Here is a 288,358-nt window from a genome sequence, read left to right on the forward strand (position 1 = left end):
AACATCATCGGAGCAGACTAACCTCATCTCACCCCATCAAAACAAAGGAGATCTCCTTGGATGTGTGCTGCATTAAGATGCTTGTGCACAAAGTATAAAAGCTGGCGATCGGAATGAGCAAAACTTTTACCGTCTGTTAACGAAGGCAGATGGAGTTTGCCTTTAATTTAGTGTAACTTTTATGTCAGCCTTTAATGAGTCGTACACCATGTGCACCGATGTCATATGTTAGCTCTGGTCTTTCCCGTGGTGCCTGCCTGCCCGTCCTCCGGTGCTAATGTGCTAATCTGCTGTTTAGTCCAACCAGATGGGTTTCTCCCCCCACACTGGGGGGTGTTCGGGGAGAGGGAAGAGAGGGGGAGGAGAGGAAGTTACCTGGGGAGATTTCCCCTCATTAAAAATCCCTCTGCCTAAATTACATACCCCACGCTCAGCCCCTCCCTTCCTCGTCTCCCCTTCTTCCATCCTCCCTTCCCAGGATAAGCGAGCCAACTTTTATTAAGCAACGACAGGCTCGGACGCCCTGAATCCCCTCCTCTCTCTGTCTCCCCTCCTCACCCTCACTGTGCAGCGATTTACTTCTTTGCAGTTATTTGTTTAAATCTGTCTGAAGCTCACGTCTGAATTGAGACGTCATACTTTGGCTTCCACATCACAGGCCTGTTGGCATATGAGCTGATTTCACATAAAACTAACACATTCCTTGCTGTAGATGAGAATAAAGTGAGTGAGAGATGAAAGCGAGTAAGATCTGAGAGCTAGAAATGCCTGTGTATGTGTGTGGAGGAATACAATATGCAAAAGAAAGAGGTGAAAATCCAATCACGCAGACCACACCAATCAATCTCAGACCATCATGAGTGAGTGTATTCAACAAGCAGTGTAGAACCGAGGGCAGGAGAAAAGAGGAATGGAGAGGGAAAGCTTGAGGTTTGTATAAAAAAAACATCCTTGGAAGAAAGGACTGCTTGAAAGCCTGATTAAAATTCTTATGCTTTACTACTGGGCCCTTTAAGAGGGCTGTTGCCAAACAAAAGACAAATAAGAGGAGAGGAAGGAGGCAAATAAGAGCAAAGTTATGAGCCAGGGTGAATTCTGAAGAGACTATTTAACAATGGAAACTCTGCTTTAAGAAAACTCCACGGCGTGTGTTGCGCAATCCCCTCACATCATGGCAGGGGAAGACAGAAGAGAAAAGAACCGCTGAAAACCTTCATATCAAATTTAAACTCATGGACAAACATGTGACCAAGGTTAACACGCATGCACACACGCACACATACGCAGGCTCCATCTTCAGCACAGGACAATGATCTCTTTTCCTGGACTGTCTACACACTCACACTCTCAAAACCAAAACCGCGGGACAAAAACGGGTCCCTGTCATAGTCAATTAGGAGTAAATTTGCTGTGTCCACAGACTTGCTGCTCTCTTGGCCATGTAGCCCCTTTCCCTGTGTTTTGATTGCTCACTGGATTTTGTCCTCTCACCACCTCACAGTATTACGGCTTCAGCTGCTGCCGTCTGCCACACAACGCTCCGATCGGCAGATAACATCAGACCTGGTTCTAAAAGAGAGAGTGAGCGCACTCCAACAATCCATCTTCACTCCTCGGTCAAAATGTGTACGACTACATTTCACATGTCACCTCTCCTTCTCCTCTGTCGTCTTTGGATCCCATTACTTTCCAAAAAATAACATCTTGTGCACGTGCAGCAAACTTGAGGGATTTTGCAAATTGGTCCAGTCAAAAGCCAAATGGCAGAAAGTTCTAAATCAAAGCGGAAAAAGGCTGTATACACCACTCTCTTTGCTATCCTTTGATTTAATCTGTCAAATAATTGTATTTATATTGGTTTTCAATTAAAATAATTGGTAGGGGCATGCAGTCTTGTTGCCAGACATAACATTGATATTGGATTATTCTGGAGAACACAGATTAGTTAGCATGATAACACCAATGGCACATTTCTAAAGGATAGTACAACAGGATGAATCTGCATATCGCTTTCTTGCTAGAGAGAAATAAAACATGGACGAGAGGGGAAGTTATATATTAAATAAGTGTTTCTCCCAAAATGTCGGATCATGATGTTTTTCCTTCAGTAGTGTGGGGTAGGTTGAGGGAAAGATAATCGGAATTACAAATAAACTCTGGATAGGATAAGGTTGAGGCAACTAAAACACTAACATTGACATATTATCAAACTCAGAATAAAAACAAATGTCTCTCTCGCTCACCAGGTCATGCCGATTAGAGCTTGTTGTGTTGGAGAGTGACCTGCTGGTCTCTGTTGCTGAGTTGTCAGGACCCACACAAAAAGGTTTATTTTTTGAAAGGCTGTTGAAAACGTTAAGATTCAGCAGAAAAGAAGCACAACCCATTTAAGGTTGTAAACTAAAGTGAAGAATTCAGGCCATAAATCATAGCTCTGACTGGCTCTAGCTTCAAAGGAAAGTCTGATATAACATTACATCAACACAAAAAAACAAATCATGTCTCAGCCCTGAATATCTGTCCGTCCATCTATGAACTGATCTCTTCAGCCACATGAGTCTTTACAGGGCTCACAGTTGATTTATGAAACAACTACACTATCTGTTTCCCTGCTTCGCTTCTGTCAACACAGTATGAAACTTAAGCTGTTAAGGGACAAATTAATGAAGCTGACTCTGGAGAAAACCAAGGGAAGAGATAAGGTAGATGAAGACAGACAGGAAAAGACAAAACCACAGGCAGTATAAAGACAGAACATCATAAGGTCGTAGGAGATTATGCTCTGTGTGTTTGTCACTTATGTCCCACATATTCTGAGGCTCCGACACTCAAATGTCCCAGGCCAGCGAAACACACACTCATCCCTGTGCAGACCAAGAAACTGCCTGTTGTAATAACCTCCTCTGCTCTGTCCGTTACGAAAGGGAAACAAACCGTCACATTTCCCATTAACTGCAACGGTAACACAGGGGTGTTTTTAATAATCCCATAAATGCTGTTTACACAGCCCGAGAGTCAAAGGACAGGGACACTGATACTCCCTGACAGTAATGCCTGCTGCTAATCTGTGTGCGTCTCTCCAAGGGACTTTTTCTTGGCCCAGTGGTGCTAGGAACCTCTGAAGCTGAGCGTTCAGCACCACGCAGTCAGGACAGATTTAGGTGAAGCACGTCTAATTCTGATTCTTTTGTAAAAGATGTGGCATGTGTGTGTGTGTAAGTGTGTGCGTACCAGAGACCATAAGGATGGATGACAGGACTGCTCACCATAAGTGAAGCAAAAGCGTCATCACCACCACCTGGTGGTTGGCTGCAGTATAGGTCAAACTCCTGCCTCCTCCATGTTAGTAGATGGGACATGAACCAACTAAATAGTACAAATTAAAACTGTCATTTAAAACTGTCACGGTTTCTGTCATTTTAGGTAGTTCTTATCAGTATTGATGGAACCTTATTACTATGTTTATGTGTCTCTCATTGTTGTATGCACACTGTGGTCTGTACTTGTCATAGTTCCACTGTTAAATCGTATTATTCTATCCAACTTATATTCCTCATTTATATATATCTTTGACATAGTGATACATTCCATGTGATATATATGTATTTTGAAAAGCACTGGAAATCTGAAGTTCATCGTCATGTACACAAACCGCAAGCAGGCTTTCTCAGATTGAAGGATGACCTATTTATTTAAGTGCCACACTGTAACAAAGTGGTATAAATCGTTAAAATTTTCTCATTACTAATAAATCGAACAACATGAAAACAAACATGCATCCCCTTGGTGTCCTGGCGAGATGTCAGCAGGTGTGATCAGCGCCGTCCAGCTGCATCCTCCTCTTGTGGGTGGGGGGTGTGGGGGGCGACTTCCTAACTGCCTCATTAACAAATCATAAAATCCTCCGATGGATGTGTGTTCAGATGGTCAGATCATGTGAAAAGATGAAAGGCTGGGAGTGTTGGCCAACTGATGATGAGTACGCTGAACGCACTAACAAGTCGATTGAGTCAAAATGTGTATGTTCTGGAGCAATTAGAGGGTTTGAGTGAAGGACTGCCAGTTTCTCAGCTGGTGCACAGGAAGAATAAAGTCAACAAGTCTTAATTTCCACAAATATATGAGCAATAAATAGATGCACAGATGGGCTGATAAATAGTTGTCCGATGAAGGAGTGGATCGAAAAATGAGGAAGGGATGGAGGGGGCAACAGTTAAAAATCATTATTTTATATATTTTTTACAACACTGTACAGGTATAGAGTAGGCTAGGAATGTAATAATAACAGTATCCCACTGTATAAATATCAGGCCAAACCATATTCCTTGTAAATTCTTCAGCTTTAATCTAAGTTTTCTGTTGGTGAATGCAAACCATTTATTTGCCGCCTTCTCCGTTCACAACCTGTTAGAAGCAGTCAACATCTTTGGAGTTTATTCGGAGCCGCAATGACACGTGGCAGTTTTGTAGGGATGAAAAATATCCCCCCCAGCCCTTAATATACGGTGAAACCCTATAGTTGTGAATTCTGAAAGTGTATAAAACACATACACACATGTGCACTCGCTATGAGGCTGTAATATGTTTGGACAGAGCAGGATGCCAGGCAGTGCCTGTTAAAGGCTCTAATGTGGCGGTGGTTTCATGGTGGTTGGCACAGATCAGCAGGAAGAGGGCAAAAAGAGGGATATAAAAAAAACGAGGGAGTGATGGGGTAAGAGGGAGGGAGGTCTGGAAATGGAAGGGAAAGAGCGAGAGCAAGCTAAAGAAAGAGGGCTATAGTTACAGAGGCACACCGCAGGCATCAAACAGTGGTAGATGTATGAATTCTCTTTCTCTCTCACTCGCGCTGTGTCCTCACTTCATCCCTCTCTTTCTCCCCCCTTTCTCTCCCTCTGGGGGAACGGCCCATTCACAGTATGGTCCCAGGATGATCAGAGTGGACCCTGCCCTCTCTCGCTCTGCCGTCACTCTCTCCTGCTCTTTCATCCTGTCTTTTCCTGATGGATCAAACAGTCATACTTCCGCAGAACTCGCCTTTTATTAATCAGACCTCAGCGCAGTGTGTCAGGGGGGAGAGTGACGCACGGGGGTTTGTGAGTGTAAAATGTGCTTAGTGAACAGACACACACGCACATGAGTAAAGGAGCAAGAAAATGCAACTGACCGCTGACAAATGCCTGAGGGTGTTTCATATTTCCTTTTCTGCAGAGCAGGCCATCGCATGAAAGGCCAGAGTCGTGTCTGAGTATGTGTCAAAGAGAAAGAGAGAGAGAATAATGGAAGAGAAAAATAAATTAGCAAGACAAATGATTTGACTGTACCACAAAACCTCCTTTTCTCGATCATTCATAAAGCCTCTCTCCTCCTCCCATCTCCCTCTCCCTCACACACACACACACACACACACACACACACATACACACACCGGTTCACAAGCAGAGCGGAGCGGATATTCTGGGTGGTGTTATTCCAGGTGTGGAGTCGTTGAGGTCTCCATGCTGTGACCCTGTTATCCTGGGAAGAAGGAGAGTATTAGAGGCATGCCGGGAGAGGAAGAGACTCTATATCAAAAACACATTTTGCCCTGAGGCTGTATCACTGCAGCTATATGACTACAAACACAGGCATGTGCTCATGCAGATATAAAAGTATATATACATATATATATATACACAAACACGCACAGATGTTTGTACTTCAAAGCAGACAGGCACTTGAAATACATACAATACACAAATATCAATACTGTATCAACCATAACAGGTTGACATTACATAAAAAACTAAAAACAATACATTAAAAACTCAAAACACACGGAAAATTGTTTGTTGAAAGTCGTACGGTTCTATTTGCCGACTTTCTATTCTATTAAGCAAGTTACTTGTCACTTTAAAATTTGAAAGCCTGTCGAACAGAAACAGAACAAACCATGTGACATGTACTGAAATTATTGTATTAAATATAATTGTTCATAATAACTAATACATTATCTGAATCTGATGAATAACCCAGGATGTTGTAACATTTGCGTCAACTTGATGTAACATTTCCTTTTTAGCAAATTTCTCAGCAGAACAATACCAAGTCTAAAACTGCTAATTAACAGCCGTAGTACTTATCTCATCATCAAGTTAGAATTATTTTAGTATCCATTCCAGTAAATGCATTTTATGTTTTAATCCATATCTGTATATTATAAATAATATTTCCTTGATCATTTAAAATGCCCATTACCACCACAGCTATGTGGGCTCAACAGAATAAAAAAAATGCATTTAAGAAGCAGAATAACACCAAAAAAAAAGGAATAAGTTAAACAGTCAGCAACATGTAGGATAAATCCTTGATTCTGTATTTCCTGCTCTTGACGTTGTGGTTGTCCTCGAAAGTTACTCTACTTACTGCATGAACAGTTACTAATTCATATAAGACCACCAACAAATGGTCTATGGTGTCATATACTGTGTCAATGGTTGTGTATTATTGTGAATCATTTTGCAAAATGCTTCCTAAAAGCTTGGATCAGATTTAGAGTTGGTTCTTTCTCTCCGTAATTAAAACAAAGTGATTTCAACCAATTAAAAGCTCAGAAAGGCAAAAAAAAATTGCGACTGGCACCAGTGAGGACACAGATATACTGAAACATTTTCATGATAGGGTATAAAAGGAAATAATTGTCATATAATGTACATATATATGTTATGTGCATTCTTTAACAAAGCCATTCCTTAAATAGAGAAATATAACAACATTCCTCAAATCTGCACTAAATGCTATTTGGCGCTGGCTGGACGTTGAATGTAGGCAGGGAGGAAAGACGTGCTTTCTGGACGCCTTCACCGCTAAATTCTAACGACTTCGTTCTTTGATTAAAAAAAACGCCTAAACGATTCCAGTTGAGCCAGAGAGAAAGAGAAAAGAAATAAAACTCCGACATCTAAGAGATGAAAATAACCGTTGTTCTCCAGTTTTAAGAGGCACGTGTGCTGGGGTTGGCCTGAGACTTCAGTTACGAGCTGCAGATGTTTGTATGGTTTTTTATGATTGTTGTTATTTTCAAATTGCGGCGTTTCCGTGATGAGTTTGCACTCGTTAGGAGAGTGTGTGCGCTTGCATGTTAGTGTGGATGAATGAGACAGAAACATCTGAGGAAGAGGTCTGGAGATCTTATTTAACCATAGTTCTTTTGTCTGTGCTTTTAGCAGCTCATCATGCAGTCTGATCACAGGAAATACAGCGGCTATTATCAAAATGATAGACTACACACTCATATACACAAACACACACACACTCACCTGCGAATTGAAGAATTGTCTGGCAGTGACACACAATCCTGATTTTTAATGACCTCATGCACACGCACACACACACACACACACACACACACACACACACACACACACACACACACACACACACACACACACACACACACACACACACACACACACACACACCCCCTAGATCGTCTCTTCATGTGGTTTCAAGGGTTATGAGAGGAGAAAATGTTTTCACCTCTCCTTCGCTGGATGGAGAAAGCCATAAAAACAACACCTGCTTGCTTGTTCTCTGTCCATCATGTCTGCCACTCCTCCTTCTGTCTTTGAAGAGAGAGAGAGAGAGAGAGAGAGAGAGAGAGAGAGAGAGAGAGAGAGAGAGAGAGAGAGAGAGAAAAAAGAGGAGGTGAGGTAATGAGATAAGTTGTTTTGTTGTCGTGCCACAAAATAAAACACATCACACAGGCATTTTTAGCCCGTTCTCACCAATAGCATCTTGGGTGTAATGTTCGGGTCTACTCCGCCAAGTCCAAGCAGCTTTAACCAGTATGGGCCACCCTGCCACTTTATCTCTAAATCATCCAGATGATGAGTTGATGATACTGATAGTGGAGCATCTTCTGGGCACAGAACTGGTTTTACAGTGTGTTCGATGCCAAACAATGTATACTACACTTCTGCATATTGACTCCGCATTGTAATTAATGGAGCTTTAGACCAGCGTGAGAAAATGTAAGGGTGTCTCCTGCTGCTTTGGGTACATTTCTGAATTTCCCTCGGGATTAATAAAGTATCCATCTATCTATCTATCTATCTATCTATCTATCTATCTATGTGACTGGAGCCAGACCGGCATAGTGTTTGACCTCTGCTGACCTAAGTTCAAAGTTAATCATTTACAACACTGCTGCACAAAGCGTTGGAGAGATTATCAGGATAGACTCCTAACATCGTTAATTTTCCTAATTTATATACAAAACCCAACCCTGGGTAGTCCGTTTGGTTCCTCAGCCAACATAAACACTGGAGATTAATTTGCCCAAAATCAACAGACATATTCTTAATTTAAACTAAACTTATTTTGACCATAAAGGCACCTTTTTTTACCTTATACATCTGCTAAGGTAATGTGTTAACCCCTGTCAGTTCGTTTTTTAGTGGGTTTGTATATTTGTTTGATTGAAGTCACTCGTTAGCAGAGTGTGTGCACTTGCATGTTAGTGTGGGTGTATGAGACAGAAACCCCTGAAGAAGAGGTCTGGTGAACTTAATTAACCATAGTTCTATTGTCTGTGCTTTAAGCAGCTTATCATGCAGTCTGATCAAAGAAAGCTACAGCGGCTATTATCACACTGATGGACTACACACCCATATACACAAACACACACACTTACTTGTAAATTGAAGAATTGTCTGGCAGTGAACAATAGGGGGTGATCAATCCTGCTTTCTAATGACCTCATGCACATACACATATACACACAAACACACAAACACACACCCGGCTTAGATTGACTCTTCATGTGGTTTCAAGGGTTATGAGATGAGAAAATGTTTTTCTTATTCGCTGGATGGAGAAAGCCATAAAAACAACACCTGCTTGCTTGTTCATTTGTTGGTTGGTTTGTATATGTGTATTTGTATATTTGTTGGATTGAATACAAAGTTATGCAAAACAACTGAACGGATTTCCATGCAACTTGTTAAAAGGTTAAAAGGATGTGGTATGGGTCAGGGAAGAATCTGTTCATTTTTGGTGCCGTTTTATTATTGTCTTCAGCATTGTGAGATTTTCACATATTTCCCAGGGAGTAATGAATGGATCTTGATGACATAAAATCATTCAAATATATATATGAGTGTATACAATTTTTTGTGACTTGATTTGATTCAAGGGGTCTTGGGCTGTGGTTGAGGTATGAGCCACTAAGTCCCACTCTGTGATACAAACTGCAACCTCCAAAATGATGATATGATATACGACTTGTTTTCTATTGGATTGCATTAGTTTCATCCAGATGTACCTAATAAATTGTCAACCGAGTGTACACCTATGCAGAGTAAAAGCTTGTAAAAGAGGGTGAATGGTTCCTGCCTACGCCAACCCTTAACTCTAATGACTCCTATAAACACTTTACTTCGCAATAGTTAACTATGACAAGAAATACTTGATCCGGGAAATTCATAAAGCGGTGAGAGAGAAAAAAAGAGTTCCACTTTCTTTAAATGTTGCTTATTCTCCACAATGAAACAGCATATACCTGTTAAGTGACTTGTGAATGAACATGTTTCATCATCAGATATTGGTCAGCCTGTGTCTTTGTAGCTTCGCTGTGGCTTCTTTGTGAAAAGATCACATGAGCACATACATATCTGATTTTAAAGGGCATGCCCTGCACATTTGGCGATTTTTTTATTTATTTATCTGATAGATAAAAAAAAGAATGTTGCCTGAACGAAGGCTAATTACATTTGTCTGCTATTCCTTTGCATCTACCGTTCTTCCTGTTTTACCTTACAGCTGTCACCTATAGTATATCTAAGTATTTATGGATAGAGGAGAAGTATCCTATGCATTGATCAGAAATATGTCTGCAGAGAATAGTAGAATCAATCATCCCTAAATGTATTTCAGTTTGATCTCTTCCAAATAATGATGAGATATGGGCCATGGAATGACAGGCAACAACCTGTCTTGGCTCAGCAAAGCATTTTTGATCGGGGAATAAGAGGATGAATCCAACGTCTAGTGCTTACAGGCTGTAACTCAGAGCTACACGGAGCTTGATTCATCTGTGTGTCTCCCTCTCTGTCTGTGTATGTGAGTGTGCATGTATGTGCATGCGCTCATGTGTACAAGACATGCTATGGCAGCCAGTGAAGGAGTTCAACTTGAATAACATCCGCGGCGCAAAGAGGCCCGAATAAACGGCGTCAAGACCAGAACCGGCTCGTAAAAGTTTCAATAAATGTCTTAGATCCATCAATTTCTATCAAGCATGTCAGTAAATACCAGGTTTCCAATGGAAGGTTAACTTTATGAAAGGGAGCAGGGGTCACTTCACTTGGATGATGAGTGACTCTCAGCCAGCATAAGCAGGATATGCTCATTTGCTCTGCAGCGCTGGCACAACTGCAGATCGGCATGGAGTTCAATTTATGATTTTCCCCAGCGGAGCCATAGGGAGGATCCGGCGGTTCTGGTCTGGGATTCACCCTCCCAGGACGAGCAGCCAGGGGCCCTGAGGGATTCCTGAATCTGCAGCGAGGCAGATGGACGAAGCTGGACATTGCCTTTTTCTTTATCGTGAAACGAGTATATGATACTCCGGAGAAAGTATGTACACAATTGTGCGGTTCAAGTCTGAAAAGAAGCTCAAGATGCTTTCCCCAGGTTTGCCTCAGGAAATATCAAATCAAACTGTGAAAGGAATCAATCCTAAAAAAAAAAACGTAAACACTATGTAACTATTGAATGTAGGTCTCTCTCTCTCTCTCTCTCTCTCTCTCACTCACACTCACACACAAACCCCTTCATGCCACTTCCGCCATAAAAGCCCTGGCAGTGATCCACGTGCCCATTAGCACGCGCTAAATAACTGTTAACAATGTATTACCCAGACTCCCCTGCACCGCCACTTCTTCCCTGCCCCGCGTCCCTTCAAAGCTCCCAGGCAATTATGTCAAAGGTTTTTAATAAACAGCCTATTCAGTGCGCAGTGGGTTACGCCTCCTTCACTGTTACTAAATGAGAGTTTTGAAACGACACTCGTTCAGAGGAACTGGCCTCCGATTGGTCGAATTACGAACAAAGCTGTGGAAAAAAAGTCAACGCGCAGGTAAACGCGCACACGTGGACGCATCATTAAGGCTGATTCAAAACTAATGCTCCTCGCCTTTATGGATAATCTATCGTTTGAGTAAATTATACAAGATGTTATTATTGTTGGTTTTTTTCCAATTGGATTTATGCTTTATTATTCAATATCCCAACATGTTTGGTTCAAGACATCGCGCAGTTTCAAATAGGATGCTCGCACTGGCAACATGTGTACAGTAATTACATAAAACAAAAATAGCTACTTAAAAAAATTCAGTGCAATATTAAATGCTGCGGGCTTCTAACGAGCTTTACGGTTTTCAGAGTTAGAGACAACGTGGCAAGAAATAACAGAATAATGTGATAAATAAAACAAATTCAAGGCCCGAGAATTGTTTTCAGCTTCTTTTGTTTTTCATTACGAGCTGCCAGACATTCAACAGAGTTTCCCTTTCCTCTTTTTTTTTTTTACAGCCAATGCATGTGCACAGTCAGACTGTGAGTCATGGCCTGAAAGACAGAAAGAAATAAAACAAATAGCCTCTGTGTTTTACAGATACACTTATTCCACAATCCCGCTGCTGCTGAAGGCTTTGACTTCCTTGGACACGAGCCGTTCAACTTAGTTTGTTTCATGAAGTCAGGGAACCAGGCTTTGTGAGGCCACTTACAATTGGAGTCATTATAGACGTTTTCCACATTTTAGCGAGTCAAATTGATTTTCTTTTATGTTTATACTCTGTACCAATATTTTCGGACAGTTACACTGTGGTTGTTGATATTTACTTAGGTTAGGAGATATTAAAGAGGCTTAACCAACGGCAGATGGCACAGTGATCTCTAAATTGCACGGACTATTGCACCTGCTAACGAAGAGATTAGAGAATTACAACAAAAACGGTGTCACTCACAAATAGCCTGTGCATGTTTCTGCAATCAAAATGTATTTATAGATGACGACTGATTATAATGTTAATTATATTTATATGAATTCCTATTCCTATTATTGTTGTTTTATTAATGAAACAGTGCCAAATAATATCTATGAGGTTATACAGGCCTGTGTGTTCATCTGCAGATACCATTCATCCAGATGATTAAAAGGCAATGATAGATCAAAGATCATGCAATATTAGATCATTATTGTACGCCATTTATTAGTTGAAGTATGTTAGTTAATTGCAAAACAATTTGTTTTATTAATATTATCATCATTGATTTTATTTGATATTATACAAATCCTAATAAATCCGATTTTTTTTATCTCAATTTCATCTAATAATAATGATTATGATGATTATACAGTAATTTATTTTTTTGAAACTCTCAAATATGACGGAACACCAGATAACAATGATGCTTTCAACTCAACCTTTTCCACATTGATTGTGTGTTGAAATAAAGCTAATTAACTAAAATAGTATTCAATTGTGTTAAAAGTGGCCCTCGGTGTGTAGGCTCATTGTAAAGCAGAATTGTTGAAATGTCATTAAAAAAAGACAATATAAAAACCCACGGGAAACATATGTCTTTTGATCTGATAACTCAAGCGAAGCATCGCTTACTGAGTTCACACCAATAACTGATGGCGACGGACAAACCACGAGAGGCCTTCAGCTTTACACAGAGGTCTGAGTGGAGGAGGTGGTCAACAAGGAACCTTTGTTGGTCAACAAGGAACACAATAAGATTCCGGCAGGTTAATTAATTCACCTCTTATTAAAGATGCAAACGTTGCATATTAAACTCATATTAAACGCATATTAGCACGACCGCACTGTCTTGTTGTTTAGCTTCTCCTCCTCCGTGTGTTCCAGCCTACACACGCACGCTCCCACACCTACACGCACGCTCCCACCCCTACACGCATTCTCCGAGTCGGCAATGCTGTTTAGCTGCCATGAAAGTGCACAGGATCATTTCCAAACGTGCACAGAGGGGAAATCCAGCTATCCCTTAATTCACATTTATCATATCTGTATAGATTATTTATTGATTCAAGCAGATTGAGGTCGATCTATCGCAGGCTTATTTACAGACTGTATTACGCTAAAACATCTGAGAGAATATAGGCCTTTAATGACAAGTGTATTATCATCTAATTTATATCTAATGTATTTACATTAGCCTAAATGTTCCTTAGGCCTTTTTAACTTAGCATGGCTTCAGATTTTTATTGCGGTGAAACAGCTGGAATGGGTTTGAGCACAACTTGCAGTGCAGTTGTAGCAATAATAATGTCATAATGTATAATTATCTATTTTTTAATAAATGTTTGTATTACTAATTTGATTATGATTTATTCCTTGTTGCTTTATCATAAAGCAGAGATTATGTTGTAGGGGAATGGGTCTGCTGTTTAAATATTGAGATTCTGACATTGGAATGGCAGATGTTTCGTGAAAACGTTTGGATAACACATTTATCATTTAGTTCAAATATTAGAAATCAGAAAATTACACAAAAAGTAAAAATTACACAACATTTACGTTTTCCTTGTAGTTCGAGTACCAGCAGCCTATTAAATATGTTGGTAACACCCAGTCTAATGCACGAACACATTTTGAGGTCAGTCACTCTTCATGTTGCAGGACGATGGGTGCAGCGGGGACTCGTGTAAAGCATGTAGGGTCGCTGTGTGAAAATGCGCACAATGCCACAGAGGGATGCTCCTCAGCCTGAAGACATGATTCATTCTCGAGCTCCACTTTGACCACATAAGGCGGCACGAGCGGGCCCCACAGCAGGCGGGACCAGGGGGATAGTTCCGGGGGGCTGTGACCACTTGTGATTGGTTGTCCCGTGCTGTGATTGACAGGTCGCCTTCCCCGGCTCTCCTCTAAACTCCAAGTAGTTGACGCTCTCCAAAAGTGCGCACGGCTCTCACGGATAACGGAGACAACGATACATCTCCTCCCGGCTCCCCGCGCTCCCTCTGCTGTCCCGGCCGGAGGACGGTGACGCAGACCCGCACAGAGCTCCAGGTTGTCCCCGTGGATTCTCTTATTTGTCGGTTTTGAACTTTTCTTGCTCCCTGCAAACTCGTGACGCCGTCTCGCTCTGTCACGACCCCGAGAGAAACATGGCAGAGAAGCGGCGGTCCCCGTGCGCACTGAGCGTCAAGGCGCACGCCTTCTCCGTGGAAGCGCTAATCGGAGCGGAGAAGAGGCGCAGGACGGACGGAGAAGATGCTGTGTCCCCCGGCTACGAGGACGGGACCGATGTCTCTGATCTGACCGGGAGCCCGTTGCCGAGGGCTGAACGAGCGTGCACCAAGGAGCAGGGCAGCGAGGCCGAGTGTGCGAGTGACGGATCCCGTAAGTAAACATCAATAAATAAAAACAATCATACCAAACAGAATTATTAAAATGGGTTCGCTAACTGGTTGAAATTGGCCTTTAAATAAGGCAACATTATCAAATCAGTTGTAATCACTAAAATGGTCAAATAAATATTTTAAAAATGTTTATCTGTTAGAACAAATTATGTAACTTGCCAATATGAGCTGTAGCTTTGTATGTCTTACCTTTCAAATGAAAACAATGCACATTTGTTGTCATATTATTATTCTTATGGGGAAATGAACTTGCATTTATAGCAACTTGCACATTTACCTTCCAAAATGAGAAGCACAGTTCTTTGTAGCAGGCTTGCGCACTTTCCTCTGTTTACAGCCCATGGAAACCTCAGTACTAATCGTGGCTGAAAAGATGCAGATCATGCAGTAAAACAAGGACAGGCATGGTCAGAGCCGCACAGTGGAAATGTGATATCATTTCACGGCCCTGCTCTTGTAAATATGAGTGTGACAAATGTGAGACGCTTTATGAGTTGTGTTGCAATCATAAACACGCCAATTAGCAGCGTATAAAGGCAGAGAGACTCCCCCGGTAAGAGGATCTTGAGAGGTCTGCAGCAGAGGGTAAACCGACTGGCCCTGACGAATTGAGATTTAAAAAATCCGTTGCAAATTGTAAAATGCCCCTTGGCTGGGGGGTTTGCCTCTGTGTTACAGTTTGGCTCGTTAGGCCCAAGTCTAATGTGCATAAATTTCCATTACTCGGTGAGGCCATGTGTTGAGCAGCCCAAATAACAAAAGCAGTGAGACACATAAACTCTAGAGGAGTGTCTAAACGTGCTCTCTCTATATTAAAACTGATTTAAACCCAAGGACTTCATTATGAAAATCATTATGAAAACCATTTCTGTGCTGTGACGGATGCAGCTATATTTCTAATATATGATGGTGTATATATTCGGTAATAAGTGCAGAGTACCTTAGTCTTAAGAGACATATATTTTCTTTCAGCCTTTTAGGGCATCAGAATTCAACATGAAATAATGACTGTGAAATAAATTGTGTAGTAAAATTTGTCGTTTTCTTCGTATTGCTGCTGAAAATAGTCATTGCAAAAATGACCGCTGCAATAACTCCTATTCATATATAGACTATAGGCTTAAATGTGAATTGATGGAGTTTAAAACATCTTCTGTCCAGTATATATATCATAGCCCTGCTGTAATGTGTGTGTATGTTATGCATTCAAACTTGTGTTTTTTTCTACGAGTCACACAACAACAGCACGTTCACCTTGACGGAGAATAATGCTTGGCTTTGGGTGATTTGTTGGGTTTGTGTCCTAACGTGTCATAATCTGTCGCCTCTTTCCGGTGCAGCGGAGAGCGAGGACGCGCTGCTGGAGAGCCCGCAGCCCGCCGCTGTGTGCACGGCGCCGGTCACAGCCACCGGAGACGAGGCCCGCGTGGACCTGCAGGGATCGGACCTGTGGAAACGGTTCCACGAGATTGGCACGGAGATGATCATCACCAAGGCTGGACGGTGAGAAGGAGATCTTATTGAAATGGGTTGTTTAATGCCCGAAGATGCTCAGACATGAACTTAGATTTATAAAGAATAATGTTATTATACTGAGGGAAATTAAAATATGCCTACAATAAAAGTGATATATAATCATTATAAATATGAAACAAATTAATTTGAATTGACAATAATACAAGAGTTATAAGTAAGGCAAATCAACTGGATTGGCAAAATTGATAGTAAAATAATTATTAAATAATCACAATTTTTACCGTTGTTAAATGATTGTAGTTTAGTAAAAACCTCGTGTTTATAGATGATTTATTTGCGTTCTTTGTCAGGCGGATGTTCCCCGCAATGCGCGTGAAGATCACGGGCTTGGACCCACACCAGCAGTATTACATAGCCATGGATATAATCCCCGTGGACAACAAACGATACAGGTAAGAGAGCACGCACACACACGCGCTCACAATGCACAGTGCGAGCCAATGCAATCAAGGATGACAGAAACATGCACTCTGTCACTTTCAGGGCTTTACAATTGACATTTAAATGGCTGCAGCTGCAAGTGAATATCATGAAGCTTTTATTGGTGGCAGATAACTTCACATGCACGTCCTGCAGCAACGGGGATGTTGCGTTAATGTTCGTCTTAATTTAGACTCACGCACGCAGCTCCTGCAAGGGACAACCCTTTTTTTCCCTTTCAAATGTGCAACCCCAGCTCTCCCTCTCCCTCCCTCCACAAATGGCGCCTGGCACCGGTGCTTTGTCACGGTGGTTTTGTCGTCCCTTTTGGAAAAGGCCTTTTGGAGGCCTCGCATCTCAAACCTCGAAGGTCAAACCAACAAATGTTATAATGCACAAGTAAACAAGCGCGCAACTGCGATGGCACAAATGCAGCCAAGTCTTCGCATGCCATACACAGTGGCTCTATCATTTGTAAAAGTGTTTTTAGCCGTATGGTGGAGTAACAGCCTTTCATAGGAACATGCAGTCGCTCCGATAAGATATTACATCTGAGCTTAAAGGTTTGTGCGCACACAGGTCAGAGGAGGCAGAGTCTGGAGCTTTAATCCTGACACAGCAGGTGATGATAGCTAAAGGTCATTGAAGATATAACCTATAACCTGCGATGTGCATGTTACATCGTTTGAATTATTCAATGACAAATATCCGTTGTAAAAAAGGATTAGACTACACTTGACATATGCACGATTTAGGGATTTGGCAGGACCATTTTTTCAACATCTTAAAATAAGTGGTGCAAAAGTGAAAAGATGTTTAAATGAATGATGTTTATTATTCACCTTTTAATAGGGCTTTTTTGTTATTTTTTCTTGACTCTTGTTGAGGGTTAAGGACAGGGGAAGTCCCACCATGTATAGCCCTATGAGACAAATTGTGATTTGTGAATATGGGCTATGCAATTCAAATGGGATTGAATTTGATCTTTTAACTATATTCAAGGGATTTATCTGTGTAATTATTAGCATTATTATGTATGTACTTCCTTCTGTATTTTAACCATTTGTTTTCTGGTTGTGCAGCACTTTATACTTTTTGTTGAAAACTGCTAAATAACTTTACTTGAAGGATGAATGAGTCAGATAGGTTGTCTGCAGTCAAGTTAGATAAGTGCAATCAGATATCAAACAAGAGTTAAATAATACATGGTCTTAAAAATTGCTTATATGGATTACCTTTAATTAGAATTGATGACAATTTGTTATGTTTGTTGTCAAATCCTGCTGTTGTGTGAAGTTAAACAAGCAGCTATAAAATTGCAACCCTATGATTTTAAATGCTTGTGTGTTTTTGTGTGTGCATTGGAAAGGTATGTGTACCACAGCTCCAAGTGGATGGTAGCGGGGAATGCGGACTCCCCTGTGCCGCCCAGAGTGTACATTCACCCGGACTCCCCGGCCTCAGGAGAGACGTGGATGCGTCAGGTGGTCAGCTTCGACAAACTCAAACTGACCAACAATGAGCTTGATGACCAGGGACACGTAAGTGCCACGACAGAGCCTTCAAACTTATCCCTTTGTTATTATAGGCCATGTTTATAATATTCATATTTTCACACTTTAATCTTTCCTCAATTTCCAACATGGACTAGATTTTTTGAATGGGTTTACTCATTGTAAACATGTTCTTTTCATTATCAACAGAAAATCAAATTTTACAAGACAATAAAAGACGCCACCTCTATTTTGGTGCAGCATTTTCCTAATGATTGCACGTACACTATATTAAAGTAAAAAGTGTGTGTGTTTCTATTTGTGTGCAGGCATCTAACATCTCTGTTTCCCACTTATGTTCATGTTCATTAACCAATAATCATGTTTTATAGTTGTAAATTATCTTAAATTGGTGTTAAAGTAATTTCAAATTTAAAGAGTAATTTTCTCTTCTTGTTCAGATCATTCTACACTCCATGCACAAGTACCAGCCGCGGGTCCACGTGATCCGAAAAGAGTGTGGAGAGGAGCTCTCCCCAGTGAGAAACGTTCCTGCTGGGGAAGGCACTCGCACCCTCTCCTTCCCTGAGACTGTGTTCACCACAGTCACAGCATATCAGAATCAACAGGTAGCACAACCCACGTCAACATTTCCCCTTAAAAACAAAACTTAAATCATTGTTGTATAGTTTTGTGGTTGCACTTCTCACACTGTTCTCTTTAGCTATACTTTCCAGACAGAACAGGACTACACAATTATAGAATAAGAAATAGTTTCAATTTCTGCATGATGTTAATTTTATGATTTTCACCTTGGTCGGGTTTTCATTTTAAGAACAGTCCACAAACATGACTGTGTGTGTGTGTGTGTGTGTGTGTGTGTGTGTATGTATGTGTGTGTGTGTGGGGGGGGGGGGGGGGGGGGTTGTTTATTACAAAACAGGCCTCCAGTTCCTTAATTTGTTCTAGAGGGAGTTCTACTTACCAACAGTTTCATATTTTTCTGGATTTTCCCTACAAATTTGTTTTTAGAATCATTGTCTTCATCTCTGGGAAAATAAAGTGTTTGTATTCTTGCACTGGACCAGTCAAAATAAGCTTTGAGTTTTATAAGTTGGGATTGTCTGACCCTACAATGATGGCTGGAGTCGGAACATGGTAGCGATGCCTATAAAAGTCCTTTTAGACATGGGTCACAGAGCTGGGCCTTAAACACCACCCACAGCCTGAGCAGCCCCACAGAAATTAACATCACACGAATACTCATTCACAAATTCACATGTAAGTATAGGAAAATACTAGAACACATGCAAACAAGTGGCACAATAAAGAGCTAACTATGCCCATGAATTTATTTATTAAGAGACTTGATGAAAAATTATGATTTTCACTCCACTGTTACAATGGACTTTGTGCAAACTAAATTTTTGGAAATAATCAAGACTTTTATTTTGCCTTTCAGATAACAAGGCTGAAAATTGACAGAAACCCCTTTGCCAAAGGCTTCAGAGACTCTGGCAGAAACCGGTGAGTTAATTTCGACCATAGAGATTTTCACATTATCTACTGCATTAAGGATAATATGGGATGCATGGCTGCATTATATTCTGGCTTTTCTGTGGTTTTTGTCACGGATATTTCAGCGTTTTAATTGGGAGCAAAGCTTTTTTTTTTTTATGGAAAATGTGCTATGGCTTCCCATTAAATCTGTGCAGAAAAACTGGCAGAAAAGAAAAATACTTATGTGGCATATATTATTATGGTTTCATCGTATTAATTGGTGATGCATTTTCTTTTAACTGTGCTAACTTTAAAGCCACGTTAATTCCTACAATCGCATAGTTAGAGGAACATGCTCTGACGGGGAAAAAATCTAACCTCAACTGCAAACCTAAATGGAGCGTCAGATTCCAGCCTGCCTCGTTACATAAACATCAACAGCAAAATAATAAAAGTCAAGAGTCTCCTGAAGAAAATCTGTATAAACACATTTCTAAACATATATAAACACAGCATTAAAACAACACGGCAGTAAAACTCCAACAGTCTCCAAACAGCTACTCCCCTGAGGCCTCATAGAAATCATTAGAGAGGAGAGCAATGGGGGAGAGCAGGAGAGAGGGGAGGAGAGGGAACTTATGAGACAGAGCGTTAGGAAGGTAAAGAACGGCCAACGGGACAACCGAGGGACCGTGACAGCTGACCCTATAAAAGTAAACCTCAGGAAGGCCGAAAAAAATCTTCCCCTTAAATATTACAGGAAGAGTTAAACAGTTTGCTAAATAAACTTCGGCTCTGATAGGCTACTCCGGTGCACACCAGAGTCGCTCCGGGCAGCTTGTCTAAATTATCACCGTGGCTACAACCCCGCGGGGGGGAGGACTTTTATCCTCACGCTAACGAGGGGTAACAGAGCACTTGCATTACTCCGCCACAGCAACCTTCTGCCCCACCTAGAGGAGGAGGGCGACGCAGATTTGGGGGGAAGGGGAGTCCCACCTCATAAATCCTTGCTGCGGCTTCCTGCTCCTTCGTCCTGATTCGCCCGTAAAAGCCGTGTGAAAGCAATTACCTCAGAGCACCCGGCTGGCGGCAGCCAATGGCAACACGGCGTTTATGCCCCTCATTACCTGCAGTCTCCATGGAGATGGAGAGTGAGGCCCCACAGACTAAGATGGCCGCCAGGTGTTGGGCGTAATGTAAGACCCAGAAAGCATGCTGGGAACATGCAGCTGCAGCTGCATCAGTGACTACACAGAGTGCAGGACTGGAATTTCCGATCCAAAAGATTCTGTGATGATTTGTCTGTATTTCTGATGTACGTGTGTCAACGAGTGCATTTGTGTGTGTTCTGCAGGATGGGTCTGGAGGCTTTGGTCGAGTCCTATGCCTTCTGGCGTCCTTCTCTGCGTACACTCACATTTGAAGACATCCCTGGCATGGCCAAGCAAGGTAGAGTGAAGTAACACTAGTGTTCTAGATACTGAGGACAAATGAACTTATACAAGGATCTCAAGCTATTTAGGGACATTGCGTAATCAACACTACCATCTGCAATTTGATGCCTAACCAACAGAAAATGTTCCAGCCATCGCATTAGAGGGGTGTGATTTACGTGTTCAATAATCCAGTCTGACCCTAGATCTTATAAAAATGTAAATGGCCTTTTATAGGAAAACGGTTCCCCACTCGATAGACTAATACCTCATCTCAGGGCGTAATTTCATTCTAACTGTTGATTTGTGTATCTGTAGTTGATTTAAGCATTGAGAGCAACGACCAACTCTGAGTGGTTGATGTGGGGGATGTGTTGATTTCATCCTTCTGTTTCTCTGGCTCTGTTTCTGTAGGAATCCCAGGAGCTCATGGAGGGGTCGGAGCAACATCTCACTTGCTCTCCGCGTCCCCATGCTCCTCACCTTTCCAAGTTTGCCCTCTCAGCCCACCTGACTACACCTGCAGTCGACCTACACACCCCCTCCATCGGTTCAGCAGCGGCCCCGAGCCATACCCCCATCCCAGAGGTCCATCGGCGTATGACAGTGAAGGATTCTGTACCCTGCCTCTTCCTGCTTCTCAACTTGGCTATCTATCCAACCACAACCCGCAGGGTTACGCTGGTCTTCGCCTCCATTCACCGCCCTACAGCCTGTACGGTTACACATTCCCTCCGTCACCGCGCCTCGCTGCCAGCCCTGATAAAATGGCTGCTGCAACTGCCAATCATCAGAGTCCCTTCCTTGGCTCGTCTCCTAGTGGGACTCTAACGGACAGTCTGGGTATGCTCAGTGGAGGACAGCAGGGTTTTTTGTTTGACTCTCGGACTTTAGGACTTGCAGGTACTCAACCAGGAGGTGGGGCCTCACAGGTCACTGCCCACATGGGTTGAATTTGATACTGGATGTCTAGGTTGTCACGAAAAACTAAATGACACCCTGGAACGGGTGTAAGTTGCCTTTGGTTGAGACAGTTCTACAAATGAATCATCCATGTGCTGAACAGGCATTGAGCTGGGGTGGACTGAAGATTGACATATCAAGCTATCGTTTCTGTGAGCATGCAAGCTTGTCAAAGCTTCTTTAACTGCATGTGCAGCTGCAGTGTTCACTAAACGAAGAAATATCCAGCAGCTTTGATTAAGGAGTCCAAGCAATGCAGCTCAGAAACTGAACTGGGACTGAATATGGATAGGGCCGACAGAGAGCTGGCCCAGACACTCAAAGCAAGCACTTCAACCCCTGGCAGGAGGCCCTGAAGCAGTATTATACTCACACAGCATTCTGCAGGGCCTCTATGATCTCCCCTTCTTTGAAAGGAGTAACTGAACACTAGTTTTTTTCTTTCTTTTTAAAGGGATATTTCGACTGATTTCCTTTAGCCAATTAAATTATCTGTCTCAGTAAATGCCTGCCAGTGTTCTTGATCAATTCTTTGAATTAGAAACATGTCCACTTATTAATATGCACTACAGCCAGGGTCTTTTCACCACTCAGACTGAGGCAAACAGAAAACTTTAACAAACATCACCAGTAGCCTGTCACAAACTAACACGATGACATCACTGCCATAAGAAACCAAGGGAGATATGTCAGTGACAGTTATGGACTGACAAGGTTAAAGCTGTGGGAGAGCGACTGATGACGGACCGATCTATAAATTCTATGTCTGGTTTAACAGATGATGCAGCTGTTTGGAAGTCAGGCTGAAGAACGTCTTTCAGTATGTGACACAGATGTAACTGCACATGATGGCTCTGTATATAGCGGGTTGGAGAGGAGAGATGTGTATATAAAAGGCTGTGTGACCCTTCGCACTTAAAAACCCCAACGCACCTGCTTCTGCTCTTTAGACTGGGTCAGGTACAGCCAGCCCTGAACCTGACCGAAAAGCTTTTTTGTTTCTTTGCAAATATGGGAGATATCGGCACACTGTTTGGCCGAGGACATTAACGTGATCTTTGACCTTCTTGAGCCAAATAAAATATATATATTCATAAGACAATGTTTATATGTAGCCTGATCAATATTTTCTAATTTAACTGATTTCAGATGCTGTAGTGACGTGTTAAGTGTATGTGAATTTTTGGCACATATTGTTTCACTCAAGTTATCACAATATTTCCATATGAAACAACATATGTTCATGTATTTGCTGGGTAGCGTTTTGTAAGTGTGTGTTTGTCTGTGTGTGAGTGTGAGGCTATAGATGCAAGACAAATGAAAAAATACCACAGGGGACAAAAACAGTTCCCAGGCACACGTAAACACACGCACACACGCACGCACGCACGCACGCACACGCGCACACACACACACACACACACACACACACACACACACACACACACACCGCTATTTTTTAAATATTCCATCATCTTTATTGTGTAATGGCCATACAAATTAAACTTATAAGTACACATCCGCTGAATTGACTGGTCACATGATTTACATGACACGTTTTGGTTTGGTTAGTCAACACAATTGTTTGGTGGTTAAGAATTGGTTTTAAGGTCAGAAATAGATGTATGTTAGGGTTAGGAATTTTCCTGGTCAGGACATTTAAACGTGATGTTTAAGGTTAGGTAATTATATCAATGAGTGTCCTCACAACCATATAAAGACTAGCATGCACGTGTGCGGTGTGTGTATGTGGCAACAGGTGGTTGAGTTGTCAGCGAGTGTGTGACCTCACAGTCTCAAAGTTCATGTCGATCCCTGAGAATGGACCCCCCCCCCCCCCCCCCCGCACCCTCCTTGACCCAATTTCATACTACTCTGCTGAAAGCATAAGCCAAGACTTTTCAGAGAGCTGCCACTCAAACTTTGGAATTTGAACCTATTTTAACACCTGAACAAGCACACTCACCAAAGTCTACGAAAAAAAAAACATTAGAGAAACAGAGAGAAACCTCTGGATCCGTCAAAACCATTTCTTATGTACATTGGTTCTCAAAATCGGATGTGAAAATGATAAATCATGCACAACACACTGGCTACTATCATATTGGGTATTAAAGAGGCTTTGTAGTAAACCTACTAAAACAAGGTTGAAATATAACAGAAGACTGCACATATTTAAATCACAACTGGAATGGAAGCTATGGGGTTCAAAATACAGTTTTGGATGTAAAGGTGAAATAAATTTTGTCTGAACAGAGGTCATTTTACACTCTATGAAGCCGCTATATAAGTCTCAGTAATTAATTTCAGATAAACTCAAAACAAAACAGATTAACATTCCTGGAGTCGACAAACACAGTAGTTAGTGTCCTCAGTTAGTTTGGGACCACCATTACAAAAATAGGCCACTTTCTGCCTTGATCCAAATATATGGTGGCACGTCAAAATATGAAACTGAATCTTCTGCATTTTAAAGATGCAGGTCATTTTTTCTTGTGGGCACTGCACAATTAAAATTCCCATGACACGAATCTTAATATACATTCCAACGTGGCGGAGCTGCCCTTGTTCTTAAATTTCCCCTTGACTGCAAAGTAGATCTGTTGATCTGCAGCTCCTAACTGATTTCTCACGAACAGATTATTCACCTTCCCCAATTATTCATCTCAATATTTGCTGAGTCCTCTCTCCTGCCACCCACTTCCTCTTCAGCTCCTCTGCCCCCCACCCTCAGGTGTCTACTGAGGAGAGGAACACATGTGAGGAGGGAGAGGAGGGGAGAGAGGACGGAAGCGGGGGGAGGAGAGCTTATTTTAGAACCCAGGAATGATTGGCTTGTTGTTTCTGAGTGACAGGGGATGGGACCCCTGCCTGGTGCATCCGTACCACACACACAGACACACACACAGTGCAATGGAGACAGAAACATGCAAATTTTAACACGAAAGCACAAATGGCTCAGTGTCCTTCTCGCTTTTACATCCTTTAAAAACTTGGTAGACGTTCTAACTGAAAGATAAAAGTTTGAACTGAGGAACAGACGTGCCCATATATTCACGCGACACACTCCAGCATGGTGTCAGTGTTGCAGTGATTCCCGGCTGAGGTGGGGACATTAACACTTGTGTACGACCAGGTGCTGACGTGACAGAAGTGTCACGCTATCCTTCTGGAGGGGGAGGACGGGAGGAGTTGGAAAAGGAGAGCTGGGAGCAGAGAGCAGGAGCAGCATGTACGTGTTCAAGGTTGTACAACGGTTGTTTTCTTTATTAGTGACTCTGGGCATTTTTAGGATGATATTCAAGCTTAAATCAGAATTGTCAGAATCAGAAATGTTCACTCAAACAAGAGTCTTCCTTATGGGTTACCACTAATCCAAACTGGCAGAAGCATATGGATGTCAGTGCCATGGGTAATATTTCAGTGCATCTGTCACACTAACTTCGGAATTTTTGTAGAGATGGAAACTTTGGTGTGAAGGTGGCGAAAGAGAAAAGGTCAGAAGGTCGCCACAGTCAGTGCAATGCATCCCCTGGAGACGAGAAAGATTCCCATCACATTTAATGTCAACCTTACCATGACGTGGCTGTACTATAGCTTATAAACTATTTGGCCTGGCTTTTGAGGGGAATCTACACAATATAATATATATTAATAATAATTAAATCAATAACCAACCTACAGCAAAAGCGTGTATTTATTGTATAATTCAAACTGCATCAAAAGAGTGGACAAACAAACCCCCCTAAGGCCTCATCATCTTCCATACATCCATACACTTATTTACCACCTACACCACTGTCCTTTCAAAATACTTTTCTATACATGTAAATGAATTAACAAAAATTAACAAAGAGATACAACGTTAATCCCAAACAACAAACAACAAAAACTTGATCATCTAAAAAAAGGCCTCTTCCTAACGCAGGAAATTCATCCACTTTAAATGTAAACAACATGTCATGTTGCGTTGCTTACACTCTGTATGGCAGCAGTTGAGAAGACCTAAAATCTTCATTCGGCAACAGAGGCACCATCCAATTAAAACGGGTTTAAGCAAATACTCAAGCACAGGCGCTAGCCAATCAAACCGAAAGAGGAGGCGGACAGATGCCTAGTGTGTGTTCATCTGGTTATGGATTTTATTTCCCTGCGTACTTCTCTTTAGCGTTGAATTAATAGCTAGCATGGCATATTAACCCTAGGCCAGCTATGTTATATGTACCACGCATGGCACTGGGGTTTTTGTCATTATTACGGTAGGTTCGTACCAGCACCAAGCGTTAGGCGTGCCATTCGCCGAGTGTAACCGCGGCGCATACAAATGATTCCAGCATAATGGACAAAAGAAAGATTATATCTGACACACAACCAGAACTATTAGGTAAACCAGTTCTCCAGACAGTTGTGTTCATTTACAGCCTTTTTGCACAAAAATATTTTGCTTGAAATGTAATGCCACTGAAATTTTGTTTAGTTTTCTCATCAGCATATTAAACAAAATATTGCAACAGCAAAAATAAAAAGCAGGACCCCCCTGTGGTAGGTAAAGCCCTCTTAGGATATGCAGATGCCATTTGGCAATACTAAAACTACAACCTAGTAGCAACACTATGTTTTAAGATACAGTTTGTCCAAGGTTAGGCCACAAAAGACTTGGTTTAGCGCATGATGTTTATTTTTGTTACTGAAAAAGTTAAGGTTGATTTAAAGCAAGAGCTGCGGTGCGAACATGGTTTCACAGTATAGAAGTCAAACTCCTCAATCAACTCTCTGTAGAAGAGGGCGGGGTTTGGCTGATAACCTAAAGGCATTTTTGTGTGTTGACTGGTATTTTAATGTGTCATCACAATGGATGTCATAGTAATATGAATCACTATGTTTCGGGTCTCATCTTTACATGTAATGTCTATTATTATCTAAAGTAGACTATGTTGAGTCACTGTTAACATTAGCTGCATATAAATACACATTTGGCCGCGCTGCCAGATCAGGACACTGAATATTCCCAAAGCTCGGAGGCATCAAATGTAAGCTGAAAGATATCAGGCTTAATGATAGATTTGTTTGCATGTGTGTATTTTCAAGCCAGCTCAGGCTTACGAATGCAGACGTACACTATTACATTAATGAGAGTGAGAGCAAGCAAAGGAGAATGTTCGGGGTTGCACTGGCTCATGTACACACACACCAGTGCTTTGCCTCGTTGCATTGTTAGAACATGAAGTCTTTTATTTTGCTCTTGTTGCTTGGCACTGATTATTACAAGCAGCAGCACTTCTGACCTTTCCTTCCACAGTGTTTACACAAACAGTAACAGTTCACACATTAACTCCACAAACCATCATGAAGGGCACCGCACTTTAATATGATAATAGTGTACAAACAAATTTAACAAAATTAAAAGACTGTGTGCTACGTTAATTATGAGCTCTAAGGGGAAAACAAATGTAACGAATAACGCTGCTAAGTTGGGAAAACTGCTTTAAAATGTTTACCATGTCCAGTATGGTCTGTATTGCATTTTCAAACAGTGAGCCTTGGCAAGTGGAATACACCTATTTACCATTTCTTTCTCCAACACCCGCCTCCCCCATTCCTCCCCCCCGGGGACAGGCAACCCCGAGCACAGAAGTTAGCATTTGCATAGAGGCCAGTTATGTGGTTTTAGAGTCCTATGTGATTGAAGCAAGCATTAACATAACGGCCAGCGGCATGACCACGTGGTTGAGCGTGCTCAGAAGGGAGTTATGGCGTGCTGTACGTGACAGAGCATAATAAACCAGGGAGTCCACAGGTGAGGTCATATTGGGCAGTGACAAGAAAGTTCCCTGCAGCACAGAAGAAAAAGGCAAAGAGACCTGCAACCGTCAGAGGCAAAAATGCATCAGATGAACAGCATATTAGAATTACAAATGGCGGTTTAGAATGAAATAAATGAAACATTTTCTGATTGAAAAAAGGGACTTTCATAGCCTTTTCTAAAACTGAATCTTGTGATAAGCTTACAATATTGTAGACAAATACTTGACTATTTCTCGATTTAAGGAGCCAGATATTTACTGGGGACTAAATATTGGGGCAATGAGGCTCTGTGCCCTTTCTGCTGTTCCAGTCAGTGCACCTGTGCTGCGGGGGGCTTCAGCAGGTGCTGTGTGCTGATGATGTTGCAGGCTCGGCTCAGCTACGCCTGCGTGACCTGTTAATGGCCTTGTGGGTATTTGATGACAGTTGCAAGACTCTGAGGCTCAGGGTGTCCTTTACAGCCGTTAAATCTTTGTCATCAAATCCGCCCGCACTGAGCTGATTTATGGTCTGCTCCGCAGGGCATGTATCTCAGTACCCCCTATTAGACACCCCGTGAACTCTGATCTATGAAGGGGGGTGTTGAGAAATAATTATGACACAATATTTCCCTGTAATCGTTCCATGTCAACAATGAGGACATGAGGGCCTCCAATGACTCTCTCTTCAGTTCTGTAGCACACCGTAAAACACACACACACACACACACACACACACACACACACACAGTGTAACTCATGCAAATACACATGTAGACTTCAGTTAGTATGTAACGCTATGTACTTATGTCAGAAAGTGAGAAGGTCTGATAGACTGAGTGTCGAGCCAAAAGGAAAGGAGAGGCTCTGCAGTGTCTTGTAAATGTCTGTCAGTTCTTTAACCATGTGATCTGTGACTTTGTATAAGTTCTCCAGCCAACAAAATTGCAAAATGCAGGACAGATATTCACAGCTGCCTTAGCCGGCCAGTTTTAAAGGCTGAAGACGTTTTGGAAACTTGAATTGACACTTGACCCAAGCACCTGCTCGGCAGTGTATACCAAAGAAAAGAAGAAAAAAACATGTTACTGTTAAGCTTAGTTTTAATAAGAGAAATTTAACCTCTGTAAACTTAAAATTAAAAAGTATATTTTGTTCTATAAGTAAAAACAAACTTGTTCTGCTCCAGATGTGGGTGACATTGGTAATAATGCAAATTATTAAAATCCAGTCATGCATGATAACATAAGCAACAGTTTGCCATGCAATTTAATTAATTTGTCTACATTACACCTATACACACTTTACATTAATGTAAGGTGTGTGTGGATGGTTATTGACAGCATCTGATTTTCACGCAGGAGATTAGAGATGCAATAAACTGCTTTATTTTTCGTTCAGGCAATAACAAGAAAAAGTGACATTAGACAGGAAAACATTGTCACTTGAGGTTTGTGCAGAAACATCCGACATCAACATTCCTGTGATAGGGTTGGACAAATAACTTTACAGGTTAAAGGTCACCAATTTGAACAAATGACACATGTCAAATAGTCCACACAAAATATAGCAACTACAAAAAATGGACCGCCAAATCCTGTTGACCTTTTCGGATAAATATATAAATAAATATATATATATATATATATATATTTTTATATAATATATTTATATATAATAGGATGGGGTGAGATATATAATATATTTATATATAATATATATAAATATATATATATATATATATATATATATATATATTTATATATAATATATGGATAATATAGGAACAATGAGTTAATTTAGTCTAAATTTAGTGGATGATGCAGGTGTTGCATGGTGCTGATTGTTGATTGTATTTTAAGAATAAATTTAAGCTAGACTACGTACTTTTTACACACTTAAAATCACAAATAATCTCTTTACAATAAAGTGAATATTTAAAGCATGAGATCAAAATTTTGCACGATCAGCAATTGAAACCTTGCTGAAATAGTCTGTGTTCCAGGAGTAGTTAAACTGTAAGACTTTAAGGCAGTGTGCTGGTTACTGATCCACAGCAGACACTGCTGGAGGTGACTTACAGGGTCATGCCTGTGTGTGTGTAAGTGTATATGTTTTGTATGTGTGTGTGTGTGTATGTGTCCATGTAACACAAACACTGCCCCTTCCTAGGGCCCATCTCTCATATTCTGCTGCTAATAGGAAAAGTGCGTGCGAGTGTCCGTGTGTGTCTGTTTGTGTGTGTAGCCCTTGCCTGACCGTGGCCCTGTCCAGGACTTAGCATGCTCATTTATAGCCAAGCAGCCCATCAATCTTAATAGAGTAGAGAAGTGCAAAGAGCCGATGAAACGCCAGACATGATCACTATTCACTCAATGGGGGCGTAGAGAGAGGGAGGTGCAGGAGCAGGGAGTTGCAGGGAAAGATGAGAGGAGGGGTAGATGAAGGACGCGGGGTGAGGGAGCACGCAGGGAGTGAAAGTGAGGAGGAAGGGAGTGGGGAAGAAGGATGGGGTGAGAAAGAGCGAGGAGGCGAGTTGTTTATCCCTGTAGGTGATAATAATGATCTGATCGTCTCTCTCTTCTGCCTGCGTCTCCTTGTTTGAGTGACGGCCCGCAGAGCCACATGCAAACTGCCCAACATGACAAAGACAGGGAAACATGGGATGCATGTTGTTGCTTTGTGTGTCTCTCACAGACTTTTATACAGAATCGTTGTCTTCCTTATGCTTTGACATTCCTTATAACTAAAAGCCCCCAAAGAAGGTTGTTTTTTGAGCACCACATACAATGCTGTTGGTGGTGTCGGACAGGTCACACGCCAAGAATAAGATCATACTGTGCTCTGTGGACGTGGTGTGGCCATAGTGAGACCTGGCCTGGAATGGGCTGGTGTGTGTGTGTGTGTGCGTGTGTGTGTGTGTGTGTGTGTGTGTGTGTCAGTGGAGGTAGCTGGTCTGCTGAGAGGTGGGGAATGGCGAGAGGATATTTGGCGATGTGCTGCGAGACTGTGCTGACACAGGACACTGCGTCTTCATACAACAGAGCTGTCACACTCTCGGGCACGAGGGGCCTGAGGGATTCAGTAAGTCAATATTAACAGATTGACACCGGCCATGTTTACCTGCTAACATCTTGATACAAGAAGTGAAATATTGCAAGTGAGGTCGAGCTAATAAGCATTATGCTCAGAGTCACAGATACATTTACATAAGTTTGTTATATAATATGCATGAATATCACCTCTATTATTAGACTCCAAACACGACACCTGCGACCTATATCACACAAAGTTCAAACAGCGTAATATTTGCAGGCACAGGATTTTGGCAATGAAAGAATTTGTGACAATAAGACAATTCAACTAGCTTTAAGTTAAGATATTATAGGAAGAAGTCAGTTCAAAAGGACACATCCCTAATCACAGAATTAAGAAAGAGTAAAATAAAGTGTCACACATAACCTTTTCTAACACGGCAACTTCAGAGCTGAGCTAAGCAAACTGGCTGCTGGCCATGGCTGTGTCCCAAATGCATGGCCCCCAGACTGTGATGGACTTGGTCTATGAAAGTGCTGCTCGACCTCCATAGACAGAGAAGTCTGAAGACCAGGCTGAAATGAGATAGTGTGGTCTACAGAGGACTTCAAATCCGCCTCGCCAGCTTGTCTACATCGTTAGCTACTTCGCTTATTGCAGCTCAGCCTCCCAGATAGCTAGCGTATTAGCTTTGTCACTGGTGTGCAATGAATACTGGGATAGGTTGGCCCAACAGGGATCCACCTGTTGGATCCACAAGCTCAAGTATTATAGGAGGGATGCAATTCTATATACAATCTGATTACAGCCACTTTCATGAAACCTGAGCGCAACATTCTTACATTTCATTATAGACAAATCAATTACAGAACAATACATGTGTAAACATGACTGAAGCAGAATCATTGGGATTGTGTCTATATAAGACCCTTTACTGGACTTTTGCCTATCTCACCTTAGTGTATTACTGCACACATGTACACGACAACATACGATTGAATTAAGAATTATAAAATGCCTTGTACAGCCAGTAGACCCCATACCCTATTTAGCTTATTCTTGCATGAGATGTGTTCACTTGTTGGAATAATTGGCAAGATGAAACAAGCACACATCAGAGCAGTTCAAATATTTAAAAACCCGATTCATGTTTTGTATATTTTGCCTGCAGGTCTGTAAGCCAGGAGCACAGAGGGCAGAGCGATGAGGTGAACCTAGGAAAGCCTGCAACAGCTGTGAGAAACCATCAGATCTGCCATTCCTCACACTTCAACAGCCAACAAGACAGCGATTTATGACGGCCAGAGAGCGAGAGAAAGAGGCGGAGAGAAAGAAGGACAGAGAAAAAAAAATTGTCGAGCAGAGAGAAAGAAGTAGAAAGAGTGAAATAAACAGAGAAAAGAATACAGACAGAAACATTTTAAGGATGCGATAAAGAAAGCAAGACGACAGGAAAGAAAGATAAATAAAAAGGTGAAAGGGTGATGGATTGAGAGAAACTAAAAGAACAAGATCTGACAAGGAACAAGAAATCAAGGGACCCCAAATCATAGCTTTTAAAAATGTTAATATGACAGATAAACTGCCACACATGTTCTACACACACAGAGAGAGAGTGAGACCACAAAATCAACACAGTCCCATCAAACATACACTCATCCAAATTTTACTTTAAATGTTTATCACACCAAACACGATAACATAATTTGACTACATACAAAGTCTATGCAAAGACTCGAATAAAAATGTAATTTTGTATCACTTAGAAACGTATATACGATTTGTGTGACGCAATGTCTTGATCAGCGCTGAGAAGGAAACTGAATGGAGACAGATCTTGGCGCCGACCTGAGCTAAAAGGTCATCAAACCAGTCACTGGTCAGGCTCAGGCAGTAATGGCGTTCATTCAGTAGCAGCTCCTGGAGACGATGGAGAAATTCCCCTAGCTATTGTATGTGCTGCTCCGATGGATTTTTTGGACTTGTGGCTTCTCCTGTGTTTCCACAACATGTACAATGCAACATCTTTAGTTACTTCAGTCGATAGTCCTCCTCTCGTCTTTTCTGGAGGAGAACGGGCGAATATTCGTGGGTTGAGTATATCCGTATTGCTCGTACAAGCACAGAGAATAACAAAAATTATCATGGGGCCAAGCTTGTGCAAGCGACATGAAAAGTAACTTTGGGTTTGGCACGCAAATGTAGCAGAGGAAACTCTTGGCCTTTTGTTCTCTTCCATTCAGTGTGGGCAAGGGGGCAAAGCAAATCTGCAGTGTGGCGTCATGGGGAGTTCAACTTTGGTGAACTTTTACCCATGACATTCGCACTGAGCTCACATATGTGCGACCGTGCCCTTAAACACACACCAGCTCCAATGTCATGCGTCTTACACTGAGTGATAAGACAAGTAGGACAGCTGAGGGAAAGCAGCACCCTGCTGAAGTCAAGAGACATGGCTGGCAGTCTGATGACCGGCTTAGAGCCTCTTATATCTGTGTCTTGATGCTTTGATTGAAACGAATAAAACTACCGACCCACGACAAAGTCAAATGTTTAACCCCCCCCCCCCCCCCCCCCCGAGCCCTCGAGCCCACACCCACACACTTTTCCTCCTGTCGTGTTCTGGATTTCTGTCTGCTTGTCTTGTCTGCAGTGGGTTAGTGGTGCAGAAAGCTTCGTTTATTTGGTCTTTTAATACAAGCTGACCCCTGTCCCCTGGTGTGTGTTTCGTGGTTGTGTGTGCGTGTTTGCCTGTGTGTGTGTGCATGTATGTCCAGAGAGCGCTCTCCCATGACAACCACGTCAACGACCCAGAGACGGTGTCGAAAGAAGACCAAACCACACGGGGAGAACACACACATTAACTCAACACAAGTTAACACACACATGCACACTCACGTGCACACAAATAAACCTTAACAAATATACACTCGTATTCAACAAAGCAGTACGGCACGTAGAAGAATATATATGTGTGCGTGTTTATGTGTGTTTTGGTCTTGAGGAAATCTTCAGCATGTGTTAGATGAATCCCCGGGGCGCTCACTCGACTCTGATTGGCTACTCGGCTCGCTGTGTTTGTTTCCAAAGCGACTGAGCTGTCACTGCCTCCTACCACCCAGGTAGAGTTGTCAATCACGCTGGCCCACAGCCAACCACACGTAGGCCTCACCACAACCAATCCTAATGCCAATCCTGTATTTAACAAATCAGCCAATAATTATGCTCTTTGTAATAAATTAGGATAGAGTTATAATCTCAATTATTAATACAACGTCTGCTTTACAACACTGAGACAACAGTGGTTAGAGAATTGATTTAGGGACAACAGATTTAGGTTTTGATTTTGAAATAAATAATTCAGTGCTAAATTTCAAAATAGCAATTGTTCAACCGGAACATAGCCTGACATAGTTTTAGCATTAGTGTGTTATTTGAAATATTTGTTTCCCGTTATTGACCTAATTCTTCATTCTGCTTCCCACTACGGCTGAGATTGAATGTAAGTCTGTGGGAAATGAATCGTCAATATTCCTGTGCTTAATAACAATTTCCAACGTGATTTTTTTTTTATAAAACTACTCACATCCCTAACCTCCAGGAAAAAAAATTCAGTTCACTTACTCAATCAGATCTACATTTAGCTTTTAGTCGATCTTAAGATAGTCCGCGTCACACAGGGGAGATCTCTAACAAAGGCAAAATAGAATGGTCACAACATTTAAATAAAGAGCCTTTTCTATTTTGGAGCTGAGGCCCATACTGTATGTAGGTGATGAAAAGATGAATGTAACACAATCTATAAGTCAGGGTCTTGCACCACAGTGCGACAGAACCAGGGCCGTCACATAGTCACATAAATAGACGAGCATACACAGGAAGCTGTGTGACAGAAAGTCACACTAATGTCACATTGTAAAAGCTTTTACAGATCTCAAGAGGAGCATTTGTGTTTGTTGTTTTGGGGTCAGTGGGGTCCAAACGTCTGTACTCCTGAGAGAGGTCAATTTTAAACCACTTTGGTCTGTAAAAAAAAAAAGAAGCCCTTTGCTATTGCAGTCAGGCGACTCAACAAGGAATTTAATCTCAGTTTAAATCTGGCACAGTGCTCACACACAGACCAACACCACATACCTTAATCTGAGATAGACTGTTCATAACGGCTGGTATTAGACTCCTGGACCCCACTCCAGTTATGACCTGAGATTAAATTGCTTGCTGAGTCGCCTGACTACAAAAGCAGAAGAATACATCTTTTTTTTATTTCTCTCAGGAGTAATTTGAGGTTTGGCGTCTCGCTCGGGGACAAGCATGTGGACAGGAGGAGACAGGGATCAAACCCTCAACGCTGTTATTATTGGGCAATCATGTCTGCTGATGAAAATGTCATGTGCTTCAGGGCAGATTTGAACATGCGACCTAAGGATTTCTATTCTTGGACAGCACTGTCCTCTGCTTTATCTTAGAGGTTGCAGTGCCCTCAGTATGTAAATGAGAAGAACAGAATTGTAAGATCGTCTGTATTGAACCATAGTGTCAGTGATCATTGAGAGCCCGAGGCTGCAGAATAGAGGTCCAGATGTCTTCCGTAACGTATTATTATTGCAATATTTTCTTATTCCATTCCAAGATTTGTCCTACTGTTCCTACTGTGCTGGCATTGTAGTGTAGACGGAGACCTGACCTGAATACAGTAATGGGAACGTACACTTGCATACATAAACCAGTATTCCCTAAATGACCCCAGTCTTAGAAGCCTCCCCACTTGACGGCAGAATATTTCATGGCTGATGTGTTTTTTGGTCATTGACTGAATCTTTGTGAATGTGTTTGCTTGTGTTGAGTGTGTAATCCCTGTCCTTGCTCAACAGTCACACACACTGCTGTACATACACATGGCACTTTGTCCCCTGTGGGCGACAGTAGCTCCTCCAGTGCTTTTTCTGCCTCTGCTCAGTTGTATACAGTGAAGCCTTTTCACTGTAATCGCTGATCAATAATAGTGATCAGAGGACACTCATCAATACTATTCCATCTGCTACCATTCGACCTGAGTAAATAACACACAGCAGGCTTTAAATCAGACGCTTGCAGCTGCTGTGTGGTGTTGAGGGATAAATTACGATTTCAACATATAAGCACATAATAACAGTACAAACGTAATATATCATCTGCATGAACAGATAACACACACACTCCACTCCACTCCCTCCAACCCACACACACAGCTCTACAGTATGAGCCCATCATTAATGCGTTGAGCCGGATGTTGCTGTGACCTTTCTCTTTTTAGGCGTGACCCCAGGAGATGACCCTGGAGAGGGATTAGTGCCTGATACGCCTAATTAACCCCACAGCACACTGCTGCGGCTGGAACAGCAGCTACTCAGCCACACAACAACACCCACCCGGGCCCTGCTATATTTACACTTTCTTTCCATCCTTCTTTCATTTGGTTGGAGTTCACTGGAAGCCCCCACTCAGCTTTTATTGTCCTTTCAAATTGAAAATAGATAAAATGGAGAAGAAAAATGTCCTGAGTTGCTTTGTGTCTCAAACCAGCAAACTCCAACAAAGACAGTCTAATCTTAAAAACTGCCATCATTCCGCATCTAAAGGCCCTTTCCAAATAGTTTTGCAGACACCCCTCCACCTTGACCTGTTCACTAACACTAGCTAAACTCAGTCTAATCCCTGTGAAGCCTAAACAAGTGTATTTTGACTGTGGGGTCTGCAAAGAGGAAGCAGAGGTTTGATTTCCACAGGTGTTTGAAACCACTAAAAACATCAACACTGGAATCTAAGGAAATGAGCCAACTAACATAACACACATGAGCCTGAAGAGGTTACAACAATCAGCAATCCACCGTTTACCCAAAAATTGAATAAGAATTGAATGAGTCATTTAAAGTGTCTTAATGGGGTCCTAGCTGATAATGACCCATTAAAATACCCTACTTTATAATTAACAACATTAATTACATGGTGTCTTGGTTTATGTGCAAAGTAAAACTTTGAATTTGTGCTAAAATGCTTGGGCTCCAACATATTTGAATAATCAAATTCGAGTGGAATTTCATATGTCCTATTTTCAAATTTCACACTTTGTGACACTTCAGATCAGATTAACAGCCACACACATTTGTAAAGACACATACAGCTGACTATTATTATAGTCGCACACACACACACACACACACACACACACACACACACACGGTACAGTCTGCAAGGTATCCTGGGTAGGGTTCAGACGACGCAACACGACACCCGGCTACGAAGCAGTTGCACGGTAACAGACACTCTATTTAGGAGGTTACCAAGCAACACCTCTACAGGATTTGATTTTTATTAGACTGTAGTAAATAGCACTGATATCCTCACTTTTTATTTGAGTGGCTTAGGTTGCTATTATTCTATCTATAGAATTATGTGACATATGCTAAGTACAATCCTGTTCATACCTCTTTTGCTCTGTATGTATATGTATGGCATTTTTGAGTTGGTGTTTGCACAACACATTTGTATTTATTAACTCTGTCAGTTTTTTTTGGTGTAGTTGAATTAGGTACAGTGTAGGGTATGAATGGGTGTAATATAATGTAACTTAATGGCCGGTGAACCATCAAGAGCGCATACACAAACACACACACACAGATGCACACACATGATCTTGCATAATTTCAAAGGAAGCAAGCATCTACAGCCACACACAGGAAACTTGTCCTTCGAACATAAGTTTCAGAGTGTGTGCATGTGTGTGTGTGTGTGTGTGTGTGTGTGTGTGGGTGTGTGTGTGTGTGTGTGTATTATGGGTACCTCCCTACAGCTGCAACTTTTCCCCACCTGTGTCCTTTTGCATGGTAGCGAATGCCATTCTTTGTCTCCTTTACTGTATGTACAGCCTATATAGTGTGTATCTCTGTCATACACTTGTGTGAGGGTGTGAGTAAAATAAAATAAACTGCCTCTAAAAACTGTTTAATATTCAACCACTCACAGCATCACATCACATGTACACACATACCTAATATAGCAGTGTTTCAGTGATATTTAAACACACAAACCTACAGCTAATGTTGCTGTGTTTCTACTTGAGAACAATGAACTTGGAAAGGTTCTGCAGATGAAGTTTGAGTTTCTGCAATTGAACAACTTTTCTTTGGGGATCGCTCTTGTGAGCTCATTGGGAGGGTCTGTCATGGGGGAGGGCAGAGGGAGCAGATGGGGGTAACTAGTTATTACAAGCATCCAGAGAGCAGAACAGATGGTTAGACACTGGTCAGGGTTATACAGCAAAAGGCTGTAAAACAGATATGGGAAAACCATGTGTCTGTGTCACTTAGGAACGCACAGAGACTCACACAGGGATGAACACTTGTGTAAACCAGGTATGTTAAGATGCAATGATTCACAGCAGAGCACTGGTTCAAACAATTTTCCCAGATTACAAATATGTGCACTGGATACAATTTAAGATGTGCATAGCTTCTAACATATCTGCATCAGTAATATCAAAATTAAAATCAAATTATTTTTTAGTAGAGGCCCTCCAATATACACTCCTGATAGAAATCTTAAGACCAGTTAAAAGTAGATCAGCTGATGAACAGCCTACTTCAGTTAAATTGTGGTTTTCAATAAATTGCCTGCTCACAACTTTTGGGCTCTTGTTCCCATTTCTTCTTTTTGCATTTTGAAACTCTACTCAGAACCTTCCTAAGATTCAACAGTGCAAAATGCAAATTCATACAATTTTTTAACTGTTCTTAAGATTTTGATCAGGAGTGTATGTGGCTACTATTTTACTCTTCAAACGGGATGGACAATTTGACTAGTTGAACAGAATTTGCAAGAAGATAATTAGCATAACTCCTGAGTTAATCTACTTGCTGAAATGATACACCATTGGGAAATCTTTATATTTACTGTCTCATCAATGTCCCAAAGCTGTTGGTTGAAACCTGTCTAAGGTGTTATACTGAGGAAAGAAAATCATTTAACAATGGCAAACGTCCACTCTGAGTGTAATACCTAAAATCCAGCTGAGAACTGTAGAGGACTAGAGCTGCACTGTTTTCCATTTCAAAACACAGACAAGAATTCCCAGAACAAGAAAACAGCAAAATAACTTCAAGTAGCATCAACAACCTCTTTTCCCCTTCTTGGCTGTCAGCACCCTCAGGATCCGGGTGACACATCACTTCACTGGAACCACAGACAGGCGCCAAGGGCAATTCTAATCTGCTAACTCATCTCTCCCTCTCTCTGCTTTAGTCGCTCTCTCTCTCTGTCTCTCCCTGGATTCTCTTCGGTCACACCCAAGCTGACATTTACACCTGCAGTGAGGCGAGACTATCCCAGTCGGGATCATCACAGAGGCAGGGAGATAGATGAGAGCGGCTGGGAGAGGAAGCTTCATCTGTTTCATCTTTAACCACTGGTCACTGTTAGTTTCTGGCTGTTCCCCGTTCAGACAAGTATGCGGCCTGTATTTGTGTGTGTGTGTTTGTTAGAGTTGTGGTCGTCTCTGTGATGCTGTGTTAGCATCAGGGCATATTAAATTGACAAAAACCTCTCTGTGTTATCTGGGCAGCAGAGGTAACTGCCAGGTCAGGATCATTTCAATCAACTCTACCACATTAAACGAAAATTGACGAAAAGTTAAAAGATCCTTCTGTTGGATGACAGATTTATTACTTATTGAATTCTTAAAGGAGAATTGTGACACTCATATTCAGTTTCCTCATTTTAATTTGGAGTATTACTTGAAAAGGTTTACATGCTCAAATTTCCAGAAAACAAAAACACTTTTCCTCCAACTGTACATTGCTACAGCTCATCTTTTCAGCCTCTGCCTGAAACGGTTTTGGTTTTTGCTCCGGTTTCTTGAAGGCCCCCCTCCCAGTGAAGCCCTGTCTGCTTTGATTGGCCAGCTGACCCTCTATGTTGTGATTGGTCAACAGAATCCAGCATGTATAGAATATTTCAGCCTCAGCTCTGCTCTTCCTGGTTTTGTTGGGGGTGTGTGTCAGGCTAGCTGCTACATATCATCCAGCGTGGTCACAATCGATTCTTGTGTGACAAAAAAACATATATCGTATATCCTGTTGTCTCTTTCAACCTCACAAACAAAAGAGAGAAAATATATAAGGAGTAGAGACAGGCCTGGTTGAATTTAGTCTCCTCTCAATGCCTCGCCTGTCAGCCGCCTCGTCTGAGCGTGCTCCGTTCCCACGACCAACCCACAACAGGAGACGCTGCTGGGAAGGACACGGCAGTCGGACGCTAATGTAGCATGAGCTCCTCTCCCAGTAAGACCATACTACCGATGGTCGCACATGTATGTGTGTGTGAAATTATGATATCATCTCCCAGTGCTGCTATTACCCACACCTTCCCATCCGGTTTAGACCCATGACCAAATAAACACCATTCACACTCCATCTCAATGTAACACACACACACACACACACACACAAATGTGCCCACACACTAGGCCTTGTGTATGTAATTGAAATAAAATGGAATGTGAACAGAGGTTATGACCTGGTAGATCTGGTGATGCGTTATAAACCCTGTTCAGTGTCTCTCTCTCTCTCTCTCTCTCTCTAAGACACACAACCGCACAGCTTCTTTTCATACATGAATTCAGCTCTCTGACATCTAAAGAAAATATGTCTCTTTCCATGTTTAAAAGAGGATTTCTTATGAACCATAAAATTCACCCTTTTCACTTCAGCACTTGAGGGTGAGGTGTGTGAGGGTCAACAAAATGGAAATGCTAAGGGGAAGTCTTTCATCACATCTACTCATACTCGACTCCAGGTGTCCACAAGCCCTGACATTCATATTCGACTCGAAACAAGATCATTTACATAGTGTTTTAAGCATTGACTTCAATTGTCTTGTATTCTGCAACAAACAACGTTTTAATGGACTGAAACACTTCACCCACCCTTCCATTGGCATAGTAGTGAGTAGATGGTGAGTCAATTTTCATTTTTCTGTGAACCATCCCTGTATATCACGGTTCCGACTCTCCATGGACACCTTACCTGAAATTATACTTGATGTGTTTTTGACCATCTCCAAGTCAGGTTTCAGATTTGGATTCAGAAGTGACCTGGCTATACAGACATAGACCTAAGTATTATAATAGGTTGAATCCACTCTTCTCCTTTCACAACCTAGATTCATATCTCAACAAACCCAAAGTGGATAGAACTGAGTGCAGTTTCTACAGAAATTATATTTTTCATGTCACTTTACAACCCCCTTCTTCTCATTTGTTTTCTCTCAAAGCTAATCTAAATTCCTCATGAACACCTTCCATCACACATCTGATGATCCGTGCAGAGCGCCCTCCCTGACCAGACCGTTTCATCACTCCTCCAGTGCACACAGATACCCACACACAATACACACTGTATAGTGTTCCTGGCATTGACCTTTGACCCTATCTCCCATGATTCTCCCGTTTTTTGGATCCCACACACACTGGTGTCTGAGCACTAACAGATAAATCCTGTGAACTTTCACCAACACAAACAAAAGAAAAACACACACATACACAAATTGTATTCATGTGTGCATGTGAATGGGTATATATCTGTCTTTCTGCACATTGCCTTATAATATTAAAAGCAATGCTAGCACGCTGTCAGTGCGTGTGTGGCCATGAGTGTTGTCCACTCTGAGAGCTGTATTCAATTTAGAAGCGCGGCTACGACTCCCTTGACTGCTGTAGGCGTCATGCTTTGTAACGCCGCAGGGGACTGCGGAGCAAAGAGAGGGCAGGAGAGTGAGAAGAAACTGGTAACACAACAAAAGATAAAGCGGGTCATCCACAGCCCGTTCAATCCACGTCTCCCAGTATCCACATGTATAAGTGTCCTTTGGCAAGAACCTGAACAGGCAGCGTGTGAGAAATCAGTGATGAATGATGTAAAAAGTGCTGCACAAAGAAGTATGAATGTGTGTGTGAATGGGTGTAGCGTAGAGCACTTTGGGTTCAATATAAATACAGTCAATTTACCATTTATACAAGTTGGGCTGCCTGCAGGTTTCACCTCAATATCTAACAGTTACTGAAAACTGAAGTTAAGGAGTTTGAATGAATCAATAGTGAATTCAGATTCCCTGAAAGGTTATAATTATACTTTCTAGTTAATCTCTTTTGTTGTCTCCTTACGTGACCTGAGAGAGGAGAGGGAACAAACTGAGCAAACTACTTTCCATACTGATGATAGAGCAACTTGTAAAGATCCAATTATGCTCTTTATAGTGCGGCGACACAAATTATTCAATGATGTGGAGAATGATGGTCTTTACATTATATGGTCAGACATCTAAAATTATGCTCCAACTTATTCCAAAAGGCAACAACCAGGCCACAGACACGCTGGAATTTGGTTGAATGTCCTCATGTTGCCGTGTGAGGACTTGCACCACCTCACCTCAAATCTAATTATAACAACAGAAATGTGTAGTTTGCGTGTGTTGCATGCATTTGGGCTGTATGCATGGATATATACACAAGGTCTGTGTGGCAGTGTATGTGTTTGTATCTGCTGCCTCTCGGCCTATATGAGCACAGCATGTCTAAACAGGGACGTGTCTCAGTCTTGTAAACACTAAACATAGTGGGCTGTGACCAGCGTGCTGCCGTGCTGCTTGTGATTAGCAGGTTACAGCAGAGTGATCAGAGCTAGTCAGGCGAGCGGAAACCAGAGAATGTGTTTTATGTGGAGCTTATTTTAGTATATATTTCCTTGAATTAGCTCCTCTGTGGCAGAGCTAATTCCTGATATGGGCACGTAAAAGCTAAATATAAAACATAGCAAACATTCAACAGATGCAAAGAAAGAAACTAATAAAATGCAAGGGCTTCTTTGGTAAGTTAGCACACAAACATGCATTGCTGTGGCGCACATAGATATCCACCCAAAAGGCCAATGGAGCAGATGTGTGCTATATGGGCTGCCTGTAAATTTTTCTTAGAAAAGAAACTTCTAAAAAGATCAACATCATAAACAAAAACAAGCCACCCAAAATGCAAGCTTATGTAGAAAGTAAGGACAAGTCTATTTGTGTCTGTGCAACAGCGCAAGCTAAAAATCAGTCTGGAGAAAAGGTCTATGGTGTCTCATTATCAAGTTCAGAAAGCAGATGTCTTTGCACACAACACTTCCACACTGAGGTGGTGTGGAGGAATCAAAGAGACCCGGTCCGAGCAGCTCATTAACGCCATAAACAACCACCAACACGCACACAAGTCTACAAGTCCCCTCTCAACCCCGGGTTGCCCTGTTGTTCATGTCTGTCAGCAACCTCCCCTACACGCACACACACAGACACACACACAGACACACACAGAAGCACCCCTGCACAGGCAGTCAAAACAAAGAAGTCAAAATAAAGTTATCTAGAGGTAAACATCCCCAAGCCCTGAATCCTAGACATCTGTATTTGAAATAGGAGGAAAGTTTACATTGACAAGTGAAAGTGTAACTTGTAAACACCACCATCAGGCATATTAGAGCCCCAAACACTGTCCAGGTAATCACAAGTTGTGTGTGTGTGTGTGTGTGTGTGTGTGTGTGCGTGTGTGTTGAAACAACAGTTAGTGAGGCGCAGAGGTGACGCGGTACAATCTCAAACACTGATCCGTGAACACAAACACACAGGCACACAGTCCTGCACTTCGTGTGTACGTGTGCGTCTCTGTGTGTGTGTCTGTTTCGTATAAAGCCATCAGAGGTTGCGGCAGGAAAGGCCAAATCACTAACATATTTTAAAGACAGTGAGGGAAGGAAAAAGAAAGAGGAAATGAGTGGAAGGGTCTAATAAGAGCTGAGTGTCGGTGTGTGAGTGTGTTAGGGTGACAGCATTTTGGCAACACCTCTGGAATTAACACCTTATAATTCACACATACATCATTGTGTATGCGTCTATGAAAGTTTGCCTAGTTTAGAGCCAGGCTTATGAGACAGAGAGCAGTGAGTGTATATATGTATAATACGGGACATTAGTCATCTATCTACTATTTCTACAAATGTATGTCTGTCTATTACCAATGTATCTCGAGAACTGTTTCCGCTTATCAGCTTCAATGAGTATTGTTTAGGGTACAAGGGAGTGCATTGTGGAAGTTGATGCTATTTGGACATATGTTTAATATTAATAAACAGGTGATCAGCACTTTGTAGCAGCGCCGGCTGGGACGCATCAATGTAAGTGACATTGTCAATCACTGGGGAGAATTCATGGCAACGACACTTTGCTTCATCAGTGGAACACACTCCTGTGATCTGTATCCGCTCTGTGAAAACAAAAATCGACACATAATGCAATGCAGTTTATTTATCTGGAATTAATTCAAACAAAAAATAGATGCAATGATTTTCTCAATGGCTAATGAATCGCCTGACGTGTCCTGTTTTTAAACTCGTAATGGACATGCTATCATCCATATACATCATGTTGTGATTATTTTGGATGAATGTTATTTTTTATCTTGCTTAATGAATAAATAAAAAAAATTCTTACTAAAACCAGTTTGTGATAATAGGTATTTCATGATGGCTAAAGCCTGAAACATGCTTCTGCGACTGCGTCTGCGTCTTTTCACGCCGCTGTGGCGCAAGACTCGTTTTCATTCATGCTTCCCCAACCGTTGCGCGTCTTACAAAGCAATTCCGCGCCAGAACACTAGGCGGAGTAATGCTTTTTGTCGAGACGACATTAGACGCCTTCTTTCTTCTTCGTCGATTGTTTATTTACATAGCCACTGCGGCTCCTCGTAGCCTTTTTCTGGCGGACAAATCCGCCAGTCAGTGACAGATTATACAAGTGATCATACTATCGGATATCTTCTGCCAAGTGCTCTTCTATTTGGTCCATATTCGTTCTTCTAAATCTTCCGTGATTTCTGCCGGTATTATGGGGCATGAACCGGAAATGCAGCTCCAGAAGGGATGTAGAGCAGACCCATCACAGCCTTGCGGGCTGTGTGAGCTTGCGGAGCTTTGCCGTAAATTTTAGAAAAGGGGGTTGACACCCGTCAGCACGTAAGGAGGGATACATAAGCACGTAAGGGACCCGAAAGGGCTCTTGCGCTTACGGGCCCGTGAAAACGCAGGAGCATGTTTCAGGCTTAAGGTTCTCTTTCTCATAAAAAAAGAACTGTCTTATTCAGTATTATTTCAGTATGTTGTAGTGATCCAAACACATGAGTAAGGTTCAACTGTATGCAATGCTTTGTTTGCTCCATATGATCCGTGCCAAATATGCATAACGTTCCGCATGATGTTTGACCATTACAGTCAGATTTATGATGCATGATACACAAAAACACAGGAATCACAGATAATTTAATAAAACCTTTCCTCCATGGCATGTGGGGGCACATGAGAAGGGCTACTGCATTCTTTATGGAGCACAGCGACTCTACACGGTTGCTGACCAGTCCAGGAAACTGGAGGTGGACCATGGACTCACCGTCCACCCAAAAACTTCCTCTGTGACTAGACCTCCTCATCACACAGCTCAGAGTTGTCTGCAGTGTCCGCTGGAGTATGAACACATCCATGAGTGAGTCTGTTCCGGCACACAAACTAAAACCACTATTAGATTAAAACATGTGGCAGATGGGCTGAAGGTAACACACAGACAGCTCCAATATTCATCTGGATAAACTGCTGACAGTGCATACCTCTGCCACTTGTCCACTCATGAAACCACATAAAATGTAAACATAAATCATAAACACCAAAGTGCATACATTCATAAATATCAGTTCCCTAAACATGTGTAATGTTTTTCATCAAGATCAACAAATTATCCTACAAATGCAGACGAAAACAATATGGAAGTCAGAAGATGCACATTCCTCTCGTAAGGCCCAACAGTCCCTGTTTGAAACTACATTTAAATTCACTATATCTAGATTTCTCTTTGGCTCTGCACCAAATGGCAACCTCTTAGATATATTGTTCCCTAAACATGCTTGATTTATTCATCAACATCTGTCAACTATTCCCTGCGAAATTATTGAATATGTTGAAAAAATCCTATCTCAAAATATTAAATAAAGTAAAAAAAATTATCCTGGAGGATCCGGATGGAGTTTACAATTACAAAAGGTCCAAAGCAATAACCAGAGTGGTAACAAAATTGCCTATTTTTTAGGGAAACAGAAAAACTCATGATTTCATTAATTATCACAGTAATAAATATCAGTAGAGTTGAAAACCGTCTGCAAGTTGGGATCAGAGGTTATGATACTGACCTCCTGCCACTTCCTCTCACCCTGAAAGTCATTCATAACAGCAACTCAACAGTTCCCTCACTTTGAATCATCTCCTCCCCCTCATCTCCCAGACTCCCCTCTTCCGTACCTCCCTCCTCCTATCTACGTCTTCCCCTCCACCTCCCTATCACCTCTCTCTGCTCCTCCTGACTCTACAAGTGTGTGTGTGTATCACTTCAACCTTCATAAGCTGAGAAGATAAGCGATAAGTGTGCCCCGTGTGTATGTGCGTGTTTGTGTGTGTAAATAATGAGCGTGCGGGGGTGAGGACATTCCGTCAGACGGCTGTCTCCATCAGTAATCAGTCATTACTGTAGAAACACAGAAACTAACCAGATTTTCATTGAAACAACATACACACAAACTTGGACAGAGGAAGACAAGCTGCCACCCTCCTTGTTGCAACATTTATACTACCGCTGACCTTTTAATTACACACAGTTACTAAGACAAATACACACATTTATCTTCTTCATGGCTTTCTTCTCTGATATCACACAGTGACTCCTGCGTCTTTGCTATCCACAGTTATTACCCCTAAATTCTGTTATTGCTCTCTCGCTCTTTGTAGTCAGTTGGCTCTGTCCGGTTGCTGTCTGGTCGGCAAGGCTGTGGTTATTTATCACCCGCCGGTGAAATGGAGGGGGCTTGCCAGGCGCCCAGACCTTATTAGTGAGATTTACAGTGTGCAGGAAAATCTCTCAGGGGGGAAACTCTGCTATAAGCACCATCAGTTGTTCATCAGATAACACCCACATGGCTACACCACTCCACGGTCAATAAGTAGAGCAGAAACATGCTAAACTCCCAAAGGGTTCAAGACATGGAGCAGAGCGACCTTCCACTGTCTCTAGTGTTATGTGAGGAGCAGGTTCAACTTTTCAGCTTTTCCTTCTATGAACCCTCACATTGCAGTGAAATAAATGAATCTGAAGTGCAAATATTTCATTGAGATTTCTGTAGTAGTTTGGAGAACATGTTGCTATATACACTTTTGGGGACAGAGACTTCCTTGAGCCTAACCCTAACCATTTCGACTACTTGCTAACCCTAACCATTCATCTATTACCTACATCATTTAACCTATATGGTTGCGGGGGAAGCTGGAGCCAAACCCAGCTGCCATTGGGTGAGAGGCAGGGTACACCCTGGACAGGTCGCCAGTTTATCACAGGGGCAACATACAGAGACAAAGAACCTTTCACACCCACTTCGACAATTTAGAGTTACACTGGTTAACCCAACCACAATGTGCATGTCTGGACTAAGGGAGGAAGCTGGATTCTTGGAGAAATCCCTCACAGACTCAGGATGAACATGCCAATTTACTGTTCATTAGTCTCAAATTTGTCCCCACACACACACACACACACACACACACACACACACACACACACACACACACACACACACACACACACACACACACACACACACACACACACACACACACACACACACACACACACACACACACACGCAAACACACACAAACACACACACACACACACACACACCTCTTACAGGTTGGACACTCAACATGTTAAATGTTAAACCTTGGGCTCTTGTTGTTACAGGCCTGTTTCCAAAGTGTATCTACCTCACTTCCAGACACACAAATAGCCTTTACACTTCCACACTAATGTACTGGAGTCAGCAACGTCTGACACTGTCACACCTCATGCATTGCCTCTAACCGACCTTACACATTGTAAGCGTTAAAGTTGTTTGTGTGCTTGTCATGTGCCATGTCTCTAAGCGGTATAGGCCAGCATTCTCTTATCGAGCTCTTAGTGCTGGAGAGGGTGAGAAAAGATGAACCAGGTCTCTGTGGTGTGTCTTTGTCACAGGTCTGGTCTGATAGCAACCGGCAGTATCCTCGCTGCACTTACTGCTAGTGTAAGCGTTGTTTGACGGACAGATACTGATGCAGTCATACATTTATGCACTAGTGTGAACAAAATGTTACCACCACACTGTCACTTCCTGGCTTCAAAACCTCTAGAAATCTTGTAAATCATGAAACAATATATTATCACATACATGAGCATGAACACATACTAACATTTGGAGTGACTAAGAGACAAGCCTTTGAACTTTAACACTAACCCTCGTCTTTAGCTCTGATGCTAGATGTGTGAACCCACTTAAGAGATCTTGAGGAACACTTTCACTTTCATCCATATGCAGAAGCTTCTTCCTTCCTCCCGGGCAGCAGCGGCTATGAGCTGGATACTTCTGCTGGACGGCCTTCCTCAGAAGCCAAAGAGACTGATTTCCTAATTTGTTTTCTATGATATGAGTACAACAAAAGTGTTATTGTTTGAGTCAGGGAAACTTTGTATATTGTGTGTGTGTGTGTGTGTGTGTGTGTGTGTGTGTGTGTGTGTGCGTGTGTGTGTGTGTGTGAGTGTGTGTGTGTGTGTGTGGGGGGGGGGGTTATGCATGTTTAAATATGATAACTGATCGTTATTTTAGATTCAGTTCCTCTGCTCCGCTGAGGCTAACAAAGAGACACACGGGCAGGATGAAAGACCACAGAGAGAAAACCACAGAGGAAGAGAGTGTGTGTGTGTGTGAGTATGTGGCTGTGTGTGTGTGTGTGTGTATAAGGCCCAAATATACATGGCAAAAGTTCATTGCTGCTCTTTGAAGTGGGGAGTATCAGTGTCTTAAGAAAACACAGTGAGGAAGGGGCAGCTGACTGTGTGTTTGTGGGGGTGAGGGAGAGAAGGAGAGAATAGTAGAGCATGGGAAAGAGATGAAACCATTAATGCCTTCTTTATCGCAGAGGGCCCTCCTCGCCTCCATGTCCACCTCCTCCTCCCTCCATCCGTCCTTGCCTCTCTCAATCTCACCGTCAGCGTTTCTTTCACTACTTGTCTCATAGCAGCAGAATGATGGGGCTTGGTGACTCCAGCCCTCATAAATTTGATAATGAGTCTCTTCATTAATGTGATACTGTCCTCACTCTTATCTTCTACTAAGCCAAGAGTCCTCAGAGAGGGAGAATATTATGTGTATAAGAAACAGGTGGAGGGAAAAAAAGGGCAGAAGAAAAATGAGAGGATGATTAAATGCAACAAGATGAAAGTTGAAGCTTTGTGTAATTTACTTATGCAGTGGTGGATCTCTATTTATATGCAATTACACCCTCACAACACTAGTTGGCAGTGGTTATTCTATGCCATTGAGCTCATATGTAAATATAAAGAATGATAAAGTTCATCCCTGATAAACTGCTATTTAACATCAAGCTTTGAAACAAGCCTTTGGGTGAAATTTTACAGATTATTGTGCATATTCAACAAAAGAAATGACACAAGATAAATTGGCAAAACACCTAACCATCCAAATCTATCTTCAGTCTTCAAGCTATTTGCTCGGGGCCAAACCACAGTGGTTTAGACCAATCAGCAACTACTGGCAGCTAGAGTCATGTTTTAAGTTTAAGAGGGAAGAAACTGTTCATTAACAACAAAGCTGACTCCTACAGAGGTCAGCATAGACGATGTATCAAGTACTTCAGAACTGGAAAAGAGGTTTTCCCTCTCCTCCCGACTGGCTTCACTTACTGTTTATTGTGATAAATAGATAATTCATCTGCATTTTTTCCATCAAAACCTTGATTCTGTGTAACTGGGGCACCAGGTTACAATAGATCTGAACAGTCTTATTCAAGGGAAAGTGACTAATTGTAAATTTGATCTCCCTATCATTTCACACACGGCTGGTTCATAGAGGTTTTTTTGTACATCTCAGCAGAAACGACCATGGGCAAATAGATTTTTATCAATGCTGGTATATGTTTGAAAGAGTGGTAGATAAATGTTTTTTATGTGTACACTTTATTTAGTACATTACAGTTTACAGTAACATCACTGATGTTGGCATATTGGACATTTTACTTCTTGACTGGAATTAAGAATATTTACAGTTGCTTCTACCAATCAAGCTGCTCAACACTCGGGCTGTCCCTCCGACCAAAGACCCCCCACCCTTCACCCCCCGACCTTCACGTCATCCAAAAAGATCGGCTGTAAAAACTTTTAACGGGCAGCATGTGAGCCCTCAGATGTTGTTACCCTAAGATCATATTTTCTTGCCTTTGTCTGTTAACAGACACAAAGACACACGCCTGTCCGACTACACACAACATGTGCGCACAGGTTTTACTAACTTTAAACTGTCTCGTAATATTTTTTTATTGGAAGCGAGTGGGAAACAGAGAAAGATTGTGAGATAGAGTCGGAGGGAGAGGGACAGATGGAGACAGAAGTGGGGAGTTTGTTCCATCGCTACCATGTCAAAAGGAGCTGGTGTCTCCAGATAAAATAATCTGGTTATTCTCAGCTGCACCGGGAGGAGACGTGCCTCTTACATGATGTGGCTGTGTGAGTGTGTGACTGCATGTGTATTAATCCACAGGGGAGAAGTTACAATACATTATTTCAAACTCCTTTATGTCAGATTAAACAGCGCTGCAGAGTTGCTATGTAATGGAACAATATCATGTGGTCAACTAACACCAGAATTGGTTTTAAACTAAAGCACCAAGTTTACTATGTTATCAAATACAACATGCTTGATACCCTCTAATTTCCATGAAGTTGAAACTAAATCTATGAGATAATTGTCTGTTTGTGTGCAGATCAAAACCTGGTTAACCTCCTATTGACCTGGACGAGTATCACTGTCCCTGAAAAGTCCCTTGAAAGTATTGATATTTTATCTTGTATTGTGTGGTTTTTATTATGATCATGTATTTTTGAGTATTTTCTGTGGGATTATAAATTCAAGGTTTCCAGTTTAATTCAGACCACAGAGGAAAAACATAGTGCAGTGCCTTTTGGTTTAGGTAAAAACGAGCGCAAGTTATTTCTGTTTATGTTTAGGGTTTATCCCAAAATTATCTTTTCGTTCCCTCAATTTAAAATGAACTGGCAGCAAAACGTCTGGTTTGATGAACAGTGAAGCTTTCACCCTCTGAAGTGATTTGATTGTTGATTGCGTGGGACCAAACTACATAATGTATACAAATCCTTGAACAGAATGAAAGTGATTAAATTCAGCAAACAGATTTGTGATGTCCATACCTTCTGGGAACTACTAGCAATATCGTATACTCTTTAAATGTTAAAATATGTATTGCAATGGGATCAGCTTTTTTTCCAGCTTTGTTCCAATAGAGGGTGTTGTATGATTTACGAATTAAAAAGCCTTTTATGGAAAATTGTTGTTTAATTATGATGATGGGAAATCAAAATAAAATTGACTTGATTTGCCAAATGATTATCTCAGCTTTAAACAGCTCTCTCTCATGTTCCCTTAGAACATAGTGTATCAATGACATAACTAATAAACAAGGCTTAGATGATTTCACCAAGATAAACTCAAGACTATTTAAGACCTTTTTAAGACAATAATGAATTAAATCTAAGACCCATGTCAAGTATGACGGATATGAAGGAATTTCCACGTCACATATTTATTATTTACTATTCCAATGATTGAGGATAATCTGATGTAGCCTAGAAGAGAATAACATTTGAAAAGCCCTGTTATCTCGCAAACTACAGGTTCATATCTGTATCATGGATAAAGAACATTACAAACTATGCACAACGCCAAAACGATTGTCTTACAAAATTCCTAATTCGAAAGTCTGATGGAAGTAGCGTTTAATGAACCTGAATATTATTGTGATCAGCCTAAATGTATTTAAGACCTAGAGCATTTTTCTGAGGGATCTGCAAAAACTAACCCTAACCCAGATTAAAGTCATGTTTTTAGTAACATGTATGTCGAACTATTCTAATTAGGAATGACACAAGTAACAGACCAGAAAGGATGCTAGGCTAAAATCAGAAAGCTTTTATAATGAAGTTGCATAATTATTGGTATTGATCAAATCCTGAATTATTCATCATCATCATCTGCTGCTTTGGAATAATGTAAATCTTCCTTAATGCTATTTTAAAGGCATGAATAATGCTGAAACTAAAACTTACAGCACAATAAGCTCTCTCATGTTCCTTTGAAATGTCTGGGGTTACAACGGTTACAGTCTAGTTGATACTGTATATATCTATTATTTAACCATCTCAGCTGAAAATAACATTTAAATAACAGCTTACTCAAACACACATGCACAGACAGGACCTGTGGTGTGTCAACGCTGGCTGATACTTTTACCAACAGTGAACGCACGGTGGTCATCAGACCTCAACTACACTCATGAGGTGACATTCCATTCACTTCTGCTCAAAGTCACCACTCACCCACTATCAGGACTGTATTTGACGACGTTCATACAATATTGAGTCATTCAAGGTTTCTCTCTGCTCAGGACTCTGATGAGGCCTTGGCTGCGATCGTAACGCAGAGAACGACCAGTGTAAAAAGGGCCTGTACCTTATGGTGGGTGCTGATCCATAGTTAAAGTAACCAGTGTCATTGACAGCATTCAACAGGTCTATTTCCAACTGTTTTAGTGGCTCAATTTTCACGGCCCCATTACAAACATATTGTGGGGTTAAGGCCAGGAAAATAGTCATAGGCTGCAGTTGTATCCAAACGTTTTAGAGTGCAGACGTTTTGAGGGGGTCAAACTCGTTAATACGCCACTTCTTCAGACATAAATTCAAAATTCAAAAGGGTTTTGTTACTATTTCAGTAAAATGGCTTCACCAAGAAAGCAAAAATAGATCACTATAAACTTTTTTATGCTATTATATAGGCTGTTATTAATGGGACCTTTTTCTCTACTGCACACTTTTTCTGTATCGTCGCCACACAGATCGCATCGTTACGGAAAATGTTCTCAGGCAACCCTGATAGAGAGAAAAAAATGAAAAGATGAAACAGAAAGAACAAAATCTAAAAATATTCCATCGATGACAGACATACATATACAATTATCTTTCCTTTTTTTTCTCGGGGAATCAATCAGATTACCTCCACTGGGCCAAGAACCCTGCAGGAGAGTGGGAGGTATGTGGGTGTTTTGCTCCCTCGCCATTTGTCTGTAGAAAGCGTGTTTGTGTCTGCAAATGTGTGTGAGGGTGAATGTATGACTGGTTTTATCATCAGATAACTTATAACTCTCCTCTCTTACTGGGACGGTCATCAAAGCCTAACCCTAAGCTACCCATCTACATCTGGCCAATCACAATTTACCACTCGCTTTCACAATCCCAATCAGAGTGGTCTTATGTCGTCAGTATGGACCCTGCATTCATCAAGGTGCTGCAGCTTTCCTGAGACCAACTGTTTGGGGTTACAGGCGGAGAAGGATGAATTACGGAAACTTCCTGCAGCTTCAGATGTGCAGACATGAAAGCTACGCAACTGAGCAAACTGCTGCCTCTGGTGTTGAAATACTTTCTACTGCACCTCTGGGAGTCAGAGCTGTTGAGGTCATGGTGTCAAGTTGGTTGAAACACAGCAGAGGCATATTTTCACGAAGCGGGGAGGATAAGTAACCAGATAACTGAACATTATCATTAAATACCTTGTAAGACACGTCTCAACTTGGGTAGCACATTACTGGTCCTATCAAACTGATAAGTAGCATTGGCCACTTTAACACACAGACTGCATCTATCAAGTGTCCTTAAACCACTATGTGCCTGTTCACTCCCTGAAAGTCACTCCAAGATAAGAGCTTGCCCCAAATTCTGAAACTGTAATTTGAAAGATGAGGCCAAACGTCAGTAATTTAAAAAGGATTTCAGAATTACTGATAAAGACAAAAATGATGGAAGGAATGAAGAACAGGAATCATAAAGAGCCATGAGTCCATTGTTATTCCTGCTGAGATTTAATAAAACTGTATATGAGAACGGTTCTACATTCTTTCCATTAGAGACTGCTAAGTCATGTCATGAACCTACAAACTATGTTAGGGTTAAGTGCCCTTGCACAGCTTTTAAGTTATAACACGTACATCTGCCAGGTGTATGTGTTTGCGTGTGTTGAAATAAAAAATATAGTTAGCTTATTAATATGTTTTGACCAGAGTCATAGCACAATAAATGCACATAAAACTGAAGGTGAATATTCAGAAGTTTGTCCTGCATGGTTTTTCCATTACAAAGCTGATCAGAACTGGCACATGCAAATGTGAAACTCACTTTCTCTTGTTCCCTCTCATGCACACACGCAAACCACAAACCCTCACAAACCTGTAAGTGCTAGTCCTTAAGCATTAAAACACACAGAGGCCCCGGGGAAGGACAGAGGAGGGAGGAATGACACGTCCATCAACTCAGCTCCAAAAATATAACACGAGGCCCGAGCAGAGAGAAGGGCCAAAAGATTTAAAAGTTGCGCAATAGGAGTTTTCTCTGATAATACATATATTCATTCATATTGTCCATAATAACTTGATAGCCTAAAATCGTAAGGATCATATCAGCATTTATCCCACCTTCTTTGATGAATAGTATCTGAAAAGATTCTAAGTTATAAAGACGAGCAATGTCATAAAAATGGGTCATTCTCCACAGAAAGATAAAAGCAGTGAAAGATGGATGTGGACTGGAGGAGATTAGAGCTGAGATACATTAACCCATATCTGGAAATAAAACCTGTGGTTTTTGGTAATGAGACATGCTGGAACTATTTCTTGAGAAACAGCAGCCAAACTGATGAGCACTGACTGCACACAGCATCATTGAGTTTTCACATGACTGCACACTACATGGAACATTATAATGAAACCCGGGGGTGGGCAATATCAATGTAATAACTTAAATTATATGTAATTAATTCTACCTAAAAGTGATCATATCAGTCAATATCAATAGTTATATAAGTTTTTTAAGTCCAGTGAGAAAGTTGGGATTTTAAACTCTTCTTTATGGATTAAATGTATTAAATGATATATTGAAATTTTGTTATATTGTTATAGATTAAAATTATATGCGATAATTTATATTGTTTTATCAACCAACCCTACCAAACCTTATACTTAGCAACCTGCCAGCAACTTACACCGTGAAGCGATTAAGAACGGTTTCATCTAAGTCTTCTAATATGACAAATTGTCATTGTTGCAGTTTTATTTCTGTAAAGGTTACAATTGATATGTCATTTACTAAACTACAAATGCTTTGTTCTTTAATTTGGGTGTATCCTTGGTCCACCATGAGTGGCAGACAAATGTGTTTGCCTTTGTTCAAGGTGGTAATGCATGCAGAGGAATGCACACAAAGATTTTGTTTAATCATCTGCAAACAAAAGTTCACAAAATAAACAGATTTGAAGTCGACAAGAGAGCAAAGTGAAAATCATTAATTCGGCTGAACCACATGAAACAATAGCGATTAAGTCATTCTCCTGCCCTCTTAAAATCCATAATATGTCGAGTCTGTTAATCGTTTCCTCACTGGATAGGGACGTGCTGAAATGTGCTGACAATCAAAATAACTTTTGGTTTATTTTCTCTCCTCATGGTTACCCTGCATACATAAAACATTAAATACAACTCATGGTACTGGCCTCAGTACCCTGACAAGCAATGACTCTCTGTGTGTGTGTGTGTGTGTGTGTGTGAGAGAGTGGGTTCAGATTCATCTTGATTGTTTCCTTCCACGTCTCTCTCCAGTTTTCATGTTTCTCGAGGGTGAAACTTTATGTCGACTGTGGTCTCAGGGTTTGGTTATTTTTGAAAGCAAATGTGGAGGAAATATCCCAAACATTTTAACGGCCTTTCTTCAAAGGGAGTTTACTCTCTGTTGAATTTAATTAACAGACAGAATTGAGATTGGCCCTAAATAGCTTGGTTTTTTTACTGTGCTCTTCATAAGTAAAACATAAAACCACATTTAGCAGTCATCAAGTCTGCGAATCACCACCCTGGTTTATTTAAGTACGAAATTAGGCAAAAAGGGGAGAAATCTTAATAAACATGGCAGGACATTTCGAGGACAAGCTTGACTTGACTGTAGCCATTCACACCCAAGATGCTGCCTGTTGTTTTTAACAGTTGATATCAGTGCGACACAGCTGTAATGTAATGCTTTTTGGAGAACAAATGTTTTTGGCATTTTTTGCTAAATTAGATATATAATTTCAGGGTAGTGGAATAGGGATCATGTTTGGATTAAAAACCTAGGCTCCATCTTGAATTGGGGACATTGCAATTATACTATCAGTGGTTTAAACCTCGAGGCCACCTGGGTGCCCCTTATAACATACTTTTAAACACGTATTTTGATACAAAACTTCCCAAAAAACTGTAACATCGTTTACATCCTTCGAAAACCAAAACTTTTAAGATGCAAAAGAACAACATATTGCAGCTGTGTCAACTGATTTAACACTAGGAGGTTTTTAAATGGTTTAACTTGAACATTACCTCTGCAACTTTAAATCTTTTAAATCTTTAAATGACTATGTTCACATTCTTACTGCATAGTGTACAAAGATAAGGCCAAGCTTGTGCAGCCGCTTCAACTCCTATCTATTCAATATGAGTCAGAGCTCCCCCCGGAGGCCAGCCTCAGTACGACAAGGCATTTTCCCTAAGATTAACCTCTGATTTAAGGAAGGACGAAAGGAAGAAAAGGAAGCGAGGAGTGATCCAGATTTGTAGGATTAGAATGGACGGAGTGTGAAAGCAGGTAAATTGAGAGGGCTCGTCATGTGATGTCTTCATTGGTCCACTGCAGCACAGACAAGGCAGTCGTGTGTGTGTGCGTGTATAATGTCTTCGTGCTGGTCCCAATGCGCTGTAGATTTTAACAGAGCATGGATCACAATTACTGTTCCTCAGAGGCAGAACAGCATAGAGGGATCTGAAAGCTCTCACACACACACACACATGCATCTGCTTTGTTCCTTTGCTCCAGCAGCTGAAATTCCCATCAGAACTTTTACATCGTAAAGCCCGATCATCATCATCATCATCATCATCATCACTGCCTCTCTTTGGTTTGCTCCTTTGTTCTTCTGTCTTTCCCTCCATTCCTTCATCCATAGGTCACACACTATTCTCTTACAGTATGTATAAAACAGAACAAAATAGCGTTTGCTTTCATTTTTCTAATGAAAAAAGTGGAGCCAACTCTCCACAGCGAATGTAAGTTTCACGAAAAACCAAAAGTTTGGGGCATATTTGCATCAGTGTGTGTGTGTGAGTGAGCGGCACTCAGCACTGAAACCACCAGCTAGTTTGAAGTTTGTCCCCTAAAGGCTCCAAACAAGAACAAAGACAGTAAAAAGTTTCACACTTAAAGACACAATGGAGAGTGTATGTTATGGAAAATAGACGCATCAAAAACACACAATCTTTTCATCAGTGGAGGTTTTGCACATGCTTGTTCAGGATTGTCACAGAGGCGACAGCGCTGATGACTTAAGCACAAGTCCCATCAGGTCCTGACACAGGGACGCACACACAGCACCTCTGAAGCCACATCTTGCCAGCTCGTTACGTTTACTTAGACACTGGCCTTTAACACTGTACCACCTAGAGAGCGGTACAGCCCCCCCACTCTGCAGCATCACCCCACATACACCACAAAACATTAGGAGAGACGTTTGTAACTTTCCACATCCAACGAACCGAAGAGGTGGAGTTACACAGGACAACAGAAAATTGTAACTCCGTATTACTTTTAAATATGATTTAATCCCCATTATAACCCAAAGTATTCTTCATGGTGCTTTTGTTTTAAAAGGAATCAAGTCAGCTGACCTAAATTATCCTATGGTCACACACACTTTCTAAATATAGCTAAACGTGAGGACAGGCTCACAACAGGTTGAGCTGTTAATGACTTTGTTCCTTTTGAAACGCCGACTGTTTATTGCCTCCAACTAAAATAAGATGAAGCGATCATTTGAAGGTCTTGTGCATAACATGATTATCCCTACGGCATGCCACTGTCCTGAGTGAGGGGTCAGAGGTCGCAGGTCAGGGTTTGACATGACATGCTGCTGACTGCTCCTTCAGCCAATCATCGGTTTACGTCGTCAGCCAGCGTAACTGCAGCTATCAGCTCTGTCAGCAGCTGGTCGAGCGGCAGCGGGAGCAGTGTATGTGTGTGTGTGTGTGTGTGTGTGCGTGCGTGTGCGTGTGCGTGTGTCTGTGTGTGTGTGTGTGTGTGTGTGGGCACATTCCAACTCCTGAAGTGGCACGAGGGTCAGGGGTGAGCTGTATGTAGCCCATCATCAGCTCTCCTTGTGGGGCTGCCCTCACTGACACACACACAGAGTAGACGCACACTTGTTGACTACTTACTCTATTTAAGTGGCACAAGTGAGCTGAAGGACAGAGTGATGATAAAAGACAAAGTATTCGCACAGCCACACAGTGACCCAAAGGCATTCACTGCAGTTTGACAGTGAGCCTGTGACAGTCCCAGGCTGCTCAGAGTCAAACAAAAACAAACTTTTACATTCTTTCCCAGACCAAGAGCATAACTTTTCATTGAACAATCAATAACTTAATCAGATTTGCTCCACTGGGCCAAGAACCCTGCAGGAGAGTGGGAGGTATGTGGGTTTTTGCTCCCTCGCTGTTTGTCCGTAGCAAGCGAGTTTTTGTCTGCAAATGTGTGTGAGGGTGAATGTATGACTGGTTTTATCATCAGATATCTCAGAACACTCCTATCTTACTCAATAACAATCACTTCATACATCATACTTGCCGGACAACACCAACTAACTAGAAAAGCTAAATTAGCGATTATCGGGGTTAAAAAATATTCTTGGTTTATGCCTTGAATTAAATTCAATCAATGAAAGAAACCACTTTATATTTTTGTAAATTACAGCCTAGCCCCACACAACCAGTGCAGGCTTGGTTTCATGCACAATGTGCTGTGATGCTGTTCAAAACCTTCTCAATGTTTTTACAACCTCATTTTTTGTTGACTTTTAGTTCAGTCACAAGATATGACAAAACAGTGTTTAATTATATGGGGCTTAACGAGGCGTGACATCCTCTCTGTCTCTCTCTCTCTCTCTCTCAATGTATGTGTTTTGTGCATAATCTAAGATAATACAAAAGTTAGGGGTGGACTGCTACAAAAATTAAAAGCGGAAAAATTCGTAAAACTGTTGTACTTTACAGCTTTCTGCAGCAATATAAGTAAATGAAGTTGATACAACCAACCTTTTTTTCTTACAAACCCTCTGTACAAAGTCAGTGTTGGAACAAACCGTTCCCGACAACCTCTGAGCACTGATGAGTCCAAACTATTAAATGAATACATTTCATGTTCCCAATCATTTATTTGTTCTATGATTTAATTTGCAGAGTACAGTGGAACATTAATCATTTCATATTCTGTAACAACTTTAAATTATTAAAGTTAGATTTCATTCTCACAGCATAAGTCAAAATGATTGCGCTCCATGTAGACATTTTAATTCAAAAAAAAAAAAAAAGGTTAGGGTCCATACAAAGTCTAATGCTTTTGGCCAGTAGTATTTAAGTTATTGTGTATCAGGGTGTGTCAGTGTGTGCTTTCAGTGAAAACATAATATCCATGTGGATGCCCCGGAGTGAAATGTCCACCTGCATCTCTCTGCTCTCATTCGATTGACTTTTGCTCACATTTCCTTCTTTCATCCTGTATTTGACTGAACACACACACACAAACACACACACACACACACACACACACACACACACACACACACACACACACACACACACACACACACACACACACACACACACACACACACACACACACACACACACACACACACACACACACACACACACACACACACACACACACACACACACACACACACACACACACACACACACACACACACACACACACACACACACACACACACACACACACACACACACACACACAGGTTCCTGGCTCCCCTCCGCTCTGCTTTAAAGTGCTGCCTATCCAAACAGGAAAGTGGCCTCTGCCCCGGCAGCAGTTGAGGGCACAGCAGTGGAGATTTCATTAGTCACAGCTAACAGGCTAATTATCCGCTTCAGCGCACCTGTAAAACTTTACTGTGTGTCAATCTCACACAGTCACAGACACTGCGTATAGGTGTGTGTGTGGGTGGGTTGCTGGACATGTGGGTCTGTGGCTGGGTGTGAACTGGCAGGCGTGCAACGAACCCGTCTGTTTCTGTGTTAATATGTGAACTGTGTGTCAATCAGGCCTCTGTGGGCATGTGAGTGTTTTATGTGCAGCAGTACGACTGGCGATCAGAAGCCAGAGGCTATTTATTTTAAAAGGTACATGAAACTCAAAATGAAATGAAGGAAGTTTGTGGTCTTGCCATCCGCTCCTAGAAATGTCATCAGTTGCTGTTAACTGCTCCCATGTTGTTTTTGACTTAATTTTAACATCTTTACTTTGTATTATGAAACTTTTAAAACAAGCAGGCAGTGTTTCATTGCACCAAAGAAACGTTCCAAAAGAAAGAAAAGGGATATTTGTGTGAAGTGCAAATTTGGTGAGAGCCACACACAAAAAGTGAGCTGGTAAATTAATTAAGGGAATGATACAGTGGGTCTGTACAGTGGCTCAGCAACAGGTAAGCTTATCTACTTAATGGGAAATTTGCATTGAGAATAGAATCATTACGTACATTTTGCGGGCGTGTGGTTCAAGCACTGCAAATGTTCCCTGCTGCCATTGTTTAACTCTTGCCTCATTCTTCATCAAAAACACAATGAGGTACAGCGCTCTTTTTATCATCGGTGGGGTTGTTGTTGTTTTAATGAAACAACATTTTCTAGCCAATAATGATATATGGATTAAATAACTGCATATTGGCCAGTAGTCTCTAGGCTTTTATTTAAACATACTTTATAATTTCTACAATTTCCTGTCAAATTTATCAGGCTGAACAAACAGTAAATAAACGGATCCACTTATATAGTCTAAAGAGACTTGTGAACATTCAACTCAAACTTTCAAATAGGTTTCTTGTTAAATGTTATATTATTAAGCAAGTTAATAATACAAAGAGCAAATTATTCTACTTTAGCCGGACGCCCTTTGATACGATTAAGCTTGGAAAAGAGGAAGAGGAAGAGGAGGAGTAGTCAAGTGCCCCTTTTCCCCTGTTCGAGGGGTTTGGGGTTTCTGTGTTTAAAATAGCCCAAAATAGGGAGATGGAGGAAAACACGGGCAACTGATGTCAACAGTCTTTGAGGTTGAGGGAATTTCTCACTATTTCCCTGCAAGCGCCAAAACCCCGCATCCTGCCCCATGAATAGAGCTGGAGACACACACAGACACACACACATAGGCACCAGTACCCCCTACCTGGCAGCCTCTTTGTAGCCATGTTGTGATTGTATCGGATGTGGAGCGATAGAGGTTAGGAGTATGGGGGTGTTCGGTAGGGGGATGTGTGAATTTGTAATGTGCTTATGCTGGAACCGCAAAGACAGGAGATAGGGGCCTTAAAGCGGTGCTGCACTCCCACACACTCACACACTGTAGGGAGTGGAACTGAACCTCTTTCATCCTTCTGAAGGTGGAAGTGAGCACAGGGTTTCCTGGAGTCACAGCGAGATTCAACACTCTCCATATCCTACGCAAAACTATTGCCTGCTGCCAGTGTGTGTGTGTGTGTGTGTGTGTGTGTGTGTGTGTGTGTGTGTGTGTGTGTGTGTTCACGAAGTTCAAAAGGCTCAGAGTGCAGAGTGTTGAGGTCATCTATCAGTGTGTGGTCTCTGATGCTATATGTAAAACACATCAACTGTTGAAATTATGGCATTAGTGCATATTGCACCGTTAATAAAGCGACTCTGCAGAAGTGAGGAAATAGACCAGGCAGAGGTTTTTAAGATTTACTTTGCTATACTGTCCATGCAATGCTGATTTCAAGTCAAGATTTTGGTCACTCTGGATATCCTTGTTCCTCTGAAGTACAGGCCAACAAATGCAAGGACTTTAAGGAGGACATCTTTGGGCCTCCATGTGTGGTGGCGGCGGCTGAGGTCCTGGAAGGTCACTGGAAGCCAAGGAATGAGCAGCAAGAAGTGTCACTTCCCTTTATGCCAGGTTAGAGGTCAAAGGGGAGCCACACAGGACAGATAGTGTGACAGCATACCTAGAGCACACTGTACTGGTATGAGAAGTCATGGTGGTTGGTCACTTATCTAAATAACAGATTTCAGGGTCTTTCTTACTATACCTCTGGTCATTTTATAGAGAGATAAGACTGACTGGACAGAAAAACATCTGCTCATATCTATAAAATAATCTTTATCTAATTATTTAATGTTAACTATATGCTTAATCTAGAGTTTTATATTTCATCACATAATGAGACAAACATTTTTTGGAGTGATAATTATAAAATGGTTGATATACTTTTTAGGACACAAAAATATCGACTGATGCACACGATTCATTTCTTTCAGTTACCACATGAGCCATTAACACTCAGCTTGTAATTCATAATGTTCCCTCACCATTATTATTCTCCTTTTTGGCTGGTAAAGAAAGTAAATGGACAAAAAAAGTTTTAAAAAGTTTTCAATGTCTCCGCTTATTAGAGGCTTTCTTTTATACACTAAACCCACTAAATGACACACCCTTAACCAATTACATACTGTACACACTTAATATATGGTTGTGTCTCTAAAGCTGGGGACACGCTAATGACCGATCTCCTTTTTCAAATATGAACAAAATGTATGATGTTTACTCAAAATTGTTTTTACTCATGATGTCTTTTTAACTTAACTTTGCTCAACAGAGTCTGAGCAAACAATACATAGGCGCTACACACTGAGAGGAGACATTCCTCCTCTCTATGACAGCTTGCTTTGAGTCCATTCAGAATGACCACATCTGATTTCTGATATGGTCGGATAACATATTTCAGGATAATAATCAGAGGATCATTTGTGAAATCATAGATGTCACTGAAATTTTGAATACAATTCTGAAGTTCCAGTGTCTACACTTCTGCCACCAAGTCCTGGACATGACATGTTGACAGGCATGCACACACACACACACAAACACACTCAAGATCAAGATCTGAGGATTTTCACTTGCTCAGTGTGGCAGTGTGCATGTGTGGGTACCTTATGGCACACTGCTATGGCTGGACAACTCAGCAGGGATTAGGAGAGTGTTTACATACGTTTACCACCACACACACACACAGTGCTGGATCCCGTCCCCCTCTTCTCCATATAATATATCAAAGCATCTTTGGGTGTCTATGGCTCTTAGAAAATCCACCCTGACTTCCTCAGCCGACATATTCTCATTACCTCTCTCTCATGCCGTCCCTCTCTCTCTCTCTCTCTCTCCCTCACACACATACACACATACAGGCACACACCATGTGTGGTGATGAAGGATGTTACCTCTCCTCTCTCCGGTCTCCAGCTGATGTACATACACCATTCCTTACAAAACACCTGGAATAACATCACAAACACACATGCACATACACAGTGGCTGAATTCACTGCACCGCTGCTGTGCCAAGACAACCAAGAAGCAGAAATCACACAAAGGATCTGCTCCGTTTACACATGACTGTGGTATCATTATGCTAATAATTGAAAAAGATACATAAACTTTATAGTGCAGCACTGTCTTTTTACTGTAGGACATTTCTACCAAGGATCCTAGCAGGACAATCACCAAATAAACTCCCATGATGCTGTAACTTTGAGTTTGTAGATGATATCCAGCAGCAACTTTCCTGTCGCAGAAAATAATTTAAATTGTTTTTATAAGATTACATTATTCATGTGACCTTAGTTTAACTTGCTCGACTGTTCTCTCTGCCAAATGGCAGACACAATGCTTCAGAGGGGAAGGCTGAGCTGGGGGACACAAGGGAACAAATGGACTGAACCAAGACAGAAAAAGAAAGAGAGAGAGAATGTGAGCGACGTAGAGAAATAAACAGAGTGTGGGTGTTCAAGGTTGCGAAGAAATGTGTCTCACAAGCACATTTATATCTAAATGTGTGTCTATGCATATGTAAACTGGAGAGTGAGTGGAGACGTCTATCTATGATGATACATCTGACTCAGTTCACTTCCTGGTCAGGAGGAGGAGGAGGAAGAGGAGCTGGAGGAATAAAAAGATAAGAGAAGAACAGTGGAGCCATTCATAGAGCAGGGTCCTCTGGGTCTTTGTACAGAAAGGAGATGTGTGTGTTTGAGAAAGGAACTTCAGGATCAACCAAAAATGGTAGAATAGGTGCAAGAATCAAATATGTCAAAAAAAGCAAGTGTTCTTGATAAGTATAGAAACAGTAATTCAGTGCGGCATGCGTGTGGTCTCGTCCTGTTTAGGAGGAAGAGGGACCACTGTTTCCTTTGGCTCTGAACGCGCTGTTGTGACTATATTACAGCCCCTCCTTATCCACCCCCAGCTACATATGTCGGCCATACTAGACCAAGAGGGTTTCTTATATATAGGCCCAAAACCAGAGTGCACATGAGCAGAGTTAAACCAGAGGCTGTTAACAGTCACCTCTGTAGCTTTTAATTAGTTACTTTACAGTTTTAGGAAACACATGGTAAATATAGTGATGCTTTGCTGGGATTATATCACTGGAACAGATCAGGTGACACTGCAGATTGTATGGTTTACAAATGCTGATGACAAGCTGTTTAGGTTATTTCAGCGTAAAGACTGAGGCAGTATTAATCACAATGGTCGTTTGGGTTTTTTCCAATACCACAGCTAAATCAATAAGGGGGCCTAATCTGTGACATTTTAAAGCACAAAACAACGATCGATATTAAGAGCAGCATTTTTATTGGTGAGGCAAAGGAGTATTCATCTACTCATCTAGAATATTATAAAATAAGTGCAGTTCCCAGAATGTTGGAGCCATTTTCAGAGAGGAACAGAAGCTTTTTCAATGCAAAATAACATCTCGGTCTGACATGATCATGTCAAACTAAGAGGATATAGGTTATAGAAAGAGGAAACCTGGAGCAAATTTCTTCATGTTTACTCAAAATATACAGAGCCCAATTCCCTTCTTCCGAGCTCAGCGCTGACAAATCCGCCAACCGCTTATCAAATTAAACCCCCATTAGCAGCATAAACACACAGCCTCACACACTTCCCCAAACAACCTATTAGCAGCACAAATATGCTGGAGCCTCACACATGTTTAGCTACCCTTCCTGCACCAAGTGTGTCACAGCCTCTCGAGCCCGGACACAAAACTAGACACGTCTCCACACCCAGCTGAACGGCTCTGCATGTCATGAACTGCCCCGAACAGTTTGTGCTCACCGCTGCTGACCTGTGACGTCAACTGTCAGCGGCTGTCACTCTACGTGTCTCGAGGCATGTGCCGGTTAACGCCTGATGGGACACGGCACCGGGTCCACAGTGTAATTCTTTCCATGCGCGCTTGTTAACATGTAGCATTTTCTTTGCAACAACCATAAAAAGAAGTGTGTGCAGGTAACACAGCCTTGTGCAACTTCACACCGGGGGGCAGCTGCTAGAGGGATTTACCTCAGAATATATTCATGTAAACCCTAAAAGTAAGACATCAGCGTAAAAAGGACAATTTCATTCATCTTCCTTCCTCTTCCTGTGTGGCCCCCTGGGGACGGCTGGCCCGGTAGCAGAGAGCGAGAGATTCTGGGAAGTGGAGACTAAATGGAAAACTAAATATGCACTCCATCAGCATAAACCAATCATCAGATGATTGTCAGCTAGACAGCTGCGTTTAGATGAACATGACAAGGTGTGTTTATGGGCCGTGACCTCGGAAAAAGGTGGAAAACCCGGGAGAGCGCAGAGATGTTTCAATGTTGGCAACCAAGACCCAAACTAAGAATGTACATGAAAGCTCTTGAGAAGACAGTCTACAGTTAGTCAACAGAGGTGATGATTTTACCTCTGTTAGTTTGTGGCAATAGCTAATGAATGGATATCCAACAAACCTGTAATGATGGGACATGAGCAAAGAAAGAACTCTTTATTTATAAGGGATCCGGACAATTGGATGGATCTAGAAAATGTTTACCACTTTTTTTTTTTTATTATGGAATACCGCATCAAATATTCAATTTCCCGATAATGAATTCCCAATACTGCCTGGATCCTGTTCGGGAAAAAATCTGGCATATTTAGGGGACTGCTATCTGCAGAGAGACTGTGAGAACTAAAATGTCAGCGTGAGTGGCTCCAGGCTTGCTCCTGCCAGTCCTCTAGTAAAAATTCTGGATGATGTCCGAGAGAGCCCATGTGCGAAAACAGCAGTAGATCCTCCGGAGGATTCACCACCAACAAGGGCGCAGAAGTTTTAAACAAATCAAAACATAACAAATATATAAGGATGAGAAGGAGAAGCTATACCTAAAGAACATGTGACGAAAGTGGCAGGAGATGTTTTGGTGATAAGGGCCAATGCCAGTATTGACATGCTGTAAACAAAAACCTGTGATCTCCACAGTGGAATGAATATATTAGGTCTTGTCTCTGCATCCTGTTCTACCCCTCACCTCAACACTCCAGGTTTGTGTTGTCATGAATGTGTCTGAGCGGAGAACGTCTTCCAGAGTTCATTAAAAATAGCTTGTGTGTGCTAAATTTGGTGCAGCTTAATTAAATTAAAGGGGACTGTCACAGAGTGCTCTACTGTGTGTCATTCTCGTCAGGCAATGTGACTGATAATCCCTCTACACATTAAACAACTCCTGCATGCAGCGCTCAGCCTTATAATGTAGCTCAATGACATGAAGTTACCAACTTCAACATTAAAGAAAGCACCACAGAAATATGTTTTCCACACTTCCCTCTTATTAAACTGATACACCTTGAGGTCTTTGTAAATGGATGACTGCTTTGCCAGAACTTCTTTCACACATCACCAGGAGTATGAGTTATTTCAGAGGCCTGTGGAAATAGAGGTAGCTCGTGCAGCCGCTTCAGCATTTGGTCTCGTTTGCAAAAAAAAAAGTTTATTGTCGTTTGCTGAAACATGCTGAAGAGCCATTCTGCTGCTGGTGAAATGATTTCTAAAAGCAGGCCCACGTTGGGATTACATTTAATACTCTAAGTGAAATTACATTACTTCACGTTGCTTTTATTGTCTGGTGCATTCTTACCACCGTATAAAGCATCCAATCACATCTATTTAAATATGCTTGCTCATAAAAAGTGGATCAAGAAGCTATTTTCATTATTTGTGTTTCATAAAGATGTAGTCAGTGGTTCTTAAATGTCCTGAAATGAATCCAAGCAGAAACCTTATAGTTCTGCCTCTTTCTTTCCTCCTCCTCCTTTTCCTCTTCTTCCTCCTCTCTGGAATTCTACTCTCTTTTTTCTAATAAATCTGAAGGGGCCTTTTCCACTTTTACAGGAACAGCAACTCATTAAATGGTTGATTTCAGATGGCAGAGTGTGAATGTTTTGAGTTAACTTTATTGATCTGTGAGTGGGTCTGCAGGCCCGAGAGGAACGGACATCCCCTTCGGCACATGGGCAGTAGATTTACACCTCCGCCATTTAAAGACACCTTTTAAACCCAGATGGCCAGTGGCCCACTCTCTCCTGTGCTGCCCTGGCACAGACACTGTGGCTGTCACTCCTGCACACATGCTCAAATAAAGTCAGCAGAAGTGCCTCAGAAAAAAGGGTATTTTATTCACTTACCTGGATGGATACATCTCTCTCCTCCGATGGCTGTAGTGAAGCGTGTGTGCCTGTGAGTTCATGCCTGGTTTACTTCAGAGTCCTTGGAGCTTCAACTGTAGCATATAAAGAGTGTTTTTTCAAATGAATAACCGGTTTGACTTTTCAATGACTGTTTGTGGCGATTTTTCTGTTTTATTAGACACTATATAATACAAAGAGGAATTGCAGAGACCAGACATATTGCAAGAAAGGGAGCGTTGAGGAACACTGCAAATTTTAACCCAAAATAATGACACACAACTTAAACCGATGAACCACGAGCCACAATATATTTTAAAATCTATGAAATGTTTTAGAAGATGGCTATGCCTACATTGAGTTCTTTGAGCATGAAGTAACAAGAACTAAGGGGAATATGAAGGGCCTGAGAGAAATCACAGTTCAGCAGAGATGAGGAGTCTTTAGCATTTTTGATCTTGCGGCTCATATTTGTCCTCCCATCACCGTATCAGTCCGGGAGAGCTTGGTCTGTCTCCTATGTATGACATCACTCCCAGTGTATGAACCGTTTCCCATAAACCTCTGTGGTCCCCATGGTTTCCCACCCATGAGATCAGTGAATAGTCAGGGTGATTACAGCGACCACTATTAATTCAGTTAATTTTTATCTTGTCTGTGTTTCTTAAACCAACAAACGGGCTCCTGTACGACTCAAATATGCAGGACGTCATTCATTCATTTGTTCCTCCGCTCTGTTTTGTATCTGTTTAGACTCTCTGATCCCCCTCTCTCCCTCTCTCTCTCTCTGTATTTGTCTCGCTCTCACCCTCAGGGCTGAAAGCAGCGAGGCTGTAAGGTCCCTCTCTTCCCACAACTGCTCTCAATCGCCCCTGTGACTGTTCTGCTGTCAATCACTTCAACATCAGACCCACACTGAGTAGATCAAGCCTGTTGGCAATGACACGCACACACACATATATATTCATTTATACACATATACAGAGAAAACAGGGTTTGTCGGGGGAGTGAAGAGATGAAGGGGGTCCTGTCAGCACCTGCTGGGCCTTACCGGAGAATCTGTGAGGACATAGATACACCCCCCGCACACAGACACACACCGCAGGGCACTAGTTGTGAGGGTACCACATCGTATTTACTCAGCCTCCCTCTATGCTGCCTCCAACCAGGCTGTCCCGCAGGGTCAGTACGAGCTGCTCTGCCCTTAAAGCACTTGGCAGCTGAGAACCACGTCGCAGGTACAGAGAGAAGTCTGAGGTCATACGGTTTGTCAGACACACATGTAAAGACACACCAACATTTCAACACACACCTGAAGTCAGGTATTTTATACATGCAACACAATCTCTAAGAAATACACAGACTCAATTTTGGAGGTCCCTTCTTATGAACGCAAAGCCTTTCAATTAATCTCATCTGTTTCAGCCCAAAACCACACACACACAGATGTAACACATGCACACAAACATACACACAGAGTCCATTAGGCCCATGTGTTGGGCCCAAACCACCGGCCCAGAGTGCTCTTTCATGGCTCCATCATTACATCAATAAGTCCTCACATTAATCTCAGCACAGCACACAGGCTATTACCAGAGCACCGCTGCACCACAGAGGCTCACTCCGATGCAGACATGGGCAGAATAGTTGTCAAATATATTCTTAATGTTTGAAAAACATACAAGGCGTGCTTCGGTTTGTCTCCCTCGCGAGGGATGGGTCCTGGTAATAAGATAATTTACGTATACATAGAGTAGTTCAATTGCATGAAAGCATATCAATATGTATTTGGCCATGTGTGCTCGGAAAAGCCCTCAAAAGGACCTAAGAGTTTTTCTGTAGTGTGATGATTTAATACAGAGCACAAATTATTTTAGAGAAGCTGGTTTCAATAGTGACTAACAGGAATCTTTTGCCAAAGCCTTTTCAGATCTGTGTAACATAAGAGCATGCCCTTTTAATGAAGCTCTTGAGAGTAGTCTGTAAAAAAAAAAAAAAAAAAAACACGGTAACGTTTCAGAGATTAGCTTACTCCATTGCGTTATTAAATCAGCCTTTCAGTCGGCAGTTGAGAGCTCCTGTGAGAAAAGGGCTGCTTGGCTAATAATCGCTAGGATGAGCTAAGGCAGCTAAGCCGAGGTTGCCATTACACACACTGCATCAATCACAATCAAAAACACACACAAAAATGCAGTACAATGAATATCAAGCTCAGATAGAGAGAAACCACGAGAGAAGGGGGGAGCAGGGGAAACAAGGAAGAAAGGAAAGGAGTGGAAGTGAGAGGAGGGGTGTTTGGCCCTCGTCTGTCTGGACAGGAAATGGGGTTCTTTAACCCTTGACCCAGGTCCACCAAGCAACTGTGAGTGCGTATGTGTGTTTATCCATTGCATTTACTTAGGACAGGTACTTTCAGTCACTGGTTTGACGGACAGATGGTCCTTGTTGTCATGGTAGCCCATGCAGGTGCGTCTGTATGGAGTTTCCTGCCCCAAGGTGCAGGCCGGCCGTGGGTTGGGGTGTTTATTATCCACATTGCCAACAGGCAGCAGACTCCTGCCGCTCCCAAGAGGTAAGAAGAATGATGGAGGGGAAGGAAGAGAGGGGGAGAGTGAGGGACGATGGGTCTGAATGGCAAAAGGGAAGGAGTGAGAGTGGTAAGCCGTAAAGTTTTGAAGCATCCACTTTTATCGCCCTGGATCTGTTCTTGGATAAAAAGAAGCTGTGAAGTATGCTTTTCACTCGTCCCTGATTCTCTGCCATAATGAAAGAATAAAAAGAATATTGCCTCAGAAACCTCCGCTGTTCCCGGAAAGGCAGCCTCAGCTCAAATGACCTCAGATATTGTTCCATTGTATTCTTTTATTCTCCTTTCAACATTTCGGACCACAGACGAGAGACAGGAGAAGAGAGAAGGTATCAGGAAGAGGGGAGTTGGAGAAGGGAGGGAGCTGTGAGTTGGGGGCCAAGGGTCACTGATGGAGATTCTCCCCTGAAGGCAGGTCCGCTGCAAACGGGTAAATAATAAACGTTTGGCGTTTTGAGTTTCTGAACCCCATTACCCTGCCCCTCTGGCCTGAGTCCATCAGCTTCTGTTCCAAACACACACTTACACACAGCTGAATTAGTAATGAGATCTTAAAATTGTTGTGAATTGTAAAACGCTTAACCAAATTTCTCTTATCCTGGATTTTAAACACATTAAAAAATAACTATGAGGGGTATATGTAGTTTTTATAATTGGGTCATTATGTTGGAGATTTGTTCGGCCCTGTGACCGTGCAGGAAGTACCAATATTGTTATTGCCAAGCTCAGTTCAAAACCAGTCATGAGAAAATGTCTTATTCGGGGTCATCTGGAGCTGCAGTAACTTTGCTAAATTCTGTGGAATCTATACTTTATTTTTGCAGCTTTAAACCAAATAATCGTAACTTTGAATGAGTTAAGGATACGCTGAAAACAAAATTGCTGTCTGTATATTTTATAACAATCTTGATTTGCAATGAGCAGCATCTAACATCTGCTTTCTGAATGTAATTATATTATACTATACTTACTATCAAAAGCAAATAAAATTGAGTAAGAGAATACAGCGCAAAATATATTTTCTAAAAAAAAAAAAAAAATAACAGCAAAGTCCCAACTCAGTAATTTAAATCATAAAAACTAACCCTAAGTGTAAGTCAAATCACCCTAGCACACACACACCCTAACACACACACACACAAACAGAGCTTGGCATGTGGAAATATGTCTATACCACCAGTCTAATCCCAGGCCTTGCCGTCTGGGCTGTTTGTTTTTGTGTTTACTCTGGAATGTCAGACATCCCCGGACACGGCAGAGGGGAAGGTCAAACCCGGCAGAACTCCAAAGACTCAACAAACATTATTAAATTCTAATTTGTTGTAAAAGGTTTGTGGAAAGTGGTGTCGTGAAACCATTAACGAATTCTCTGGTTATTTTCTTGTCTGTAAAGGTCTCTATGCACTGTGGGAGCATGTCCACGTTAAAGCTAGAGTATACATACACTTGACAACTAAGACAGGCAGACAAGAACAGAGGGTCGGCACGTCATATAGGATCACAGGCACACAGTATGTGTAAGAAATTTGATAACGGTAAGTGATGTGGGGCCATAAAGAGTGGGACATGAAATCAAGACGCAAGTGAGGAAGTGAGGGCTTAAAGGTATAAAAGAGTGTTACTGCGATAGTCACAGTGTGACAAAGTGTGAACAAAACATACTTAAACAAATTATGAATTTATTAAAAAATATATATATTTAAATGTATTTGTAAGTATTTGTGGCATGCTCACCAACCTATACATACAAAGAAAAACGTAAAAAAAACGTTTTCTCACGAAATATAACTGGCTGTCAGAGAGAGCTGATGTTGATGGTATTATAAAATCACATTTCCCAGTTCATCTGTCAGGAAGGCAGTGTGATGTGTTGTTTGGAAGAGAGGAGAGGGAGAAGGGAAAAGAGGGGAACAAACGGGGACAGGGTGCTGAAAGGATTGTTAAATCTGTGATAGATCTTTGGCACTCAAAAGGACACGGATCCTGCAGTCACAACGGACTTCGTGGGGAATGTCGCTGCGGCCTCCATGAGGGGAACATGTGTTGTTGTGTGTGTGAGTGTGGGTATAAGTATTTTCTGTGTGTGTGTATGCTGTGCACTCATTAGTGAAAAGCCTCAGCGCAGACTAGCTCCAGTTACAGTAGTAAACGCTGCCTTTGAACTTTTAATGGAGCCCTGAAACTCAACCAGGCCTTAAAAAACACAGATCTCCAGGAAAAGACAAACTGGGAGCGAAAGAGGTGGAAATGGTCGAGATTAGGATGCATAAAATGTATTTGAACGAGGGAAACGAAAAGATATAGTAAGACAGAGAGAAGCATAAGAGGTTGTTTTTTAATTATCAGCCACCACAACGCAACTGTAATACGAACAAAGCTAATGACACACAATCAACACACACCTGTTGACTTGGCTGAGATCAGAAACATGCAAAAGCATCACCAATACATCAAGGATCTAAAAATCACTTGTTTCTGCTTCTCACATACACATCTCATTATTATTGTTTGGGGCACTTCCTCGCGTTGGCACCTGCGTGTATGCCTGGACACAGTAATTAAAATTGGCAGACCTCTCTATGCATGTGTTTAAGTGGGTGGGTATTTATCTGGGTGGGTGTCTGAGCTGCAGAATCTTCTGGCATGCATTGCAATAAACAGATGTTGAGACTTTATGAGGTCTTTACAACAGGTTCAGCCCCAAGTGGTTCTGTGCAGCGGGTGTGTGGATGTATATGCACATATATGTAGGCCTAACATAGAAACCTCTCATCAGTGAACCATAAAAGAGACCACAAATGGATTTAAACAGGAAAGGTGCGGCATTCATCATAAATGCTGAGAAATGTAATCATTTCATTAATGCTGTTATAACGTTGCCAGTTGCTGTTGTTAAAAAACTATTCTAATCTACACATGTGACATGTCAGAATGTGGGCTGGTACAAAGTGTTCACTGATGGGAGCAGAGGGGGACTGTGGACACGACTGTTTATTTGACTGCGGGCTGTTTACAGAGATGGACGCTGTGGAGCTGAGTGACAGCATGAGAAAATACCTCTGATAATATACTGACATGCAGAGAAGTCGGCAGCGAACTGGCCTCATCGCTCATCTCTCAGGACCTATGAGCATCTACTCTGTATACTCATTAGTCACTTATTTGTAAGGGTTTTATGAATCATACAATCCCATCCAATAATATCTAAACATTAATCTATTTAAGTTATTTTGCTCATATGGCACTAAGCGTCATCATGTAATTATCTGAGTAAGGGTAATTTTCAAATCAAGTACAAAATTTGAGGGAACACTCAAAATCTACACTGTGACGTTATGACCTTGGACTAATTATGATATGTTAGCCTATTAAAACAGCTTGAAACACATCCTAGGACCATAACATGGGTAAACAATAGAGCGAAATATAATGCCAAGGTTATTTTCACCACTGTCTGGGCTTCCCCTAGTTTATTTGTTTGTTTGTCAGCAGGATTATGCAGAAACTACTGAACACGTTTCCATGAAAAAAGATGGGACATGGGCCAAGAAAGAACCCATTAAATCTTGCTATGGATCCTAACAGAAGGAATCCTTATTTACTTTAACATTGTGAGATCAGGCGTTTTTGGATATTTAAAGTCTATTTTCCCTGGTCTCCCAGAGAAAAATGCATGGATCTAGATCAAACTAAATTTTCAAAATCAGGCATTTTTAATTTAAGGGGACCGTTGGGCCATTCTGGTTTAACACTATTTTACCTAAAAGGTTGGAAGAAGTCAGACTTACCTGAGAGCATTGAGAGGTGAACTTTAAACCCTAGGATTTCCTCAACTCCGCAGTCAGAATTAGAGTTGCAGTCATGGGCTATGCTCAACATAACCTGGACAGGCTTATTCATCCACACTCCCTCCCTGCACATAGGGACACAAAGGGACACAAATATGCAACTTTGACACCATCATGTTTTGTGTAATTCTTCCTTTTTCCACCCTAGTGTGCTGGTTGTGCAGGAATGGTATGACCCTTCCCACGACTTGTTTTACACAGTTGTTCCAACTTCTCTTCAAACCTTGAAGGTAACGCCAACATAAGATGATGACAAAGTAAAAGATTAATAGAGGAGAATATGAATAAAATGTTCTATCCGAGGTTGTGAGTTGACCGAGCTCATAAATTCAGATTACCTCCTGCTGATGAAGCAATGATCACCACCTGAGCTCATTGTTAAACACAGCTGAAAACTGTTGCTTTTATAACCTATAAAACTGTTGATCAGAAAAGTCTGGAGACATAAACAATGACAATCTACATTTAAAGTTTTCTCTCATTTCTATCAGCATCTGTTTTTAAACATGGAGGGAGAGTTGTGAAGGGGAAATTAAGGGAAAAAAATGAAACTTGACTTTTTTCCCTTTCACAATAAAGTCTTAGACAGATGACAGCTGCGGACACACAGAGTGCATGCTGCATGTTTTATCGCCTTCACCCATAAATAAAAAACGCAGAGTGGAAGAAATACAGTCAAGATATACGATTTATGGCAACGGGCGCAGGAGGGAGTCTGGAGATTTCTTGGACAATATGAAAATAAAACTGCAATAAAACTGCACGGGCCTTGATTGTGGTCTATGGAGAGACATGGAGGGCCTCCAACACGGCTAACTTTATTACTTCATCTGAGAGAGCAAGAGAGAGGGAGAGACACATCAACAGATTTGGAGACCATTACAGTCAAATCTTTTTCCCCTAAGTGGCCACAGTCTCCATCTGTGGGGCCCCAGACCCTTTTCACCCAACAACCAGGGACACAACGGAGGCCAAATGCTCCTAAATTCAGATTACCCATCTTTTTATTTACACAACCAACTGCTTTTTGGAGTTTGCATAAATCTTTATAACATTATTTCATGGCAGACATCACAGCCAGTATTATATAAACACTGGGCGAAAAATAAGAATTAACGCTTTTAATACGTAAATGAATTTCTGTTTATGTAAGTGGTCACTAACCTTGTGAGGATCAAAAAAACTGAGCAAATAACAGACTGCCATTTTCATTAACCACATCACAGCGAGCAGCTATGTTTCTGTAAGGATCTGAAATCGTTCTGAGTGTGAGAAGTTGGGGAGATGGAGCGGGAGAAACGGTGATTAAAGCAACAGATCGCTGGATGATGGGTTGAAAATGGGCTGCTGGTTTGTAGGCCAATGAAGGAAAATGGTCTGGACTTCCTGGGAGATTAAAACACTAAAGGTCTCCTTATCGTCCTCACTCTCCCCCGTATGAAAATAAGTCTATTGTAGGGCGCTGCATCTTTCTTGGCCGAAGCGGCGCATCAGATCTAGGGTTTCACAGAGCATACCGGGGGACCGGCGAAACCAGAGACAATAACAACAAATACTGCCTTGTATTTTTAGGTTGTGATTATAAAGCACATTTCACAGTTTAAGACTCCAGGGAGACCAAACAAACTTTAGCGTTTGAAGAAACCAGCGTCCAGAATTGGATCAAATCTCTGCTGTTCCCAAATGTCCTTGAAAAATGAAAGAATGGTACACATGCGAGGTTCCCGGTACAGAGACAGACTGGCCTACACACTGCCTTAATAGATTCTAAAGAGATTCACCATCTAATGATGCAATGTAATAATTCATTTCGTCTTTCCCACCAGGAAAACAAATATTTTCAAGATAAACTTTATACCCTTAAAAGTATTTTTGCTTTTGTATTTATCCATTGCTAAAGCTCTTAAAAAGTATGTTCACTAATCATGAAATATTCCCTTAAAATATATATATATACAAATTGTGCAAACTGATATTGTGGTTACCTCATATACACTTTAAGTAATTGATAAGCCACAAGCCAAAAGCACAAATTATTACCAGAATAATCAGAGTATTTTCTACTTGCTGCAAGAAATATTTTTATTCGATTTTTTGATAATCATAGTTAAAATTCTAGAAATTCTTGATTGATTATGTCAAACACATTTACATAACATAATTGGGAGTCTGTTCTGTCTTTTAAGGCCCCATCCCTGATATGCTGCCAGTTTTATCACTGTTATACTTTGTCGCCACCTGCTGACCAAACAGAGAAACTGACTTACACTACTTAAATTATACTTGAGAAATACCCAATTACACAACTGTGCTTAAAATTGAAAGAATCCTTTCTTAATTTGCACGTGTCCTTTCTATTTGCAGAGCGTGGATCTCTCTCAGCCCCAGTATGGAAGTGCAGAAAGGTTTTATGAAAGGCTGGGAGTCTATTAGGACAGGTTACAGGCAGAACTCAATTAAATTAAACAAATGGAATCTGCTATCTGAACCATACATCCTCTGAATACTCACCAAAAGTCCATATTTGAATTCAAATTGTTAGTATTTATAGGAAGGCTACACGTTTACTGCGAGATTGGAGATACAGTGCGTTCAGTTAGGTATACACATGTAGTTTAGTGTCACTGTATGACTTTATCTGGTCCTTGAAGACACCAATAACAAAGCAATTTAAATTAAATTGTTCACAACAATTTGAGACTTTAAACTGGCAGGATTCCACTTCTAGAGAAACATGTCAATTAAATCTACTTTGTGAATAAGCAGAATACAAAACGTAATTCTAATCATAACTTTGACTCGTCAGAATAAATAATTAATAACATAAGTGACGACTTCATTCAGATTAAACGCTCAGTGAGTCATACCAATGAGTAAACCTGTATAACTAGTAGTACTGTTAACTAGTGGTGCAGCTCTTATGTGCTGTGTGGTTAGCATTGTGTGTCTTGAGCAGGTGTAATTAGCTACTTAGCTCCTGCGCTAGCATGCCGAGTTAATCTAGCAGCTGGAGAAAAGCTACAGACAAAAGCGAGGTGCTGAAGTACTGACGTCAACCTACGCACTCAAATAATTTATTATTTGAAACAGGCGACTTTACCTGTGACTGCAATTTAAATGCCACGTGGAAATGGCGGAACTGTGTTAGATGTTCTCTGTAAACATTTGGCAACACTCAGAGAGACATTCACTTCGCGCGAGCGTGATGACGCAGTGGTCAGAACAACGTGACACAGGTGAGACTAACCACGTGATCACGAACGCCACATTCAGGGTTCATCAAAGAAATAAATATATATACACTTTTAGAGAAATGAAACTGAATAAGATAATAACTATAATCCTGTATAAATTTAAACTCACAAACATGTATTCTATTTGTTTAACTTTGTTTATTTATTAGTGATATACATGAACATAAACCCAGAAATATGAAATTATAGACATTAAAGACAGGAGGAGGTGGTGGAGGACAGGATGCTGGCAAAACTGCTGGTAATCATGGACAATCCCTCTCACCCCCTCCACAAAACACTGGACAAGCTAAGGAGCAGCTTCAGCCACAGACTCATTCAACCCCGCTGCTCTAATGAACGATACAGGAAATCGTTCCTCCCAACCGCAATAAGACTGTACAACTCATCTACCTCTGTAAGAGCCACCATCACAGAACTGCACTAAATATACTTGTCTCAATTTATCATTTTATACAATAATATTGTCTTTGCACACTCTGTCTACATATTCTTACACTCATAGTATATTATATTATCTATTGTATCGTCAAATACTTATATAAATACTCATATTTATACCTCTACTATATATCATATCATATTATATCATACTCTTTGTATATTTTTGTACATATAAGTCTGTATACACATATTTACACATGTGTTCATGTTATTATTATTATTTTTTACTATTATTATTATATATACTGTTGCTGCCATTATTACTATATACTGCTATTATATTGGTATAATTATTACTATCATATATAAATATATATTATGTTATATTATATACTATATATACTGTACTATTTTGATATACTGTCTAACAATAACATTACCATCATATCATCAGTACTATTATCATCATCTTGCCAATGCACCTTATCTACCTATTTATCTTGTGTTTCTATTTTTATTCTTTCTACTCAATATTTTTTATTTTATTCTTTTGTATTGTGTTTTATTGTATTCAAATATACCGGCTGCTATGACGACTTAATTTCTCTTCGGGATGAATAAAGTAATCTATCTATCTATCTATCTATTTAGGAAAAAAAATTAGTCCTGACATAAATCTGACACGTTTAAAAGATTCTCAATCACTCACAATTAAATAGGATGTGCTGTACACAAAACATAATTAACTTGTGCTGAAGTATAAACCCTCTGTAGTTCCTTGGCGGAAGTGGCCTACATATCCTAACGGGCATTTCGTCCATTGCCATAGCAGCGGGAAGTTGGTTGTCCTGTCTCCAATCAATGGACAATCTGAACCGAGGCTTCGCAGCGGTACAACCGGCTGCAGGTCGTGTTTTTGCCGGTAACGAGAAGGAGCAGGGGCCGGATGTACGAACAGTGAACCGACAGAGTCCCGGTACCCGTGTGAGGGAGCTCCAGGTGACCGGGACAGCGGAGGTTTGTTGCCCGGCGGACAGAGCCTCTGTCCGGGTGAGTGTGGGCAGCACCAAGGAGTCAGTGACGGAGGTGACCAACAGCGTGTCACGGAGACTCGAGTACATTTTACAATCTCTCAGGTAAAAACACTACAGTTACCAGTACAAGTAATGGGTCACACGAGGCTAATGCTAGCTAGCTGCTACATGTAGTTTACACAGAGGCTACATGGCACAGATGGTGACGTGTTAGCTGTGGTAGCGGCAGAATCACAGTAAGAGCTAACACATCCATCTTTGAAGTTGATTGAGCTGTTGTGATGCTCTATTTATTAAATGTAGGCTAATGCTAACACTGCCACTACACTAAGTAGTCATAGCCAGTCGTGGTAGAAGTTAATAACAAAATGTGATTAGAAGTACTTTCCACCACATGTAGTGTCAGTACTCAGTAGTACTCTACTCTCCTCAGTAATAGATGTCCACTGAAGCATCAAATCGCCTTTAATTAGTCTCTGATGTAATAATAGGCCTCTCTAGCTACAGAGGGACTATATTACTGAAGTACAATCAAAATAGTTCTAGAACTTGAGTTGGGGGGGGGGTCAGGGTTAACACTAACTGGACTGGTCGTTACCCTGTATGTCCTCCTCATTATTTGTTTGAAAGGTTTTTTCCTTTTATTTTAATATTGAGGTGCAGAAGCTAAATGTCACATTCATATTTATGAGTTATAGAACTTTTATGTTTAAAAACTATTCTTTATGAGCAGAGAAAACAAACACAAATCTGAGGTTGATCTTTTGTGTTATACCTCCTCTCTGTGCTTACACAATGCATAATCATTAAATATATATATACATATACACTCATATATATATGTATATACACACAACTTTTGTAATATTGTTCTTGGTGAAACTTATTTTGCAATTACTATTGTTATTGTTTTATTGCCCTGCTCTTATTTCTAGGAAAAGTAGTAGTACTCAAATCTTTCAGATTTTGAAGTGCCGCAGCTCATTTCCCCTGCGCCTTAGCATACAGGTTTATTAGTACAATCAGTGTATTATATAATATATTTATCTTTATCAATTCTGCTCAGACAACATGGCATCAGTGAGACAGATGCTTCAGTGAGGAGATTTCTCTCCAGAGAGGAGGACCTGTATCGCATGGATGCAGAGGTGCAGTATTTACTATTTGTATTAGTATTCGCCACTAATGATTAAAAATGTGCTATGACGCTGTTCATTTATAAATGACCCAACAGCATATGTTGTTTGTTTGTTAAGTTGTATCTGACTGTGTAATAAAATGTTCCCATAGGTAGTGGTCACCTTCTCAGACTTTGAGAAGATGGAGCAGTTTTGCAGTGTCCTGCTGGAGAAGCTGGACAAGAGTGTCTGTGTGGGAACGCCAAAGTTCTACCACAGTGCAGAGTGCCTGGGTCAACTGAGGTAGGAAAGAACACATCACACGTCTCCTCAGCACCTCTAAGACTTCTTGAATGCATTACATCAGCTTGTTGCATCAGAAGTGTGAATTTGTCTGTGTTTCAGGAAGCGGGTGTGTGTATCCGCAGTTGAAAATGCTCAGCAGAAGGCCAGGGAAATCAGTCAGCTGCTGGGACAAATGCTGGGAAACCCTGTGCTGGTCAGAGAGGACGAGACAAGGGAGTGGAGGATTGAGGATGAGGAGAATGGAGGCAGAGGACACAGCGCTCTACCCACAATCACAGCCTCCTCGCGGGTGTCCGTCTACTTCAGCCTCAAAGACAGTAGCAGGAAAAACTTCTAAAAGACATTTGTCATTCACTCATGAAACCAAAGAGCTCACTGTCACACTTTAACACGTTTTATTGCATAGTTGCAGTAGATTCAAGGTGCAGTAGTCAACACTGTCATGTACATTGAAAAAAAAAATATATACAGCGGATTTTCCAAATAATTGGTCACACTCTAAAGTGTCTTTTACCTTTAACACGCCAAACATTCAATTAGGTATTTTCAAAACCAACGAAAGCGATTCAAATTCTACATTTGATCATAACACCTGAACACAACCTCTGTGATCGGCCTCAGAAGGAAGGAAATGAAAGCCTCAGCTGGATGGATCAGATCTTTGAGAGCAAGCAGTCAGACATCGCTGACCTCGTCTTCAGGGAAGAGCTCTCTGAGCCAGGGCTGCATGATGAACCGCTCGCCATCAAAATCTGTGAAATAATTCTCCAAGGTGGGGATGTCCGGCTGGAAACATCCAACAGTGAGTCCAGGACAAAGTTTGGTTTGTCTCATTGTGTGTGTTGTGTTGTAAATTCCAGTACTGTGTTTCCAGTACTTACCTTCATCCCAGTGATACGCTCCAGTTGTGTTTGAGGCAAATATGCAATTAGCAGAGAGGTGGGTCCAGGTCCGCTGAACAGTACCTTGTAATGGGGTGTCTTCTCTGCTGTGATGCCCTGCACACACACGCATTCACAGAACTCCTTGAACTGGCTGAGTTTTAGGTTCTCAACAAAGTGTGTGTGCAACATAAAATCGTGGAGAGTAAAAGTTTCAGCTGCTAACCTCAAGGCCAGAATACATCCTCTTGATCCACTCTGCAGGGGCTCGCAGTTCAGGGTCCCAGCTCACCACCACCCCGACCATGTGACCGTTCCTCTCCATCACCACCTCGCCCACTCGTAGAAACACAAACGGAGGCCGGGGGCTGCGCACTGTCATGGATGCTGAAGAAATGAAGATTAAAAAAATAAAAGAGAATGGTGTGAGACAAATTTTAACTGGAACATAGGCGCTAATTAAAACATGTTCTTGAAGATAGTCAGGGTAGCATTGCATCAGATGTGATTTAGATTTTTGTATGTTTATTATATATATATTTTTTTGTTACCAAATAAGAGGTTTTGCACAATTCATAGTTTTGTATGAGCTATAAGACTAAATAAAGCCTATTTTTAAATACAAATACACACAAACTTCTGCTACTAAGGTTCATTTTTACCGTTTGGTGGTTTGTTTGTGTAAGATTGTGTCAAAGTACTGAACTGATTCACACTAAACTTGGTGAAGAAATGTGGCTTAGGCAAGGAAACACCACTGCACTTATCAGATCCAGGATCTATTTGAATCATAACATCATCCACATAGCATCATTCCAAATTGTCTTGTTTATTGATGCTAACAAGATTTAAGATGACAAGTGATTCATCATAGACTCTCTGAATATTTCGACAAACCTCCAAAGAAGCCCTGGTCGTTGCCATTTAGCAGACTCTCTACTGGAGGCGGGGCACTTGTTTCCTCCTGTTCCAAACCAACCAGAGACCTTGAGGAAAAGCAGAAATATTGTCAGTCTCAGCATGAAAACAAGTTGAGTGTTGGTTTCCCTGTTTGACTCCTACAATGACTTGAAGATTAGAGTTCACTCCATGCTTGAATGAAAACAAACACAGAGAATAAAGATCAATGTTTACTTTAATATCATTCAGGCAACACACAACAAAAGGAACTTGCATCCTGCTCACCAATTTAAATTAGAATGCTAAGGGTTCCTACGTCAGTATAAAAGCTATCTCTAAAGTTAAAAATAAATAAACAGCACATGTCTGAACATCGATCACAGCTGCTACACTCACATGACATAAGACATGTGTTGGTTTGCCCAGTCCATCCACGCAGTGCCATTGAGGTACGAGCTTCTCCACTCTTTCCAAATCCTAAGCAACCTGAAAAGTGAAACCACAGAATCAGGGACACAACAGTTTGATGCTTCCTTCACATATCCTCACATCACAGTTGTGCAGTGACATCACAGTGCAGCTGACTGACGCACAGAGGGGACTTGTTTCTCTCTGCGGCGGGATCACACCTACCGCGTAGTGGCGTGGTAGCGCTGCACCGCGGACGAGCCGCTCCACTGGGAGATGAGGTACTGCGCGGGCACGGCGGAAAGCAGGAGCGCGATCTGCAGCACTTTGGCGGTCGAGATCTGGGGCATGGTGAGCGCGCTCACGATACGCGGCCACGCGCGTCAGGAGGATGGTGGGCCGAGCTGAATGAGCTGAGACCCTCCTGTGATTGACAGCTCCTCCCGGCGTGAATGGGCAACCCGTTTGCTGATGATCAACATGGAGGTTTCAAAGTAGACAAACAACACGTGCTGCTGCAAAATCTTAGAGGAAATAAACCAGGAAGTATCCGTGATCGTGTCTCTTACCTCGTGTTAAATCCACAGTGTTTCTTCCGTCTACCCTCCACACATTGTGGCACAGGAAGCTGAACAAACACTTTCACTCCTCTTGTTATTTACATAAACCTCCACCTGTTTATCTACATTTCTGTCCACATCACGCGCCGGTGCTTTCTGTCCAATCACAGCAGCCCACGGGCCCACTTGCGGACCTTTAGCGGCACGACACGTCAGGACGGAGTCGAACCCGCGATTGTTTGTGCCCAAGTGACGCTTTGATAACACTAGATGGCAGAGTTTGTAGTCAATGAAGTCTGTTGATTTATTTTAAAGAAGTTCTGTTATAGCACTGCTACATTTACCTTTATTTAATGTTGAACAAAATCTGCTTTTCTTTACAGATCAAATTTTAACTTTTAATCCTAGAATTGTTTCAGTTGACATATTGTTTTCCCCACATCAATATGAGGTCACCATGACCTCTTCCTTTGGCCTCTGAAATTGAATGAGTTAGTCAAATTGAGAAAATATGAAGAAATTACCTCAAGGCAAACTTGAAATATCATCTTTAAGAGGCCAAAAATAAGTTAATAGTTGTGCAAAATTGAAAAAAAACGTTCCCTCCGGGTGTTCCTGTGAAGTTGCATTCACAAGTCTATAGGATCACTGTAACTTTTGACCTTTGACCACCAGTTTATCCATGGATCCAAGTGAGCATCCGCACCAAACTTTCGATGATTTCCTGAGGGTTTCCTGAAATGTCATGTTCTCAAATCAAAAAGTTTTCACAGCGACTTTTTCCTTTCCCACCAAAATTTGACTAGTACATCCATGAGTCCAAATAAATGTTTGTTACAAGTTTTTAAAAAATCCCTGAAGGCCTTCTCAAGATATCATGTTCTCGGAGCGAAAACCTGAAAACACAATGCCTCAAACCACTCAATGTCGTCAGTCCAAAGGCTGAGCAAAATTTTATCCTTTGCTTATTTAAATAAAATTAATTTATATCTTAGAAAATATGGATTTTTTAAATGATCTAAAAAAATAAACAGGAAGTAAAAGTAGATATGGAAACACAACTTTTTATTTACTTAAAATATTGGTATTAACTAACAGGACAGCAGTACTCTCCTACACATACATTCTAGCTTTATGCTTCTTTTTTGCATGAATTCTTTTATATATAAAAAGTATCCAAACTGACAAAGACATCCTGGTCACTCAGTTTGTGTGAAATAGACCCCTTCCCTTCCTGTTCTCTTCTTTTCCAGCCCACGTCCCTTTAAAACTTAAAAAAAGTCCCAAAAATGCTTCCCAGTGGCTCACATGCAACCACTTCATACACGCACACACACACATATTCACACACACTATGACCTTTAACCTCTGACCTAAGACTCTTGGGCTTGGTCAGAGGCCAGAAACTGCACAACTCTGCCACACATTTAGCACAGGCCCGAGGTGAATGGATGCATGTGTAGATTTGCATCAAAACACAGTTGGGGGGGGGGGGGGGGGGTCTGGTAAAAGTAAGAAAGCTGATCTGAGGAGCTGAGTCAAGGTTGAAAACACTGACACCAAAACCTAATGAGGTCCACTCTGTGAAGGACTACAGACTACATTTGTGTCTGAGAGCATAAGAATAAATTAATAAAACATTTCTGGCTAATAACCAGGAACTTGATTTTAAGGCTTTTTTTGTAATGATTAGAGTTTTTACATAATCACTAACATGGTTGAGGTCACCTGACCAGCAACACTCAATCAGCTCTTTTAGTTTTACTTTTCAAAAAATACAGGCAATGTGGGTGCTTTGATTCAAAGGAGCAGACGGCAGTAGACTTAAAAAGTACAATGTCCATTTTCATATGATGAACTCTTTCATAATTTGACTGAATTTCATTGGGATTTAGCAGATAAATACTGCTCGTCCCTCCTTATCTCATTATTAACATGGGATACATTGTCTTACATAGCAGGCCAAAGCCAAAACAAATCATGGCTAATTACTTAATGTCTAGATATCCTCAAACATCTGGGATTCTCATGAGCTGTTTTTATAAACTGCAGACCTGCGCATGTAAACATGTTTACAAGTGAGCTCATATTTCAGCTTTGAGAAGCCTGTGTAGAAAATTCTGTTCCAAACTCTAATCATCATGATAAATTCTGCATATATGTCATTTACCTTACTCATTAACAAACTCCTAAAATCAACAAAATTACTGCCCACAAAGGAAATACTTTTATGGGCGAAATGATTAGCTTCCAACTTAAAAAACAAAAAAAAGAACAATAATAACATTAACTTTGATGTAAAGAGTCATGGGAGACAATGTCTCCGTTGTAGGTCATGGAATAAAGCTCTTCATATACACAATATAAACAAAGTGTCAGTGAAACGTGACCGGAAAATAATAAAATGTAAGTTTTGAACGTCAGATAATTGCTGCAGAGTGTAGAACAACCAGTCCAGCGGTATCAATCCACAGATCCAGCCACTTCAACATTGTCCTCTATGGAGTGGACACAGTCGAAGAAACCTTTGACACACAAGCTCGACACACTCACAGTAGAGACCGTTAAACTAAAAACATTCAAAAGCCTTGTTCTAAAAGTTCAGTGCCCAAACACAGAATTTGGCATCAACAGAATCAATGATAAGCAGATGAGATATACGTAGAATAATATGTGACAGGGAAGACGTGAAATGAATCAGATGTGTGGAGATGCTACCACCAAGTTTATGGAAATTAAGAAAGCAAAGACAAAAAGGCCCCAAAGGCCCCCCCCCCCTCTCTCTCTCTCCAAATTCAGTCCACATCAGTTCTATCTGGCTCCATCCAGTTGATGAGAAAGTGCTAAAACATGCGAGACATAATTGTGTGTGTGTGTGTGTGTGTGCACGCACGTGTGTGATCACCATAGAGACATATCAACCTTTTAAAAAGTTCAGTTTTATATGTTAACAGTTTTAAAATACACAGGGTTACTCGCTCCCTATGACTGCATTGATAACCGCTCTGTGGTAAGTGCATCTCAAAGCTAGTCACCCAAAGCTCCGCTCATTGTACCTTAGGTATAAACTGACAATAGGTTGGTTATAGGATAATATAATGACATGAATAATGGTATGTTCACAACAAGAGTAAAGTCTTCTTTTTTTTCAAACTGCTATAAATACATTTTCTTTGAGAGGTTTCACAACGATCAAACTGTATGCCACTGTTTGTACACTGAAGGTGGAAGTGACACACTCAGTTGTGTTATAAAAACACACACACTCCTTCAGTTGCGCACACAACATAGGTTCCCACACATACAGGCACATGTACTTTGCAGGGCAGAGGCCAAGCACGCTCATACACACACGCACGCACACACTCCAAAGACATAAAGGCACAAGGTATTGCTAATGTTGAGGACGCATTGAAACGTATTCTAAAATGAACCCTTTCACCTTTTTATCCTTATCCACCTCCTCACAGTAAAAACAGCTAACATGCAAAACAAAACTCACACACACACACACACACACCCCAATAGTAAACAGAGCCTGCGGATCTACAGTACCTATACAGGTACACCATTTGGTATTTTAGCACAGACAGAAACGCTCAGGTCAGCCAATGTGTAAGACTTCCAAAACAGAGAGCCGATCGTTACGTACAAATCTTAGAAAAAGCCAAGAAAGGGTTATATAAAAAAAAAAAAAAGAACAGGAACAATGATGACAGGGCCGAAAGATGTTGTCAGCCGGTGCTCGGTCCGTCGTCCATCACAGACCGAACAATTTGAATTCAGCGGGCGACTTGTTTCCTCCTGGCTGAGACACTTGAAAAGTTTCTCTGAAATAGTAAAGAGACGAGACGCATCCATCGCTTCGGGACCTTTTCAAGTACTAAAACTCTGTCCAGTCTGTGACACCCGGAAGTGTTTCAGGTTAGACCGGGGCAAAGAGTCGATCACTGGACAGAGGCAGGTCACAGCCCCACCGACACGGGAGTCGACGAGCGTCTTATCAGATCCAACATGGACCAGTAACGTCAGAGGAGCTCGACCAGAAGAACATGCTGAAAGCCACTGGTTGCCATAACGATGTGCTCACTGGGCTGAGAGGAAGTAGAATTGGACAGGCCACTGCGCTGTTGTGTCTCTCCGTAGTCACAGCTTCAAATAGCAGCAGCTGAGCCAGTGGCCGTTCAGATACACACACACACGTACGTGCACAGAAATGCATACAACAGCAACATGACCTCCTAGATAGCCCCCTACTCATCAACTGCAAAGACGTCATGGCAGTCGGCCTCCTCCTCACATCTTGCATGTGTGTTCTGTTACCAGCCAATCAGGTTGGCTTTGGCCTTCTCTGTCAGCTTGCGGACGCGTCCCTTCGAGGAGGTGCCGAAGGTGATCGACGAGTCCTCAAACAGCAGCTGCCTCTGCTCCTCCTCAGAGTCCTCCTCCATGTAAAAGGCTGACCGCCGCCCCTGGTTACGTGTGCGCATGGACCCCCCTTCACCATCACCATCACCTTCCTCCTCCTTTGGAGACTCCCTGCGATTGGATCGTTGAGGGGCGGTGTGTGGAGGAGCGGTCACCTCCTCATTGGCTCTTCTGCTGCTCCTCCTCAGCGGTGAGGGCTCCGGTGACTCCGCGGGAGGAGTTGATTCATCAGTTCGTACCAATCGGGGCCGGCCGCGCCGTCTAGGCGTCGATGGCACGCCAGAGTCTGACAGCACAGATGTTTCCTGTGCAGAAGAGGCCCCGCCTTCGTCTCCTGTGGAGTTGTCGAGCTCCTCATCGGGGGTGGAGCTCCTGCGGTTACTGCTCTTTCTCATCTCCTCCAGCTCCTGCTTGCTCTTCCGGCCTCTCTTCTTGCCAGGGGAGCGATCTTGAGGTCTAGAGGGGCTCGCCGGCGTCGTGACCTCTGGAGGACTCCCCGGTGGGTCTATTCTGGACTTCCGCCCTCTCTTCCCCATGCCAAGGGTCACATGACTACTGTGACCATTCAGGTGGGTTGTTGTCTGAGATGAAGGGCTGACAATAGAGCCTGAGGGAAGGGCATTCAGTCACAGAACAAAGGAATTAGTAATAGGCAGGTGACACTAAATATACATTTTTGAACATTAATCATAGCGCATCACACCTAAGAGGTACCATCTCTTACCAGGCGTGTGTCGTACAGGTGTCCTGAGTTTCCGCCGGGTGCTTCCTCCAATGCTACCTTCTGCAGCTGGAGTGGGAGTCGCCTTTTCAGAGATCGGTGGCGTTGAAGCTGACACGGAGTGGTGAGTCCTCAGCGAACGCGTTGACTCTGAAGGTGGAAGAGAGATATATAATATTTAGTATATATAGTAAGTAAATTTCATTACGAGTTGCGATAAATTCTTGATTTGATATTTGTGGAAAATGTCCCGTTATCCTTCACAAACGACATATCCTTTGCCCCAGGTTTATCACATTATGTTACTCCAAGCTCTGCGCTATGAGAGTACGCTCTCACCTGTTTTGTTGCTCGTGGAGTTATGCGATGAGGAGGCAGCGGGCGGAGAATGGCGTGCTGCGCTGCGTGTTCGCCCGGCAGCCTGTGTATCCGCCTTCCCGTTGACCAGCTGGGGCGGCTGCTTCTGTGGAGCGCTCTGTCTCAGGGAGGAGCTGCGTGGTGGAGCTGGTGACGGCTCCCTTTTTGCCGTCACCCTGGACGATACACGTCTCTTCCTTTCTGGGCTAAACGCGGCAGGAGAGGAGAGAAGACAAACTATCAAATCCAATGCACAGAAAGAGCTACAATCATGGAAATACATGTCCTTCCTACTACCTGGATGCAGTGCTGCTTGTGGGAGACTCGCTCCTCCTCCTCCTCTTCATGACGTGCCTCGTCTGTCTGTCTGTCGTGTGTCGCGTCTGTCTGTCCGTGCCCTGTCTGGTCAGTTTTCCTGTCAGGCCGTGGATGGCCTTGTAGTCGGCCAAGATGGAGCTGACATGCTCCTCAAACAGAGCAGAAAGCCTCAGACTCATACTGTAGATCTGAAGAGGCGGTAAAGGATGAATCAATTGTTGAACTTGTAAAGCAGAAATACGTGAATTTGATGTGAGTGCGTGAGTGTTTGTGTGTGTGTGTGTGTGTGTGTGGGGATGTGCATGTCTCACCCGAGACTTCTTACTGGGCGTGTACGCTTTGGAATTGCTGAAAATGAGCCGCACGTCTTTGCAGAGCTGGATGGGAGACTGGTACTTTCCTTCTGATAGCGTGTTGATTACGGTTCCGAAGTCCATTGGAGACTCAACTATTTGCAGGTAATCCTGAGAGAAGCAGTGATGTGAACAGGATAGACAGTAATGAGAAAAAAAAACGACCAGCAAGGGAATTGCACCCTTCTTCTGTGAATAAGAAAACTACTCCACTCAATGGGTTTTCATTTCAGTTACAGAAAGGAGAAGCTTTTTTACACTTCTTTACACCAAACTCTCATTTCACCTCAAATACCACCGCTCTGGGAGGGAAAATGCAAATTCAGCTCAACTGTGATCATAGCCAAAAGGGTTTCGTTTTGTTTGTTGAGTTCCCATGTCTAAAGCAATTCATAGGACTACTGTTGCATTATGTACCGGGTATTCCTGTAGGTCCACGGGTTCTCTGAAGGGCTCGGAGTCTTCACACTGGAAGAGCAGGTCCAGCAGCTCCTTACAGCGCCCCCTCCATGCATGAGGGTCGTAGGAAGGAGGTCGGGTTCGCAGTCGGCGCTGCATCGGGGGACGTCCCTACAGAGAGAATGACAAAACACAATGAAGTAGCTGGTTTTCAGAAAGCAGGGTGGAATGTCTAGGATCGTGCAGATGCTGTGAGATACTCTACCTTATAGTTTCGTGTGGACGTTCCAGGAGTATTAGAATCTTCATCCTCCTCCTCCTCATCCTACACAAGAAAAAGGGAAAATGACCATGTGACTAATTTTATTGGATTATCGGCTGCTCTGGAATAAAGGACAGCATATAATTATTTCATAAACCAGCCAGGAGACTTGGAACTGCCAAAGTAAATCTACTGAAATCTCAAATCACATTATGTGTTCTGTCCTCTTCAATGAAGCCAAAAACCAGTTACTAATATTGGTCAGAACTGATTTAAGACCAGAATCTGACTGCTTGACTTATGTTCTTTTCAAATATACAATTCCAGTGAAAGCATAAAAAATGGCAGCACAACTCGTCTGCTAAAACAAGAGCACTGATGCTATCCGAGGTGAACTCAGTCATGAACTCCAGAGAATTTCCAGACAATTGGGTCCAGACTTTCTCAAGAATTTGACTTTCACATATAAAAAGATTGTCCAGTTCAGGTTGGCAGGAAAATGTCCAGAGTGTCTGACTGTGATTTACCTTTTCACATCCATTCCCTCATGATAATTTCAGGAGACTATCTGGAGTTTAATGCATGTCTGAAAACAGCTCGAGTCAAAACCAACCAGAGAAAAAAAAATGTTGTCTCTAAAACCAAGTGCCTTAAAGTAGGAGCAGAAGTTGTACATGAAGGGGGGACGTTGAGTGATGAGCAGGACTTTGTTTTGATGTGGTCTCGATAACATGAAGGGTCTAAAGATCAATTTCAGATAAACATTGTCCAAGACTCTTTGGGACATAAAGGCTGAAGGAGTGACGGCTCATCAGCTGCCAAAAACCCAGGATTGAACCAGGGACGTTTAGATCTTCAGTCTAAAGATTCAAAAAACTATGTTCATCCGACAACACACCTCGTCTTCAGAGTCAGAGAAAGTTGCCTTCTTCATAGTTCTGTACAGGGGCATGAGGTCGGTCAGACTTTGGTCCCTGAATAAGAGGAAAAAAGAGAAGAAATTCTCAACTGACAGATCAAATGTTGTGGGACATGGAAAGTTGGTCAGAAATAAATTATGTCACATGGCATTTTTCTTTTTAACAAATAAACATTTTGTTGATCGACTCTGGGCAGAGAATGTTTCCCCCTTTTTTTGTCGATAACATTTTCTTCTGAATCAAAACGCAGGGTTGTGAGTGAAAGATGCACAATTAACACACTCACTTAATAAATTGCAGCATGAGGTCAGAGACGAACTTGGCGGTAGTGACGATGAAGGATCCAGGCTCGTTGAAGGTTTGCGCGTTGTGTTCAATGTAGCGAACCTCCCACATCAGAGAGGAGAGTCGTCTGAGAGGAAAACACACATTTGCAGAGCGTGTTTACAATTCTCTTTCTCCCATACTCATAGTCTGTATCTTCTGCCGTCTCTTTGATTCAAAACACATCTTAATGAATGTTACCTGTAGAAGCGGTTCACCAGCCTTTCGCGCATAGTGCTGAGGTCAGTGACATAGGCCACTACTGTGCAGTACGTGGGGTAAGCCTGGTGGTCCACTGGAAAGGCAAATGGCGCCGCTACATCTGAGGGTTGGCAAGTGGGATACGTGGAGAAAACACAGGTGAAGAGACGATTATTACTGGGACACATTAGCTTTAACTGCTGAGTCTACAGTACAAACCAGTTTCAGGACAAGAGTGGTGCTAAGAGAGCTCATATACCTCCACCAAGGCCCAACAGTCCCCTTGTAAAGCTACACTTAAATTCACGAGGTCAAGATTCTTATTGGGATCAGCAACAAATTGCACACACTCATAAATATCAGTCCCCTAAATAAGCAAGATTTTCCTCTAGATCTATGAATAACTCTCAGGCACTACAATAGCAATGTTAACTTTAATCATCATCATTTTTTACAATTTTCCTGCCTTTTTTAAATATTCCTACTTTAAATTTTGATGTTCAAAATGCATCTAAATTATGATCATGCCTGTGTCAGCTGCAGCATGAGGCACATGGGTAACAGAGAGAGATCTAGAAGGATTACTTGGGCCAATTGTTCGCAATTGTATGAATTTTCCCCAGGCCATCACTAGAGGGAGCCCTCAGACCAGCTTTCTTCCATTGTCAGGCTTGCCACACTTAAGGCTGTCACTTAACAGGTTTGAGCAAGCGCCTCAGTACCTGGCTCAATGTGCTAGCAGCTTATTCCTTTTAACATATGGTGATCTGAGGCTCTGTTGATGGGCTCAGAGCCGTGACTCATGTTGTGAGGAGTCCCCTCTTTACGAGAAATGGGCCCTGTGGCTTCACTTCCCATCCCTATAAGCAGACCGTTGAAATTGCAGGGCGCTTGGCGACGTCATACCGAGCGTGCAGAGCTGGTCGATGGCTTTGATGATGCGTTCACACTCCTCTATGCGTGTGTGGGAGCCCCATTCTCCTTCCATAGGGACGTAAAGCAGCTCCTTCTGCTCGTCTTCGACCAGGGGGACGCTCAGGCCCAACTCGTCGGGGAACGTGGCTACAAAAAGAAGATTGTAAACCTTTCAGAATTTTACTTTTTTAGGAAAGAAATTCCTCAGATTAGTTTGTATTGTGCGTATGTCTGAGTGGGTGTGGGTGTGTTTTAAATAACCCACCGTCATCAGGGATCATCTCCATATCCCAAGGACTCATCTTCTCCGTGTCTCCATTGTCCCAGCTGGATGAGAAATAGTTTTGATGTGAATCAACGACATTCACATCTTTATCTTGTCATTTCTAACCATATCTTAGTAAAGTGCTGTGTTTTAAAGCATAGACGTTCCTCTCCCACAAGCTAAAGTGGATTTCATTTTTCTGACAAGGTCTTTCAAATAATCTGTGATCAGCGTTGAGAGAGAAAAAAAACAACTTTCAACAGATAACATGGCGATAAATGTTTCAATTTGGAACGTCTTGCAACTTTCAGTGGAAGTCGATCAATGCAAAGCAAAGGGCAGCGTTGGTTAGCGTCATTGTAAGTATCAACAATTCAAACGTGTCGTGCAGGATCTACAAAGAGCTACAAAGTGTTTATACAGATAATGGGGAAGTAATGGCGGCAACATCACAGGCAGCTATTTGTCTGCAGTCTAATGGATTTGTTCAAGCAGACTAACTCCTGTTAAATGTAAAACATTTTAATGATATGTCTTATTGCATTAGTCCTCTGTGGAAAGTCAGGCCTTGAAATCCAGACACTCTTTTTACCCATCAACCAACTGTACACTGGGCAAAGGTGGAGCTGAGACAAAATGATTCCTACAAAATATTCCCACAAAATCTCAGCAGCAATTTCAAAGGATTTTAAAGTCATGGGACCGTGGAGTAATTCTATTATTAGGTTTCTAATTTCACAAATAAGTGCTGCTTCAGTGTGCATAAAACAAGAATAATGATTGTATCACTAAAAGATTCAAATTCCAGATTTCTATCCATATTTATGTTCTGTATTTCCCTGTTCACACCTGGTATTAACATCCGTCCTGAGACATCCAGCCACAAGGAGACAGCGTTAAGTACGTGTGTTCACACCTGATCATAACAGGAATGTGTCTCCTGCGACCACTTGTGATCGGATCTCACTTCCCCGCTTGGTTTGCTAAGACCAGAATGATGTTGGTTTTACCAAGTGACTTTACAGAGGTGTCCAAAGTGTTGTGTCAGTATGTGTGTCAGTGTGTGACGTTTGGATTATTGTGTGGATAGCGCTGACCACTTGTGATTGGATCACTCTGGACGGATGTTAATATCAGGTCTGAACAGGGACTACGAGTGCATTTGATTGTGTTGTTTCCACAGGCTGAAAACATTTTTTTGCAATAATTTGCAGGGCTGCAACTATGTCAAAAATCTGTATTATTATCACTCTTAAAGGCAAAACACAACGTGACACTGTCAATTAATTTCCTTACCCCTTCTGCCTATGGTTGTCATGTGGGGGTAAAGCAGTCAAACAGATGCTTGGTTTGATGTTATTGAAATGTCAAAAAGGTTGTGTTCTTTACTTTAATGGGATTTGACCTGAAACCCCACGATAAAAAGAGTGAAACAATCCCCGGATGTGTACATACCAGACATTATAGCACTGGAACAGGCTGTCAGGATACTGGGTCTGGTAGGGCTCCTGGCTCTCAATGGTCCCAAACCACCAGGCATCATCTATCACCGACCGAAACCTGTCACCTACACAGACATCACAGGGATGTTTAGCTGTTTGCAGAAGAGAAAGTGAGTATATGCTTTAAATAATGCACATGTCTCTGGTTTTTCAGGGCGCGGAGACAAAAGCTGCTTACCTATACTCCACTGTCTATTTCTGGCATTGTCATACTGCGGCCGCAACACCAGGAAGTCGATTACATCAGGCATGTCGTGGTATCTGAAGAGAAATGTTCACAAATGACTACGACAAAGCAATGACAACATCCGTATTAACAGTGTACAAGAGATCAGGAACACATAATTTATAGAAGAATAGTTGAACATTCTCAAACATTCTGTATTTAACAAGGTCAAATTAGTGGATTCAATGTTTTAATGTTTAATGAGACCTGTCTTTTCTTGAATCAAGAGTAGAGCCTGTCCTATATATTAGTTAAACGATAATATCAGCCTTTCACCGACATGTGGTTATCAGCGTTTATGTTTGCTGATATGCACTGATATGAAAACCTTTATTGTACAAAATAAACAATGCAGGAAAATGTGAATGTTGTTATTGTAGTTATATGTTATAAGCTTTTGATAATGACATCTTTTGAATTAATCCCAAATTCTTTTCTAATAAATCATCAGCTGATATATTGGTATCAAGAACACTTTTTCCAAACTAATATCTGTATCAGTTTTGGCTGTAGTCAAGATGATAATCAATTTAGAAAATTATGTAATATTTAAACAAACAGAACACTTATCAGGTTAGCTTTGAACACTGAGTACTGAAAATATGACTTTTAGACAAATTGTGAAAATGTGTGAATTAAGAAGTTTATATTAGTACGGGATATGGCACACGGTGGACCAGCATATGTCCAGTCTAACAAGTATCCCTTCATGTTGAAAGTTCAGATGTGTCTCCTGTTTGATTTGCAGTGTCATTAAACAACTGAGGCTGAGGCTCTTGTGTGGAGACAAAGCGAGATGCTTACTTCAATGAGAAGGATCCTCCGGTGAGTTTGCCGGTGTCAGGGTCCAGGAAGGAAAGTTTAAGACAGCACAGTGTGGGTAGGCCAACCTCGTACTTGATGCCAACTATCTTCATCAACTCCTGCTCCTGAAAACCACAAGTAAAAAGAACAAATAGGGCAAATGAACACACACAGTTTCCTCTGAAGAAAGATGTAGTATTTAACCTGTTGGAAGCTGTTAGGGTCACCATAGTTCAATGCACTACTTCTCACCTTCTATTTTATCAGATACATGCTTGATTACTGCACTGCACTTTACTCCGATATCAGCAAGCTAAATATACAAAGATTACAGCTTTAATAAAACTCTGCTGCCAGGCTTTTAACATGCGCCAACTGAAGTGACCACATGAAACCAATCCTTGATCCTTGTCACTGCTTATCTGTGAGTTTTACAATTGATTTTAAGATTTTACTATAATTGGAGAGTTTCTCTGTTTGCGCGTCTGGCTATTCTTCCAATAACTATCCTCCATTCCTCTTCACACTTTCTTCAAAAAAGGTTCAGGGGATTAGCATTTTCATATGATCTTTGTCACCTGTGTTATTTAATTTTTGATATTAAATAAACATACTGTGCCATAGTTATATTTTCTGTCCAATCTTTTACCTTAAAACCCGTAAATATCAAACAGCACCGGGAAAAATAACAGAGGAAAAAGATGACAAACATCAGTCGAAGACATAATCATCTGTGCACATCATGTCTAATCACTGTCTGCAAGGTGTGATGCCAAACACACCAGATTAGAGCACAGTTGGGAATACTAACAATCCTCTAGTTATCATTATTATTGATAGATTGTCTTATTAATGTAGTTTCTGTTGGTTGATGCTACGTTTTACCAGGTCTTCCCAGCTGAGAAAGTTGATACAGGAGACAGGTGATTTGCCGTGCTGTTAAAACCACCATAAAAGAATGATATAGAAAAGGATGCTGCCTTTCACAAGTAACAGGCAACACAATCCCGAAGATGCACACTGTGCCTGCGACGCTTTGAGGTCTGCCTTATGCACGGACATTGCAATTTCTCCTTCATCGTGGAAAAAAAAATGAACAAATCAATAAGGATAACACAATCAAGTTGTTGCCTTTAAAAAAAGTGTTCGATGGTGTTTCAGAGACAGTTTCACATACAGGGATGAAACTGGCTGTACTCAGCAGACATTTCTCTTTTAGTGGAAACACATTTTTAGGACAGAAAAAGGATTCAAGTCCATGTGAGAGTGAAACTAGACGAGTGTCTGGGATACGGAAGAAGTACTAGTACAAGTTTGTATCTGTGTGAGGAGTTTTTTAAAAAGATGGACAATATAAAAGCTCCCGTAAAATAAAGACAACCTGGTGGCTGGCTGCAGTATACGTCTAGTCACCTCCATGTTAGCAGATGGGACATCAGCCAAACTGAGAAGTCAAAGTATATGTAAACTAAAATTTTCCCAAATATGGTTTTGATTATTTAAGGTAGTGCTTAAAATTAGCTTAGTTGGTTCAAGCTGTTATATTGCTGATATAGTATTTTATTATTATATTTAAATGCTATAAAAACGGGTTGAAATGTCATTATAGACAGCTAAGAGTGACCCAAGACTGGTCAAGCGCTTGTATCGATGAGACCTATCTACCGAACCTCCATCCCTAAAACACCAGTGCTCAGACTGGATGTTTTTTGCTTGATATCTGGATGGTGGGAGGAGGTGGAGACCCGTCGGCCATCTTTATATACAGGCTTTGATTAGACCTAACAAAGTGAGGACATTTTTTATGAATAGGTTTGAATGATCATTAGAATAGGTTTAGAATTGGGTCTTTGCAGTTGTGATGGTTATGATTAAGGCAGGGGCAAGAAGGTTGCAGCTACGTATTACCACTGGTCCTTCTATTCATTATTTTGGAAATTCAGCAGCCCTACAAAAGAAATGTCACCGACAATACTACAGAACCTGAATGTCACTTCAAGAAAACCGGATCCAACAAATCAAATATTTACTGCATACCTATCAGACAGGTTTTCAAGATTCAGTTTCAAGTTTTTCCCTGTGATCTTTACATTTGTGTTCTTAATGAGTGACATTGTTATCGTCTTAACTGTCCAAGTTTAGTTGCTCTGTGTGAAGCCTGGAGTGATTTTTGCACTGTGATGTTTATTATAAGCTCCTCCTCAGTGGTTGTGGGTAGACGAGTAAAGAGACACTATAAATCTACGGATACATAAGATGTAAGAGCGGCGTCTCTCTTCAGAGACTCGTATATCCGTCTCTGTCAAACTGCTCCTTACCCGAAGCTCCATCTTGTGCCACGGCTGCTTCTTAGGATTGATGCTGTAAATCTTCTTCTGTTTGGCCATCTCCACATAGGCTTCATGTCCCTGTCGGAAGTAGTATATCTGCACACACACACAAGCTGCTTTCAGACATGCAATGACGCCCAGACATTTTACTGAATTTCTGCAGAGGGGCTATTCATAATATAAAAACAAATGGCAACATATTTGAGATGTTTTAGCTCCTCTGCATATCAATGTCAGGCCCCCAACACGTCATGACCATCATAGCCTCATGGGGGCACTGTTTTTGCTGTGCACTTATAATCTTGTTATTATGTAAACATGAGCCTCTGTTCTTGGTGTGAGCAAACATGAATCGAGGACACTGTAACAGAGACTGTCTGTGTGTACCTCGTCTCCCATCTGGGGTATGTAAGGACATCTCCGGGGGACCGTGTCTGTGATCCAAGCAGAGGGAAGCCACTCCTCCAGCGTCAGGCCCTGCTCCTCGGACTCAGTCCTCTGAAAGACAAACGTATGTGATAACTACCCAATAACAGATCATTCAAAAAAAAATTGCGTCTTGCCAATACATCGTGGTTACAAGACATCCCTAAATTACAAACATAAATCTTACCATAATACATATACAAATGTGGACAAAAAAGGAAATAGAGAAGTCTCTCAAACACAAACACACACCAAAACGATAGTAATAAATAAATAATGAAACTAAAACTGTAGAGTTTGGTCTGGAACCAGGTCGACCAGCTATGACACGAATCGTGAAAATAAACCAGCAAAAAAGATTGGAAAGGGGAAAACAGGTAAAGGTTCATGTACAAGTGAAGAAACAACACATACCATAAACTATTGTGATTTACCTTTTTCCAAGCACTTCCATTGTGTTTCTTCTTGAATTGAACCTTGTAGTTAATATAGTTTTGCGATACATTGCAGTAAGTATTTTGTTAGTATGTATATATGGTATATAGTATAGTAACCTAGTGGAATAACACCGGATGGTTCGATCGTAGTCAACAAATATCTTCAAAATAAGTTTTAGTTAAAACAGTTACTTGTGATGGCTCAAAGCTGACGGCTTTATATTGTATCACACACGCATTCTTCCTGTTGCCAGAAGGAGGAAAATAACATTTTGTTTGAACCTTTCTCTTTTCCTTTGGCTGCTTCTTCTTTGGTAACGCGTCGTCTTTGTCTGGTTTGTCTTTCTTCCTCTCCCTCTTCCCATCCCTCTTCTTCTCTCCGTCCTCCTCAGAGCTGCTGCTCTTCTTTTTTACCCTAACGCTCTTCTTGGGCGGTTCAAGGTTGATGCCCGCATCTGCCGTCCAGTCTGAGTAATCGCTGGAGTAGTCGCTGCAAATTACATCACAGGACAGAGATAAAACAACCTGATGTATATGCTTGTGTTTTTATCATTTGCATATGGAACTTGCATGTCTGTAGGAGATAGATGATATGCTAAATCTGTGTGATATCCAGTATGTGTCTTACCTTGAACTACTGTGGTCATCTGGCCAGGGCTCTTTTGGCTCCTCCTCTTTCTCCTCATCTGAGGAATGGCCGTTGATTTGACGTACCTCAACCTCTCCCTGGAAAAACACACAATCATGTAACTGTAATAGATCTGATAAAATGCCTAACACATACTAGAATGATCAGATTTGTAGTAAACAAACAGTTAGAATCTGAGAAAGTTTAACCACAGATCCCAAACCAGGCGGTCGCAGCAGTGTATCTACCTCTGAGGTGCTGTCATCGTCGTCTGCGCCCTCAGCGCTCTGCCGACTCGTCTCCTCCATGGCAGCACGGGTTTGATAACCATGGTTACCCTGACTCTTCCTCCCCTCGTCTACGACACACTCAGATGTGGGATGAACCTGCCCAACGGAGAACAGGGAAGACAGGAAAAAGAATAACTCAGTGGATTTTATAAAGTTCATATTAGAATAATTCTTCTGTGACAGAGTTGTGCAAGAACTGAAGGAAATAATACAACTATATTGAGGTTATGTATTTGCATAGATATATATTTTAAATAAACATTTGGCTGTATGCAAATGTGCTAATGGTCCAGTACTTGAACTGGACTATAGTCTGGACTGAAACTGATTTTGCTGAAATTCTGTATTTCAGAGAAGTGAAGTCATCAATAAAATGTTTTAAGGAGAAAAATAAAAATTTGATTAAAAAATTATTTGTAAACAAAAACGCCTTTGTGTGTGAGTGCGTGCGAGAATGTGGTGATTCACTTACCCTGCTCTCCTTGGGGAGAGAGTGGATGGTGCGTCTCCTCCTCTCTGACTGATAAATATTGATTTCCTCCTCCCCTTTAGCCTCACGCCAGGTTATCTGCCTCCTGCATAATCACAAACACATAGGTTTCATGGGCATGAAAGCTACCACCACCAGGTAACTCATGAGGCATTCAACCCCCCCCCATAGTTTCACTTTTTGAGTATTGTATGCATCTGTGTGCGTTTTACCCGACAGAGGCGTCCTCCAGCTCAGGTACCAGCACCCTGCGGCTCCAGGCCACCAGGTCTCCCTCTGTGGCCATCTGGCTGCGCGGGGCGTTGCTGTGCATCTGGCGTACACCCTCGATCTGGCCGCTGCGACGTAGACCCACGTTGGGTGGGGAGTGCACCTCCATCGGCGAACCGACCGATCCTGTGGAAAAGTCATGTCAACGGAAGAGAAAAGCACTGATTTAGTTTGTTCATCTGGAAAAATGGTTAAAAGGAGAACTCTTCTTTTCTGGCATGTTTCCATCGTTAGAAAGGATTAGTTTTTGGATGGTGTTTCGAATAGGTGCAGCATTTGATAGAACTTCATTGTAATAAATAATAATAGAGAACTCATATCATCTAAAGATTGTGTAAATGGGTATTTTTAGCTCCACATCGGGTCGCCTTGGCCTGAAACAAATTATTTATCATTTTCGATTAATCATATGTCTATAAAATGTCTGACAATAGTGTAAAATAGGAGTTTTTCCTCAAGCAAAGCAAAATAGTAACCCTATGATATTCAGGTTACAATCACGTGAAAGTGAGAAAAGCATTAAATCCTTGCATTTGGGAAGGTGGTACCAGGAACTATTTATCTTGACATGACAGAGGGCCATGTCTTGGTTTGTTTGCAGTGTTAAAACACTTTTTTAGTTAATTCATTACAATGTAGAACCGAATCACTTGATCACATGTAAATGATGAATCCAAGACATGAACCTTGTTTTGGACTTTTAGGTGTGAAAAGGCCCAAACACCATTAATCATTAAACCAGATAGTTATTGATCACTCTGCTGTTGATTGACTTGTCAGTAATGGATTCTCTCTTTCAGCACTAACAGAGACTGAGAGAGAGACACAAAGAAAGATGAGGAAAATAATGATTCTAAACAAAGCACAGAGTCAATAAAGATACTTGTGATTTTAAGACAGTCTCTCTCTCTTAAATGAAGTCAGCTAAATGTATTTACTTCACATTGTGCCTGTGAGTGTGTGAGAATGGATGAACGGAGCCACAGACACATGGGTGACTTTAATCAACAGTATGTTTGAATGTGGGTTAGCCAACATTGGAGCATATCCCAAACACTCAGTTCTCTGTGTTCACCAACTCTGTTCAAATGTGTCTCACCGAACTTTTCAGGTTTCCTGTGTTAATCACAATGCTTGTTTTGTTAAATTGGCTTTTGCATATTTCATAGGAAAAACTATTTCAAATTGACAACACACTAATTATAAAAAAAAGGGTTGGAAAGCAATTATAAAGTATGACTATGATAAATAAGTGGATATTATAAATGTTTTAAGTCGTGTTATTTTTATGCAGTTAATTGTACAAATTAATCATATCTGGATGTACATAGTACTTGCTTGATATTAACCACTGTGTATACAGCTCCAACAGTTTTACCCCAGCTAGGACAATGAATTGCCTTAAATTATAACTTTGCTATTCCAAAGAGGTGAAAAATTCTCATTTGTATTGCCCGTAAATCGCATTAAAACCCTGCTCACACTACAAACAACATGACCTTCCCATCATGACCATAGCTCCCACCTCTACTGGCCATGCTGTTCACAGCACCCGGAGCAGGGGCATCATTTGTTCCCCGTCTTTGGTCTTGTTCCTGCTGCAGCCTCTGAATCATCGTGTCCAGAGGACTTGAACCATCCACCGCCTGCTCGCTCACCACCTGGTTCAGGCCTGACAGACAGGAATGGAGGAAGAGACGTTAAAAGGTGAAAGAGAAACAGAGAGCGAGAGGAATCCGCTCAAATCAGATAAGTATTACAGTCAAGGGGAGTAGGGTTTTCTCCAAATCCTGTAGAGTCCCTTCAATATCCAGAGAGACTTTTATGAGCCGACAGCAGCACGAAATCCAAAAGCTTCAGAGAGCCTGTAAAGATTCCTGTTTTCTCATCACCACTGTCCCCTCTTTCTTTTAAAATGTCTGCATTTCATGAATTCCTTTCCTTTTTTTTTTGATATCCCTGCCAATATTTCAACCTAACATTATTCTGGTTTGAATTGTTGATTCTAGTGTCTCATTAAGAACTGATAACATTCTGAGCTACAAGTAAGCCGTATGATCTGCTATGAAGTGTTTCTGACCTCGTTCCAGTCTGGTATTCCACCACATTCGTCCTGAGTGGTCCTACCACAAGTGGGCAGCACTAAGCACAGGTGTGAGCGCACCCAAATGTGGCCTGAATGCATCCTGAGATCTGATCAAACCACATTAGCTGGCGGTCTGGGCCACATTTTTAGCTTTGGGAACACAAATTCATCCTGTGCCACATATAAAGGATCACCTACTCTGACCCACTATATATCTATCTATATCTCTCTAACATAACTCGGTAGGAACAACACCACTTTGTGAACATGAATGAGTACATACATTTTTTTGCAAATAGGGCTGGCAAATAAGATCTGACTACAAGTGGCCACAGGACGCACATTGAGGTATGAAAAGACAAACTTAAGGTTGATCACTCTCAGTTGATTCGATCTCTCAAGACAGATGTTAATATCAGGATTGAACGGGGACTTTGATGAGCTGGCAGGCGGGCTGTGATAAACCGTCTATATAAAGATCTGATGTGAAGCGTAGAGGAAAGCGAATGCCAAGTCCAACTTCATGACCCCAGAACATGAAGACACGATATTCATGAGGGTCCGATTTCAGCCGCCGTACCTGAGGAAGTGACACCCATCTGTGGGATCAGATGCTCGTCCCTGCAGCCCTCCCTGCCGGGCACCAGCCGCTGGTATCTAGGGGGGTGGGGGTTTCCATCTACGTCCACCAAGAAGGGAGGGGGCATTAAGTGTGGCGCCTGCTGTGTCTGCTCATCCAGGACATAATTGTTGGCGTCTCGGATCAGCGGCCGATAGTCGGTATGGAAGAACATCTGGTCCGCGATCTGAGGCAGAGGTGACGAGGAAAAGATCAATATAGGCAGCACATTTTATAGCTAATCACGTCATAAACAATCTGTCCATGTTTGATCTGAGGGCATCTGTCAGTGCTTGAGTTGTTGTCAAAGATCAGGTATAGGTTCATCTTTATGTTTGTGATCCTGTCGCCTTACCTTGTCGTACTTGCTGCTGGAGCCAAAGCCAAAGATGAGCAGGTGTCCATGGGAGTCTGTGGCTGCGAAATGCTGCCCATCTGGACTACATTTACAGTCAAACAATGCCCCGTGTCCTTGGCCCTCAATCTATCCACAGAGAGACCGAGGGAAGAGGAGAAGAAGATATTGTGCACATTGTAAATCACAGTATTTCACTTCAATTCATACAAAAAAATCAGGTGAACCACCTGTAGAACTTGAAACTAACTGTTCAGACCATGAACTGCCTGATGCTTTTAGTGTAACTGTGTTTTCTTCCTTCTCTTATATCCAACAGCTCCATTCAAACACAAGATGAAAACATCTTTGTCCCGTACTCATGAAACAGACTCTGCATGTGCCAAACCTGAGAGACTGAACCTTCAATCCCCTTCTACCGCAGCTGAACAGATACAGCAGTGTTTAAAAGAATAAGCAGTGTATGCTCACTTAAACAGACTTCCTTATTGCGATAAAGGAAGAGTTCTGCATTTTTGGAAAGGCACTTACTTGCTGCGTGTTAGAACTACCACTCTAACGTCTATCAGTGTAATATACAACCTACCAGCGCTTACTGCACTACCACCAACAGCATTTTTTTTACATTAGTTTTAATTTATATTTTATTTTAGTTTTTATAATCTATATATTTTTTTGTTTGTGTGGTTTTCTGTCTAAATATGTTTGTGCATGGTTAGAGGGGGCCTGTGACCTGAGAAGCAACTGCTGTATGTAATTGTTCTGCACATGACAAATACAGTCTTGTAGTCCATAGCTCACTATGTACGAAATAGTTTGGCACATAGAGCCTCTTCGAACCAAAAACATATTTTTTCTCATCGTTGCAGCTGAGAGGGGCTGGTGGATTCATTTTTTAAGGTGGATCCATACAGATCTACATCCACTGTTTGGAACTAATGTGAACATAGAAGAATTGGAAAAGCCCCACCCCCATCACTTAAATGTGTGATTGGTATGTTCCTGAAATACTTGTTATCCTATTTTTTTTAACTATTCCCATTAATAAATAAAGTTGTGAGGCCCTGCACGCTCATGTTTTGTTGTTTTTTTTCAAGGCATGGCTTTGCAGAGAGGGCTGATGGGAGGAGGCGGGATGTATCACTTACACTTAAGTCACATGTATTGGAGCTTTTTGGCTTCCTGGTTAAATATACTGATGAAGAAAGGAGGGTGGATGACAAAACTGTTGGGATATGTGGCCACGAGAAACACATCCAGCATGGCCACACTTTTGAAGCAACATCACACTAATTTGTCTGGCAGAGAAATACACACACAAAGGCTATTTTTTATTCACTGATGTCCATATTGCACGTAACTTTAACCAGTAAATATCAATTATTTTCGTTTAGAACTTTATTTAAACATTGAACATCTGAAATGTTGCAACGGTCACTTGCTTAATTGTTCTTCAAGTTCTTTAGTAAATAGAAAGCAAAGCTATATTTGTCTCCCTTTCTTTGCCGAAACAAATGATTGACTAACGACCATGATCTCATCCGAACCATGAGTTTTATGATACGTTGCAAACCTCGAGCACACTATATGTTTTCTTATCTGAAGCAAATAAGGTTATTTCCTAAAATGCAACACTATTTCTTTAAGTTTAAGAAATCACATCGGAAGAGGCCGTTCACTGTCTGTGATCATCACCAGGATTTGGGCGACTGACCAGCTCAGAGTGACTCACTTTTTTTGAGGCTGTGATTAATGCCGGCCTTGGTTACCATAGAGACACAAGCAGGAAATACAGCGGTGGCTTTGATAATTAACACACTAGATAAATATGCACAGCGGCATATATGAGTGTGGTGGGAGGATTTCACTCATGCCCATGGCCGCACATAATGAATTAAATGACGAAGAAAATGCCAAAGTGAGACGGCGGAGAGAGAAAGAGAAAGCACAGGGGGGGGGGGGGGAGGAATGTGAGACAAAGAGTGACGCTGGGAAACAAACGGAAAAGAATGTGTGGTGGGAAGAAGCAAATACGTAAGGAATATTTTTGATTAAAACCACATATCGCTGCAATCCAGAGAACATAAAATCACACAAGGATAACCTGAGTTTCTTTTTGCTAATTAACTGCATAAGAAAACATGATAACATTTCACACAAGGGAGGGAACCTGGACAGAAATGCAACATTGTGGTGTTTATATGCTCTAACTTTGGTGTAGCAAACACTTTTTACCTTCAGTGTGAATAGCCAAGGAGAAGTGAGAAAGACAGTGACAGTGAGAATCTTACCATGTTGAAGTAGGACCGGATCTTGGCCCCTTTGGCCAGGTCCCACACAATACAGTTCCCATCATGCCCCGCTGAGAACAGGATTCTGGGATCAAAGGGGTGTGGCTCCAGAACAAACACCTCATCCTCGTGACCCTGTCAATAAACAACAAGAACGTCCGGATTAACACAATTGTAGAACATGAAGATGATTCAAGAGGAATCAACAGCGTTTTTATAATAAAGGACTGGATTTAATGTGTTTTTGCCAATTAACACTTGTGCAACACTTAAGCATACTTTGTTTCACCTGCTTGACTCTCTCTGTTAAAGTGCGTTTTGACATCCAATAATTCACAGTCAGCTACTAAAACACAAGTGCGTTAATGTAAGAAAGAACAGAATCCATATGATATTTTACCGATGTCCCCTACTGCTCTTTGTTATTCCTTCTAGATAAATATGAAATGTTTTCTGGGTAACAATCACATGTCCCATGTCTTTGAAAGCAACACTGTGTAGAGTGTCCCACAGTCCCTGCAAATAACTGCATTACCATACAATAATAAGATAATTGAATAACTTGACAAATATTTAGGGTGATGCATTTTTACTTTCAATGTATTTAAAAATCCACAATATATTCCTAAATGATAAGCTATAATCATAAAACACCGTAACATGGGTGGTTGGAGTGCAGCACGTGCAAAAGATGACGTGATGGCATCAGTGATGACACTGCAGACTAGCGAGCGTGTTTGCTGCTGACAGACATAAAAGTGAATTACTACTCAAACAAGTCAAATCAAATTTCAGCAGCAACACATGGAAAGCATAAGTGAACTGTACGAAGGAAGTAAAACTTGTTAGATTGACAGATAGCCCTGCGGTTATGCAGTTCATGCTTGTGTATACTTTTATCCTGTTCCTTGTGTGTCTCTGTTTGTGTTTGAACGTGTTTAGTCGCTGCATACCATCAGGACATGGACCAGGTTTCCTGTTGTGGAGTTCCACACCTTCAGCGTCAGATTGTTGGCTGCTGTGATCACCGTGCCGTCGTGGCGATCCCACGCTACCATGGTGACCTTCAGCTTGGTCACCTTGTCTTCCAGTGGAGGAGGGTTGTACTTCCTGAGGGTTGGATGTTGATGGCATGTTTTTGAGTTGAGATCAGTTTTGCTTACGCTACACGCAGAAATCAAATTAGAGCAAATCAAAGATATTTGTCAAACGGATACTCTGACATCAGGGATTAACCTGTTCATTCCTTTCTAACATAATTCATTCGGAGCAAGCCAATCATGACAGCTTAACCTTTTCTACAAGAGCTATGAACATCAGAATATAAGGGCATACAAGGGCCATGTTTAAAAAAAAAAAAATCTTGAGAAGAATGTTATTCATTCTTGCATACATTATGAAAAGAGAGCTGTAATGAGGAAAAAAGTCAAAATATTTTGAGAATAAACTCAATTTTAAGAAATATGCAGCAAGAAGAACCTGTGCTCGCCAGAGTTCCACTCCTTCTGGATCAAAAATCTTGAACCAATCTCATAAGTTATTGAGAAAGAATAAACCACCTTCAAATATCATACAGTTGTAACCAACCATAACCTCCCAATCGACCACTACCTATCATTTCCTCCTCCACAACAGAAGGCGATTTTCTACAAGTCTAAGTGGTTTCTTACACAATCTTTTCAAAGTCCTGATACTTGTGAAAAGGTGATGCTGATAAGCCAGAAGTTAAAGTATTTTATTTGTGAAACCTATGCCAAGGTTTAAATTAACAAGATAATTCAAATTCCTTTCAACGCAGATAACACGTTTCCTAAAATTACAACTTTATTCTTGTAATATATCTTTATCTTCTGTACTTAAAGTCTTTCCAGATGAAACTGTGCCTGAATGTACTTTTCACTTATTATTAAATGAGCTCACCTTGATTACTAACTATCACATCCCAGCTACAGATTCATATACCATAAAAAAACAGGTTATCTGCATTAATTATCATAGTCTCACGTTAATTGAGTTCATTCACGCAAAAAAACAATTTAAATAGCGCCGTCTCCATTTTTTTCAGTCAGTGATACCTTCAGTAAATCTATAGTGTGTCTGGAAGCTATCTGGTAATCAATCACTTTCACACCAGGTGCCACAGATGTGAATATACTGTTTTTCATTAATCGATTATTTATTCTACTCTATTATAAAGCATCTCACCCACTTCTGAATAAGAACATTCAGATGTAATTGAAAGAAAAACGTTGGTGGCACAAAGGGATTTAAGTCTTGTGTAACTATTGCTAAATTAATGTTTTTACTTCAAAGCAGTGAGTTCAGCTGGGATTCCTCGAATACAATAGGTCTGGTTTGTTAGAAAAATTGGTCTGACGTTGTAACCCGCAGGACCATCCCAGCCCACGGCTCTCAGCTCCAAGCACAACAGCACTTGTGGAAGAGCCACACTCTGACAGCCACACAAACACACACACACACACACACACACACACACACACACACACGTACCCGGGTAATTTGGTCTGCATGTCCAGCAGAATGCTTCTCCAGCCCTGAGGCTGCAGCTGCCAGATTCGTGCAGTACCATCCCTGCTGCCGCTCACAAACCTACAACACACACACACAAATTTGTGAAAACATAATCATGCAGCTAATAAACTGTAAAAATAACACTTGGTTCTATTTTAGCTTTCTGCTGTACAATGGCTGCTTTCATGTGCACACATCAGTGTACACTAATTGTACGCTCCCTCCCCTCCACTGCTCCCCTCTGCATAGACAGTCTACCTCCCTCACTGCTGAGATTACAGCAGCCCATGGGAATTAAAGCTGAGCTTGTTTTTCTGCAAACTCCACACAGGCACACAGATTTACACTCAGTGACTGCATGATATATTCAAGCGTATTTGTGTATCAGTGTGAGAGAGAGAAACATGTATTAGAGCATGTAGTGAATAGTAAGTGGTATTTCTGCTGATCAATCAAGTTACATTCTTACAGCCAAAGTTTCCATTAAAACAAAAACAATGGCTCACGCATACGCACAGCCTTTGCAAACCTACCTGTCACTGCAATGTGAAAACTGGATGCTGTCGACTTTGTCCTAGGTGAGAAAAAAACAAGAAAAAAGTCAAAATAACAAAAAGATTTCTATTTGATGGTGTGTTACATATAAACGTCTTTTTACAAGCTTTTTGATCACGAGATACAGTTCAAAATACTGTACCTACACCTACAGTGATTTTCATTAGAATTTATTTGCACAATTAGAATGTATCATGACTTTTGTGTACATATACAATTTGTCCTGTCTTTTTCTATTTGTTTGTATATCTACAAAATGGACTTCTATAACCTTCATAATAAATGTAAAAGGGGAAAAACGTAAATTAATACAAATTAGGTCACTTAAAATAGAAAATATCAGGTATTTTGACGAACAATCAGATGACTGATACTATATTATTCAAACAAAAACAGGTTGTGTAAAAGACCAATGGATAGAACGAAGCTTTAAACATAAGTTTTAAAGTTAACTTACTGTGTGCGACTCAAGTTCAGAGATCTTCTCTGGTTGGCCTGAGCCAAAGTAGTACACCCTGATGATGTGATCCGTGCTTCCTGTGGCGAGGAACATCCCACCTGGATACACATACAGGAGATTTGTTAGGCTGTTGCACACATTCATTCATTTACAATTCTGTAAAAACAATCCTTTCACTCGTTATTTCTTTATCTTCGCTTCTTTTCTGTTTAATGCCTGAGGCTCAGGAGCATCAAAGAGACCATACATTCCAGCTTTTTATTATATTTATGGATTTATGATTAATAAAAGAACACACAATAGTTATTATACACTTCAATGTTTCATGTATTTTCAAGGGCAAACCCTGCAAACCTGGAAGCCATTTATCAGGCGTTTCAAGGTCGATAACATTTTAAGACATAAATACACTCCCTACAACTGTGAAGGACACTAATTCCACATTGACTGACAAGCAGCACACATCACTCGGGTGTGGATGTGTGCTGTAGCAGCTCTTCCTTTAATCTTTGCTAATTGTGCACTTTTGTTTCACTTCTGCTTCCCCCTGTGTTGCTGCTGTGTTGAGGCATGTGCACTGAAGATCAGAGCGTGTCGTGTTAACCTGCACTGAAGGAGGAGCAGATCATCTGGACGCCAGGCCTGGAACGCTCCGTGAATTTACTGGGTCTCTGGCTGCACATGCACACAAGAACAGAAACAGTGAAAAGGGTTCATCAGAAAAAGCTGTTTACATTGCATTGTCTCTTTCAGACTTTGGTTTTAATCATGTTAATATTGGAATATCAGTGTCCATGTAGACGTAGTCCCTTTTGTTACTTGGCATATTAAGTTAATTTAAACACTAGATGTTATGACAAGATGTCGGAGTCAAATCAAACATAACAGAAGGTTAAAAGTGAAAGTGAAAGTAGTCATGTAGCAAAGTGCAAAAACATGTCAAATCCATTCACAGTTGAGATTAATACAAACTAAAGGATGTACTGAATACACAGGATTATAAAGTAAGTAAGTAATAGTATGTTTTCACCAAGTAACAAACATGCTGTCATTTGAAAAGGTGTGAATAGCACTTGTACAGGTGTGACTTTGTAAAAGGACGTTTGCGTTTCTCACCCGAACTTGAGCGTGCGCGCGTCCCACTGCCAGAAGCAGATGGTTCCGTCAGCTCCGGTGGACGACAGGTAACGCTTGGAGCCACAACAGAAAGGAGAGAACTGCAAACAGAAGCAATGAGAGGTTATAGTCGATCGTTGTCGATACTCTCATGATGCTCCATACACTACAACAGAAAAATGAAAAAGGACAACTAACCCACATGAGCTTAAAAAGCATTTTAACAATGTCAGGAAAGAGAGGGAGAGAGCGAACAAAGAGAGGCCATCCCACCTCTGCGAGTGATAAAACAGCGTAAATTCACAGGACAAGGCTGACTATGTTTTGAGAATATCTATAACAGGACCAAAGACTAACAACCAATCCTAATGGGAAGTACTCACTGTTTATCCAAAGACTAACATAGCTTTTTACAATTTACCATAGATGTCCATCGGTAGCCAAAAAGTGACATATTAGCATGTATTCAGAAAAATACTCTATTTACTGTTGAGTTAGAGTCCTGCTCCGGGTAGGGTTACAAAAAACTGTGTAACAGGTATCACATATTTTCATACAAATTAATAGGTACGGGCACAGATTCAAATTAAATGAACATGCTCAGGCAGCCGGTGAGGACTTAAGTATGTTTTTTGTGGAGAAATTAGAAATGAAAATGATGCAGTATTTTTAACATCTAAATCGGCTTATGGAGCCTAGCCAGCCACGAGGATTTGTTTTTATAGTGAAAGCCTATGACACCACCTCTGACCCCCTCTGCTCAACTCTCTGCTCACTACTGACAGCGAACGAACTAGTACATCAACGTGGGTGCTATAAAGACAAATATAGCCAGTGGTGAATATGTTCTCAGTCGCTTTGCAGCTTGTGTGTTAGCTTTTGATAGCCACAAGCTAGGCACGTCGTCGGAGAGAAACCAAATTAACAGCTGCAGGGGCTGACAACGATTCACAGATTCTTTTCCAAGACCACAACAATAGCACCATAACGGGAGGACAAGGTGTGTGTAGCATAAGTGTTCAATTATGGGTGACCGGTTGGGTCACGGTTAGCCTGTCCAGACGGGTTCGGATTTGAGTTGGAGATAAATCCGGGTAATGGATCAGGTCTGGCACGGAGCTTGATGGGTGCTGGTTAGCAAATATGAATTTCATGCATGTATTTCAGGAAATGGCGTAACCTTCAAAAGATGGCTGCTGGTTAATACACTGAAACAATGTCTGGTTACGTTTTTAACAGGAATATTGACAATAAACAACACCTGCCTTAACCATTAACAACATACACAATCTTTTAACAGCATTATGTTCCCATATGGCACAGTAGTCTGCTCCCACTGGATATCAGCCATCAGTCATTTCATCAATCGCCCATATGTTGGAGTTTAGTTCTTCACCTAATCTACGTAATATTCAAAAGCGACCGTGGACTGCAGTAAGGTTTCATGTGCTCATAATCTAAAAATACTTTTAGTGGCTCTCTATTATACAAATATCTTTTGGCAGCAAAAAAGGGCAAGCGTTAAAAAATACCGTCTGTAGCTTTCAAATCCTCTTTTTGTACAAAGCAAACAAACACACAAAATCGTATCCTCTTTCAATCGTCATACCTGTAGTGAGGTGATAGATGCTGCATGTCCCTCCAGGACGGCCAAAGGGGCACAGGTCTGTAAGCACCAAACTCTGATGGTCTTGTCACAGGAACCTGCGGCGATCATGGTGTTCTCGTAGCTCACGGCCATGTCGGAGATCTCGGCGGCGTGGCCACGCAGCGTCGCCAGCAGACGTCCGCTGTCTGTTCCCCAGATCTTCACAAGGCAGTCGTCTGAGCCCTGGGAAAGATTAGTAATAATCTGTATTAGTATTTTTAATACTGAGATGTGGCGTGTCTGCTTCTGAGAGACACACTTCTTGAAAGACAGATGAAAGCATGTTGATTTCAAATAGTCTTTTGAAACGAATCAGAGCACGCGGCCGCTCGAGGCTGCATATTAGGAACCCGAACACAAACCCAAGAGATTTAGACTTTTCAGATACACAAATAGAGAAAAAATTATAAATGAATAGTGTGTGTCTATGGTGCTACAACAAAGGACAATAGACATAAGGGCACCACATTATCAAACCATTAGACTGATTTGATTTACACCAGTAAAGGGAGTTACACTGCAACTGTCATGTAAACACCTTCAATGCGTAATCTAATAAGGAACACTAGAATGGCACTCAGTAGAGCACATACCATCAATAAGGCCCAACGGCCTCCCTTAAATTCTATCTAGCTCCACCAAATTCCACACACTCCTAGATATCTTCTATCAATCTAATAATTCCAGAAATCTCTCTCAGTCTCACTGTGCGACGTATATATCGGGAACCATTCATCTCATCAGCTTCACAGTTAACATATGTGTTGTTTAGGGACCAAGGAAGTGCATTGTCGAATGTGGGGCGATTTGAACACACTCACTATTAATAAACAACAGTGCTCTGCAACAGCAGCAACTGGGAGCCATCAAAGAAAGTGCTGTTGTCGATCGTGACATCAGGGCTTTCACGATGACAGCAACTGGGTTCTGCACTTGAGCTTCATCGAACTTCAAATATACAAGTTAACAGCTGTTAGTGCAGCAGCGGTGGTGCAGCTGGAGGATCTTTACCTGCCACCGCTCAATTACTGCAGGTCACTTTCACAGTGTTAGAAAGAAAGATGCAACCAGCCTCACCACATGCCAGGGAAACAGCCCATTCCAAACAGGCAGGTTTACAATGCACTAGCCACTCCTCTTACCGTGCCTGATTTCTTTTATCAAGATTAATGAATTTTTCCCATGAAAAACCTCTTGCGATCCGCGTGGTAAAGATAGTGATACAATCAATTTCAGTTTCCTTGTAATTGATCCAGCAGTTTTTTGCATAATCCTGCCAAGTAATAAACAAGAAAATGATATAACACTAATGAAACCATAACCTCCATGGCAGAGGTAATTAACGGGCAAATCACAACCATGGTGTGAGTATATTGTGTTTAATTCCTTAGATGCATTTACAAGGATTCAGTCACATTTCTACACACTATGAGTAACTCAGCTCATCTGTGGTGGAAAGTTAAATTCAATACATTAACAATTTAAGCTAACACTACTTACACTGTTTTATTTTTGATTTCTCCCTATTGGCTTGAATACACGATACAAATTAGGTACATTTGGTTTAACAGGGAATCAAATTCTTCCAACCACGTAAATGTTTCATCAACCTCGACCTATCATTTAGTTTTTTAACAATGACGAAGTTGCAGTGTGCAGGTGAGCACACTGAATGTCTTTCACCATTTAAAACGCACACAAACACCAGAAAAAGCAAACCGTCTGACTCACTACCGAGAAACAGATATTTTTCACACCGCTGTGAGACAGACAGGCCAGCGCAGACCTTCAGTGAAGAAGATAAGAGACTGGAGAGAAAGACTAATGTGTATTGGCGGAGGCTTCAGGAGAGAACTCACAAGATGTCTCATTCTCCACAAAAGCTGTTGTGGGTTTCTAGCAACAAGGAACTTTTAGAGGGGAAAGTCATCTCAGTAGAATATTTATATGTAGTAATATGTCATGAAAAGCAATGCAGGAACAGAAGGGAGAACAAAAGCAATGCATTTAAAAAACAAGGAGACAAATACATGATAAAACATTGAGTAAAACCTAAAAGTGATTTTGTGTTGGGGCAGCTCCTGAAATATTCATTAATCTAGACGGAAGATTTTTACCCACGATCAAATAAATATAAATAGAAAACAGCCATCAGGGACTAAGAGTAGAGACTCAAGTATTTCTGGCTGTGATCCAGTTCACCAGGAGTTAAAGTGTTTGTGATTCTACAGAACCATCAGTGTCTTGATTAATAGCCCAAAATAACTTCTCAAACCAACAGGTAACAGGAATCAAGTAGGGTCACCACAGGGTTATTTTATCATGATTAAAATATGTATTATTATCCTCCAATAATTAATGAATTAATTATTCACATAATCTACTAAAATAAAAATACTAATAACAAACTGTAAGACTCAATTAAAAGCAAAAGTCCTGCATGGAAAATAAAATATAATATATATAATATAATTAATGAAATGTAAAACCAGGATTTTGTGTAGGACTGCCAGTAATGATTGTTTTCATTATGGATTAATCTGCTGATTATTTTCTCCATTGAACATTGACTGTGCGATCATAACTGGTCAGTACAATTTACAAAGGAGTCGCCACTTTACTATGTGGGCACTACAGCAGAGCCAGAACACACACACACACACACACACACACACACACTCTAAACTACTCACTCAGCCCCCAGGACAATTTGAAGCCAGGCACCAGTATGTGGAAAATAATTTATCAACATCATAGTATGATTGAAGTTTAACCGTTCACACAGTTTTTCGACAGGGACGTGTAACCCTGTACAGAGGGATGTTTTTTAGTAAACAAGTTTGACTTGTTTCCTCCTTTGGCAGATGTTTGCATCCACATTTTTTTCAAACTGGATATCTTTCATCGAAGACAACCATCATGTTGTTTTTTTGGACTACCCAAAGTAACCGGAGTACAGCTTACAGCTATAAATAAAAATCCATACATGTGCAAAAGCTTTCAATCAAAATCAATAGTTTTAAACAAATCAAAATATCAGGCTCTAATGAGACCATCAGCTTAGATAACACCTATTTGGTTACCGAACATGCAAACACATCCATCCTTTTATATCTGCAAAATATTTTAAAAGACAGGCCCTGCTTTCAGCAGCATCCTCGTGGATAATAAATCTAATCATATCAGATTTTTGTATTAAGCGCAAAGTGTGACTAGAGTTGTTATTTAATGGACTGATTACAACAACAAGCAATTCAGAGAAATCCCAAGGACAAACTAAAGCTGTGCCAAGATGGACGAAACCTGACATGGTCAAATGAGAGCCAGGCATGAGAGGTGCATGATATGGAAAAAATAAAGACTTTACAGCAACTTTCCTTGTTGCGTTGGCTGTGAAGTTGTGTTAGTTGGACAAAAAAATCCACAACAGCTTGTCTACTATGTCCTCTCACTGTGGCTGTGATAATGAGCTCCGAGCATTTCTAGAGCTATGTTACTCAAATCAATAACTATTTGCCCGTCAATTGTTTAAACAAACCTAAATGCATTGATCACACATGATCACAGAGAATGTTTCAGCTAAACTACATAATCAATTACCAACCATGGCCACTGCAGCAAAGCCTGATGGAAGAGATCCAAAATTAAAGAAAATATATAAATAAAAATGATCTTGTGATGAAAGGAGACAGTGAGAAATAGAGAGAGAGAAAAAACGAGCTGAGAGGAGAAAAAGAAAAGGGAGAAGGAGAAAGCGAGGGAGACTAAGAACGAATTTTAATTCTGGCACTTAGCCAGCGCCTCAGAGGAAACATTTTCTTCAGTTATGATGAGAAATAGCAAAGAGAAGGAGAGGAGGAGGGGGGAAAGAGAGAGAGAGAGAGAGAGATAGAGAGAGAGAGAGAGGGGAACAAAGGAAAAGCAGTGCAGAAAAAGGCAAGGGGGAGAGAAAAAAGAAAGAGAGATAAAGAGAAAAGAGAGACAGAGAGAGTCAATCGACCCCCCCCCCCCACCACCACCACCACCACCACCACGCTCCCTCTCAGCAGACAGCCATTTTTAGAGATTTAAGAAGTGAATGCTGAAAATGGTGTATAGCAGCAGGCAGTGTTTGACTCGAGAACCCAAACAGAAGGAGGGAAAGATCAAATCAAGATTATCTCATTGTTTGTTGGATAGTTAATACGTTGGCCGGTCGGTTTCACAAACACGACCGCACGGAGAGGGAAATAAAGCGTCTACCAGAGGCATCCAGAGGGCAAAGGTCAGCTTCCCCCACTTTCAGTTCCTCAAAACACGATCATTATCATAAAGTTATTTGAACTTTCTCCTGCAGGCTGCGTTCAGTTAAAGCTGTGAGTCACTGAGCCAAAGTGTCTCCACCCCGGTGAGGTAAACAGTAATTACATGCTGCCAGAGCTGTTACAACAGGGACCACAGGTGCTTGGTCATCTCGGTAAGCAAAAGACAGCTTGTAACAATCAGGCGCGTACACATAACGCACAAGAGGTGAGTCTAAACAAGCACAAGGCCGATCGCACAACAGTGTCAGGGAAGTCCCTTTGAACAGGTAGAACACACAGAAGTCCCTTTTCCACTGGTCCAAAGAACCAATAACATCGGACTTTTGTCGGGAATGGACACTACCAGCATTCACTCCCGGGTCAAATGACTCTGCAGTAGAAACAGGTATTTATCGGCTCCGACCGGCAGTGACGGAAACAAGACACCTGGGTTAACACTTCCTCCCCTTTATGTTTTGACAGTCTACGCGCAACATCATGACGCACATTGAGCTTGTGTGCGTCGGTGCATAAAAGGCCTTGAACCTTGAAGACTTTCTCTAAGTCTTATTCATTCACAACTCTCTTCACTCTTTCTTACCAGCTGACTGTTGGATGTTTACTGAAATCGAATCAGATGTTGCTACGATCTCCATCAGCCAATCGGGTCGTTGCTGTCAAACTTTAAATTTGTTCTGTCATTTCAGTGATTTGCTGCGAACCCCCTCTTCCCCACTCCCCCCCAGACTCCATATCCAGAGCCCTGGTCAAGTCCAACTGAAACCACAGATCTCATCGGAACCTCAACATTTTCTAGATCCCACCAACCAACACAAGTGTTTAGGCCGGTTTCCTGTACTACTTGATGAAATCACAAGGGGTACTCTCATTTGTATCACATCATTTTCGGTTCTCGTTGTGTATAAGTGGCAATAAATTTGTTCATTCTCAAAATGAGTTAGATTTCTGTTGCATTGGTGACGTCAAACATTTTTTTTAAATAGAAACGGAAACTCCTCCACTTTCAATAAGAAAAGACTCAACCTCCCTTTTTAACTGCATTTCAAATTCCTGTGTAGACCTGCTAATTTGGGTGTATAACAGATGTCCCACCAGCACACACACACACACACACAGGCAAAAAAATAATGCAGCCTTACCGTGAAGATGCGTCGTCCCGTCCTGTCGAAGGTGACACAGTACACGGACGACAGGTGTCCCAGGATCCTCTTGTGCATCTTCATGTGCTGGTACACGGCAGTGGGCAACAGCTGCCGGAGACGGTAGGATCCGTTTAGTCGACGGCTGAAGCTTGTCTCCACTGGATACCGAGAGAAGATATGAACATCGGTGAGGGTGACAATTAGACATTATAAAAGGAGTGTGCCCAATGAAAAGCTTGTTAATAGAAGAAAAAGAGAATAAGCAAAAACACACTGTGAACACAGTTAGGAGGCAAATGCTGCCGTCAGACAAGACCTTGGCAAGCGAAGATACAACATAGTATATAAAGATCTGACAAACAGGAGTTAAAATAAAAAAAGATTGAAGATAATGGATGAATGTTATTTTTCTTTTATTAAATTGAAGGTTTTTATTATTTACCAATATTAGGTGGGCTTCCATAGATAATTGGCGGCTCCGGTGGTCGTCCGCAGTGAAGGGCAGCCAGTGCTGAGCCCTTCCACACAACATGCTTGCAACCTGGAGAAAGGAAAAGTATAAATAAAGTAATACTATACATTAAACACACACATTATACAGATTCCTATTTGTCTCATAGCCTGTGGGATTTTTTCTGTATGCAGTTCCACTTATATTTTCCGCCGCACATGAAAGATTTTATCTTTGTTTGTCTATTCAAATATGTGGCAAGATAATATCTTCCTGAGAGAGGGGGATTAACATGTGTGTTTGTGAAAGCCTCTCAGGTGCACGTGGACTGTAAAGACGCTTACTCTTGCTGGTGCGGAGCAGATTCTGCCTGCCGGCTCCCAGAAGGCTGATGAGTCCGGGCACGCTGGCAGGGACCTCCCCCTCCAGCAATGGACAAACTCTAGAGCAGACCTGCAGCAGGTGCTCTGGACTGATGTGTCGGTTGAGCTTCACCTGAGCGAAAAACACACACATGTCATCGTTTGGAGCAAAATCACCAGTCAGTGGTGAGCAAAACAGTGTTTTAAAAGAGAAACTGAAAAAAATGTGTACAAGCTATATGCAGCCCCAAACAGCTCTATAGTTGTTGTGTTGCTCAGCAGTGACTCTGACAGACAGTGGCAAGGAATAGAAAAGCTCACAATGAGAATTAATATGAAGCCACATAATTACACTAACTCTAAAAATCGAAATAACTGTCTAACACTTTTTCAGTAGATGTTATCTTAAAACGAAATAAAATATAAAATATAAAAATAATAGATAGAGTAGATTAGAGTGGATTTTCTTATATTTAATTAAAAAAACATTGAAACACTACAAATAAGAATATACAGTGCACAGGGGGGGCAGAGAACCCAGTGGTCTTGTTTTCAACCTCCACCTTGATATTGTTAAAATTTCACAAAATCAGAAAAAACACAATTAACATGCAGATAATAATATGACTATATATGACAGTCAACAATTAACAATAATGTGTATAGCCTGGTAAAAACAACAACAGAATATAAAAGCAAAAGATGTGTGTAAAGGATTAGTTTGCAGACGCATTCAAATGCTCCCCTGAGAGTGTGTGGGGGTATCATTTTGTACAAATGCATTGACTCCTAAGCAATAGTAATCAATGGAAAAAACAAATTATATCTCCCTCTATAGTTAAGGATAGCATTTAGTGTTAAATACTAAATTGTCTTTTTTTCCCAGCATTATTAAAAGAAGCAAAAAGAAAATAAGCAAGGTCACAACCTCTTTCCAACACAAATAAACCGAGCAGGAAATATTTGGAAAATTCAAATTGAATATTTTTCATTCAATTAAAAATGCAAACTGAATCTGGAACATAAAAAAAGCTGACATGCCACGATTCAGCTGTATAGTTTGTCTTTTAAATGTACATGGACACGGTTTAATAACAGTGCAGTACAGCAGCAGAGGAGGGGGGCGTGGCATGCAACATAAGCATAAAGCAGAATGAAAGAAACACTCTTATAAACACAGAGTGTGTGTGTGAAGCTCGGAACCCTCCTGCATGGCTTACTTCTGAAGAAACACACAGCATGAGTGACTTGGGTGAGCCAGACATGCAACATGCAGAAATACTGTGTTTATTACTATTACTATTATTATTATATTAATACTAATATGACTATTTAAATGTAATAACTTAAATTAAACATGTGGTAATCTGCTTTGTTTCAGACATATCTGATTTTAATATCCGAACTGGGTTAAATAGCTTGAAATTTAACAATTAGTCCTCTCTTACATACACACACACACACACACACACTTTCCCCATCCCTTTATCTGAGCACTGATACACACACACACAATTAATGACCCCTTAATTGCTTTCAACATCCTTGCTGGTTCAGAGACGTGATCGGTGTTTCTAATCACATCAGCGCACCCACCGTCTCTCAGGTACACACAGCCATGACACACACAGACACACACACACACACACAAACATCACCAGAGTAATGTGCAACAACAATTTGCTCCATTTTACTTGCTTTAGAGGGGTAATAGATAACATCCATCCAATCCAACCACCCCCAACCCCCTCTCAAGCCACAACAACAGCACCACCAGAACGCACATGGCCCAACACACACACCGTACAACTATCGTCTCACATTTCTATAACACCATTTTAAAATCCATATATTTCACCTAAAACCTTATTTTCAGTTATATAGATTCATAACACACACAAAAAATTAACAAAAGTGTTGACTTTTGCTAATAATTAATATTCAAATTAATTGATTAATATTAATATATTTATTGTCATTATGATGACAGGTTTTTGTGTCATTCAGAAATAGGCCTACGTTCGCGTGTGTGCTCCTGCACGATTTTACATGCAAAATGCAAATAATGATATATCTAATTAATCCGCCTTAATTAATTAGCCACAATTAATACTGTTAATTATAACAATATCACTGATTCCTCCTGGCCCAGGCCCCTTCTGAGCCAGCCCCAGATATATAACCCCCACACGAGCTGACACGCAACCACTGCAGCCTCCAAACACTCCCTCCCTATTCTGATTGTCTTCAAATGTCTTCTAATAATTAAAACAAAAATCCACCGCAGTATTTTTCTAATAGAGGGAATTACGCACAATGGACAGGAGGCCGGCAGAACGGCTGGGGATGGGAGGAGGAAGAGGAGTGAGCCAAGCAGGAAGAGAGCGAGAGAAAACACACGCACACAAGCATAAAGACACTGTCGATCATTTCTTAAAATATAGATTTACATCAACACACACTGCAAGCAATGGTCATCCGTCTGCCTTTTGGGATGAGGAAGGACAAATCCATGAAAACGTAGATCTGTGCGGATTGAATAGGCCCTATGTGGTTCTTTGTATATAACTGCTATAATTAAACTTATTAAATATCTAAACAAACATGGGAAACTATACGTTCACACCGGCTGGGGGATAAATATATATATGCCATGATTAATTCTCTCCACGCCCCCATGCGTAAAAACTGCGCTTTGAGGCGAGCCCCGTTTGTTTACATGACAATTAGCAGCGTCACTTAAAACACATCAGCTCCACGTTACCTCCTCACATCAGCGGCTCTCCCTGAGCTCTCCACTCCGATCTAAACACCTCAAAACACCCCATCGCCAAAGAAACACAGCAGCAGCTTCTCCAAAAAAAGGCTGGACTCCACGGCGGATCATCCTCATGCAAACAGCAGCTAGAGCCTCACTGCCCATGCTGCTCATACTCTCCTCCGAGAAAAAAAACAACACACACAAAGTGCTGTTTTCTAACTCTTTGCCCCCCCTGTGTGTTGTCAGCCCATGCACACAAATGATGGTGTGCAGGACAAGCGCGCCTCCATCTCTTCTCCTCTCTCTGGCTAGTGGCGCAGGGAGTCCCTCCTCCGGATCCTGGCGCTCCTTACACCACAACACTCATGACGTATCACACATTTCACACAACACACTTTGCACACGCACAACTACCACAACCTTTGGGGGGTATGCACGGCAAAAAACTTCGTGCACATGAGGCTGGGACCCCTCTGTGCAACCTCCCCCTTGCACTTGCAGCCAGCTCACCCTGAAAAGACCTACCCATCTTCTTCTTCGTCCTCCACCACCTGATTTAAAAATTGCGGGAAATTCAATTTCTATTTTGCTCTCTAAAAACTTTTCTCCTCAGTTATAGAGCAGCCTTACCAATTTTTCGTAGGTCCCGGGGTGCTCCTGCCCCGTCCAGTCCAGTCTTTTGGGCAGCAGCTGGGGGGGGAACACAGGCATGAGCGCGATCGTCCGGTTCGTGAATGTGTCGTGTGTTATTTTTGCGAGGAATAAACGAGAAATGAAGAGGAACAGCAACATGACAAAGTACAGTGCAGGGGAGGACGCGTCTCTCCCCGCGCTGCTGGCTGCTTACCTCCTTCTCCTCCACCTCCCTGATCAGGGTCTGAAAACAGCACACAAACACACAAATCACACCCCCGTGACAATGTCGGACACGTTATAAATGATCCACAAAATGCGAAAACACCAACCTCGGCCGCTTTCTGACACGGTCCAGCCTCTAGGAACCGGGCTATTAGGAAGTACAGCTCTGGTGTGGAGGGAGAAGAAGAGGACGGGGAGCTGCGTTAGAAGAGGGCGCCGAGGAAATTGGAGGAGGAGGGGGAATTAAAAACCAACCGTGACACGTTGTTTGCGATCTCCTCTACTCACCAGAAGTCAACTGCGCGGTGTGTGCACTGTCTGAAGCCATTTTGGTGTTGTTTGCCAGGGCAGCGCCAGAGCCTGTGCGCTGGGTCTCGGTGGCTGCCCTGTAGCTGTCACTGTTTATCCACCAGGAAGAGGCTGCCTCCATTCAGCTGCGCTCTCACCGAGTCCCGGCTGTGCGTCGAGCTGTGCCTCCGCCGAGCGGCAAGTAGTGCGCGCCGTGCGAGCGAACTCAGCGAGATGACCCTGATTTCCTTCTCACCAATAAGCCACGGCCATTGCATCCGGTTGTTCACTGCGCCTCTTTGTGAATTTTAGCGGCGGTCAGAGTCTCGCTGGAGCCATATTCGCCAAAATCCCCCCTCCCCCTCAAACGAAAAAAAGCGCAAGCCCTCTGCGGAGGAACACGCGCTGTGTGTGTGTGTTGAGTGCTCCGCGTGTGGAGGGGAGGTAGAAATGGCAGCCTGCTAAAGGAGCGCACACGCTGCTGCTGCTGCAGAATGGCCGCTGCTTCACATCTGGACATTAAACACGTTTATTAATTACACCTATATCTGCACACAGTTCATTTAGCCGCGGGTTGACGCGAGGCTAATTCCGCCGTCCTCCATTTCCTGTGTTTTTTAACGCGGATGTCAAACATGGCTCCTGTTCTGAGAGGGATCCATAAGCGACCTCACCGACTCAACTCTGTTGTTTTTTTATTCAATAACACACCAATCTGTGCTTTTATCTGCGTGTCCTCGCTGTACTCTGTTTGTTATTATTGTGTAACAAGATGTCTTCATCGCTAACACACCCACCCCTCTCGCTCAGGGAGCCGTTCGGTGGGGAAGTCGTCCATTTCTCCTCCAAATACGGCCAGGCAGTAAAATGGGGGAAGGGTTGGAGAAGGAGAAGAAGAAGGGGAATGCAGCCTAATGAATGAAACCTCGTGAGTTACAGGGATTTAATGGCAACGAGACATCTAAGCGAGATGGTCTATCAAGGAGCAGGAAAGAGGAAATGGTGGCATGGCAGCACACTTCCTCCGAGGTCCACGAGACACATTTCAATTATTCCAAAGATTATTTTGGACAATCAAATCATATTATGATATTATTAATAATGTGTCTTTAAACAACTATTTCACAAAGAATTTAACTTACTTAAAACAAGCTTATAATCTCTTACTGACCCAGACGGCTTTTTCTATTTTAAATAGAAGACATCAGTGAAGACACAACTAATAATATTCTAATGAATGATTGCTATTACAATATTGGCAACATCTGTTGAATTCTAAAATTACATTCTCCACCTCACATCTAATTAACGCGACCTGTAACACTTCACTTCAGTTATTACATAGATTTAAAATCAACAACAGCTCAGAAGCTTATTTCATCTGTGGTCCTCGTCTAGAATAACAGACGAGGGGGACAATCAACAATAATTATTGAAAGGCAGCTCCACATTCTCTCTCCTAATTAAAAAAGTACAGTTGGACGAGACATCGTAGTGTGTAACAATTTGATCATAACCATGTTAAATTTGCTCTGTGAAACACTCACTTTCAAAATCGTGAGCAGATTATTCCACAATACAGCTACACTGTAGAGAAATTGATCTGCCTATTAGGCTGCATTTGGTGATTTTTTTGCTCCATGTGCAGGATCAGGATGTGTTTGTGTGGATGGACCTTTAATAAAAACCATATAAATTAATTTTGAGCTTTTCATACTGTGCTTTTCACGTGTTGAGTTAAGTACAGGCATGGCGGGGTAATCAAAATGACTTTGAGCTTGGGCACCAGTAGACTGAGCTGTCGAGAAAGGGGGCCTTCCTTGGTGTAATTCTTGGATTTATGTTGGTGACAGTTTACACTTATATTCCTATTTTCACCTGTTAGATAATTGATGTTTTCTTTACAATTTATGTGGACCTCTCTAGCTCTGATCAATATTGTGACCTTCCTATATGAAATTTAGATTCAAAAATAATATACCGTTTTGATCATGTGTGGACATTATCATCATCAGGCGGAGTGTCCTTAACATCTGTTTTGCCTTTAAATGCTATCCTTAACCGATTATTACTAAATTGTGGGCATATACAAATTTGTATATATATCAAAATAATGTATAAGACGATTTAATTGAAAACATAAAGGGCCCAATATACTACCATGTAGTACCCTGTCCCGTGATAGTCAAATGATTTACCATTTATGTCCCAATTCAGGTTAAGTCCACTGAAAAACATGGCATCCTTCATGACCATAAAAAAACTTCCCTCCATCCACTTCTCTTCCAATAAGTCTGATGGATATACAGTAAGCACATGTCAGTAGAGTTATTTATATTTTGGCTTGAGCCACATTTACCTCCTTTTTCATGGAGTGAAACTACTTTTCCCTTTTGTAGTTATCCTGGAATTTTACCTGACTGATAAGGTTTATTGACAATATGACTGATCACTTCTGCAGCATCTGCATTAGTATGCATAGAGTAAGAGTGTGATTTTAATAAGCACTGGGGGGGAAAAACACAATGGAAACGGGCCAGTTTGAGGCTGAAAAGATGGTAAAGAAGAAAAAAATGAAATTGAGCAGATGACAGGTCAATTCTCGGCCTCTGTCATTTTTGTTAATCCTCTCTGCACAAAAATAAAGTAACTATATGATGACTTTAATACATTTTTAAGCATTCATCCTGTGCAATTCTGACACACTTGCTGACTGCTCCTCTCATAGAGAACTTTAAGTCAGTGTTTTTGAAAGAGCACCATGTCTCCTGTTTTGAGAAGGTGACAGTTGATTCATTCATTTTAGCAAAAATCATTACCGGTGCTGTGTTCGACATAATCTTTGTTGTTGTTATTTAACATTGATTTTTTGCCTTGTATTTATGGGTTAATTTAGTCAGTTACACCCATTAATAACACAGATATTACAACAGAAACCCTAGTGAAAGTTCAACCCTTGCAGCAGCCCTCCAGTTGAATGGGGCCACCTGTAGCTGTAGACGTGATTCGCTTACAGTTAGTCCATCTTCGATCTGCAATATATACTTCACACACTTTATGGCTTGAAGAAAAAATAAACAATTTTGTGAAATAGGTCCAGGGCTGATATCTTTGTTAGCGCCCAGTCAATCTCTTCCATATTCCCTTTCATCCTGACTCATTGTCGGTATAGTTGTTATTGTGCTTACGGACGTGGCCACAGGGAGGCAATCTCACTCTGTAGCACTCAGCGTAGCAGGGGGGCATGGAGGAGTCAAAGGTTATGCACACTCAGGAGAGGTGCAGTCCACCACACCTTTGCCTTCTGTAACCACGATAGAAATGTACTAATTATTATATACCAGATAAATTTATATAGAGCTTGTCTAAGCAGACGTATCGTCCACCAGGAAAATGCACTATCTGCTATTTTCAAAATCTTCAAATTGTATTAGTGTGGATCAAAATAAATGCACACCCTGGCCCATATTTTTGCCCCTGAATATGAGAATAGCTAAAAGCTGTGGATATTTGGTTTAGTACAATAATCCATTTACTTTTTTGTAAAGATCTAAAAAAGCCACAAGAATTGAATGACATTGATATAAGAAGCTGATATTGATTTTGTACCTACTGAGCTTTTGTTTAAGTTTGTTTTACCAACCCTGCCTTTACTGTCCTTTATCAGTTACCATCTTATTGGCTCTTTAGTATACACAGATTTGAATCATCAATGTAGTTTTACATGACTGTCAGCGATATGATGTATTAGTTAACAGGTGAGATCAAAATAGTGGGATTCTTTTTACTAGAACACACACATGTGTATATATGTATTCAACATTTCCATAGTGCTATAAAATCAGAATAAAATGGGTATAGTACTGTTGTATGTTTTATTTTGGACTCTACTGTATCTGTGGTACTCAGACATGAGTCTACACCTCCATGTTTTAAAAAGAGGATCTTGTCATTGGCCTGTGTCTGTGAGTGACAGCTTTTCACGCAATGAGCAGACAACATGGTTTCATCGGGTCCCGCCACTCTGGCAACTGCTGACCTTTCACTTCCTGACGCAGCAGTTGTATTTAACACAGCTTGGTGCCCCTGGCGACCTCACACACACGCACAAAGATATACACAGACACACAGCGGTGGCTTTGTGTTGGTTTTCAAAACTCTGAACATGAACACGTGGAAAGGGAACTCTCGAACTCATGGCGAACACATGCTAAGTGCACACGTGCGTGGACCTTTGCACAGATTACCTGAGTTTTCCATACTACAAAAACCAGCATGGGTGAAGGTATACAATAACAGTATAGTAGGGGTGAGAACAAAGACTTACCTAGCACCATATAACTGGAGAATTTAACAAACAGCACATACAAACAGTTATTGTCATCAATAAGAGGAGAGACACAGAAAAACTGGAAAAACTCCAATGAGACATCAACTTTTTCTTTAATTTCAAAATATTTCCCCAACAGGTTGAAACTAGAGGGTCCAAAGCCAATAAAGCCGCCTAGAACAGAAGCACCACTCATTATTGCTATGTCACTCTGCTGCGGGACAAGGCGTTCCGGAGTGGGGGGGGCAAAGTGAACAAAGTCAAATATAGAGACCCACAGACACATTCACGCCGGCACGCACATACAAAAGGAGCTATGTGAAACACAGTGGTGGTGATTCTTAAGAAAAATAAAAGCTGCAGATGTTCTCCACGGTGACTATGGACCTTGTTTCTAAAGCTCTGCCAACAAACTAATCCCCTAATCCTCATCTTTACATATCAGGGGCCATCTTCCGAATTTATCCCAAATTAAATGATAATCTATTGTCGAGTAGAATAACTACAAATACAGGCAGAGCTTATTTAAAGTACATAACAGTCGTGTTTACGGCCCACCTTCAGGCACAATGGAGAACATACGCAGACGTCTGCAAGTTTCGGAGAGGAAAACGGTTTAGCGATATACAGAACGGAGGGAGGAGAATCGAGCAAAAACATACTGTAGTTGGAGGAGCTGAAAAAGGAGTGTGAACATGTGGGGGACGGGGGGCTGCTGGTTGTCCGTCTCTACTATCACAAGTCTAAAAAAAATGTCTGCATGGTACAAAAATCGTCAGTAAAAAAAGATGCTTTGCTGCCATGGAGTCAGAGGGGACGGGTCGGTGGACGCGTCCATGTCTTTACGCCTTCTCCTCGTTAGCCTCCTCTGCCGCTTCAGTTTCCTAATGGAAGAGAAAGGAAGGTAAAGGTAGGAAGTGTTTCACTGTGTTCTCTCCACAGGAAGACACCACTGTGGACAGCCTTGAAAAACCAACCCACAACTTGGCTTGGTTTGGTCTGCCAAGGCTCAGATCCCCTGTGGGTTCATTCTGCATGTAACCAAATCAGCTGGAAGATGAAAGGTGATCTCTCTCAATAACCTTGCCACCCGCTTGGCTGCGCTTGGTTTTAGTTTGATGGGTCTGTTGCTGGAAGCTTCTTCACAGAGTTGTCTGAATAATGTTACACCAGCCTGCTCTTCAGAGTTGACAAGTGATTAAATAATTCGGTTAAGAAGCCAGCTTCTTGGATAACACCGATTTTTTCCAAACAGCAAAACACAGCAACTGACCTCTTCAAGTTTAAATCTGACCCCAACTCTTCTGTGAAGAGGCTCAGGGAAAGAAATAGGTCGGGGGAGTTTCTGGAGCACAATTGAAGAAATAGACTTTGGGTGTGTGTTTAGAGATGTGAAGGTCTTGTGTTTGTATCAGAGAAAGGTAGAGCCGGCAGCCTGTTAGCTTAGCATTACGACTGGAGATAGGGTTGAACAGCTATATATCGTTCTCTGTCAAATCAACTCTATCCATAAGCTTAACTTAATACATAAAGTTAACATTAAATAATTTGTTTAATTTTATACATAAATATATGTGTAAAAGTTTTACTTTATTTCTTCAAATCACTATCAAGTTATTTGATTTCTTCACACACACTCAACATGATAGAAAACACTTCATTAAATGTGACCACATTCACATTGAACTTAAAGTTACATGGACATTTAAAAGGTAATTGAAATACATAAAGTCAACGTTTTAGGTTTATAAATCTTTTTTTTTTGTGCATTATTCAAACAATTCTTGTGTACACCTGCGTATGCATATTTTACTCTGGCACATGCACGCCCAGTGTATGTGAGTTGTCACATGATGTGGGTTTTAAGTGTTTGTGCTAGAATGGTATTATTTTAGTTCAGCCGACATGGTCTAATAAAGTTGTGTAAATTGGTATGGAATGGACAACAAAAGGTCTATTATGGTAACACAATGAGGTCTGTGGAATATTAACAATGTCTGCAACCCCTTTTTCAATGGTTTTCAGGAGTTGTGGTCCTTTCCTAAATATGTCAATGATTAGACTGAACTGCCTTCTAAATGTGAGACCAGTTCAAGTTGCCAGATGCAATGATCCTCAGTGAATATTTTTTAGGCTAAAATCATATGTTCACATGATTGACTTATTTGACAGATACACACTTGCACACCACATAAGTGCAGTCTCTTATTGCTCTGAGAGTCTCCTCACTGAATCCCATGAATCCTTTGGTATCGGCGGGATTCAACAGCATTGCAACGAGCAAAATCCTGCTTGTGTGCGTATGTGTGTGTGTGCACAATCTCACTGGAGTGAACATGTTCTGCCTGTTTTCTCTGCCTGGCCACTGGTGGAGCCGGCTGTCTATGAGCACAGTGAGCCAATCACCTTCCACGTCACAACTCTGTGTACGTGTGTGAAAAGTTGTCCTTGGCCCAATTCACTGCACACAGCACGGAAAACGGCAGACATCCTCTCCTTCACTCTCTCTCTCTCTCTCTCTCTCTCTCTCTCTCTCTCTCTCTCTCTCTCTCTCTGTCCATACACACAGCACTGCAAAGCACACACTGGGTAAACGTTTGCTCGGTTATTGTGTAAATTCAGTATGAGTTATACTGTATGTTAGTGTCCAAAACACACACACACACCAAAGATGGATTAGAGGCACTCGACCATACCCTTAACTCTGACTGTCTCACTCTGCCCTCTCACTGACATCAAGGAGGGAGCCGTGCTTCTGATGGACGAGACGCTGACAGACGGACGAGACACATAGATCTGTGTGTGTGTGGTTGTATGTGTGTGTGTGTGTGTGTGTCAGCGTTCATAGTGTGAATGCAAAGAGATTGTTAGTGATATGGAACAGATGTGGATACGCAGTGGGTGATGGAGACATATAGGTGTGGTGCATACACGTGTGTTCATGTTTATACACAAATGGACAAAAGAAGGGAGTAATGACTGTTATTTTCTGCGTCTCTGTTTGATTAAAGCATTAAATCTGGAGGATAATTTTTTTATAACCTCCGCCAAGAAGTTTGTCTCTTTTTAAGTGAAATTATGCAAAATCTACAAACCAATTTATTATTTTTGGAGATAATGCAGCAATCTTGATGAAAAAAATGTAGACTGACATCTATCAGTTTGTACAGCTAGGTGCCTTGACAGAGGTATGTGCTCTTCTAATCTAATTCTCAATGTACCTCATTGGTCTTGGTCTCTCCATTATGGGCGGGGCTGTCGTCCTTCTTTCCCTTGGTGGGTTTCTTTGCCTTGACCACCTTCTCATCTATCACCTTCTGCATGTACAAAAGAGGAAGAACAAACACTTCATATACACTCCATGATGACACACACATTGTCAGAAACTGTGTTTTATGTTTGATCTCCTCATTTGGATTTGGATTCTGACTCTATAATTTGTTAAAAGACTTTTCAAAGCAAAACTAATTCCCTCCCAAATCATAATGAGTATAAGAAAGTATTTGTTCTGTTCCTTGTTGCAGAATGACAGAGCTGCCTCCCATTACAGAACTGGGCAGACCATATGTTGATTATGCCTCAGCAGGGAGTCAAAGTCATTAAAATAAATCTAATCATATAAATAAGAGTCGGAATTAGAAAGTTGGTGCTGCAAATTATAGTATTATAACGCTGGCTGTAGAGTGTGTTTCTGTGACCAGCCGACATTAAGACCTGAAGAAGGGTGCAAAGTTATGGTGTGTGTGTGTGTGAGTGCTTTACCTTGACGATGGCCTTCTTTGGCTTGGCCTCAGGCTTGGGTGGGGCAACTTTCTACAAAATTACACAAGCCAGTTAGGACTGACCAAACTCACATTATGAAAAGTATTTTAGTATTAAAGGATTTAATTAATCTTTTGTTCCCTCTCCTCTCTACACTAACAGTCTCATTATACAATAATATATGCTTAGTAATTCATTACACGTGGCAGATAGAGGATGGGGATATCTGCACTGGATCTCACTGTAAATGCTAATAATGATGCATACATTACTTTAAAGCACTGACATCAGACAGTATAATGGGTATAAAATATTTGCCACTGCTAAAAGCACGCTGACCTCAGACCATCGTGAAATGACTATATCAGTGGGGAGTTTAACTTGTCACCATTCGGTGCGAGGCCAGTTTGCTGCAGAGCTTTTTCCAGGCTGCTGAGTGCGGACCACGTTACCCCGGAGCCACAAGCTAACACTGATGCTACTGTGACAAAATTAAATCATGTGATCTATTCTCAGAATATCTCTGTTCTTTTTCCCCTGTAGAAATCACCGACCCTCTGCACATGAAACGATAACTACAAAAAACTGTACAGATAGAAATCACCTATGCTGAATCAGAATTTGGATACAAATGAAAGATTATACTTTGTGTCACAAAGGGCAGAAAGGAGCCTATAAACAAGCTGTCAGTGCTTGTTTACTGGTAGAAGAAAGTCTCATTGTTAAGTGTGTTGACCTCTGAAGGAAATCACATCAGGGGACATGCAGAGATTTATTGAATACATATTTAAATAGTAGAGGATATGCATTGACATTTTGGGACATAAACAATCTTATTCTTCTTTTCTTCTTGCCCATCTCATATATAGCTGGTACAAAGAGACTAAAATAAGGAGTTAAGGAAAATATGGGAACACATTAGTTACTTGCTGGATTCTCAGCAGGTCACTTAAACAAGACCAATCAGTGACATATATATATTTTTTATATATATGTCACTTTTTTTATATACTTTGGGACAGAACAATTTCCCCTGTATCCAGGCAGATAAGCTAAGCAAATTAGCTGCTAGCTGTGTAGTGCAGAGAATAAGAGCATTTTCCCAAAATGTCAAAATCTTTAAGTACACACAAACACATGCAATAATTTTCAGAGCGGATGAGGTCAACACTCAAAGAACAACATGGATATAAACACAAGGTCAGTACGATGGAGCTGCATCATTACATAAAACTGACTTTGTGACATATTTATAATCTCACCCAGGTTGCCAGTTTTGATTACTTAAGACTATTTTAAGCATAGCTTAAACTGATTTATAATAATCTGCTTTTTATTGTTTTTAGGATTTTAACTCATAAACCATGCAGCCCCACCTACTGCAGCTACAAGGTGTTAAACATAAAGAATGGACCAGGACAACATTGAAAAGACAAACATACCAAGTCAGAAACAAGCTGTAATATGTAAATTTCACTGATCAGATCCATAAACTGATTAAGGACTTGTCTCTGAGCTTTGGTAATATGACAAGTTATTATCCCACAGGGATGAGGAAGGAGAGGAGAGAGACAGGGGTGAAGACAGGACGGGGAGAACGAAACTCACCAGTCTTTCCGACCTTCTTCTGGGCTGCAGGAGCAAGGGATGATGAAGGAGACACAGAGAGAGAGAGAGAGAGAGAGAGACAGAGTGGCAGAGAGAGATATCAGTTGTACCTTTATGACCTGATCTGATCTTCTTGGTGACGGCTTCAAGCCTGATCATTAACCTGTCATGTGTCTATTGTCTAACACACACAAACACACTCACACACACACACACACACACACACACACACACACACACACACACACACACTCTGAGTCTAAAAGTGGGGGGAAAAAAACATAGCACACAAACACACGTCGGAACACACACACAGCACACAGACCACCAAAACATTTACCTCTTGTTTTGTGACTTTGGAGGCATCTTTGCCCTCGGAACCCTCATTCTGCAGTGAATAAAACAAATAGAGAGACTGTTACCGGGTGTGCATGGTCACACAATCACAAAGCCACCAACCATAAGACACACACACTTGGAGCATGATATTCCCACTCTACAGTTCAGAATGGGTGATTATGAAAATTGGATTTGCTTCATTAGGGTTTATTCTGATAAGTGGAGCATGCGTAGCTTATTATTTCTGTGCAACTATGTAATAAACTTTGAGGAATTTTTTTTTTTTTTAAATCATTCGGCAGTGTGGCTTTGGAAGAAGGTCAAAAGTTGAAGATGAAACATTTAATTCCCACTTTATACTGATGATATGATATTTGTGTGACTTGACCTTAAACATTAAGTTACCAACATCAAATTAATCTGCGACTGTTTGATATTCAATAAACCATCAAATCCGTGTATTTAGCTAAAATTCGCTGACTCTTTTATTAAGACGTGGTGGTCTTTTATGATAAGAAACAGAATATCCATCAGCCTGTGTTGGGGGGAACGGTTCTGTGACAGTCTATAGACTGGTGATTAACCACCAAATCCACAAAGCATTTCTTTAAAAGTAAAAATGATTATTGATTGCAGCTCTCTCCACAACACTTTTTTTGCGGACAAAGTTGTGTGCCTATAGTAAAATCATAGAAATAAACCAATAAAAAAAAACGCCATTAAATGTACATTAATGGCAAACAACGCGTGTTCTTATATTGTCAAGTAGCCTATAACAGTATTTCGTTAATCCAATTGTATAAAATAGTGTCCTCTGAATCTTAGGTCTTAAAGCTCATTATTCACTACAATCACAAATAAAAAATCTATTTTTTCCCTCCATGTTTGTAATCGTTTATCTACCAGGTGTAATTTCTAGTACCTGATGGTGCTGAAGTATATGAAGGTGTGTGATTACCATTTTAATGGAGACATCTTGCTCAAAAGGGGGAGGGGGGTCATGTATACAAGATGAATATAAACATGGATTGATTCGGAAGCAGTGGTTGGATATTAATAAACAGTGAGAGGTGTCAGGTTTCATTTGGATCATGAACATGCTCTCAGGCTGCGCGCAGGTAAGGACGGTGCACACACGCTTGCGCGCGGGCACGCAATCAGGCGGACACACACACACACACACACACACACACACACACACACACACACACACACACATAATGCTGTTTGAGCCTGCAGGTTGGCCATCGCATGATTTGCATGTAGGCGACCTCCGCCCCTAGAGGCCCCCCATTCTCTGTCCTCAGAGGCGAATGTGCGCAGACAAAGGCGTTTTTTTAGACGGCAGAAAAGCCCGTTTCTGTGTATGCACTGGCACAATGCGCCGGAGCCCGTCGTGCGCCGCTGTTTAGACAGTGTCACGGCCCCTGTTAACACGGTGGCAATTGTCCCTGATCCCCTCTTTCTTTTAGTCCTTTCTCTCCATCGGGATGTGGCTCTGCTCAATTGGCGCCTGCACCACTCATCAGTACTGGAGAATTTAAACGAGACAGGGAGGTGGAGATCGTTTTTTTTTTTTTTTTTTTTTTTTTTTGATCTTCCTGCTAGTTTACAGATTATTCGGAATCTGTAAATCTCATATGTGCCTGGGTGCATGGCGCACATCAGAAATGGCATTGCGCACGTCTCCTACTGGCTTTACGCATCCATCCGTCCGGCGGGTCGCTCTGACTTTCACCAGTGCGCACGGTGGATAGGGAAGTGACAGATAAAACGACAACAAGAACGGCCATTGACACGAGCACAGGGACGAGTATAATGTAAAACGGGTGAAATGTTGCTGATAAAACATCTCACATACGCGCACCGACGCGTAAAACACACCCGAAACGCTGCGCACCGAGAGACGCTTCCTCAAACTTTGGCGTCACCTCACCTGCCTCGACGTCGCCATAAAATCGCGCACAGCAAATTTCCCCCTCAAATGCAAGAGCAGAAAAAACTACAGTAAAGTAGAAATGGCACAAGCCACACTCACCTTTCTCTTCGGCATTTTTACGCGTGAATTATTCTCCACCAGGCGCGGGGGGAAAGAATTTTAAGGTGATGCCGGAAGGTCCAAGAGATGTGAATTTGAACTACCTCGAAATACAGGATCAATATCTAAGCACCTTCGATAATATGTTGATTATATGCACTCCCCCAAAACTCTATACCTCCCACAGCCATTGGTTAGAGGAGTCAAAATCCTCTCCTGTGCTGACTCCCCATTGGCTCTCCCCGCCACTATGTAAATGAAAGCTTCATGGCCATAGGTTGGGATTTGTCAGAGGCTCATCACGATTGGCTCCGCGCTCTTTGTACGCAGATCTCACTAGACTGCGATGGCTGAGAGGGAAAGTGGAGACGGGCCAATGAAAGCCGGGGCCGAGTCTCGGTGAATCTGGGTAACGTAGGAAGAGACTGTGAGAGACAGAAAGAGAGAAAGAAGGAATGTTGTTAAATAAAACACAAAGAACCAGAAAAGCAGGAACAATGGGAACATGTCAGCCAGAGAGCAGCTCCAGAAAACCATTGTGTCTGTAAAGTTTCTCTGTCACAAAGAACTACAGTAATGACACACTACTGATTTACACAGAAGACATATAGGCCTGCAGCATTGGCAAGTGTCCTAGTATTAACATGACACCAAATTAAAACAATACAATTAATACACTTCTCTATCTCTATATGTATTCTTTTATACATATGCATACTGGAGTCCAACATTTAAATTTGCAAGATTTAGCCACACAGGCATGTTTTCAGCAAGCACTCCCCGACAGGTTGATGTTTAATAACAGACAGTACATGCACGTAGTACATGAAATGTGAGATTGGACAGAGACAAAGAAAAAATGCAAAAAAAAAACAATAATCAGCATAATGGCTGAACCACTTCTCTACATGATGACACGTCGTTTAGCCCTGCGCCAGACCATAACAGAAACATCCCTCAGGGCAGAAGCTAATAGCTCTGGATCAGGAGGAAAGATCCCAACTGGGGCCCAAGATGCTAGGGACATGCACCCAGGCCTGATCAACCGGGGGTGGACCCTGTTTTAGAAGAGACGCCAAGGTACACAACTGAAGATATGTCCCTAACATCCGGCGGTAATGCATACAAGGGATATTCTCCATCTTGTCTTTTTCTAAAATGTGTTCAGTTTAAAAAGGCCTAGAGGTAATGAGGTCTGAACTACTAAGCGACCATCATAGTGCTGTCATACAAGCCAGTAGCCAGTCAGATTTACCTTAAGCCACAGCGTACCCTCAAGTTCGGCTTGTATCAATAATTACAAAGCCAAAACACGTACACGTAGGTGCATAATTCAAGTTATGTCTCTAACATCCGCTGGTGTTGGCTAACATCTACTGTTTGTCACTTAAATTGTGCATAAGACCTTCAAACGTAAATGGGCTATTCACCATGTTGTCCTATATATTAAAACTATTGCACATACACAATTAGACCAGAACCTGAACCTTTTGGGTGGTATCTTTTATGTAAGGGTAAAACAGTATCAGAACAGGTGTATGAGTCACTTACCATAAGGTTGATACTACAATTCATACCAGTGCTTGTACGATCTGCACGTCACTTTGTGGATTTCACTGGAGATTTTATATCGAAAATAACATGAGGACCCGAGAGACACTGAAGTTGCACTAAAGCTTGAGTGTGCAACCTGTTGTGTTAAGAATGCATGGATGTTACACCTGTAGGAAAGACCATCTTATTATGATCTTCTAAACTGTGCTTAATGTATAATGGAAACAGCTCACATCACGTTAAATGATAATTTTGCTAACTGTTGGCAAAGATGCTGATCCGGCAGTGTTTAACGTATCCAAGCATTTTTTTTAAACTAGGACAAGTATGTTCTCATTGGATGTTTGGCCTTGAGTGCCTCTTAACACAGCCAAAGTGTCCCTGTGGCTAAAGAGGAAGCATGTTCCACTCTGGTAAAGCTGTCTCATAGGCCAATGGTCCTGATGGTCAGCAAAATGGGCCCTGCGATTGGGTCCAGTGTCCAAGCATTTACTAAAGTTTTTCTAAACCCCGTACACAACCATTTATCTTCATTTATTTTTTATCGAGCCACTGTCAAAACATTATATAATAAAATATCACTAACACTCATTTGTTGTAGTTAGAATCAGGATTGTTTCAAATTATTCTTCATTATATTGTCTTGCTGGAATATTCATGTTAAACACCAGTTGTTGAGGGCAGAATCTTTCTACAGCGCTTGAATATTCAATTCTCTATTGTCATGAATGGTGTTTGACTCTGAAAAACGTTTGAACCATGCTCAGACAGGGATAGTATACTGTCAACGGTGAAAGCTTCCACAACCTACTCATATTTTATTTTTTATTGTTTTGGAAGGATAAGCATACTCAGTCCCTGCCAGAGAGGCTCATTTCTAAGTCAGTGAAAAAAAGGGCCCCAGTGCTTCCAGCAGAATGGTGATATCTGCCACAAAGAACATCCAGAGGGTTTTCTACACAACAATGGCTTTCACGCCATTCCACAGTGTTGAACACCGTTTTAAAAACACAATGACCATAAAACACGTTCTACAAAGAAATCAAGCACCAGAAAACCACCACAACATTCTTGAGCAACACCACAATGGATAGAGAGAAAGACAGAGAGAGATCAGACCCCTCGAAAATCTCACAAAAGACAGAGCTTTCCTGTCCAAACAAACAAACACACAAAAAAACACCTCATGGATGTGAATACACAACGGTTTCAGGAGTCAACCCAGAACACACAGGCGCAGGTAGCATGATGGATGCTCCGCTGTTCCCGTAGATTCACACTGTCAGCTAAATGGAGGGTGAAACACAAAGACAAGTACAACACATAGATGCAGAAAAAAGCACCAAAGGAATCAACCATGAAAAGAAAGAAACGGCTCCAAAATATTTCTGAAACAAATAAATATTCTTTATATTAGGGTATAAATAAATAACAAAATGCAGAACAAAATAATTATAAATATAGCAATACTCCTAATAATACACTGGTAGATATGCAACATAAAAAAGAGTACATACTTTATTACACACTGAAGCAAACTGACTATTGAGATAAATGTTGACCTCCATAACTAACCCTAGCCATAACCTTATATATGAATTGTATTTCTCTGGGACAGTGCATATTAATAACACTGTAAAACTGCCAGAGTTAGCCAAGAGGCTAATTTTAATCTGTTGCCCCCGAACAAGTGTAAAATCATATAAGAACAAACAACATATTTCATGCTTGAAACAGTTACCATGAGATAACAGTTAAAAAACAAACAGGTCCCTTAGGGTTAGGGTAAGGTCTTCTTTCCCCGAGCTGTTCTAGAGCTTTCAATCATACAACATGATCTTCATCAGCAGCCACACTTGCACATATTTAGGGCAAGAGATATTCATATTCTACATTTGTGTGGTCACTTGAAGGACCACAAATCAAGGTCAGGATCATATTTTTTGCATTATAAAAGACACTTTAACTAAAAAAAAAAACGTGTCACATGAAGAGAGTGGAGCTGTTGTGCTCAATAAAGAGATCTGAGTGTGTGTGTGTGTGTTTTATTTGGAGGGGAGGGGGGGAGAGATCAGAAATAGGCTCAGTGTGAACACGCAGATACATAACTGAGATGTTTCTTCACAACACAGCATGAGAACAGCCAGAGTGATGTGTACACAGCACGCGAGCGACACCTTGTGGACAGTTTTAGTCATTGCTGTTGCAGGGCGGATATTGCACTATCATATGTAAAAATAATACTGATAGAACTAGAGCAACAAGGTCTTTGAACTGTGCTATTTTTAGTATCATTTGTTCTGCTTTCACATCTGCAAACAACAGTATTACCCCACAATTAACCATTATTATTATTACTATCATTATTGAATTCATCTGACACTCAAAGTAATTGGATTTTAACTATTTTATTTATTTATAATGGCCTCCTGGATCCTCCTCTTCCTCCTCCGCGGCCCCCTCCCTCGCCTCTTCCTCACCCTGCATTACGTCATAAGGACCCGCGCACTTGTCGATCGCGGTGTGTTTCTGGTGATGCAGCTCTCCAGCAGCCGGAGCATGCCCTTGCTGGACGGCCCGTTGTCTTCCGCCTGTGTTCAGGTCGTTTTCACCCACAGTAAATAAGACGTCTTTGTTAAACAGGGCTTTGTGCACACGCAGTCGGTCAGCAGGGGCCGAGGCTGCTTATCTGTGCGCGCAGGGAGGAGCGAGGCGAGCCGCTTCAGGATCAGATAACGAGGTGAGCTTGTTGACACCATTTGCATTTGTTTGTTCCTCCCCTGCCTGAGAGTCCTCCGCTCCACACAGGTGACATGCACTCACTGCTGCTGCGGATGCGTAGGTGTGTGTGTGTGTGTGTGCGTGTGCGTGCGTGTGTTTGTCATCGTTTCAGAGCTGCGTGTTGTCGCTGCTAGCACAAAAGCCTGTTTCCACATGCAGACAACTGGTCATGTGTTATTATACATGCACTGCATCCTGTAACCCCCCCCCCCCCTCCCCCTCCAGTGTCTGGCCTGTGATGTCTGTGGTGGTGGTGGTGACGTTACAGTCTCATGAGGACGTGGATATAATAAACTATGTCAGTGCTAAGAAAGGTGATCGTGATGCGATGGAGCCTTCTCTGCACCAACTTCTCATTTGCTTGGTCATCATATCAACACAGGAAGGATTGTGTTCGTTATGAATCTGTTGACTAGTTTTTTTATAATCGATTGATAATGTTTGACAAAGAGTTCAAAATGGCTCATGAATATAATGGTATATTAGTGAATGTGCAGTTTATCTGAGAAACAGGAATCCGGAAATACACACCACTTCTGCTTTGTACATGACTTGTGTTTATCAAAATATTTGTCAATTAACCTTTATTTTAAGCTATGTATCATCCCATTACTCTAGTCAATGAAAACAAACCTCTCTCTCTTGTGTGGAATGTGTTGAAAGCAAACAATCCTTTGTAAATATTTCATTTAAAATACATTTCACATGAAAATAATCATTAGCTGCAGCACTATTAAATTCGCTTTATTGTCTTCTATGAAATATCACTGTAGTATTATGATTTCCTCGAGCTGGAGCTATTGGGCATTAACCAAACCACTAAAACATCCGAGAACTAAAGTGTGTGCAGGGTGGATCACGACTTTTATTATCCAGACTCAGGTTCCAGATCTAATACAACACAACATTAAATAGAATACATAGAAAAGTCCAAAAAGAGATGAAAAACATGTTTAAACATAATGACTACTAGAACAATGGCTCCACAGTAGGGTTGGTACTGTGTTGTGCTAAACCTAATATTTTATAAAAACCAAGATGATTTCAGTTTCTGTAGTAGTTGAGCTGGGAAATAGATGACTAACTTCCTGTGGACAGTAATGGACTTATTTTACTTTGTACAATCCAGTCTCTAGTGAGGATTTAAAACCTATTGCAAAATCCCTTCCCTGGAAGTTGTACTATTTTTAGATTTTATTTTGTTTCTTATTTTAGATTTTTTTTTTACTTGCACCAACACCCCACTGCAAATTCCTTGTATGTGTAAACCTACTTGGCTATAAACCTTGATTCTGATGCATGTGATTTCTCTGGACAGATTTGAAACTGTTGACTTCTACGGCCACAAACACTTCACTTGCGCAAAAGACCATCTAATCTATTTTAATTGATAGTTCACCCAAAAATACAAAATAACTCATTATCTACTCACCGTAATGGGGGGTGGGTCAAGTGTTCCACAAAACACTTTTGGAGTCTCAGGGGTAAAAAGCGTTGCAGCCAAATCCAGTACAATTGAGGTAAATGGTGACCAATTCTTCAATTGTAAAATTAAGATTAAGATGCAATTTTTAGTCCCAAACACATGCACAGACATGCGAAGGCACACTCATGCAGGTAGGGAAATTTAACCTCTGCTTTTGACCCATCTGGTGCAGGCCACACAGAGCAGTGAGCGACCATCTACGGCGCTCGGGGAGCAGATGTTGGGGGGAGTAAGGTGCCTTGCTCAGGGGCACTAGACAGGGTAGGGAGACTCTTGGATTTTTGGACAGATCAATCCAGGTTCGTCTTTTTGTTGTCTCTCCGTGGAGTCGAACCAGAGACGAACCAGAGACCTTCTCTGCCCATAGTCCAAGTTTCTGCCACTAGACCAACAGAAACTAACATAAAAGGCCTCCATAGTGCTCAGGTGGTATCATCCAAGTGTCCCTAAGCCCTGATGTTCAAATTCGACTGGAACTGAGTTCATTTACACCCTGTTTTAAGCCTAAATGTCTTAAACACTTTACCCAACCCTCCATCGGCAGAGTGGCGAGTAGATGGAGTGAATTATAACTTCATGGTGAACTATCCCTTTAAGTAATAATCTCATGGCATCATTATAAGCAACCTCAAGTTTGTGTAAATCATAAAATGTGAGGTTGATAGCTTTGTCTCTACCAGTATTTCTGTGTACTTTCAGGTTGTGTCTCCACAAACTGCACTATGCCGGGCTGCCTGCTGCGAGGAGGCTGCAGTCCTCTGCTCCGCCTGTGGGCCCTGCTGCTGCTGCTGCTGCCTCTGGTCTCCCTGAACCAGCGTGGGAGCCGGGGCCTCGGTGAGGGCAACCGGCCCAAGCTGCTGCTCGTGTCCTTCGACGGCTTTCGCTGGGACTACATCGACCGGGTCCCGACGCCCAACTTCCACAGCATCATGGACCAGGGCGTGATGGTGGAGAAGGTGGAGAACACCTACATCACCAAGACCTTCCCCAACCACTACAGTCTGGTGACGGGTCTGTATACGGAGACGCACGGCATCGTGGCCAATGAGATGTATGACCCCGTATACAACCGCTCCTTCTCCATGGAGACGGACAGTATTTATGATTCCCGGTGGTGGGAGGAGGCGGTGCCCCTCTGGGTAACCATCCAGAAAGCCGGAGGGCGGAGCGGGGCTGCGATGTGGCCTGGGTCTGATGTGAAGATCCACGGCATGTTCCCCTCCCAGTTCCTCCACTACAACGCATCTGTGTCCTTTGAAGCCAGAGTGGAGCGGCTCATAGGGTGGTTCTCCGCCCCTAAAGAGGACGCGGTGGATTTTGGAGTCCTGTACTGGGAGGAGCCAGACGAGAGCGGGCACCTCCATGGGCCTCAGAGCCCCGAAATGGACGAAGTCATCGCCGGAATCGACGAGAAACTCGGCTTCCTCATCAACGAGCTGAAGAAGGCCGGGCTGTTTGAGAAAGTGAACCTGATAGTGACCAGTGATCACGGGATGACGCAGCTTTTCACTGATAACATCATAGAACTGGATCAGTACATTCACAGAGACCTGTACACCTGGGTGGATAAGAGTCCGGTGGTGGGGATACTGCCCAACGAAGGTATCACTTTCAGACAATCAATAGTGACACTTAAAGAAATGGACTCCAGTCTTACAATATTATCAATATCAATTATTGGATAAGAATCCTGAAAAATACTAATAACTGTAATATATAAACGGTTCGCTGTTATTTTTACTTTGATTTGTTTTGTATATACAAATACAAGTAAGTTAGACTAAAGAGGGAAAGCTAGAACTAAATAGTAACTGATAAAATAAGGGTAATTCCTTCAAAATGTTAAAGGTTTTATGTGAAGTTTACTAGAATGCAGTTCAGCAATGCAGGACATTGAATTGATTTTATCATTTAGTGACACTGTGCTGATCTCTTACAACCTATCTATGTACATTTACTTTTAATCACGGATCATTGCTTAAGCTAAACAAAGATATTAGGTTCATTTCTTTTGTTGGTGTTCACTCATTCAGAAATTCAATTATTTTATATTTGCTTGTCTTCCAGGGAAACTGGACGAGGTGTACAACAAGCTGGTAGACGTCAACCCAAACATGGCGGTCTACAAGAAAGAAGAGATTCCCCAGCGCTTCCATTACCGGCACAACAGGAGGATCATGCCCATCATCCTGGAGGCCAAAGAGGGCTGGACCATCATGCAGAACCGGACCGGGCCCTTCATGTGTACGTTCACAAGCCTGACAACTCTGTGCTGACACAATATTCTGCTTTACACATCAAACAGGCTGTTCAGCTCCTATTAATAGCTCCACAGTAATTCTTTCTTCACTCAGTGAAACTCATGTTTTATTAGCTGTAATTAACAAAGGAAGCCACTTTCTGTTTCCTTGGAGGCAGCAGGAATGAGTGAGTGGGTGTGGCTGTTCTTTCTTGTGCCATTATGCCTTTCCTCTTAATCCAATTCAAATCAAGCAAGTATTTTTCCTCTTAAGATTGGAGAGGGCGTATCGCAGGCGCGGCAGCATCTAATTTCACCCCTTCGTTCTTCCTCCTCTAGCCGAAGGGCTGTTAATCAGTAAAATGACCCTGTGGCAGGAAGAAGAACCTGCTGACTCTGTCCTGTGACGACGTGCTGCGAGACTGTGCAGCTCCATTTGTGTAATGTGATGCTCTGCTGCTGCACGTCAGGAGTTGTTTGTATCGTCCTGTCGTTTCAACAACTGGCTGAATTTACAGTGATAATGCAGAAATTCGTATTGTTTCATCACGTTAAACAACACAAATACAATCTATAGCATCCTTCTCAGTCTGTAAACTATGTGAGGCCTTCTTCTTCTTTGTTCGGGTTATTGGCGGGTGCATTAGCGCCCTCTACTGTGATCCCTCTACTCACTGTTTATTAAGTACACACGTCACGATTGTGAATGTGGCAAGTTCCTATTAACTAAAGATGTTTCCTTATATTTTATTGAAAAGCCACTCATTATTTGGTTCCAAAACTGCTTTCAGATAGAATTTCAGACATCTTCCCAAAACGTTTCATAGGGGCTTTATGTGAGAACACAAATGTCCGAGTCGCTCCGGACATTTTGCCGAACGTTCTTGCCTGCACCCTCTGAAAATGACAGTGAGCCCATGTGAGAATGAATCAGGATAAACAATTGATGATGTTCTGATCTTCTTCTTCTTTTTCACTGCCTATGTTTTTTTTTTTCGTTTATGTTCAGTCCAAAGATCAGACGCCCATTTACTCATACATTTGCATCCTTTTGCACGTGTACAATTATAGAAACATTTTTAAAAATCATAAAAGGCATTACTATATAACGTTACTACAGGTCAAATAGTACCTTTAAGGAAAGTCTGATTGGATGGTTGCTGCCATCATTGAATAACTGTATTGATTCTCCTCACAGTGAATCCTGTCAGGGAGCTAATGGCACTGATAAATGTTGGCAGCAGCAGTTAGCCTCTCTGCCTCCATCAGCTCTTTGTGCTTATGTGTTTTGATCCAATCTTCAGTTCTGCTCCTGTGACTGATACAGCAGGAACCTGTCGGCCGGGCCGAGCAGCGACGGCCGTGAATCCCCACATCTGATCCCATAAATCTTTAAACGGAAAAGTGCTTTTGTGTGACTCATGGGATGTGGAAACTGGAGACCTATAGATTAAGAATGAAGGAATAATGATAATCGAAGCGTGACATTTCCTTATGCAAACTAGATCTTGTTTCTTTTTCCTCTCTCCAGTGGGAAACCATGGCTACGACAACACCCTCCGCAGCATGCAGCCTGTGTTCGTGGCTCGCGGCCCAGCCTTCCGCCAGAAGTACCTGAAACCCTCCATGAGCTCCGTCGATCTCTACCCTCTCATGTGCCACATCCTCGCCGTGCGGCCCCTGCCGAACAACGGCTCCCTCTCGAACGTTCAGGACCTGCTGTACCCTGAGGCTCCCCCCACGCCCAGCGCCCCCCCCAGGGTCGACGAGTACTCCTACGCCCCCGTGGTGGGCTCTTTCATCAGCGTGGTGATGGTGCTGGGCTTTCTCATGTTCTACATCAGACAACTGACGCTCAAGCAGCTGCCCTCGCTGAAGCACAGACGCAGGGAGATGTCGCAGCCCTTGCTGCAAGAGGACTTGCACCTGTAGCCGACGAGACAGAAAGGGATAGCAGACGTGAAAAGAAGAGGAGGTGTCCCTCCCCAAGGTAGTCTGCTCTGCCCAGAAGCATCCCCTGAACACCTACTCTACACGAGTAATTCGCCATTGTGCTGCTCCTTTATTAGATGGAGAGCAAGAGATCTGAATGTGACCTCGGAATCATGTCGAGAGCTTTGCCCAAAGTGTGAGGGGGGATGTGAAGGGTTTGCTTCTGGTGTAGGATCAAAAATAATACACCTTTACATGGGCTTTATAGTGGCTTTGCTTTGATTGTGTGAACTTTACCTAATATCATCTCATTGTTTTCATTGTCGCGTACAAAGTAAATAATTTAATTAAAAGCTGAGATTTGAACCTTTGATTCTGGCAAGTAGGAAGCTTTGGTGGCCAAAACTTTGACAAAGGCATGGTGAAAAGCTCACCATCGTAGAAAGGGATCGAATCAATAATGTAACTGCACACACTTTTAGACAATCTTTCCTTCACAGCTTTCATAGTGTTGCACTCGTGTGCTGCAGGAAATGCGTGAAGTAACGTAAAATGTAGCTTGCGCGTTGTACTACTCGCGCAAGTTTGGTTGCGGGATTATTTGGGTTAACGCGAGGTAACGCGCGGTAACACAACCCATGAATATTCGCACATTCTCCTCGGCAAAAGAGAGGCGGACTACCGGCCGAGCTTCCTGAGGCTGACTAGTGGCTGGTTTGGTCACCTGCTCGCTCAGGATGGTGCAAGGACCATAGCCTGTTGAGTTTGATTGGCTTTCCTTTACGCCATTAACATCGCGAATTTGAGTCCATTCAAATCTTTGCGTTGACTTATCTCGTCACAATGGGGGGGGATTTCAAGGCCTTGTCAGAGTTTCTTCCATCAATTCCTCCGCTTGTCCTGAATCAGAAGCCACTGTGTGATTATGAATGCTGTGATTTAGCCGAAGTATTACAAGCTCAACTCGTCTCAGGCTGAGCTCAGTGTTCCTTTTGAATGTTAGCTGGACGCACGTGTTCCAGGGAAGGCTCGACCAATGTGCCAGGCTACTGCTCACACGCGTAGGTCACTCCACGAGCCGACCACGTCACGACCTTGCTCTTTTAGTAGTCAGCTACCATTTGCCTTTCAACTTAGGTGGAGAACATCTTTCTTTCGGTGTGCAATAATTTGTGTGTAAGTGGGTTTTATTTGTATGTGTGTAGCGTTTTTGTAGGGAAGATATTTTTCTGTATAGACAAGTGTGTACTCCGCTCATCCTCACGTGTCGACTGTCATAGCCACGGCCATTTGTTGGTGAAATGTGAAGTGCAATTGCTATTGGTCAGTATTTTGTCATTGGGATGTTAAGGGGTTTCGGTGTTGCTGGGTCGAGAAGACTTCTTTTGGCCCCTGATTTGCACTACAGTACCGAACTGAACCACAGCGAAGGGGCAGCGGTCGGATGCTTTTTTTTTTAAGGTCATGTAAACTTTGCACTCCTTGTTCGTAGTTGCTATTTGAAACAATAGAAAACATTAGGAGCCTCTTGCCAAAAAGCTTTGATCAGTGTAAGCATTGAAAGTTGAGTAGAATCCAAATCTGTCTTTAAATTACTTTTTTTCCCCAGCCTATTTTAGGAAAGAATTGGTTAAATTGTCTTCTCATGCTTTTAGATGCATTGATTAATTACTGTGCCCAAAAGATGACAGACATCACTGTGAGAAATTACTTTTTACTAAATTTAGATAAATTGAAAGCATTTATATGGAAAATATATACATTTTCTGATGTTTTATGAAAGAAGTATTTCTGATGATTTCCCCCTACAGAGAAATGAAATATATCCATACTTTATTTAAAAGATTTGTTTGAAATGGTTAAATTCAATATTACATCAAGTTAATATAGGTTTTATTATTACCTTGGATTTGAAATATGGACATTTAATATGATTTACAAATTAACTATCTTTGCCATGTTAATGCAATTAAACAGTCTTCTGAAAATAAAGGGACTAATGAGAAACTGAATGGATTGCATTTCTCTTTATGTCATGCATGTCTATGTGTTTGTGTATGAGGCTGGTGGATCTCCGCAGCATAAGATTAACATTAACATTATAGCTTAGCTCCCTATGATCACATTTAAATTGGATCCAAAACAAATTGCACACAATCATAGATATCAGTCCCCTAAATATGTCAGATTTCCAATCAAAATTTTCCTGAGAAATCTGAAAAATGTCAAACAATGCCCTGTCTCACAATGATAGAAACAGTGTAAACAAAATCTTGGATCCCCTATTAAGATTGACATCAAAACAATGAAATCCCTTCAGTACTTTTTGAATCATAAACACATTCAGTATATGACTACGCAGAATCTGTTTGAGCATTTGTGAAAGGTCGGGCTTCATCACATATCCCGATGTGTGCACATTAGAGGGCGCCACTTCATAGCTGAGCAAAGGGCCTCTAGATAAACAGGTGTTCATGTCATCTCAGCAAAATAATTTTTTTTTTCAACATTACATTTTTTAGTTGTATCAACAAATAAAGCTAATTTATTACTTCAACAAAAGTCTCCATGATGACTTGAAAGCTGTATTTACTACAAAACAAGACACTAACTTTCCAAAACTTGAAATTAAAGTTGTGGAAAAGGGTGGATAAACACTGGCATTTTGGATTTGAAATGAAAATGAAATACAAGTATAAAGTGCATTTGTGCTGCACTAACAAGGCATCAGACTCTCCCTGAGGTCAGGCTCAGATGTCCTTGAAGGCACAGGCCACTGATCACATGTTAACTCGCAGGACCAAAGGTCTTTTATGAGTTATCGCTGGAATTTGCTCCTGCGCTCAGTCAGTCAGAGGCAGGCGGACCGTGTGCCACCACCTCAGCTCTTCCCCTCCACACTAAACCTCCGCTCCGGACTTAGAAACAACATTTAAACAAACCCGATCATGGAGAACACAGTGGCTGAGGGACATGTGCACGAGGAGCGTCGGGATGGAGCAGACAGTCCTGACTCTGACACCAAGTCTGAGGGCTCAGGTGAGGCGAAGGCGCAGCTGCTCAGCGAGGCGCAGGTCCACGCCCCTGCCGAGGCAGGGAGCTGCTCCTCGGACTACCTGGAGATCAGGGACGGGGACAGACACAGCAGCTCGTCCTCTTCCTCCAGCGACGACGAGGATGAGGAGAAAGACGAGGGCGCTGCAGAGCCAAAGGTGGAGGAGGTTACTGTGGAGCCGGCGGTGGAGCCGGAGGTGACGATGACGATGGAGCCGGAGGTGGCGGTGACCATGGAGCCGGAGGTTCAGGTGACGGTGGTGGAGCAGGTGAACGGCGAGGTGCACGACAGATCCAGGCGATCCTCGGCCTCCTCCTCGGCCTCCTCCGCCTCCTCCGCCTCCTCTGCCTCCCCCGGAGACCCGTGCGATGACCCGCCGATCCAGCCGAAGACCGAGGAGAAGGATACCGCCGAGGAAGGGATGCTGATGGCCGACACCCACCCCGACACCGACACCAAGCCGGAGGAGTCCGGCGACTACAGCCTGAAAACCCTGGAGAGTGTCAGCCTGGAGGAGAGCAGCGCTGCCCCGGCTGACCCCGGCCAGCCCGACATCGCTCTGTTCGTCAAGGTAAGAAGCAGACACGGGTCAGCAGAGCATAGTGACGCGTGGTGACCCAGGTCCAACTTCTGTAAGTGTCAATGAGAAACCTGCAGGGCCGGCTCCGTCTCATCTGGGGGCCATGAGCAGCTGTATTTATATAGCACTTTTCAATTGCTTTACAATAAATCAGTATTTTAAGAATCAAAATATTTTTTCACAATAAGCAAGATAGGACCATTTAAAAAATCAAGATAAATAGCAATAGTTAGACATACGCCATACGATAAAAGTGAGTCTTAAGAAAAGATTTAAAAGAAGATACAGATGTTGGCAGCCTGAGATCTCCAGGCAGGGAGCTCCAAAGCTGTTGGACCTGAAAGCAAAGTGCCATGTCACCTTTAGTGACATGGCACTTTGCTGATTGAGGATTGAGGATCTCAGGCCCTGCCTTGCTGTGATAGGGTAAAATAATTAGAGAAGAGCTAAAGTATACACTTACAACCCTTATTAACCCATGAAGACCTAAGGCACTACGAAAACACTCGAAAACCTCAATGCTGTTTGAAAGCGATCCCCTAAAACCTGAGGGCTTTCTGAAGACCTGACAGAAATGGCTGAGTATCAACAGAAGAACAAAATTTCCCACAGTGTATTTTGCCTTTCTCACGAGAATGACAGTGAATCTCAGTGTATTTCATATGTCTTGAAAACACTGATATTGTGTATTAGATGTACATGTCTCATCCGACCTTAAAGGGGGAAGCACTCAAACGTAGAGCACCGGTCTTAAAAGATGTACATGTTACAATTAACTCATACATAGTCAATTTTGTCAATTTTTTGGAAATGTCATCTATGTATTGTATTACTTATTGTTCCACACACTATGTAGATTAGGTTCACTTTCACAGGTGGCTGTGGGGCCTCAAGCAGCTGCTAAGTTGGCTCTGGGTATTAGACAAGAAGGCCCCTGCAGTGAAGTAATCTTTTCACTAAGGTTTGTGTTAAGGAACGCTTGTCTAAAGGCTTGTACCGTCTAGTCCTCACTATGCTGGGAACATTTTGTTGTTTTATTCTCGTACAACTCTCATATCTCTCTGGCATTAGTGTTGGTTCTTGACGGAGCACCGACACGGTATGGTGTAGTACTCTTACGCTATCATCCTATCAGCCAATTGGCACATTATGTGTTTGGAGATAAAGAAAATTGATTAAGTGTTATATGGGTTTTTACATTACACCGTAATGCGGATAAGACGACAATAAAACAGTTCACATCCTTTTCTCCTGCACACATGCATGCTTGAAACTGAAGTTGATTTCCCACAGTATTGTGTTACTTGTGACATGTGTTGCACATATAAAATTGGCGCATATATGTTCAGAAACACCACCAAACAGCGTGAGAACAATGTGGTTATTCTACCACTCATAAAACTACCTGGCCAAACATATACAGTTCATTAATCTACAAGGTAACAATAGGATAATCATATCAAATAATCTCTGTGTCACTGTGATTGAATAAAAGGTATTTCACAGTCAAGATGCAAATTTGAATAAATTTAATTTGTTATGTAAATGTCAACATGTCATAAATAATAAAAAAGGGGAAAACATGTGCACACCTCCCCCAAGACCCAACATTGTCTTATAATTCAATCAAGCTGCATTAACTTGTACACACTTATATCATTCCCTTAAATATGCCTGATTTGTTTTCATCAAGGTCAAAGAATTGAGTAATTGGTGTAAAATATCCTGGATCCGCCCCCTGTTTTGGATCAGCACCAACATTCACTGGACACACAACACAACCTTCCATCAAGCTTCAAGGAAATCCGTTCAGTAGTTTATGAGTAATCCTGCTGACAAACAGACAAACAAAGGCCAATAAAAACCTCTTTGGTGAAGGTTATTAATAGATAAAAGCATAAACTACTCTATTAAAATCAAATGAAAACACATCACCAGAGCGTACACATGGTTTACTATTGAGGCCTAACTAGAGTCTTTTAAGTTGAATAAAGTTCACTTTAGTGACTGGGTACTAATGTTTAACCGTAAGCGAAGTTTATACAGAAATATCTATGACAACACCAGTGAATTCCATAAGAAATGTCCGAAGCAGGGATCTGTGTTTGACACAGCCATTGTCATGGACTTTATCTGGTGGCAACCTGATGTAATAATTAACTTGTTTTCTCAAGGGCCATATAAACCAGGGTTGAACTCCATGGCTGAGCAAATTGGACTGTGTGTGTTTTGCTGCTTTTGTGATAGAGCTGATCTGCGAGGTTTACTATCAACGCAGGCAGGGGTCACTTTGTTGATTGAGTCAGTGGACTGGAATCAAGGAGCTCGGAGCTCAGCAATGGAAACGACAGCAGTAATTCATACTGAGCTTTAAACTCGTCTTTGAATGGTATCAGCAAAAAACATGGTTATATAAAATATGTACAAATTGCAACAATGTGACCTGAAAGCGATTTTCTTGAAATGATCAAAACTCTGGGCTGAACTCCAGAAAGAGTAATGGTCTTTTAGCTGTTGTTTTTGAGAAGATTCCTTCATTGCATCACAAGAACAACATATTGAATGTCCAATGTTGTGAGTTTGAACATTCTCAGTAATAATACGGAATAAGAATCTAATTTTGAGTTGTACAGACAGTTTATTCCTCTAGTGTATCATACATCGGTACGCTTTAACAAATCAAGCCAGGCAGTAAGTACTATTAAAACACGGCAATGAGTTTATGTGGCGGCTGATCACTGTATATTTGTCCTGGCTGCCGATCTCAAAGCTTTTACGACAGAATTAGCAAGTGGATTATTTTTTAAAATGCAGGTAAACAGACAAATTCATTGACTTTCTTCCCCATAGTATAGAAGTTAGCCTCTCTGTTTTCCCCTGTTGCGTCATGTTGGACGTCACAGACGCACCAGCATCTAATTTGCGCGTTAACCCAGGTGTAACGTTTCCATCAGTGGGGATATTAATGTTAACACATTATAAAGGACAGGGTCGACACATGCAGCAGATACGCTTATCTTCACACTGTTCATGGCCATTATGATAAAAACAGTCGTTCACCAGGGAAGTGACGACGCACGTGGCCCCTACTCCACATACCACGCCATCCTCTACTCCCTATCTGGCCTTCCTATCTGAGCGAGTCCCATTTGCGGGTGGATTTCCCAACCGTTTAATCTTCAACGCTCACCATAAACCAGACCAGTCGGTGCTATAAATGCAGGAAGGGCAGTTAGGAGATCATCTATCTGAGCTAAAAGTTTATACGACCCCTCCCCTGCTGTCTTTGATGAAGCAGGCCACTACAGGATAGGTTGTCAACATTAACAATAACACACACTCTCACAGTGGGCAGCCTGTTTTTGAACTGTACGGTAACAAACTCTAGTCAAAGTTATAATGGAGATAACATCATATACATGATGTCAATGATGGTTCATGTCAGTTTAAAAATACAAGACAATGCACATATTGATGAGACTGTCACATTGTGGAAGTGTGTATTGTTGCAGGAGAGTTCAAACCCTCCCCTCCACCTTAGCACAAGGGTACAAAATGTTCAAGTGAATGATTAAACCCAACAAGTCAGTGATTTGTGCTTCCTTTGTCTCAAGAGGACAAAAAAGAGGTTTAAGCTTTAAACCGTTAATGTTTTGACAGTCATTAAGTATTAAGAAATCCTTACAGGAGCATTCATGGTTAGGATTATTCGCTGGTTCAATAAAGAGAAAAAAACAATCTCACACTTACCTCTGTATAGTGATTATAGAGCTATAGTAAGCAAAGGGTTAGCACACAGACTGGAACCTAGGTGCAACAGCTGCATGGTTCAGTGTGAAGGTGACAAAAGTCAACCTCTTAAGATCATTGATCAACAAATCTTGCTGGTTTATAATGTCAGGATTCCAAAAATGCCTCATACTCAATGTGTAGAACTCACAAACACAGCACACGGAATAAAGAACGATAACTTATCATCAAAGTGAACATGAAAAAGAGTAGAACAAAGGGACAAAATAACAGACTAAAGCTTAGTGTAAAGAATGAATGGAGAGGGTAAAAGGGGAATCTAGCATCAACCGGAAGGAGCCTAGTCTCAAGTAGCTTGGTGTAAGGTAGAAAAATCTGCCTGCAAGAAGCTCTACATCGCACATTAAAACAACACAAAAGGACGTTCCACAAGGACTGTTCTAATTCGTTGTGTTAAAGCAGACTTGAGAGTTGGGTGAGCAGTCAGATCAGGCCGATGTGTCCAAAACGCAAAAAGCACAGTCGATAAACGAAGCTACACTGGGAAGATGCTGGTACGCTCACAGAAACCTGACAGAGAACCCAGGAAGACACAAAGGTGACACTCAAAGCAAGTAAGGTATTCAACAAAGACAGGAATTGAAGTGCTCTCAAACAGGAAGTACAAAATTCGGTATTAGGTAGTGATAAACGTAAGGTAAAAATAACTTGAGACACAAATCCAAAATCTGAACACAAGGATCACAACATTTCCACAAACACAAAATTGGTTCTCAAGTTTTCAAGTCTCCTCAAAGGTTGAAGAGAGGTTACGGCCCAGCTCTGAAACCACAGCCAATAAGGGAAAAGAAACGATGCTTTGACTAAAACAAAGAGATTTGATTTAAGAAATTCATCTAGTGGGACTGGCAGGAACTGGTCTTTTATATTCTATCTGAGAGGCATTGGTCAGGTGTCTCCACTTCAGTGATGCCCTCCGACTGCCACCAAACCAGGAGCCTGCAACAGACGACAGGACCCACACACACACATACACACAACATCAACAACAACACAACACAACACAACACACACACAAGCCCTGGCAGAGGCCCTAAGGCCGTAACAGTAACTGAAAGACAATGGAATGAGATCTAAATCTGAAAAGAGTCATTAGTGTATGTTGAGAAGCCAATCCTAAAATAAAACATTTAGAAACGTAACTTTTCCCTCATTAACACTGATAATGAGCTCTTCCCTGCACAGTGGCCTAGTAACTGGTTCCTGCTGCATGTTGCTCTGTCTGCCAGAAGAGGGGGCTGCTCTATAAATACATCCAACTTAGAAAAAGACGTTTTTTTTTCTCTCTGTGCTTTCAGTTAACTGTCACATTGACAGGTGATGAGTCTTTTTTTCTTGTGTACCTGAAACAGTTAGCCAAACAGTATTTTTGTTGCCCTACATATCTGTAAACCAATGCCAGTTCCTGCCTTAAAACCAAGGCCAAGCATCAAGGATTCAAATAGGAATCTTCTCCAGGTCACAGGTGATCAAATATAACCTGTGCTGTCCTGTTCCTGTGTGTGAACGCACATTAAATATGAACGCTGCTGTTCATGCATACTGACAGAGTGGCGACCACAGAAACAAAAAGCAACACTTATGTTCCTCAGGCCATGTTATGATAGTGTTTGATATATCAGGGGTGGTTGTGACTCAGGAGGTAGAGCGGGTCGTCACTAATCAGAGGGTCTGCGTTTCGATTCCAGTCTCCAGTTTCCCCTGAAGGCTGTGCTGGCAGCGTGTGTGTGATAGACAAAGTGCTGCACATAGATGCACTGTATGAATTTGTGTGTAAATGGTAGAAAGGCAAACTGTACTGTAAAAAACTGTGCGATGTAAATACAGACCACGCACACATCTCGATAGTTTAAGACGTGCGTGGGAAAGTTTCCTCAACCGAGTCTGACAAAAAGAAACAAGTAAACCACATGTAATGATGGGAATAATGAAAAATAAAAGTGTGAGGTGAGCAGTTTGTGAAAGAAGGGACAGATAGAGTAGTGATATGTGTGAATGGGTTGTTTGGTTGCCGTGGTGGGAAGAGAGACGGGGCTCCACCCCCTGGTATAGATGACACACCGACACCTGTTTCCCACTGTGTGTCAGTGAGAGCTGCAGCTCTGCTCTGCATCTGTGTCTAAATCAGAGCTCAGGGCTTCATCTGCCACCTGGACCGACTCTCAGCCTCACCTGCGGGACAGACACCAGGGAGGGAAAGCTTTCCCGGGACCAGACAGAGGTGGACATTTTGAAACCTAGAGAGAAACAGAGGTGTCACAAGAGAGGATCCCTCGTCATCAGAGAGGATATCTGGGTTTTTTCCTTATTTTCTGGAGGATGTAGATCTCCAAGGAAATACAAAGGACTGCAGATCAAACAAACACTAAAGAAAGAAGGTTACAGCCAGGATTAGACGTCATGTCCGCAAAAGGTCAAGATAGAGATCCCGATATCGAACTGTTTGTCAAGGTAAGACAGAGACAGAGATAGGTATTTACAGTGTTTCTAAGTTGTAGATGGCAGATGAAAGCGGTGTGTCAGGAGAGGTCTTTACCTGCAGCATCAGTGGGTGCCGTGGAAAGCTCATGTAACTCAATAGTGCAGGTTCAGTTACAGCAGCACACTGGGCTCCATGTTGACCCGGGATTGTTGCGACGGTGATACCGAAGCTGCGTGTAGATGGTTGATGGAACAACTTAAAAAATAACGGCAATTGGTAAAACACCAATGGATCAGGTTGCTTCGAATTTAAGTTTGGAATTGTGTTTACATAACTTGTTCACTTTACCTTGAACAAACTTAATTCATTTGTTGGTAAAGTTGGTGATAGGATATAACAATAACAACAACAACTAAGACGTTGTCGTTAGACCTTTGCACTTCACTGTTGGCCTAATTAAAATGGGATTAAAAGAATCAGCCGCTCTGTTCTTTCATATTCTCAACTCTGTTTTCGTAATGATCAATCCTCTTGGTCGTCACCTCAACTAGAGCGAAACAGAACAAAAATACCAGCGTGGAAGCAGCTGACTCAGTAGATGTACAAGTGTTGTTCTGCTCTTAGATGCACATCCCGGGCCCCTAGAGGAAGGTTAAAGGCAGATGAATGTACCTGAGGCAGGTGAGGTGGAAGCAGGTGGAAACGCTGATGCTGGTGCCCGGGTGCAATGACCCAATTAGCCTCCAGGTTCCTTTCAGCTCATCCATATCCTAGGAAACCAGTCAGCCAGGTGACGTGAAGTGAACACACACTGACATCAGCCTTTAGACTCACCTTCCACCTGTGTTATTTGCGTTGCGTCTCGCATTTAGTCTCAAAGCCGTCACTCTCTCATTACATGTCGTTCTGAATGAAACTCAATGTTGACTCTGTGTAAACTGTCGCACAGAGGACGTACATGTACACCAAGTGGTTTCTATGGCAGCTGCAACCCTGAGATTACTTTCCTCCTCATGCTGACGTCTGACATGTGACCTACATGGACTGACGGCCATCCAGCATCGCGGCACATCGTTTTATCCCCTTAGCCCCGCTCTGCATTTAGACTATACACTCTATTCAACACAGGACAACATAATATGATTGACTGCACAGTTTAATCGTCTTATTTGAATGCTACTTAAGGAGAGTGAGGATCTATTCTTAGATTCTTAGGAGTCTGAAACATTTGTGTGTTTACTGGGCATTGTGGGGCACCCATGGGTACAAGAATGAATGGGATCAGTAGAATGCATTGTGTTTGAGGTTTGGTCAATTCATAAAAGAGTGAAAGTGAGCATGTGCCTCTTCTCCTGTTTGTAAGCATAATGCTAGATTAAGTTTTACTGCGAACTACCTCAGAAAACTGCAACATATAATATCTTTTCCTCAGATTATTACTCTGATCTTTTATTGGAACAACGTGAATTTAGATATGTGAGTGTGGCCATGTATTGCAGTATTATTTCATTAGTTACTGAACAGGGCAAAAAATATATATTTTCATGAAAATTGGTTTAGTTTACACTGACTTGGTAGATAGACAATTACTGTCATTACCTCCACCAGGGGGCTTATGTTTTCATGTGTGATTATTTTAGCAGGACACACAAAAACTACTCCATGTGTTTCCATGACATTTTCTGAATAAGTGGGAAATTGTCCAGGAAAGAACTCATTACATTTTGGTGTGGATCTGGATCAGGGGACAGATACAGGAATTACTTCTCCATTTCTTTAATCGTCTTTAATACTTTCCTTGATTTCCCAGAGAATATTTAATAGTCTTGAAGGAAAAAATCCCGCAGGTGTAGGGTACTGAGGTTTGTCAGTTTGTGCATTTAGGTACAGATCCAGTGAATTCAAATGTGGTTTCATAAGCAGAGTGTTGGCTCTTGCTTGGAGGAATGCTCTCTTCTTTCTGGTTAACATGTGTGACAGACTAAGGAAACAAAACTCCAGTTACAGTGTAATATACATGAATATGCATGTGATGGATCATATGAAGTGACGCTGCCCCCAGTGGACCCTGCTCATCATCACATCACTCAGTGGCTCCACTCACTCACGATATTGGTGCCCACAGAGGCCAGTGTGTGTGTGTGTGTGTGTGTGTGAGGGAGACAGCTTTTGTCCTCCATGTTCTAGATGTTGATTGGCTATTATAAGCGGTTGTGTATTGTGTTACGGCCGTGCTGCTGAGCGCAGCCATAACAATGCACAGACAGAAGCATCACATGCATGACAGCGGTGGCTGCTGAGCATACAGTCGGCTCAGCTACTTTCAGGCTGGCAGCTCTGTATTTTCTGGTGTTTGCTCGGAGCTGCAGTCTGCTGGTCCGAACATTCACTGACTGACATATCTTTTTGGTACTTTAATGGCATCTACCTTAATGATTAATAATTAAATTGCACATATTGAAACTTGTCGGCTAAAGAGAGTTTAATTTCCAAATCATGAATGAATGAAATGCGGGAAGCACAACTCCACTTGTTAAATCCATGCTCCCCTGGCTGACCTCCAGGTCATTGCTCTCGCTCTGACATGTGCTGTGTGTGCAGGCCGACAGCTCTGACCCTGCTCTCTGTGGCCCAGTGGCCAGTGAACCAGCTGATGGAATGGCCATGTATAATTCAGCTGGGCCAGTGGATCAGATGTCAGTGTTGGTGCTCTGCTGAGCATCTATACCGCTGACACACGATATCAACACGTGGTGAAGAAACCATGCAGTGGAGAGGAAGTGATTCTATTAGCACACTTATTTCTTTATTTCTATCTTCGGTAGATGGTTCTTATTTTAAATGCCAGATAACCTGATGAATTCATTCTAAACCATCTTTAAAATACAAAAATTGTGAGGAAAATTGTTTTTCTTTTTGCTGTTTGGTCAAATGCTTTCACCTGACAGCAAGATTGTGCTGCTTCCTTTTGCGAAATGAACAAAAACTTTCCTCAATATCATATTTTAGCCAATTATTGTTCCAAACATACCATTAGAACCAGACAAATAATCCTCTGCCCTCTGATTTTCTTTGTCTCCATGACTCCTGAGGGGATAACGTCAGATTAGTGACATCATCAGTTACAGCAGGTACATGTAGGTGAACTTTTTAAAATTAAAATCAATGTTACTTGGGATAATGTGGGTCGCAGGTGTCAGGCTCAGTTATTTTAGGGGTTGTTGGCTGAACAGTTTGGAGCCTCTGGTGTAAACTTCGGTGCTAATTTGAGCTACTTCTTTATTTGTGATTTCTATTTCATGCTGTTAAATGAGTATTATATTGTACTGCATTCATTTGACAGCTTTAGTGAGACGTACAAGACATATGAAGCAGTTTAAAAAATATGATGCATTATTATAAACTTCGCGTATATCATATTCACTTGTACCCAAGGATGAATGGATTTTGGCTCTCAAAGGTCAGAGGTCAAGGTCACAGTGGCCTCACAAAGTATGCTAATGTTTTTCTTGAACATGATATCTTAAGATCAACTTGAGGGAATGTCTTCAAATTAGGTCCAATCTTTGAATTCAAAGATGAACTTTGAAAACTGGATTCTGGTGCCTGGGGGTCAAAGGTAAAGGTTACAGTGACATGTATATGAAAAAAAAACTATGTAGAAATACGTTCATAGAAACTGCACTGGATGGTGGAAGCATACAACTTGAGTGACAAGTGACATTTTGTATGCAGCACATTACTCGTAGATAAGTATTTATAAGTTCACTCAGTCTCTGTATCCACGATCAGAACGAGTGGGTGGATTCCCAGAGTGTGGTTCTGGTTTGACTCCTTCGTCCTCATGTAAGCTGATGTGATGTGTTTATGCGTGGAATCACATTTATACACCCTCTGACACGTCTCTTAACAACCTCAGTAGTCCAATAACAGGATAACAAGATAACAGTCAAGATAATGGTCACCAATACAAATATGTACTTAGTTATTAGCAGGAAGGTTGTAACCTTGCGACCAAAGCGTCAAAACACAGTTTTCATTATGAATGTGTGTTTGCATGTGAACGTCACATTTCCACTCTGTGTCGTATTTCCTCGCCCTGACTCATATATTGTCATGTTGTGTTTGTCTGCAGGCCGGCAATGATGGAGAGAGCATCGGAAACTGTCCCTTCTCCCAGCGCCTCTTCATGATCCTCTGGCTCAAAGGAGTCGTGTTCAACGTCACCACCGTCGACCTCAAGAGGTCAGTTACACAGAAAAGTCCCAACCTGATAGCACACCTACACAGCCTCCTCTTGACGACATGCTTCCCTCCAATGTTTGCTCTGCAGGAAGCCGGCGGATCTGCACAACCTGGCCCCGGGGACGCACCCTCCCTTCCTGACCTTCAACGGGGAGGTCAAGACCGATATCAACAAGATCGAGGAGTTTCTGGAGGAAATGCTCAGTCCTCCAAAGTAATTCTGCTGGAAGGTTTTACGACATGTAGTTTACAGTATCAAGATTATATTACAGAATGAACACACACACAAACACACACACACCTACACACATACACACAAACACACACTACTTTGAGCTAGATTTATTTCACCACAGCAGCACTGTTGAAAGGACAGGAAACATTTTGGCCTAGTAAAAGAGAGCTGCATTTGATGAGGACTGATGTTAACTGATACAACTGTTTGTTGTTTATGGCTGCTGTAAATCCTTGCCGAATGACTGTGTGTGTGTGTGTGTGTGTGTGTGTGTGTGTGTGTGTGTGTGTGTGTGTGTGTGTGTGTGTGTGTGTGTGTGTGTGTGTGTGTGTGTGTGTGTGTGTGTGTGTGTGTGTGTGTGTGTGTGTGTGTGTGTGTGTGTGTGTGTGTGTGTGTGTGTGTGTGTGTGTTAGTGTGTGTTAGTGCGTCTGTGTGTGTCCTAGATACAAAACACAAAACGTAACAAATCCACATATATTTGCGTCATTGACAACCTTTGTGTGATATCAGCAAAAGCAAAACATATTTCATTTCTTGTGTTCTGTTATTGTAAATTAACAAGAAAAAAAGTCGGGTCAGTGTGTGTGAGCGAAACGTCAGATTAACTAAATCTCTCTTTATGGCCTGTAAAGTTTTTTACATTATAAATGGACCTTACTGTGAGAAACTCAAGGAGGCGGGCGGCCAGCTTGGTTTAGAGTGTGTAACACGTTTTTAGTTTGAGCTGAGCTCTGGCCCAGGTGTTAATGCTCTCCAGATGTTCTCTCCTGACTGCGTATCCGTCCCCCCCATCCCCCCCTTCCGTCTGCTCAGGTATCCCAAACTGGCCGCCAAGCAAAGAGAGTCCAACACAGCTGGAAATGACATCTTCGCCAAGTTCTCAGCCTACATCAAGAACACCAAACTGGAGGCCAATGCTGGTGGGCTGCTCACTCTGTGTCTTTGACACACTCACACAGAACAAGATGGAAAAAATACATATGACAGTCATGATCTCACTGCTCCACTAGGCGGTAGCAGAGTCCGGTGTTTGGAGCTCAGAGCGTTTGCTTTGCTGCCACCTAGTGAGGTTATCGCCACACAGGTTCTGTCATGCTGTATTTATTCCTGTGTGTGTTTGTGTGTGTGAGTAGCTCTAGAGAAGGGGTTGTCCAGGGCCCTGAAGAAGCTGGATGACTACCTGAACAGCCCCCTGCCAGATGAGATCGATGCAGACAGCATGGAGGAGGAGAAGGGCTCCAACCGGTGCTTCCTGGACGGGAACGAGCTCACCCTGGCAGACTGCAACCTGCTGCCTAAACTGCACATAGTCAAGGTAACCACAGTGTTACAAATACAGTCAATTGAAGGTGAAATCCATTTGTTTTCACAGGTCAAATATTAAATGTATTCATTGACAACAACCCAGTGCTGATTTGCTGAAAGATCCATCCATTATCCATATACAGCTTATCCTTTGAGGGTAATGTAGGGCCTGGGGCCAGCTGACTGTGGGAGAAAGGCGTGGTACACCCGGGTCAGGTCACGTCTTAAATCACATTCCACACCTATTGTCAATTTAAATTCTCCAATTTCTGGCACAGGGACAGAATGCAAACAGAGAGCCCTCTGCTGAACTGGGATCCAAACCAAACGCCCTCCTGCTGGGAGGTGCTACCCACTGCACCACCGTGATCACAAAAACACAGGAAGTAAACACAGACATAATAAAACCACCAATAGAAACAATATGAGGCTATATTTCATAATAAAACAGTTGAAAAGAATCATCAAATAAACATCCTCCTCACAAAAGTGTTTGTTGTTGGGCTATAATGGCTAAACATCATCCTGATGGTGGCAGTGTGAGATAGTTCCAGTATTTATGTGACCAGTAAAAGTAGATTTTGGTCTCAGTACTATAGAATCAAAGAGTAGTAGTTTTTTTGTTGATTCAGGAGGAAAGTTAAAAAAAGCACGACTTCTGAGTGAAATAGACAAAAAAGAACTCAAGTAAACAAAAAAGTACAAGTTCAGTACATTAACGTGTCTACTTGTGTAAAAGTATTTGTTTTTAAACATACTTTAAGCATAAATGTAGCTCTCGACTAGATCATTATGGCCGCGTCATCTTCTGAATCCATGTCAGGTGTTTCTTCTTCAGCAGTGAGTGCTGCTGCTACAGGAGGCGGGGTCTAATGTTACATGTCCACTCTGATTGGATCAGTGGACCCATTTCCCTCTGGTTATTAAAGACCTTTGAAGATATAAAAGAAATAATATGAACATTCAAAACGATGCCCTGTAAAAATGTAGTGGAGCAGAAAGTACAGATATTACGAAATGGAGTAAACGGGAAAAGTATCTGAAAAAAAAGTAAATGTACTTTGTTACATCTCGCCGGTGATTGACACTTTTTCTGATAGTACATATTATTGTACTGGCATAGCTTGCAGGTCTTTGCAAGTACTTGCAAGTTATATTATGTACAACAATACAATGCATTTGGTCATTTCAACTCTTCGGACCAGACTGAAACATCAATATCTATTTCATAGACTCACTCTAGCTGCATAACGTGACAGGCGATAAGTCAAAGACAATTTGATAAATACCGGGTGCAGGATTAAATATGGAGGGACAATAGGTGTGATCAGGTGAGGGGGAGGCGGGATCGCGTACGACCTGTAGCAGCACACACACTCACAGACGGGGGGAGAGACAGACACACAAGGGGAGGAGAGACACACAGGGGGAGAGACCGATACATGACAGACAGGGGGAGAGACAGACAGGACACACAGGGGGAGAGACAGACACACAGGGGGAGAGACAGACAGACAAGGGGAGAGACAGATACAGGGGGAGAGATAGACACACAAGGGGAGAGACAGATACAGGGGGAGAGAGAGACATGACAGACAGGGGGGAGAGACAGACACACAGGGGGAGAGACAGACACACAGGGGGAGAGACAGACAGACAAGGGGAGAGACAGATACAGGGGGAGAGAGAGACATGACAGACAGGGGGGAGAGACAGACACACAGGGGGAGAGACAGACACACAGGGGGAGAGACAGACAGACAAGGGGAGAGACAGATACAGGGGGAGAGAGAGACATGACAGACAGGGGGGAGAGACAGACACACAGGGGGAGAGACAGACACACAGGGGGAAAGACAGACAGACAAGGGGAGAGACAGACAGGACACACAGGGGGAGAGACAGACACACAGGGGGAGAGACAGACAGACAAGGGGAGAGACAGATACAGGGGGAGAGATAGACACACAAGGGGAGAGACAGATACAGGGGGAGAGAGAGACATGACAGACAGGGGGGAGAGACAGACACACAGGGGGAGAGACAGACACACAGGGGGAGAGACAGACAGACAAGGGGAGAGACAGATACAGGGGGAGAGAGAGACATGACAGACAGGGGGGAGAGACAGACACACAGGGGGAGAGACAGACACACAGGGGGAGAGACAGACAGACAAGGGGAGAGACAGATACAGGGGGAGAGAGAGACATGACAGACAGGGGGGAGAGACAGACACACAAGGGGAGGAGAGACACACAGGGGGAGAGACAGATACAGGGGGAGAGAGAGACATGACAGACAGGAGGAGAGACAGACAGGACACACAGGTGGAGAGACAGACAGACAAGGGGAGAGACAGACAGGACACACAGGTGGAGAGACAGACAGACAAGGGGAGAGACAGACAGGACACACAGGGGGAAGGGAAAACAAGAAACAAGAGAAAAAGGAGGGATGAGAACTGCAGATCCCAACACTTATATATATATATCATTTGAAAGCATTTGAATAAGTGCAGCGACTCAGAGCATTATTCTCCTCTGACATCTCCTCCCTGATCCTCTGAAGGACGTCCTCATGCTGTGAGTGCTCACTCACTTTCACAGAAAACACCCGGGAGGTTGTTTAAACTCATTTATTCTTACATTTATTAACTGACGGAGCAGGACATGAGGCCGGTTGACAGAAAGCAGGAAACAAAAGGCAATGACAAATTTAAGCTACAGGTTGATTCCCACCTGAGAGGGGGGGATTTTTAAATGTTGGATGTTATAACGGGAAGTTTTTCATTCGGGGTTTAATGTTAGAGTTACAGCTTCGACCTTCTCTTCCTCGCTGCAGGTCGTCGCTAAGAAGTACCGCAACTACGACATCCCCTCCGACATGACGGGCGTGTGGCGCTACCTGAAGAACGCCTACTCGCACGACGAGTTCACCAACACCTGCGCCGCTGACGCTGAGATCGAGACGGCCTACAAAGACGTGGCGAGGAGACTGGCAAAGTAACTCGCCAATCGAGCCCGGGCGAAAACAAACCAGCAAGCACGACACACCCAAAAAATACCACTTTCAAATACACGTGACTGTCCTGTACTTCAGCGTCACTTATCTAAGAAGCTGTGTTTTCCGGTCTGTGATAGTGAGCAGATGTTACAGACGTCTTTAGCAGCTCCGGATGTGACGGATGCAAACGCAGGAACAGACGCTACAAATCGGAAATGGAGCAGAATATATAAATCCACGACTTCAATTCTCACGTTTTCAAACCGGATCGAGATTTGGCTGCCGTGAAACTTCTGGTATAACGTGATCACGTCTGTCTGCGTTCATAACACAAAGCCCTCCCTCATCAGACTCCATCGCTGGTCCACGCGGGCCAAACGTTTTGCTCGCTGCTGATGTCAGGCTCGTTCGCTTTATTTATTCCTCAGCCCCCAGACGACAAGTCAGTGTTTATCGTCACGTTCTGGCTCCTGTGTAGACACCTTTTAAATTAACGTAATGATTCATGCTCTTAATCGTTTGCTGAATATGACTGTGGCGATCCGCATTTGAGAAGAAAAAAACAATCGGCTTGTTTTTTCTGAATCAGGAGATCATCTTCTGTTTTCCAGAAGGAAAATGGAGCCGCATGATTTCAAGTTCTGTCTGTCTTTTGAGGGTTGAAGTCTTGTTACTTCCTCAAAAACAGAGCAGAAATCTTTCCGCATTAAAACAGAAAATTATCTTGTTAATCCATTTTTTATCTTGTGAAAATGTTCTTGTTAATTAACTTAAAAATGCTCGATGACATTAGAACAATCGATGAAGAACTTGCTGATGAGAGCGTCCGTAACAAAAAAAAGCTTGTTTCCGAATTGCTTGCGCGAATCTGTTTTATTAAATTGTAATATTGTAACCTGATCTTTATAAGATATGAAAAATCGTCGACTATGTGCCTTTATTTGGAAGTATCGAAAGTCCACGCCAACGTCACTGATGGACTCATTCTGACAAAAGAAGAACTGTATCGCAGCCGGAGCCGAGAGGTTTGGTTTTGCCTCGAGCTGTTAGTGTTGGGTCTAAGGTATTGATTCCGTCTCCAGTTACAGACGACATTATGAATGGAGCGTGTATTTATTCAGCAGCCCCAATCAGGCCTGATTAGCTGGAGAGCCATTAGCGCCGCGATGAAAAGCGTCTTCCAGGCCAGGTCCACCGTGGTCGGGAGCCCTGCTCTCCAGCTCCTCATCACACAGACACGTTTCCTCCGCTCGTAGGGGAGTCCATCAACTTCCACAGCCCAAAAGTTCAAGTTCAAAAGTTTCATTAGGAGCAGGACAGATTGTCAGAGGAGGACGGAAATTTGTTTTTTCGGGGGCTTATCGTCTTTGGCGTGGTGTCAGACTGCAACTACAGCGAGACTTCCTTGAAGAACCATAAGGCTCTTGTGTGGTTTGGACAAACATATGAAATGAAATTGGAGCATGATGACTGAGGGGCTTGCTCATTGCGAAGCTCCACAAATAAAATAATATTTTCACAGATCTGCTTCTGCCTTTTCTTTTCTTTTCCAGCGAGGTGATCAATCAACACTGATACTTATAGGCCGTCAAGGAGGGAGGGACGGTTGGGTGAGCGGCGCGTCTCGGCGATAGCGACCACGCTGCTGTGGCCTGGAAGTCCCGAAAAACGGGTTAAGTGTGTCTGCCTAGAGTTGATCAAATCCAGTGGTGCAGGTCTGTTTCTCCATCCATGACAGAGAGCGAGGGAGAGGGAAGGAGAGAGAGTTAGAGTGATGACCGTTGACAGGCTTAAATAGAGGCTTCCATGCCAGGGATCAAACGCCATCCCTCTTCTCCACTCTCTCATTAAGACGGAAAACCCGAGCACCGCCATCCGATCTGTCTCCATTTTTCCTCAAAGGAGTCTAACTTGAAAGATCTGCGCCTGTCGGATTTACAATGGTGGGCGAGCGGTGTTTACTGAGACGCGGCCTTGCCAGAAACAACAGTCAAAGAAAATAAATGGAGCCTGCCTAGTGTTTCCACAGGAGTAAGGAAATATGGAGCGAGACTTGTGCCTTGCTGTTTGGTAATTAGTACCTAAACATCCCTGTCCTTGGATCCCATCGCTCACATCCAACATTTCTGCGAGCTGGATAATATACAGTGGAGCATTAACGTCAAACACGTCTGGTCACGGGGTCTGGCACGCCACATTAATCTGTTATTACACTCCCAGTGGAGCTAGCAGTCGCTGGCCTTGGCTCGGCCACCGCAGCACGGGGAGTCTGTGTGTAGGCTGACAGGGACTCACACTCGCCTGCACTTTTTAAAGCCAGGTTTACTAAACCTTTTCAGCTCGGGCATAAATTGTGTTAATTGAGTCTCGCTTTGAGAGCCAAGCTGATTAAAACAAACCGGTGCGTTTGACGTGTGAGGACCCACCAGAAACCGACCTGTGATCCAATTAGGGGCCAGACCCATAGTTTGAGATATACTGCCGTGTTAGGCCCGGGTGCCCCTCAGCAAGAACAAGCCAAACTCAGCTGCTGCTTACCTTAGATATTGTACCCAGGAGACACACGCACACACACAACCACACACACAGAGACACACACACACACACACACACACACACACACGGTTCAGCCTGAGGTGATGTTTCTTCACTGCTGAATGTGTTTAAGCAGAGACCTCTTTTTTACCACATCTTATAGCGTCATATAATCCCCTTTCTTTACTTCAGATTCTAATCGTAAATGAGACCAGGGCGTCCCGAACTTTTCAACCCCTGAACACCAGAGTAGAGGTGCCACAGACTCGGGACTTGAGATGAGATGAGATTAAAGAGGAGAAGAGAAGATTCATTGATCCCTGTCTGGGGAAATTCACTTGGTAAAGCAGCAGATTGTCAGCATGAATGAGTCAAGAGAGTAGACAAGAATAAAACCAACAAGTTAAATCAAAAATACAGAGATTATGTACACATCAACTATCACTACTCAAAGTGTCTGTGTAGAGAGGAACTAGAGGCAAGTGCAGTGGCACAGAATGATTTCAGGAGGACTGTATTTGGGAAAATATAATGTTGAAAAAGACGTATCCATGTTTAGAATAATTACATATAGACGACTGTAAAAATATAAATATAATATCACAGGAGGTGTATCTAATTTCTGGAAATTATATTGCCATGTTAGCCTCATGACCCCCCAGGGGGACCAGACCCCTGCTTTGGGTAGACTATATTTATATATATAAACTAGTCTGTGCCTCTCATGTATGATTATTAAAAAATAATATATAAAATAATAATATATAAAAAATAATATAAAAAATGTCCATCATAATAACTATCGGGTGGCTATGGCGACTGGTCGTTCATTAACAAGAAGGGTTGGAGGTTCGAGTCCTGACTCCACCGATCTGCTTGTTGAAGTTATCTTGAGCAAGATGCTGAAAGTCAAATTGGCCCTGAAGTGCTGCGTATAATTGTGTGTGAATGGGTGGATGGGACCTGTTCTGTAAACGGTTTAAATGGTCGATAAGTCTAGAAAAGCTCTCCATAAATAAAGTTATGGTTTTAATAAAATGTACTTTTACTAAAACCATAATTTTATATTTTCTTTTGAAATTATTGCTGCTATATTTTTTCTGGTGTCGTAGAAAATGAGTAAGAACATATGTCAGCTCTGGCTACCTGAGGGTATTCAGGTTGGAAAAGTCTTTAAGGACAAATCGGTTCAACAGCTCTCTGGGTTTCTGCAGCTCGCCAGGTATAACGAGAGCTCAGAAACTTAACTGCATGTGAGGCAAAAATAATTTGAGCAGAAATCCTCCTTCCATCCACATCACTGCTGCGGGCCTGACTGACGTGTGGCATCCACATGGCGAGGTGACGGCTGAGGGCCGACAGGCCCGGCGGAGGAAGCGTCTAATCAGGGCACAGGAACCGTGTCATAACAGGAGATCGGTTTCAAAGCGGAGACAGGGCCGAGCAGAAGACGAGTCCTCGTCTCCTCCACTCGGAGACACAGAGCATCTCGGAGAGTATCACATTCTCTGCAGCCCCCCCCAGCCCCCTCCGACCAGGCCCCCTCTGCTCGCCTGCCCTCGGAGGCTTGAGTGACTTGTGGTGAGGCCTGATGGGGGATTATTGATCTGCCTGGCGCACGCCTGCGGTTTCGGCGTAAGACTGACGACCTCACCAGAGACGCTTCTTGGCTCTCGCGGACCCGTGTCTCGGCTCGGCGGCGGAGGAGCCACGTGCAGGCTGCAGGGACGGGCCTGTCGCGGCCTGAGAGCCTGCAGGCCCCACGGTTTGAGCTTGGATGTTTGATCAAGACATTTTTGTTCGGTGTATTTAAATAATCAGGCCCAACTTTAAGCATAAGATAACAATAAACATATCTGATTGGCTTTTTGGAGAGGAGTCGTTGGAAACGAGCAACCGTGTCCGCAGACGGCAGAGCCCGGGGGTATTTACGCTCTCGGTTAGATTTACTGGCTCGGGTTTCGGTTCCAGTCGCGAGCCACATGAAATAATCCACGGTCATCGGAGAAGGATGTGGACACTGCGCTAATTATGTGAGATGATGATGTCAGGTACTGATACCTACGAGCGAGCCAGAACGTTTTCTCTCTGTGCCGAGTTCCAACGTATATAACCGCAGCGCGCGACCGCACTCGCTGTACGACCACACTCGCATCCACATGTCGGACATGTCTGGATCCTCGGCAGCCCTCACACTTCCGCGCTGTCAGGCGGGCGCTGGCTTTATCATCCATGGTTGTAAATCATCGTTTCGCCTGCAGGAAACGTGCAGCATTTTATTTTCCAGTCATAAACCATAAAACCTGCCTCTAACACGAGTTATGATCCTTGGAGACAGAGAGGATGAATGTCTAAAGCAGAACCAGACACGATGGCGGGCATCCTCCACCCTCCCCTTCCCGCCTGGCATCCCCACGTGGCTGTACGGCCGCGTGGTGGATTTTCCAAACACCACCGACGCGATCCGAAGTGTCACCAGGGCCGTATGTCATCCAGCAGCGAGCCGGGTCCCGTGTGACTGCTCCGCATTACCAGCCCATTAGTTCTCCATTAACACTGGCCTGATAAAGTTCTCACAGACCTTCATCTGACGGGAGGAACACACAGAGCTCCTTCACGCCTGCTTTCCGACGAAGATGGGGCCCCTGCCCGAATTTTTTACATTTTATTGCCTGGCCTGGAACGTATGGAAAAGGCCTGTTTTGCATGGATATTTGGCACCGAGTGGAGGTTTATCCTGTTTTATGTTCTGTACACTCAGTCGTGCTGCGACAGTTAGCCGCTCCTGACAGCTGAGATGGTGAATAAATTGAAACCCTGACATGAAGCGAAGGCCCCGGACAAAGGGACCTTTTGTTTGCGTGTTTGGTCGCTGTCCATGGTCCTGACACTTACAGCTTCACAGTAATTCTTTTTTTTTTTCTCTCGGTCAGGCCGGTCTCAGATTGCATAATCGGAACTGGCAGAAGTCATTAGATGTAGGCATTTTTGGGGTTTCATAAGTGCACTTTTCTCTGAATTGGGTTTCACTTGGCAGCAAACGGTTTCATGGAATCGAATGTTTCCAAAGCGGGCTAAAGACGCAGGCCCGCTTTAATCTGGTGATGAATGGATTCGGCTGTAGGACGTCAGACAGCCGTACAGCCTACCATGTCTGCGAGGGTCTCGGCTGCTGCCCACGCTGCAGCTCGCCTGCCATCTTATCATTTATTTTATTACAGGTCAAAGGACAAGCCGTCGTTTACGACCTCCCCCCCCCCATTTCTGTGAGGGTGAAGAACTTTATATCTGGAATACATTTACGGAGCAAAATCTCTCAAGCAGTCTGCAGACACTAAATGTGGGGAGCTGGAACTTTCAGCCGGAGCAACACTGACATAAAATGTGCTCGTTTGGCCACATCCAGTCTGCCTGTGTCTGTATGCAACATGCATGGGTGGGCCCCCTCACTCTGGTCCCTAAGGTTAAATAAAAAAGCCACTAGAGTGCGCCAAAGTACATAGTTATTGTTGATTCAGTTTTAAATTCGCTTGGACTGGGAGGGCGGTTGCTCAATTACAATCAGATCAAATTAGGTTCAGTTTTGTGTACTTTACGGTGGGCATGGGCTGAAGTCAAAGACGGTTTCTCTGATATTTAAGTGGCACGTCACCACTGGTTAAACTCAGATTAGGGAGGGTCACAGAGGTCAGGACGCCGCACAGTGGAGAGCCCCAGAGTTTATCTCTGGCATAAATGAGAAATCAAGATGTGTGGATTTACACTGTATGAGGGTAGAGAAGGGACAGACACACACACACACACACACACACACACAAAACCTCCGCTCTGTTATTGAAGACGGAAACATACACAGAGATATACAGCTCTGTGAGTGGTATGAGACTCTTGAGGATCACTTCCCGCCCGGGCTGCTCCTCTGAAACGTTTGTAGAGGTCAAGTAAACAGTTTGCATTGGGCTGTCAACTGTGTGTGTGTGTGTGTGTGCACAGTCATCTGAATGAAGTGGTTTTATTTCCTCCCAGTCTCCTGCTTGCATCCCGATCAGCTGATTGCATAACATCACAGGAAGAGACTGCAACCTTCTTTGTGCTGCTGCTGCAAAACTACTCATAACCTGGTATAGAAATCAGGCCCTCATCATCGCTGGCATCATGTTCCACCGCCGAAATTTAACGGGGACAAAACTCTGAGTACCAACTCCACCAAAATGAGTCTGCTGTCTGTCCCGTGCGTGCAGGATATTATGCTAATTTCTCTGGGTGTCTGGGTCCCGTTGCTCCTCCAGAGTTCATTATTATAATTGCTAGACATGGCTGAGAACGCCGAGAATGTGAACCTGAAACCAGTGGGAGCTTTTTCCACGCAATCTATATTCAGGGAAATCCCGAGAATGTTCCCAATTTGAAACTTAAAAAAAAAAAAAAAACACACACATGGGATGGTGTAGCTCTCCCTCTCCTCTCCCTCTATGCGTGTGTGTGTCTGAGTGTGTGCACAGTTAGACTGGCTCTATTATGTCTTGGAATAATGTAAAACAGCTTCCCTGGTTCCCTCTGTCTCTGTTCCTGTCTCCGTCTCTCTGGTTTCCCAGTGTACCTTTGAAATGAAGCCATGGCAGTGGCGGTGGCAGTAGTAAGTCTGGCTGAGCGGGCCGAGGGCCCCCGGCCCGCCTCGACGTCCCCGTCCAAAGACAATGTTGGTGCAGACGGAACGGCGGACCAGAGATGACACCGCGGAACGTGCTTCCTACACAGCTCAACTATTTCATAAAAGTTTAAATGAGCAGTGACACCGCTAAACGTTCTTGGAGAATTAAGACTAAACTCAGCGGTGGCCCTTTCTATTGGAATGGAAAGTCAGCAGAGAGGAACCTCTAATACAAACACACAGAAAGTTCCTCTTCTCCCTCATAGACGAGTTGAAAATCTATGATTGTGCAAATTCATTTCAAACATTCGGACTCCCACTCACACACAAGTTGTCCTCCGCCTCACTGTGAAGTCCACTCTCAGCGTTAGAGCACGGGAAGTCTCAAGTTTCCACATCGCACTTCTGTAAACTGTAAATTGGACCACGTTGGCTTCCCATGGTGATGTCACGAGTTATTCCACACTTACACTTTTAAGTCTTAAACTGTTTTTAGGAAAGAAACACAGAAACTTTCCCCTTCAATCAAAGGAACGTAAAAAAACAACCTTCTAGTGTCAAACTCTTTAAAGCTGAACCCAGTGGACAGAAAACGAGGTGGATGATCTCGACACACAAACATATTCCACACTAAACCGAATCATTTGGTGGAGAGAGGAGATGAAGAGGAAAGAATAAGTTACAAAATTCCTATTTTATTCTTAAAATAAACAAAAATGTACAATCACAATGCCAATTTCACTCACTGTTGTCAGGTCTGTTTGTCCCTTAAAAAAAACAACAAAAAACAAAATCAATGATGATCCTTGATGAAACGTACCAGCAAAGTCTAATGGTGTCTCCATTAGACACAGATTCCTGACAAGCGTTCATGAGAGAAGAAGCATAACAAGAGACAACAAGAAGAAGACTTTACATACAAGCCTGGATATCATACATGGTGATCATTAAATAATACAAGATCTCTGGTGTTTGCAACATTACACCAGAGGAAAGGAAAGGATGAGCGTCTTAGTTTCTGAGGTGGAAGAAAAAAAACAACACAAATAAAAGCACATGAGGACAGAATGGGATGTCAGTGCTGCGGTGGCATGTAAACAGTTTTTAAAAGACCATTTCCTGTCAAAATTTGGGAAGAATCTGCGACAAATGTTCAGTTACTATGGAGACACTGGATACATGTGTAACTTGAAAATAAAGCTGTAAAATCACAACAATCTAAAAGGGCTTTATTTGCTTTCTTATGCTACACCGTACCAGCAAAAATACTTTTTCGTTTTGGGCTGCAGCAGTCGGGGGAAATGTAGTGTGACATGTTCAATTCCATTAAGTGAGTTCAGAACATCCTCCGCAGAGACGGGGAAAGAGGCTCTGCGTGCAAACCTTCAATGAAAAGCTTGAAGTCTGATCCTTGGACAGGGCCATGTTTTTCTCAGCTTTTTCAAATTGGGTTATTATATTACCTATATGCACTGAATATCAGATTGCATGAAAGGAAAAAAAAATAGCTTTTCTTTTTTTAAACAAATACCAACTGCCTTGTGAGATCAGATTCTGGTCCAATGTAAATGGCTTGTTTGGCCAAGTGTTATCCATTCTGCGTGTGTGTGTGTGTGTGTGTGTGTGTGTGTGTGTGTGTGTGTGGGTGTGTGACTCCAGTGGCATTATATCGGCAGAGAGCACCAAAAACCACGAGCCCCGCTGGCAGCCGGCCACAAGTGCTGCTAGAAATAAAACAAGAAATAAGTGCTTTATGAAACAAACATACACAAGTCTCCCATATTTTTCGGTTACCAGTTTGCTGCCAGCAGCTGCATCCAATCACCTCGGTTTTTGCACGTTTTCCTTTTAGAAAAAAATATCTCACGCAGTAATTTCAGATTGGAAAATATCAGACCTCCCACTCGTCCTGGTGCCACGGAGATTTTTCTACTGTGCCACTGGTTGGCTGGTGAGGTTTGTACAAATGTTATTTGGGTAAATCATGTCAACAAAAGCTAAAACACTGGAATAAATAAACGCCTGAAGGAATGTCACAGTCTCTTTAGTCTTCAACTGTGATGTCTCCTTTTCATTCTTAAAGACGGAGAGAGGAGAACAAAGTACCCATGTGTGTCACACACTAAGACAAACTTTTTCAAAGCCATCTTCTGCACACGATATGAAAGCGGTAATAGACTTGGCGCCTGTCTCCCTGCGATCTCGACCGATCACCCGAGGATTTCTCCCGTCCTGAGGAGTTCATGTATCACAAACCAGCCGAACCTTACAGAGTCTGACCCGCTGCCTCGGAGCGAACCACCAGACCTGGGGCTGCAATCATCGTCTTCAGGCTCCGTGGCCAATTGTGCATAAAAGCACCGTTTCTTATTTGGATAAGAAAATACATATGTATGTGAGTGCATGTCAGACTAGACAAACTACAGAAACCAGGCAGACTTTCCCCCAACGGATAATTATTTTCCTCCCATTGAAGCGCTCTTTTATGGTATGTTGCCAAGAGGCACAATACGAGTTATTGCTCAATAAATACCGAAGGTTTAATTCCGAGCCAAATGTGTGTCAACGCCTAGCGAGGATGTCGGGCTCTTAACGTGCTGAGCAGTTAAACTGAAAGTTACACCAGAAGAAACATGTTGCAATACTCTTTGGAAATTACATTTCATATATGAAAGAAATTAAATCTTTGGGTACTACAAAACAATTAGACCTCTCACTCTCTTAAATTACCTATCAAAAGAAGAAAAAAAAATCGTTTTAACTTAATCATATAGATGCATCAAAAATATTCAGATTACACTTCTTTGCCTCAAGTTTCAAATACAATACATAATTTATGGCTTTATAAGTTAAAACTAAGAAAACGCCTTAATCTACATCGCTTCACCCACAATATACAAGTTAAATTAATTGATTTAAAGCAAATTTACTGTCCATACCACTTAAGGTAACATATGTGTTACTCTCATCACTTGCTACTCAGTGCGTAACTTGCATCTTGATATTGTCGTAGTACAAAAACATGCTCTGCAAAAAGCCTTATTGAAATACAAACACTATACAAAAAAAGGCGGTCTCCTACAAATATTGTTGAAGCATCCCTTCGCTTGTGGATTATAAGAAAAGTGAAATAATGTCTTATCCACTGGGGCCTAGTAAACCAAAACTGTCTTTCTCATTATTGCTGTGAGAATGACTCCCTTTGTAGTGCCTTGGTCAAAACACATTCCAGGAAGACAAGTTCGTACAAGTCTGGTCTTTTATGTCTCTTTTTTATCTCAATCTTAATTTCCAAGCAAAAGGTAGAGATAGCTGATGAGAGCTCAAAAATCCCCTTTTCAATAAGAAAAGGTTTTGTGCTTTCAAACCATGACCTCAGCTGACTTCCAGTCTCCGCCCCCCTGATCTTCTTCAATATGGCCTCCAGACGGCTTCATCCATGCGGCCCCCCGGGTTGAGGACCGTCGGGGAGTTGCTGTGGCTCCCGTCCCCGTCCACGCCTCCCTCCGTCTGGCTGGGCAGGTTGGGGTTCACCAGGGAGGTGCCCGTGGAGGCGCTAGTGCAAGGCGGGATCATGCGGGAGGGTGAGCGATCCCCGCCAGGAACCATAGAGAACTGGTAGGAGCCGGACGAGGCCCCGTAGTAGAGATATGGCGTGCTGCTGGTCTGAAAGGGTCCACTCTGGTTCTGGGTGGAGCCTGGGTAAGGAGGGGGAAGGTAGGTGTGGTAGTGGGTGCTGCCCAGCGACATGGCGGAGGTGACCGGCGGGGTGTAGGTGAAGGTACCCGGGTAGTGCATCCGAGGGCTGGGGAACCGAGTCTCTGTGAGGGAGGACAGGCCCGGGAACTGACGCTCAAACTGACCAGGGAAGGGGCTCAGGTCGGAGGAACCTAAAGACACAAAACACACACACACACACACAACATGAATCACTGTCTGTCATGAGCAGTTATTATTACGAAAGCCTAAATCAATACACTCCCTCACTCCAGGTTGTCAGTTTGGATCATGTGATATGTGGCTTAGGACCGTCTCACTATTTAGCACTTTGTCTTTCAGAGTAATTGAATTGAACAAATAAGTCCCTTGAGAAATGAAGCGTTAGTTAACTGAATTGTGCGTAATCAGATATTTCTAGTCAGATATGTGTATCAATCAATTTGGATTGTGTCATGGATTTTGTGGCCACACTTATGGAACAGTATTGCCCCATAAATATTGTATTATATATTCATCTCAGGATTGTTGATAACAAACGCCAGCAAAGTCCCACGCATGCATCTACTTTAGTGTTTACACCTCTGCATATATGTTTCTGTGTGAGTGTGTCGGTGCATGTTTATGTGTATCTATATGACTCTTTATGCATGCAAACACACACTCGGTCGTGCAAACAGAGTGTGTGTGCGTGGGTGGTTGGTTGGGTGTGTGTGTGTGGGTGGGGTGTGTGTGTGTGTGTGTGAATACTGTATGCACATAAAAAAGCAGTTGGGATGAATCAGGAGCTGCACATGTGGAAACACTTTGCGCAAGAAACAGTTTCCATGAGATCCATAATGAGGCAGGGCTGAGCTCTGATGTGGCTCCTCTCCTCGCCTCCCATCGGCTCCAGCGTGTGTGTGTATGTGTGTGGGACCGTGTGCGCGCGGACTTGTTGCGAGCGTGCACGTGCGAGAGCGAGCGAGCGAGCCGAGAGGGAGCCGCTCCATCTCACCCTCCGTTCCCTCTCTGCGCCTCATCCCTTTAAAAAATATCCCAAAAACCACTAACTGGCTGCGGCGAGCTTCGCGCTGGGCGCAGAGTTTAAGGAGAATAGGAGTCTCCCCCCCCCCCCCCCCCCACCACCACCACCGCCTCCCGCTCCCTCCCTCGCGTCTCCTCTCAGCGGTTCAGTCCAGCCATGGCGCTCTTATCATAAATCACCAGGCGTCTTCCGTGTCACCATGTCTGCTGCGAGAGGACAAGGGGGGTGTGGGGGGGTGGGGTGGGGGGGGGGAGGAGGGCGTGCAGTGTTTATGTGCAGGGGAGGAATTGTGAAGCCGGTTTGTCGCTAGCGTCAGATAGCATATGCTGCCAATTAGGGCCCTTTAAACTTCCTCTTTCAGCAACATCCGTTAGATTCGGATACAAATAGTAGGCGATTGTCTCAGCTGCTGATCTCACACCAGAGCGCCGCTGCTCGATAAACTCCTGACTGCTGCCTTTACCACTGGGACCCTTGTGATGGTGAGCCAAGTTCAGTTGTGTCAATCGGAAGGAAACCGGAAGTGAAGCATTGTCCAAATATTTGGGAGGATTTTGCGTCACTTTCAAATGAGCTGTCTGAACTTTTGCAACTGCTTCTTGGCGAATGCTGTGTATGTGCGTGGAGGGGGGGGGGGGGAAACAGTGTTTGCACTGGAGCATCCATATCAGCTGCTGCTCGTGCCTGTCGGTATGTTCTGTGGCTGGATACTGTTACTGCGCAGCCTGGCGAGGTGTCAACATGATCTGCGGAGATCTGAGAGCCTCAGTCACATCACTTAGGAGGCATTAAGCGCTCGAGGTGTGCGAGCGGGTGAGGGCGGGAGGTGATGGTTCTGGCCCTGTGCTTATGCGTGTGCACGTGCCGCTTTGAGAACAAAGCCCGGTGCTCGCGAGATGAAAGCTGAAGGGGGACTACGGGGCTAGTCGAAGCTGACAAGGCAGCTGGCTGGATTTTTAACCCTCTCTAATGCAGAGTCACACGGCCGCGTCGCGTAATCACTCACCCTCGCTCGCTCGCTCGGGGCGCATGCACGCACATACACACACACACACACACACACACACACACACACACACACACACACACACACACACACACACACACACACACACACACAGAGGGTGTAGTTACAAGGAAACAGAAGGAAAAAAAAGTCGAGCAGGAAAGAAAGCTCACATGGCAGTGAGTCAAACAGGTGTACGGGGGAGAAACTTGTCTGGCGGCACGTAAGGATGTTAAAGGAGGTTTCACATCGGGGGGGGGGAAAACAGAGACAAATTGGAACACAGATGCCACTGTTACGGCACAACAGATGACTGGCTAATGCGATTACCCAGAATGCCTTGTGAGAGTTCTGTATCGCTATAAAGACACTTTATTTGTCAGTCACGAGCCTGTTATTATCCCTGGGCCTGTTATTACCCCTACTCCTCTGGGATCAAAGGCTTGGAACGTGGAAAAAAGGAAACAATCGTTCTTTTCCCCCACTTTAAAGAAAAAGCGCCAGCCAACGCGATCCGCTCCGCTGTAAGACACTCGCGCTCTCACGACACGCTTCATTACTTGTGTTCATTTAGGAAAGAGATATGAGTATTTGTTTGTTTCTGCTTGTGAGTGTGAAAATGACCAGTGTGAGCGTCTTCCTCCCCCCTGATTACGGATGTCCTTCCCCTACAGTTATTAAAGAGAACGGCCCTTTAATTTGAGAGCAGGACTTTCGCGTTTAGATTTTGTAACGCCCACTCTAAACCCCAAATAGCCCCTCCTTGTGCTCGAACTGTTTGTTGGCAAAACGTTGTTGCTTGGACAAATTTCAAACACTTTTCTTATGCGTTTGGAAGTCTGTTAAGTTTCCCAACCAATAGAACGCCAGGGGTAGTGATGACGAATGAAATGATCCTGCCCTTGTTGTTGGTGCGTTAGCTTTACTTCTTCCCGTACGGGCGGTTTACTTTAAGCAGGTTCACACAGATGCTGTATTATAACACCGGCTCCCAGTCAGAAGCAATGCGAAACGAACACACAACGTGGCTTCAGTAAGAAAGTGTTATCTGGATTATTTAAGATTATTATTGAGATTATTTGCAGGTGAGACAGTCATAACAGGACAAGCGTGGCTTCACACAGTGGCAGAGAGGTGGTTCTACCTGGCAACCGTCGAGACACGTCGCTGATGGCAGGCAGGCCAGTGCCTCGGCTGGAGGAGAGGGGGGCGGTCGAGTGGACTGAGGGGGAAGCCATGGGACTCAGGTAGGACGGGTACGTCTGCTCATATGACCAGGGAGGAGAGGTCTGGGACTGACGAGGGTCTGATGGGGAGAAAAGGAGCGAGGGAGGAAAAGGAGAGGGAAAAACAGCCCAGAAAGGGAAAAAAACAGACAGGAAAAGAGAGAAAGAATAATTACCAGTGGCCCTTCATCATTGGTGTCCCCGGCTAAACCATGGATCAAACTGACAATAAGACACACAACAAACGCAGACATCGTTAGTGTCCCTGTTTCTACGTGCTCGTGTTCGGAGGTAAGTATCAGTTGGGCGAGTTATGCAACATCCTCTGTAATAACACATAATGTTTACTTTTGAAGAGAAGATCTTCCTGTTTGCCTTATAAAACATTGTGCTTGCAGCTGAGGCACAGAGAGCCTCGCTGGCACACACCCAGGGTGTACACACGCCGGCAGACTACCACGACAATAACCATCATGCACTCTTCAACGACGTGTCTGTACCGCGGCAGGCTATTGTGAAGACCGACTGACATTGCAATGTATGTCAGGTATTTTGAAGTGCTCTGATGTCGCAGTGGACTTATTTGTAGTGATTTAATGTCTCCGATTCTGTCGTCTGATTCACTGGATGTGCAATGTGAGTACAGGCCTGCTGTTGGATATTTCAAGTGAGGATGCTGGCTGTAATTGTTCTTCAACCCAGTTATTGCAATCACACAGTTGGTTTACTGTTTTGTGTTTCGTTTTCTTTGCAGGGTTAATTAACCAAAACAAGTTCCCCCTCATGCTATTTTTGCAGGAGCACAGTCGATGCAGCTCGTCATTGGCTTGTTGTTTCAGGGTGTTTTTGATCCTACTGCAGAATAATAACAGGAGACCGAAGCCAGACCATTCTGCAGCGCTGACACAGCACTGTGGAGATGGTGATTCAGTGATTCCCGGTCAGGGGTAATTGCAGCCCAGGAGGTGCTTCTGCAGTTGTCAGTGGTCAAATGGAAAGAGCTCAACTGAAAGTTACTTTCAGACATGCACTGTGCTCCGGGTAATCTCCTGACATTCTCCAAAGGGGCTGTATATGAGAATACAAGTGTCGGAGGGGGAGCATCCAGACTTTCCAGAGTTTCTCCTGCCAGCCCCCTAGTTTTTTAGAGATCATTATTACTATATATTCAGTAAAGTAAAATATTATAAAATAGCAACTTTAAATAAATATAGTTATGATATAGGTAGTGAAAAGGGCCAAGGCTAAAGTAAACAGCTTAAACTAATAGATAAATAAGTTCTTAAAAACAGCTAGATAGCAAGATACATTTTTGAACTACAATTGATTTCTAAATTAATGAATAAAACTGCTAAAATGTTTCTCTAAAAGTACTGTTTAATAATTAGTGAAAGATGATTTTAAAATGAAAGGGGGGGATGAATAGGGCAGTTAAAATAGCTGAATATAATGAATATAGAGCAGAAAAATGTATTAAAATGAAATGTAAAAATAGAGAAATCGATCACTGTTGAACCTCCAGCTTCTGCCACTCCACGATGGGGTAAATGAGACGGAGCCGTGGCCGTAAGTCTGACAACATCTTCTGGGGAATCACTCCTCTAAATTCAAAAATCTGCTCTTGGATCTAAAGTTTCCCCTCAGAACATCTTAACCTGAAAAACAGTTGACTCACATGGAATTTCTGCACAATCCAGTGTATAATACTCTCCACTCACCACTGCTAAGCTGCTTAACCATCCCGCAAATGATCCGCTAAGTAACCCTACAAAGCCGCGCCAGAGAGTAACTAAGAGACTAAATGACGACCTGTGACGAGCCTGCAGGAGTGCGGCCGATCGGGTAACGTCCTGAGCCACGGCAGATGGTGTTACCTTCGTGGATGTAACTGATAGGGAGTGATGGAGTAGAGAAAGACAGACGATCTTAGAGGCGATGTAACACCCTGAAGAGGGCGTTTCTGTGGCAGAAACCGCTGGGATGTACCCGATGGTCTCCAGTTGGGGTTTGATATTTCACCTCCCACTCAGCAAACGCTTTTGATTGTGACTCAGCTTGTGACTCAACCTGCTGGATAATTACTTAGAGCTCTTTGGGACACCAACGGCATTTGGCTCCAATGTTCCAATATTAATCAGAGTTTAAATAAGACTCCACCATGTAAGCAGCATTTTCTGAGGAACTTGTGATGTACATTGCAGAGGTCAGAGTTCAGAGAACAATCAGCTAATAGACTCAACGGTGTGGTTGCTTGCTGTTATGGTTCCAGAACCCAGTCTGCTCACCTGTTATCTGCGTCTGACCCTGCGGGTTGAAGGAGTTGGGCCCTGTGTTGAGATTTGGCCGAGGGCCCTGAGTGGGCACGGTGACCCTCACCCTCATCCTCTCCAGCTCACTGAGGCGGTCGGAGAAGAGGCCCGCCTTGGGAGGGTCCTCCAGCTTTTGACGATGCCCTGCAGACACAAAAAACAAGTTCTTCATTAGAGGACAAAGTCACAGACGGGAGACAAGCTATAATAAAAACACAAGGTGTTATTAGATTTATTAGACATCAGTGTTTACATTGTTATTACTTCTGTGAAGTTGCATGCAAAACATAATTTATCTCACTGATGACAATCCACTCTTTGTGATTAATGATCACATTTATTTTAGGTGTCTCAGCCAACAGCACGTCAGTAATACTTTCTGGTTTACTTTTAATGAGTCAGGCCTTCTGTGTGCCATACCTAACTTTGTAAACACAAGCTCAACAAAGACCAGCTCCTGGGAGTGGGATGCTACATCCTCCTAATTAACAAAGACTTTAATATTATATCAGCTTCTATGAGGGAAAAGAGAGAGTTAAGAGAGAGGGATCCCAAGAGTGAGAAATTGCATGTACGTAAGCTTTAACCTGAGGCTTCTTCCTAAGGTAAACACAAGCTCTCACGCCATTCCCCCATTATCCCCACAGGAGTCGTAACTTATGCCAAATCTATTTTACTTGTTCATTTCCTGCATTCCTCTGCTGATCATTTTACACCTTTTATATCCCTGATCCTATTTTAATCAGCCTTACAGGCCCATAACTCGGTTACAGTACACAGAGATCGTGCAGCCTTGTCTTATAATGGGAACCATCTCGAAACCTGCCCATGGGCCCAGGTGTAGACAGTCGTTTTTCAAAGGTGGAGTTAACACAGAGGCCTGTGCACACACGCAGTGACTGTGTCAGTGTGTCTGTCTGATCTCGCACTGGTTTTCTCTGTAAAGGTGGTAAAGTAAATATCAAACAGAGGTAGAGCAGAAACTCCTGATGTGCTTGGCACAGCTCCAGCTGGCTCAGGCAAAAACAACGAGCTTCTTCAGAATCCTGCTCAACCTGTCTGGGCTGGGAACAAAGGCCTGGCACTACACCTATAGAGCAAGGGTGGGTGTCATGGACGGAGCGGGAGACGGAAAGGAAAAGCAGAGGAGCGGAGAGAAGAGAAGAGGGAGGGGAGAAATCATCATTTGCTTTACTGAGGCATCATTATAAAGACCACAGAAAGCTGCTCGGTGTGGGTCCTTGTGGGCTAATAGTTTAACATGTGTACTAATAACCCCGTTCCCCAGCTGGGGAGCTTTCTAAGATACCTCCCTCTCTGTTTCTGCATATTTCCTGTCACTTTCACTGTCAAATTAAAACTAGAGGGGCACTCAGAGAGTACATAACTCCCCCAAGGCTTAACAGTCCCCTGATGAAACCACATTTCAATTCATTACATCGGAACTTTCATTTGCATCAAATGAAACACACACACATCAGTCCCCTAAACAAACATGCTTTCCTTCATCATGATCCATGAATTATTCTCTGAGAAATATATATATATATTCATAAATATTGAAAAACAACCTATCAGACAATTAAAGATAAAGTGGGTAAAAAATCTCTATCCGCCCCCTGATCCTGTCCATAGTCTTTGCCTCATCCTGCTTAAAAAGCAAACAAGTAAATGCTAATAAAACATTATCTCCTTGGAGGGCATGACAAAAACAAAGTCCTTTATAATCCGCCTCATCTTCTTCAGCGAAGCAATTTTCCACGACTGCAACATGTCAGCCCCAGAAATGCTTTCATAAACCATATGACTCTCCACAACAACTCAATTCATTCTGGAACAAATGTTTGGAATTTTAATAGCAAATACCGCTGCTGTGAAACGAGACATGAGAGTGGCGGCAGTGAGAAATCAGCCGGTGACAGACCATGATTTTTTATTGCGATGACGTTACTGGATTGGCATCATCCAGTTGAAAATAAACAGGCCATCTCATCAGCTGCTCCCTAACATAGCCGCTCTGGAACCTAAAATAATATCGGCTACTCGCAAACCTCTCCTCATTGAGGACTTTATAACAAAATTCAAGTCCATATTTCATTAGCAATATTTCTCCATCCTTCCTGTGGATAATTTGAACCTCTCGCTGGCGTTTATCATCTCTCTGCACAAGCGGTGCCCAGTCAATCATAGCGTTTCCATTTTCAACAGACCGAATTTCTATTCTAAAAAAGCCTCGGGACACAGTGCGGGCTTTGTGCGCGGGCCGTCTCCTAGTGATGGGAATAAATAGCAATGGGAGGCCGAGGGGAGACGGACACGAGGGGGGGTGGAGCGGCACATGGAGAAGAAGAGACCCTGATGACCAGTAAATTAAGAGCTCTCGATGGGTCAGGAGACACGAGCGCCGGGAAGAGTGCTGAGCACAGAGAACTGCAATGGTCCTAAAATACAGACAGATATTAACCTGTATATTTAAAAAGATGAAGACCATTCCGATGCCCACAACAAGTCATACTTAATGACACAGTGTCACTACCTGCCAGCTTCCACCCTGGACGATCATTCCGTCAAACACACCTATGGGATGCAACCGTGTTTTTTCTCCTCAAGGAATGCAGCATGTCAACCACCACATTAAGGACCACTTTACACTGCAAACAGCTCGTCCTCAACTCCATTAGTTTAGCAGGCCCTGACAGTAAATACAGTTTTTCATGGCTTAATTACACCTTTTAAATGACAACTGTTGCCAAACACAAGACGTCTCAGCTGTTTTATCGGAACCTTAGCAGGGCGGAGGAACGAGCCGGGGGTATTTAAAGGAGCGGGAAATGGCGGATGATTTCACTGCCGTAGGGAAAGTCCCTGAGATTCCCATCATCCCTGTGAAAACAGCGGAGATTTTTGATAGCGCCTGCCACTTCCCTGCCCAGCCAGCGGCCGGAAACATGGACAGATTCAGACCAGATGTGAGCACACACACACACACACACTGACACACACACACACACACACACCCATGAATGGATGCAAACAAAGTCTGCACATGCAATCATGCACATTTGCACATATGGATGGTGCATATACATGTGCGCACACACCCACATACACATACACACACACACACACACACACACACACACACACACACACTGACTTATAAAAGATTAACCATGATTAGATAACACCTCTGTCGATGGTATCTGTAATCACACAGTTTCTCGCTGATCCTGGAACAGTATTAGTTCAGCTGTCCAAGATACATATGTCTGGATTCAACTCAGCCCTGCTGATCTGATAACAGTTAGTAAGAGCATGTAGGCAAACAGACTATAAGTCTTGTGCAATTAATGGCAGCATTAGATTGGATCTGTGCCTGAGCGCAGACGTCTTTGATGGATGGTTATCTGCTGCTTCATATATCCCGGTTCAACATATTCCTCAAACAGCCCAGTTTCTTAATCTATGGGATGGCTCATGTTCGGGATCATTCATGTCAAGGGTTCCAAGGGCTAAAACATCTCAAGGAACTGTTTGACATTTTGTGAAATATGCTAATTCACTCTCTTGCCAAACGTTAGATGAGAAGATTAGAAAAATATGAAGCTTCAAGGGGGAAACAGCTCTCCTGGCTTTGCCTAAAGACAATAAAATTCATTTTATGTGCAAATTAAACAAACATACACAATGTGTTGATTAGTGAGGTTTAGAGGTGGTTGTAGGAGGATTTAGTTCCTTTTAGTCCGAGCCAGACAAGCTGTTTCCATTCTTTAACATCTCCGAGATACAGCTTCCTATTTACGTTCACCAAGAAGATGTTTCCACAATGTCGACCTACTTCTTTTAAGTACCGCCTCCCCCCCATTGACACATCAAGTTTCAGCTAACGTCGTAGACACGTCAATGGGAAATTCTCCTGCCTGCTGCCTGACTAAGTAACACGTGAGGAAAATGCGGAGTGCCAGAAAATCCTGTATAAATGGGATAATTTATAAATTTTGTGTCACGTCATGCCCTCGAAGCCCTTCAGGCTGGTTTATGATCACTGGGTGAGCTCAAATGAGTGTATCTTTGGGGCTGATTCAGAAAACCCCCCCTGCTCATGGAGCCAGAGTTGAATCAGCCAGTCTGTGTTTGTATGCATATGTGTGTGTGTGTGTGTGTCAGTCATCTAACGGTGGAGCAGCCAGTAAAGTCGATGAATGAATGCACTGGGTCCATATTTCACTTTTTTATTCGGGAGCCCTCACAGTGGTCATGTTGTTTTTTGCGAACGGTCAGAAACAATGAATTATTTCAGGTGGCAATCTGAAGCTGGCAGAGGCCGGCTCGGGGGGGAAAAGGGCATGGGCTGGTGACAGCCAGACGCCCGCCTACCATGGGGGTCTGGTAAGAGAGAGGAGAGTGAGAGAGGGAAGAAAATAATAGAAACAGAAATGGAAAAAAATGTGAAAGAGGGAGAGATGGGAAAGGAGGCATGGGAGATGAGGCAGCAAGCGAAGGAGAGAAGGAGAAAGAGGGAGCCAGGCTGTCGTGGAGCGCTGCCAGCCGTCTGTGTGGTCCATGCGTTCCAGCCTGGAGGAAGCAAGCCAGGCGAGAGAAGGGCGCACACAAACACACACACACACACACACACACACACACACAGCTATTCTCAGAGGTGATACATTTATTGAAAGAAAAAATACTTTGTATTCACACATTTTATCTTATTGTCTGTAGTTTAAAGGGCACACACAGTCGTGTGTGTGGTTTTCAGACAGTGTCCCTCTGCACCTCTCCTCTCACATTTAAGCGTTTTGATTCAGAACAGGGAAGAACAAATCCCTCAGAGATGTTTTCGTTGGAAGTCAGAGTCGACCAATCAGAGCCAACTCCATTCTTAACCTTTATCTCTTTTTCTACATTATAGTCATTATGCATCATATTTGCTTTCTGCTTCTCTTCCTAGTTCTTTATTCATTCGTCTCTCTCTCTCTCTCTCTCTCCCTCTCTCTCTCTCTCTCTCTCTCTCTCTCTCTCTCTCTCTCTCTCTCTCTCTCCCTGCCTCCCACTGAATGATTTTGTGTTTTGCGTTGTAGAGGCCTTGGCACCTCTTCAAGGAACTTCATGAGACATTCAACTGACTGACTGCCTCTGGAAAAGCCTGAAGTCTTTTTTTTCCTCTTCTTTCTTTTTCCCCCCTCCTCCCTCCCTCCCTTCGTCTTTTCATTCCTTTTCCTCCTGATGTTTGGGTGAGTTTTATTTGTCCGGGTCCCATTGTTAAAAGCTGCTCCGAGCAAGGCAGCAGCAGATAGGTGGGTGTGTGTCTGTGTGTCTATGTCTGTGACGGACAAAAGACTACTGACTCTTCTAAAATCCCCTTTAATTACTATTGATGCAGTACAAAAGCATATTCTATTTTTTGGACAGATTGCTGGAGGCAGTCGCTGACAAGGCATGACAATCCACAGACATAAAGTGACTCATATTACTGTACATAATTCAAGAAAATTAAATGATAGCTATCTGACATCATCTAAATATTGTTGAAGAATGTAATTAGCATCTGTGCGGATCTTAGCATTTAGTTTTGAGCACAAACGTACTTTGTAAGAAATAAAGCATTTGGCCTTACAGCAGGTAATTGCACCCTACGAGTGCATGTAACAGCCCCTGTGTGTCAGGACTATGTTCGTCGGCCCGTTTGGTGATAACAGACATGTTAATGGTAGGATCTCACTTACTAAAATATTTCTAGCTTGGCAGTGTGATGGCAGTCTTATTTCAGGAGTTTTAATAGGGTGCTGCCTGGCAACCACTCCAATAAAGCTGCTTAGGTGTGTGGGTGTATGTCTGAGGGCATGAAGTGGAAACATGCATCATCCTCTTCTGCCTATTTACTTTGTGGTGCACCACAAGGCTCTGCTTTAGACGCACTATTGTTTTCTCTTTAAAAGGAGACATTATTGTCAAATATAATATTAATCTTTGGAACTCTTTGGCTTTGTCTTGAATCAGATCTTACTTGAGAGGTCTTTCATGGTTCATGTTAATGCACACGACACCCAAATGTATGTATCAATAACTCCTTGAATTAATGGGGATTTTCTCACGCTTCACTGAGATTAAGATTCAAGATTCAAGATTCAAGATTCAAGATTCAAGATTCAAGATTCAAGATTCAAGATTCAAGATTCAAGATTTGTCAAATTAGGTGCTAGATGTGCAAAACTTTTCTTCAGCAAAACCTAAAGATAATCTTTACTTTTCCAAACTTCACTCACTACATACACTCATGACAACCTTGGCTGTCCCTGCTAAAGTTAGGAAGGTTGTACAGTCCTTCTTTTCTCTCTTCTTTTCTACATTTTTGGGATCAAAAACCAGATCTCTTTTCTCCTCTAGAGACCTGGAGAAATGTATCCACTTTTAATCCCATTACTGTAACTCAGCTTAGTTCTTAAATTAATTTCAGAATTTTTTGAGAAAATTACTGATCACATTTTGGGTTAAATTAGGTCCAGGACCCAAAATACATCTTTCAACTTCTAACACTTTGTGAGCTGGTCCACTGCATGAGCTCTGGTAAGGGATTCCTGCCTGGTCAAAGGTCCAGACAAGTTACAAGACTTGATGGAGAGTTTGCTGAGTGGGGTCCACAGCTTTGAAATTCCTCACTAACACAACTTGACTAACAAGACCTGCTGGCTGCACAAAGTCACTATGCATGCATTTTCAAGCTCATCATTTCTTGCCTGCTATTATTCGTATTTTCTAGTGCAAGTTCACATTTCATTTCATTTTTCCCTCTGTCTTTTAATTTTTGTGAGAATGAGCGATGGTATAAAGATCTGCATGAGTAAATATTGTGTGTACGTGTATGTTTGAGTATGGGTGGTTGCCAATGGGTTTCTTAAACCACTAATATTGTCTGCAGACCTGTGAGTAACCAGGGCCTCTTCACCAGACTGGTTAACACCCTGACCAAAACCGAACCAAAACACGACCCCCTTTCCTGAGTCCAGAACCCCCCAGACCCAGCAGCTTGAAACACCTGAGACCATGCCTGACCGCTAACCTTCACCACTGACGGACAACACACACACGACCCAGATCTACGTAAAGTAACCACTGCAATATGCTGCAGCAAGACACCGTACGTGTGACTCCATAATGTTTTTTGTCACCTCCTATGTTTGTCTGTCAACAATTAACCATAATGAGAACACTGGGTTTGGACAGAAAGCCTTGTATATTGTGTTAATACAGCTCAGCTATTATCGCTCAGGAAGTTAGTCTCAGCTGGCTGCAGCCACCTTAAGGAGCAGCTGAAAGGAGACAGAAACACCTATAAAAGCATATTGGTTTAAGCAGCCACTCCCTGTCTATTAGCTCAAAATGACATTTAATGAGGCCTATTAGTTTTGCTCCAAATCAGCAGTGTGGTTACACTAGACACTAGCCTGATGACATCAATAACACACACACACACTGTCTCTGAAATGTTATGTTTCTGCACACATGCAGACACAGGCGCTGGGCGACAGAAATACATGCTTCGACAATCCTATTTTCATGAGCAAACAGACATGCACATGCCTACATGCATGAACACACACGCACACGTCCACAAACACACTTGTTGAGTTGTTGGTGCAGTGGCGAACCACAGGGTAACCAAGAGCTGTCAAGCGATTAAGCACAATGTGAACCACAGAAACCGAGTTAGCCTCCTGCTAATAGCACAGTGGCCAGAGGGACTTGACTAACCACTTACCATACTCACACACACACAAACACACACACACACACACACACACACACACACACACACACACACACACACACACAAACATATGATCATACCACAGATCTTTAAACTAGGCCTCACTGATATTCGTCACTCTAACCAACCAATTAATTAGTTAAAGCTCGATGCCACAGTTCAGAGATATGAGCCCCCTTCATTCATGGGTGGTCCATCTTTATTCCCCCTCTTATATTAGATGAGGAACCCCTGGGGGAAAATGACATCCCTCAGGAAGACTCATATGGCTACCATACGTCTTATCAAACACATTTACACAAAATTTCCTTCCTGAACGAGGCACCCGCAACCACGCGAGTCATTAACAGGGAGCAAAAGTGTCAGAAAACACTCAACAAAAACAGAGAGTGGTGATCTATTTGAGCTTTTCACACCGATCTGCAGCCCAAATTGAAATCCAATGTTATTGTCAGTGTATTTTCCACAAACAACTCAGTGTTTTTACAGCGCAGGGCCACAGAGTGCCAGTGTATGTCAACTTTAAGACAGCCTACTGTTCTTTCTCTGTGTGGACCTCTCCCTTAGGGGCCCAGTGTACCACAGGCCTCCTAATTACCCACTCGTTTAACACAAAATAGAGCTGTAATGGCCGACAAAGCCCCCCATGTGTCAATGAAGCGTTCACAGATTGAATCGCAGTCCTGGAGACAGCCGGTGCTCTCAGCTCTGAGGCCTCCTCCGTGCTGAAACGTGGAGGAGGGCTTGAGAGGGCACATGTGTGTTTTGCCACCCTCTGAACTCGGCTTAATGACCCTTGAGATTGAGACGTGTTTTGGCTGTAGTTTCTGGGTAAATTACACCGGCGCTGCAATTCTGACCACTTAACGGCGAACTAAAGAAGTTCAGGGGTTACGTATGATGACATGGTCTTTATTGCTTAAATGACTGTCTTGAGACTGAAGTTAAAACACACAAACTTTAACTTTAAAGCTTCCTACCAGACCACAAATTGAACAAATACAAGGGAAGAACAGTGGATAGAAGTGCAAAGTCTCCTCCCCTCACCTGACACCATCAGATGTAGTGCTGCCTATATGTTGTTAAGTGTCTCAGTCTAACATCCATTAAGGCTTTATGAAAAGACTTTGTTGAGACCATCTTCAGCTCTTCTAAATAAATCCTCGTTCCGGCTCATCTGCTCGCCACCAAACAACAGGACTTGTTTGAAAGTCATCTGAAGGGGGACGGCAGATGCACAGGAAATGCTTTTGATCAAACAACATGGCTCAAGAGCGCCGAGCGACGGAGGGGAAATAGTGGGTGTGATTGTGAGTACATGTGCGTTTGAGGACAAGCATGTGCCTTTGTTGCTTGGTGCGTGTTGATGAGCACTGCATGTCTATTGTGTGAGGCGGTTTTTGGCACCGAGGGCAGATTTCCTACAACAGAGACTGATGCTGGTACTAATCCGACTGTCTCCCAGCTCCTCTGTGTCTCTGTGCGTCCTGGTGCCACATGTGATGGGGGCCGCCGGGCGGGTATGATGAATATGTTTCTCTTCTTTTTTTCTTTTTCTTTTTTATGAATAGGGAGGAGGATTTTGGGAAACAGCTGCATGCCAGACCAGTTGGCACTGACGGTTATAGTAAAGTTTTTTTTTCCTCCTCAGTTGTTTTTATATGGCCCATTAAAAGGAGCTGATGCTAGCACTCTGCTACCCAGTGTACCCTCTCGGGAATATTCTGCCTCGCGTTTCGTTCCTCTTCCTTTTCTCAAACTGTCACATGGGAGGCTAAGCTGTTTTTTCACTGGTCAGGGGTCAACTTAAATAGAAGTTGATTACTTATTAGCACAATCACAACTTCAGAATAAGTTTATTTTGTTAATTAAGCCGTTTTATTACACTCTCATCGTTTGAGCTGCCATTGGCTAGCTGCACAGTCAGACACACCCACAGCTAAGTTAAAAGGACAAGCTAAGAAAAACAACTATGTCTGTACCAAAAGTTTTTAGGGTCTTTGAAGGAAGCTTTTAGAAAAATTTAACACAATTACACTGATGATGTCATCATGTTTATCTCAGCTTGGTCTTGAGGCTTTCTTTAAAATCTCGAGGCGTGGCCCTCGACTGAAGTGGGAATTTACAAGGCAGAAAGGGTCTAACTAAATACGCTGTTGTGGTGCATTGTGGGGAATGTAGGAAGCAGTGTACTGGAGATTGACCCACAGAGGCGCTAATAAAAATAAGCATAATGTAGACTCCTAATGCTTTGATTTTAAACAGACTTTTTGCATCTCTGAGTCCCCAAGCTTCATGTATGTTCACCCTCTCAAGGCACATTACAAAGATGAAATATGGATCATGCATACTCCCATAGTGTATTAGCGTGCAGTTGTACTCACTCCTGGGCTCACGCGGTCCGTCCACGGTGACTTTTATGGCTCGGTGGTAAGTGGCCACTTGTGGTGGGTTACTGAATACTGTGATTGTCAGCATGAAGCTCTTGCCTGTGGTGACATCAAACAACATCAAATGACATACCATCTGCAGAGACAATGACCTGCATTCATTGCTAAACCATCCCTAAGTCACAAGTGTGGTTGTGATCACATAATAGCCAATACAAACTGGGGAAAATTGACTTTTAGAGGACAGACAATATTGGCTGTTTGAGAGGCTCTATTTAGGCTTTTTGGCAGAGCCTTAATGGAATATTAACCAGAGGAGACAGTATATTGTTATCCACAGTTTCTCCCTGGCTAACGCCGTTTGAGTGGGCGAGAGGCATTTTAATAGTCACTTCCTTTCCCGATAATCCCCAGCAGTTGCTGCCTTGGGGGTTAAGTGTGTCTCTGTGCAAGTGTGCATGTTCCTTTGTGTGTGCACGAGGAATGCTATGAATCAGAACGCAGCAGCCAAGTCAGCAGCAGCATTCACGTATGAGGTATGCAGACGCGTCCAGTAACCAAGGCTACGAGAAGCAAACTGGAGGGGGGGGGGGAGGGGGGGCAGGTAGCTACAGCGACCCATCGGAGCAGCTGTCCATTCAGTCGCAGGCATCCACCCGCCTGCATCCGCATCCTCTTCCGTTCCACATTGCAGCTCACTCTAAACATGCCTTTCACGGCAGCCCTAAGATAAGTCGGGGAGATAGCTCATCACAGATGCAACAGGTGTCCCACACACCTGGCGGGAGGGCCATGTGGGCGCAGCAGAGCCAGTGATCTGCGATAACAGTGGGACACCCCCTGCGCTCCCTCCCATCATCGCTGCTGTCATGTGCTACCTGCGATCTAATTTGGGCTCAGTGTCAAACAAGCCTGTTCACTAGCACACTATTAAGCCTAATGATGTTATCAACAGTATCCGATTACTCTGTGTCACCTGTCCTATCCCTCCAAGCTGTCATCAAGCAGTGGCACCGTTTCCACCTTATACAACTGTAACTATCAGTCTTATCCTTCTCTGCTTGCTCCCCCCTCCTCTTTATAGACAACCTTCAGTTATCTAACATCCTATCAGTTTGCTCTGTTTGTACTTATCTCCGTCGTGGCCAGGTATTCATTTCAGACACCTTGTACTCTGATCCCCCCCTGGCTCCTTTGTCACTTCCTGTCACTAGATTCTGTGTCACAGCAAAGGGACGCACGCAAGTTCTCCGTGGCAACACGTTCCAGCCACCGTGCCTCATCTCTTCTCTAAACTTTTGTCACCCCTCACCCCTCTTGACTCCCACCTCCTGCATGCCTTATAGACAGCAAACTGACAGGAAAAGTCAGTGTTAGAGCTGCTGACAGCTCTTATCACCATCAACTTATTATTGGTGACAGTTTTCTATGAGACTTGTAAACAATTAAAAGACTCATAGAAACTGTTTCCATAAAGTTTGGAAATGGCGAGTGAGCATCACAGCCTACGTGCCATAAATAAAATGATTAAGCATCAAGATGGTGAGCGTTGCAACCAGTCACTTGGGTAATGTCAAATATTCAGGGAATTCCATTTGGTCTAATAGCAGTGTGCCTCTGCAGCGCTGCCTTACAGCCTGGGGATATGTGCAGAGCGATCAGCTGCGGGGCTGCAGCACCACCCAACATGTTTATAAGCCTGACTTGAACTGGGTCATGTCAGGTGAACGTTTTATGAAGTGGATGAATAAAAGCCTTGTTTCTCCTTATCAGAGCAACACTTTCTTCTGCAGCTGATGCTGGACTCACACATATCCCGTCTTTGTCCTTGGTATTGTTTCTTAACCTAGAGGGCAAATATACCAAGAAGGAGAAAGAGGCTTGTCTGTTTCACCTCGGTTAAAAGATAAAAAACAAGATGAAGGATCCTCCTTTTAAAGCAAAATGAGTGGCAGGAAGATGACTCGCCACTCTAAGGAGACGGGCGGTGGGATTTGAGCTACGAGTTGGAGAGATCATTATGTGGTTGCCACGTAGGGAATGTGACCACTAATCCACACCACTGAACCTAATAGCTCCTCTGACTAATAGAAGTGTACAGGGGAAGGAGCACAGTGTTTCAGGCCTCACCTCTGCCACTGCGACCCACGAAGCGGAGGTCGTTGAACCGCGCTACCTGGTTCTTCATCACCCCCGAGGCGTTCCGCAGCTCGGCGGAGTAGTTCTCATCGTTTCCCGCCATTACCGTGACAACAGTCCCATCAGTTACGTCTCCCAGGGCGACCACCTGTCGGTGGGCACAAAGGCCAAAAATTAGGCAAGAACTTTTATCACAGTTCTGACAAGACTTTACACACTTGTCGTAAGGCCAAACTCTGGTTAACTATATCACTACACAACAAACTGCAATATATTCTCTCCCTCTCATGGTTAAAGGAAATACAAAAAAATTCTGTCAGTTAAAAGCCAAAAGCTGAGTGAAACCAAACATTCGTTTCATTCCCGGTTTCATCTGGCTAATGTGACAGACTTGTTTTACATCATGTCCCCCCCCCCCCCCCCCCCCACACACACACACACACACACCCTCCCCCAATGATGTTGATAAATGGATTTAATTTCAATCTACCAAAGCTGCTTGATATCGTGATGAATGTGATTACGTGAAACACTCTTCAAATACTTGTCTTAAATAACAAAACAAAGAAAAGCAGTGAGGCCCTCGTGTTGTCATTCAGATGCCTGGACGCAGATAAAAGAGCTCGAGCAGGCCCGAGCAGCAATAATTACAGAGCCGTCGCAATGAGAACCGTTAAATAACACACATATATTTTTAAGTGACAGATTTGATTTGAAGCCTAAGCTACAGCTACAAATTTCCACTGTGGTGTGTCTCTGATCCAGACTTTTAAATAATATCTGTCAAGTAATTAATGGGGCCTCCTCCGTGAAATATCAGTCAGTCAACAGAGGCCTGCAATATATAAACAAATATATAACTACATCTAATAATGGACATTTTCTGCCGTTGATTTTCAGCACATTAGATGTTCAACATGTGAGGACGAATTACAGTAATTTAGTGTAATCATTAAAATTGTATTTTGCTACAGTCAATCAAATTATGGTTGTTACAAGCTGTTATAGATTCAAAAATGTTTTTTTAGCATGTGAAAACTATTGTCTTATTTAGAAGATTTCAATTAATCATCATTAAAAACAAGGATTATTCGTTATTCTTAATATTACTATCTGAATGGTAGGGTCACAGTATTTTAATTCACAATATGAATTGACATATTTTTTAGCCTGCGAAATATGAAAATAAAACAATATAAGCAGGCATCTCCTTATTTTACATTTTACATAACATTTTTTCTGCCTTTTAAAGCATCATCTTCAATTTAAGCTATTTTCTTTTAAAAACGCATTATCGGAAATATTTAGCTTGTGAAGTCACACCTAAAAAACGTTAAATCGGATTCAAAATTTGCAACAATTATGTGTTTTTTTTGGAGAAATTGATAAATACAGGAGATATAATGTCGAATGTGACACAGGCAAGAGAATAATAAACAACATAAAACTGGCCTAAAATCGCAGCATGCAACGGCATGAAATTAATTTAAGTTGCTCAGAGAACAAGCCTGCACTTCACATTTAATCTTTTTTAAATCCGTTTTTGGCTCCAGTTTGTGGCCGTCTCTCTCCCAGTAGAGATGAACCACACCGCAGTTCACCCACCTCTCAATCCAACACACACAGAGCGGAGTCGGGACTCACCTTGAAGGCGACAGGCAGCGTCTTGTTGCACCGCCAGTGGGAGGGCAGGACCGAGCACAGAAAGTTGGGGCTGTCGGTGCGCACCAGCTCGGCCGGGTGGTCGGCGATGATCTCGGCCATGCTGCGGTTCTCGTGGGGGCGCAGCCTCGGCACCGCCGCCGCGTCCTGCTGCCCGCCCGGGGAGCTCCCATCGTTCATCTTCCCTGGGACCGACTGGAGGCTGTTGGACGGCGGACTGAACCTCCGGCTGGCGCTGGGATCTACGGGAATGCGCATCACAACAGCGAGGACGATCAGAACAGGGACAAAAAGGCACCAGAGAGGCTCCTCAGCTTGTTCTCTTTCTCGCTCTCACACACGCACACGCGCTCAGGGGAGAAAGTGTGCGCCGCTGCTGCTCGCCGAACCTCAGCGCGTCTGCCAATGGAAAATGGGACTGAGCGAACACCGACGTCTCAGAAACCGTCTCCACTACAAACTTTAGTGGTCGCCTTCAAAAGGACATGAAATACACTTCTCCAGCGAGGAAAAACAACCCCTGTAAACGTGATGATGTATAAATGACAAGTTCTTTTTTTCCTCTCAAACTTCTCGGAAGAAGCGTCCGTGAGCCATAACGCAGGCGTCGCTGCTCATGTGCGGATATAAATAACATCAAATAAATGTCCAAGCGCGTAACAGGCTCTAGAGTTACAGGGAAAAAGGCAGGTTTAAAAAGGAGCAGCCGAGCCAGATGCTTAAAAAAAAGTTTTTGTGTGTGTCTTCCTCGAGTGAGAAAGTCAAAGCGCTGCTCCAGGTGCGTCTTTGTGCCAGACTGAAAGAGTCTCTGGAAGCCCGCGGGCTATGTACACACAAAAAAAAGTTTTCAAAGTCAAAGGGATAAGCTTTGACAATACTTTAACTGAGCTATTTATAACCCAGCGACGCCTGCGAATTGTATATTTTTTCCGTAAAATTCTCGCTGGTTTTTTAGGGTTAAAAATGTTGATGGATCAGCGAGAGGAAGAAAAAAAAATCATCGGTGTTGAGATGAAGGAGGCGGAAAAACGAATCCAGTTTCTGTAGCCGTAAATGTGGTTAGTGTTTGAGGCCGGGGTTTCCCGTGCGCAGGCTTTTTGTGGTTTATATAGCTCAAGCGCTCAGCAATTACTGCACTGATGCGACTCCAACACGTGGTGTCTGGAGTCAGATCCATTCCCTGCGCCATAATCTATCACGCCTATATAGACGATCGCACAGGTCTCCGTGTAACGTCGACACCTTCGATAAACACACGTGGGGCGGCTGCGTCCCAAGTCCCACTTCTTTCCTCCTCTCGATCGTCTCTCACAGTTACAGAGTTTAGCCCCGGAGTACGTACCGACATGTCAGCGCTCCCCCGGACCGTCCCACGCGCTCCTAACCCGGGAGGAGATGGTCATTTCCAGTCATGAGTGTAGCACAACGCATCGGTCCAACCATCCAGTCCCCCCCTCCCCCCCACCGTGTTGTGTTACCACGATATCCCGACAATGCGCTGCGCACAGGGTGAGCTGTTTCAGAGAGCCCGTCGAGAAGTGACTCACACTCCATAAGGTAGGAGTGAGTGAGTCAGAGCCCAGCGCAGAGTCAGGTAGAGTCTCGGGGGTAGAGTTTCAGCCGAGCGCAGGGGAGAGCTGCTGTGCAGGTGCACAGGTACCCCGCTCCACACGGGCTCCCCACGGGCTTCACTGCGTGCTCGTCCGCACACGCGGTAGTTAACTATCATCCATCCGCTCTCTTCAATTACAGAGCATCATGTGTCTCATACGACTTCAATTCAATTACAAGACAACTAGATCTAACAGCTCCAAGAGACGACCATCTGGGAAGATGGAACGTGCGTAATTACGCACACTTTTCAAAACTGAATCTCAAAAAATGAATGGTGGAAAGTAATCAAGTGCATTTATTCAAGTACTTTAATTCTAGGTGAGCATTTGCATTCAATCTATTTGATACTCATACTCCATTACACCACGAGGAAATCATTTATCTTTCTTACATTACTATATTTAAATGGAAGCCTTTAATGTGCATATTACGATTTGAACATTCAAAAGATGTGATGACATTCAAAAGATATGATGAAATCCTGTATTATTGTATTTTAAACTACTTAAACTTCTTTAAAGTAGTTAAACTTAGCTCTGTCTTGACCAACCTCAAAAATAAAATGTTACTTTCTCCTTAATGCAACAGTAGTCATTTATAATTTTCTGACTAAATAGTAATAATAACTGTTCACAGGGGGCTTCTTTTTATAATATAAGTATATTAACTTGTATTATTTAGCACATAATAAATTTCAATGCATTACTTATAATTCTAATAAAACATCCAAATATTTCCTCGACCACTGCAAAATAAACAATGTGAAAATATTTTTCTTGCAAATTAAACATTTTCCGAAAAAGGCTAAACTAAAACAAAATAAGACCCCACACACTTTGGTAAAACCCCAATTTTAAAAAGCCTGACACTTACAGTTCTACAGCTTGCCACTTGTGAATCATAAGATAGAATGAAAGAATCCAATTATTTTAAGCTTTGATTTCAGTGTTGAAATGTGCATTACTCAGAGTGGATGCTGCTCTGGAGACAGTCAGTGCGAGGGCCTGCTCTGCCTGCCCCTCCTGTGTCTACTGTAGAGGGCATCATCTCCCCTCCGTGAGCTCTCCGTGAGACCTCAGCCGACTCTCATCACCCACCCCGCCCTCCGTCCTGATTATCCATCAGTCTCCCGATGAGTGTTTTCTGAGTGCCACATCACACAACAGCATGTGTATAGCTACTCTGTGTTCCTTTTCCATTGCTCTTAAACAGGCTTTTATTACAGAGTCTTTAAGACAAAGGCCTTTGATGCTCCGGGACCGGTTTCAAAAATAAAAGTGACTACTGGGAGGCACAGCTGCCCGGTTGTTTAGATCCTGTCACGGCTTTTGCAACCTATTTAAAATGCTGCAGTTGTATAGAACTTTATACATTTCACAACAAGATGTTTGTGCAGAGACAAAAAAAGTTTCGGTGGAGCCCGGACATTTGAAATAACTCAACTCCTTATGTTTCATAACTATGTATGTACGTGGGTGTGCACATTCATACATGTCTGTTAGCATATGTGTGTGTGTCTGAGGATGTGGGAGGGATATATATAAAGTCTGAAAGCACTGACACGCATCTGGCACCTCGTCATGTGGACAGGGAGGGGGAAAAGAAGAAAAAAAAAAGAGTGATTGAGTTACACTTCCCCTCCATGTGCCCCAAACACCAGAAATATGGTTCACATTGTCCAACATTCTCAAAGATCAGCTAACAACTCATGGATGAATAAATGTGAATAGTAGTAATTAAATCTGTAATAGTGATAAACATGGCCTTGCAGGAACCGTGAAGCTAGTTATTCCAACAGAGTTAAGTTTCACCTCTGATATTATCTTCTTTTTCTTCTTCTACAGCGCTCAATACGTTTGCAGTAATGTGGAAAACCTCCTGATGTTGTAGTGAAATCTAATTTAGGAGACGTTAGGGGATGAAATAATAACTCACGCCGAGTCAATCAAGTTAGTCAGCCTAATTATTTTGAACGCATATGTGTTTGACATTGCTATTCTTCAGATTACAATTTAAATGTAATTTTCTTACAGTCTTTGCTTGACTAAAAATAAAGTGTTGGTACAATTTCACTTCCTCCGTCGCACTTTTTCACTGGTCCTTTGCGTTGTCGTCCCATCAGAGGCAGCTGCAGGAAGAACCCCTTGATTTTTCCCACCTCTGAACCCCCCCGCCCCTCCACCCCGGCGTATAGTCTCTTCATCAAAGAGTGTTTGCCCCATCTGACTCTGCTTTTCCTCCCTGTTGCACGTCCAGCATCTGCCTTCCAGCTCCCTACATACTACAGGATACGGCGGCTCATGCTACGATGCCTGCTATCTGCTGCTGTCATCCAGAGGTGAGGGGCGACCTCAGAGTTAAAAAAAAAAAAAATCCGCCCGTCTGATTTCCTGGAGATGTGAGGCCGACAGCGGGAGGGGGCGTTAATGTTCCTGGATTTGCTGTTTCGGTCAGAAAATACTTCCATCACTGTAATGCTTTTACCCAGCCAAATATCGGCTTTGAATTCAACTTCAATGCTGTAACCTTTTCCAAAGTATTGGCCTTTAAGGGCAATCGACCGACTCTGCATCAGACTTAATATTGTGTGGTAATGAATCTCGAGTAAAACTGCTCCCTCAGTGCGGCTGCTGCTGGCCTGCTGCACAGCTGGATCGTCTCTCCCGGCTCTGGGACTATTCATCTACTGTGTTACACTGGCTCGGAGTCATTGCACAGTAGGAGAAGTCACTAACAGGGAAGAACCGCAGTATACCACATTGAGCAGGATTTGCGTTTTATGATTTATGGTTATATTGTATTTCTGCCTCTCAGTTTCGATTATTTGTTTTCAATAAAAATCTGACTCGGCTGACGCTTCGTCTAATTTTCCTGTCGAGATATCAAGCGTATAGTAAAAAAGTTTTTGTTCTCGTTCCCACTTGGAATGACGGCGACTGTGTGAAGCGCTAATATGAGCATGTACACAAAAAGACGCACACACACACACACACACACGCATCTGTCTATAATGTTGTAAGCAAACCAACTGTGCAGAATCTCTCCGTGTCTTTACATCACTCCTGCTCTTTTATATTCACTATTAACAACACCTCATTAGGGAAGATTACACGACACAGAGCCCGGTGTTGATGCTAAAAAGTTAAACAAGAGCTCGATGCCACAGTTCAAGCGCGACACACCCAAGTGTATGGACTCATGCACACGAACGCACCTTTTTATAGAAAAACAACAACAACACTAAAGTGAAAAACTTTGCTGTCTCCCACGCAACGCTCTTCCTCCTTCCTCCTCTTTTTCACAAGCGCATACTCTCACCATTCAAGAGGAAAAGTACAGCCACTCAGGATTAAGGCTCCATTTCACAGTGGTGCATTTTTCAAGACACTTAATTATAGCTTTCTAGAGGAGGGCTGTGACGAGGCCCAGACTGCTGCAGCTCTAACGGGATGTTTCCATGTTTGGCAGACCACCAGCCCAAGCGGCTTGCCAGTGGACCAATCAGCAAGCCCACCAGGCGAGGCAGCGGAACAGCCAAGTATCCAGTCTATACTCGCCAATCAATACCCAAAGAACAGACACGCAGCCGCAAACCTAGCCTGCCGGTCAGTTGCACTCTGGTGTGTAGCCAGGCCAACCGGGCATTTGAATTAGTGAACCAGCTAGACAGCGGAGGATGACGATAGGGCAGAAACTTTACTCCGTGTGACCTCATCGACACAGCCTCGCCGACTCAGTCACGCACTGATCCCAGATCACAGCTAAGCCCTTAATGACTGTTTGTCACCGAGCCCGTGACATCACTGTGAACTTTTAGGATGAGGACGGCACGTTCTGTGGTGTGTGTGTGTGTGTGTGTGTGTTTGTGTGTGTGTTTGTGTGTGTGTTTGTGTGTGTGTGTATGTGTCCCGGAGCAACCATTTTAATGGAGGCTTGTCCAAGGTTTCGTATTCGACTTTTTGGACTTTGGGCCCTGGAGCGGCCGTGTCTATAGAGTTTAAGGGATTTATACTGCAACGCAGAGAGATGCAGAGCGAGTTTGTCTGACTTTTCTTAAAAATGGCAGTGAGCAGCATGGAAAGAGATAGAGACGTGGAGGGGCCGGCTGCTCACTGCTTGTGGCAGGAGGGTAGAGAGGGAGGGAGAGAGGGGTAAAAAAGACAATTTCCTCTCTGCTCTTATTGCTCTGACTGTCTGCCGCCTACTGCCTTCATGGAGGTCCCTAATTGAGATCACTTGTACTTAAAAATAGGAACAAAAAAGGAACTTCTGTGGGCTGGGAGATGGAGAGGAGAAAAATAAAGTAGTAATATGTGACGAGGGCTGCCATTAAAGAGCACCAACGATAGATCTGAGCGACTCGGGCTGAGAACTCTTTCTGCGTCTGCCAGGGAACCTTCAGATGTTGACGTGCCACACACCACCTGCTGTCATTCACTAAAACTGTGCATGTATAAAGAGGATTTGTAGGTTTTGTGTGTGTGTGTTTGTGGCTCTTTGATGGAGAGAGGGTGACAGCGCCCGGGGCTGAGGCCAGCTACATGCCAACAAAGGGGGAGTTCGGATTTTCCACTTTTGTATGCAAGTGTGTGTGCATGTTAGATCACTGCAACTAAATATCTTGTGCAGTGATCAGGCATATTTGGCCGCCCCCATTCTGTGCAGCCTTTGTGTCATTAGCTTTTATTTGCCCCTCACTTTAATTCAAACGTTCCACCAATCACATCATCCCCGGAGCCGCCTTTCCCACACTTGGTCCCGGAGTGTCCCTAAGGCGTGCTGGTTTTCCCTTCAAATCATCTTTCACTCAATCAGGTCTGATCGTGCCATTAATCAAATAATGAGCCCCCCCCCCCCCCCCCCCGCGTCCTTGGAGACCAGTTTGAAGGATTGTTTTTTAAGGAAACGCAGCGTATCCAGGAGTGGTCCCGGACCGCGGCCGGGAACAGGAACCCTGTAAAGAGCGTTTTTCTTGGACTGGGACCCTCTGTAGGTGCTAAAGACAATACAGACACTCCGGCTAGGCCAACATTCCACTTTACACTTTTCCCTTCCTCTGTGTATTTCACTGGTCTACTTCCCCTCTGCAAACTAGCCGGCTAGTATCAAAATATTTATAGTACATCTGCAAGACATGCTGTTCTCATGTATCCAGGACCGTTAAGCCCTGTGTTCATTATGCGAGGTAAAACTAATACCAGATTTATAGGGGGAGATTTCCCTCTGTTCTGCCTGTCCGTGCTGTGCGATTGAGGATGATTTATGTGAGGTAAGGACTCACAGGCGAGATAGAGTGACTAGACGGCGAGAGGCAAAAACAGCGGCCGCGGCCCAGACTAGCACTCGCAGGGGGGCTATCGGCTGTCACTTGCTCCGTTTCCACTGCTCCCGTTTTGAGACTGGAGGAGGCTGAGGCTGGACGGCGAGCGGCTGGCGACGGCGAGGGAAAAGAAGGAGAGAGTAGGCGAGGATATATGTTTGCGTATCATGCAGGGAAACGGGGGGGAGGAATGTCCAGGTGCACTTGGTCCAAATCGATGTGAGGGGCTGCGGAGGAGGACCAGATGGAGGGGGGGAAAAAAAACTCTGTCATTGATGCTCAATTAAACACAGACATAAACATTTTACCAAAGACAGAGTGAACCCACGCTTGGAAATATAACATACATTTTTTTTTGTCTTGGAGCATATAAATGTATTTAATATATTATCTGTTTTGTTTGGCCTTCTTCACGGGAAGTGAACATGAATGTTTTTTTACGTAAATTTGAAAAACAAAGGTTTCTTTGCGTCTCCATTTCTGGGGGGTAATCCCACCTGTCAGTCAGTCAAGTGAATTTGTCCAGCATCAATACAACAGCCAATCAGATAAACAGGAAATGAAAAAACAGGAATGGGCAGGCGCTGCAAGCCGCCACTGCCCCGGGGCCTGCATCAAGCCACTCTAAACTTCCGAGGGTTTGGATCTTGCTCCCTTTCTCTTTTTCCCGATCTCTCGCTGATCGCTATCCAGGCTCGGAGCTGCTCCAAAAACACTGAGCACTGAACTCTGCAACCTGGAGCCATACATACTAGACTGGATTCCAAACCATTCAGATGTCAAAATGGCCCCAGGAAACCTTGGCCTGTGAAAGATGTCGAGAAGCCTAACATGCAGCAGCTGATGCTCCGTGTGCCGAACGAGTTAAAGTTGAGAGTGTCACGGCTGATGCGCCTCACTCAGAGATGGGCCTTTGCCTAAAACCTTCTGCCCAAAGCCTATAATTACAGCCGTGCCTATAAAGCTACTGGACAGAAATGACTCACAACAAAGCGGGGGTGTAGAGGGGCAAAAAAAGAGACGGATGGATGGAGTCCACTTTCGTAACTTCCATCCTGAGATGTACACAGACCAAATCAACTCCAGTCATCTTTGGGAGTGGGTTCAATGAAAGACTAACATCATGAAAGCTGAGCGAAAAGATGAAGATGAATGACTATTGTCTGATGATGTGACCTGTGACCGTGGATTTTTCCACACACCCTCAGAAATGGCCGGCGTTTCCAAGACAGGGCCTTTTCATGTCGGGCGTGCTCTGCCCCTCGCTGAAACGCGGATGACGCCATATTTATAGAGCGTAAATCGAGTCCTAAGCGGGAGGACTCTTCTCGCTGCGTCCCACGAGGAACATCCATTATGTTGTGAAACGCTGTCCTTCAAACACAATCTATTCTGTGGTGATGCATTATAGCAAAGTTGAGAATTTGATCGTCATGCACACACAAACACACGAGAAAAAAATACCCTCTCTGGCAACGGGGTTGTTGGGATGTGGTCTCGGGCTGACAATTAAATTGTCCGCCCGGAATATACTGTCACTCTGAAAGCACGAGATTTACGGCAAATCATTTCACGAGAACTGATCATCTTAAAAGTTTTAAGTGGGTTTTATGGCGTCATAGATCACTCTGATATGTTCTTGTGTCCTCAGGAGACTGAGAACCGTTCCCAGTAGTTGCAGAACTCATTTACAGGCAATTAAAGAGGCGCTAAACAACCCAACCTCGGCTCACTGAACTAATGTTGAAGAAGTTTTCTTCCAAATTCAGCATCTTTGCTGCCACTGAGCATTATCACTCAACTCTCCATTCAGCAGAAACAAATCAGCATCTACCTGTAAAACACACTTAAAATCATAAAAGCAGGTATACAGGGTTAAACTCTATAAACATTAAACCTATTGCAAGCGATTCTTTTTCATCAGTAATCATCTCACACTGCGAGCCTGGTGATTGGGTAATATTTATGATGGGCCCTCGGGGTGTGCTTCCCTCGCAGTCTCTCTCCTGTCTATAAAACCTTTTACCCTTGGCTCAACTGCAGTGCCATTAGAACCTGATTGTGCATGTGCTTTTTAACTATGCCTCTTATAGTGGCTGTAATGTGCACAGGTCATGTGTATGTGTGCGCCTATGCATGTGATGTGGGTGTGTATTTGCAGTATTGCAGCGAAGGGCTGGCTCTCAGACTTTGGTTAACCAGACTATAATTTGGAGGCCCGGTGAAGACTCCCAGCAGCCTCTCACTGTTTGTTTACCAGAGAGACCAACTCGACTGTTTCTGCTGCATCTGCAGGGTCCTGCAGGGAAAAAGGGTGTGTGTGTGCCTGAGTGTGCACGAGTGTGCGTGTGCAGGTAGAATCATGCGTGTGTGTGTGTGTGTGTAAAAGTGGCACTTTTTTCGGATCAGTTAGGAAAAACTTGCCTGTCAACATTATAAAGATCATTTCGATGATACGTTTCCTTCAATTAGCTGATTTTCACATCCCTCATTCCCTTATTTCTCTCATGCATCTTTAAAAGCAGCAGTAAATCAAGCCCATAGTATACACACACCACCCTGCCTCTGCTGCAATGGAAGCTTTGTCATAAATAAGAAAACAAAAAGAGCCCCACTCCCCACCTCCAAAAAAAAACACCCTTGCATAAAGAAGTGTTTGTCAGCAAAAAATGACTGCTATTTCTGTTTGTGCCAAGTGTAATTCTCCCGAGACCAAACTGCTCGCTTTCTGTCCCAATTGGGATTTTTTTTTTTTTTTTCTCTTTTCACCAATTCTCCTCCCAAGCAGGAATAAAAAGACAACAATGCAATTCAAAAGACCGGAGCTCCCAGCCTGTCATTTAGCTGTAACTTTGAATTGTCTTTGCTCTGCGTGAGCTGTTTTCTCTCACACACACACACAAGCGCACAGAGTTGCTGCAGCATCCTAAAATTCCATCACGAGTGTGGAAGAAAGACAGAGGAGGAGGAGGAGAGGACCTTTCAAAATGACTCTAATAAAATATTCCTGCTCCTCTGGGATGCTCCTTTGCTCATTCAGCATCAGGGGAAGCGAAGCGGTAAAGGCCTGTTATTGGTCTCCATCCAAAGAGAGAGAGAAGAGAGAGAGACCTATTTCCTTCGGGGAAAGACAGAAAATAGAATGAACAGCGCAACAGTTGACGGAAAAAACTTTCAACTGCGACAACAAAATGAACTACAGATGACTGTAAGAGGGCAGCTTGTCTGGGTGAGTGACAGGATTCAACTCCAGACTGAACGCCTGCTCCGCTGAGGATCAGACACGCCGCGTGTATACACCCTTTGATCGCGCCGAGCTCCCTGTCAGAGCAGCGTGATTGGACTGAGAGTGTGTAAACTGGAACATTTCGGGGGGGGATCAACATAAAACAGCTACAAGTTCTCGAACGTCTCCTGCCCCAGTCGCGGGGAAGGAGCTTTGAAAAGGAGCTGAAATGTAACGCTGGGGATTTTTGCACTTTGGTAACATTGCTGTAGCAGCATAAACAGCTTGAAACTTTTCCAACCTTTTTCTTTGCTCACAGCAGCACATGCAGTCTTCTGGAAAGTTGTATGACAAGAAATCTTTCAGGTATAACTGTACGTCAACTCCCTCTGTAGTGTATATAAGTAACTAATAAAACACTCACTGGATGGTTTACAACACAATAGTTGCATCTGAGTATACATTTGAAGTGTTTCAATGTACCTCACCTCACTTCCTGCATGGCATTCTTTACGGTTACGGTACGATTGTGTTAAAATTATTAACAATAAAACACAATTGTCATAATTGACAACGTATGGAATATGATCTTTATATGTATGACAACTCCCTCCCCAATGAGTAAGGTCAATAGATGCAACTGATAGCCTCCTGAGAAAACAAGAATTGAGAATTGTTTTCACTTCCAAGGTCGATAAAAAAGGTTCAAGCTCAACTTGTCTTCATGTACAAACATTGTAAACCTGCCTGTGAATGGTTTCTATGGGGGCACAGTTATGAAATTAATACAAACACTTATACTATATAATTGTTGTAATCATCCTATATCCACAAGCATTTTAAAAGCATTTAAGTATTGATATCCTGCTTATTAATGCTAAGTTATGTTAATGTTAAGTGTTAACACGCCACATTATTGTTCTTAATCCCAATTATCTATCTTCCTTCTTCCTTTCTCTCTCTCTGGAGGCCACTTGAGATCTAGAAGCTACCCTCGTCTCCCCAGAGACTTGTCAATATCAGCTACACACTATTCAAAGTTCAAAGGCTGGAATCCAACTGCACACACACCTACACACACCCCCTTGGCCCCTTTTGTATCTCAGGGGCATATTTAATTTCAGTGGTCTGCGCACACGTTTGAATATGTTTCTATACGTGTGTGTGTGTGTGTGTGTGCCGCAGGTGGTACAGCACTGGTGACTGTGATTATTGTGGTGGCCATTGGCGCCCTGTCACATTTGTCATCGCCCTTTTCCTGAAAGCGTGGGTTGGGACCAGAAGAATGAGGGGAGGACAAAAGGAGAAGAAGGGGGCAGAAGGAAAGGGAAGAGGTAGAAGAGGAGGGGCGATGATGGTAAATGGCCACCCCCACAGTGCCATATGGGAGGTGGTTGGAAAAAGATTTGCGTTGCTCTCACCGGACGTTTCACTTGCGCGCTACTCTTTCTCTATATTTTATATTTTATCCCTCACTCTCACATGAAAGAATCAACACGCATCCCCTCTCTTGCACATGTACTCCAGGCCACCATAAAAGGCTTGTGTGGGCGTTGCTGAGTGGGTGGGCACTCTGATTTTCAGGTGTGTTTGATCTGTTGTGTTCACACCTCGCTGCTGGCAGGGGGCCCACAGTGTGGGCAGGTAATTTGAGCAAATTAGGAGATGGGGCCCTTGTGCTATTAATGACACACCATACCCTTCACTTCACTTCCACCTATTGTTCCCTCCTCTGCACACATCTTTCTTTTCTTCCGCTCTGAGTCCCCCAATCCCATCTGTACCCTCCTGCTCAACACCCACCCACCCACCCTCAGCCCCTCTAAAGGCAAAGTGTATAGAATACACACACTCATGCATGCACGTGCACACACAAACACACACACACACACACAATGCACATGGGACAGGGGCGGTAGGAGGAGGGGGGGGGGGGGGGGATTGGTTCCAGGTGCCAGTTTGAGTGAGAGCATTAATCAAGCAGACAGATCTCTTCATAGACACCTTTAACACACACACACACACAGACACACACACACACAGACACACACACACACACACACACGCACACACCCACACACACACACACTACATTTCTAGGTTTGCATAGTAGTAACAAACTGTTATTATTCCATTACACAGCTATATAGCAACCTGCCATTTAAAGATTTAAAGTTTCTCTACGAGTGTTTTGTGAACTATGTGCTGAGTGATAAAGGATTACAACTTCAGAGAAAGTGAGCACTGATACCAGCGTCTGAAGACACGTCGTAACAAGGTGTACTTATCCCCTCAGACAGCGCCACTGATCTGCTGCCAAGCTATTGATCACAGTCAGAACTCGGTGTCAAACTCTTTCATGCTCCTTTACTCATCTTGTTTCATCGTCTCCTTGAAAATTAAGCCAAGTCTAACTCCTCTATGTTTCCACTCGGGCACATTATGTGTTACTTCACAGAAATGATCAGTATTGCTTCATAAATACAACTTACATGTCCAACACGTGCTGCTCTTTGCATGACCTGCCGGTGAGTAGGTTTATATATTCGGGAGTCCGGCCTGAATTAGAGGGGATACTGCATTCCTTTACGATTAAACCAACAAGGGGAAAAACCTTCCTTTCTCCGGCAGAGGGGCAGAACAGGTAAGGCCTTGTGTAGGTGCTGTGGCTGCGCTCTCTCTCACATCGTTACAGGCTGAACGCAAACATCCAGGAGGCTCGACACTCCATATTTCCTCCTTATAGAAACACGGAGTGTGGCAGCGCGGCCGCCTCGGCTGTTCCGCAGGTCAGCGAGGGAACGCTAAACAATGCTGGTCAGGTTTCCTGTGGTTTGAGTTTGCCGTATCAGCTTCGCTTAAAGCCATCTCCCGACTTAAAGAACCTGAATAAAAATAAAAAGCTGAATGCCTGGACGAAAGAAAGGGAAAGACAGGGCATTAAACAGCGAGAGCAGAGGTATATGAATCTGGGTTATAATACTGGTGTTCTGTTTCATTAGGGTGAACCGGTTCCAAGATAGACCAATTTTCAAAGTGTTAGGTAGTTACTTCCTCTCTGAGGGCTTATATCGGATAACGGTAATTCGCGCAGCGTGATGCAATTGAAATAGATGAAGGGCCGCAGGATCTTGTTAAATGTGAAAATAGTAAGCTTCGCTGGCTATTCCAATGGCATTAAGCTACCTGGTTATTAAGGTTCGTCCAAACATTATAGCTATGCGTGGCATGAGTTTGCAGAGCCGTCCAAGAAACACACACTAATTTGACTAGTATCCAGAGTAAACACTGTTTGGATATTAAACATTTGCATTTTGAGAAAAGCCAAAGCAGGAGACGTGAGCACTCACAGCCCTAACGAACGGGTTTAGTTGCTCCCTGGAGAAGATTGTTTTCCAGTGTTTTATCAACACGTTAAACAGGCAGAGACCGAGAGTGAGCACAGTCCACTGGCAGGTTGCCTTGTCATAACAGTGCAATTAGCCCCACCGCTACTGAATATGAGGACAAAAGCAGCGATAATACACAGTGCCTTGTAAGTATTTACACTCAGCTCAGTGCTTGTTGTTGCAGTCTCCATATTACAGGGGTGAGTGTAATCTCACGCCTCTCCTCAGAGGTTTTCATAGCTCCTCACTGCTTCATTTAGAAGGAGGAGACGCCGATTGTGTGGACGAATCAGTCCTTCTGGGACAACTACAGTGTGCAAGTTGACACCAAATGAAAAGACGCAAAGCCCCGGAGTCAAGGCTATTCTTATTTTCTGCAATATTTGAATCAGCATTTCAGATATAACGGATCAAACAAAACATTACATAACATTCACCTCCTAACCAGTGGGAAAGACGCGTTTGAGTTCCATTAAAATCACAGGTTATAGTTTTCTCATGACACTCTCATTTGGACCTTAACAACTACCTCCAGCCTCTTTAGGGCCCTAATCCACCCGCTTTCAGCCTCACTACTCTGGAGTGAAAATAAAGACCAATTAATCTCTGATTAAACACTGATCACATCAACACGCTGCACCTCCTTGATTACTCGTAGGAATTGCGTAGAATAATGTGCACCCCCAGCACTAATAAGTCCTAATAGCTGGTACGGCTCGCAAAAACACACAGCGCCATTTCACTCCATCAATATGACCCTGCTGGGATTAAATAACATGTTTGCCTCAGAGGTACAATTAAGCATCGCTAAATAGAGTTCCTTTTAGCGTGGAGTTAAGGGAAGAGTCTTCTCAGCACAGTAGCAGCCAGTGAAACGCTCAGATTCCCCCCCCCCTGGCTCTTTCAAATTACCTATTGATGAGTGGGCTTCATGTCCCCCCCCCCCCCCCCCGGCTGTGGGGGAAGCAGGGGGGGATGTCTGGTTCACTTTTAAGATGTCTCCAAGAAGCAGGCCTGTGGTTAGATCTAAAGCAACACTTATGCAACAGAAGCTGCCTTTCTCAAATACATATACGGTTTCCCTGCAAATTATCGGAGATTTTCTTTCGGGGAAAGTTTTTCCGCTCCGGAGTTTTTCAGATATTTACCCACATCAACCCGCGATTCCTTTTGATCGTGTTGATTTGGGTTCGTCTGTGTAAGCACTTTTTTTTTTCTGTCTCTCCCTACTGAACAATAATTGCTCCCATGACTTAATTGTCTATATGTAATTAAGTTTGTAATAGAGAAAATAGGCACTTAAATGTTCCCCAGAGAGGCACGGTGGTTGAGTGGGTGCCACACATGTTGAAGATTACTCTGCCCTCTCCATCTGATGTGCCAGGATGAGGAGTTATAAAAGAAATGTATTTGAGCCAATTAAATGAAAATTGCTTGATGTAAATGCCAAGATAAATTTTAATGAGACCCCTTTTTTTTTTTTCTCAATTTGGAACATTTGCCTCGCTCCCTCAAGTCGGCTCATCGCTGGTAATGTGCGCTCAGCCCCCTAAATTAAAAATGTCCTTCGTACAACTTTACAGAGGGAATAGAGAGACGTGTGGCTTTTTAACAAACAGAACGATATTTTGTAACTTGTGGCCGCAGCAAACTTGCCGAGGCCAGACTAAAGGATCCAGGGGAAACATAGCACGGGGAGAAGTTAAACAAAATATATGAAGTCAACCCAAAATCCAGGACGTAAGATTAGTTATAGTCAATGTTTTGTCCAACAAATAGATTTAAGGTCAAGAATCAACATTAAAACACAGAACTATATCAATTGAAATTGTGTTAACTCAATTCAAAGCTGAAAATCACATCCTTTTTTGTTTGATCAAAAACATAAATATTTAAGATGCTGTTCCGAATTTTTTACCAGTCTTTACACAGTACAGCACACTACATTTATTTACTTTAAATTAGAAATACAACAGAAAGCGCTGGAGGTCTTGCAAAATCAAATTACAGTGTCGAGGGGACTTTTTGTGGTTGCACTGACAGATTTACTACCCAGATGTTCGCAAGCAGGGGCAACATCAATATGCCGTAGCCCAATATCAATCAACAATATTTAATATGAGGATCGATCGGTGATTATCTCCCCTCTCATGTCTCCCCTCCACTTGAACATCTGCTCCTCTCTGTCCATCTCTGCCTCTCCACTACAGTATGCTTTCAATTTCCTGCCGCGCTGCTCCTCTCCGCTCCTGCGCTCCGACCCCGGAGACCCAGCGCGAGGTCAGGGGGTTAACGTGGTAATAGGTGGTGGTGATTGGTGGAAGACGCCCGCTCTCTCCGCGGCTTTCAGAGCGTATTAGGAGCCAGCCCTGCTTCTGTGCGGCGCGGGAGCGCAGAACAGCTGTGTCTGACCACGGAGCTGCTTCTTAAAAAACATCTTTTATACATCTGATTTGGACAGAGGAGTGGAGGCTATGGACTGAAATAAGAGAGAGAGAGAGAGAGAGAGAGAGAGAAAGTAGGGGGGGGGGGGGGGGGGGGTCCTAAACTAAGTTTTTCAATTTCTTGTGTCGCAAGGAAATGACAATGTTTGTTTGAATTTGAAATGTATTCTGGCAAACCTGAAACATCGTCCATTTCAGCTGATTATATTAGATTTTTTTAAAAAGAAGTTGTCACAGTAGAACGCAGCCAAACCAAAAGCTGGAGCATGCAGATGAGCCTTCACGGATAATTGAAAATCACGTAGTTGACACGGCCACCGTTCACAGGTCTTGAATAAATTGTGGTCACATTCCCTATAGATCCAGTGTGCGAGCAAAGGAGAATGTTGTTTAAAGGTTTGCACAAATAAAGAAGAAATGGATATAAAGAATACATTTAATTCAACAGTGTAGTTGTGAAAATCTATGAAAAAACTAATATTTTTTAATATAGAGAAAATTTGTGTCAGTGGGTTTTGTTACATGTAGACACAACTCCGATCATAAAATAAGACTATATCTAGAGTCAAACCTTCTTATCTACAGAAAAGGAGCAAGTCGGGTCAAATCAAAGTGATTGTTCAGAGTCCGAATTAATTATTACAGTGCTTTAATTACAAATTCATAATATGGAAGTGGACATGGAGCAGCTTCTGGTTCAAAGTGGATTCATTTTTGTCGGTTAAACGCTCCCCTGAGGCTACGGAAATCGTCACAGATTAATTAATGACAGCAGTGCGACTGAACATTTTCAGGAAGCGATTACAGGCCTTTTATTGGCAAACTAATCAATACTTCTTCCCTACACATAACAGAGACACCCAACACACACAACACAGTAATCCCCACATCTTGTTCCAATGCTCCACTGTAAACTCTCTGGTGCACTGTCTGTTTACATTTGTCAAAACTATCACCCGTGCTTTTGTTTTTGGTTCCGCAATGCCATTGCTTTGTAAATCTAAGGGTATGTTGCACAAACATGTCATCTCCCTCTTTCAAAAATATTTACAAACATCATGTAGAGTAAATACTGGAATATCTAAATGCGGAAAGAAAAGCGATTTTACATTTTTGGGGCTTTTTGGGGATTTGTGCACCACAAAGAGCTGTGATGGTAGTCAGGTCTTTCTACCACCACAAACGCTTGGACCTTGGTAGCAATGGTCCTCGATGACCTCAGCTGATCCCCCCCACACTCATCTGGACCCAAACCCTTCAATCGGATCCAACATCCTTACCCGCTGTACCCAGACCCCTTCAGCCCTCCGTCCAAACCTCAGCACCCGACCCCAAGTCATCCCCGTGACCCGAGCCCCCGATTCCCAGCTCCAGACACAACAGAGAGCAAAGAAGCCGTACTCACCCCAGAAGAAGTTTTGTTGACATGGTGTCACTGTGCTGAAAAGGCTGTTCGATGCCATAGCTGCCTCTGGTTGCAGCAAGCCCCACTTTTGTTCCTCTGTGGTTTCCGTGACCCTTGACACGTCCTAAACCAAGAGCACGCAGCATGTCATGAAAAAAAAAAACGGAAAAGCCATCCACAAGACATGCTTTTACATATCAACTATTTGGATGACCACAAGTAACAACCAGGTTCGGTTTTATAGAGAAAAAAAGTGCAGAGGCAAATATCGCCTTTGCGGATAGATCAGATGGTGTCGGACTTGCTTGCTTGGCGAGTGTGGTTGGAACGTACTTACTCGCTTAGCGCCGTCCTTGTGACTGGTGCTGGCCCGCGACGATTAACCATTTACACTCCAGGTCGCCCTCAAACACCAACCCCGAGCCGCACGTCTGTGGTTCTGTGGTTGTTTGGGAGGCGAGTAGAGCCCTCACACAACCCAAAAGGCACCAGCTTTAAAACTCGTCTCTTTCCTGCCCTCCATGTGCCGTCACTGGAGAGCCTGGGTCACATGCCCTCTGACGTCATCACGGCAGAGCGATTGAATGGGACAGCCTACCGTTGTGGCTTTCTTCCCTCTCCTCTCTCTTCTCGTCTCGTCTCCCTGGACTTTTTTCTCTCTCTGGCTCCCCTCCTTCTCTGCTGCGCGTGGTTCAAGCAGCGTTTCCAAGCTCTCTGGGGGATCGGGGTCTGACGCTCCCATGAGTCAGGAGGCTTCAGTGGGGGCAGCTTGTTCAACCGCCCTTGCCTCCTCAGCATATGGGGAACAGCGCTCTCTCAGCTCTGCTCTCCCTTCACTCTTTCATCCCCCTCTCTCTTCTTCTCTCTCTCTTTCACCCCCCCCTCCCCTCTCTCTCTCTTTCAATGTGTCTCTCTGACTCTACTGCTCCTTCCCTCAACTCCTTTAACAGGCTGCCGTGCTGCTCCTGTCTGCCTCTGAGCACGGAGAGCTGAGCTTGGTAAGATTTGAGGGTGTGAGTGAGGAACGAATGGCTGGCTGGCTGGCGGCGTGAGACTGGGTGTGTACATGTGAGTGTGTGTGTAGAGCAGAGAGAATGGGGGAAGAGAGGGACAGACAGGCTGAGTGTGTGTGTGTAAGTGGAGGTGGTGTGAAAACAGCTTATTTACAGATGAGCGTCTAGCAAGTTGCCTTGGTGTCACTTTTTGCAGCTTGAACTTGCCCTTTCTTGACATTGCTGTGTCACAGACAGCAGTCTAAGTTGTGATCAATATAATACATGAGTGTGTGTATGTGCATGTAAAGTTTGCATGCCATCCCATGCCGAGCTTAAATGTCTCTCATTGACAGGGTCAAGTCCTCGAAAAGGCCGTAACTCATGGCCACCTGTCCTCTCTGTGAAAGAGTTTGCTCCTCACAGTGATACTAACACTTGGAAACGTGCACTATAACACAGACACCGTCCATGAATGGCCTGCCAACACGTAGTGGATTGCAGGCAACTTGTGACAATAACGATGAATCATCCAACTACACACACACACAGATTCCCACGCTCGCACATCTAGAACAAACCCTCACAGGTCCCAGCACATTGTCCTGCCTCGCCTTTGATCATCACGGGAGTTTGTTACAACAGATCCAAGAGTTGTTGTTACAGAAGAAGAGGGGAACGCGGACAAGAGCAAGGAGTTCCGTTGGATTGGAAAGTGACAAAGACTCCCTCTCATTTTGACACCAGTCAGTGGGCAAGTATGAAGCAGTAAAGACAGGGACAGTGCCCCAGGCTACTGTCATCTAAATCAGTGATTTGCATAAATATATTGCTGTGGTTGCGTTACAACCTTTGATTTGAAGGGATAGTCCATCATCATTCAAAAGGACACTTTTTTTTTTACTTCTGTCTACTGGTGTTTCAGCCATGCAGGTAGTTTTGGTTCTGGGATTTTTGTACCTCCATCAAAATACATGGGAGGTGAAGAGGATTTTGGTTGTGTTGCTCACTGCATTGAAAATTACACGCCAGTATCACTTTCTAGGATGTGTGATGTACAGTCCTTATTGTAAATTACTTTCTACCAAAGCAGTAGTCAAGACAAAAGCTGTTCACACTGTGTTTTGTCAATTATTCCTGTTCCTGTTTTTTTCTTTTTCTTTTCTGAGCGCGACATATAAAAGTACTTTTACCTGTATTGTATTAGATGACAGTTGAGATATAGTTAATATGTTACTCAATATTTTTATTTAATATATGTCTAGGGGCCAATTCAAACAAAAAAGATTATAAAAAAGATTCATTGTAATGAATGAGAATCAATCAACAATTTAGTAACTGTAACTCAAATTAAATTTGTGATGAAATAATAATAAAAACAAATCTTTAAAAATGAAAGAACCACCAGCCAAATAGTTTTAAGTGATGTATCTGTTAATATTCAAACTAAAGTGGTTCTTAAGATTCTTAGCCCTTATTTCTTTCAAATCTTGATAGACTTTATATAGCCTCAGAAAAAAATGTGAATAAAAGTGTCAAACAGGAAATACTAACCCCCGATATTCCGTAGCACAACAGCATTTCTACAAGTCCTTCCCCACCTAACTTATTTTTGTGCAGTGAAACATTTTCCTTGGCCCGACGCTTTGTAAATATTTGCAGTCTAAAACAAGAACATGCTTCTTGAGTTGCAGCGCATGTTACAGAATCCTTAGGGAGAGGCTGACACACACACACACACACACACACACACACACACTCCTTTCAGAGATTTTATCAATCATGTCACCCATGCAGTTTTATACCTATTATACTCAGAACTATTCAACAATAGTTTTACTTGATGATTGTATATGTTGGATCTTTAGTGCATTGGCAATGATATGATGCACATAAGGATTAGTGAAGGACTTGATACTGAGTATTTTGAAAAAATATTTAAGTTTATATATACACATTTTTAATGTTACCGCAAATGGATGCTTTCTTGTCAAAAGCGTTCAATTTTAGGACAGAGTACAGCACCACTGTCTGTTCTGCTGAGTCACAGTAAATTACATTCAGTTTGATGGGAATATAAATCCCACAATGTGATTGAATCGAATACATGGAATGAAAAAATAAAGCATAAATGTCAAAACCCAACTCGTATGGCAGGAAACAGAACGTCTTGGGTGGCACGGCATGTGATAAACAAAAATCTCAGCTATGATGATGTTGTAGTCTCAGATAACTCTGCATGAGTTCTTCAAGAGGTTGCTAAGATTGTAACTACAAGGGATGAGTGATGTTTTTCCCTGTGATGCCTTAACAAAGTTTAGTTAGAGTTGCCCAAATATTGTTTAATTCAACCGACTGTTGCAGGTCAGCAGTTCACCCACCTTAAGAAAACCACAAAACTTTTCCATCACTGAAACTTGGACCACAACCTCTGATCCTGTCTCTAAGTCAGTCTAAAGCCCCCTGATCTCAAATGGTGAACTTAACCCGAAATTAAAAGGTTTTGATTTTGTTTTCCTAGAGTATAATATTTTGGGGATATTTGGCAAAGGTATTTTTACAAAGCTATGCTAAATAAGCTACCATTTTATTTATCATCCCTTTTAAAGTTAGACATATGGATCACCACACTTGTTCTCAACAACACATCGCCATTGCCAAACCCTACATGCACAATGAACCTGGTAAAGCTGCATTCAGATACCATGCTCCTCATAGTTGGAATAAACTTCAGGACTCAATTAGACTAGATCATTTTTTATCTATCTATCTATCTATCTATCTATCAATCTATCTATCTATCTATCTATCCTATCTATCTATCTATCTATCTAACTATCTATCTATCTATCTATCTATCTATAGAGTGGTAAAATTGTATTAATTGAATTTATCTGGCCTGATTCGAAAGATTTTAGCAATTATGTTGTGAGAGGAGCTGATTATGTTGTTATTAAAAAACGTTTGTATGTATATAGTTTTGGCCAGCCTCTAGATAGTAAAAGCTTTAAATAATCATATCATCCTAGACCCACAATCGACTGTTTTTTTTCTTTTGTTAGTCAGTGTGCAGCTACGTTTGCTGATCTTTCGGTCCCTGATAGTAGCTGCCGAGTGAGAACTAAATCATTCTCCCATGTGATGTTGTTCTGTCCACTGGTCTAAGACGGCTACAGGCTGAGACGGGTACAGGCTGCTGGGACCAGGTAACAGGACGAGTGAGACGGAAGAAGTTGTACTGAGGAAGATAGGCCTTTACAATGCCACGTTCCGAAATAACATTAACATAGAATAGATTGAAATGGACAGAAACCTAATACGATAGAGTCTCTGACTTTTGTTTTAGTTTTCTAGTGTTGGCAGAAAATTTTGCTGCACATCTCCGACTCTTGTTAGTGTTAGATCTGAAAAATAACTTGTTTTAAGTTAGGGTTGGGAAGTTGTTGCTCCAGCACTTAATTTGTTGAAATCCTCTTCATGTCCCCAAAACAAGGCCGATCTGTGGCTTTTGAAAACAATAAAAACACACAATGAACAATGAAACCTCCAGCTGTGTCCTGAGAATCGCTCCAGAATGATTTGCTAAAGTGTAGCTTGAAAATATATATATAATATAGTGACAAAAAGATAAACCGTTGGATATTCATATTGAACAGTCAAATCTGATTAGTCTTAGTTACAGACCCACTATGTGTATTAGAGTGGAGGGAGTTTCCATAAACATCCCATGAAAAAAAACACTTGAGGGAGGTACTGCCAGCTCTTCATTTGCTGTAGAGACAATTTTGTAATATATGTACAGTTGTACTGCTGTCATAAAAAGCCTTTATGTGAATGTAATGATGTTAAAGGCTGGAATATGATGTGGAATATAATATTTCATTCATTACTGCCTCTCCACCGGTGGCCGTATACTTGCTGTACTTGTGTGTGTGTGTTTGTGTGTGTGTGTGTGTGTGTGTGTGTGTTTGTGTGTAGCTGAGGAGCTTGGCCATACTCTGAGCTCTGGCCAAGGTCTGCCCTGAGGACTGTGGTCGATGGCCCACCCTGCCAGACACTTTCTCTCTCCTACCACTCAGGACCACACACCTTCACATGGACTCACTTTTGTTATCACAAGCTCTCATACAAACATAATAGAGGTATCATGTGTTGGAACATAATTCAAATTATACTGCTATTAACACAGTGTGTGCGTGTGTGTGAAACGAAGTGCTACTACAGTACAGCGGACTACTTCCCTGCTTTGTCGCAGCAGATGAAGTTCACACTCGACTGTTTTCACAGAAAATGATTTATTGCAACAGAGTATTTCAGGATAAATATTGGTGGATAATGACACCTAAGATGAGTTAAAATTAAGTCAGACTGAGGCTGTCTGTGTTAGTCTCCGGCGAAAGCTAAAAATGAGGTGACATAATTAGACCGGAGCAGACATTACACACGTAGAGGTATTACAGTATTAGAAAAGGAAGGGCTTATTAATAGCCCTTTTGGCTTGTGTTGTGTACTCTTTCTGGCGAGGCATCAGAACGGCCCAGCCGGGCAAACAGGCAGGTACAGTGATTCACTTTAACAGGCGACATCTGTAAAAACGCCAAGGTAGTTTACACTGCGGCCGAGCCTGAATTAACGTGCTTTCATTGGAAACAAACACCACTTGCAATCAGCTTCTGTTGGCCGCCGCGCTGCATGGTGTGAACGTAAATATCTCTTTACAGCGCTACCGAGGCAGGACGGTGACCTGGAGCCGTACAATCAAGCGAGAGGCATGGAGAAAGTCACTCCGAAACTCACGGAGTTGCAGAAACTTAATCTACGCTGCGAGTCGCCAAGAGGATGTTGATGTTGCATTGTGAATTGTTTGGTAATGTACTGTATGGTATGATCTTAATGAAAAGTAGATATTTTCTTCTGGACTCCAGCAGTGGGATCGACATCTTCCAGCAACTTAAGGCCCTTTCTTGTGGTGTCTGGACAGCTGTTTTGGAGTCACAGCTTTGAGGGAAAATAAAGTTGGTCTTTAGGTAATAAGGGGAAATGTTTAATATCAAATGGCGGGCGCACAACCTAAACACACATTAAAAATAGCTCTCGGAGTTGTGATCACATAACATAAAAAAGGGAAAGTCAGATCGTTGGTGGAGGCTGCGACAAGGAGGCTGTGGCTGACCACTGAGAGACGGGAGATGTTTCTTTTTTCCCCATTCCTCATTTTAATCAAGGGCCCAGTCCAGCATAAACAGTGCCTACCTACCTACACTGCAGTTCAAACAGCGAGGACCGCTGAGACCCAAGCGATGATTTCTAAATGTTCACTGACAAGCCTGGTTTAATTTGTGTGCTAAGTAGATGTAGGTGGACTTATATATATCTTTCTGACTTGGCGTGCACACCGCTCTCACCGCTATGTCTCAACCTCAGTGAGACACTATGGCACTTCTCCTTAAAAGAAGTACACTGGCCCTCCACAGCTCCGGCTGTCTGGTTTATATACGACATGCTGTGTTAAAGGTGAGGGACAGGTCCGGCCGCTGAGACCTGAGCGGAGACCTAAAAACCCAAGGCTTCCCTTCATACCCAAAACTCCCCGACCATGACTGAGGACCTCGGAGAAGTTCCAGCTTCAACTCTATCTCGGCTCTGACTCACTTAAGCTTGAGTACAGTGAGGTCGGTACAGTATAACCACTGGAAACCCTGTCATTGTGTGGTCAGTCGTCAACAGCTGAGAGATTTCACAATAGCTGCTCTGACGAGGTCGACGGAGTTCAATTGGCTGAACTGCTAAGTCAGCATTATAATCAAAATTGCACTGATGATACAACAACGCAGCGTCACATGACGCCCCCCCCCCCCCCCCCCCCCCCTGGTCACATGATGCCGTCACCCTGAGCAAATGTCAATAACACAGATGACTGTGTGTCAGGGATACAGCAAGCGTGAGGAGGAATACGTTAGCATGCGCTGGCCGTGACTCAGATATTGGGGTCACGACAGCCAATCGCAACCTGAATGAGCTTACACATAGGCGGCCCATTATGTGTCTCAGAAACTCGGTTTACTCGCTGCCGAGAACAAAGTGTGACTGATGAAGGCAGACGGCTCGCTGGAGAAACAAGCCATTATGAGGAGGAGTTCGGCACTGTGTCACTGACAATGGGGCAAACAAAAGGCTCTGTTGTCTCCTCCAGCCGGTGGGTTATTTTTTTTCTGTGGGGCTTTTGTGATGGATAATTGCCCTCCTCACATGATTTCATAATGCTGTGCCTCTTCTTTCAGTCCCTGTGTAACACAATAACAAGATAAAAAAAAGGAGGGGGGAATCTAAATCTGAATTTTTGACATTGTTTAGAAGTGGCCGCTTTTCTTCATTGTGGTGTATAATTTTAGAAAGATGTACGAGCTAGGACGCTGACTTGAACCAGTCATAATAGAGCCTGAAGCGCAGGCAGGCAGGCGGGCCAGCTCCCAGAGTTCACTGGCTGTATTGTCTCAGGATAATCATTTAAAAGTGCTCACACAACTGCACCATAGTTTTACGGCTTTATATCTTATTGCTGCCTGAATATCAAATTCAAATCAGACGAGAGTACTTCAAGCAAATCCAGATTTATACTGGAAAAATAGGAATTGCCATACTTTTTTTTGTAAATCATAGTAAAACTATATTACATCTGACATTTATACTGACCGGATTAATTTCAACTCTAAAACTTCAAAACTGCAGATGAGATTTTTCACCTGCACCTCTTTTTGTTGCTGACAGGAGTGCACGGCAGTCTGCAGAAACACAGCACAAATCAGTCTGTGTTGCCACCCCAAAGTCTGGGCTGAACTGTAAACATATTGTTCTCCGCTCAAAGTCGTCTGCACATGTACTGAACGTGCACAAGAGTAACCCCGGGGGCATTGTCTATTAGATGCTCGGTAGGTATGCAATCTTTCCTCTGAGTCAGCAGAGATCAATCCGGGACAAGTCAGCCGAGGAATGTATTTACGCCTCGCAGGAAAAAAAAACACTTAACTTGAAACAGAGAGCACCTATCTTTTTATAAAATATGCTGGCATTTGACTAATCCAACAGCATACTGGCACATAGGAATGCATATATTACAAGACACGGGTGAGGTAGCACTTGCAAACATGTTCTTAAAAAGACCCTGCATTCCTCTCCGCGCCGGTAAAACATGCAAGCGGATTAAATATGCTTGTAAAAAAATTAGAGGCTTACTGTGCTGCTGGGAGTGAGTTTAAAGTGAGAGCAGGACACTCAGAAGCCCGGTTAAACAGAGGTGGGTGTTCTGTGCTGCTGTAAAATATAGCGCGGGAGAAAATTTGAATTTGCATGCATACCTGAATAAAATTTTACAAACCCTGTGGTTGTCTGATCACTGGAGCCTATCCTTAAGTCAAAGTTTATAGAGTTCTGATGTTAAAAAGGCTCCGTTACAAGTTGAAGTCCTGTAGGAAAACTGACCGCCACGTAAAGCCAGTATTAGGGCTGGGCTACATGGCCTCAAATTATATCAAGCTAAAAATGTTCACATCAGTCAATATCGATAAATATTCAAAGGGTCAGATTAATATTTCTTTTAAATTTATTTAAATCTGCCATAGATGGAACTTATATTAATTAAATGTAAATGTAGTGAATCCTGAGGTATAATATACTCCAGCTCCAACACTGGGTTTCTTTGTCTCATCACTTTTTTCCGACCACATCTTCTGCAGTCATATCACAAAAACAGGTATTGCTGAATAAAAGCATTCTCCAGATTAAATAACACCAACTACAGTTATTCGAAAGTAATTAGTGACTGAATGTAAGATGTATTTTTATGTAATCTACTTAAACCTGCATTGGGGCACATTCATGTTGATATAGTCTAACAATGATGATGATGTCATAATCCAAATTAAACCAAACTAAACCTTAAACTTAAAAACTTAAAATGTGTTTTTCCGTTGGCCTAACATAACACTTAATAAACTGCTACATCATAATATCCAGCACATGTCTTTAAATGTCATTTATATGTATTTGTGAATGACCGTCTGCTGAATACAGCTTGAAAAAAATCATTCATGGCCTGTAATGTAGTAGCTTTGACTTCTTTTATAAGCGTTTGTCTCACTGTAGTAGGAGTAGGAGTTTTATATCCCAACAAGGTACAGAATTAGACACTTTTGGTCTGTTTTATTACAAGAGATCTCAACCGTTCCAGAAAGAAAATGAAAGGAGTGCAGCTGCAGTTAAATGCTGCTTTTAATACGTCTGCCTTTGAATGGTACACTCACATATTGTTGCTGTTCCAACACTATTTCACAGATGGTGGTTTGGGGATGTGTATTTGTGAATTACAATGACTCCTTTTTTTGCTTCTAAAAACATTCCAGCAGCCTTCAAGACGAAATGCTGGAATCCGAGGCATGATGCTAATTTGAAGACAGAATAAATCTATAAATCTGACTTAGTCTCTCGCCCGGGGATATAGAGCCTCGATAATTACAGGTTGACTTTACAGACATGCAGACATCTCTCATCTGTACTGCTAATAGTATAACCAGCAGGCTGCTACGTGCTTACTCAATGTCTAGGAGTAGGGGTGAGCAGAGGTAAGCTGCAACAATGATATCATTATATAGAAGAAATTGGTCGTCTCAAATTGCATGTTGTTATAACAAAGATTTACTTCAGTCAGAAAAAAATGATCTGTTTGTGGTTACACCGTGTCAGATGTAGGACTATCCATTAATTAGCCCATCATTCATAAATAATTCTGAAATCAGAAATGGAAACAGCATTTGCAGAACTGCAAAGCCAGATGTTCAGCGAGTGCCATGGCATTAGCTGGCTGCCCCGAATCAAAACGGATTTGTGAGCACTTTGCAACCCTGTGATCGTCCTTGACAAACAAACAGGCTTCCCGTTCCACTGGCAGCACGACTATCTGAGGAGGATCTAACACAAAACATAACGGATGATCTGGGAGGACAGTGTTGCATCTGGTTGTAGTTAAATCCTTGTTTTGCTGTGTCCTTCAGACTTGGTACCATAGGCCCTACTGCTCAAGCAAGTAGAGTTCATATGGACACAAAACCAACATGTGGTGCCTTGAAGACTCCCCACAGAGGTCAGCCCCAGGACTCACTGGCCCAGGGGACAACGGATCAGGGCACGGTGGGTTGTATCGCTGGTACAGGCCATGAAGCGAACACTGCAGAAATTCAAGACATTAAATAGAGCTTCGGCCACATGGGGAGCTTTATTGAGCTAGAATTTGAGAGACAAGGAAAAATGAAGGTCTGCTCAGATTTAATCTGCGCTTAGAAAAAAAACCCGTCTCTGTTTCCTGTTTCGTATTTAATTTCGAAGTTCTGACTCTCCTCGGCTGAGTGGGTGGGCTGGATGAATGCCACATTGGTGTCCATTCAGAACAGGTGAGTCCTCCGTCAGAATCCATCAAAGCCACTAGTTCTCTAATACGTGACGAATTTCTATGCGCAATGCTAACCCGGCCTGTCCGCTGACAACAGCTCCACACCCTGGATTGGTCGCTCTTTCTGCCTCTCCTCCTGCGTTCATAGGAGTTCATCAGAGGTAGTAATATTATTTTTGCACGGTCAGAGTTTTCCGGGTATTTTTGCGGCCTCCTGTTTGCACACCTGCCGGAATCGTGAAAGTTTGTCTTGGGTCATGTGTGTTTACACACCCCGGGCCCCAAAGGTGACCCCATCACGCCACCGACAGAGAGGCCAGCGCTTGCGTGTGGCGATTTCCAAAGTGGACAGGCTTGGAGAAGGGCCACGCTGCCTGTGCTGCCTTTCTGCGATCTGGCCCCGCTCTGGCTGCGCTGGGAGGAGAGAGGGTGCGGTGGTGTGGGGGGTGGCGGGGACTTGTTGGCAGGGGCCTGCAATGTTTTGAGAAGCACAGACTTCTGGCAGCATCGCTCAATATGATGGAGAAAAATGCCTGCTGCTAATGAAAGCCAGCAGTGTCTCTCCAATTGGACTACAACCCAAAAGGCATTATGTAACTTAGATACCATAAACATTTCAAATTTGTCTCTCAACAAATTATCAGTGTTTATTTTTTCCACATTATATTTGATATATTTTGAAACAGTTTGTAATTGAAGGAACTGCTCAGAATCGAGGCTTCATTTCTTTTTGAAACCAAGGACATTTTGTCTGCTATTATTTTTCCATTTCTCTATCAAATGGTCCTTTGGCCAACAAGATTCAAGTTGGCAAGTACCAGCAGTAGAGTCTGAATGTTGAGATGATCTTTTGCAATAAATAATGAACCTGAAATGTTTGAGTTTGTGGTTTAAGGTCACCATACAATGTTTTATTTAGAAAGTGTTAATTTGAAGTCGATCAAAATCTAAATCCTGCTTATCTGAGGTGTTCAAACACTGCATATGCAATAATCAGCAACTGCTGAATGCTCCTCTTTCACTCTTGTTTTGATAGCGGTATGTTTGGCATAAGCCCAGTACTGCACTACACTACGTATTAGACAAATATTTATCTTGTTCAGAAATACATGGCTATATTGAGATGGGAATAGGGTAAAATGATTCAATGGGCATACCAGAGAGCCTGCTTGGGTGCCAAAGTTTTGCAATTTTGGTGGTCTTCTCTCGCAGATCAGACACCCAAAGGGTCGTTTAGGGAGACCACGAGATGCCGTGATTCAAGACCCACTGAGGGGACATGAAAGTGTGCAGAAGATGGAAGGGTCTGCATGGCAATTACTGCTCATCAAGGCAAATTTCAAAGGGTGACTAAATTGTTGAAAGTCTTGCATATGATAGATTTACAGTTTTTCCTTGTGGTGTCTTCCCCAAAGAGTTGAGGCTGTGGAAGCATACATTTTTATGTTCTCACAGTCTTCATCACTGCATAATAAACTATTAGCTCTTCATCGCAGGAAGAGATTTTTTTCTACCCTTATGGGGTTAATTGAGACTTACACTTGAAATGCGGACACATTCAAGCCTGTCCAACGTACATATTTGCTGTAGTGTTTACTGACTGCTGCTCAAGCAAAGTACAGCATAACCATTTGATCCCAATGAAATAACAGAAACGAGACTTTAAAGACAGAATCTGTCTCCGTCTTTATTTGGAAATTCTAAATCTTCCTCGCTTTGACTTTTATGCTGCAGACCAGCATAGAAAATGTGATTTTCCAGTATGTTTAACGAACCGACTTTCACTCAAAATAGATTGAAGGAACATTTCATCCTTAAAGACGTTTCCTCTGGACGATTACTTGCCATATTTGAGAACTGAAGAAATGTCTAACTCATACATTGCACTTCATATATCATTGTTAATGTCAACTGTCATATATTTAAAAAATAATATTTGTCTAGTTGTTTCCCTATGTCATGATATTTGATGAAATGTTCTAAAGTGTCTTTTTGTGTTGTTCTTTGGACAACCAACCACAGGAATAGATATTTCCAGAAGGCACGACTAAGGTTACAGCATGAGGGGAATGAATCAATACACCGGTTCTGGTTTTTCACTTTAAAATGTAGTAACACATAACCACTATAAAAGTCATGGTTTAAAAGCATTTTCAAAAGTACTTGTGAATGGTATTTATTAACTAATAATGATAAGTATATCATTGGTTTAATGGCGTAATTTTGAGCCAGATAAATGTTTCCCCACCTAGAAATACTTAACACATGCATTTATTCTTCTCTTTAGGACCTAATCATTAATCCTTCCATCTATTATCAGTTCCGTTTTTCCCAACTGACATTGTATTGCAGCACCAACAAACAGAGACAAACAACCATTTACACTCACACTCACATTTAAATAAGATCAGATAATTCACCTAACATCAATCTGCCTTCCTTGGACTATGGGAGGGAGCTGGAGCCGGAGTTATAAAAAACACACAGACACAAGGAGAACATTCAAACTCCACACAGAAAGACCCCGGCAGAACCAGGAGTCAAAACAGGAACCTTCTTGCTGTGGGGTGACAGTTCTTACCACTGCGCTAAAACCAACCAATATATGTTAGTTTAGGAAAACCTATATGCAATGTTTGTGTCATTATTTTGAGGATTATTGTTATGATGTCTAGTGCAACATTTTTTTGTGAAGTATTTCATTTACGATTGCCAGCTGTAACCTCACAGAACGACAGTGGCAATGACATAAGAACACCAGCGGGAGGCAGCAATGGGCAAAATCATACTTAGTTGTTAAAAAGATGAAGAAGAAGGAAAATTGCAGCAGGAATTGTCAACACCAGGATGTGCAAGCGAAATTGTCTTTGGAAAAAAGCAGGTATTACGAGTAGGCAGTCCACAGACTATGGCGATAGGTCATCTGTGCAGCAGCTTGTTACAACCCATAGCTATGTTAAACAGTTAGGCAGCCCCTAGTGGCTACACTTATTACAACAGGAGATAAGGAAAGAGTCAGGTATAAATAGTACAATAATAAAATCATTGTATAAGCAACAAAGTCCACATTAAAATACGGTTGTTGTTGCTTAGAAGGATGATTAGCTATCGATGGTATTGCTGACTATAACTGCATATGTAACTCAAACTTGAAGCGCTATTATATTATTCTGGAAACGCTACCAAGCCTAGCTTAAGCTGGTCCTTCATTAGAGGAAGTATTACTACAGCATTTAGGAAACTGGTTAATTCCTCTTAACGCTTTCACCTTTGCCGTTCTTTGCTTGTGTGTTTGGTCAAGAAAATACAGTTTGACAATCATCTGAAAACGTTTCGTAACATAGGAGAAACTTGGGTGGCCTTGATAAATGACATTTGACATTTAGAACTGCTTGCATTCATAACAGTCATTACATCAGTGTTCCCTAATGGTGGTTCTTATTTTAGTGGGCAGGATTATGTGAAAGGCCATGACGTTTATATTGAATCTGTTGCACCTAATTAGAGTGGAATGGTGGGATGGAAGCGGCTGCTTATTCACAGGCACTTCCAGATTCCCAAACGTAACGCAACCGCAATTCGTACATGTTGTTTCAGGTACAGTATCTCCATGTTTCATTATACTCAGCACACCTCAAAATTAATTAAGTACATGTCATATTATTCAAGCATTAAGTCAAATTTGGCGAGAAAAAAAAATCCTCTTACATACTTTCATTTTCCACAATACAGCAAGGCCTGTGGGTGTTCAGGTTTCACAGCATCACGGCTCTAAAAGGTGGCATTAACTTGTGTTTGAGAGAGCTCAAACGCCACAGGGGAGCCATGGGAGGCCCAGTGTGAACCGCTCCACAAGCAGCGGCAGCTATCTGTGTTGAGCTTCTCGTATAACCACCGTTGGGTTTCCCTAAATCATACCTTAGAGTTAATCTTGAATTTCACTAGGAGCTAAAATGCAAACATGATCTCAGCGCAAAAAGTTTTTGAGGAGCTTCACGGGGCCAAGTGTCCTCCCGCCACTGGTGCGTTCATATCAAACAAGGCTAAATGGTTTACACAGAAAATATATAAACCATAACTGCTGCTTCACAAAACAGTTTCATCAGATAGCTCACTCTTCATGCAAAGACAGGCCTCAAGGGAATTGGCTGACTGTTTCCGCCCACTCATTTTCTCAGTTGGAAAGAACAGACAGGGAGTCGCAGATGATGTGTGTGTGTGTGTGTGTGTGTGTGTGTATGTGTGTTTGCGTGTGTGTGTGTGTGTCATATAACTGCCTGAATGTGTCCGTATGCTATACTAGTGACTCATCCCTTTCTAACAAATGCCTTCATTTTAATTTCAATTTTCTGTCATGACAGCTGAAGATGAAATATCACCAGAGCAGATATCAACTGCTCGCAGAGCCGCATCAGAGGACTAGATGACTACCCACCTATCTAAGGCATGACTAAATCTCAGGGATGCTGCCAAGAGAGGGGGGGATCCCCTGCTAAACAATATGATATCACATAATCCCGCTCCTATTTCCCGAGCAGCCAAGCCCACATCAGCTTTCCACTCAATAGTGACGACCTGGCCCTGGGATGAAAGAGAGCACAGGCCCATTAAAGCTCATCGACTCATCTGAGTAATGTGGAAAATGCACACAGCTGGACGAGTGGGTGAAGAAGAGAGGCAAAAACAGAACAAGGACTTGGAATAAAAATAAATAAATATATATATATGCATATATATGTTCTGGTTCAAATAATTTTTAAAGAGATTGTATAGGCAGTATATCATTATGTGTGTACTGTAATTTGATTGGTGCAATATCTGATTTAATGAACTTTGGTACTTACTAAATGTTTCACAAATCATATTGCTGCATCTTTTGGCTGGGACATTGCCAATTTGGTTTAGTGGTAAGCTCAGTCTGCTGCTGATACAAACTGTTACTCTTCCTTCAGAAACTAACACCATATCATTTCTTTATAAGTGAATAGCTCAGCATACACAATGTTTTAGTAGATTTTATGGTCTTATACTAGACTTTTCATGTCAAATATTCATATCACATGTACTCAACACATCAACCGCTACTTAATGACAATATGGGTCTACACCTGCTCCCACTTTACAAAAATTAAGCAAAACTATCCCGCATGTGGCTGCTGCAATTTTGTGCCAGTGTCATCATTTGGATCCATAATATAATATAATGTGTGTTTGGGGTCTCACAAATCTGTGGGACCAATCGTGAGCCAATTTCAGTTTTCATTCATAATGCTCCACCTCCTTACAGACCTGAATTTGCTATAACAAAAAAAATTTACTTTATTTTCTCTGGTCCATTTCCCTTCTGAAAGAAGATGGGTTTTAGACCCATACTTGTTTTGACTTGATGTTTTGACTGCTTCTTCAGTTTATCCTATTCCTTTTAGTGTGATCTTCTTTTTAACTGTACATAAAAGGTTTGCAAAAATGTATTAAAGGTCCTGGCACACCCACTAACCAAAATAGGAAAAGCAAGACTGGAGGCTGGAAGTGGTTGACCAATCACAACATAGTGAGCCAGCTGGCCAATTCGAGCAGACTGGGATTTGTCAGGGGGGGGGCCTTAAAGAGACAGGAGCCAAAACCAAGTGTTTCAGACAGAGGCTGAAAAGAGGAGCCGCAGCAATGGGACATTATGAGAAAAGTGATGTTTTTTCTGAACATTAGAGCATGAAAATAACAACAAAAACCCAAATAAAATGATGAATCTGAATAAAAGCATTCATGTCTTGTTCAGTGGAAAATGTTGAAAATGGTCATGTGAGCATTCTTGTTTAAATGATCATGGGCTGTACAAGGTAATAAAAAACTGCAGTAAATAACACACAATAGGAGTTGACAGCGTATTTCCTCAACATCAATTTTCAGAGGGCAGTCCCTGCCATAGAAAACGCCCACACACAGATGTATGGATGCAGTTTCCACAGTTTCGTACATAAATGGCTTTGTCCTCTATTGGTAAATGTAAAACATAACAGCAGTGTGAGGCTCCCTAGTGGCCAAGGAGTTGGGGCACCAATGAAATGCAATGTCCCTGGTTTGTGTCCAGCTTTGTTTTATGCCTTCATTTAATTGCAGCTTTTGTCACTCATCCCCATCAAATAATGGCATGGCACGCAGAAAAAATGGATGCAAAAAAATTTAATTTCTTACTAAATCAGAAAAAAACTTTCTCTGACGATCCTTGACAAATTACACTTCTTGACTTCTCACTCGTATCGGCTTTATTAAAACTCCAAATGTGCAGTACAGAGCATCTACTGTGGCTCATTTAAAAGTTGAAAGACTTGTTTCTGCACGCAGTTTCTCCAACTTCCGGACTATATAGGTCAGGGAAACCTGCCAAAAGGCTTCCTGCATGTTGGGCACACGTGTTACGCCACACATCACTGACTGACATTTGATGTTTTCTGCCTCTCCACTTCCACTCCTCCCGTCCCTCCCTCAGCCTGTTTAGGCTCCTCTCACCTCTCTGTTCTGCTCTCCTCTCCCGCTTTGTGCCTCCACTGCTTGTCTTCGTATCCTCTTCCCCGGGATAGTGATTGTGATGGAGAGGTTAATCCGGCAGGCATATGGTTGCCATCGGCGGCAGATCTCCCCATAATGGTGGATGGACAGTGTAGGCTAATCACGATCTTTGATCTTCCATGAAACCCTCAACTTGCGTGGCTCTGATTTCCCTGCATCGCTGCCACGCTGAAATGAGGAGGCCCTGCTGCTCTGGAAGTCATTTTGGGCTTATTACTTAAGCCTCGACGTATCCCCATTGTCTTTGCGAGCATTGGAAACGACTCGGGCTGTGCTTCTGTGCAGTGAGCAGCGCGGGTAGCTCCTTTAACTGTGCTGCACTGTGCGCCAACTTTGTGCCTTCTCGCCCTCTTTCCAAGGCGGCCAACTTTTGATGAGAGCTTTAATTTGATGTTGTTAAGGTTGTATGGTTTCAACTTTGCCATTTCTTTGGCTTAAAACAGTCAAGTTTTTTTTCCCCCATGTGAAATCATAGCCTGTTAGGCGACGTCCTAAAATGGCCTCCAGATTTATTGGTGAGTTGTTTAGTTTTTAGCCTTTGAGCCAAAGAAGGAACATTACTCAGCAGCAATTACTTCAGCAGTTGACAGGGTCGCCGCTCGCCACGACCTACGCACATCCGAGCGTCAAGGTGTGCAGTGATTGAGTAATACAGCACTTTTGAAAATGCACAATTACAGCTTACGGCCTCGGGTTTTGTGACAGTGTCATCTTGGCAAGGCTGAAAAAGCACACCGGCTGAGCTCGGGATTGTCACCAGGGCCATCACAGACACCTCAGCAGTAATTAGAGTAAGACTTAGAGAGGGCATCAGTCACGTACCCGTTTCAGTGACTCATGACCCCCTTAGTGGAGCTGTTGCACACACACATAGACACACGCACACACACACGCGCACACACACACACACACACACACACACACCTCAGTGCCGCCTGTGCACACGTGGAACCAGTCAGCGGACACTGAGCCTGGGCTGGTCTTAAGTAAAACGTAGAGCCTTTGAATGGATGATCTGTTTACAGGGAGAAGAAAGGCAGGCTATCAGGTTGCCAGATCTGGAACACATTGATGTTGATGCTACTCCCATTGTCAGATGAAATTGTGGATCTGTTTCATAGACAACAGATGATTTATAGAATATATAAATACTTTGACAGGTGACAGGAAGATCTGTGAAATGTGAATGAGCGTAAGGTAGCATCTGCAATATTCAGCAACTGCATCCACATGCTCGATTTCCTTGCATCCATTACGGTTTATTTCAAAGGGGCACCGCTAATTACAGGACCAATTTTGTGTCAATATTTAGACGATAAATTCAGCATCAAACAAACCCCAACAAACACAGAGCACTGAGTGACTGTTTTTTTCTTATGAGGTGAAGTTTTCCCTCAAGATTGAACCAAACGTTACAGCTTTGGTCCAAGTCACAACTCCGAACGGCTCCCCCAAAGACGCCAACAAGACCTGGCAGATCCTCTCACCCATAAGAACCAGAAACGGGAGGGAAGTTTGCCGCAGCCAGTGTGTCAGCGTGTCAGCTTTTCGGTTTGAGCCAGTTTGAGGCACACCTTTGTGTGTTGCAGTGAAGTAAATGGATATTTTCCTCAAGGATTCCTCGCAGCACAGTTTGTGTGTTCACCGGGTGCTTTCAGTGCGTGGTTGGAAGACAGACTACACTGCAGACAGATCTCTGGTTTAGCTCCGGCTTTGCCTTCTCCCCCTGATCCTGGCCAAAACTATGCAGATGAAAGTTTGGAGTGCAACAAAGTCATTAACGGCGGTACGGCATGAATGGCTGAGGTTTGCCGTGTTTCTCCTGCTGGGTGGTAACCTAATGGCCACATTAACATTAATTTGATTTTCTCCTATCCTGTATTTTCAGATTGTTGCTTCATTATGGCAGGGACATTCCTGACTTTTACGACACAGGAGTGGGAAAACAGCAGACTGCTGCTGGTTAGAGAAGAAAACATTTGAAAACATCCCAGCAAAGTTTCCCAGGAAATGGGTGGCTGCTCTGTGACTCTTTGTCTTTGCTTTTTTTTTTTATCAAACAGAAGCTGTGTTTTATTTTTAAGAGCTGTTTGTGCACATTTTCAAAATGAGAAATGCAGACCATATCCTGTTATTGAAGGCCCGGGTGTCTTTATTGCCTGGTGAGGCAGCAGCAGTGTCCCTCTCTGCATATCAGGGTAGCTTGGTGAAGGGGCAGCATGTTTAGTCATACATTAGGGCGAAGGACATTTAAGTGCTACCTGATGTTAGCAGGAGTACATGTGGACACAGTGGGGTTTTTTAGGCGTGCCTCAGAAAGTATGCACAATAATTTTGCCATTTACTGCGGTCCTGTGATGGTGCACTGCCGCTGTTATATTGGTTTGGAATGTACCATTCTATTTTTGCGCGAGCCCACTCGGTGGGTTGTGGGCCACTATGGCCACTGCCCTACTTGTGACTCTTACAACAAAGCCCGGTGATTGGGCCCAAAGCCGATGAAGCTGCCTTTTTGACGCAAGACATTTTTGAGGCGATTGTGTCAACATTTCGACACTGCAACATCCTCTATACAGAAATAAGACTGACAGAGTAGACGCTGAATTTTACCACAGTTTTCGAACAAATTGCCCTGTTGGGATTTCCAAGGTTTCCAGCTCAGTCCTGAAATTTGCAAGCAGATAATGATGCAAATTTGATGATTAATATGATGAGGAAAATACCTTCTGATTGCAATTTCACCGCAATTTGCTATAGATCTTAAGGATGTGTACGTCCAAAGAACAATCCTTGTTCTGTGGCTGTCTGTCCCATTCATCTGCGTGAATGGAGCTTGTAATTACAGCCCACAGCAGTTGTGTTTAAAACGGCAATACAGTTTGCAGTTTTTCACATAAACTGTCAGAAGCTCGAATCTGAAACGAAGCAAAATAAGCAATATTTCTGTGGAGCGCCGCTGCCAATAGCGCGAACAAAATAACAACTCCCCAATCCGGGCCAACTGCTGTGGCGGCCCTGTTTATTTTTCTAGACAGAGTTCATCGATGGAACTTCAGAATTAACTGACAGACTTAAAAATATTTATTAGAGGGCACCATAGCAAAAAATTAACTTCGGGCGGAAAAAAAGAATCTAAAAGCATCCATCATCACCGGGCGAGTATATGACCGTGGTACGGCTGTCATTTCATTTCCACTTGCGCTAGATTAAATAAAGAGCGAGCTGGAAAAAAGTCCCTCTGTACTCTGGAGTTCCAAGCCCTCTGGCAGTCCATTTGACTGACCACTTGTCAAACTGAGGATGAAAAAAAGGTAGTCTGTAATTATGACTTGCCACAAAACTGAGCAGTTATAAATGAAAATAAAATATATTAGCCTACATTTTATCTCACTGGAGCCTAATTAGCACAGGAACGCAAACATATCATTGATATCTGAGTTATCAGTTGCCAGAGGACCACTGTGCCCGTAATTCTGTACGATTGTAATCATGCTTTAATATTGATCCATCATGCAGCGTTGGTAATAGTAGCTGCAGTAGTTACACTCGTGGTATAGTTAAGCTTCAAACCTCAAAAGCATTTCATATGTGTGCTGGCTTTGATTTGGAGCTCGGATGGGGAAATAATGGAAGGCAGACAAGTTGGGGAGTGCAGCCACACAAAGGCACCGTGCCTCTCTGAGGGGTCTGGCTGCCTGGCGGTCTCGGGGCTTAGGTTGAGGCTGAGGCTGAAGCTCTAAGACTGGGGGTTTCACAGAAGACAGAGCCGCTCGGGGGGGGGGGGGGGGGGGGGGGTTTGGTAATGAGAGGCCTGGATGGATGAGGAGAGTCAGAGGCGTGTCATCCTCTCCTGCAGCCTGACCCTCACCTTGCAGATTAGTTCATCGCTCGAGCAGAGGGGAGACCAGGGTTCTACGGGGACGGGCTGGGCTGCGATGGGACGTCGGGCAGGGTGGGGCGTCTTCGGGGGTTGCGGTGGCTCCTTTCTAAACGTTGCCCCTAAAAATAGCTCCCTCCACTATTTAAGCATCCAGTCATGAAAGGATGAAAGGCTTTTCTTTATAAATCAACTTAAGCAAAGCAAATCTTGAATTTTATGCAAGATTAAACTTTAGCCAATGTATGAAAAGTGGAAACATGGAATTTTCCGTCTCTCTTCTGCAGCAACGCGGCTTTACAAGGAACTCGCTGTTGTACCTTTAGCGTGCCTGAACAGTCAAACAGGAGCTCTAATAGAGAAATAAAAGAATATCTGCAGTAAGTTTGAGGGGAATGACGCAGCCCTAATACAGCTGCAATAAAGTTAGAACGTCAACTACGTCTGATTTATTTGAAGTGGCAGGGAAGTGTTTAATATGAGACACATGGTTTCAATAGATAGCTTCAGTTTCGAGCCACGGATTGCAGAAAGATGTAAAACGGACTGAACAGGGATCGGTCAGTGATAAGTAGATGATACAAGACAGACACAGATTGATGCCATAAGAGCTCGTACTTAAAATGACTATCCACTTTAATTTTAGTTTAGTAAAGTCCAGGGTGATCTGATGCAATTCAGATGTTTTATAGTTCTATTGGTTTTGCATTTTAAGAGTTTTTCACCACATTGCAAAACTCTTCTGAAGTTGCTCTCCCTTCTAGACACTTGCATCTTTCTTAGTTATATCTACACAGACAGACAGGTACAAACAAACACACACCACGCTGGGCTCCAGGGCCTCTACTGCACACAAGCTTTAGATGTCCAAATATACTGAGTCCCACACCAAATCGGCTTTCCCAGTCTTTGTTCATGTGTCTTGCACTAACACTTGGTGCCTGCGTTGCCCAAAAAAATAAACACTATCACTCAGGACGGGGACACGAATTTGAAACGGTGTCTGGCACAGGCGGTGATGCTCAAGTGCAAATCCAAACATTTTAGAGTGAATTCTTGAGAATTGTACTGATTATGTGCATTTATCAGGGATCAAGAGATTTATAAAAGATGCCTGAAGAGTCTGGAGTCAAATAGGATCTGCACTTTTCATTTTTGGCCAATGTTAATTTGAAAAAAATGTATTTAGTTTAATCATTCACTATCAGTTTTAGTCTTTAATATTCAAGTGTTGTTTTTTTTCAGTACAGGTTAAATCGCATGTGTTTTGTGTTATGTTGAAATTGTCATTTTTCATGTTTTGAGGCTACAGCTTTATTATTGTATTATATTAACCGTGGTTACGTGTTTTCTTGTTGTTCACTCATTCATGTAATTTTAAATTACCCAGTAAATAGATGACATCACATCATACTCCTAATGAAGGACAGAAATAGATGTAATGCATTTCCACCGATTGACACAAAAAGAAAAGTTAGCATTACAGTTCTTGCAACAACATTAGCTCCATAAAAGTTGTTTTTAACTATAGCTCTTATTTCAGTTACTGGATTATATCCACAAATGCTCTGCTGATATCCCTATTTTTGAACAAAACAAAAGATACAAAACTGAATTCCAGTTTGAAATGTTTCCACATTCAATTTTTCTGAACATTTTGTGTTAATGTCAACATGCTGGCAACCCTTGGTTACCTTTCACCGTTTTATCAAGTGAGTGACTCAGCAGGTACATGCAGGTCATTGAATAATTCCTAAAGCAGTTATTAGTCAAAGTAACTATATTATCACCTAGTTTTAATTCATTGAAATAATGTCTGCAACAGCTGGAGCGGATGGTGGGACGAGGGTTGAAAACCATGAACAACAGCTCTCCCAACCCCTTGAGCAACTCTCTGGTCACAAATCAGCTTCTCTGAACTTCTTCTGCTCACAGTTTAAATGACCGACGAGACGCTAAATCAAACTCTTCTTTCTCGCTGCTCAGCATTACGGTGTGGCGCTGAGGCTTTATTTCAGGGACGTTTAATGGATGTTTTTTTTTGTGCTTGTTTATGGGCATGGCTGTATTTTTTTGTGAGTGGAGAGAGAGAGGAATCCAAGAGGGAGGCAGAGAGAGAGAGAGAGAGAGTGGGAGTCCTCAGATGAAACCATTAAACGCTGACATTGAGTTTCCTTATGGTGCAGAAACGGCCTGTGAGTTCGGAGGCGTTGTTGAGACTACAGAAAAACGCTTTCCTCATTTTTGCTGCGGAGGAACTGACTGATCAGGGGCCAGTCTGCTTGGTTTTTCGAAAGGCCGTTGTCTCTGTAGTTTCCTGATCCGGACCAAAGCCCTTTGTGACTAAACAAATGGAATAAATTACCCAACTGGAGTGAATTATAGATTTTCCCTCAAGAAGTTGCTGGCATTTATTATATTACAAATGCCTTTATGTTAGGAACAGAAATTAAATGGGGAAGTCGTAAAAGTGCACTCCCAGACTTATGGCAACAGCCCCCATTATTCTGTTGAACAGAAATGCTCCTCTGGAAGGGTCAAACATTTATACTTCTGTATATGTTTATATCATTTTGAAGATCTCGGTTATTAGTTCAACCTGGTGACCTCACAGACGCTTTGCCTTCTGTCAGAGACGACATTTCCTACAGTGTCAGATGGGCTCCAGGCGTGAGCCTTTGAATTTGGCTGCTACATCTGCTCTACATATTCATCCAAGGGCCTCTTTAATTCTTGCCCTGCGCCCACACACGCTCTCTCTCTCTCTCTCACACTCAAACAGAGAGCACACACCTACCTACATGCACTGTACATGCACAGATGTGTGCACATGCACGCTCAGGATTGACCACACATATAAACATGTAATGTGATTAAGGAAGTGCAAAAAAACAGTTTATTTATTATGCCAAGATGGTAAAGGAACGGGAGTTAGCGATCTTCAAGCCAACAGGTCTTAATAAGCTGTGACTATTTTGGTCTAGAGATGAAAAGACAATCTCAAACATGCCCTCATGTAAATACATGAAGTGACTGGCAGTAGAACTACATGGATGCAACATCCACCAACACAACTGTAATTAAGTAAAGTTTAATTAAATGCTCAGGACCATCCCTGACCCAATATAATTTGAATGTAGCCTCCTGTTCATAAAGTAACAATTGTCTTTATGTGAAGCACACACCTTTTTTTCTTACCGGCTTCACTCTTTGCAAGTGTATCCTTAGAGGCTCAAAGAACTGCAGTGTAGGGTGTCAACAACTAATCGATTGAATCAATTATAATCTATTTAGTATTCGATTAGTTGGGTCTGTTATAGGGTTGTCAAAAAACTCAGATACTACTCGATTCTAAAAACACAGCACCGCTGCAGACAGGCAGGCTCGCAGCCCCTCCCCTCACTAGCAGTTGAACAGATGAACACTAGTTGACGCTCACAACACTGGCTGGTGTCGCCAGCATAAATCAAACTCAACATGGCAAGTTCTGCTGCTGAAGGGCCTCCGCGACCAGTTTTAGTTGGAAATGAAAAAAGCTAAATGTGGCATTTGACGACTGTCACTTCCCCGACTCAACAAGGAGAGAAAGAGAGAGCACAAGCGGGGTCAAGAGACTTAAAGGCTGAATGAAGACAGGGAGAACCAATGGCAATGAAACAAAAACTCAACCCGTGTTTTCTGAATGTTTCACAGCGGTTGTGTTCTAAGACACAAAAACAACCTGCTGGGAGAGTAATTTGTAAATACAGACTTGAATTCAGGTCAGTGCAGCTTGTCTGCTGTGAGAGACAGACACACCTCTGTGTCTCAGACACACCCACCACAACAAGACGTTTTTACTTTTCTAAGCCAAGTTTGACAATACAGGATTAACTTTACAATGTTAATGTCATTTTGACTTTTGCTGTTACTAGTGATAACTTTTCTCAAAGATAAATATATATAATATATACTTCAAAACAATATCTTTGATTTTGCTATTTAAAAATATCTGTATTAACCATAGACTGTATTGGTATTTACATCGTAAGATTCAAGTAAATTTCATTCATGTGTGTGTTGTTTCTTATTATAGATATCTACAATTTAGTTATTACCCAATTATTATATTATATTCTAATTTGAATTCAGTTCATGACATCCACAACACCACACTGACAAGTTAAGTTAAGGATCTTGAATTAAGGTAATTTTTATCTTGAACATGGATTATGACTGATCAAAATTAAATTATAGGGATCTGAAACTGGAATTATCATCATAATTAGGTTGCAGATGTCTATATATAAACAAACCCATTTTACAAGAAGATGACATTGAACATGTACTCTTCTTCGTCCTTAGATAAGTTAGAGCAATAGTTGGCAACTGGTGACCTGCAAGCAATGATATCTGTCCTGTCAGATCATTTTGCTAATTTGATAATTTTATTTCCCTAATTTTAGAGTGTATGCGTGAAAACAACGGTTGAATCCTTATTTTAGGATGAAGTCACCAAACTGTTGAAAAGACTTTTGCTAAGTGTGACATAACTACCCGGCTCCTCAGCCAGGATGGATGCAGAGTGGTGGATTCTCCTATTAGATCTTTGCGTTTGACCAAGACTTTAATACCACTTTTAAAAATAAGCAAGTATACAAGTTAGTTTTTTAAACACTGCCAAGCCTTTGAGTCCTTTCCCATTATCAGGAGAGCGTGTCTGTCAGTGTTTCCTCAGTGAGTCATGTGCAACATCATGAACAAGCCGGAAACAGAGAAGCTCTCCCGACACTCTGTCTTGCCATCATTGCATTTTGCACAATATGAAAAATAAAAAATGCTTTAGCACCTTGTTACCAAGATGTCCAAAACAATAAGTCCCCAACCTTTATGACAACTTACACATCGATGCCAGGAAGTTCAAGGCACATCAATATGTTTCGCCAGGAAGGAGACAAAAGTGCAGTGACTACTGCAGAGTCATTGACCAGAGAGTGAATGTGGATTGTATCCATCTGCAGAAAAACGCCAGATGTTAGTGGGTGTTAGTGGGTTTTTGACCAGTGGAAAAGGGACTTTAAAGTTTAGACCAAAAAATAAAATGATGTGCCTTTACTTACTCATTTATGCCCATTACTAAAAGCATGACTATTCACCAGACAATAAGTTATCATTAAACACTGAGAATCTGTGGGCCATGTTGAATCGCCCATGAGGCCAATGTCGGCTTCAATGGGAAAATGATTAAGTAAATGGGATTTGTGCAATTCAATAATGGTGTTTGCATTTTTATAACCCTAATATAAACGCTGGAGATGTGAGTTTGTCCACAAATAGCTTTTGAGGAAAAAAGAGAATGTAAAATAATTTAAGAATTGATAAAGAGCAGAAATATGCAGCAGATGTCCATAATCTGATCGAGGCTATGGGAGAACAACAAAACAGCAAGCAACCTCATAGTTTACGGAGAATGCCGAGCAAACACCGAAAGCAATGAGAAAAAACATTTACTCTCCATATGCATGCTGCTTAACAGCTCTTATAATGGAAAATATAGACAAGATCAGGGAAGGAATGTCGCCGGCTGCAGCGAGAAACACCATAAACATGCAGCCAGTCACAGCATTGACACAAGGGATTCTGCAAATGAGGACTGCACCAGCAGTATAGCAGAGCAAGAATGCAAGTAGAGTATGTTTTGTATAAGTTGGGCATACCTGAGTTGTCAATCTGAACTAGTTTCAGTCCATTTGATCTTAGTTGTAAGTAAAATGAGCTCCACAGTCTTTGGAAAAACCATTCACCAGCCGGCCATGTTCACACTGCCACCCAAAATCTTTTTTTTTGGTATATTCTGATTGCACCCAGATTGAAAATCTGGACCACAAAGGAAAAAAATCATATGAAATAGGATTATGGCAAATTAGATCCAAACCACATTTGGAGGTGGTTTTGAAATTTGATTCCCATCTGATCTCAAGAGATATGTCTCAGTCTGGGCTCTCACATCGGATTTCAAAGTTTCTTTGCAACACGACACTTAACATCTTCAAATCCAGAACAAAGCTTTTACAGGCCTGTGACACACAAACTAGGGCATCTCGACATTTTGACCTTTGAGTAACAGAAATATCCAAGTCCAAAATAGAGAGAGCTGTTGTACCTATCCATCACCAAGCTTCCAGCACCGCCTTTGTCAGGAAACATAAGATAATTATCTGGTTACATATTAATTGAGTCTAATATAATATTAGCAACATTATATTGGGCCCTTGAGTCTCCTCAGTGCTGATGAACACGTTGTGTGCTGCACTTTTATCAGAAGGCAACTAAGATCAATTGAAGTCTGATACCTAACAGATACCTTTGAGAGATCAAATAACAGTGTGAAACATCTTGTATAAAAGTGCATGTTAAAACTACCCTTATGTCAACTGTGTGTAGTCTGTATGTATGTTGACCTACCTAAGTGAGGTGGACTTTTCTTTTGTGAATTTGAAAGATTAAGAAAATAAACACTGAGTGTTGCGCAAGCAAAACGCTGCAGGCTGTGAGCTCGCTCCTGTTATTCCTGAGTGATCTGACTAAGAATCAAATAATCAACAATTAATAAACAAAGGTGCCCTACATGTGAGTTTGTTGTTTGTTATGTTAAGCGTTTTTGTATAAAAGGGAATAGCTCAATGAATGGCCAGAGCCGGAGGGACCTTCAGGTTTGAAACTGTGTGATACATTTCTCCTGGTAAACGTTGATGGGAACACAGTGATTATAAAAATGAGTGACACCAAAGGACAATGATCGGTTTTGCCTTCAAAACAAGTCTCGAGCTCTCTGATGTGTCGACCAATCTTTTTCTTTATCGTCTGCCGATCTTGTCTCTGTTACACCCCAACGTTCCCACTGAGTCATATTATTTCCATATTTATGTCGGCACCAGCAGCCCCTCACTTTGATCTCCAGCCTTGTTCAGAGGCTGATCCTGTTATGGCTTGTTTCTGTAAATACTTTGAAGTGCTCCGGGATTAGACGATTGTGGATCCAATGAAAAGACAAACAGCTCTTTACACTGATTCATTTATGAGGCCCCCTTAAAACACACACACAGAAGAAAAAAAATCATTTGGTAACAGTAGATGGATGTTTACTCTGTAATTGTTGGTAATTGTGAAGCCACTGTTTACAGGCTCTGACAGAGTAAGATTGTGAGTGATTGAATTTGGAGTGTATTCCTGCCACACACAGCATTTAGCCTTTGAAATGTGACAGCAGCTGGGGTTTCCACACTCAAACCATCTATCCGGTGACCGTTTGCTCCATGTGGCTTAGAAGCTTAAATGAGCAGGATAACACTGAGCATATGTATAATGGTCTGAGCTTGACAATAACAGGATGGGGTCATGCCAGCGGCTTTGTCAGTGCACAATAGTGCTAGAAGCTACAAGCTAACTCATTTTGGTTTAGCATGTATGCTTAATAACATTTGCTAATGAGTAAGAGATTTAAAATTAGTTTTGCTGGTATTTGGTCATAAACAAATCTATTTGACGAATTGAAATATTCCTCTTGTTGGGGAATTTGAGTCATTAGAGATGAGGTACAGACCAATCAGGTGTTTGTATCACATATTTTGAAAAAAACATGATAAAATCCATAAAACATATAAAATTGTTTGCAAGAAATACACATGCATGTGATCCACCGGCACAAACTACAACCCTCACAGTAGTTCAGAGAGGTCTGAGGCTAAACTTCAAATCAGAGCTACAAAAAAACATGACAGACGTAATAATGTAATGGATCCGATAGATCTTCAAACTGTTCCAGCTGAGAGGTGCCTGTCTATTTACAAATCCCAGAAATCCGTTCGTTTGAACTTTATTTTTTGTCTGCTTCACACTTGGCATGTGTATTGTTAAGAAACCAAGGAAGTGAAGTGTAGAATTCCGTGCAATGTGGACATTGGATCGGTTCAATATTAATAAACTTTGGATAAACAGAGGACCAGCGCTCTGTAGCCGAGGCGGCTGGGACTCATCATCAGCCTGGTTTACAACAACAGCACATTGAGACAACAACAACTGATTGTCCAGTCCAGGGTTAAGGGTTCTGTGGTGTGAATCCAGCTGTTGGTCTTTCCTTGCCAAGGCTCAACTACTGCAGGTCACTTTTTCAGAGAGAAAACTGCATAGAGCGTCACCACAGGTCAAGCAAACTCTAAACCTGCCTGTTTGGACTAGTCTACTAAACAAACCATACCACACGCCACATAATGATGACAACAAATATAAACAAAATATACTTATGACCTAAAAGTTTTTGCAATTATTTCCAACCCAAGATTTTGTCTTCAAATTGATTTAGTGCAAATATAGGATGAGTTTCCACTGGGAGCACAGTTAATGCAAAGGACATCTATTGCAGGCCACCTGATGATGGCACTAAATGAGGACTTCAAGAAACCACCCTCAAAAAACGACAATAAGAATTCATCCTGAGGGGAACATGGATGTGTGTGTGCCACATTTCACCACAGTCCATACAATAATTGTTAAGGCAGAACCACAAATGTCAACTAAGCACGAGGGTAGCAGGAGGAAAATAAAGTATCTGGATCACCAAAGTCATTACAGTTCATCATCTGCGAATCTCTGCAAAATGTTGAGCCTGTAGCTATTGCTGTTCTCATATTTTCAGATAAGTAAAACCTGCTGATAGTGCTCAAGGAAAAAGGGAATTTATTGGGGTTTGTCCTCTGTTTCCACAGTCGCCAAGTGCTTGCTCTTTGTGGGAACCAAAACATGGCGTCTGAGTAGAGCAGGGTGGTAGAGGCTGTTTTTGATAGTTGTCCGCCCAGTGGACGTCACTGTGAGCAGGTGCGACGTTTTCCTTTGATTCAGGCCTCTGAATCGCCCAGTCATCTCCACGATCCACACTTCCCACAGAACAAAGACACTCTGGTCCTTTTAAGTAACAGAAAGGCGAAAATAAAAACAGAAAGCCGAGTTAAAGAGGAATGTGTGGTGGCGATGGCTGCTCCACATCCCCCTGTAGTTGTCGAGATATGTAAAGCGTTTCTTCTAGTCCCCGTTTTATGAAAGCCTGTTAACTGTTGCGCAAATAGTGACCGCAGCTGTTTCGTGACATTTATTTTCTTGTCGTCGTCCCCCCCACATTCTCTAATTGGCTTCTGTTTGGGTCCTCCTGTCATGTGGTCTCTCTACACTCAGCTTAAATCAATGGACGCCCGAGCTCACCCGAGGAGGAAAAGTGTAAGTCGAGTGTAAGTTTTTCATCCTTGTAAGGTCGCAGAAATTATTATCTTTAATGCCGGGGCGGCGCGTCTCTTGATTTGGGTTGCTGCGTGTGGGTGACCTCATCCACTTCATAGCACATTTCATCAGATATTTCCTGTCCTTTTGCCACTTGGTCTGTGGTCTATCGCCCTTCATCGTGTGGTCTCCAGAATCTGACCAAATCACCAAGCTGTGTAAATTGCACATTGGGAAAGACAAAAAAAAAAAAACGAGTAGGGTATCATTTCGACTACTGTATGCTGCAGCGCAGGGTAAAATGAATGACGTGTACTTAACCATACGAAGGACACACACGCTGCCTGTTCAGTTTGCATATTTAATCTCCCTCTGAAGTGCCTCCAGTGCTTTGATATTCGAGAGGGTGTCTTTTTACGTCATGCCAGCTTGTCAAAATGACCTCTGCCTCGCTGCTCTTCAGAGTAATCTTTGAGAATTACATCTATTACGCTTGGATAACTTACAAAATCATTCACCCCACACTCAACTTTACTTCAAGTACATCTCTAAATCTCATTTACATCATCATTTTCAAATTTATTATAAAACGTATACAATCTGTTTTGTCGTAAAAAAAGAGACAACTGAAAACACAGTGGTGGCTGAACGCAGAGGCACAAACTGTAGATATCTACCACAGCAGGCCACAGAGGCTAACTGTTTTTTATAATAGCTTTGTGAATAATTTAGATAAAGGGATAACTCATAGTCCAGAGGTTTCGCATACAAAGTGTAACAGGCATAGACCTTATTGTGTTATTTGGAAATGTGTGACTACACATTCCAACTCGCAACCCAAGGCTTGTAAAGATAGTATAACGACAAACACAGACAGCAACTGGAATAAAAACAAGCCTCCTTAAAACACAGACACACGCACACACATGCAGACACACACTTACTGGAAGAGTGACAGAGCACTGCAACGGGAGAAACAACACGGAGAAAAACAAGCGGACAAAACCACTTGGGGAGAGAAACACCCTATATTATCAGGGGTGGAGATCTGCCACAAGCACATTCCTGATTGAATACTCACTTCATCCTATTTCAATATTGGTAAATACTGTAGTAGATCCACAGGCAAGGGACTGAACTGCGTTAAAACCTCGCGGGCGAGACACTTTGCCTCTACTGGAAAACAGGAGCGGAGTAACTGTAGAAACATTTAAATAATCATATCTATCTATCCATCTATTTATCTATCTACCTCCCATCAGAGGCAGGGCGAGGGGGGCATAAGCCTGAGCTGAAATGTAATTGGCCCCTTTAAAAATACAAAAACAAAAAGCTATTCACTGAAAAACAAAACTAACAATAAACATGTTAAGAATTTTCTTTTCAAAGCTTTTTTGAAGTACCCAATGTGTACAAGGAACACTTTTCCTGTGTTTTCACACATTCAATAATGTGTGGCTTTGAATCGAAGCTATATAGAGCTATCAGTAAACATGGACTTAAATGTGCACATTACTGAATAATGAATTGTGCATGGGTGTTGGACATATAATTGGTCCCTCTGTTTAAATTGTGGCCCCCTCTTTACAGCCCCCCGATTTAGAAAATCCTACCACAGCTATCTATCCATCTATCTATCTAAAATCGGTCTTCCTTCTACTTAGGTCTTGCCGAAAGGAAATTGAACCTGAGACATTAATTTGACGTCAGTTTGTGGTGGTCATTTGGCAGCTTGGAAAGAATAATTTGAAATTTTGGGGTTAGAAAAGAAGATCAGGACCACTCTTGTATCTCTACGGTAAATTAAAGACTACAGTTAGCGTACCAAATTGCTTAGCTTAGCATCGGAAGTCATAGTTAAGAAATTAAACCACTATGTATCGTTTTTTACCGTGAGATTAAGCAAAACAGATAAAAATGTGTTGATTATCGAGCTTTATTCCCAGGTCTTTATGCTAAGCTATATGCTAACTACCTGCTTAATTTTTAACATACAGACATACATTCCATCTAACTCTCAGCATGAATTGCCTTGATTCATTACTGTGCCATTGGACTGATAACCTGCAGAAACAAAACCTAGAGTTAAAATCAAAATAAACAGAAAACTGGGTGGGTCAGGTGGTTCCTAGGAGCCCCATTCTGAGACCAATTAAACATTACGCCACGCACAACCCGTGACGTGTGAGTGCATCGTGTATTTGCAAAGCTTCTGAAGAAAAGAAAAGAAAAAGTAATTTTCTCAGCCTGTAGAATGCACCTCTGGGAGTCTGTCTAGCCAAAACAAGAGCTGAATTAATCTTTGAATCAACTGCAGGGGGGAAAAAAGTATTTAAATATAAAAAACTAATCTGTGACCAAAGAGCCCAAACTGAAATAGCAGAAAGACAGAGCATCATTAAGTGGTATGGGGAGGAGAAGAGTGTGTGTGTGTGGGGGGGAGAAAAGCGAGAGTCCAACATGCTGAGGGGGTGCAAGGTCAACACCCTGACACGTGTAGCTAGTTGAACCTTTAACTTTTAGCAGAGGTCACCGACGGGAGGCTTGGAGGGGAAGCCCTTTATTGTTCTGGGTTACGAGCTCTTCACCAGCGCTGTTAGGAGCTCCTAAATCACACACACACACACAGCCACACACACTGCCACACACACATCCACAGACGAACACACTGCAGGTCATTCAGGGCTGCCTGAGCCAGATACTGCCTGCTTCTTGGCCAAAGCAGATTTTTCCCCTGGTAAAGTCTTTATCCGAGACGCCTCACAAGTCTATTCCTAGAGGCTGCCGAAATGGAAAAGACGAAGTGGGTTCTATTTCAGCCCGTTTTATGATATGAACTAATGTATATGAAAAGACATCACCTCATAAACCCATAGAGTTCCCCAGCTTGTGCACCTCCTTTAATGCATCAGGCAGAATATTTCACGTGAAACACGAGAGCTGCTGAATGCATGCAAGTAACGAGTTGAACGGTGAATACAAAGCGCTGTCTGTGCGACAATATTAATAGAGCAAAACCACTTAGTTGAATTATTGATTATTGATGACAAGGAATGAAGATTCTTTGGTTCTTTAAGTGGCAAATTTACTGTGTCTTTGTCTTCTACAACAATAAGTGATTATCTTGGGTTATTCTTACTTTTTCTGAGAAATTATTGTTATTCACTCTTTCCTGGCATTGAATATAATCAGACAAATGAATACACAAATCTAGACAGATAAACTGATAACAATGTAGATAATCTGATATTTGATACAAAAAAAAAAGCAACATGACATTAATTTCAATAATTATATTTTTAGTGGTGGAAAGTCATTATATGTAAATGTTAATTTAGTCAAATACTGTGCTATCATGTTACTAGTTTTCAGATACTAGTAACTGAATATTTCTACAGCACCACATTTATTATCTGATATTCAATGTCCCCTTTTAAATCTATAAATGTATGAGTACAATGCATAATATAGATTAAAAAAAACTAACATTATGTGCTCCACCATGAGAAATTTGACACTTTAAATAATTTGGATATTGTTCTGTTGATTAATACTTTTTTGAATTTCTACTTTTTAGATTTTTCATTATGTCCTGTGATAAAATTAATAAAATGATCAAATAACCTGGACAATAATCAGCAGATTAACGGATTATAAATATGTGATATCTGCAGCGGAAAACATTATATTGAATAAAATAATCACATTTTCAAAAGTGGAATGTTACTCTATGTAGGTTTATTTACTAAAATACTGTCATATAAGATATGATCAGATAAAACTGTATTCATCTCACATCGGGGATATTTCCTTGTTACAGCAAACAAGTCAGAATGAGCTCAACAAGAGAAAACAAAAGTACAACACAAGTCAAAAGAATAAAAAAAAAAATTCAGAATATTGTTTGTATAGAAAAAATAATTTCCGTAAGTGCAGCGCAGTGGTACATGATGATTGCACAAGAATGTAAAGCATAAGGTCATACTTTCAAATATTTCGAATTTTCTATCATTAATGCTACTTTTCTACTTAAACAGTATATTTGTGCAGGACCTTAATAATAATAATAATGGCTTATATTCATATAGCGCCTTTCACAGGACCTTGACTTGTAATGATAGATTCTGACTCTTTGGTAAGAATTTGAGTAATTCTACCACCACTGCATATTTCACACACTGTTTTGCATGTTTTACTTAATAAAATTAACAGAAATGTGTTTGGTTCACATTTAAATGCATAGTTTCGGTACTTCTGAACAACACACTTGAACTTGAGTTCGCCAAACCTTGCAAGCGATGTGGTGCTCTAGTGTCAAATCCAAAGCTATAAAGCCAGATTCAAATCTGATTTGGCCATAATCTGTGTCTGAACGGTAGGTGTTCCTCACTGATTTATTGTAAAGTCTGGTGAGTGTCAGTGTGAGAGGTAGCAGAGAGGAGTTGTGATGATGATAACCTCAAATGAATTCTCCTCTCTCCACCCTCCTCCACAGTTTATTAGTTTAGGCCAGAGGCCACTTGTAGCCTTGCAGAGTGGACGGTAATTGTGTGCGTGCTCCTTAAGCACCGACCGCAGCAATAATAGACTGAATTATACAATAAATTCCCTCCAGATGTGCTCCCTCCGCTCCCACCCACCCACCCACTCCACTTGACAGTTTGCACACCCACAATCTGCGCAAGGAGGCCTCCGTCCACGCGCGCACAAACGTGCACTCATTCACCCAGGCACACAATTACAAATGTACATACACACACACGTGGAGGCTAAGTTGCAGTGTTTGCATTGTCAGATTGTTTCCATACTGGTGTTAGCTTGCTGCGTTTCCTCACTGCCCGTGTAATTACAGGTCGTATTAGCTGATAGTGTTTTGCTAACCTCCTAATAGATGTCCTCTTGCCTCGGAAACCTCACAGAGAGTCCATTCAATAATGAGCAGCCTTTCCAATACCTAATACCATTAGACACACACGCGCACACACACACACACACACACACACACACACAGTCTGATGTTTAGTCCCATACACATCTCGTTTCACGTCTCATTTGTTCAAAGCCAAAAAACGAAGCACAGCTCTACATATGATGTGGAATTTTCTATAAATTTTTGATTAGAATAATAAATGCAGCACTTGGAGGAGAAAATGCAGTGAAAGTACATCCTGAATAAAAACCAGAGCCACCCTGAGTTGGAATCTAACCATCTATTTCTGTCTTACAGCGGAGGCCAGAGAGCAGGACAATCTGGACAAGAGAAAGAGAAGGAAGGAAAAGAGTGGTCAGACTAATTATTATGTACATTTGTGCTGAAATGTGACGAGTTCTTTCGGGGGGGATATTTCTTTCAAAATGTTTTAATACCAGGTCTTTGCATTCTCCAGTTTATACTGTCATAGAAACAGGGTTTCATATTTTCTCATGGCTAAGTATTGCCCAGCTCTGAGCCAGCGTTGTGCTGATGCAGGAGGATGGAGAGAGAGAGAGAGAGGACCACCAGTTTTGACTGCTACACTTTCTCTCCAATCTTCAAGTTTTGTTACCCTGCTTTGCTATCAAGCTGTCAGCATCAGCCTACACAGTGCCACCCAGTGTTCAACCATGGGGCTTTACTCGCAGCACAGGGGATCAGATACACACATCAAATAAACAAAGGTCATTGTGCATAATAGTGTCAGTGGTGTAAAAAGTATTATCAACATTTATTTTAGTAAGAAGCAGCCATGCTACTTCAATACAAATTTAAATTCTGCATTATTTACTAGTATCATTATCAAAAATAAAAACTTAAAATGTACAATGGCCCCGATGACTAATAAATAACGCTTTATATTATTAAAGCACAACATGTAAATTACAGAGTAGTTGTATTTAGAGCATTGAATGTTTTATAAACAGTTGCATTTCGATTTATTACTATTAATGCTTCAAAGAAAATACAAGAGTGGTATCCTTTCTTTGTGTACTGAACTTGTGCTTTGCTTTCAACAACTGGTGATAAAAAAGAACAATTTGTTTTTGTTGTGATAAATCTACATCACATTCCTCCTGTTTCTTGAAGCAGAAAAAGACAGAAGAGACTTTAAAATAAAAGCAATAATATGAAGTGGAGGTCTTTGCATTAACATTAACAAATATAATGTAACATTATACTAGAAAAAATAAGAGCAAAAAGACATATTTTATTATTCCTAATAGGCTTGCCCTGCCAAAATTAAAAACTTAAATCTCTCGAAATTAATGTGTGTTAATAAACCAAGAAAACAAAATCAAAAACCATCATATTTATGTCCATAATAATAAAGCAAATGATCTAATAAGCTGAGAAAGGCACAGACACGTGGAGGTATATAGTGTGAATAGCTCTGTTGTATTGTCTCTAAGGTGGAGTTTAATTCTTGGTTAATGATGGCTTTTAATTAATTATGTAATCCAGCTAATGGAAAATCCTTCACCAGACTAGCACTAATAATAATATTAATCATGTGATGGAAAAAGGAGCGTATATGACTTATTTTAACTGACAGTGTTACCTGTGTTACACTGTCACATGGTGATATTGTGTTTGCCAGCAGGGAGACTGGCCGCACTAATGAGTAAAGGCAGAGTAATTTGCCTGCAGACATGTTCCAGAGCAAAGAAGAAAAAAAAAAAACCTCCTCTGGTGCATTGCTCAACCTGCTGCTCCCAGGTGGCTGCAATGCTTGAATGCCCCTTTTACCTGCTTCAACCTCCATGGCCAGAGGAAAAAAAAGAAAAAGAGAATAATTAAAAATGAAGAAAAAAACACGTCATAACAGGAAACAGGAACAGGAAAGAGAGTTTGCGGACTCTGCAGAGGCCAGGTGCAGACTCTGGCTCCACTCCCCCCCTTTCTGCTCTCTGCCTTGTGCAGGCAGGAGGGTGGCTACTGGTAGCGGAGGCCTTTTCATCGCCAGGCTTCTTTATCAAACCCCTGGGTCTAGTTTGTTCTTATGTTGCTGCTGCTGCACGGTGGGTTGCCGTTATAAATTAGACTGCAGGAGATGTGGGGAGCTCCCTGGCGGATCCCTGCCTTCACACAGAAGGTCAAATGAAATATCAGCTACACCGTTGCTTTTTTAAAATTACACGACGCCAGCTCGTAAAATCAGCCTCATGGGCCAGGGTGGTACAATTTCCTTTTAACTCCCTTACCGCTAGCTCTACGTCTTTCCCAAGTTGCTTTTCTCAGGGATCCTTAATCACAATGTTGAAGGGAAAAAGATGGTCTGTGTAAAAGCTACCTCCGTTTATTTAACACCTTCAAAGGAGACACACTCGCTAATGATCCCTTGCAACATATATTCTCTTCATCCTTTCCGAGCTTACTCCTGGAAATTTACTGCTCGAGTTCACTGTCTGTGCAGCGAAGGGAACAAATTAATTTACAGTCCCACTGACTAGTTTAGAACATGATGACGTTTGGGGGAAAGAATTACTTTCAGCCTGTCCCTGAAAGCCGCACAGTAAAACAGCGTGAAAGGGATGAAATTAGATACTAAAATTGCAATTTTCAAAAATCGCCAACCTCCGCATTAGGAATATTAGCTCTGACAAACATGCACAATCAGTTGTTTGCTTAAACAGTGAGAAGAGAGCGTTGTTTTTGCTTATTTTTCTTCAAGCGGTCGTCGGCTAAGTTCGTCATTCAGAGTTCCTGTGGCCTCCTGGGTGGTCGCACCGTGTGCCAAAGATGCCCCTGCCATGTTTAATCGCTGAAATTTATTTGTTTGCTTTCTGAATGAATATGCAAGCTGGAAAACACCTATTACATCCAGTGTGTCCTCTTCACAGGGGGCCGTTCATTCTGCCAGACTGTGGTTGGTCAGGTCCAGACACCGCCGCCTGGCAACCTCGCCTTTAAGCCCCTGCTCACTACCAGCCAGTGTCCAGATCGGACCTGGCGACTGTTGGCACACCGAAGGTTGGAGCAAAGCAGCGCTGGAATCACAGCAGCATGGAACCTAGAACTAAGTTGAGGTTTAAATCAACACTTTCAAAATCCCCAAAAAACGTAAACTCTCAATGAACCACCTCCATCAGACGTGGGCCGTGATGCCTTTTAAATATTTACTTTTTTTATTTGCACATTTGTTGTTGTCTTTCATAACAGTTCCAGCGGCCGTGTGCTTGTTTGTATATGCATGTGTTCTTTTTTCATTCCTCGTCTATAGCATCCACTTGGCTTTTAAGAGCCGGCCCCACCTCATCTGGCAGCCATTACCTGCACACATGCTCCTGTCTGAACGTTGATCTGCCGGGTTAAACAAATCCAGGCGGTGCAGCGTGGCCCGCCAGGAATCAGCTCCATACATCAGCTGTGGAACAGCCAACATGACAGGGTTAGAGCTGGCTACCGTTAGCCGCCGTACTATCACTGATCTCCCAACGCCAAATATGCTCGAAAACGACAAACTCACTTTGGTTCAGGTGCTGGATGTGGCAATCAAATATACTGAGATGTGCAGCTTCTGCTGAGGGGCTTTAAAGGAGAGTAACGCTCCTGAGTTTCCCTCTGGAAAGATGTGACACGGATCATTTCTTATGTACCAAGTTCCAAACTAAACAGCTACAGCCATATAGTCTCGGTATTGAATGTGGAATTTGGTAATTATCTGCAGCAATACGCTTTATCCAGCATTTTTGTGCGAGACGGGGCATAAATGCATAACTGTCTCTCAGCGGGGATGGCACGGCATTGACAATTCGACCAAGTTTGCGGAGTCTGATTCGATTCCGCTCCCAATCAAAAGCGCTTGAGATTCCATTTATGTTTATTACATTTCCTGTTTCTCACTTCATCACATCGGAATTGAAACTGACAGGGTAATTATCATTTCATCCTAAATTGATCCCAAGCCATGTGGGCTGGCTCCAAACGCAGAGACACGAGAGGGGGAAAAAGAGAGACGGAGGAGAAAAAAACACACATTTTGGGAGCATTTGGCGATGGTTCAGTCATCTGCAAGACGTATCGCTTGAAGGGTGGGGAAGGATGGAGAGAGGGAGAGAAGCAGAGAGGGAGAAAAAAAAAGGAAGGGGAGACTTTTGGAGATTGCGTTGCGGGTGTTCCCTTGATGTCCCCCTGACAGGAACCAGATTGGGAGCCGCGCGGCGTCGGCGCTTTGGCTTTTTATTCGTCTGGCTCCACCGGGTTTTTCCTGGCCTGAGCAGGCCGGGGTTCTGAGACGCTGTGGCCCGATCGTGGAGCCAGTCTGTAGTTTAAGTGAGAATAACAAATGCTAGAAAAAATAATGGGCCTAAAAAAGAGAGGTGCTGCACAATTCGACTATTGTTCATGGTAGCTGGGCAGAAAGTACAGTCTTAGGGACATTTTACTGGCTCTAATAAAGAGTGTGTGGTCCCTGTTGTGGAGAGCCCCTGCCAGACTGACAGATACGCTCTACAGTTGTATTGGATGGTTCCGTATCATGTATTTTGAGTTGTGTTACTTGGCACCGCTCAGACGAGTCCTGTCATTCATCATGCGTTTTGCCGAGCTGAGAGTAGTGGTCCGAGTTGCTTATGATGGCACGGTGTGTAATATGTTGAATAAGTAGTCATAAAGGCGCTTGCGGAGGGTGGCAAACTGGGAGAATTCACCTCCGTCTCTAAGAACTCACACATGAAATGACAAAATCCTCCGATCTGACTGACATGTTTTCACTAAAAGCAACAGTATATGAGCAGAAACAATATTTGCACAAGTCAGCGAGAAATGAAGTTGCAAGTTATTTCGAGGAGAGAGACAAAGAGTATTCTGAATTAAAGGTTTTACTGATTATGTGTAATATGTCGGTCCACCCTATGGGGTATGCCGTGAATAACTTTGTAAGGTTGTGAATATGTCAAAGAAAGTCAAAGGAATAATATAAGATCTTAGTAGGTTTTCATGGAATCATGAAATAAATGCAAAGAAGGACGAGTGAAACTAGCCTTTGAGACTATCGTTGAATAAGTTTGAGCGTTAACTCCACCACACACACACACACACACACACACACACACACACCCCACACACCCCACACACACACACAGACGTCCCTGGCTTCTACTGTGTGGGGTACAGAAACACAGTTCGGTCTGTGCTTAATCAGCTCTGTTTTTAAGTGTTCGCTGCTTGGTTTTCCAGCGCAGCCCCTGTGAAAGAAAAACGTCTGGTCGTGGGTGGCTTCGCTGGGTCACTGAGCCCACAGAGTAGAGCATTTCATAAGAAAGAGCCCACTTAATTCTGAGCCATACATCGCATTAGCTGATTTACATGCGGACAGCTATCATTTTGTCAGGAGTCTGACATTGATAAATGAGGTGTTTTACCTAATAGGTAATAAAAACAAATTACAGGTCTTAAGAGAAAGGATGTTCTTCATTTGGCTCTGTTTTCTGTCTCTCGGAGGGCAAGGGCCAGATTGTTTCCATATGATTGTAGCCTTCATTTGTTAAAACTGGAGACAGAGATTAATAACGGCTTTTTCTGATGACCGATCCATATTTCACCTTAAAGAGGGAAAGAAAGTCTGGGCAACTGCACATGAAGGCTGACTCACTATTTTTATCTAAAAGGGGCAGAATTGTAAGTCAAATATTATTAGTGAGTATTTTACTGTCATTTAGTGTTATTTCACTCTGTGATTTTCCTTCTCCAAATAGCCTTTAACATTGTTTGGACAAATTAATCTTTATTAATTACAGGAAACTGAAATCTCTTACTACCACTATAAAATGTTACTGATATTTATATCCTTCCTGCTTTATGTTGAGAGCAATTCACATTTCTCTGATTAGCAGGACACAAATAATACCGTGCTCAAAAAAACCATGTTTTCACTGTTTAACTGTTAATTATGGAGGGCATAAATGCCTCATTGCAGTGATTATGTGGCGGCTGCCCTCGTCCACGATCCATCAAATACCCTAAAATCAAATTAGTGAAACCATAAACATCTACTTATGGTCAGCAGGGATTCACATTTCTTGGAGGGAGAAATGCTGACATACATAGTGAGATGACTAATGAATGTCCAGAGACAGGAACAAATCAGTGCTCTGACCAGGGAGGGTTTTTTTCTTATAGAGAAAATATTAACCCAAACAGTACTTAGTAGGTGAGGGTGTGTTATTCTTTACCGGTTTGAATCACTACTGGACTCTGCGGGTCCCACAGAGCTCGTATATAAGCTCTCTCAAGTTCCTTCAGCTAGGCGTGAAAAGGCTTCCCTTCTGGTGTAATGCAAGTCTGACAGAGGACAAGTCCGCCTCTATTCCCCTCATCTCAGCGCTGTCAAACACAAGCTGAGAGGATGAAGCAGCCACTCCACAGTTTTCCACAATCCAAAAGATCCTGACATTGTGGAAGCTTTTCAGTCAGGTGTGATTCCCCGCTGACAGATGGCAATAAATCAGCATGCTGCACTAAATGACATCAAACCTACTTGAATATTTTATCAAAAACTCCCCTCAGGTGCGGGTACGGTAGGATATGAAATAAATACATTGAATGTCTGCCATGCTCTCAAATTGAAAGTCCATATGTGCTTGTTGAGTTTGAAAGGCCGGAGACGTCGCTTTTTAACCCTGAAATCGGAGAGTAATGTTTTGTCAGAATCCTGCAATCATCATATAGAGAAACAAAGACGATACTTTCCCTGCGAATTGAATTTTGCCATTCCGGCTTGCTTGTAAATGATGCAGGCGTCCGTAATGACTGTACAGTCAGACCGAGGTAATTTTAAGTGCCACGTCCAATCAGCGCTATCACCACAAAGCATCACAGCTCGGAGCGCCGTCATTCTCTGCGCAGGGCCCTCGACAGAGGTGATACCCCAGCGCTGAAACCCGCTCAAAGTTACAGATTCAGAGCAAAAATAATGGGTGAGGAAAGAGGAGGGGGCAGGATGGATCGGGGGTGTGCGGAGGTGGTGAAGGGGTGAAAGAGTCTTGGATCCTGTGGTAAGTGCCAGAGGGACACATTTCGTTGGAACACAGGGTGTGCTGAGTGATGGGAGAACGGCAACAGCAGTGTTTAGAAACACCAGTCGGCCAGTCTATTGCCTAGGAGCCTGGGTGTCTGCGCTGAGCTCTCCCCCCCACCACTCTAAGTAGGATGGTACATGCAGCCTCACTGCATACCGCTCCTGCACGCCGCTAAAATTAGCCCCCCTGGAACCAGATGGAATTCTAAACAGAATAAACTTTTCTTGACTTGATTATATTGAGCCTTTCCAAGCTCCGACATTAAAAAGAAAAGAGAGAAGGCAAAGATCCGAGGGGGAACCTTAGAAGCTAATTGCCGTGGGTCTGGCGTGCACATTGGGCATTGTGTTGAGTCGAGACACTGTAGTAATGCCAGAACCTTTTCCCCGGGCCGTGTCTCCCAAAGGGGGAACCGTCACATCTTCCATGCGTTTGCGGTGGGCCTGCAGCTCCACACGGACTGCATGTGAAGCCGCTAATTAAAAGCAAGCGATCCGTAACTGTCTGGCTCATGAGTCCGTGCTCATCCATGTGGCCCCCACATCGGCTTCCATAGACCCCCTGGCCCCTGACAATGGGTGCTAGGCCATTGCATCGGAGGGATTTTAAGAAAAAAGAAAACATGACTCCATTATAACGCAAAACTTGTGGTTGTGCAGTGCATTAATGATATTCAATTACAAGTCACTGACTTTACCCTAAGTTGGCATATTAAACATTTATTAGATTGAACTAAGAGATACTGCATCTGCTATGAAGCAAATTCATGTGACTCTACTGTTTTCATCATATTGTGATTGAAAATTGGGGCAGTATATTAGAATTTTTTTAATAAAACAATTTATCTTCAGATCATAATTTCTATTGTTTTCTTTAAGACTTTAAGTGACATCTATCGTTACCCTGACAAGGTTTAATACAACAGAAAACACTTGCTGAGCAGCCACTTTGTCAAAAAATACAACAGCAGAGCAACTGGTGGATCTGCTTAGAGCGCAAACAAACAAAGTCACAATTGAACAAAAACGTTGGTCACTGAAGTGTGCGGTCTGTTGCTTGCAGCTCTGAGCTCACTCCGGCTGCTTTTTCTTATTCCATTACTCCCTTGTAAAAAAAATAAGTTAAATGGAGACGATGACAATAAATGCCCCAATAAAACTTGTTTTGATAATCGATTACTGTCAGTGGTAACCTATGTGCATTGCATTTCCTGTTACCGCTACACCACGTATTAAATATGAAGTGGCAGTAATTTTAAACAGCTCTGATAATACAGCTGTTACACTGAACAACGAGGCTGATATTAATTGGATACAATTAAAAACAGTGATGCTGGATTATATGCCGACATTTCTTGTCAAGTCCTCACACACGTGAAGGTAATTTTAATTCAGCATTGGAATACTTACTCACTTACCCACTTAAAATAACAACTAGACAGAGTGAAATTACACATTGTAGATACATTGAAGGGCCCTGACCATGAATAGTATTAAAAAAGGGGTTTGATTTCATTGACTGAAAATTTAAACTGGAAGGAAAGAGCCTGTAAATGATCAAAATGAAAGTACTGTTTGTACCTTTTACACAATACCACAGTAATAGCATAAGCAGCCAATTCATGGGAGCTTAAAGGGGGCTTTAAAGAGAATAAGAAAGAAGTATAATGCCAACAATAGCTGTAGAATAACAGATAAGTGTAAACAAAGGAACCTATAGAGCACTTAGAGTAGGCTACAATACAAATTCCTATAACAAAACAGCCCATGGTTTGTAGACGAGAGGGAATGGGACTCTGACTAGCTCCAAACAGTGACTTTGATTACAAAGATTTGTTTGTTTCTACAAAATGACAGCTAAAACCCCAAGTCCTTCTCTAAACCAAAGTCTCACTACACTCCAAACTGGGCCCAGTGGTTGGCCACCTACAGAACAGTGAAAAAAAGTAAGGCAAGGGGGAAAACCCCTTTGTATCAAAGACTATCTGCTGGTGACTCCCTGGCTGGTGTTTATCGAACACTGATTTTAATGCTCCATTTTTATCATGGCGACTTAGCATTGTTTAGTAATCAGTCAAACCGAGACTTCCCCTTGTCCGTGCCGAGTGTAAACACTTGTCTTCTCAGAAAAGATTCATTTGGATAAAGAAAGGACAGAAATGTCTCTGTGAATGTGATGGTATGGTTTTTTTTGTTGTTGTATTGTTTGCTAAAGCAGAAGCGCATGATGCAATGCCAATGTTTACTCTGGGAAAAGCAGTAATTGTAGTATCAGTCCCATGTGAGCCATGACAGTACGACCACCATGAATCAGCCTTTTCTCTCTCTGAAATCTGTCCCATCCCATCATAATTTTACTTACCATTCTCTAGCTTTAGCTCTCTCCCTTTACCAATTTGATATGATCCATTTTTTACCCTCAAAAACCTCAGTTTGCTTCGATTACCTTTGAATCGATGTGCTAGTTAGCACTGTTGCCTCACCCTTTTTGAATGCCAATACGGCCTTGGTCTTTCAGTGGGGAGTTAGCGTATTCTCCCTGTGTCTGCGTGGGTCTTCCCCGGGTACTCTCGCTTCCTCCCATGGTCTAACAACATGCAGAGTGGGGTTAGGTTAATTTAAGACTTGAAATTGACCGTAGGTGTGAATGTGAGTGTTAATGGCTGTTTGTCTTTGTAGCTTGGCCACCTGTCTGAGTGTACCATCACCAGTGTGTGCTGGGACTGGCTTCAGCTCCCCCCACAATCCTCAAGATAATGGATGGAATGTTGAATGGTTGGTTTGTTGAATGGATGGATGGATTGTTGGATGGTTGGTTGGGTGGTAATTCGGATGGGTTGGATGGATGGTTGGTTGGGTGGTCATTTGGATGGTTGGATTGTTGGATGGATGGTAGGTTGGGTGGTTGGTGGATGGATGGATGGTTGGTTGGATGGATGATTGGATCGATAGATGTTATGTTGCATGGTTGGCTGGATGGTAATTTGGATGGGTTGGATGGATGGTTGGTTGGGTGGTAATTTCGATGGTTGGTTGGATGGATGGTTGGATTGTTGGATGGATGGTAGGTTGGGTGGTTGGTGGATGGCTGGAGGGCTGGTTGGAGGGTTGTATGGGTGGCTGGTTGGATGGATGATTGGATGGATGGATGTTATGTTGCATGGTTTGCTGGATGGTGAGACACTGAGCAGTGCAGGAGCAGCTCATATAAGCAGGGCCTGAAGAATTTCCTCGACAGTAGGAAGTATAACCTTTTAGGGGGAGGTTGGGTGGGTTTGGGCGGGTGGGGGTGGATGTAAGTAAAGCGAGGCAGAGAGTGAGGGAGCAACCCAGACGGTGTCTTGGCTGGGGTCAGGTGTAAACACATGCACAGCTGGCAGACAGATGTGCTCAGACAAGAGCCAGTGACCATGTCTATGTTTCCTTCCTCTCTATTCACCTGATGTTCGGCTAGTTCAGCAAGAAGAAACAAAGAGTGCGCAGACATGCATAAAATACACACAAGGGTCTTGCAATGAAAAAATTCAGTGGGGGGGACAAAGAAATCAAAAGCTCTGGTTACTCCAGAAGTGGCCTCTGCTCCTCTGTTACTTAGCTAGTCGAACGAGTGTGTGGTCGATGAGAGAGCAAGTATAACATTTCCCATTTTCTACTTTACTGGAGTGGTCTGGGAGACTCATCGGATGGGATTTTAAAAAGACTTCTCCGTGTGCTGACGTCCTTGAACGCACCATGATTACATTCCTTTCACCCAGCGCGTTCTCTTTTTTTCCTGCCTTTATTCAGCGGGTGCCAGGCCAAAGAGGACGGACAATTTTGTGCATTTCTGTGGATTTTCTGAGATCTCTAATCAAACCGTTCAAACAAATGATCTCATGATGTAATGGACTGGAGAGATGCAGGCAACAGCAAAACAATCTCTCCACTGCTGCGAGTGCAATAACCAAAAGTTTACACCCCGGCAAACACTTTAAATATTTACCAGCCTTAGTAAAACAGTCTGGGATTATCTTGTATTGTTATAAAACCGGGAAAAGATTCTCATACTTTCCATATTTCCGAGTGCTTCCATCGGGCTGAAAACATGGAGGGGGATCAGATTGAAATCTCTTTGTACATAAACTACCCATTGACTCACTGTCTTCCTGTCGGAAGGAGCAATTAGCTCTCAGAGACAAAGATCTCAGACATGTTAAATGGCTGAAAATAAATAAATGTGGGTATTTGCCGTTAGACTTTAGGCCCTGTTTCAATTAGAGCAGTGGCCGTGGTCTGTGTCTCTCACTGAGCTGCTGGCTCCGTCGAGCTCTGCTTCTTTGGGGACTTTTTAATTGCTATGACTTAGCTGAGAGGGAAACAGAGAGGGGAAATGTACTGTATTCATCTTGGCCTCCCACTATGCTTCACTCATGAAGGCCTGGGGTGATTTGTCTCTTTAACGCGGACCGCTGTACAGTGAAGTATAGTGCTGCTCAGACAATGCATTCATTCTTCTCATCATGAATGGAGATTTTCTTCCACAGGTCTTTCCCCCCCCCCTTCTTTGCACTGGATTGATTTATGTGACATAATTTATTATGACCAGCTACCCAAGCTCCTTCAATTTCTGGAGGTAAAATGATCTAGAGATTTGCTAAAATCACAACACCTTCTATTTAAAAGCTTTTGACAAAGTCTGCACTTGATATTCATCATTAGATTAGTGGTTGGCATCTGTAAAGCCTTATATAACTGATAAAAGTAGTCTGTGGCTCTTATTTTAAGGATTGCATTCCTTTTCAAACATTCCACACAATCTGCTGAAGTTGGTGATACTTTCGACGGAGCATAAGATTTCAAACTCCTGTCTTTTCTTTCTCTTTTTTGGTTTTTCCATATCCAGCTGATGGCAGCCATGTCAACTATCAAAAAGCAGCGTCTGCTTCCTGAGATGACTGATGAGCGATGGTAGCCAGATCTGTGCGTGTGCACTCTCCCTCTTGGCATCCAGGCATGTGGGTCAGAGAGAGGGAGGGAGGGAGACCAGATACACACCTCCTGATCTCTGCTGTCAGATCAACACTTTCTGTCAGCATCTCTCTGTCTCTCTCTCTCTCAGTGTGCCGCTCTCACACTCTCTATCCATCCTGTCTATTCACTGTCCTCAGGCATCCCATCAATCATCCTCGTTCTGAGCTGCACAACCCCAGAATTCTCCCCGTGTGAATGTTTAAAGGTCTCTTTGTCCCTTTGAGAGCGGTAGCAACGCAAATTCCCTTTCAGATCCGATAATATGATGACGGTTACGCTATTTTCAGGGACGCCGGGCTCTCTTCTCCCGACTATCAACACCCATAATAAGCAGCGTGTGCCTTTCGCGGGGACGGTTATACCTTTCACCCTTCCTTCGCTCCGTGAATTGCGTGATTACAGGCAGACAGATGGTTTGAGTTTGAGCCCTGCCGCCACGCGCTAATATCAGACATGCTTTGAATTTATCTCACATCTTAATGGACGACAGTGCAGACAGGCAGTTTGCAACCTGCAGAACCGTTTCTCTCACCCTATGTTTATTACCCTATTTATTTGACTGGATCCAAGGAATGTGGCAAATTAGCCCTGTGAGAAAGAGAGCAAGAAAGTGAGAGGAGTAAAAGCTCCACGATGAAAAGATGTGTATTTGACTGTTGCGGTCATGAGAGCTGTTTAATGCTTGTATGTCTGATAATGAACTTAATTATGAAATGATCCCAAACAGTCAAACCATTCTCTTCCATCTCCTCTTCGATGGCACATGCCGGTCTCTCATATGCTGAAGTATCTTCAGGCCTCTGGCTATTTCGGAATCAAAGCATTTTTTCCAGGAAAACAAGTTGATTAACGATTTTCAACATCCTCCAGCTTCTGTTTGGGAACATCTTCAGACATTGACTTAAGCTCAAAGGGCACGGGAACACACTGAGATACTCGTGCTCATTTTTTATTTTTATGCAAGGCATCTGCAGTAGTTGCGGTATCGTATTTCACTACAGTGGCCCACTCACTTACTGAAAGATAAACTCCTTTTGTTGATGTAAAGTGGTTTGCTTACGCTTCATCAACTGGTCGGTCGGTCAAGCGGCAGTTTTTGGAGGGAGAGGCGCGGGCGAACAGCTCAGCAGAAGTGGCAGGGGGAACAAAGACTGGTTTATGGCGTGTGGCCATCAGACAGGCTACATCAACACTGTTCGTCAGGGCCCAAGAATAGTGTGGAGGGCTGAGTCAGCCTAGCTGCAGCTACCCACAGCAAGAGGAAGAGAGGCCGAAAATGTGTGTAAACTTGCGAGAAAGCCAGATGGGGAGCGGAGAGAGGAAAAAAAGGGGGAAGAAAGAAAACAACCCAAGGTTCTTGTTAAAACGAAATTGTTGAGGATCCCTGCTGTGGGATTTACTCTTTAGCCGTTCACCATTTGACTCCCCGACTCCACTCTTGACCTCGTAGCACACAAACACAAATGGGGAACTTGGCCTGCGTAATGGCCCTGTTTACTGGAAATGCTGCTCACCAGGGACAATAAAGACTTATGATGCATAAAAGGCTGCTGCCGACCGTTCCTGTTGTGTTCTAATGTAACTCCCATACACACAAACGGTAATCACACGTACAGGAAAAAGAGGAGAGACGGTAAACAACAAACACATGTCGTACTACATAGAAGGAGTGATTCGTTTTAAGGTAAACCATGGATAACATGCAAAGGGATCAATTAAAACCCTACATTAAACATTACGGAGATTAATGAGATTAGGTGTCCACATTTGGATAGATTACAGCAGATTAAGGTGTACATAAAGCATCAACATGCAAACACATAATTTATGAAGCTATTGTTTATAGCAACAGGGCCCAGTGTTGTCATCGACCTAACACTTGGGGTGTTGTGCGGTGGAGGGACGAGCTGTTTATTTTGTTTATCGCTCTACTCTATCGCCTGCATGTGGCGTGCGTGTGTGCGAGGGAGTGTGTGTGTGTGTGTGTGTGTGTGTGTGTGTGAGTGAGTGTGTGCGCATGCATTTTCATTTGGAAGTGATCTCTTGTGTTTTTCCTGTTGCAGAGCACAGAAGCGTGTGGTGTGGAAGCTCAAAGCTCTCGCCCACATCAAGAGAAACCATCCGGCCTTACAGCCACAAGCCCTCCCTCTCCTCCCCCCTCTCAGCCGTAATAACAGAGCCATCAAATAGCCATATTTATAATCTCTGAACGGGCCAATTTTAAAGTGGTCAACTCCAGAGGTATAGGAATTGTTGAGAGCAATTTGCGGTTTTCATTCTTAAAGAGGCACCATCCCAGTGGCAAATGAAATAAAGTCGGTTTCCTTTTTTCCCCCATTTGTCAATATGAAACCTGGGTCCAATTACATCTCTGGCTTTATTTGCGCTATCACTTCAAAATGATTCATTTAATTAGGGTTGGGGAAAAAAATATTTTTATCCTAATTTGGCTCCATGCTTGTGTGACAGAAATTAGAGCATTAATGGATTTCCATTATGTAGTGAGATTATGCCAGCCTGATAAAGCATGCTTGGCCTGACATTCAGATGAAAGCAATTACTGCGTATCTTCAGTAGCAAGAACTTTTTTTGCAGCGTTTGTTATCGCTTGTCTTAAGTTTACTTATGAAATAAATCACATTATCATAAGAGCTTCTGCTCTGCTCAGCTACACATTCGTATTGTTCAACAGCACTGAAACACCAGTCTTCTGCCGTTGAATAAAGGGAAGTTAAAGGCATACAAATAGCATCTGGCCTAGCAGCACATTGTGAGGCGGACCAGCAGCACATCAGCATACATGAATACATTTCGTCTGGTCGTTACTTTGCACTTATGGAGCCAAGGGCTCCTGCCCGTTTCCAGGTTCCTGTCACTTGCCGGTATCTGACACTGATGAAAATTGCAGCATGTTTCGATCACCACAAAATTACCATTCCATTTTCTCTATATGTTGAGATCAGATGACTCCCATGTGTTGATTTAGCATGATAAATGTAGTACTGTGTAAAACAACTTTTTTGTTTAGTCTGTATTAAGCCTTTTAAACTCTTCAGAGTAGATGTGCTACTGAGGTCAATCACTTAACACTGGGCCAGATTAACCCACTCAGAGGCCCCAGAGTTAAAACTGGCAATGGGCTCCCTAAATTAACTTGATTACAAGCAAGCTGTTTTAGGGATCTGAAAAATATAATGAGCATTTAAGGTATAAACTTTCTGACAGAGCATCATTCTAGGAGACAGGGTATGAAGATAAGGTAGATCCTTATCTTATCTTCCATCATATCATCCACACTACTCCAGAGTTTTCAAGCCCCTTAAACTCAGTATAGTTTGAAAATACTGCTGGCCCTGTTTACTTTGAAAACTCCTGGCCTGCGTGATGGAAGGACAAAAGCTGATGTTTGGAAACAGTATCATATTCCCCCTAATTAGCCTCCTGATTGGTTGTTATCAGTGACGACTTGACTACCAGCGATGATGGCAAAACTTTGATAACACCTTGTCAACATTTTTGCTAGCAGCATTTTTCATTTGTAATATTTTTTGCAACTAGGCAATCATTGTTCTGTTGACTGCAGCCGGTGTTTATTTGCCACAGCTCAGTCCCTTTTACATTTTTAGAAGGAAAACTGCAACCAACATCACCACGGGCCAAGAAAACAGCCCATTCCAAAAAGACAGGTCTACAGCGCGCACTGCGTTACAAAGAAAAGTTAATCAATTTTATAATAATAAAGGATGTGTCTGGCTAAAGCCCACTGGGCAGCATAGCTAAAATACATTATGGATTAATAGCAGCACACAACCACAGAGACAATAGTTCTACTGGGGGCCTGTGTTGAAAGTCATATCCACCTACCTATGTTTCCTTCCAGCCTCACTATCGACCTCCTAATAAAGAAAACACGAGGATGAGTATCTGTCTAATATTCATGATGAGAGAGACTAAGTGAGGCCCTGATGAATAAACAGTACAGACAATATAGTCTAACAATCTAAAAATCAAAAACCACCAACAAATAGGTTTTTCCATTTCTCTGATCTGTTCAACCATCTTTGCTAAAATCTCATATTGAACTGATTTGGAAAACAACTCAGCCAGTGTATTTTTATAAACACAAACATCTGCAGTTTCAAACTACACCAACACCAGAATCTCAATACTCCACTCCACTGAAAAGGAAACAGTTGCAGTTGACCCGAGGGTCAATTATTCAACACATTCTACCTTGACGTGAAAATGATAGAACTACTGAATATTGCAACCGTCTGAATCCCATTGTTTACCGATGTCGAGTCCTTTCAGGCCCCTGTTGGTCTCCGTGTGATATGCAACACCAGAGCCATGACTATTAACTCAAACCTTCTTTCATCTTTCTGTCCTTTTTTTTTTTTGGCTCACTGGCTCTGAAGGGTTGTGCTCATGCATGCCACCCTCATAATCAGCCATTCTGATATTCAAATCGCCAAGGAAAAGCATCATTCGCACATGTGCAGTCGAGGGCCTGAATACATCAAGGGACAGCTGGCTTGAAAATGGCCTCTCGTTTTTCCCGTCTTTGTAAAACTGGAGATTATAATGCATCGATGTGAGGTATAAGGAAAAAATATTGGAGGGGGGGGGGCGGGGGGGAGACAGGACAAGCAGAGAGAACTGTAGAGCTGTTAAAACACAGCCAAACGCAGCACTGTCTGAGCAGGAAGGAAACTGGGCTTTATACACTCCTCAATAACTTCCTGTTTAACATCCGCAAATCACAAACTCACAAAAGGATCACAAAGAGAGTGTACCAGGGACCAAGTGTCATCTAAACACTGCCTGTGTATTTATGTGACTGCGCTTGTAGGAAGCTGGACCACCGCCGGGCTCCAGCGAGTGTATGAGCGCATGTGCTCGGTTGGTATGTGTGTGTTATGTAGAGGAGGATGTTATCAGCATTGCAGTGATGATCGATGAATGGCGTCCCTCGGGACCGGCCTAAGCCCCTGCACATGTGCACGGCACTACCGCCCGCTAAAAATATGACTCCTGGAGACTTTTCCGACTTCCAGCTCTGTCCATAAATCCGCCGCCGGACAGCGAGGCTGGGACTTGGCAGTGTATCAAACGTGTCTCCTGTGACTAGGCCTGTCCGTCATCCTGCCACTGCTGCCCGGAGCTGCTTAATTAATGTGGCAATTGAACACTGCATATCATAATGAACACACAGCCCCTCTATCTGAGCCTTCCTGGGCTTGTTATTCTTGGTCCCAGTTAAGGATACGTCCCTGTGTATGTTCGGATATTTATAGGTAATGGAGCTATTAAAATGCATGAGAACGAATTAAAAAACAAATAAATGCAAAGGTGCTCAAACGAGCCTGGAATGTTTGGAAAAGGGATTTTCGGTTTGATGTGTTTTCACAGCGTAGCTGTCGAATTTATCACTTTCACTTTTGTTGGTGTTACTCTGTCGCCTCATTTCATCATTGAGAACACACAGGCCGTTTCTGCTCCAGAGATTTTTCATTTTCATGAGGATTCCTACTCACTGCAGTGTAAAATATGCCCAGGAAGCGGACCTGGAGGAGTTGAGTGGCCTCGTCCAACAGCTCTTTTCAAAGAGAAGAAATACAAGGTTCACTTTCTCCCACCAAGCGATGACAGAGACGTGCATATGGGTCTTTTCCGCCGTCGACTTGACAGAATATCTAAACTTTATGGAGGGTTATAACTACTGAAACTCTCTGCTCAGGTTCAGATGGTCGTTGTTCACTGAGCAAGAGTGAAACCTATGCTATAAAAAAGTTTCTATCAGTAGATATTGATAACTATTGAACATTTTGAATTAATATTGTTACTATGGAGATTTTTTTTATAATTCGAACACTTTATTTTGAAGTTAACCACTCATGGAGGCATAAACGTCATCGTTTTTATGTTAACATAGTGAAAAAAGGCCCCAAAAGTGTTACAAAAACAAATAAATAAAAAAACATGGTGAGCTGATTTATTCTTCTTGTAAACAATTTCTAAACCGGCTGCACTGATTTTTTTATTTTCAAACACCTTTGTTTGTGTGTCACTCAGAGCATGCTCACAATCTTATTGCTATTGATTGAAGTGCTGTTTATTGATGGTTATCACTATTATTTTACCCCTCAGGTCTAAGGGCAACCATACAAATCTGGAGGTCAAAGGTCGAAGTGAACTCCTCTCTATTTGTAGCTCTTAACTATGCACATTGCCACCTCCCCTGGGTTAAGACTCAATTTATCATGTGCATCCATTATCTGCGCCTCTCAAACTAAGGACAAGCTAATTTACGACTACAACTTCTGCCAGACTTCTCATTCTTTATCCTCCTTTATTGCCCCCTCTCTCTAAACTGAAGCTTCTATTCCCTCAGGTCTCTTTCTCGCTCTCTCCCCTCCAGGTGTCTGGACTCTGAATTAGCACCACAGCTAGCCAACCATCACATACACCCGGGGAAAGGATCTTCTTTCAGGTTGGACTAATGGGATGTGACATCATTTATGGCTCAATGGGGGTAAAAGTGTGACATGTCGACTCAACAGCGGGAGGTTTTTCACTGAAATTTGTCAAACCTGCCATAATGCACATGATTAAATGGAGTCAAGTAAATAGTGAACAGGGCCTTGAAGAAGGGAAGCAGGCCGGAGAGGAAGCCCTGTGTTTCGGGTTCATCTATGGCAGGCGGTTGACAGACGAGAATCTCCCTCCAAAATAAATCAGGCATTTTGATTGGTTTGACCCAGCAACCAAGGGAGGGAAGAGGGCTTGAATATAAATCTGGCGATGTTCCCTCTGAATTATGACCGAGGGATTTTGATGGCAAGGTAGCTGCATTCACATGATGCACTTTCCAGATCACTGGAAAAAAAGCAACATGCTGTACGTCAGAGCAAACACTTGAGAGGGCCTAATCTGTAAATGTGAGGTACCTGCTGAGATTGTAAACCTTTCCAATACCATAAACCTCTTCCTCCGTTCACAGATTTCTACTCTAAAAACTCAGTATGTTTTCTTGTCTTCGGCCATATGCCATTTCTCAAGCTTCACGGTTCTTGTTGTACTAGGATGACCTTCAGTGAGCCGACTTTGAACCCCAATCCAATTCTCTGTGCAACTCAAAACCATAAAGAGCAATTTTTAAAGAGACTTTGTTTTGGTCATTGAAGAAAGGAAACAGTCTTTCTTGGATATGTTTGTACTCAAAATAGTGGACCCTTTGTTTTAAAAAGGCTTTCATTTGTTATGGCTCCCTGTCTCTATTTCTGCTGTGGAGTGGGGTAAAGTGAAGTCTCGGTTGGCCTTTGAACGTGCGTGCAAATCTGTGTGTCTTTGTACATTTGCACGTCACTGACAAGCCTACAAGCTTAATCCTTTAGTCGTCTATGTTACAGTTGAGAGAAGGGGGCTACCCCAATAATCTTGTTTGACAGCTGGGAGCAGTGGCAGCGCAGCAATGGTGTCCCACAATGCACGTGTAAAAACAAACAGTGGGTGATGAGTGTGTGCAAAAAGGGGTGGGATATGGTGTTCACCACACTGTGAAGCAACGCACTGTATGTCTACACCCATATACTCTACATATTGTGTACCTGTAGGCCATGCGTGTTTCTCTTTGATCCTGTTCACTTCACGCATTCGCGTTTTGACAAGCACAACCGCTCGCTTTCCCAATTGCTCTGTTGTTCTTTCGGAGCATGTTGAGGGGTTTTAATCCTGTTTAAACCTGTCAGGACTAATACAACGCCAGGTCAAACCACCGATGCCACACCAAGAACAGGGGTGTTGACACAGGAGAAAAGAGCGACTGTGTTGGCCTCTTTCGTGGTTACAGTCAAACCATCATAGACCATTCCTGACAAAACAGAGAAAGAAGGAACTTCGACTGAGGCACCAAGATTCCCATTTGTTCTCTATCCAGATGGCATTATCTGGCATTCATCACCAATTGAAATCTGAGCTCTTTTCATAGTAACAGAAAGTAACTTACTCCAGGGCTGCAACCAGCGATTATTACCCGCTGTCCATTGGCTTGATTGCTACATTTTATAATTTATTTTGGACTGCTTCTTTACACTGCACAGCAGAAAAGAATGGACTTTTTGAGCACACGATTTTGGTCTGTTATTTTTCTTTGGCAGTATATTCAAACCTATTTCCATTCATCTCAACATTCCGCTGATTTCAAATCTGTGTGGGCTCGTACTGATGAGTCTCTATTGCGCCATGCATCAAAAGCAAAGACTGTTTTGTACTTTGATTTCACACTTGCCTCTCTAGTGTTCAGCTTAGTGGTCAAGCTTCACCGCAGTGAGCGGCCGTGGCCCTGTTTGGCCTGGCTTAACAAACCTCATTATTAGACAAGGGAATCTCTTTATGACGGCTACTTTTAACTAAAGGCTCACTCCTCAGGTTGGCTGGACACATAATGCTTTCAACAGCAGTGAACCAGCACTGCCCAGCCTTGTGCTTATGAGCTGTTGAACAGACACAACTCACACAATGTGAGTGCATATATGCATGTGGACATGTACTGTATTCCGGTCTGATCTGCCGTTGATGGATCTGCAGGGCACCGTATGTTGACCCATGGGATGGGGGGTTCACACTACTGCACACGCTATGGCACACAAACACACGCTGTGGTTTCCTCCCCATCCCCGGGGGATCACACAGCGTCGCTTTGCACTCATATCCTTGGCTGTGGGCAGAGAGCTAGCAGGTGGGGCTGAAGCAGGGGGACACGCAGAGGGCAAGGGGAGAAATCTGAGATGAGGATTTATTAAGGGGGAAAGAAAAAAGGTGGATATGAAGAGGCAAGGGAAAGAGGAAAAGGTGGAGGGGAGGTCTGAGGGGGTTGCATATCACATACTTTATCATATACAAAAGTGTGCCTGTCATCCTGGAGACGGAGGTAGGGCTGAGGGCTGAAGAGTAAACGTCTGTATGCTGATGGAGATGAGGCGATAGTGACATAGGCTACATTATGGTCAATGTATGAAAGCTTCAGGGAAGTTTTCCTACATTAATGTTGATCCCTTCATGTAAATTATATAAATTAAACAATATCTAAGCTGAATTTTTCCATTTAAAAATTCCAAATGTTGTTCTGTGCTTGCTGACCTATTATAGCCCCAACAAAATGTGCTTGTTTAGAAAGTTTTTCTATGAAAGCCATTACTCAGGAAAAAAACCTCTCTGTGATTCAGCTTTGTCCACTATTGTTCTGGGATCCCATCAAGGGAAAGAAAAAGCTGTGTCATCATGGGGTGAAGTTGTGGAGGGACGGGAGGGTTTTAAAGTGGGAAATCTGGCTGGTTCCCAGGCTTCTGCCCTCTAGGCCCACTAATGCCTTCTCTTCCTGGACACACATCAGCACATCTAGGGTGTGAGAACCGAGGAAGAGGAGGAGGCAGAGAGGGGATGGAGAAAGGGACACATTGAGGGAGTAAAGAGATGGAAAGATAGTGAGAAAACCAGTCTGTGAAGAGGTCAGAGGAAGAGAAGCTTTGCTCAGCAACAAGTCTGACTTCCCCCAGCATCCTCTGCTCATAGCAACGCCCTGCTAGCCCCACATAAACACCAGTGAACCCGTGGAAAGATTCTCTCCACTCTGGTGGGTCCCCTTCTCTCCTCACTCATTTGATTTCTTTCTATCTGGCCTTGAACTTTTCTTTTCTTGTTTTAGGGAAAATTCCATTTGTGGTGATGCTGTGGGCCCCTTGCAGCCTTAACGTCTTCCATGGAGGCAAATTTCCAGTTTGTGTTTGTTTTAGACAAACAGATCAGTTGTTACTTCATCCATCCTAAGTTTACCGCTCTGGTTCTGGAAATTGAAGTTCTACCAGACACTCGCGTGGGCGTAGCGGCTTAAAAATGTGGCCACACCTCAGCGCAAAACTCCCCACCACCCCCACTGAAACCCGCTGCCACCCTGCCACTTTATTTTTCGACATCATGATACAAAATCTTTGTTATCAAGCTCGAGGCCAACAGGAAATGGGGATGGAGACAGGGTGATATTTGCACAGGCTTGTTAAAGGTCACCAATTAGGAAAAAGGCCTTACACATGTTGGGCTTTTCCACTGTATGATCTCAATTCAGGTCAACACCACCATCTTCAGGAGAAAAGCAGGATTGAACGTAATGAAAAAAAAAGTCCTACCTATACCAAAATAACCCATTTACTACATAATGAGGAACATTACATTTTTTGACACCAGCAGGCTCTGGTTTTGTCCCGACACCTACAGTGTAAGGACAGGTTGTACATAGAGGTCTTGCTACCTGGCCTCCCCTGCTGCAGGTGGCGCCCTGAGCCCGTCCTCATTCATTACTGCGGTAGAGGCTGGATGATGGCCTTGTTTGTTTAGCTGAAAAGTGTTGACGCCCACCCACAGGTGCCAAAGGTACGGTTAGCGCCATGCCAGCTGTTTGCAACCCACAGCAGCCCCTGCACTGCTTGGCTTCACCCTGCCCGACAGCCTGATCTCACAGGAAGGGGAGGAAGTGGTTGAGTTACCCAGCAGCAAATTTGAGGTTTATAAAAGGGAGAAAACCATAAAAACAAAATCCACCAAGTGCAGTTTCCTTTAACTCAGCAGCTAGCGGAACGAGGCACCCCATCCTAATGTGTCATTTTTACATTGTCAATAGTCAGTGTAAGGGTTTCTCTCAACACATGGTTAGAGATAGCACTGAAGTATTTTAAACATTTTTTATTGATATAATTTAGGGGCATATTTAAAAAGAGAGACTCAAAATTGCGTGGAGTCTAATTCAGCACACTATTAATCTGTTTTTACCTGTTTCACAACAGGGAGCCACCCGCAGTGACCACAAGCAGGCAACACTTGCTGGCTGTGAGACCAGCAATCACAGAACGTTGCTCACAATATCAGTCATCGACCTTATAGGCTAGAATAGCAGCGTCCAACTGCAGGAGGGAAATTGCTTTTGCATTTCTCACGATAGCATAATTCCACATTTTACTTGAGATGTGAAAAGAGTTGAGCATGTCTACCATTTCGATTTCATAAACGCTTACCTTAGCATTGGACCTCCCTTTGCCAAGAAGTAATGGGAGCGTGGGGGGGTAAATTCGAGAGAGCTGGGAGCTTTGCCTTGCTTATTATTGCCAATACAACGAGGCTCAGTTCACACTCAGCTGTGGCATACTTGGAAAACTTCAAGCAAAGCGGCAAAGAAAAAAAAAAGAAGCTTTTAAATCGGTTCCACTCTTCAGTAAATTACAACCCTGCATTTTTAATTTCCTCTCTCCATACAATGTTATTCATAGGCATCCAAGCCAAACATGGGCCCCTGCAGCCTGCATAGCTCTAGCAGGACAAACTGTCCTCTCATGCAGTCGATACCTGTCAGGAGCGCAGGGGCGTTTACTAAAAAAATGCATTCCTTGATGGAGAGCTGAGAGGTGTGTGAGATTGAGGGGGGAAAAACTGCAAAGGAAACATGCTTAGTTGCACAGAATTTGCACAGTGTTTACATCAAGGGCTCGTCCAAATCTAACCGATAGCGGCCATTAGTTTTTTTATGTTTCTCCAAATTATTCCTCAAGACGATGTCTGGAATATTTAAAAAGATCCAGACGCACAGCAAAATTAAACACCAAATTGAATTGCAACAGAGGTCTTGTGACATACTGAAGATACACACCGTCCTTTGCCATGATGAAAGCTGGCTTTGTGGACATTGCATACCAATATTTCATGGCAATAGTATCGCAATTACACGCTAAGAGAATGTGCAAACCCAAACGGGCTTAGTCCAGGCCTCAGGAAACTGTCTAAGCTCGTCGAACCACTAGAAAGAGACAGAACTGGCTGCTGAAATAACATTAAGAGCCAGTTACTATAATAGCAAAGCCTAATTTGTTAGCATTACATATCTAAATACCATCTGAAAGCCATAGCTCAATCTGATTAAGAAGGGACTTGTAGGCGTGTAACGTTTCACTTTTGTATCCACTCTTGTGTGTCGGCCACTTTACTGTAGGGGCTATCTGCTGTTTAACAACCAAGCACCCTCTTGCTTGGAGGGACGTTTCATGCTGCATTGAGCAGATGACTTATAAAAAAGGACTTTGTTTCATCAGAACCCTCTAAAGCGGAAAGTCTGGGGTTGTCACATTATCATCACGCAACAGAAATATGGTCTAAAAACAGTGTATCTAGTGTATCTGCTTTTGTCATCAGGGTCCTGAATACTGTCGGACTGTTTGACAGAGATGTCGAACAGGCTTCAAACATGAAAGAGGATATGATCTCAATTAGTTCACCAGACCAGCGTTCGCCAAGGTTCTGCTAATTCAGCTGTTTGTGTGCCACACAGGGCGATAGGATAAAGCACCTGGCTTTTGCTTAGACAGGCCTCGCATGTCTACGTAATCCGGAGAGACAGCGAGGCCAGGGGTTGAACTTCTCCTCAGATTTAGCCCAGAACACAACAACATAATCATGTCACTGCCCTTGGGCCTTTCTGCCTCATTGTTGTTGCGGGTGGGAGACACCGGATTTGATTTCAGCAGACTTAGCTGACCTCTGCTTCAAGAACCCACCAGAACGGGGAAACTACAGCGGGGCCGGCCTCCACACTGGCACTCGGCCTAGCCAAACATTTTAACCTTCACAGACAAAAACAAAACCGTCTCGCCTCTCTTGCTCCCCATTTCTTCCAGTCCTAAAAATATTTCTTTTTTTCTCGAGCATTGAGCGGACATGTTTCTACTAACATTTTGGTCTTGCAATTTTGTGCTGCTGTTGCAAAATTCTGCCAGAAATTCCTCCGCACACCCCCTCCATCTTTCTGCTCCACTGTTGATTATTTAGCTTTTTATCTTTTCTTTCCTCCCAAATGTGTTATTCATCCTGTTCTGTGTGTCTCCAGGCACACTTCAGAACTGGATATAAAATAAACAGTCAAGTTTTCGCCCCCTGTCGCTAGGCCTTGACTGCATATACCTGGAACAATAAACAGCTGGGTTTCTGGGCTTGTTTATACTCATCTCTAGCCGTCTGAGGACAGAAGCACAACAGGAACTAGACTGTGTATGTATTTGCTCGGCAGACGCCCACTTCGAAGCATCGGGTTGGTGGAAGCTACTAGACCATGATAGAGCGGAGGCTGCTGGCAGGTAGTGTGCACTGTGTCTGGCAGAGCAGAGGTTTACCTTGGAGTGACACCAACCATCTGCAGGCTATAAGGACAAAATTGCCAGCTTGATGTCCAGCAAGCGAGACAAGACTGTTCCACATACATGGGAGTGTGTTTGTGTGGCTTTGTGTATATATGTGTATGGTGGTATAAGAGAACCAGACAGAAAAAATGCAAAGTCAGAGACACTACATATTGGCATCCATCGTTTGAGTTAAAACAGCTCCAATAGTAATTATTCTTATATTAACAACAAATTGAATTACTCTCCAGTTTCAACTCAGCTCTATGGAGCCTTTTACTGCCTCTCAGCTCGTTGCTTTTGGTTTCACAGACAGCAATCTCAAAAAACACATGTTTCCATTCTTCGCAGTGTCATTTCCAGACACAACATGAGGCAGTTTACAGCCAAAAAGCTCTGATAGATGCTGTAAACGCTACCTGCTCAGCACCAAAAGACAGAGACACTTATAAGAACTAAAGCATAATGGAGGATGAAGCTGTTAAACTGCCACATATTCCCCTCTGGAGTTGCTGGCAACCATCACAGCTTTAAAAAAAGAAGAGTGATTACTTGAATTCATAATTACGCAAAAAATACCTGAAACTCCAAATTAATGTCTATCTGTTTGCTGGAAGTGGATATACAACCACATAACAACTTTATAATGTGACAATATGTCAGTGTTGTGTTTACAGTTTTTTGTGATGCATACAACTTGCTAAATAAATCAATGAATGCAAGTTTTAGTGAGATATCAAGAGTTAAAAGAATAAAGCTGTATCTCGCATTTGTCTGTTGTTCACACAGGTAACATGTCTGCTGCGTTACTGTATTTCCTAAAATAAAAGGACTTATATCTATTTAGCTGCGTATCTTCTACTCCTGCAAATATTCCCCAATAAAAACCTTTTTAAAACACTAGAGTTATTTAACTTTGAGACAGATATAGAAGGTGATGCAACTATTTAGGTTTATGACATATTCAACAGATAAACATTGAAACTGTGGTGAAAGATCATATTCACTGTCATATCTGCCTTGAACTGCACGTGGTCCAATAGGAAAGGTGAGACCCTGACTCTCTGGAACCTGATATCGGCGCCCCACTGAAAAGCAAGATCTTCCACAACGCAGACACAGTGCTCTTGCATCCAGTGAAGTAATTGTAGCTCTAATTGTATTGGGTAGTTATCGATCTCTCACAAAGTATTACAAAGTAAATGTAAAAATGTAAACACAGTTATCCTACACAGAGCTACAAATCAAACCCTGTGTCTTGTACCAGGCCCAGGCACATGGGATCTGCAGGCCGCTCCCCTCCCTCGTTATGTTTCATCCTTCTCTGTACAACCAGTGAGTTAAAACGTAAACTGTGGACAGACTCACGACCTTTGGGAACACTGATGAGTATCTCTCAGTGGGCAATGAAAGCGCAGTTACAAGCTGAGGAGGGTTGTAGTAAGGTAACCTTGAAAATTGGCAGTTTGTGCGATACAGTCTGCAGCTGTAGAAATTCACTAAATCTAGTCGGGATTATGGGTTGGCCCACACACATAACCATCATGGTCTAGTCAGGTATGCAGTGAAAGTTTCATAAATAATCTTCCCGGCGTCTCAAGACACAACACGCCGGACAGACGCCTTTAATTCAGCTGACAAAAAAAATTAAAAGCATTCATTACCATTAAGTCATCGAGGGGAAACAAACTTTAACAACTCAGACAATCACAGTATGAGTGCTGTTTGACCAATCCCCTGCCAGCTCTGGGGCTCTGATTGGTTTTCCAGAAGGATGTGGGACTCCAAAGTGTGGCAGCTGCTTAAAATAAAGTGACAATTTTTAATGGGGTTTCAAACCTCAGCGAGTCACTGCATCCTGCCAAGCCCCAAGCGATGGCGCAGGTCCAAACCCTGGTTTTATCGAACAGGACACGGAGGAAGGAGCTTGTTCTCTCAGCTCAGCGCCATTAGGAGGCCTGGATGCAGTCAACCGTTTTCAAGAGTCGCATTTCTCATCAGCAGGCGCTTTTTTATAAGTCCCATGTGTGTACATACGCTCCCACACGGTACTTTCAAATGGTAAAGGTTCTCCTGAAAATCGATGGCATCAAAAAAAAAAGTAAAGTAAGTTAGGCGGAGTTAGACGTAATGCGGCTGGGTCATGTTGTGAGGTCTGGGAAAAGTAGGATTCATGATGAAAAGCATGCTCTCAAGGTGCTTAATGTGTGATCTGAGGGTAATATGCGCAATATTGTTCCGTTTAATTTCAGGTCAGTCAAATCTGTATGCGTAAGGGCAGCTGTCTCTCTGTTTCGAATGCACGCACGCATACAAAAAAATGAAATGAAATGAACTGAAATGAAGGGCCAGTGAACCTTTCACCAGATAAAAAGAGAGATGACTCAAAGTCTAAATTAAAATCTGTGCAGCAGTTGCAGTCTCCACACACAACAATACATTCTTGTTGGTCAATAACCACTTAATGTTTCGTTGCATGGATATTGATTAGACCGAATTTAAAACCTTTCACATGAACTGTTTTAATGAAGGTTTCATCTAAATGTGAATCTCCTCCAGAGGAAACAGTTTGAGAAAAACACTTTCAGAGTCAGAGTCACGTCATCACCATGACAACCAGCAGGCCCCTCCTCAGCAGGACCGATCAGAGCCACCGGGCACCGGGACACCAAGACCCGCAGCCCGACAAGAGGACCACCGGGTGACTAAGACCCGCAGCCCGACCGCAGGGCCGCTAACAACCACAGAACCGGGCTGCAACCACCAGTGGACCCATCTTTAGACACGCAATCCCCGGCGGACTTTACAACAGAGCCACCGGCAGCAATGACAACGGCTAACGAGCCTCTGGCCCCCGCCGACCCGACCATCGAGTCTCTGGCCCCCGCCGACCCGACCACCGAGTCTCTGACACCAGCGGACCCGATCACCGGGTCCCCGGCAGCACCGACAGCATGCGTGGAGCCGCCTTCCCCCCGGCCCGCTGTGGCTGCTGTGGGGACAGGAGATCCGCTGGTGACCCCCATCTCCACAACTGGACGAGCTGATCCCGGATCACCAGGCCGCTCTCAGAAACACGACCGCCTCTTCGTTCCTCCGTGAGTTGTAGGAGATGTTCCCGTGTTCCACCTGCTCTCGAACCGCCAACAACACCTGCTGCACCGGGCTGTCCTGCTGCGGTACCAGCCTCACTCCGTGTCTCACAGACAGGGACAGCGACTCATGGTCCGCCAAACAACCACAGACACACTAACAACACAACAACTACACAATCATACAAAAACACAGTTAGAAATACAGTATAGAAGTTGGCGGGAAAACACAAACTCTCACACCCTCAACACTACCAAACTCCCAGCATGCAGTGCGAGAGAAAGAACGAGAGGGGGGGGGGGGAGTGGGAGGAGCCACAGTTACCTGGCTTCACAGAACACAATTCAACCTTGTATCTGCATCATCCCTTTATTATAATAATTTACAATTTGGAAGAAATAGGTTTAGCTGTTTTTGGAGGAAATCAGTTTAGTTGTTCGTGTAATTCTGTTCTAACAAATAAAACAATACACGCAGGATAAAATATAACTTTTATAAATCATAACAACAATAGTTGCCACGGTTACCAGGCTTGACAGACTTCAAAGGTTTCAGTTGACATTTTTATCTGCATCATCCCTCACTATGATTTTTGACTTGGAGGAAAGCGGTTGAGTTGTCTGTGTAATCCTGTTATTACAAATAGACTCACCTACTCAGGACAAAATCATAGCTTTTATAATATTCACAATATTGTTCATGGTTTCAAGGCTTGACAGAATTCCCAGCATTTCACCTTTTGCTCTTAACATTTTTCTTCATTTTAAGGGCATTCGTTGAGGCAACATGGCTGCCACGCTAACTGCTCAGGACAACCAGGTGGTTCCAGGAAGCCTGCTAACCTCCGGCTCCTCTTACTACGAGATGCAGTCTTTTCTCGGACAGGGCTCATTCGGAAAAGTGGTAAAGTGCAAGAGACTGGACGACAACAAGACTGTGGCCATCAAAATGATTGAACTGCGGGCCTGTAATGTAAAAGTTGCAAATCAAGAGGTAAGAAACAAACCTGTACGCTGATCCCAGTGTGATTTATACCATCTAAAATCCATATGTTCACATACTTCCTTGTTTAAGTTTACATCAAGCTGATATACAATGTTCCTGTGGCCTGCCATGTATCTCCAGGTGGCTGCTCTGAAGAAATTGAGATCGTTGGACTCGTTCTACCTTGTCCAGTGGTACCAGTCATTCTTTGACCGAGGACATCTTTGCCTGGAGTTTGAACACCTGGACAAAAGTCTCCTTGATTTCATGAGGCAACGATGTTTCAGATCTCTCTCCTTGATAGAGATTAGACCAATTGTCCAGCAGGTATGTGTGTCCTCCTGTTTTCCTTTGTGCACTAACAAACAGTATGGAAATATATGCGGGTGGAACATTGTTGACATTTTTATGAAATGAACTTTTCAGATTGCCCATGCGCTCAACCACCTGAAGGCTGCAGGGATTGTCCACGCAGACCTCAAGCTGGACAATGTCATGTTGGTCGATCAGCTACGGGAGCCCTTCAGGGTCAAGGTGATCGACTTCGGACTGGCGTTTGACGTGTCAGCTGCCAAGTTGGGCTCCCACATTCAGACCCGTCCATACCGGTGAGCATCTGGAACCATGACGGATCTGAGTGGCGTATTGTTAACTAAAAAAAAACATTTTAACTGAGAATAAAAGCATCAAGTCTTTATCCATTCACACAAATGTAGCAGTAAGAGTTATTAAGGTGTCCTTCAAAACAACCCACATATTTTGCATGGTTTATGTGATCGTGGTTGTTGCTCCTCTGTCAGATCCCCAGAGATCATGCTGGGGCATCCCTTCACAGAGGCCATAGACATGTGGTCGCTGGGCTGCATTGCTGCTGCGATGTACCTCGGGTCCCTGCTCTACCCTGGATTGGGTGAATATGAAATGGTACATATAAATATGTGCATAATATTAAGATAAATAAGTAGTAGTTCACCTGGACTGTGGGGGAATTTTAAGCTGTGTTGTATTTTCAGATCAGATACATCATGGACACTCAGGGTCAGCTACCTGACACCATGCTCAACCATGGATGTAAAACTCAACAATTCTTCAAGAGAAACGTCGACTCCACCACCTCCGTCTGGAAACTCAAGGTGCCGACCTGAAACCGCTTGTAATATTCAAATATCTCTATCTCCATCTCATGTCTGCCTTGCTGTAACATATTTGGTTCCCTCTACACGCTTGTGCGAGTCTGATGCACTCTGCTAACCACACCACTTTCTGAACAGACACCAGAGGAGTACCACAAAGACACGGGGAAGCAGCCAATGGAAAACAGGTTTTTGAAGTTCACCTCCCTGGACGGCCTCTTGCATGTAGGTCTTCTTTAAGGTCCATCAACACGAACTTGTTCCTTTAAGATAAAAAAGAAAAACACTCAGAATGTCCTAGAGAGGTTTTTATTCAGTACTGGAGCTAACCGAGGACATGTTTGTGTTTTAGACCGGACCCATCAGCAATGGCAACTCTGCAGATAAAGTTGGAGAGAGGGCCGACGCCCGCATGTTTGTGGACATGCTGAAGGCGATGCTTCAGCTTGATCCAGACAGAAGGATCACACCTCGTCAGGTGCTGGAGCACAAATTCATCAGCATGCGCCACATCGCCAGAATGGACCATAAAAGCCTCTAGTAAGTCGACAATGTGATCTGGTTAAATATTTTTAAATGTACAATTCGTCTTTTGCTTTATATATTCCACTCGTACCTTTGTTACTGCGGATATAGTTCATCTACAGGTCCTTACAATATGTCTTGTACATTTAAGGATGATCTAATGAAAGGATTCATTTTCTTGCAGTGTCAGCTTCTGTTTCAAAATGATGCAAATGTGTCAGAAGAGAATCCCGACTTCTGGCAGTGGCACAGCGGTGCGTGGGCCACTGAAGCCGCCCCGGTGCACAGATACCAACCCCGTCCAGCCGAATCCTCCATCTCTTGCTGAGGGGAGAAAAACCGGCCAGCCCCACCGCACAGACCTACATCCCTGCACCACCACCACCAAGACCAGAGGAACTGAGGGGTCAAGAAAGAGGAAGATTGAGCATGAAGATTTGCCGCCGCACAAGAAAAACTCTGTTTCTTCGTCAAACAGCCGACATGATCGTTTGCACACTGGACATCCTCAGTCGGATCAGAGGACCAGGCCTGCTGACTACCGCCACAACCAGAAAACGGGTCCTTCAGGAAGCAGCCGGGCCGAGGGTCAGACTCGGTCGGGAGAGAAAAGAAAAGGAGGTGATCTTGACGATATGCCACCTGACAAGAAAAACTCTCTCTCTCACAATCGCCATCATCAGTCGGCTCAGAGGACCAGGCCTTATGAGCATCACAACCACCACAACCCAGACTGAGAGACATGCTCTGACAGGACGACCAACATTGATGGAGCTGTAGTGGAGAGAGTCTACGAATTCAAGTTCCTTGGTGTGTTCATCACGGATGACCTCACCTGGTCCTAACGGGACTCTGTGGTGAAAACTTCACAAAAGCGTTTATACTTCCTGAGGAGACTCAAGAAGTTTGGCATGGCTGCAAAAACTTTAACAAACTTCTACAGGTGCACCATTGACAGCATCCTCTCAAGCTGCACTACTGCCTGGTTTGGTAGCTGCTCCGCTGCTGATCGAAAGGCCCTGCAGAGGGTGGTAAAGACAGCGGAGCGCATCATCGGCTGCCATCTCCCTTCCGTGCAACTCATCTACAATACAAGATGTCTGAGAAAAGCACGGAAGATCATCAAGGACCACAGCCATCCAGGCTGTGGACTTCTCACACTGCTGCCGTCTGGCAGACGATACCAGAGCATCCGAGCACGGACTACCACTCACAAACAGCTTCTAGCCCCAGGCCATCAGGCTTCTGAACAATCAACATTGACGCCCTAAACAGTCACCATGTACATTCTGCTCCCACACTACAAATTCACTTACTCCACATATATTAATTTTATTTAATATTCCCCACTTCTTCACCCTGTAAACTGCTGCTTCATTTTTATCTGCCTATGTAATACCTATTTTCATATTATTTAATTTAATTTAATATTACCCACTCCTTCACCCTGTAAACTGCTACTTCATTTGCCTTTGACTATGTTATATTTATACATATATTCATATTCATATTATTTAATTTAATATTCCATTCACCCTGTAAACTACTGCTTCACTTGACTACATTATATGTTACGATGTGATGTTATATGTTATGTTAGATAGCATGTTTTTTTTTTCTATCCTCTGAATAGTCACCATGTACATTCTGCTCCCGAATCATACAAATACACTTACTTCACATATACTTATCTTATTTGATATTCCCCACTTCTTCACCCTGTAAACTGCTGCTTCATTTTTATCTGCCTATGTAATACCTATATTCATTTTATTTCATCTAATTTTATATAACCCACTCCTTCACCCTGTAAACTGCTACTTCATTTGCCTTTGACTATGTTATATTTATACATATATTCATATTCATATTATTTAATTCAATATTCCATTCACCCTGTAAACTACTGGTTCACTTGACTACATTATATGTTACGATGTGATGTTATATGCTATGTTAGATAGCATGTTTTTTTTTTTCTATCCTCTGAATAGTCACCATGTACATTCTGCTCCCGAATCATACAAATACACTTACTTCACATATACTTATCTTATTTGATATTCCCCACTTCTTCACCCTGTAAACTGCTGCTTCATTTTTATCTGCCTATGTAATACCTATATTCATTTTATTTCATCTAATTTTATATTACCCACTCCTTCACCCTGTAAACTGCTACTTCATTTGCCTTTGACTATGTTATACTTATACATATATTCATATTCATATTATTTAATTTAATATTCCATTCACCCTGTAAACTACTGGTTCACTTGACTACATTATATGTTACGATGTGATGTTATATGTTATGTTAGATAGCATGTTTTTTTTTCTATCCTCTGAATAGTCAACTTGTACATTCTGCTCCCGAATCACACAAATACACTTACCTCACATATACTTATCTTATTTGATATTCCCCACTTCTTCACCCTAAAAACTGTTGCTTCATTTGAATTTATTTTATTTGACTATGTTATATGTTATACATAAATTCATATTATTTTATTTAATATTCCCCACTCCTTCACCCTGTAAACTGCTGCTTCATTTAACTCTAACTTTAATCTGACTATGTTATATGTTATACATATATTCATATTACTTAATTTAATATTTACTTGACTGTGTTATATGTTATATGTTACAATGTTATGTTATATGTTTTGTTACATAGTATGATATATTTTTTTTCATTTCTTAAAGTCGCCTGCTGCGTAGATGTTTGCCTGCCATGTCATAAGAATTTCACTGCTCCGATGACGCTGTCATTGGTGCATGTGACAATAAACTTTGATTTGAAGTTTGGAAAGTTGCAATCACTGTCATTCTTCGAATCACCTTATTTTGAAATCGTTCCCTTCATGCATTTCTATAACTTAAATTAGTTATTTATAAAGCACTAAACCACAGGGTACATTATCTTAATGTATATGCATAATCTACATATATCGGATTTCTGTGATGCTTGCTCATGTATCTGATTGATGGTGATTTCGACCAAATTGTAATTTGTTAAATAGTAATAACAGTAAACTAGAGAAAATACTTTAGATAACTTAGATTTTCTAATTCATATCTATTTACTATATGTTTATAAAATTATCATATTTATCATCTTTTTATTTCATTACTTATCCTCAGGAAGGTAAATAAGTGCAATAAAACACAACATAGGGCACTTGCATAGATGCATGCCTTATAAGTACCACTTTTATCCACTGGATGGTAGGCTTTTGCAGCATTTGTGCAGCGCTCTTCTCTTCCATGGGGCAAAAACAATTAAAAAAATAGTATTTTTGACAATGTGCAGGAAGAAACTGAGGACATTTTATTTTAAAGCACCATACAACTGTTTTTGAAATATAAATCTAAATGTAAATTTAGATTAAAAGTTTAAAAGTCTGTATTCAACCTAGACGAGTTAAACAAATACATTCTTTCTGTTATTTTAGTACATCATGTTAACAAAATATTCCACATAATACTTTGATAGAGAATTCAATGAAAATTAACACATTTTTACTTTACAGCATCGATAAGATAATATAATATGGTTATCAGTTGACTCATGCTGTACAGCAGCATGGATAATATCCATATATACAGTTGCAATCAGAAATATTCAACCCCCCAAAGATTTAAGGATTTATCAATTAAAGTAGACAGATTCTGTCTACTTTATGAGTTGAGTGATAAAGAAAATCAACACGGAAAATGCATGATGTAGTATTTGTGTGTAGCAGTATATTTTGCTAAGATAGCCATGTCACAATTATTTAACCCCTACATAATATTGTTGTTTTTAAAGCTGTCTGACAGTTTTTTTTGTCCTAAAGTTGAGTCGAAACATTATTAAGCCTTTGGGAACTCTATACTGATCCTTCATTTGCTTCAGCTGTGATGCATATATAAACCCCACCCATGAAGGTATTCAAGGTGAGTTGCAATCATGTGAAAGACAAAGGAACTTACACAAAAGCTGAGAGAGGAGATTATTTCATCACACCTGAAAGGCCTTGGGTAGAAGAAGAATTCCCCAAAAAATGTATATTCCAAGAGACACAATTGGGAACATTATAAGGAAGTTTACAACTGATGGAGCAGCTTCAAACATGCCTGGCTGTGGAAGAAAGCCCAGCATTTCATCAAGGAGCCTCAGCAACTTAGTCAGAACAACTCAGATAAATCCCTGTGTAACTGCAAGACACCTACAGGATGACCTGATGAAGGCTGGTACAAGTGCTGCATTGGCAACTATAAGACATGCACTGAATAATAAAGGACTTAATGGCCGGCTCCAAGACGCACTCTGCTCTTGACCACAAGCAACATCAAAAGTCGACTAGAATATGCCAGGAGGAATTTGGATAAGCCTACAGAGCTTTGGGTGACAGTTCTATGGACTGATGAAACCAAACTGGAACTGTTTGGACCTATGGACCAGCGGTATGTCTGGCGTATGAGAGGACAGGCTTATGATCAGAAGAATACCATCCCCATAGTCCAGCATGGAGGTTGGTCAAAGATGATGTTGGGCTGTTTTTCTGCGGCAGGAACTAGCAATCTTTATTGTGTACATGGCATCATGGATTCACAGAAATACCAGGCCATTTTAAAGAGGAATGTGATTCCTTCTGTTGACAAATTAAACCTTGGTGATCATTGGACTTTCCAGCAAGACAATGATCCAAAGCAAAATCTCCAAGTCCACCAAAGCTTGGTTGAGAAAAAGATCCTGGAAAGTCCTGGACTTGCATTCACAGTCACCAGATTCAAATTTGATTGAAAATCTTTGGTGGGATTTAAAGAAGGCAGTTGCAGCATGGAAGCCATCAAACATCACTGATCTAGAGGCTTTTGCACTTGAAAAATGGGCAAAGATTCCAATCGAGAGGTGTAGGAAGCTTGTCCGCACTTACCGAAAACATTTTTTACAAGTTATAAAAGCTAGAGGATGCGCCACAAAGTACTGAAGCTGGGGGGTTGAATAATACTGCACATGCACATGTGTTGAAAGAGTTACATTTTTCATTTGAACTTCAAAGTTAAGTCAACTTCTGTTGTCAAAATAACTAAAATACGCATCAAAAAATATCTTTCGTTGTTTGATGAGGTTTTTTTGTCATTTATTGTCATTATCTGTCATCCACATCACTATAATGTCTATTGAGGTGAGGGGCTGGAATATTTCTGATTGCAACTGTATATACACACATGGACAAAATTGTTGGTACCCTTCCAAAGAAAAACCCACAATGGTCATTGAAATAACTAGAAACTGACAAAAGTATAATAAATAAAAATTTACTGAAAATAACTAAAGAAAATCAGACATTGCTTTTGAATTGTGGTTCAAGAGAATTATTTAGAAAAACAAACTAATGAAAATGTCCTGGACAAAAATGATAGTACCCCTAACTTAATATTTTGTTGCACAACCTTTTGAGGCAGTCAATGCAATCAAGCGATTTCTGTAACTCTCAATGAGACTACTGCAACTGTCAACAGGTATTCTGGCCCACTCCTCGTGAGCAAACTGCTCCAGCTGTCTCAGGTTTGAAGGATGTCTTCTCCAGACAGGAAGTCTTCTCCAGACTGCCCTAACCCTAACTCTAACCCTAACCCGCCACAGACCTTTGTGTGTGCCCACTGAGGCTAACATAAACTCTCACACACATGCTGTATATCTACAGTCTTCATTGTGAGATCCTGGAACCTGTTTCTTGTGCCCGAAATGACCAGTTGTTTGAATTTGATGGGACATAATCAGCTACTTTATTTGACTATGAATTTTCTGAACAATTTGCTGGTTCTTAAAAGTGAAGATTTATGTTCTTTATGTCCTTGAAAAGTGAGTACATTGGGGATCTGGAATGTTTTTTTTCCTGACAAAACTACAGGTTTGTAGTTGACAGGAAAATAAAGAAAATGCTCAGCTTAATCACTATTTGCAGTCTTATTGAAAAATATGGGTTACGAAATGTCTGAATAGAAATATGATGAGAAGCTTTTTAAAGTAAATTGGGAGCAGAGCTGTCACTCACCCTGTCCGTGCTACAGGCTCTAGTTTTCTCTCTGCTGTGCCGCCCCACCACTTAGTGCACAATTTACCCATCACCAACACATACACAGCAGCCCAGATTCTGTGCCAGTATGTAACATTCTGTCACAGGCACGCACACATCTTGTGCCCACGTGTTCAGGAGGAGAAACACATTTGTTTGGATAGCACGCACGTAAGGGGTGTGAAGTGTCTAAGGGCAGAGCGTAAGAGGGAAACAAATAGAGAGTAAAGGGATACTTACACCATACAATGAGTGTTCACTACTGTATGAGGCCTCATTTATCTGCACATTTATCTGAATGTACAATTTGTGTTTGCATCAGTACTGTGTTTCACTTGCCTCTCTCAGATTGCCCATCGGCTCAACCACCTGAAGGCTGCAGGGATTGTCCACGCAGACCTCAAGCTGGACAACATCATGTTGGTCGATCAGCTACGGGAGCCCTTCAGGGTCAAGGTGATCGACTTCGGACTGGCGTTTGACGTGTCAGCTGCCAAGTTGGGCTCCCACATTCAGACCAGTCAATACCGGTGAGCATCTGGAACCATGGAGGATCTTAGTGGCGTATTATTAACTAAAAAAAAAAACATTTTAACTGAGAATAAAAACATCAAGTCTTTATCCATTCACCCAAATGTAGCAGTACGAGTTATTAAGGTGTACTTCAAAACAACCCACATATTTTGCATGGTTTATGTGATCGTGGTTGTTGCTCCTCTGTCAGATCCCCAGAGATCATGCTGGGGCATCCCTTCACAGAGGCCATAGACATGTGGTCGCTGGGCTGCATTGCTGCTGCGATGTACCTCGGGTCCCTGCTCTACCCTGGATTGGGTGAATATGAAATGGTACATATAAATATGTGCATAATATTAAGATAAATAAGTAGTAGTTCACCTGGACTGTGGGGGAATTTTAAGCTGTGTTGTATTTTCAGATCAGATACATCATGGACACTCAGGGTCAGCTACCTGACACCATGCTCAACCATGGATGTAAAACTCAACAATTCTTCAAGAGAAACGTCGACTCCACCACCTCCGTCTGGAAACTCAAGGTGCCGACCTGAAACCGCTTGTTATATTCAAATATCTCTATCTCCATCTCATGTCTGCCTTGCTGTAACATATTTGGTTCCCTCTACACGCTTGTGCGAGTCTGATGCACTCTGCTAACCACACCACTTTCTGAACAGACACCAGAGGAGTACCACAAAGACACGGGGAAGCAGCCAATGGAAAACAGGTTTTTGAAGTTCACCTCCCTGGACGGCCTCTTGCATGTAGGTCTTCTTTAAGGTCCATCAACACGAACTTGTTCCTTTAAGATAAAAAAGAAAAACACTCAGAATGTCCTAGAGAGGTTTTTATTCAGTACTGGAGCTAACCGAGGACATGTTTGTGTTTTAGACCGGACCCATCAGCAATGGCAACTCTGCAGATAAAGTTGGAGAGAGGGCCGACGCCCGCATGTTTGTGGACATGCTGAAGGCGATGCTTCAGCTTGATCCAGACAGAAGGATCACACCTCGTCAGGTGCTGGAGCACAAATTCATCAGCATGCGCCACATCGCCAGAATGGACCATAAAAGCCTCTAGTAAGTCGACAATGTGATCTGGTTAAATATTTTTAAATGTACAATTCGTCTTTTGCTTTATATATTCCACTCGTACCTTTGTTACTGCGGATATAGTTCATCTACAGGTCCTTACAATATGTCTTGTACATTTAAGGATGATCTAATGAAAGGATTCATTTTCTTGCAGTGTCAGCTTCTGTTTCAAAATGATGCAAATGTGTCAGAAGAGAATCCCGACTTCTGGCAGTGGCACAGCGGTGCGTGGGCCACTGAAGCCGCCCCGGTGCACAGCTACCAACCCCGTCCAGCCGAATCCTCCATCTCTTGCTGAGGGGAGAAAAACCGGCCAGCCCCACCGCACAGACCTACATCCCTGCACCACCACCACCAAGACCAGAGGAACTGAGGGGTCAAGAAAGAGGAAGATTGAGCATGAAGATTTGCCGCCGCACAAGAAAAACTCTGTTTCCTCGTCAAACAGCCGACATGATCGTTTGCACACTGGACATCCTCAGTCGGATCAGCGGACCAGGCCTGCTGACTACCGCCACAACCAGAAAACGGGTCCTTCAGGAAGCAGCCGGGCCGAGGGTCAGACTCGGTCGGGAGAGAAAAGAAAAGGAGGTGATCTTGACGATATGCCACCTGACAAGAAAAACTCTCTCTCTCACACTCGCCATCATCATTCGGCTCAGAGGACCAGGCCTTATGAGCATCACAACCACCACAACCCAGACTGAGAGACAGGCTCTGACAGGACGACCAACATTGATGGAGCTGTAGTGGAGAGAGTCTACGAATTCAAGTTCCTCGGTGTGTTCATCACGGATGACCTGACCTGGTCCTAACAAGCGGACTCTGTGGTGAAAACTTCACAAAAGCGTTTATACTTCCTGAGGAGACTCAAGACGTTTGGCATGGCTGCAAAAACTTTAACAAACTTCTACAGGTGCACCATTGACAGCATCCTCTCAAGCTGCACTACTGCCTGGTTTGGTAGCTGCTCCGCTGCTGATCGAAAGGCCCTGCAGAGGGGGGTAAAGACAGCGGAGCGCATCATCGGCTGCCATCTCCCTTCCGTGCAACTCATCTACAATACAAGGTATCTGAGAAAAGCACGGAAGATCATCAAGGACCACAGCCATCCAGGCTGTGGACTTCTCACACTGCTGCCGTCTGGCAGACGATACCAGAGCATCCGAGCACGGACTACCACTCACAAACAGCTTCTAGCCCCAGGCCATCAGGCTTCTGAACAATCAACATTGACGCCCTTAACAGTCACCATGTACATTCTGCTCCCACACTCATACAAATTCACTTACTCCACATATATTCATTTTATTTAATATTCCCCACTTCTTCACCCTGTAAACTGCTGCTTCATTTTTATCTGCCTATGTAATACCTATATTCATATTATTTAATTTAATTTAATATTACCCACTCCTTCACCCTGTAAACTGCTACTTCATTTGCCTTTGACTATGTTATATTTATACATATATTCATATTCATATTATTTAATTTAATATTCCATTCACCCTGTAAACTACTGCTTCACTTGACTACATTAAATGTTACGATGTGATGTTATATGTTATGTTAGATAGCATGTTTTTTTTTTTCTATCCTCTGAATAGTCACCATGTACATTCTGCTCCCGAATCATACAAATACACTTACTTCACATATACTTATCTTATTTGATATTCCCCACTTCTTCACCCTGTAAACTGCTGCTTCATTTTTATCTGCCTATGTAATACCTATATTCATTTTATTTCATCTAATTTTATATTACCCACTCCTTCACCCTGTAAACTGCTACTTCATTTGCCTTTGACTATATTATATTTATACATATATTCATATTATTTAATTTAATATTCCATTCACCCTGTAAACTACTGGTTCACTTGACTAGATTATATGTTACGATGTGATGTTTTATGTTATGTTAGATAGCATGTTTTTTTTTTTCTATCCTCTGAATAGTCACCATGTTCATTCTGCTCCCGAATCATACAAATACACTTACCTCACATATACTTATCTTATTTGATATTCCCCACTTCTTCACCCTAAAAACTGTTGCTTCATTTGAATTTATTTTATTTGACTATGTTATATGTTATACATATATTCATATTATTTTATTTAATATTCCCCACTCCTTCACCCTGTAAACTGCTGCTTCATTTAATTCTAACTTTAATCTGACTATGTTATATGTTATACATATATTCATATTACTTAATTTAATATTTACTTGACTGTGTTATATGTTATATGTTACAATGTTATGTTATATGTTTTGTTACATAGTATGATATATTTTTTTTCATTTTGTAAAGTCGCCTGCTGAGTAGATGTTTGCCTGCCATGTCATAAGAATTTCACTGCTCCGATGACGCTGTCATTGGTGCATGTGACAATAAACTTTGATTTGAAGTTTGGAAAGTTGCAATCACTGTCATTCTTCGAATCACCTTATTTTGAAATCGTTCCCTTCATGCATTTCTATAACTTAAATTAATTATTTATAAAGCACTAAACCACAGGGTACATTATCTCAATGTATATGCATAATCTACATATATCGGATTTCTGTGATGCTTGCTCAATTACTGATTGATAGGTGATTTCGACCAAATCGTAATTTGTTAAATAGTAATAACGGTAAACAAGAGAAAATACTTTAGACAACTTAGATTTTCTAATTCATATCTATTTACTATATGTTTATAAAATTATCATATTTATCATCTTTTTATTTTATTACTTAAAGGTATTACTAGGAAGGTAAATAAGTGCAATAAAACACAACATAGGGCACTTGCATAGATGCATGCCTTATTAGTACCACTTGGATCCACTGGATGGTAGGCTTTTACAGCATTTGTGCAGCGCTCTTCTCTTCCATGAAGCAAAAACAACAAGTCAAAAAAGAGGATTTTTGACGATGTGCAGGAAGAAACTCAGGACATTTTATTTTAAAGCACCATACAACTGTTTTTGAAATATAAATCTAAATGTAAATTTTGATTAAAAGTTTAAAAGTCTGTATTCAACCTAGACGAGTTAAACAAATACATTCTTTCTGTTATTTTAGTACATCATGTTAACAAAATATTAGACATAATACTTTGATAGAGAATTCAATGAAAATTAACACATTTTTACTTTACAGCATCAATAAGATGATATAATATGGTTATCAGTTGACTCATGCTGTACAGCAGCATGGATAATATCCATATATACAGTTGCAATCAGAAATATTTAACCCCCCAAAGATTTTAAGGATTTATCAATTAAAGTAGACAGAATCTTGTTCTTTGATCAAGATTCTGCTTCGGATGCCTTCTTTATGAGTTGAGTGATAAAGAAAATCAACACGGAAAATGCATGATGTAGTATTTGTGTGTAGCAGTATATTTTGTTAAGATAGCCATGTCACAATTATTCAACCCCTACATAATATTGTTGTTTTTAAAGCTGTCTGACAGTTTTTTTTGTCCTAAAGTTGAGTTGAAACATTATTAAGCCTTTGGGAACTCTATACTGATCCTTCATTTGCTTCAGCTGTGATGCATATATAAACCCCACCCATGAAGGTATTCAAGGTGAGTTGCAATCATGGGAAAGACAAAGGAGCTTACACAAAAGCTGAGAGAGGAGATTATTTCATCACACTTGAAGGCCTTGGATAGAAGAAGAATTCCCCAAAAAATGTATATTCCAAGAGAGACAATTGGGAACATTATAAGGAAGTTTACAACTGATGGAGCAGCTTCAAACATGCCTGGCTGTGGAAGAAAGCCCAGCATTTCATCAAGGAGCCTCAGCAACTTAGTCAGAACAACTCAGATAAATCCCTGTGTAACTGCAAGACACCTACAGGATGACCTGATGAAGGCTGGTACAAGTGCTGCATTGGCAACTATAAGACATGCACTGAATAATAAAGGACTTAATGGCCGGCTCCAAGACGCACTCTGCTCTTGACCACAAGCAACATCAAAAGTCGACTAGAATATGCCAGGAGGAATTTGGATAAGCCTACAGAGCTTTGGGTGACAGTTCTATGGACTGATGAAACCAAACTGGAACTGTTTGGACCTATGGACCAGCGGTATGTCTGGCGTATGAGAGGACAGGCTTATGATCAGAAGAATACCATCCCCATAGTCCAGCATGGAGGTTGGTCAAAGATGATGTTGGGCTGTTTTTCTGCGGCAGGAACTAGCAATCTTTATTGTGTACATGGCATCATGGATTCACAGAAATACCAGGCCATTTTAAAGAGGAATGTGATTCCTTCTGTTGACAAATTAAACCTTGGTGATCATTGGACTTTCCAGCAAGACAATGATCCAAAGCAAAATCTCCAAGTCCACCAAAGCTTGGTTGAGAAAAAGATCCTGGAAAGTCCTGGACTTGCATTCACAGTCACCAGATTCAAATTTGATTGAAAATCTTTGGTGGGATTTAAAGAAGGCAGTTGCAGCATGGAAGCCATCAAACATCACTGATCTAGAGGCTTTTGCACTTGAAA

General features: G+C 42.4%; 8 protein-coding genes and 1 long non-coding RNA gene across 17 annotated transcripts; 4 read left to right on the forward strand and 5 right to left on the reverse strand.

The window, feature by feature from the left end:
- Nucleotides 1–3,727: 3,727 nt before the first annotated feature.
- Nucleotides 3,728–77,189, reverse strand: LOC133973753 (uncharacterized). Of its 4 annotated transcripts, XR_009924605.1 has the most exons (6): nt 77,069–77,189; nt 73,909–74,033; nt 67,534–67,628; nt 7,519–7,604; nt 5,429–5,517; nt 3,728–5,244 (listed from the first exon to the last, which is right to left on the reverse strand). It is a non-coding gene; the product is annotated as an uncharacterized LOC133973753 (long non-coding RNA). The 4 variants fall into 4 exon arrangements; XR_009924604.1 differs by having other exon boundaries at nt 3,728–5,517; nt 7,519–7,600; XR_009924606.1 differs by having other exon boundaries at nt 3,728–5,517; nt 7,558–7,604.
- On the forward strand, nt 13,984–23,195 carry tbx18 (T-box transcription factor 18). Its single transcript, XM_062410777.1, has 8 exons — nt 13,984–14,417; nt 15,778–15,940; nt 16,264–16,365; nt 17,763–17,934; nt 18,348–18,515; nt 19,349–19,413; nt 20,744–20,838; nt 21,237–23,195. Exons 1-8 carry the CDS (start codon nt 14,183–14,185, stop codon nt 21,773–21,775), a joined length of 1,539 nt encoding a protein of 512 aa, XP_062266761.1. The 5' UTR covers nt 13,984–14,182; the 3' UTR covers nt 21,776–23,195.
- Nucleotides 77,190–78,444: 1,255 nt separating the features above from the next.
- irak1bp1 (interleukin-1 receptor-associated kinase 1 binding protein 1) lies at nt 78,445–80,452 on the forward strand. Its single transcript, XM_062411825.1, has 4 exons — nt 78,445–78,742; nt 79,707–79,788; nt 79,931–80,061; nt 80,164–80,452. Exons 1-4 carry the CDS (start codon nt 78,468–78,470, stop codon nt 80,399–80,401), a joined length of 726 nt encoding a protein of 241 aa, XP_062267809.1. The 5' UTR covers nt 78,445–78,467; the 3' UTR covers nt 80,402–80,452.
- On the reverse strand, nt 80,443–82,973 carry si:dkey-261l7.2 (uncharacterized protein LOC569751 homolog). The gene is made up of 7 exons (XM_062411826.1): nt 82,823–82,973; nt 82,479–82,721; nt 82,242–82,331; nt 81,843–81,931; nt 81,172–81,332; nt 80,946–81,062; nt 80,443–80,850 (listed from the first exon to the last, which is right to left on the reverse strand). The coding sequence occupies exons 2-7, from the start codon at nt 82,601–82,603 to the stop codon at nt 80,740–80,742; spliced, it is 693 nt and encodes a 230-aa protein (XP_062267810.1). The 5' UTR covers nt 82,604–82,721; nt 82,823–82,973; the 3' UTR covers nt 80,443–80,739.
- An 884-nt stretch (nt 82,974–83,857) lies between these two features.
- Nucleotides 83,858–121,837, reverse strand: phip (pleckstrin homology domain interacting protein). The gene is made up of 40 exons (XM_062411080.1): nt 121,508–121,837; nt 121,327–121,385; nt 121,209–121,238; nt 120,992–121,051; nt 117,583–117,733; nt 117,230–117,328; nt 116,785–116,945; nt 111,303–111,524; nt 109,694–109,794; nt 109,182–109,252; nt 108,575–108,675; nt 108,096–108,136; nt 107,542–107,640; nt 105,984–106,140; nt 105,031–105,165; nt 102,740–102,868; nt 102,346–102,571; nt 101,205–101,351; nt 99,622–99,805; nt 99,392–99,494; nt 98,878–99,015; nt 98,630–98,727; nt 98,284–98,491; nt 97,526–97,636; nt 97,127–97,234; nt 94,809–94,933; nt 93,957–94,039; nt 93,732–93,843; nt 92,277–92,338; nt 92,003–92,158; nt 91,097–91,217; nt 90,858–90,983; nt 90,550–90,625; nt 89,655–89,714; nt 89,408–89,560; nt 88,949–89,101; nt 88,617–88,825; nt 88,302–88,525; nt 87,966–88,112; nt 83,858–87,848 (listed from the first exon to the last, which is right to left on the reverse strand). Exons 1-40 carry the CDS (start codon nt 121,647–121,649, stop codon nt 87,133–87,135), a joined length of 5,604 nt encoding a protein of 1,867 aa, XP_062267064.1. The 5' UTR covers nt 121,650–121,837; the 3' UTR covers nt 83,858–87,132.
- Nucleotides 121,838–125,931: 4,094 nt separating this feature from the next.
- Nucleotides 125,932–133,762, reverse strand: hmgn3 (high mobility group nucleosomal binding domain 3). Of its 3 annotated transcripts, XM_062411271.1 has the most exons (7): nt 133,585–133,756; nt 131,548–131,595; nt 131,208–131,231; nt 129,600–129,650; nt 129,059–129,154; nt 128,534–128,633; nt 125,932–126,721 (listed from the first exon to the last, which is right to left on the reverse strand). In XM_062411271.1, exons 1-7 carry the CDS (start codon nt 133,597–133,599, stop codon nt 126,714–126,716), a joined length of 342 nt encoding a protein of 113 aa, XP_062267255.1. In that variant the 5' UTR covers nt 133,600–133,756; the 3' UTR covers nt 125,932–126,713. The 3 variants fall into 3 exon arrangements, with proteins under 3 accessions (XP_062267255.1, XP_062267256.1, XP_062267257.1); XM_062411272.1 differs by lacking the exon at nt 131,208–131,231 and having other exon boundaries at nt 133,585–133,762; XM_062411273.1 differs by lacking the exon at nt 128,534–128,633 and having other exon boundaries at nt 133,585–133,745.
- A 3,872-nt stretch (nt 133,763–137,634) lies between these two features.
- enpp5 (ectonucleotide pyrophosphatase/phosphodiesterase 5) lies at nt 137,635–145,586 on the forward strand. The gene is made up of 4 exons (XM_062410670.1): nt 137,635–137,878; nt 140,105–141,007; nt 141,473–141,649; nt 143,176–145,586. Exons 2-4 carry the CDS (start codon nt 140,128–140,130, stop codon nt 143,574–143,576), a joined length of 1,458 nt encoding a protein of 485 aa, XP_062266654.1. The 5' UTR covers nt 137,635–137,878; nt 140,105–140,127; the 3' UTR covers nt 143,577–145,586.
- Nucleotides 145,587–146,404: 818 nt separating this feature from the next.
- clic5b (chloride intracellular channel 5b) lies at nt 146,405–163,755 on the forward strand. The gene is made up of 6 exons (XM_062410671.1): nt 146,405–147,202; nt 157,579–157,688; nt 157,777–157,902; nt 158,737–158,843; nt 159,057–159,238; nt 162,073–163,755. The coding sequence occupies exons 1-6, from the start codon at nt 146,525–146,527 to the stop codon at nt 162,235–162,237; spliced, it is 1,368 nt and encodes a 455-aa protein (XP_062266655.1). The 5' UTR covers nt 146,405–146,524; the 3' UTR covers nt 162,238–163,755.
- Nucleotides 163,756–170,095: 6,340 nt separating this feature from the next.
- runx2b (RUNX family transcription factor 2b) lies at nt 170,096–210,120 on the reverse strand. 4 transcript variants are annotated; one of them, XM_062412053.1, is made up of 7 exons: nt 210,063–210,120; nt 192,647–192,906; nt 190,994–191,150; nt 188,858–188,962; nt 178,682–178,849; nt 176,315–176,476; nt 170,096–173,310 (listed from the first exon to the last, which is right to left on the reverse strand). In XM_062412053.1, the coding sequence occupies exons 1-7, from the start codon at nt 210,118–210,120 to the stop codon at nt 172,832–172,834; spliced, it is 1,389 nt and encodes a 462-aa protein (XP_062268037.1). In that variant the 3' UTR covers nt 170,096–172,831. The 4 variants fall into 4 exon arrangements, with proteins under 4 accessions (XP_062268037.1, XP_062268039.1, XP_062268038.1 ...); XM_062412055.1 differs by lacking the exon at nt 210,063–210,120 and adding an exon at nt 194,007–194,102; XM_062412054.1 differs by lacking the exon at nt 210,063–210,120 and having other exon boundaries at nt 192,647–193,708.
- Nucleotides 210,121–288,358: the final 78,238 nt, after the last annotated feature.

This window comes from Platichthys flesus, chromosome 18, assembly GCF_949316205.1.
Source record: "Platichthys flesus chromosome 18, fPlaFle2.1, whole genome shotgun sequence".
In the NCBI taxonomy this organism is placed as follows: domain Eukaryota; kingdom Metazoa; phylum Chordata; class Actinopteri; order Pleuronectiformes; family Pleuronectidae; genus Platichthys; species Platichthys flesus.

Bases quoted from the DNA above. Each gene is read 5' to 3' on its own strand.
- clic5b (XM_062410671.1), top strand. From the start codon at position 146,525: ATGGAGAACACAGTGGCTGAGGGACATGTGCACGAGGAGCGTCGGGAT. The intron at 147,203-157,578 runs GTAAGAAGCAGA...GTTTGTCTGCAG, and splicing joins ACATCGCTCTGTTCGTCAAG to GCCGGCAATGATGGAGAGAG. The intron at 157,689-157,776 runs GTCAGTTACACA...TTTGCTCTGCAG, and splicing joins ACCACCGTCGACCTCAAGAG to GAAGCCGGCGGATCTGCACA.
- irak1bp1 (XM_062411825.1), top strand. From the start codon at position 78,468: ATGGACAATCTGAACCGAGGCTTCGCAGCGGTACAACCGGCTGCAGGT. The intron at 78,743-79,706 runs GTAAAAACACTA...AATTCTGCTCAG, and splicing joins TACATTTTACAATCTCTCAG to ACAACATGGCATCAGTGAGA. The intron at 79,789-79,930 runs GTGCAGTATTTA...ATGTTCCCATAG, and splicing joins TGTATCGCATGGATGCAGAG to GTAGTGGTCACCTTCTCAGA.
- si:dkey-261l7.2 (XM_062411826.1), bottom strand. From the start codon at position 82,603: ATGCCCCAGATCTCGACCGCCAAAGTGCTGCAGATCGCGCTCCTGCTT. The intron at 81,932-82,241 runs GTGAGTGTAGCA...CTTTTCCTCAAG, and splicing joins CAACACATGTCTTATGTCAT to GTCTCTGGTTGGTTTGGAAC. The intron at 81,333-81,842 runs GTTTGTCGAAAT...TCATTTCTTCAG, and splicing joins CGACCAGGGCTTCTTTGGAG to CATCCATGACAGTGCGCAGC.
- enpp5 (XM_062410670.1), top strand. From the start codon at position 140,128: ATGCCGGGCTGCCTGCTGCGAGGAGGCTGCAGTCCTCTGCTCCGCCTG. The intron at 141,008-141,472 runs GTATCACTTTCA...CTTGTCTTCCAG, and splicing joins GGGGATACTGCCCAACGAAG to GGAAACTGGACGAGGTGTAC. The intron at 141,650-143,175 runs GTACGTTCACAA...TCCTCTCTCCAG, and splicing joins CCGGACCGGGCCCTTCATGT to TGGGAAACCATGGCTACGAC.
- hmgn3 (XM_062411271.1), bottom strand. The intron at 129,651-131,207 runs GTGAGTTTCGTT...GTAATTTTGTAG, and splicing joins GAAGAAGGTCGGAAAGACTG to AAAGTTGCCCCACCCAAGCC. The intron at 129,155-129,599 runs GTAAAGCACTCA...TTGTACATGCAG, and splicing joins CAAAGAAGGCCATCGTCAAG to AAGGTGATAGATGAGAAGGT.
- phip (XM_062411080.1), bottom strand. From the start codon at position 121,649: ATGGAGGCAGCCTCTTCCTGGTGGATAAACAGTGACAGCTACAGGGCA. The intron at 109,795-111,302 runs GTATGACGATTG...TTCTGTTTGCAG, and splicing joins CATCTATCACCTCACTACAG to TTCTCTCCTTTCTGTTGTGG. The intron at 87,849-87,965 runs GTAAGAGATGGT...CCCTTCCCTCAG, and splicing joins ACCTGTACGACACACGCCTG to GCTCTATTGTCAGCCCTTCA.
- tbx18 (XM_062410777.1), top strand. From the start codon at position 14,183: ATGGCAGAGAAGCGGCGGTCCCCGTGCGCACTGAGCGTCAAGGCGCAC. The intron at 16,366-17,762 runs GTAAGAGAGCAC...TGCATTGGAAAG, and splicing joins GTGGACAACAAACGATACAG to GTATGTGTACCACAGCTCCA. The intron at 17,935-18,347 runs GTAAGTGCCACG...CTTCTTGTTCAG, and splicing joins AGCTTGATGACCAGGGACAC to ATCATTCTACACTCCATGCA.
- runx2b (XM_062412053.1), bottom strand. From the start codon at position 210,120: ATGGCATCGAACAGCCTTTTCAGCACAGTGACACCATGTCAACAAAAC. The intron at 178,850-188,857 runs GTGAGTACAACT...TTGTGTCTGCAG, and splicing joins CGGACCGCGTGAGCCCAGGA to GGCATCGTCAAAAGCTGGAG. The intron at 173,311-176,314 runs GTAGAACCACCT...TTGTGTCTTTAG, and splicing joins CGTGTCTCGACGGTTGCCAG to GTTCCTCCGACCTGAGCCCC.